Below are 254,664 nucleotides of genomic sequence, written 5' to 3'. Positions count from 1 at the left end.
GTTCAAGATGGATATTTTGCACTTCATATGGCCCCGAGGGCTATAAAAGAAAAACAGAAATTCGGTTCTGGAAAAAGTACGCTATTTCACGATGAAAATATGTGTAGGTACCCTGTTTCAGAAAACCCAACTTTTTCAAATGAACAGGATAATTGGGGGGGAAAAAGAGCAAAGGAGGAAAAGAAGTGCCACAACAGAAAGAGGTGAGGTGGGGTCCTGAGACGGGGACGTTTCCATCTTCTCGACCTCTCTCTCAACAAGGCGCTCTCCTTCACTCAGCCTTTGATGTGCAGCGGTGGACCGGATTCAGTCGAGTGTGTGCAAACTGTGTCCGTCTGCTTTTAGTCCCGGCGTGGACAGGGCCGAGGGTTAGAGGGGGAGCGTGAAGAAGCAGACTTGATAGGCGGCGGAAGTGAAGATAAAAAGAGGCGCAGCTGGATTGATGGGAATGATGGAAGCTCCCCCTCTTTCCAGTACACACACACACACACACATAACACATGCAGTAGTGAAGTTCCCATCTTTCTGAGTCTCGCTCACTTTTACAAGGACAAACTTGGAAAGATTCCTCCTTGTCTTTTTCCCGCGCTTGCAGACTCACACACACACAGAAACACACACATACACCTTGGTCCCTGCTGCTGTTGTCAGTAACTGGGCCCCTCTCTCAGAGCCCGCCCTTCATTCTTCACTAATGATCAGGTGCTTCTTTTCTTACCCGGAGGAATCAATCAGCAGTCCCCTGCTTGTCTACAGCTGAACACTTCGTGCGTGTCTGTGTGTGCGCGTGTTTTTTCTTTCTTTGACTACAAACTGAAGGTGCGCGACTGCAAAGCCGACAACTTCCAGAAAAGAAAGAGCTGTCAGCTTTAGCCGCGTTTGAAATGACTCATTTGTTGAAAACAGCTTCTTCTTTTTTTCTCAGTGCTCATTGTTTTTTATGAATTCAAAAAAATCGTATTTTTTTTGTTGGAAAAACACATGAATCATCACCCCTAGATTTAGCTTTTTACCAAAAAATTGAATTTCTTGACTGTTCTTGGTAAAGCCTGTGTAACCACTGAAAACACAAACAAGGGCTTTTTTTAATCTTTTGATTGATTCAGAGAAAGTAAAGAGTAATCAGATTACCAAGAATGAAATGCTCACATGTAGGTCCATGTGCAGAGGTGACAATCTGTTGACTGATTTTTGATTCTGTTTTTAACTCAAAATGTGTGTTTGTGTGTGTTTGTCTACATTGAGTTCTGACAAACATCAGTTCAGGCTAGATGTCTTCAGGTCATCTCTCTGACCTCAAGGCGGGTTGAAGTTGACTCGCTGTATCAACTCCTCTGAGCTATGAAGTGAGACAGTGGCATCAGCGTGAAGATCGACATATGAAAGGCATAGCTGATTATGTGGCAGTGACGGACCAATCAGTCACAGGACTTCTGTGAAGATGCATGATTTCTTCTTTATTACTGCCATTAATGCATATTAACAGGTAAAGACAACCTGTGTAACAATACACAAAATTAGTATTCAAATTATTATTTTGAGAATATCTGTCCAGACTAATCTGGTCCTAGGTCAAATTAGATCTTTCTGCACCAAGGCAAGGCAAGGCAAGGCAAATTTATTTATATAGCACAATTCAGTACAGAGACAACGCAAAGCGCTTTACATGATTAAAATATAGGAATAAAACCAAGTAGGGATAGAATGTAGAAACAAAAAAGAACATTTATAAACAGTAAAACAGTTTAACTTGAACATTCAAATGCAATTTTAAACAAATGTGTTTTTAATCTCAATTTAAAGGAACTCAGGCTTTCCGCACTTTTACAGTCTTCTGGAAGTTTGTTCCAGATAAGTGGAGCATAGGAACTGAATGCTGCTTCTCCTTGTTTAGTTCTGGTTCTAGGTATGCAGAGAAGGCTGGAGCCGGAAGACCTGAGTGGTCTGGATGGTTTATACGATAACAAGTCTGTGATGTATTTAGGTGCTAAGCCATTTAGGGATTTATAGACTAACAGAAGTATTTTAAAGTCTATTCTCTGAGATACAGGGAGCCAGTGGAAGGACTTTAGAACTGGGGTGATGTGCTCTACTTTCTTAGTCTTAGCACCAAAGTTAGCATAACAAGCGCACAAAAGCTGCCAGAGTTTGACTGGTTGACTAGGCCGTCCATACATTCATTATGTTTAGTTATTTATAGTGTTAGCTATTCAGAGATTAACTTGATTATGTGCTTTGGATCATTGTCCTGCTGTTTAACCCATGTGTGCTTAAGTTTAAAGGTATAGTGGACAATTTTTCCAGAAATGTGGTTAGAAACATCCAAGTCCCTTTTTGAACAACTGCACAAGTCCAAGACCAGTTTACCTGCTCTTCCGCTCCTCAGGGAAAAAATCTCAGAAATCCACTCTGGTCTTATTTCTTTCTACTGACGCCTTCCTCTTCTTCTAATAAACTTGTACACGTTTACTTCTGCGACTCTCAGCCATTTTCACAGTATACAGTGAGAGCAGCAGAGCTACAATGAAGGGCTAACATTTAAGCTAACCACTAAGCTAACCGAAAACACATACACTAGAAGTTTGTGTGCTCAGCTAGCAACGGGAACTAAACAATGAACAAGCACACACATTGGGGTTATGTGATAGATAATGTGATACCCCTGAAACTCAAAGCTGAAAAAGATTGTCCCACTAAACATTGTAGGTGGACATTAAAGGTAACTTTGTGGTTAGACATTCTCCCTTAGGGTTTTCTGCTAGAGAGCAGATTTCGTGGTTCCGTCTCTTAAGGCAAGTCATCCAGGTCCTGTAGAAAGAGATCATTGGATTGATTCCACCATGTTTGACATTAGGGTGCTATGTTCCTTTAATATGTTCCCATGTCTTGGAGGTCATTCAATATGTTTTTTAAGGAAATGGGAGTTCTGCCTTTTTGTTTTTTAGTCAGCAGTGATTTTGGCATTGGAATACCTCCATGGATGCCTTTTTTCCCCCTCTCTTTTTTGTTACTGAACTCTAACCATATCAGAAAAAAATTGAATCTGAAGATCTTTAGACTTGGTTCTGGGTTCTTCTATGACCTCCTGGATGAGATGGTGATTTGTTGTCAGAGTAGGTCTTTACAGGCCGAACAGTCCCAATAGGGTTCACCACTGTCCAATGTTTTCGCCATGTGTGGACAATCGCTCTTACTGTTGTTCACTGAATTTCCAAATCCTTAGAAATTGCCTTTTCTGCCTCATAGATGTGAACAACTTTGTTTTTCATCTCGTCTTGAATATATTTAGGTTGGATCATGAGGTGTTGCTTTTTAATAACTTTTTGCCTACTTCATATTGCGACACCGGTTCTGGTAACTTTCTGGTTTCTACAGGTCATGCAGATACAGGCCTGGGTGTAGCTACTAAAATCTCCCAAAAAATGTAGTTTGATGCTTGTTAAGTAATGATTTAACAAAGGAGGGTTTACAGTTCACACATGTCCAGGTAGTTATTACAAGGTTTACTAAATGCAAATATAGATATCTAATAACTTGAATGATGTTCTGAAACATTTAAGTGTGACAAAAAATGTGAAAACAGAAGAAACTTAAAAGGGGGCAAGACTTTTTCACAGCACTGTACAGTAAAAAAGAACTGATCTAAATACTTCACCCTGTGGATCTCCAATACCAGTCATGTTTCATCAGTCGTTTGAACAATAAAAAATAGCTTAGATTATTGTAATGTAAACCATCCATGTTAATTAAAAAAACATGTTCTTTTTCTCCTATAGCTTTGACATGAGTCATAAAATATTATATTTTTTATATTACCTAAGCAGAACTGTTAAATGCATGAACTGGTGACTTTACAGTTCTCCAGAACATATAGTATCACTTGTTTTGTCAATAAAATTAAACTAGATCACCAGCTAATTTTTAAACAAATGTCATAACTTATTGATTCATTGAGTGAATTATGAGGTTTATAAAATGAGAAAGAGTAAACTTATAGGACCAAATCCAAGACAAATAAGCTGTTCAGATGGATGTTTTTGGCCTAGTCTTCAAGCTGGCATACGAACGCGACCAGGTGCTCCCCGCTAAGGGCCAGACAACCCTCTGCCACCTTTCATTCACTTTAACAGGGGGCAGCGTGAAAGCCCGATGGCACAAACACCAGCCCTTCTGTGGGCAGTCGGCCTGGCTGGACAGAACCTCTTAAAGGAAGAAAGGATAAAGGGGGAGTTTAGAAAAAAAAAAAATGAAAGGCCGAAATTGTAAAACACAGCTCCAATAAGAACACAAGGGCAAAGCCGAGAATCACCAAAACAAGCTCCGCTCTCCAGCCTGCCAGCCCCCGACATTTACATTAGAAGAGGAGGGACACAGTGGGCCTGTGGAGGAATAGAAGGATGGGGAGGAGAGGTCCGACTCACTATTGAGAGGCTGTAAACACTGTAAGACAGTATCTCCATGGAAGCCTGTGCGCTGCTCTGAGGCATCTAATCCCCCCTGAATCCTCCTCCGTCCAGCCGTCAGCCCCCCCCCCAAGTCTGTCCAAAGCCAAGTATCCTGACCACTCGTACCCAAGTCGGCCCCTCGCCTTGCCTGCTGGTCTGGTTGTCCAGCAGAGCAGATGTGCACAGAGCAGTGGCCTTGGATGACTTGATCCCCTGGGCTTTACATAAAGCAATGGAGGAGGAGAGATGATGAGAGTGGCCTTGGTAGAGAGGGTGGGTGACCAGGCTGCTGTGTTCGTGGCCTTTCTGTTCACCGGAGATCTCGTGGTGACAAAAGGATCCGTATGTCGTGAGTTTTTAAGAAACTGAACATTGACATCTCTACATTTCTTAGTGCCCTAACATAACTTTGTTTTAATTTAAGATCATTTAAGATAAGATCATTTAAGATAAGAAATAAAATGTTTTCAAAAAAGGCTTATTTTGTTATCCTGAGCGCTCATTCTGTGGTTATGCTGCTAGACTTAGACTTTTAGTCTACTTGACTACTTTACATATGCCTGGCTAATAGGGCTGAGTTTATCTGTGCTCCTTTGTTGTTAAGAGTCATTATACAGTAGACTCTACTGTATAATGACTCTTAGCAACTGAGTAGAGCTATTAGCACTATGCCTTATGCAAAGACTTTCCTCAATTCCTTTTCTTACAGTCTGAATTAGTTTAACACAATAAAATTCTATGCAACACAATCATATTCAGTTAACCAGTTCATGCCGACTAGTAGTAGATCGCAGATTGAACGTTTGTTTTAATGCAATCCATCTTCCCAATAGCCTTGGGAGACCATCCTGACCTCGCAAGCTTTCAAGGTTTCACTCGCAGATCAGTCTGGCTATTTTCGGTTAAAGAAAATTTGGAGCAGTTCACCAAACGAACGTCCAATCAGCGTTGGCTTTGAGGCGGGTTGAGGTGTGACGCAACGAGAAGCGCGACAGTTCAGTCCAAAGAACATGGCGGCTTCAGCCGATGAAACTAGCGTTAGCGTGGCTATCGAGCAAGTTTTATCGGAATTACAGAGTATTTCTTTGCTGAAAGAAGAGCAAAACACTGCTCTGGAGGCTTTGCTCAGAGGAAAAGATGTTTTTGCTCTTCTCCCGACTGGTTTCGGCAAGAGCTTGTGGTTGTGTTTTCGTCGTCGCTGTTAGCACGTCATATGCTTCGTTGATGTGATTGGTTTATTTGGCCCGTCTATCACCAACATAGGCCAATCAGCTAACCAGTATTTTCGCCCCTTCCCAAAATTACTTCAACGGAAGGTTTCCAGATGGATATGCGGAGCCATGCGCCATGTGCCTCAACCTGGTGGGAAAAGGAAAGACAAACAAACAGCACTGAAGAACTGGGCCAGGTAAACCTTGTATGGTAAACTGTGTTACCTTATGAACCTCAAGGAGCAAGAGATAAACCTGCAGTCTGAGAGCAAAGTGCTATGTTGCTAACAAAGCATTTTTCTATATGCTCAAATCTTATGCAGCCTCCAACAGGTTTTTTTTTCTTCTAGAGCAGACCTGCAGTGAGCTCTGCCTACCCATCCAGACGACCAGCTTCCCTACTCTGTTTACGAATTGCATCCCCACAACATGTTGCTGCCTGATTGGGATGTTCAGGGTGATGTGCAGTTTCAGTTTGCTTACAGGCTTTTCATCCATAATGTTCATATTTTTGGAGTGCACAACCTTTTTTTCCATCCTGGATCTCTGCAGCTCCTTCCACATTCAAGAACCTTCATCTGCTTTTTGTCTGTATTAAGCTCTCGAGATGGTAAAGATGGCATGGGATTGCATGCAAGATGGGTGGGTGTCCTGCGAAGCAAACTCCCTTTCAGCACCTCTGTGTAAAGCCCTTTTACAGAAGTCCAATTCGTTAGCCCTCTCAACTCGTGTTCGGCCCTTTCAGTCGCAGGTAGAGCGAGAGAGAGCGGGAATCAGTTGAAAGATACACATGAGAGGAGTAAAAGGGTAGCCCAGAGGAGGGGGAGAAAGGCTTCAGGGCCTTTTTTTTGTCAACAAAAGAGAAAGTTAGAGAGCGAGGGAGAGAGATTGAATGCTTACAGAGAAAGGAGGGAGGGTACAAGAGAAAAGTAGAGAAAGCGGGAGCAAGTTTGCAAAGCAAGAGCAGCCAGTGGCTGCCAGGCGCTCAGGAATTCATGGTCGATTTGTTCTCGTCCTCGGCCAGTTTGCAATAAAAAAAAGGCTGAAGGGGAGAAAGGACTTCAGTGAGTTGAGGGGTAAGCAACAGATTGCAGATGCCTCCGTTGGAAAGGGCTCCTTGTGAAAAAGTAGGTTCTCCTCTTAGAGTCCAGAGCCACCCTTTAGAGAAAAGAACCCTTCTCTACTGTAAAGGAGCGCTCGGGACATTGTGGGGCTTGTCAATGGCTCTCGGCTGGGGCACCGGCTGAATACAAGGAGGCCCAGTGTTCGGCATCGCAGCTCCTTCTATTGAGGCCAGAACCGTAATGGGGGCCCTGGGGGTTCGACAGGGATTTTAGAGGGCCAAGTTTCAATGGCGACTAAGTCCTTTTAACTGGTACATTGTGCGGCTCTCTCTTCCTCTGTCCTGGAGATTGGGAGAGAGGGAAATTCCTCTGCATATCAAACAGAATGTCTTCATTTCTAATGAACTTTGGATGGATGAAATTTTTTGGGACACAGTGTGAGACATGAGGGGTGGGAGGCGGTATTGTTTGTGTCAGGCGGATGGGAGGGTGGGGGGGGGGGGGCTTTATATATGTGCGTGTCAGGTTTTGTAACTGAAGCTGGCGGTTCTGCAACCAGCCTACCACAGGTGAGCTTAGGGCCAATCAGAGCCACTTAAAGCACCTGCCAATCAACACAGCAGCCCGCTGAAACCCTGGGCAACCTCCAGCTGTTTTCCAGTGTGTGTGAGTCCAGCTCCGCGTGCTGAGTCGGCACGACCGTCTCGGGGAACATCGGTCAGGAGCTCTTTGCGCGCCGCCTTACATTTTCCCATGAAATCATTCTTTTAAAAGCACACATACTTAGTCCGAAACAGGGTATAATCACTTATGGTATTGAGGCAGATACGTACAAACAGAGAAAGCTGGCAGCTTCCAGCGTGGTTACCCGATACTTAGAAAAGACAAACTTTACACAGTCACCATGACCGCAACAGAATGCAGCAGAAAATGTAGCCGATAAACAAAGAGCCGTCCAACGGAACGGCCGTAGGTTTTCCCCTAACCTCACCCAGCGGTCTAAATCTGCAGTCCAGAACAGAGGTCTTTTTATATCTCTGTTTGTGCGGCTCACCTCACGGCCTGTTTGTGTTTATTCAACCCTGGCTTTATTTCTACGCTTCTGGTCACCCTTTTATTTCAGTACCTGACCATCACCGAAGTCATAGCTGACATATTCTAAGAGGTCTTGGAAATACACTGTGAGAAATGTTCAGGTAAACTGTGTTCAGAGTCGGTTAGAGAGGTGTACTGTCTTTAAGGTCTGGCCTATCTGTTTGTGGTTTTCAAGCACAAACTAATTCCTGCAAACTTTGTCTTAACTAAAAACAGACATGAAAAAAAAAAGTAAGTGTTCCTTAGGATCCTTGTCAGGGAACGTCGTTCAATCATACAGAAATTGAAGGAATGACAAGTTTATTCCAATTTATACATCAAAGCATATGCCCGTAACATTTTTACTGATCTTTGCAAAATTTGAAAAAAAGTTGATTTTATTTATAAACAAAAGCAACATTTAGAAGTAAAGGACAACAGTTAACTTTCCCAGCTAAACATAACAATCATAACAATGATAACAACCTGTTAACATGTAGGTTTTCATTTCAGTGCAACATCTAATCCAACATCTAGGATTAACTTAAAGTATACATAAAGCTCCAAAGAGAAGAGTTGTTGGAAGTTATCCACAACACAAAAAAGTGTTTGCAAAATTAAACTAATATCAAGCAAATTGTAATATCGGACAAACATAACCTGAGTGAACACAAACAGCTGATTTTAAAGGATGATTTAATTTTTTAAGGGAAAAATGCTTTCAAAACAAACATGGCCTTCTTTAAAATATGTATATCTGCCGTACTTGTTACTTAATTGGGAATATACTTTTTTCAGTTTAAAAACATGGCAAGTATTAATTAATGCCTGAAGAAATCATTTAAACAGAACCTCTCTGACAACATAAAGTAGGCTAAAAGATCTCAAATGTTTTGACTGTCATTTAGTAATCTATTACAGGTTGAACACTTTGATACTCCAGTAAACTATAGTGAGAGTCATTATTCACACATAAAGAGTCAAGAGTGGCCAGCCTACCAATATGACTCCATAAGCAAATCACCGACTCATTTAGATGCCAAAGAAGAACATCTAAAGCTGTGCAGGCCTCACTTACCTCAGTTAAAGACGACCTATTATCAAAAAAATACACTTTTTGCACGGAGTTTACACTCCCATTTGGGTGTCTGCTGCATCTGGAAACACTCCAAGCACTAAAAAAATAAAATAAATAAATAAATAAAAACATCCAGACATTTTTTGGCAATTTGTAATTGTTTTGTTTGAAAATGAGCCGTTTCAAAACCTCCCGATTATTATGTCACAACTGGCATGGGCACTGCTTGTCACCTAGCAACCCCAGCCGAGCCCAACCCTCACCTAGTGGAGCTCCTCCCACTTTTTAAAAGAGAAGAGTTTGGTCGGCTGGTTCTCCAAATGTATGCGCTGCACATAGGGTCGCAGGAAGTACTTGGTAAGTAATTAAATACTTAATGATTTGCCCTTTTCTGTTTTGCATTGCTGTGATTACATTGCTGTCATTTAGCACAGGCTAACACCAACAATAGACTACTTTGCAGGGAAATTCTCAGTTTTGGACGAACTATCAACGGTAAAAGCTGTCCTCGGACATTTCCCTGCTTTTAGCTTTTGATGAATGACTTAAAAAATGTTGTATGTAGAGTGCTATTACAGGAGCTGGGAAAACAGAGCGAGTTAGCATGTAGCCCATAGCTAAAGCTGTTAAGCTAGCTGGTTGTGCTTCTGTTGAAGGAATGCTGGGTGTCAGCCGCCTTTAAAAAAGTAAGAAATAAAAGAGCAGAGCAAAAGCTGTCCCTGGACATTTCCCCAATTTCAGCTTTTGATGAATGACTTAAAAAATGTTGTATGTAGAGTGCTATTACAGGAGCTGGGTAAACAGAGCGAGTTAGCATGTAGCCCATAGCTAAAACTGTTAAGGTAGCTGGTTGTGCTTCTGTTGAAGGAATGCCATGTTCTCCCTGTGCATGCGTGGCTTCTCCCCGGGTACTCCAGCTTCCTCCCACAGTCCAAAAACATGACTGTTAGGTTAATTGGCCTCTCTAAATTCTCCTTAGGTGTGTGAGAATGGTTGTTTGTCTCTGTGTTGCCCTGCGATAGACTTGCAACCTGTCCAGGGTGTACCCCGCCTCTCGCCCATTGAATGCTGGAGATAGGCACCAGCACCCCTCGCGACCCCACAAGGGGTAGACATGTTAGAAAATGGATGGATGGATAAATATGATAGTGGTAGTGAGGTGGTCTGGGGTTGACTTGCTTTTTCAGGATGTGGATAACTTGCTGTAATTGATGAAACGATGAATTCTAGGAGAAAATCCAGAGGGAGGATGCAAATGATCCAATGATCCAAAGCATACCAGCAAGTCCACCCCTAAATGGTTAAAAAAAAGCAACATTAGAGTGGCCTAATCAAAGTCAAAGCATCATAAACTTCGTAAACAAGCTTAGCTTACCTTTTACATGGGACCAGGTTGAGTAGAATTATTTTTCCCCCACTTAAAAAACTTCTTTACTCATCTGCTCAGACTATTGCTGATACTGAAATTAGACAGATCATCCGACACATTAACTGTCGCAAAAAACAAGAAAAAAAAATCTGTGCTCTCCCACGGATTTTTTATTTATTTATTTTTTTGCTTTTTCTGCTTTTCCAGAACACTGTCATATGCTGAAATGAAAACATATATAAATTCACAGGCTGTTCTAAACCAAAGTTACAGTAAACAAGTAGTTATCATCCATCGTCTCTTCCTGCAAAAATCCCTCATCCCACCAGCTGTGTCTGCCATGGATGAGTTTGTGTCTCCTATCTGTGCATACAATAGAGATACAGTTGGATGGGAGAACATAACACCTATGACTGCCGGGTTCCTTCAATTGTTCGGCAGGAAGCCCGCTCCGGCTCTAGATAAAAGAAAACAAGAAGGAAAATACCAAAGACGGCAACACAGAGGGGGAGAGTGTGAGGAGGCGGCAGGCGGTGATGCTCACTCACCCCGGAGGGAAAGTAGTGCAAAGGTGAGGGTCAGGGAACAACAGAGAGCCCATGAACAACAACAAGAGGAGCAGACGCTTGGTGAGTCAGGCCTGTGGTTTTAGAGGCTGCGCTGAGCTAGTTCAGCGAGTGTACCGAGGAGAGAGACCTCCTGAATGACGCAGTCTTCTGACACCTGTACACACTCTTTCGCTCACACATAAACCACAAACACGATCGAACTGATGGCAGGCATGACAAATTGCGTACTGTTTTTGTTTTGTGACGAATGGGTAATAATTAATAATATTGTTTTTATTCTGGGGGAAAAAACAAAAACGTAAAATGGGTTAAGGATTTAGAAACCTTCTCCAGAGCACAGTCAGATCGATAACTTGTTTTTGTCCCACAACATGATTTTGGTGTTTGGATCAGTCAGAAGGGTTTTGTTTTAACCACAGTGTCACTGCCTTAGTAATTTAACGAACGTACATTGGCGTCAAAACTGGGAGCGCTGACGAGGCTTGTCCCACACTCCCTTCAACTTTTGGTTTAGATTCTGAGGATATTATTTATAATCAAGCCTCCACACACACACACAACAAAAAAACAGACAAATGTGTATGCTGCTGCTCATATAGTTATACCTCATGCCTGTACACCGTGAGCAATGCAACTGAACTAGAGTTCTTTGATTATGTGTGTTGGAATTTGGTAGATGTAAAAACAGGCATCCCACACAATTTAATTTTATTAGTTGCTCCGCATAAAAAATATAAATGTTGATATGGTACCATGTTAACTCAAAATGAGTAACCACTACATCTATGCTTGCCACCAGAGAGCGCACAATACGCAACTGATAGAGAGCTGAGCTGCGCACCACCCGATTGAAATAGCATGAAGCTATTAGCAAGTTTGCCGTCTTAAAGGTATCTTTGATGTTTATTGACAGTAATGCTGTGATCAGCAAAAGTATTTCTGATGAAAACCTTTCTGAGTACTTGACTCAGGTTTTACCATTATCTGAGCATCTGGGTTAAAAATGTCTGTGTTTAATTTTGGATTAAAAAAAATTCATCACCATTGTAATATTTTGTCACAATATAATTTTTTGAGCTTTGAAAACTTTATAAAATTTAAAAATGCCTGTCTTATCTATAAAAGCTTACATGGGCTGGCTCCACCACCGCTAAAGGACTGCATTAAATGTAGGATGACAGCATCATGGACCACTATAGAGCCTTGGGTAGAGGAGATTATGAGTTTACCTGTAAGAAAAACTGCATTTGGTCAAAATGTTCTTCATACAAGGGCGGTGTGCAATGGAATAGTCTGCCAACGTTTGTAAGGGAGGCTTCAAGTTTTACAACATTCAAGAATTATCTTAAGGAATGGTTAAGGTGAACCATTCACCTTAACCATGAGCGTATTTTATAAGAACTCAGATCGACACGTAGGGCAAGTGCAAAGTTCAAGAAAATGCTACAACTACGCAACTAATGCGTAATGGTTAAATTGTGTAGTTTACGACACAAAAGACGCTGATGTGTTTCACCTTTTAAAATGAAAGCTCTCTCCGTCACACATTTCATGCTTAGTGGTCTATTTCCACCTCCCTAAATTCGGTTTATACCTCAAGTGGTTCAGCTTGGAAAGCTCATGGCTCAAACATCCAAAGATCTAACGCGTCAGTCACCCTTCTGTCAATGTAGAAGAAAATCTGTAACTGCAGACAATTTAACCAACTAGTATGTCCTTAGATGTTTTTCAACTCATACCATGATGACCCCAAGGAGCCTTGCCTACCATTAGGTCCAACTGCTCCGACAATTCCTGGTTCGTCCATAAGGTTTATTCCAAGAGAATGCCTCCTTAGAAAGGCATTCAGATAGTGTCCTACACAGATGCTCAAATCACTTAAAGAGTGTCAGCAGGTTTGCTCTGAGTTTTATCCATACAGCAAAGAACCTCATTATATTGGCCCAAAGAGTGAGTTCAGTCAGGAAGATCTCCACATCCACTTGTTAGTATGGTCATTACCCAAAGGTCATGACTTTAGCTGATGGTTGGAAATAAAATCAATTGGTAAGTTAAAAGTTTCCCCTTTTGACAGCAGTTCCTCTTCTCCATGACAGACCAGTCCAGTTTCCACTTCAGAGGAGAAGCTGCCCTAATCCACTTATCAATAGCTATGTTTACATGGACAAAATTTCACGATCGGGTTAAAATGTATTCGGATTAAATAATTGGATTTTTACCATTTAGATGGGCACAGAATTAATCTTATCATATTGGGCGTGTTTATGCACCTGGCTTTATTCAGAATACAACTACTCTGACATGCGCAGTTATCAAATTTGCCTAAAAAACACAGAAGAACTTCCATCTTTGCAGAACAACAAAAATGGGAAATAAAGCAGTATCACACGAGTTTGTTTGTCTTCCAAACAGAAAGGTTTTATCGGGAGCCGTGACAGTTTTGCATCACTCGTCACTCACCAACGCGGAAATACGTCACGTTTACGTTGGGAGCACATGCGCACTCAGATTAGTTTGCCATATTCGGAATAACTTGAACCTGACAAGCCTTTATATGCACGTTGATCAGATTATCAAATCGGCGTAAACCACCCCTCTCATTCAGAATACAATTTCATTCTGATTGATCTTAATAAAATCATCAAATTCTGTTTGGTGTGTTTATGTGACGCTTTTGATTTCTGATTGGTCCTTTATTCCGATGACTTTTGTCCTTGTAAACGTAGCTATTGTCCCACTTGGTTCTACCTTCATTCGTGGTAGTGGCTTTTACCACTAGCGAGAATTTGTTTTAATTTTTAATTGGTTTTATTGTTTCTTTTAAGCTTTTTCATACATTATCTTTTTTTAATGAATGTGTTTTAGCTTTTAGCAATGTATAGCACTTTGTTTCAGCTGTTGGCTATTTTTAAGGGCTTTATAAATAAAAATGGTATTAGTGTTGTACCGATAGCAGTAGCGGACGGGGCCCCGATCCAGCACTAAAATGTTGGTATCGGTATCGGCGAGTACCAACAAATAGGGCACCGATACCATTTTGATGTTTGTATGTCACTTGAACGCAGCCTTCTCTCTCCCGACTAGTATTATACATGTTATATAAGTTCATGAAAGTTGCACTATTTTGGCATTGCAGAGCCAAAACTCAGGGTTTAAAAGATATTATTCAATTATTAATGTAATTGTACTGTCTTACTGTTGCACTACTATTATACATGTTATAATTTTACGAATGTTGCACTATTTTGGCTTTTGAGAGCCAAACGTTTATTCAACTATTGTCACCCATTGCAGGTAGGCAATAAAAAGTTCTACTACCCTAAGTAGTATGCAGTTCTTCATATATACACACACACATCAATTTCAAACAGATGGTATCGGTATCGGCCAATACTGCACAGCCAGGTATCGGGTATCGGTATCGGGGCCAAAAAATGGCATCGGTGCAACACTAGATGGTATAGTACAGTATGGTATGGTATGGTATGGTATGGTATGGTATAGTAAAACCCCAATATACTGAAATTTCTCCACTGGGGGAAGTAACTCTTCAACGCTGAAGGCAGTACTCTGGACTGCGACCTCAGACTTCAAGGTACAAACATTTATCCTGCTACAGGTACACATTTTATGAGGTTAAAAAGACCCATTTACTGAACCTGGCTGAATACAGCAAGGATTTTGAAAGAAAGCTGTCATCGTTGTTACAGAGAACAGACTTCAAAACATTTCCAGTGCAACACAAAAGAAAAGCTTTGACCCAAACAGGTAGGAACCAGTACACCTTCTTTTATTAAGGCAAACGCCTGGGACCCTTTTTCAGATCTAGAAAGATTTGGTTAGACTATTTTGTTTCATCTAAATATTGCATTTCCTATCATGACACGAGTGCTTTCAACGTGACTATTTCACCACTGTCCTAGATTAAATTCCATGTAAGTCGTCTGAGACGCTGTGAGAAGCAGAAACTGATCTATGTCTGAATAACAAATAAAAACAATACAAAGGCGCATGTATACAATCATCACAAGCCACTTTCCTGAGATGAGTCATGTTAGCACACAAGGAGGCAGAACAATGAAAAGACTATCTGAGGCCTTGAGCCAGGTTTCACAGTAACTCTTGGATCACTGCCATGTGTCATCAGCAGCTGCCATTTGTTATTTCTGCAAAACTCAGAGCTTAGACTGTGGCAAAGGTAGATTTCTGTGTGAGTCATATCTGAGTGTGAACACGGCGCATGAGCACATGCTTCAAAAGAGGTGGAGGTGACCGGCTGAGTGCTACTTGTAGGCAAGCGTCTCAGTATGTGGGTCGTGTCCGCCTGGCGCTAATCCTCTGTGATGTTGACCTGTTTGAACAGCAAGCAGGTTTCTCACCAGCACAGTTACGCAAGAGCTGACAGGAGGCAGTGCTTAGACAAATACTGCCAGAGACCAACAGAGACATCAGTCCACACTCGTTTCACTTAATTTGCCTGAGCTTCACAATTAGAAAGGGATTTCTCGGAGATTTGATTGTGTGCGGAGAGAAAAACGGGCACGATATGCAAGTATGTGCTGGAATGGGCAGGTAGTTTGAATAAACAAAGATAAGGCCGCTGGTGATTCCCCCGTGGTGCTCCAGGACTAAACCGTACCCAAGGTTTATCAGATGCCACCTCTCAGTAAGTGGATGGAAAATAACAGGAATGGGCACCTACAGTACAAAGTGCACGTAGCTCTCTTTGTTCCAGCTTAAACGAGGAAAATGTTGCTTACCAATTAACGCTTCTTTATCTACAATCTAGTATAGTCTGCTATCTGGATGTAGGCGGCTGACACAAAGGGCTTAGTGCATTGCATTTTCATTGGGATTTCATGTGGAAGACCCGCGCAAAACGAAAAGGATACGTGGCTAAATGTTCACTTATTCCTTATTCACTTTTTAGAAATACATATCTGTGCATTTAGATCCTAGTGTCAATATTTTCAATTAACAAATGTAGTGTTCAAGGTATTGTAGAGCAGCTGCTGAGGGCCTCCACATCGCCTTAGGCCGGCTCTGAGATACACTGCTATTAGAAAACCGTATTTATATAGACGTTCTTGAACTGCAAAGCCGCTGACATGACTGGAATCCACCTGAGCACACAGAACAAGCTCAACAGGCAGGAATGGAAACGGGCTGCAGGAGTAGCTTCCTAAAGCATCACCAGAGAGGACACTGAGCAGGCACTCATGTACATGAATCACACACTCCGGTCACTGCGTGCAAAGAGATACATAACAAAGTATGAATAATGAAAGCTTTAATATAACTACCGTTACTTTTTCAGAAGCATTTTCACAATGACTTCATATGGAGAGAAAAAGTTATGTGTTCCAACTTAATGGGCCTGTGCTGAAGCATCATACAGAGGATAACCTGCAGGAGCACCAGTCAGGATCAGGTGTGATCTCTCACACCCTGGTCAGTGACTCTTCGACACTCTGGCGGGAAGTTTAGACGTTTAAAAAGTAGGACGAACCGCCTGAGAACCAGCTTCTACCCATGGGCTATAAGACTCCTAAACACTAACTCTACAAGGTGAAATGTGCCAATTATATTCATTAATGATCGCAGTTTTTCAACTCACATCGCTGTATATGTTGCATATATTATTTATAACTTTATGACTATTACATGTGCTTTAGATGCAACATTTTCTAAGATGTACTGTCCATAAACTTAAAAGATGATGCTCCATGCAATTTCACTGAGTAATGTAAAAGTTGTACATTGACAATAAAGACTTTCTGTTTGTAAAATATCTGTTCTGATCGGAGAGGCTGTGGCCTACTGAATGTCACTGGTGACTTAGTAAAGTGGGACACAATCAAAACAGTCATGCAGGCCACGAATGCTTGATCACACGATGCATGGGATTGAGTCTTGTTGATGGCAAATGTGTCTCTTTAAATGAATCGGATCATCATCGGGAGCAGAAACTCAGGATTGGGAGTCTGAATTAAAAGGTATCCCTGAATTAAAACAGAAAGCTGACAGTAATTGCGTCTCAAGTGTTTCGATTAAAAATCTCACAGCGACGAGGAGAAAAACCTGACAAACGTTACAGAGAGCACTGTAGCCGATCCCATAAGTGAGTTCAACCAGAGGGTGTTTTATGCCACATGTGACTCTTTTAGCCACTCCAAACAGCTGACACGGCTAACAGCGCTAGCTGAGCGGAGCAAGTTTGTCAATAACTAACCCCAGCACTGGTCCGCTGAACAAAAAGCCAGCAGCACGGTGCGATGGATCATATCGACTGCTTTTTCATAAAGTGCACTAAACGTTAGCTCAACTCTTCAGACTCCCAGTCTCCCCCCACCCCTCCCACCCAGCAACCTAAAATGGGTTTAGCATGCTTTTATCAGACAGCTCTGGAGACTGCTGTCGGACTCAAAAGGACGTTTTTATTTATTTAACCCTCTTCTGTGAGGATTTTGGCAATGTGAGCACATTTTTCCGGGCTGCGTGAAGAGAATGTTGATACAGTGAACTTGTCAAGCCATGCTCTCCTTGAAAGCGATTTATCTTTTTAACAGGGGATAAGATGGATACAAGTGTGATTTATAGTAAAGTTCACAATATGATTTCATACATATTTCCTCCCACGCAGCTCTTAAGGTCGTGCATATACGAGTACTGCTTGGCAACTTAAAATGCCAGAGAAAAAATAAGATATATGGGGGAAGAAAAATGTAAAAACGTGAAAATCATGTTAAAAAGATTCATTACATGCAGTGTCAAGTTTTAAGATTGATTCTTTTTATTGTTGATGAATGTGGCTTACAGATGATGAAAGCATTTTCTCTATAAATGTGGAAATACATACCGTAATGCTATTCCCTACGCAATCTATAGGCATTGCTTGCCATGTCTCCCAGAGTTTGATGAACGCCCTTCACAAGAAGGTTAAACCACAAGAGGTGATTTCTAAAGAAGCTGGCTGTTTGCAAAATGCTGCATCCAAATAATGGAAACATTAATGGAAAGTTGCATGGAATAAAAAGACGTGGTAACAAAAAGGATAACAGCGGCCCTGAGACGAGCATGAAGAAAAGTTCATTCAAGATTATCTTCATTTGTCATTCCAGTTTTGTACATTCCAATTAAATGTGTCCTCTGCATTTAACCCGTTTAACCCAACTATCAGCCTTCCCAGGATGCAAAGCGCCCAGCTCCAACCACTAGGGCACTACTGCCTGACTAGGAGTAGTCAGTGTGTCAACAGACACCACACACAGGCATATCCAAGACATCCAGTGGGAAGTTTTCAAAGACAATGTCATCTGCTCGTGTTGGTCCGCCGTGCTTTACAAAGTCCAAAGTTTACACGCCGGTCTAGCTGTAAAGTTTAGAGCATTTTATGTTTCCCCTTGATGTTTAGGCTTAATGGAAATGCTAAATGTCCTTTTCCAGCTGGACTTGGCACCTGCCCACGCTGCCAAAACTATCAACTCTTGCTTTGATGACCATGGTGGCAAAAGGAGGACATACCTTTCAAAAGGTCGATATTACATGTAAAAAAACATTATTTTATTGGTCGCATGTAATATAAAAATGTTTGGTGAAAGGTTTTCAATAGCTGTAAGGTAAAAAAATTAAAAATAACCAAACTAAAGATCATAGTGTGTGTTTTCTCTCTCCATTACTGCAGTACCGCTCTTTTCCCTCACTCTCTCTCTCTCTCTCACTCACGCACACACCTTCAATGACATCATTGTGTACCCAGCACCGATAAGGCAATCAGTCAACGAAAGCAATGACCTGTTGCGTATAAAAAAAACCTAGAGGGGGCCAAGTGATTGACTAAGACAGCCTCAATGCAAAGCAATGCACACCCTCACAGACACAGAGCGAACTACAAGTAGTTAATGATTACTGGTGTAATGAGAGAGGCTCTGCTGTTGCACCTGTCACACTAAGGATAGACTGACTCCCGACTGTTCCTGACAAACCGTCATTGTTTTCACTGGCATGCAACACTGACCCCAAACAGCCTATTGGTTTCTCTCTCTCTCTCTCTCTGTATTTTGTGCCACATGCCAGTCAGGGAGTGTGATCGTGATTAAAGTTTGGTGACTACTTACCAGGGCGTGCGGATCAGGGTTGGAGGGCAGCTGCACTTTAAAACAAGGCAGTTTCAGAGTTTGCTGTAGAGGCATCAGTTCGGTGAACCTTACCGGGTTCTGCTGGCCTGGTTTAGCTTTTAACCCTCGGCTTTCTGTGGCATTGAAGCCGTACGTCAACTCCACGACAGGACGAGCACATAAAGCCTTAACTCACACTACCAGTCAAAAGTACGGACTCACATTTGTAATTAAATGGCCTTTCCTTATTTGTATGACTTTGTACATTGAAGATATATCACAACTAAGACTCAAAAGTGTATAGAATAATGTATCAAACACAGAATTGTGAAATAAATTCCAAGCTTTTTGACTGGTAGTGTAGATCAATACCAGTATCACAGATTTAAAAAGCAGAGGGATTTCCTCAATCCCATGGTGGCTCTTTCATGAATGCCACCCTGAGCGATTCCCTCCTTTTTTTTTCCACCCCTCTTAACATGTAGGAGACATTATATTTGATTCTGGAAGGGGACAAATGCAATGCAGTTCCCTACAAAGCACGCAGGTCAAGCTGCCTGTTCTCTGCAGGAAGCAGGGAGCCTACAATATCACCGCTACTCATTGACCAAACAAAGATGAAAGCAAGTGATCCAAGACGGTTCACTGCCTAAATAATGGATATATTTTGTTATTTGGTGTTTGTGTGACCCCCCCCCCCCCCCCACCCGATTTTCTAATACTGCCCTGACCAAATACCTATGTCTCTATCAATAACTGCCACCAGCTCTATGAGTTGTTTCACAAAAGAGTTAGAAACTATCGCAGCTCCCCAACGTACTCTGAGAACCATCTTTACAATGAATGCAGAATAATAAAGACCCTGGACAGGTCTCCAGTCTATCGCAGGGCAACAAACAGGGCAAACAACCATTCATGCACACACTTACACCTAAGGAGAATTTAGAGATTAACCAGTTAACCTAACCTATCAATTAACTCACCTGATTTTGGACTGTGGGAGGAAGCCGGAGTACCCGGAGAGAACGCACGCATACACAGGGAGAACATGCAAACTCTATGCAGAAAGACCAAGGGTGGACTGGACACCCTTCATATATATATATATATATATATATATATATATATATATATATATATATATATATATATATATATATATATATATATATATATATATATATTAGGGCTGGGCAAGTTAACGCGTTAATTTCGCGTTAATTCATTACACTATTAACGGCGATATTTATTTTATCGCGCATTAATGCATGTTGCTCACATGCTTTCAGTCAGTGTCAGTCAGCAGGCAGTCAGCGCTGTCACGGCAGCACTCTCCCGCTCCCCCTCCCCTCTCGTACATGGCTCAGCGGCGCCAGCCAATCAGCACGCAGGTTCAGCCTGGCCCGCCCACTCAGCTCTCACACAAACTTAATACACAAACAGCTGAGAGAGACCGCAGCAGCGAAAAAACATGAACAGAGGAAGTAGCACCGTTTGGCTTTATTTTAATACCGTAAATGAAATCAAGCTGTATGTTTTGTAAAAAGCCGGTTCATTTCAGTGGAAACACAACAAATTTATCTAAGCACGTGAAAAAACATGAAAACGTCGAGCCCCAGAAACGGAGAGAGGAGACGAAACTTCTGTCATTGCCCCGACAGACCCACAGACAGACGTCTCTGACTGAGGCGTTTCAGTCCTCCAGGGAACATCCAGGTAGATCAGTGGATGGATGGATGGATGGATGGATGGATGGATGTTACTGGAGCCCACACATAACATGTAATTAAGACCTTGAAAGAACCCAGTACATATATTAAAAAGTGTTATTTAAGATAAGATAACATTAGCTAATCCTTTTTTTATCCCACGACGGGGAAATTTATAGGATTAAAGCAACAGGCAGGTGCACACAACACAGACAAAATTACATAAGGATTGAAATATATAAGAGGTGGATTAGCGAAAAAACACTGAACATAACATTATTATTATCCATCCATCCATCCATTTTCCAAACCGCTTATCCCTCATGGGGTCGCGGGGTTGCTGGTGCCTATCTCCAGCGTTCTGTGGGCGAGAGGCGGGGTACATTATTATTATTATTATTATTATTATTATTATTATTATTATTATTATTATTATTTAATTGTAATAATAAAATAAAAACCACAAAACCCAAAAGGTCAACAGTTTCATGATACATCAAGCTTAGGGACTGGCTAATATACAGCAGGTCAAAAAAGGCCATATTTTGGCTGCAGTGCTTGCTGTTCTCTTATGAAGAAAAGATCAAGAAGTGCACTAAATTCAATAGATGGGTTGAAAATATCCAATATAAAATAAGTGCTAAAAATGTTACAACACTTTTGTTCATATGGCAGCAGAACATTAAAATAAAAGTGCTCTTTACACTACTTTTGAATTCATTCTTGGAGTTTGTAAATACAATGCGATTAATCGCGATTAATCGCGATTAATCAGGGCGATTAATCGCGATTAAATATTTTAATCGTTGCCCAGCCCTAATATATATATATATATATGTGTGTGTGTGTATAAAATTACACATTGATGCTAATTCCAAGTTTCATACCGCAGCTTGTCTGATAAATCAAGTATCAAAAATATGAAAGACTGTAAAACAACTGTTTTTTTATGCATTGCCTTGCAGAAAAGGTGGTAATCATATATAGATTTCATGCACACACAGTGACCAAAAATTCAATTATTGGGACAATTCAATCAAATATGACACAGGGGAGACTGCTTTCAGTAGGAGCTGTGCTACTGAAGTATGTAGAATTCTGTCATTTATCATCTAATAATCTGTGGCTGTCTGAGGATGGCTGTCAGACAGCCACAAAAACTGACAAAGTCTGATCTTCATGTCAACAGTGGCTGTTTTGAAAACAGACACATACTCTGAAAAAAAAAGACAAAGAATTTCATTCTATAAACCAAAAGTGTATCTGAATTCTTGAAAACACAAAAGGCAAACAATGTGAGAGGAAGCTGTTATCTTAGTTTTGACCTCACAGCTCAGGGGGAGGGAGGTTAATCATGGGGCGGAGCTTGATTTTGTTTTGAGAAACGAGTGTGGTGACTAAGCTGACAGTCACACGGCTGTTTCTGTCATTCCTGACATAGCCGAGACTGCAGGAAGGCCGGCCGGCCCTCTGGGGTTTTTCCAACATGAATTTAATAGTAGGTGAGAAGTGTAACAGTGGGGCTGTGGCTGAGAGGGCCTCTGCACCTTGTCATGTTAATTAATTATTAATTATTATCTTTAAAAACTAACCAAACAGCCTGAGCTAAGTAGGTCTGGTTTATGGATAAAAGCGTTTGACCTGGGAGGAAAATAATTGCTGCTGTTATTAATAATTGATGCATAGCAATACAGTGCACAGCAAAGCTAATGTTAGCATTTTAGCTAGTGATCGTGTTTTAGATGTTAGCATAAACGGTAGTGTTGGTTAGGGTGACCAGACGTCCACGATTTCCACTTTGGATGACTTGTCCCCGTAAAAGCTGTTCCTAGAAATAATCCCTGATTTCAGCATTTTATGAATGAGGAAAAGAAGTTGCACACAACAACACCTATTATGGTAGCTGGTTGTGTTGCTCTCTTAGCATTACAGACAGAGTAGAAAAGGCAATCGATTTGAACAACTTTTTTATGACCTAGATATAATCTGATTACCTTATGATAGCATATAGCTGTTAGCATAGCAGATAGGGTTTACTTGTTGGTTGTTGTGGATACCAAATTGTAGCTTGATCCACAATGTTTGCTAGCAATAAAATCATGCTAGTGATAACATGTTTGATCATGTTAGAATAGAAGTCTTGCTTTTTTATTTATTACAAAGGTAGGTTCCAGACCCTTAATGGGTTTTAAAGCTCAAAGCTGAAGCAGTTGGGGCCCGGCAACAAAAACCTTATTTTTGGTGATGAGTGGCACGAGCCCTGTGCTTCTAAAGCACAACACCAAAACTGTGTTGTTCACTCACAAAAGATATTTTGATCAAATTGTGGTGATTATATTCAAGTCATTTTATGTATAGAGTAATCTGAATTATAGTCTTTAACTAAGGTGACCAGCTTGCGGAGGGTGAATCTCTGTCTAGGGGATGGTTTGTGTTGTATGATTGACTGGTCGGGGAAGGCGAGTTCAGCTCTCCTACTACGTCGGGACAGCGGCAGGACCGGGTAAATACCTCTCGCTGCGCTAAACCTTTTTACTCCATCATGATACACTGAAATCAGGGACATTTCCAGAGACAGCTGTTGCCAGGGACAGGACATCCAAAACAGGGACTGTTTGGTCACCCTATCTGTAACAGCCATTGTACTTGTAAGCATGCCTAAACTCTTTCTGTGTAAAAGGTGACACAATGTTGACTAATTAGGACAAAGGTGTGATCACAACGGTCATAGTAATCATGGGTTGGTTACCTGCATCGAGGTACATGGAGGTTTTTAAAAGTTATGGTTTAAAAACAACCAAATTTTTCCATTATATCAATCACTATAAGTCCATTTAATGTGATTCCAGGTGTCTGCATGGAGCATGGAGTAGTAGTAGAGCATGGAGACTTTGGATCATTTTAGATGCAATCTAGATCTATTATGACAAGAAAATGTGCAGTACTGACTTATACTCAATGTTTACCAAATAGGATTGACCTGAATTAGATCCATGTGTGCTGAATTTGGATTGAAATCCATGTAATGTGAAATTAGTGGAACCTGTTTGTCTTGTAACGTATTCTTAGAATATATTTGTTGTAAATCACCACTGTCTAAATAAGTTGACGTGTAATTAACATACTTGTCAAATCACAAAGGTATGAGGTGCTTTTACAACAAAGAGATGATGCTGCAATGGTATCACTCTGTGCTTTCTGTATGGTATGTCAGACAGCGTTTAGCTTGCAATTAAATTTAATTAAAAAATAACAGCAATATTGACCTTTATTTCCAACCACAACTAAACACATACGACTGCTCCTGGATGGTGCTTGTAACACAGAGTAGACAAGTGTGACTCCAAAACTCAACGCTAAATTTATACTGTCAGTCATGATTCCTGATCTAGACTTCTTCAAAGCTTTAGAATAAATTAGACCCTACATATAATTTTTGGTAAAACATATTTCTGAGACCTCTACCTTTTGAAGTGTTTTTCTCAACATACAATTCACAACATAAACAAATAATATTTCTTTACACCAACTATATAAAAATGCAGAAAACATTAGCAAAATGTATTCTTTGGTCTATCATATCAATTACGATACAAACAACATTTGAAAGATTTTCTTTTTTTAAATGTGAAGTCTCCTCACGTTTACCTGTATGAAACTTTAAAGGGGTAAGATTAGAGAGTATTTTTACTCTCTAATCATCTGCTATGATTAGAGAGTATTTTTCTGTGGGGGAAATAGTTGTTTAAATACATTTTCCAAAAAAATACAAATAATAGCTGATAAATTCTTAAAACCTTGCAGGACAAAATTACCAACCTTGTAGATTCAGTCTACTAAAATTATTTTAAAAATATAAACAGTCAACTATTAGGAAACATTAACGTCATTTCAGAATAATATCCTAAAATGTATCAACTTGATAAAACTTGAAATCTCCAGAGAAAAATATTGTTTGTTGAATGAGTTCCCCGAAGTTTTTTTTAAATAATTTAGTGGTCACTTGACTTTATCTCATGTTTCAGTCCTGATGACCAATGTGATCTGATCTGCCACCACAAGCATAAATAAAGAAGAATAAATCAGCGATGTTCATAAACGTTATCTTCAACAATATAAAACACAGTTAATCCATCTTTAGAAGGTCAGTGTGGACCTATTTCATGTATTTTCTTAGCAATGGTATTGTTTCATACGTAGCTCTATTGTGTTGATCTATAAGTAGGGTAAATCTTTATTTGTTTCAGTAACTAATAGCCAAACTGCTTGGCGGAAGGACCTTCTTTACCACTCCTCCAGACAACCAGCATGTTGAAACAAATCCTGACCTGTTGGCCAAGAGCTCCTGTTAGCAGCTGCGGCTGCTGGTGGCGGCTTGCCTTAGTCCTCCGGACAATTGCTGATACCATCTGCAGAGCTGTTATAGTCTGTCAGAGGAGAAAGGTTCCCAGCAACACCAACAGTTTTGTCAAAGAGACAGAAAGTCCTAATGAACTCCAGAGTCCAACTGGGCTCATTTTACTTTATGTTGGAGCAGATTAGAGATTAAGGAGCAGTTGCAGTTCACTCCCTCTTAAAGCAATACCTGGAAAGTTTTCACCCGTGCCAACCAGTCACGTTACAGGATGTATTTGTGTACAAAGAGTGAATAAATACTAAAGAAATACACACATCACATCTGAGTCGGTGTCAATATGGCTCCAGCTAGAGCGGCTAGAACTGGTGGTGATTTCAAATCCGGCCTTCATGGAAGAATAGCAAGAAAAAAGCTGTTGTTGATAGAATGCCAGATGAAGTTGTAAGTGCAGTTTGTCACGAGTCCAGTCCAAGACAGTGCTCTGTTCAGATGAGACCAAAACAGAACCTTTTTAGCCAATATGCAAAACTATATGGGATGGCAGCACGATTCTAGTTGGAGCGCTTTTCCGCAGCAGCGATATGAAAGTCGGTCAGAGTTGATGGGAAGATGGATGGAGCTAAATACTGAATAAAAAACTTGTTATGGGCTGTAAGGGACTTGAGACTGGAGCCAGAGCTACAACAGAATGTATTAGAATGGCCTAGTCAAAGTCCAGACCTAAATCCAATTGGGAATAGGTGCCAAGACTTCCAGTTGCCAGATGTCTTCCTTCAAATTTAACTGGGTCTAAACTTCTTTGCAAAGAAAAATAAGCGAACATTTCAGATCTAAATACCATTAAAGTGTTGTAGCTGTAATTTTAGCTAAAATGTGGTTCTATCACACCTTTTGATAAGATAAAATATATTAAAGTTTACGGTAGTAACATATCAACATCTTTAAACCTTTAAAGCTGATTTTTCAGGGAAACCATGGAAACAGTGAGAAAGTCACAAGGACATTTATCCACTGATGTGAAATATCTGCTTCAGCTTTTGTCACATTTCAAGCAAAATGTTTCTAACAAGTTTCACAAGCCTCAGGGCAGGCTTGGTAAATGTAGCCTCCTGAAAGTGCGCTCGCAACTGTGGATTGCTGAAGGGCAGCTTGACGCCCGGTCGAGCATACGTCCCTCATATGTTCTCATAGCAGGAGTCTTCGGTTCCAGACCTCGAGGACTGGAGTCGAAGACCCCTGGTTATAGCACATCCCTTTCAGAGCACGCGGGAGGAAGAACATTTCATCGTGTAGAAAATAACTGTGAAGTATTTGTTTCTCAAGCAAGTGCAATGTGTGTGAAACGGAGGTCAGGTGAGTCATCCTCTCAAACCTGATGGTGCTGTCTGTTTTTTCACACCTGAATGGAAAAATACACCCTGTGTGTGTGTGTGTGTGTGTGTGTGTGTGTGTGTGTGTGTGTGTGTGTGTGTGTGTGTGTGTGTGTGTGTGTGTGTGTTCTGACACACAAACAGACTGATTCATAGTTTTATGACCGCCCTGGCAGCATTGCACAAAGCTATGCAGAAAGCTCCAAGGACATGCAGGATTGTACATGCTTGCACACAGACACACACACACACGCACACACACACACACACACACACACACACATAGACACATAGACACACACTTGTGCCTAAACATCTTTTTATCCTCTCGCCATTTTCTTACTTTAACAGAACTGCAATTCTTACATGCATCCTCATTGCACCAAATGCGCTCGAGTTCTTCAATGAGCAAGGCTAAGTCAAACAAATGCATGCTAGCTGACCTGCAGCGCTATAAAAAGACAGTGTTTAACCTGTCCTTGAAACTGCGCAGACAACTAACGACGCAAGCACAGGCTCATAAACACACTCACACAGTATATTACACTCGGCACAGTTTATGTTTAGAAATGACAGCTCTGTCTGTCTTCTGTGTGCCATATGCATGGAGTCGGCGCGGTGAACTCACCATTTATTTGGAAACCATCAGTCTATTCAATGCTCTCACTATCTGTCGTGTTTTTGACGGTTCATTTAGAAGGTCCTGAACTTAATGTGCAACTTTATGTCAGGACAGAAAGTTTTCACTTATGGACAGTTGTGTGCCCAGATGCAGCAGACCTTCCTTTAAACAACTTCAAACCACAAGTTATGGCTAATTAACACATATTTGCCCATCTAACTCTGAGGCAGATCCTGATCTAAACTACGGTCTTGAAAATATTTGGGACAGCCTATTAAACATCCATCCATTCATCTTTGGAGTCATTGTGAACTTTGGCTCCAGCAAATTTCAGACTGGCCTTTGTGTTCCTCTTGAATATCAAACATATTCTTGTAAACCTCTTTCTGATTGTACAGACATGCAATTTCACGTCAACAGGAGCGCAAGCCTACAGGTCCTTTCTAGGACTTTTAGGGAGACATCTTTTAGCATTTTGCAGTCTGTTCTCATGAGGAATTCGCTTGGATGGTCAGATCTGAGAAATGCTGGAAGTTGTTATGAATTCCCTACAGTTGTAGATTGTTTTCTGTGGAGCGGATCGGATTTCAAAATCTTTCACGACATCTTTATCAATTGGCCAAATCAGACTATCTCTGTTGTTCTCACCATGGCGCTTGCTTTCTTTTCAAGAGCCCAGGAACACATCTTAATTCAATACAATTAAATTTTATTTATATAGCGCCAATTCATGAAACATGTCATCTCAAGGCACTTTACAAAGTCAAATTTAATCAGATTATACAGATTGGTCAGAAATGTCCTATATAAGGGACCAGTTGGTTGCATCAAAGTCCTGACAAGCAGCATTCACTCCTGGAGAAGTGTAGAGCCACAGGGAGAGTTGTCTGCATTGCTGATGGCTTTGCAGCAATCCCTCATACTGAGCATGCATGAAGTGACAGTGGAAAGAAAAACTCCCTATTAACGGGAAGGAAAAACTTCCAGCAGAACCAGAACCAGGCTCAGTATGAACGGTCATCTGCCTCAACCGACTGGGGGTTAGAGAAGACAGAGCAGAGACACAACAAGAGAGACAAAAAAGCACAGAAGCACACATTGATCCAGTAATCTGTTCTACATTAGATGGTAATAGCGGATGATCTGGATCTTACCAAATGTGTAAGGTATAAACTAGGCAAACCCCCCTTAAGATGCTGCGTAATGATTAGGGCTGGGTATCATCTAGGATGAGCCGATTCGATACGATTCTCGATACACAGCTCACGATACGATACGATTCTCGATACATAGCTCAGCTTGATTTGATTCCAATATCGATATTTATTACTTCGAATTAATGCTCAGTGATTCAATCACCAAAATCAGCCAAATATTATGTTTATGTTCTATTTATTGATCACAGACATATTAACAGGAAAATAAAGTGCATTTGCTTCAATGCATTTAACGTGTCACAGAAACCAAAAATGTGCCCAAACATCTGATTTTAGGGTCAAAGGAGCTTCTAAAATCCTGTCGGCCGTTCCACAAATTCGTCTCACTCGCTCTCCTTCGCTGTGAACTGTAATGGTTGCGCTGTAATAACGCCCCCTAGGGTCTTCGGTTCTCCACAATCACTATCAAGCTATTTCTGGATAATGTTCACCTAAACTAGTGCACTTTCACATCTCCCACAGGTGCTGGGTCCCAGGTATTAAGTGTTCACTTATATACAGTAATCTTGTAAGTAATTTATTTATTTATTTATGTTCTTTCACTTTCTTTTTTCAAATATCACATTACACATGTCAGCTTACATAATAATATATATGATTTAGCAATGGCATCTAGGTGTTATTCGAGTGTATCTGTTGCTTTATGTCTGTTGGTTGTGCTGTTCTTTTTGTGTCTCTTTCCAGGTGATGGAGCAGACAAAGAAGGTTTTATCATTCTCTCCCTTTTATCTCCTCTTTCTTTCACCTCTACTTTTTTTTCTTCTTTCACTTTTTGTTCTTCCTTTACCCTCCCATTGTCATGTCCATATAATTTGAAATTCTCCTTGCAGGAATCATAATAAAGCTATTTACAAGCATAAATCAAGTGGAGCACTATGGCGAAAGCTGTTTGCTCCACTTGTAAAAGCAAAATCTGTCGAGCTCCATCTGGCATTGAGATATCAATTCCTATTGCCATATTGCTAGACAGGACACTGGGAAAAAAAAAAAAAAAAAAAAAAAAAAAAAAAAAAAAAAAAAAAACGCCCCCTAGAGGTTGGGAGGTATATCGATATTGAAAGCCAGAATATCAATATTAAATCGTTTTTAAAAATATCGATATTAATCTTTATATCGATTTTTATGCACAGCCCTAGTAATGATGTTCTCATCATGGGGCCTAATGTGACGAAGCTGTGTGGGATTTTAAACATTGTAAGTAGGAATAAAATTGTCTTTTATTCCTCAAAACATATGTTCATCCATTTTCATTGTTTAAACATATCACTTGAATTTGTCAGTATTGTTAAATCAATGCTGAATATGTCCTCATACCTCCTGACGAGGCTCTTGTTCGTACCAGAGCAGCACGGGCGCACTCGTGCATCCATCTGGTTTCCTCCATGTGAGGCCATTTGTTGTTTTTTTTAGAGTCGAGCTGTACGTTCACTCTGCTTTCTCCTTTTGGTGTTGTTGTTTAGTTAGCTGCTTTCTCCTCGTCACACGCACAAGCACGCTGACTCCAGCGCAGCGCGAACAGCAGCAGAAAACTTGGTGTGCCATCCTCGTCTGTTTCTCTCTTTTAACTTCCAACTCCGGCTCTGTTCTTCTCATCTTCGCTCTCATTCCTCGCCTCCTCCCCTCGGTTCTGTGGTGACCCTTTCAAAGCCTTTGACCTTTGCTGGTTTTTGCATTCCAGCTATGGTTGTTCTCTAACGTCAGGATCTGCAGCAGTTATGATACTGGCCTGTTTTGACAAAGCTGAATTATTCTCTGTTAAGTTTAGACGGATTCTTACTCCCACAGAGGTTAGTCTGTTTGTATCAGGCTTTCCCCGTTCAGCGGACAGATGCAGTGAACTTCAAAGAAAGATATACAGTAATAACCATCAGGATCTGCAGCTAATCCGCATTATTTAAAGTATTTAGCAAAATTTGTTTATTCATATCTGTTTCCCTGACGTACACTTTGCTGCTGGGACACGGAAAATATCCCCACTGAAGGACAATAAAGGTCATTTCTTTCTATTTCATTTGCCAAAATACTATGTTGGAGGAATACAAACGCTGCGCATCACCCTGAACACACCATCACCACAATGTGATGGCGTCAGATCATGGCGTAGGTGTGCATTTCCTTAGCAGAGGCAGGAAGGAAGTCATGATATGCAGATAGATGAAGCCAAATACCAGACGATCCTGGAGAAAAACCTGTTGGAGAGTTCAAAAGACTTGAGACCGGGAGGCAGGTTCGCCTTCCAGCAACAGCCTAAAGCTACCAAGCATGTTTGTGTTTCAGAATGACCCGATCCAAGTCCAGCAAGGTCCGAAAACTGATATCCTCTGACGGATGCTCATCATCCAATCTGACCGAGTTTTAGCTGTTTTGCATTGAAGAAAGGGCAAAAAAAAATGTTCTATATGTGCAAAGCTAGTAGAGTAATACCCCAATAGACTTGCAGCTGGAACTGCAATAAAATGTGGTTCTACCATGTGTTGTGTCATGGGGGGCAGAGTACAAATGCACGTTTCAATGATTCCCAACTTTGTATTGGTCTATCAAATAAAAATAATGAAATACACGGCAGGTTGTGGCTGCGTTGTAAAAACAAGGACTGTACCCGCATACTGCCTATACGCCTCTGTCCATGTAGGTATTTCTACAGACACGTATATTTGTGCATATTACTGTCAGATTTGTGTTCCTCTGTCTACATCTTTGTGTATGACGAGAGCTGTGGCAGTAGACAGGCTAGTTTCCAACAAAATTTAAATCACCTGCAGGTCCGATCTGCAAACCCAGAACCAGGTGGCCTCCCAGACCCCTGAGAATGCTTTGCTACAGAGGTCCCCAGTAGAAGCCATCATTTTAACCAACTAATTAAATATTCAAAGTACAACGCAGCAGTGTTTTTGGAGGGGCTTTTTTTTTTATCTCAACCACGAATGTGAGTTTCATTAACTTCAAATGTGGGTCAAGCCCTTCTTATATCAGCTTCTCTACTCCTTTATTTGGACGATGCGCTTGTGTGTGAATGCCTAAAGTGTTATGAGAGCCTGTCCTTGACCACAGGGCTACACTTTGCTATTTTTATCATGTCTAGTATGAGTTAGAAAAGCAAGTTGGAAGTTAAGAGGCTTTGTCTTGGCATGACAAAAACATAAGAAAGAGACAGCATGAGCTTGTGGGACGATATTTAAAATGGACTAAGTCAGTGATAGATGTCAAATTTCGTTCTCATGGTCTTTGTCTCTTTTTCCTTTTCCATTTCTGCCCCATCGTATAGACTCCAGGAGACTTGTAGCTACTGGCGCGCGGTGACAGCTCCTCCACATGGACGCACCAACTTCAGACACGCCTCTGTGTGCACACAATGAAGTGAAAATGCAATCTGTCTCTGCCGACTGAAAACAAATGAGAAAACAGATCAATCTTCAGAAGCAATAAATATATTCATGCGTGTTCCATCCCACTGTCGCTCCTTCCTCTCGGGATATGACTGATACGGAAAGACTGCAGGCCCCTGCTGCAGTTCATATGCACACGTGGATTAGTCGGGTTACCACTGCGATCAGATGTCTACCTCTTCCATGTAAATGTCACGTCACATCTGGTCATTTTTTTTCCATGGAAAAATAAAAAAGACTTCCAGTCCTCATGGAGTGTGTCGATATCTATTAACAAGATAGTTTTATCCGAACCCAGCCGTCACATGAGGTGTTTTTTTGTCATTTAGGGCCAATGGAGTGATATACGTCCATGTTTACAGAGCGGTATCGCTCGGATACAAGTAGCACCAGTCCGGATGTTTAAACTTAGTCTGATTTATTAGTTTGCAGAAATGGACATTTTTATTGACTCATCAATTATATTTGGCTTCTGTGGGGGGGATTTTATCAGACAGTAACTGCAGGGTAATAAAATGCACAAATGACTCAGAATAATAGAGATCCTTCAGGCGTAGCTTTGTGAGGTTTCAACATATTAGAAATGACTTGAAAGGCTTACAGGTCTCAGCAGACACTGTTTTTTTACTGCATTAATAATGGCCCAGTGACATAGTGATGAGAAATAGAAATAAATGAGTTTTTACATTCTTTAAGTAATAGTATTACTGCTGTTGTTGAGTGGATGGGCTTTAAGAGATTCTGATGACGCAAATGTTTGCCGGAGACATCCTGCGTCCATATGTCTTATCACTTGTGAGACATCGCTCTGGTGAAGTCCGCCAGCAATACAACTGTCTGCACACGGCGCACCCTTGCATCATAGCGGCAAAGATCCCATGACAGCCAGGTCCACCCGCCCTGTCAGGATCCATGGTTGTTTGTGATATTTTGGATCATGCTTTAGTTCTTTGTCCTTCAGGATTGTTCTTTGAATTAGTCATGTTCTAGGTAGTTTTTTTTTTCTTTTTCACTTCTTCCCTGTGTTGCTTCTTGTCAACAGTTCCTCCTTCCTAGAATTAGGTTTATTTATATTTATGTCCTGAGGACAGGGCTCTTCTGTTTTTTTTTTCTTCTAGTGTACTTTTTGGATCTAGTGAGGCATTTCTGTTAGTTTCTCTTGTATTCTGTTATTGATTAATTGTTTCCTCCCTTTTCTTCATTCTCCTGCAGCCCTCCCATTTCATGTGTTTCACCTGTTGCTTGTTCGTTAATTACTTTCACTTGCTTTCCTCTCAGTTTTTCCTCCCCTATTTAAACCCACTGGTTCCTCTCCATCTTTGTCAGATCCTCCATTGTGCTACCCTCCGTTTGGTGCCCTGCTCTTAATTTTTTATAACTACTTTGAGCTTTTTTAAGTAAATCTGTTAATCAGCCACAACTTTACAAACCATGACACATCCTTCATCAATCAAACATTACCAGAATCAATTTGGACATAAACTGACCCAGATCTCAGCAGTCACATAACTTGTCCACAAAGGCTGTGGGACCCTGTTCTTCACCAAATCACAGCTTCTATCCCAACTGTTAGAATTGCAAGCGTCCGACTCACTGGATGAGTGAAAGATCAGAGGCAACACTCTTTATTGGTTTTAAACTAAAACCTGGTCAAAATTAAGATTAAGGGTTTAACGGGGACAATGGGTAGACTGCACAGTCCTAAATGGCAACTCTGTTTACTTTTATATTTTGTCTGTTCGAAATATATGATTGATTTGCATATTTCATAGCAATCATTAACAGAAACAAATTAAAGTTAAAATGGGAAAATATGGAAATTACACACCAATCAAGCACAGTAAAATCCTGAGCTTGGACGAGGTGAAAGTTGTATATTTAGCCAACAGAACCAGTGTTGTGCAGCCAGTAGGAACGTTTGTGCACACACCACCCCGCCCTCCCTGCAGGACTGTGAAACAGCAGGCCTGTCAGCACCTACAGCTGTCCACATCACAGCCAGGCCACCGGTGTCACTTCTGCACACCATGATACGGCCGGCTCACTCTCATACCGCAGCAAAACTCACACAGTACATGGAGAGGAAAAGACGACCAATGAATGTACACATCAACTTTACGTCTGTGGCCTGTTGCATCTTTTGCCCTAACATAAACAAGCGATAGTGTGTTTTTCCCACAAACTAAGGTCATGGAGTGAGTCCAATGGCCTCTCAGAACTTTTCTTATTAAACTAATCTTCTACTCTATCTAAATCTGTCGATCCATCCATCCATTCAGTGGCCCGTGACCCTCTCCAGCTAATTGTGGTGGATCCAAAAGGTTTTTCTAAGTCTGTGCAGTCCTTCCAGGGAGTTCAGCATCTGCTCCCTAGTCTCCTTCAAGTGGAGCATGGATGGAAAATCTCTTAAGGGAGGTGCTTCAGAGGCATCCTCGTCAGATTCCCAAACAGCCTCAGCTGGCTGCTTTTGGTGTAGACGAGCACTTACTCCACTCCATGGTCCCCCAAATAACAGATCTCTTCACCTTATCTTTGAGGCAGCCACCCTTGCAAGCTTATTTCTGTTGCATGCATCTGAGACCTTGTCTTCTCAGTCATGATCCGAATCTTATGAGGGTCTAAACGTAGCTGAACGTGTAAACTGACAGCTTCTTCCTGAAAGACCAGAGAAACACACATATCACTGCCAACAAGTCCCCAATCCTGATTAATCACCTGTTCAATCCCACCATCACTCATCTACAAAACTGCAGACTGCTTATATTTGAGCTTTATGAAATGGTACATGATGTTGTTGGGGTTAGACATAAGATTGCCCAGTTATTGAGAACTGCGGGCTCTTAATAACTGGGCAATCCGTCAGTGCCCAGTTATTGAGAGCCCGCAGCGCCTGGATGGAGTGGTGAATCGTGTGGGCCTCTTCTGCTGGAGCCCATCTGCTTTAAAGGAACAGTGTGTAACTAATTTGGCTTTTAATTAGCAAAAATCAAGTATTGCTTTTATAAACACAAGGTCTAATAACATCCCATCAAAAATGAAAGCGCTTTCATAACTTAGAATTAATAGTTTATAAATGGATCGATGTCATTCATCCACTGGGAGGTGCCATGTTGCCTCGCTATTTCTGATTTCAGAAGCCCAAAGGAGAACCTTATGCGTTTTCCCTATCTGTCAACTATATGAAGACGCGCTGTTGGTGGAGGAGGAGTAGAAAACAAGCAAAGATGACCATACATCATTCTATTTGCCGTTTTCTGATGAAATGGAGGACCATCCACACTCTTTGCCCAGCAAGAGGGAAGAGAAAGTAACCAAGAAAAAGACGTAGTAACCAGGAGAAATTAGTCTATATCTGCGCAGCTAATATTACCAGGTGGAGATCATTCATGAGGGAGCGGGGGTTTCAAACGGATATGGAGGTTGCAGGCTTTCTGCTGGACAGCAGGTAAGTTAATTCAATATAACAGTGAAATGTATTTTTTGCAGTTATATTAGAAATAGGGCAGTGTGGTCCAGCAACTACTCTGTCCTTCCGGCAGGCAGAGATGGCTCGGTTGTTTGTCTCCCTCTCCCTCTAGTATGTGTGTACAGGGAGGGTCGGAGGGATATCAGCTGTTCACTGTCTGTAATGCAGGAGCAAGACTGGGTCTCTTTACTTGTGTTAATAGTCGCTTATATTAGACCCCAAGTAAGCGATAGTGCGCTCAGAAACGAGCCCAAAAAAACGCGACTCATGGAATTTACAAGCATCTTTGGAAAAATCCAAGCAGACTTGACAACAGTGGCAAAAACTATTTCACACGATGACCATAGCTAATATATTAGCTATTAGCTATTAGCAGTTGCTAATAAATGGAGGACATGTTTACATTGTCACATTTATGGTACTTTCTGTTTCTGTAGTGGTTGTGACGCTCTTAACGGCAAAGTTGTTTGTAATTAATTTAGCGCACAACTAAATGGTGGGCCAGTGTAAAAATCTTACACACTGGATCTTTAAATAATAAGTAATGATGATGCCTAGTGGTTAAAATCCGAATAACACATACACAATGTCTTTCATGGAGACCAGCCATTTCTTCAACAGTCTGTTTTTACTGTCAGCAGCAGACCCTTTAGCCCGAACAGACAACACATTGCGTTCACGTAACAAATCTTGGTTTTAAGAGAGACAATGATTTTAAATGTGACAGTCAAATAAAGGCCACGTTGAAGTCTAGTTTTATCATTTGAGAAAAATAGCAAAATTAATAGCCATCCTTTCAAGGAAACAGTTGGAAACAGTAATCCAAGCTTTTATTCCATCATGATTGCATTACTGTATTTCTCTTTATCTTGGAGTCAGCCAGAGAAGGCTTTCCACTGAGGCCTTCCTCTTCTCATAAACATGAACTCGGCTCACTTCAACGCTCAGCCATGTTCAAAGTCCATGGTGAGAGGCTTTGAACATGGCTAACCACTAAGCTAGCCACTAACTGCTAAGATAGCCGCTAAGCTAAGCTAGCCACTAAGCTAAGCTAGCCGCTAAGCTAACCAGATACATAAACAATAAAAATGCGCATGCGCACCCACCAAGCGGAAACTAAGAAGGAACGAGTACGCACACTGGCGTTACATGAGCGCATCGGACTGATGGCATGTGGGACAACCAATAGATAAGGTGATTCCCAAGTACTTGAGAGACAGAGGAGGGTGAGTATATAATGTCTATGGATGAGAGCAGGAGCAAAACTCTGACAAATCCTTGCCCTTTGGACCGAACGGCAGAGATTGGTTAGAGTTTTTTAAAGGCCTGCAGCTCCCACAGAGAACGATTTTTTAACCTCCTTTTTCTGAATACATAATGTATTGACTACTTTCAGGATGGAAGGACCATTTTACGCAGTATAACAAAAAGAGTTTCTGAACAGGATTAACAACCATAGCTTTAACGGGACTCAGATTTTGCACAAAGCTTTTAACAGATGGGGTAATGTAAAATTTTAGCTCCTAATACAGAATCTCACTGTAAATTTGTGCCATGGATAGCTCGATGGCAGCATGAAAACCTCCACTGCAGCCTGCAGTAACTCTTTCAACTCTCACGCATTGACCGTGTGACACACGCATTTCATGAATTGCACACGCTCACACGCATTACTTTGAAAATCTCAATCTTACAATGAAAATCTCACTCTTGAAACGCACGCGTACGGACGCTTCGCGTCATGGCGGAACCAATTTGCGGTACAATGGTTTCCGCACGTCCAGTAGTAGAGGTAACACAGCTGCAAGGACCGCCACCGCGCAAACAAGTTTCCCTCATCCAAAGTGAAACACTTGTACGGTCCGTGTTGTGTGCGAATTAAATGGTAAGTCGTCATGTGTTATTACAAACGTTAACATGAAAGCAAAGTCCGTCTAAAATAGTGACCGTCTTGAATCGAACAACAGCACCCCCCCCCCCCCCCCCCCCCCCCCCGTTGGACAGTGTTGAATCGACCAACAGCACCCCCCCCCCCGTTGGACCGTCTTCAATGGACCAACAATCTCACTCTCAACAGTCGGCAAAAGTTGAGAGGTATGTATATATTAAGTTGGGCTTTAATGTCAACTTGTCTGTGGTTACCTTGAAATAATTTACCTGACATGATTTGCAACTCGTATGATAATTTTTTCCTCATCTTCTTTGCTTTGATGGTTGTACTGTAGATCAGGCCAAAATGCCTCCGGTAACGCTTTGAGGTTCACTATCACCGCCATTAATGTAGTCCTTGTTGTTGGAGGTTAGATCAGCCTGCAGTACACTTCCACGTGGACAGAGCTAGATTACAGTTGGCGTCACGTCAATAAACCGGTGCATAAACATAGGCTCCTGATGAGCCCGTTTGGCAAATCCTTTGTCTAATGTGTTAGGGGTGAAGGATTCAATATGCCCCATGCTTGTTAGTCCCATGTCATCTTTTGACCCCAATTATTCAATGCTTGTTTTTTTCCTGACCGTCCTTCCTCAACCACTCATCATGCATGACTCCCACCTACATATTAACAGCTGTGCGCTCGGCCCGTGGCGTGTTGCAGCTGTGGCTTGAGACCACAGATGGTGGTGAATACTGGATAAGATGGTGAAGCTGCGTCGTGGAAGCCGCCTGGATGGGGTTAGACCAGGTTAGGTTTGCAGTTCATGACCCCAGTTAGCGGTAATTTTCTTCATGTAATGCATTTCTACAAAAATCCATCCTGATTTATAACATGTATTTTTTTTTAAATCTTTTTTTTTGTGTATTTTTTTTTTTTCGGTCTTCAGTAACAAGAGCATTTTTCCAGATATGCATCAAAGGTCTGAGCTGAAAGAGGTCCTTGACTTACTGGTCCATCTATCTTCTGACCCTAACATGTGGCTCCAAGGATTGAATCATGACTCTCAGAATGACATTCCACAAGTGTCTGCCGTTAGTTTCCTTGGTAGAGTGGTCAGGCTTTGCCTTAGAGATAGCATAAGGGGTTTTGTCATCCAGGGGGCAGGTTGTTGCTCCTATATGCACTGAAATGAGTCTGCTGGTCTGGGTAATCAGATCAGGCTGGTTGCCTTCTTTTATGAAGATCCCATCCCATTGAGAGATGAGACACAGGAGGAGATCAAGAAATTGTTGGACACCATTATAAAATCTTTCCAAGGTTCATCCTGACAATTGCACTTTTATTTGGATGTAGCGTCTTTCAAAAACATGTCAAAGGACAGTTACAGTAAGAGTGGGCCTTGTCTGCAACTATCACGACACAAGTAATCTTAATCCATCTTTTGGAAATGTTCAGTACATCTAACTAACGATCATTCACAGTTCATCCTGCAGGCGACTTGCTACTTGTATTTTGAGCATCTCCAAAAGGGCTACGTAATGTGCAGTCCGAGACCATTGTAGACAAACTCATTAAGTAAGAAAGCGTGTGGTGGTTGCAGGCTAACCGGCAGCTGGTTTAGTGCTCACGACCAAAGACAACCAAAAACATCAAGCATCAACGTTCCTGTTTTAGTCCTCTTTCTCCCAGCCATGAGCACTTTCACAGCTTCCTCTTTTATTTGTCCGTTTTATAATCATTACAAACTAACAAAAAGATCCTAAACAGCAGCACTTGGTGGATGTTAGATGCAGTTCAGCTATTGCCAGAAGTTTGGCATTAATCCCGCAATCTTCTTACAATGTGGCAGGATTGTAGCTAATTTGAATAAGATCTTTTGTGTGCTCTTAGTACCTGGAAAACAGAGTTTCCAGCCATTTTTATGTTTCAGAGACACTCTCCCGTCCCTTCCCTGCAGGTCCTGTGCATCAGCAACACCTTTCCACAGCGATTATACCAACAGCTGTCCAACACACCGGGTCCCAACCTGACACATCTCTCTTGGACTGTTTCAAGCATGCAGCGACATTCTAGAAGATCACACCATGCTGGTGAGATCCAACTGCATTGTTGGCATTGCAGCCTTTGCATGAGGCCAGCGCCGCCAAACCCTCGAAGAACAAGCCAGGCCAAAGCATTTGGCCAGCAAGCCATGGATACCCTGCAGGCAACTCGATACTACAAACCACAAGAAACATTTGTATATGTTAAAACTTCTCTAAGATTTATGCATTTTGGATAGATTAAAATGGGACCTTGGATACCTCATCTATACCCCGCCAAGACAACTCCAAGACCATCAACAATAGATTTGTTACTAAACAGATCTGGATCTTCATTTAGGGTGAAGGCTCCCTTACGGTCTGCTGTTCCAGTTTTCCAAGGTGATTAACAGCAGCACTGGTAATTATCAAGGCAGACCTACCTAACCCTTAACCTTAGACATTAAACTGACACTCAAGCATGCTTTTCTTGTTAGCCTTAGCCTTCTGGAGTGCAAACACCTATTATCCTGATGTGAAAGTGTCCTAAGGTGAAATTGCTGGCCCATTCCTCGTATTATTGAATTATAATTTTATCCTTGGCTGCAAATCCAACCTTACCATGTATTCCCTACATTTTAAAAGAGATTATGGGGCCCAACTCTTAAAACCTTTACTGTGATAAATTAGCCTGTTCAACATGATCAATATATGTTTAATGGAAAGCAGCCAAAATAAGCTGAAATATAGCTTTCTTGATATTTTTCTTGCCGTTCTTGCTGTGCAGATCTGGATTAAACAGCATGTGAATAGTTGTGTATTGTCCCCAACTGATTAATACATCTTGGAAGAAGACAAAAGACAGTTTTCTACTTCTTCTTCTTTTTTTTTTTTCTTCCTTTTTTGGAAACCGCAGGACGTGCTCGAGTGCACATTCACAAACAATTAAGAATGAGTAAAAGTTTCCTAATACACAAATTCAAAGCATTACGTGGAGCATGAAAGGCTGTTTGTCCTTGGAGACGCCTCATAAAGTGAGTCAGGCATGACTGGAAGGTTTGGAGCCCAGGATGCAATCACATCGGGGAGGATAGGGTTTCCATAAACAACTTTCAGATCAGGTATGCAGCAGCAGATCTTTTTTCAAAATGTAATATCAGAAGTAAACAGACAGACATGCAGATAGATGTTCAGATAGACAGCTGCCCAACATATTAAATAGCATTAGCTGGAGTATTGTCTCATAACCTTTTACCCCCCAGGCCAGAGATGTTCCCTACAATGCATTATGGGTTATGAGTGGTCAAAAACAGATACAGCTTTATTCAACTGCCTGAGGGACATTTTGTCCCGAATGGACCTATATAATAACAGACAGTAGCGCACAACAAGGAAACACAGGAAATATGCACCAAGAATTAAATGAAATCTGCACACCAACTTGTAGCACACAATATGTCAGCACGTCTCACAGAAATGTACAGACATCCTGAAATTCATAATGAGTTGTCATCAAGTAAAAAAAAAAATAAAATAAAATAAAACAGAAGAAATGTGGACCCCCATCCCTCAGAGGTCTTTTATTGCTCATGGTGGACACATAACTCCCAAGGCCATCATCAAGTGTTTACTGCTAGTTTATAAAACTTAATAATTAACTTTAATTTAATCAGTCATTTAATTAATCAATCACCATTAACAAATGGCAAAATAAAACCAGCAAAATAAAATAAACTAGCTAAATAAAATAAAATAACAAATAGCAAGCATGGAATTAACACACTTTATAGGTATACATAAAAATATGCCTTTTTATGACAAAGTTTGCTGCATTTCAGTGTTGCAGCCAAGTTTCAGCAACATGCAACCTGTGACACTATCTGGATATTCCATTTCAGCTAATAACTTTAGCTAAAATGCATAAAGAACAAACTAACATTCAGTTCAGGTTAACTCCTGTTCAGAGTAGATATTTTGTGGTATTTATTTATCATAGTTTTATTTTTATTCTATTTTTATTGTGATTTTTAGGGCTGCCTTCTGATTTCATGTTATTTGTTGTTTTTACCTTTATGTGAAGCACTATAGTCACCATTGTGTTGCTGTTAAATGTGCTATATAAATAAAATTGACAATATGATGTCACCAAAATATTTTCCAGATCTATTTTTCTAGTCATTAGGTTCTAAACTGTGTGCTTTTTTTTACGTCAGTTTCCACAAATGCCAACTCCACACAGAAGAAGATTCATCTGTTCTCTTTTTGCAAGAGTTTCATTTTTGTTTCTTTCATTTAAAACCTAAAAGTAGAAAACGTAATGACCAAGCTTTTGGTTTCTGACACTAGTTGAATCACTTTTCTACTTGTCATCAGGCCAGATTATTCATTGACCTGGCAGATTTAGGTATAAAAGTAAATTTTTCCCAATGAGTTTCTATCGAATGGAGGTAATATAAATCTTTCGGAGTGGCCTGGCGAGAGTTATGATTAGGGCGATGGCAAGGAGGCCTTCCAACCTGAAGGATGCGGAGCTGACCGCTACAGTAAACCACTAAAAATACAACATGTAAAACACAATTTTAAGAAGGATTTAATTACTTTAATATTAATAATCACTTCTATTTGTCATTTAAACTATGTGCATTCCACTTAAATTTGTCCTCTACATCTAACCCGTCCCCTAGACTGCCACTTTGCAGCTCCTGGGGAGCATTGTGGGGTGAAAGAGTCTTGCTCAGGGACGCAGAGTGGCAATCTTTGGGATCCAAACCGGGGGACTTGCAGCCTTTCCAGGCTTAAGCACCATCCTCTGACTACGCTACCATTCCCCCAGCTAATGAAGGTCTTAACGTCGATTATCTTTATTATGTATATTTTTCTTATCATAATTAGAACCTTTATTTAGATAGGAAGTCTCATTGGGACATAATTTTATGTACATTTTGTATAAATATTTTTAAATGCAATTTATTTAATAAAATGTGAAAATTATTTTTCTTTACAATGTCAATATTTACATTGATTGTCATTTGAAAGATGCCATTTCAAATCAGAAAATAACTTCTGATAAAATTAAAGTCATTTTGAATCTAAAGCTCTCCGGGTTGTGAATAATTTGGGGCTTCACTACAAATGTTTTCAGCATCAATAAGTCACTAAACACAAAGCTGTTTAACTGTTTACAACAAGTCACAGCTTCAGTTACTTCAACACAAAAACAATAGCATGTCACAAATGGAAGGAAATCTGATTTAAATCGGGGACTGTAAAGTTTATTTTTTTCACCTAATTAAGCTATTATGGTGGTTTTTAAAATCATTAAGCCCAGTTTTCAAGGCAAAGTTACATATTGATCAAAATGTCCATTAATACAAACAAGCAAATGTAGAAAAGAAGCCCAGGGTTCCTGCAAAAGTTTGGAAAAATATGGAAGTCAGCTGAAATATTTTGCAAGCCTGGATAAGCGTACAAGAAGAACAGTGAGGAGGGATAATCATCAGTTTGTTTTTCTAGGTTTCATATTTATAGTCTGGTCACTGTAGACATATCTTGTAATAATACTTAAATAAAATAAAAACTAAGATCTTTGGGAATCTGTATTTCTGAGAAAGTATGATATATTGAGATGAAAATTCATAAGAATCCCAGGACACCTATTTAGTAATACTTTCCTCTTGTTTTCCTTTTTTCCGTTTTCTCTTGTCTGGTTGATGTTACTGACAGACTCATCACACGCGGGACACTACGCTCCTCACCTTAAATAAATCCTCCATTTCTTTCACCTTCCCTTTAATCTTATTAATGCATCTTCACCATCTTATCCAATTAGTTTTGCACACTTTGGCCTTTTCCTGTGCAGGGAAGAGATCAAAACCGAAAGTATTGCACGTTTAATCCATTCCTCCACTTCCAGCGTGTTTTCCAGATGATGTTGTCAGATTGCGGTTAAGGGTTGTTTCAGGCCCTCTCTGTTCTTTGTCTTAACATGAATCTGATCATAATCAGAAATCTGACTATGAAGCAGTCAGAGAGTAGGCATGGGGCCACCAAAATTATAAATAATCACATAAGAAATCAAAGCTAGGTGTGACCAGTGAAACTGAGCAGATAAAAAATGTTGAATTAAAATTCATTCAGGATTTAGCAGGGGTTGGGGTTATATTTTCAGATAAGGCAAAGTTTTCCCCAACAATAACTAAAATCATCAAATGAAAGCTGATTTTCATTCTCACTCTGGCTGATTTTGTCTGATTATTAAAAGTAGTGTCATGATAAAAAATGGAACAGAAGAAATCTGTAAAAGGACAAATCCCTCCTTACAGCCCTGTGCTGCTTTGGAGGTTTCTGTGAGGACAAAGCAGACATCTGCAGAAGCGAACGCTATCACTATGCATTGTTGCAGGCGGGCATGAATAAAAGACACGCGAGGACCTGAGTCAGAGAAAAAGGTTAATCGGGGGGAACGATAAGACCCAAACGGCTTATATCACAAGAGCCCTTTTCAGTTTCACTCTAATCTGAATACTGTTTCAAATAAATTCATCCAGAGACTTCTGAGAAGAAAGATAAAAGTATGATTCTCAGCAGAGCTGCAAAGGTATGACAGAGCTCGTCCCCCCTGTGGACTAATATGAGTCAGTGCTTCGAGAGTTAAAGCATCCTTTCGGTCCCCCGTGGGGTTTCACATTTAAATGTACCGTATGCAAATGTGACATGGCTGAAATTACCGAAGGGAATGGATGAATGTGCTGTCAGTTACGTCACTGTACAATTAGGTACTTTCAAATGTAAGAAGAGACAAATGAAGAATCCAACAACAGGAGGGTGAGAATTTGAGCTGAGTCACTAACGAGAACATTCACACACAGAGACACAAGGGATAACAGTGATTCAGCCGTTCTTTTCACAACACACAACCTGCGGGGAAAAGAAAGGTACACCCTCAGTTCCAGGGTTTACCGTGTCAGGCAAATATTTTACAGACTTTATCGGGTTTTAAAGCGGTTTAAATCGAATCTTAAAGCTATACTAGGTAATCTTGTTTAGAAACACTTTTTGTTATACTGGGGGAAATGGTCCTTCTATCCTGAGAGTAGTCAATACATTATGTATTCAGAAAAAGAAACAAAAAAAAAATCAGGCCTGTGTGAGAGCTGCAGGCCTGTAAAAACTCTGACCAATCCCTGCCATTCGGTCACAATGTAAAGAACCAATTAGATGCCTTCGTGTCTCGTCGTGGCCACGCCCCCCTCTGTCACTCCTCCTCCACATGAACGCACATCACGTTTCACCATTGCCGGAAATATTCAGCACACCCCTCCTCAGAAATACCTCGTTAGCAGGAGAACAAGTTTACTTAATTCAATTAAATTTTATTTTATTGAAATAGCGCCAATTCACGAAAGATATCATCTCAAGGCACTTTACAAAGTCAAATTCAATCAGATTATACAGATTGGTCAAAAACTTTCCTGCATAAGGGTGAATGAGATTTGAAGAGGCCACTTTCAAATCTTGCTAGCTCTCCAACATTACCAACTGTAGCTTTAACTCTGTAATACTGTCGTTATTTGTTACACAACGATGAAACCGACGTAGAAACACGTAAACCATGTCGTGGCGGAGAACATTCAGTCCACCTTCTTTGCAACGTCGCTTCTGCCTAAATGTGGTTTGCAGATATTTGCTTCTCTTCAAGTTTCACCACACCCGTTCCTTCGAGGTTGAGGTATGCGCTTTGACTAGGCCATTAGATCAGTCAGGTGTTCCTGTCAGTTTCTGCTGCGGACTCTCTGCCGTGTTTGGAGCCGTTCACTTGTTTATGACACGTTTGATTTACAGAGGAGTTCATGGATGACTTAATGATCACCAGCCCTCCACCACCGTGCTTGACTGTTGCCCCGGTGGTTCATTTGCAAATCTAAGTCGAGAAATGAAGCTCAGTCTCGGGGACTCGTCAAAACAAGCTCCTCCTTGTTTAGTAATTTTACAATTTTCTTGACATAAACCGAGGCCAAAAGTTGAGAAAGAAATTTAAAAAAAAAGTCTGGAGTTCTTAAGCAGTATGGAACTTTGATTTCAATGTTTTCCAAGTCTTTATAAGTATGCTGGTGAAGATTCTCAGTCATCCAGGTCATGGTCATTCCAAAAAAAAATTTAAAAAACAAAGCAACTGGACTTGTTTTTTGTAGTTGAAGACGTTTCGCTTCCTATCCAGGAAGCTTTCTCAATTAAAAAATCTGGAGTAATGTGGAGTACCAAGCTTTATACTACTGCCTAACAAAAGCCTTGTAATGGCTTAGACAACATGCAAATACAACAGAAACAGGTCCACCCCTTAGTAATGGGCGGTCGTTAAAGAAATTAAGCCAGCAGATTGAACCGATAGTTTGGAGAGCGTGATAACAGCATGAAAAAAATATTTGTTTTTTCACACTTTATTCCCTTTTCCACTGTCCTTACTTTTTCGTGCCCTGGCTTTTTTCTTTGTGTCTTTCATTCTTATTTGTCGTTTTATTCCTTCTCTTATACACCCTTCCTTCCTTCCTTCCTTCCTTCTTTCTCCTTCCTTCCACAGATAACTACTTTTGCCTTTCCTTCCTTTTTTCTCTCCCTTAGGTCGTTCCTCACACATGTCCATCTTTCTTTCCCATCTGCCTTTCTCTTTCCTTGAGTCCATGTTTGCTTCTCATTTCCTTTCTTTCCTTTCTTGCTTCCTCCTTTGTTTAATATGCCCCTTACTTCCTCCCTTGTGCCCCTCATTCCTACTTTTTCCTCATGTGTGTCCTTCCATCCTTCCTTTTTATTTATTTTTTACAGATGAAGTCCTGGCTGTAGAAATGAGAGCCCTGAAGTGTTAGTTAACTTCAGTATATATCTTATGCTGGACATAAAGGCTCTGGAAAGTTTAGTCTGGACATTTTTATGAAAAATGTGTCGGAGCTTAGGATGTGCGGCCTAACCGAAAGAGGCACGCTTTCTCAAATGTTCTGCCTTGGCTCACCTTTATGTCTCGCTCACATCCTCCCTGTAATGTACCTCCTGATGGAGGAGCACACACCGAGGGGAGATGAGAGTATACACAAAGTGGCCTTGACGTCAGACTTGTCAAAGGTTGCCATGTCGACAGCGGCCTGCAAAGTCAAGAGAGAAAGAGGTGGTGTGATGTTTCCCATTGAACCAGTGTGTGTGTGTGTGTGTGTGTGGAGATCATGTGGCTGTGTTTTTATAGTGGACTGATCCGGTCATATGATGGTCAACACCTCAGCAGCAGCGCACATTACCTGCCCGGGTACGCGTTGTCTCTTTTCTGCACAGACTGTGAAAATAGACGTTGGCCTCCAAGCCGCCAAGGGAGAATAAAACGTATAAGACGCCTTTCCTGAGCGGTCCATCCGTGACCGCCTGCGTGCTTTTTTTTTATTTTAAAAATTGACGCTGCTTGACTGTGACTGTCCTGGTTCGGGTGAACTCCACCCATCTGCTCGCGGCACACGTTAAAACAAACATTACACTTAGCAAATACGGCCGCCTGACCCACTTCCGCGCTGCCATGTCATGCATGTGACAAAGTCCTGGACCGCCGGGCCGCGCAGCATCTGACTTCAGCGTCGTCGTTGTGCAGTGGTCTAGTACAGTGTGTGCGTTTGGAGTGTGGGGTACAGTAATTACCATTTGCTGGGAACAGCTGTAGGACCTGAGCCCTGCAGGGAGAATTCCTCTGTGGTCAGTCGACCCTGATTGTCCTGTCTGTCTCAGTCTCCCTACTATTTTCTCTTTGTCGCACACACTCGAGCGACTCACAGTGAACTCAGTCACCCCGCTCACACACATCATGTAGAGTCCCAAAAACCGGGCAGCATACATTTACGCTCAGGCTGTCATTACATTCTGGGCTGAGTGGCTATAGAAATACATCAGATGATGCAGCCACAGAGCTGGGGCACCAGCCCCGACTGGGCTGCGGCTTCCTGACCTACGTGCTGCAGTAAAGACAAGCAGCTGCTTCAGTAGACTTTAATTTCAACATTTGCTGATAAACTCCAAGGTTGTGGAAGATATGAATGATGCGTTAGCACCTGAGTCCCAGGTGAAGCGTGGTCGAAGCTCCTGAAACCTACGACATTTCACTGTCTTCGTTTATTGCTGTGGGAAATAGAAAGGAAACCCTCTTTGGATTCTAGTCAGGACATAATAAAACATTCAACCATGATCCAAAAGCTTGTAGAACTCCTTCACTAGCTGCACCTCTGCAGTTCTGTTGAAGTTTTAGTTTCTTATATTGTTGTTAATTGGAGGTTCTAATTATCAGGCTTTTTTTAATGCCTTCCAAAGTCAACTACCGGCAAATATATGATGAAATACCGCCTTTGGCACTACGGTATATTCAACTGTTATGACATCTTAGTGGTTTTCTGATGTTATTTTTCCAACCCAGAAAAAAGAAGCTTACTATCACTACAACACAGCGGTTCAGAGCCGCCGCCGCTGCATGCAACCTTAACTCCACATTACTGTTATCATTTAGCAAGCGGTTTAATTTCACTAAGAGCTCTGACGGCTCCATCGGGTAGTTTTATTGTAGGAATCACGCAAGTTTTAAGAACTTTTCAGGCCGAGGTTCGCCAAGCAGTCATCAGTGAAGTAGCGGTAACAGACAAACAGAAGCTAATGTGCTCCCAAATATGAAACTTCAACCACTTCCGGTGTATTAGGCTCTTCTTTAGGGAGGCAAGCCGAAAACACGTTTTTGTGACATATCTATAGCTAAAACGTAGTTCCTATGTTCCGCTTATCTGGAACAAACTTCCAGAAAACTGTAAAAGTGCGGAAAGCCTGAGTTCTTTTAAATCAAGATTATAAACACATCTGTTTAAAATTGCCTTTGACTGTTCTAGTTAAACAGTTTTACTGTTTTTAATGTTCTTTTTTTTTTTACTACATTCTATCCCTACTTGCTTTTATTCTATTTTCTATCTACATTTTATTATTTTGCTATATATTAATCATGTAAAGCACTTTGTATTGTCTTGTACTGAATTGTGCTATATAAATAAATTTGCCTTGCCATGCCTTGCCTAAAAATAGAGCAGCTGCTGTCGCTGTGCAGATTAGGTGCTAAAAGAGCCGCTTTGTATCAACTTTGAGCAGAAATCTCTGCCTCAAATCCCCAGTATGGATAGGTACTTCCTGGAGGGGACAGGTAATTACCCCTCGACGTAGAAACGTGATGGCCGCTTGTTTTCCAGGACAGGGAGAGGTGTGTGTGTGTGGGGGCTGCTGCTCAGAGACCTGTTTGGGCATGATTTGAAGAAGGAACAGCATTAGAGCAAAATTAAAAACCAAAATTGATGATATTTCTATGATATAGGCCCTTTAAAATTTGCTTTAGTCAATCAAGATTTGCAGGTATTTGTTTTTTGCGCACCTTGATTAAGCTCCCACTGCAGGATTTAAATAAGGATGAGGGCCAGACTTTAACTGGACCATGGCGACACCTTGACTATTTTAATTTTTTTTAGAAATACTGTTGGACATTTGCTGGTGGGTCGGGGATAATTCTCCAGGTGATGGGCCAAGCTTTAGCTCTCTTGCTGATATCCTTAAATCACAGTCTGGACTACTTTAGTTTACAGAAGCGTTCACGACTAACTCAGTCACTGCGAGGCGGCATGTCCTCGCAGTGACCCCTGGTTGTGAAAAAAGCCTATATCGTCATACCTCCAGCTCCGTGGTTCACAGCTGGTACGAGGTGTTTGTGGTGATGCGCTGTGTTTAAATTTCTCCAAACACGCTGCTGCCTACTTCGGTCTCGCCATTGCTCAATCGGTGTCATCGTTCATTCGGAGGTAACTGTGCAAACCTTTTTCTGTGCAACGATGAAACAGAGGCTTTATTGTTCTATCCTGGGAAACAAGCCATACCTGTTCAGCCTTTTCTATTGTTGTTGTGATAAACTTAGGCAATTAGCAGGCTAGCTTGGGCCTGCGGCGTCTGACGTGGAGTTTTTTGGATTTCAGTCATTTCTCAGACCTTTGGGTTAAATGATGCTATCTTTGATGTTTTACATATGGGAATACTCATTCTTACTGTAAGATGTTGTTGTATATATTTTTCTTGCTTCTATTTGTACTGCATATCACTTTGATTCAAAAATGTGTTTTATAAATAAAGTTGGATTGGTTTGGAAATGGCCCTATAACTCTCCCCAAGTTGACTAGCAACTGCTGCTCCTCTAAGACCCTTGCCGTTGTCTTTCCATCCTGGCATTGTGTCAAAATGCTCCAGGGCAGAAAAGTGACCAAACTCAGGCTTTTATAGAGTAAATCACACAGATGATCTGTTTGTTGCGTACATTTAACTATCTGCTCCTTTTGCCTTAAAACTGCAACACGAGCCAGAAGGGTGTACTTAGTTTTCCACATGCAGCTCTATTTTTCCATGTTGGCTTCATCTGTGTTTAATAAATAACGGCAGTGGGCGACCTGTTGTGTGTTTTAAATAACGATGATTAGATCTGATGAATGCAAATATTTATACTTCATTAACGTTTCAGTTTTTTCAGAAAGCTTTGACGAGGAACTTGGCTCTGATTGCGTGACTCCCGACTGACCCATCTGCTTTCTTGGAAGGTGTTTTCTTGGCATCAGGTGAAGCTCTCCCACATAATGGTTCCACGAATCCTAACGATAGGGTTCGCATCTACCAAATGAATGAAAGCGCCGCTGAAGCGAGAGTTTCAGCACTGCTAACTTTGATAAGGTACAAAGAGAAACCTGGGCTTTTTAGGTTTTCTCAGAGATGTCACTTTTGATTGGGTTGCTCTGTTGTCAGACCAGGAAAGACCGTTCGTCATGTCTAGTTAGCAGCGTTACATGAAAACCAATCCTGGGTTAGTCATTTGCTGTCAGGCCAAGTGAAAACAAACAGCTAAAGGATCATATTACAGAAAATCCAGACTGCCTAAGAAGCTAATGTGATAATGAATCAAATCAACCTAGGTATATAAGGGGTTAGTTATGAGCAGAAAGTATCTTAGTGGGTAGTGGGCTGAGGCTTCTCAGTTAAAAGAACCAGCAAATGAAATCATGCAGATAATGTGCATGTAGACAGATACAATTCCTAACGTCTTGCTTAAAATAAAAGCACATTTTTGGGTTTCGGTTGCAAATGTTTGTTTTTGGGACAGTACAATATCCATTTCTTTTTAAGAGCACATTTCCACTGCCTAGCATCTAGGCAGTGGAAATGTGATTAATGTGTCTGGTTGTGAGTAGCTATCAGCTTTCACAAACCGATGTCTGTCTCACAGTTTAACCAGTTTCACAGCTTTAGCTTTTTAATTGTGTCCAGGCTTGCAACTCGTGGAAAGCTCTGCTCATTTCTGTTAAAGGAGCAAAGCGTAAGTTCCGAGATTTCTGCAGACGTCCGCCCCCTCTGGTGATAAGTTGAAATCACACCAGTGTTGTGTATCATGTATTGGGGAAGAGTAAAGCATCTGCTGCTGCTACTGCACAGGTCTCTTGTTTAGAGACGTAATGTCTTCTAAGGTAAGAAAGTTATAAATATAGACGTTAGCCTGTGTTCTCTTGCTAATGCATCGATCACCCAAATCACTCTCTCATGAACTCACTAATTTAGCTTATAGAGGCAACTCCGGTAAGTAGAAGATAACTCATTTTACACGCCAGGCAATTGAAAGGGCATGTATGGGAAAGAAAAGTAATAATATGTAACTTCAAAATTGGCACTATGTACCTTTAAAGAAACCAAGAAACATGTAAAAAAAAAAAAACAAAGCATAAAGGAACAAAGCAAAAACACAAACATTAAGAACCTGGACAAAAGGAGAATAAGAGACTTCAGGTCTGGAACAGCAAACTCAGATTTAAGGTAAGGTTTAAACCCTTCCTCTGACTGAACTCCAACAGCTCAGAGCTTCAGCCTGGGACCTACATACATGGTGAACGCTGCAGCTGCCGAGAAATAGTCTGTCCTGTTTAGTTTGTTTGTTTTGGTTCAAAACGTGTGCATCGTTTAGTTCAGCAAATGCGTTCAACCTGCTGAAGCGCAGCAGCCGGACCAGCAACATGATCAACATGATCGTGGCGAAAGTACCCAAAGAAGGGGGAGTCAGGTGGAACCGAACCACTTCCATTTCTTTTAGACAGCCTCTCTGTAGAAAGGTAAAGGAAAGTCAGTTTTTGTTCTGTCGGCCCGGGTTCAGGGATCAAAGCCTTGAGGCGTTTTTGGAAGAACCACAGCAAATATAAAACTGATAAATGTAGCATTTCGGTTTGTGACCTTGAAACTGTTACACGACCTGAGCCGTTGATTTCGTGTGCGCTCTCTGCTTCCTACTCTGCACATAACTCCATCTTTTTTTCCCGTGTTTATCCTGTTGACATTAGCTCAGCTGTGTCATATGTTTTCTTAGCCCTCCTGAGGGAAAAGCAGAAATAACTGCGCACTAATTACGAGCACTTTGCTGTGTCAGCTTACACTTATTTCAGGCTCAAGCATGTACATACAAACGACACAATTGCACATGCACCGACAGGCACCCCTCGTTTCCAGTGGCTCTGGTTTTTTCACGAGGCTGGTGGGTTAGATTAGCAGCTGTCATGGTTAAAAACGCAGAGCCTGCAACGGCCGCATAGCTAAACACCAGCATGAAAGAATCTAGACAGCCACCCGCTGACCTGTCAGACCTCTAACACACATGCACAAACACACCAGGCCTCTTTCCCACCTGCTCGTGTGACGGTCTGCCTCACCTCACTGACCCGAAACCTGCTTCAAGTTCTGCCTTGCCTCGTCAGTCTTCGGTCTAACCACAAAGTTTGCCGCTGTTCTGGGACGTAACCCGTTTCTGACCCTAAAGATTCGTTATGCGCTCTTTCTGGTTTGAATTAAGCTGTCAAACAACAATTCAGCCGTTTTAATAACAATTAGATCATTGGTCGCCCTTTGTAAGAGCTTGGCACTTAAGCTAAAACAGTAGGGGTTTAAATCTGGTGGTGATTCACACTTATACCATGATAAAGGTGTTTAAAAAGACTTCAGGTTTTGATTTTAGTATTTATATATACATATATATATATATACACTGTAAGAGGAATCCTTATTAAATATGTATGTATGTATGTTTGCATGTATGTATGTATGAATATATGTATGTATATTTGTATGTACAATGCCCAAAAAAAAATTTATTTTACCATTTAAGCCAAAAGATGCACATTGTTGGTTCACCTGTGAGAGATACCTGCATCCAGCAAATTCTGCACCAAATACGCTCCCATTATAATCAATGAGAGAGTGGAGGGTAGTGGTGGACGAGCAATTAGAGAGAGCATTTACAGTCTTCCACAGGGTGGCGCTGGGCCCACCCTGACCCGATTCTATTTTTGCCCAGGTCCGAGTCAAAATACACAGATCTTGCGGCACCAACAGGAAACTGAGAGAGAACCACATTCGTACGTTCAAAAATATTCACTAAAGACAAACTAGATTAGGCACAGGCACTCCTCGCGACCTCTATAGGGATCAGCGTGTTAGAAAATGGATGAATGGACAAACTACACTTCCTTAAAGACTTTACGCGTACATATCTAGGTGTGTGTTTGTGTGTCAACAATTGTATACATTAGATCAATTCCTGGGCTATATACATTATTTTAGGCGCTCAGAACCTCACGATTAAACATTAACTGCAACAAAATAAGCAGCAAATATTGATTCTCTGCACTCAGTGTACTCCACCATTGCATAACATAACTTGTGAAAATGTCTTGATGCAAAAAAAACAAAAATAAAAGTCAAGCAGTTTTAACTCCCACAGAATGAGTCGTTTTGGTCTCACTTCTGCATTTATCCCAGGCTTTTATTGCGCAACACCTTCTGGAGCACCTCTAGGCTCTGCAGCGGAGCAGAGAGCTTCCTGTGTAAATCTAACCCGGCCAGTCAGATTGATAATGTGTAGCACTTTAGGTTCTGCACATTATTAATCTGGGTCTGCTCTCATCAAATCCGTTCAGGGAAAGGAGGTACATCAGGCAGAAGAGCTGTTTGGGCGAAGCGCACCTAGTGCCTGGCTACCCAAAGGTTGGTTTTAGCCAATCACGGCATCAAATGAAGACATAAGCAGCAGGCGCCATGAGAAACTACAACAAGTTACGCAGGTCAAGGCACTTCTTGCTGTCCTTCTTTCAAAGATGAAATTGTGGATTCTGACAAAAAATGATGTGATAGCAGCAGCTACACCTGTGCCTCCTGCGCTGCCATGTTTGTGTTGGTTAAGCATGTCCCACCTTAAACCATAATACTGCTACGTGATTGGCGATTGAGGCGGGATGGCTTCGGGGTGAGACAAGGTGGATTCTCATGTGTTTGTGAACGCACAAATACTGCAAGAATTCAGCTTGCAGAAGAGATTGATGTAAATCAGCACCGGAACGAATGGCTGGCGAAGGCCCGGGTGGAGCAGGGCGGAGCAGGGCGGAGCAGGGCGGGGCAGGGCGGGGCCAGACGCAGTGTGAATTGGGTGTGAGGTCACTGGGGTGGAGATTTTTTTGGTTTCAGATTTTAGTCTAAAGTCAAACATGAAGAAAGTGTTAAAAGTGAGAAACATCTAGTAAGACCGTTTTTTCACATCAGACTCCCTTCACAGTTACAGTTAAGCCCAAAATATTCTCGTTGAAGACGGGCTCCAGCACCCGCGGCCAGTATAGACAATAGATCGTTTTTTTTATTGACATTTTATTAAAAAATTACAGTGACAAGCAGCTTCTAGAAAGATTTTGGTGGAATCTTTCTAATGCGCTCCAAATCCTTGAGGATGGAAGTCCTCTTTGCCATCACCCTAATCACTAGTTTCAGGTTAGGACTCTGGCTGTGTCAAAATTAAAAGGAGTCTTTAAAACCGAGCGTACAGGATGGTCAACATCACTGCCAGATAGTCCGACTTCCCTAAATCTGATTTCCCCGTGAATTTAAAATAAACTGCTCTCGCACTCTCCAGGTTTGCCACCGGGCCCGCTGCAGTGATAGTGAAAGCAGCGGAGGCAAGCTGTCCGCAGCCGGAGGAAAACCACAGAGAGCAAACAGGCGGTCTCTCTGGCTCACACGCAAACACTCAACCAAAACCAACAAAAACAATCCAAAAGTCATGTGCCCTGAAACACGCCGGGACACAAACCTTGCTTCTCTCTGAGACACGAGCCCTCTGAAACCCCTGCATCTCCTGTGATGACTGAAAGTCTGACTTTATAGTCAAACGTGTGTCAAATCTGAAAAGATAAAAAAATTAAAAGCTTTTATGCTGCTGCTTAAAGGCCCGTTAAATCTTTATCTGGGTTTAGACAGAACGGGTGAAAGATATCGAGAGAGGACACGGCACTATGAGGAAAAACCATGTGTTCCCCGAACTGATGATGCCCTGATAAAGACTGAATGGAGGTGGTGTTGCTTTCACCGGGCGGCTGAATACACGGTGACGTGACTGAGCTGCAAGAGGGCTCTGACTGTGTGAAGCAGCATGTGATGCTTGCAGACAGACCTATTTCCCATGATAGCTCAGTGAAAAACCAGCACACTGACGTCAAATTTCACTTTAAAGCATTGATTTGAAGAAAACGGGAGTCAACAATACCTCTGTTGACAACACGGCATATTTTCACGTTTCAAGAATCTTTATTGTCAACTTGTGTTTCATGCAATTATACGGTAATTGCCCTCACAGCTTTTTGGGAGGAAGCTGTTTTTGAGTTTTAGTTTTGGATTTAATGTTTCTAAAGCTTTTTACCTGATGGAAGTGGGTCAAATGGGGCCTTGCCTGTTTGGGTGGGATCAGTGGCAATGCGTGTGGCCCTTTTTTGGACTTGTGCACCATAAACCGTGCCCAGATCTCGCAGACAGCATCCCACAATCCCCTGTGCTGTCCTCAACACCTGTGCCAAATCCTTCTTCTCCTTACTGTGCGGCTCCCATTCCACACAGTTATGCTAAGACATACATTACTTGAGATTGTGGACCTCCTCTCTGTAGTGGGTCTCATTATTGTTGGAAATGAGACCCACAACCGTGGTGTTGTCCGCTAACATAACTATTGTGTTTGTGGGATCCCCAGCAGAACAGTCATGGGTGAAAAGGGTGAAGAGAGCAGGACTGAGGACACAACCCTGCAGTGTTCCTGTGTGGAGGATCAGTGGAGCAGATGTGCATTTCCCTATCCTCACCACCTGGGGTCTGTTGGTAAGGAAGTCACTGATCCAGGAGCAGAACGGTGGAGATAATCCCAGGTTGTAGAGCTTCAGAGCCAGCATGTCAGGGAGCACGGTGGTGAAAGAGGAGCTGAAGTCTACAAATAGCATCCTAACAAAGGTGTTGGGATGTTGTAGATGAGTTAGAGATGTATGAAGTGCCAGCAAGACAACGTCCTCATGGAGCAACTCTCCCTGTAGGCAAACTGCAGGCTGACCAGACAAGCAGGGATGGCGTCCTTAATGTGTTGCAGGAGGATCTTCTCCAAGCACTTCATGATGATGGGGTCAGAGCAACAGGACAGTAGTTGTTGAGGCAGGAGATGGTTGTTTTCTTGGGAACGGGCAAAATGTTGGAGGACTTCAGGCATGCTGGGACCACGGAGAGCTGCAGGGAGAGTTTGAAGATGTCCAGAAAGACCCCTGCTAGTTGGTCAGCTCATGATTTTAGCGTCCAAACTGACACCATGCAGGACGAGAGGCTGATGGTGCTCGCCTGGCTGAGGAAGATGTTCAGGCCCCCCGCTGCTTGGAGAATCGAAGTGTTCAAAGAAGCCGTTTAAGGTGTGAGGGAGAGCCGGGTTGTTGCTGAGCTGCTGGTCGCTGTTCTTATGTTCCTTGAGGGTCCTGATGTCTCGAGTGGGTTATTGCTGCTGGAGTAATCTTCAATGTGCTGCTTGAATCTGTGCTCTGTCCTTTGGATGCCATTGTTCAGTTCACTTCTAGGCGTGCTGTAGATCAGTCCGTCTCCGGATCTGAACGCTGCATCCGAGGCCTTCAGCAGGGGCTGCACCGAGCTGTCCACCCATGTCTTTGTGGGTGGGACAGCATCAGTGCAGAGGTGGATATAGGACAGCACAGAGGATGTGTAACTCTCTAAATCAGCACCCTCTTTAAACACTTTCCAGTCAGTGTGTTCAAAGCAGTCCTGTAAAACCTGAATGGTTTTGATGCCAGGTCTGGTTCTGGTTCTGGTCCCTGCCTACAATCTCTGGTTTGTAGGCAGGGATCAGGTCCACAGAGATGTGGTCTGAGGATCCAAAGTGAGGTCCTGCAGCAGCTTTATGCTCCTGGGATACATCAGAAAACTTGATCAAATATACTATTGTTTTGTTTTTTTTTGTTTTTTTACTTTTTAACTTTTAACTATCACTTTTAACCTGAGAGTGTGGACAAATTTAGGCCAGTAGCTATTTTCTTGTAGCCATTTATCAAAGACTGGCTCAAATCTGTCTGAGTGCCATGTTCTCTTGTTTTTCTCATTTTGAAATGCAGCTGAAAGAAATTGCCCTCTACACAAAGCCGTCTTCAAACCCCAGGAAAGATTTCTAGATGTTAGGATCGCTTCAGGCAGAATTATTTTACCAGAATGGTTGTGTAGGGGGGAGGGAGGGCAGCTGCTGTGGGCGATTTTTATTTTATCTACTGTGATTTTTCTACTAGAGTACACAGGAGCCCCCTTTAAATTGAGGTTGGATTTTTCAGTGTGACATTCGGTCGCTGCGGTGAAAAGATTAATTTGTTTTAGGACTCTTAAGAACGAGGACAGCGGCTGTGGGTTTGGGTGACTGATGCCGCAGGCTGCTCTGTGCTCCTCAGGTAGGATCATGACTCCCACACAAACACGCTCACACGTCTCAACGGACCATCACCCAGTCGTGACTCACCAGATTTATGTGCGACCATCCAGCACACACAAACACAGCAGTGATTCAGTAATTCAGCTGGTAGGTGGGAGTGGGGAGTGGGGGGGCATGGATGTTTACCATTTGGAGGAATTTACACTATTTGGTAACGTGAAAGGAAGCCCTCAGCGGTCCGAAGTGGCACAAACATACTCTGTTTTATTGGACCAATACATTTCTGTACCCAACAGCCAGTGCCCGGGGCGGAGGGGGAACTGTAATGTTTTAACAAACAGCTTCCTGGTTTTACCCTCAAAAGGGATCCGTTCAGGCGCAGAAGACACCGAAAAAACGCCACGGGAATCAAACACATCTAAGCTGTTCAATTCCATCTGCTTTCATTTCTTAAATTGGCTTGTTCTGTTTCCAGGTCACATGAGAACTCTGTGTACAGTTTCTGTTTGCAGATTAAGGGCTTCCAGGCATTACTGCGTCAATACAGCACACAGAGTGTTAGTTACAGCGCCGTGCTCGGACCGTGGTCACACCGGAGCTCTGAGGGAGAGCGGCAAAACGTGACCCCCTGTGACACCCCGTCGCGTCACACCGGAGCGTGAGAAGACACAGAGTCGTCTTTTAAGTGAAAAAATGGGGGTCAGTGTTGCCACCAGGGTCGCAGCGAGACCTGAGTAAGAATCAGAGGCATGAGGCAGCAGATGACTGATAAACAACCCGCCTTCTGAGTGGATTATAGCCTGCGCGGGTACAAAGCTGAGCATGTTTCTGTGATTTTTTTCCCCCCACTGTGGTCACTCTCCTGCGCCCAGGCTTCTTCGCTGTTTTTTTCTCATGCTTATGAAACTGTGTGTTTGATGTATTTATTTGCTTTTCATATAGCAAACCTCACGTGCCTAGTAAAAGTTATAAAACCTAATTATATTTTATGCGTGTGTTTTATTACATAGACCAACACAAAGTCATAGAAAACTGAGAAGAGTGAGACCAAATAAAAATGTGTAAAACCTGGGACGTGTTTTCAGTTCTCTTTATTCTGACACCACTAAAGAAAACCCAAGTGACCAGAGAAGTGATCGAGAGGTGCGCACGGTAACTCTGGAGGAGCTGCAGACATCCAGTGCTCAGGTGGGAGAATCTGCCGTCTGTACTGTGTGAGGAAGGGATGCAAGCGACACAGCAAAGACGTGGAAGAAAGTGAACTATTTAGCTAACATCCAAAACACCATGTGTGGCAGAGAGCCAGCCCTGCAGACCACTCTGAGCACGCCATCCCCAACGTTAAAGCATGGCGGTGGCAGCATCATGCTGGGGGGGATGCTTTTCTACGACAGGAAGAATAGATGAAGCTGAATACAGGGCAACTCTGGAAGAAAATGCTGTTAGAGGACAACAACCCTGGAGATATAGTCAGACCAGGGGGGTCAACAAGATCCGTTTTTTTTCTCCAGCTCCTACGTAACAAAGTTGGTCTAAAATTGCTTAACCTGCACGACCTTTTAAAAAATATAGACAGCTAATTAAGTTTTATTCCTGTAATCTGACATGTTATGGTGAAAGAACCATAATGTTTATATATGCTTAGGCTTTGGAACAAGAAAAAATTATCACACTTTTACAGAGGGATGATGAATTGATTTTCTTAAATTAAACTTTTCGATCTTAATGGAAACATATGAAAAGAATTAAGCCATAAAATTTCAATTTCAATGTGATATTAATGTTAATCTGTTGTGGGATTTATGGAGATAGTAAATTAAAATACATTGAAACGCAACAAATTCAGCCTTATGTTACATTTATATTGCTGCATGCTCCATAAACTATCTGCAGACATGCCAACTTTTGCACAAAACTCCTGTCGTTTTAAAGAAGACGAGTTTCGGGGACTGGTTGTGACAGAAGGAAAGCTGCAAAGACGAAGATTAAGGTTTACAAGATGTTTGTTAGACTTTCTGTGATGTTTGGTTCGGAGAATGTTGCAACATAAAAAGAGACGAGGCAGAGCTGAAGATGTTCAGACTTTAATTGGGTGTGATCTGAATAAATTTCGAGGCAAACCAGACAGAGGATCTCGAATGTGGAGGAGTCTGGGAAGAGGAGCAGAGGAGGATCACAGTGATGGTTCATGGTGGTGAGGGAGGATTATGCTGAGGCTTGGCGTTACAAGGCAGGATGAGATGGAGGTGGATGATCTGCTGTGGTGAATGACCCATAAAGGGAGCAGCTAGTCAAAGAAAAGTGGAAACATCTTCATGCAAAAAGGTGGCATAATGGAGGAAAAGTAGTGTTATATTAGGCTGTGAGGACAAAAAAAGGCTCGTTTTGACGCCGGTCAAGAGATAACAACAGCAGATTCTGCTTTTTTTACCATAAAAGATAGAAATATTTGTTGACATTTGGGTTTAGGGCTTTAGCTTCCTTGTTGTTTAATTTTGCTTAAAGTGTGTGTAAAAACGCTGATGAAGGCCTTATCCACAACCAATATGGTGGAGTCACATGTTGTAAAACGCCACTTAGACTAAAAGAAATACCAGACTAAGAGCATTTTTTAGTGGTAAGTATGCCCTTTAATATGTCAAACTAAGCCCTCCAGTGATAATACATTTTCACTGTTATATTAGATTAGTACTGTTATATTAGATTAGTAAATTAAACTATATTTAATGTAGAATCTCTGCCGCTTACAATATACGGATTAAACTTATATTAAAAAAGCAAATATCTAGGCTCACTTGGTCTTTCCTTCTACCATAACCATTTTTTTTTTTGCTTTTGCACATTTCAGTTACTGACATCAGCAACTTCTGTCCTGGTTCCATTTTTATCAGCGAAACAAAAACAAAAAAAAAACTCGACAGGATGCGTCAGCAATGTAAACTATTGTAAATATCAGTTTTCATGTTTGAGAAGAAATGAATGTTGAGCGCAGAGAGCCACGGAAACACTCCGGTTGTTAATGAAAGACTTCATAGATTTCTCCCGGGGGAAAAAAGGGGGGAGCTGTTGACTTAATGCTCTTCTTATTAACTGCTGCAAAGGAAAAAGGACTTAAACTCTAAGTATGAGTCTTGGCGACAGCTCAGGGAGCAGCAGAAACGGGCTGCTGTGTAAGCATGCACTGGCAAGTTTTCTCCCTAATTGACAAAAACGTCAAACTTCTCGTGTCTTCTGAAATGCAGGGGGGTTTTAGGATTTCCTTGGATGTATGAAGCTAGGAGGGTAGGATGAGCTCCCCTGTCACTATTATGTGGCTTCTTTAAGCTTCTGAATGCACTGTCCGTGATCCGGACGGATTCACTTGTGCGATGTGAAAGGACAAAGTGATCTGTTATGGAGCGGGGGGGTCGGTGGTTGTGTGTTTACTGTGGAACTGCGATCTGAAAGGGGCCTCAGTCCTTTTCTGGTTGGTCTCATGCCCTGATGCCAGCACCTAATTATAACCCCAACTGCCTGCCCTACTCTAAGCCATAGGGCTGTCTGCAGCAGCAACAGGCGAACACACACAGGTATCTGTTGCTTCCCGCTAAGCACAGGAACAGCATCCCAGGGACGGTTTTTCAGCTAAACTTACCTGTGACCTCATTAAATAGCCTTAGTGCTGGGGTATGGACCGGGTATGGACCGGGTATGCCCAGGTTGGGGCGGTCCATCGGCCCCGGTCTCAGCTTGTGGCTCAGGTGGTCTGCCCCCACCCCCATCCTGATGATGGGGATCACCTGATGATGGGGTCTGGGGGTGGATGCCCCTCTGGGGTATCAGTACCTGGACCTTGGAGAAGGATGTGTGTGGTTAGGAGCGTTTGCCTGTGTGGGCATTAGGGAGGGAGCGTGTGACTGCCGGTGGTTGGCGCCTTGACCATCTGGTGCATTGGTGGTTCTCGGTGTCTGGGTGTCTGATGCTGGCTCACTCCTGGCCGCTGCTTTGCAGGGCCTGAGCTCCATGGCTCTGTCGGTGCCCCACTGGGGGTAACAGGTGAGTTACACCGGGGAGCGAGCAGGAACACCGAAAATACCCCAGAGTCTGAAATGACAAAACTGAACTTCAAATCCAAAAGATTACGAGACTCAGATCTTCTGAGGTGTACATCAGAGTTTTACTATTCTTTTCATTATTTGTAAATATTCCTAAACAGTTTTTATTTTATTTTCATCTTCTTATCTTACTCCAAACTGGATCAAAGGGAAAGATTTGTGCATAAGAAGAAACCACAACACCGGGCGAAGATTACCCCAATTCCAAGTGGGCTCCTTCTACTCCTCAGGCCAGTTTTTATGATAAAACATAAAGGGCACATTGTGCCTAACTTTGTCAACAATGTTCAGTGTTAGATCATCTTGTTTCTACTACAAACTTCTTATCTTGTGTGCAAGAAAAGAAAGCCTCTAAGGCTTAGCCACAGCGGGGCAAAGCACTGAGCTAACCAAAATCACGTTGGAAATCTTGACTCTAACTTTGAGGCTGACTTAGCTTTTCTGATTAGACACTTGTGATTGTAAATTTCTCTGTAAATCAGGTTGCAGAATCCAAAGCAGACTTTCTCAGAAAATAAAACATGGTCTGGATATGATGAAGGACTGACAGATTGCGCCAAAAGGAAACTTAAAGCAAAGGTGTGTTTGTTCTTGTACTTGCCGCTGAGTGAGAATTTTCTATAGCACATTTTAATAATAAAGTGAGGATCTTTATTTGGTCTTCACTTTTTTGGGGCTAGGTTTAGGACTAAGTTGTCAATTAGGTTACGTTTAGGGTTAGGCCATAGAAAGGGTTGAAACCGAATGGAAGTCAAGGTCCTGAGTACCTATTCAAAATAATGATGGGCGTATGTGTGTGCATGTGTGTGTTCAAGCTGTTTATTCAACCTAAATAACTGTGTGCACTCCAGTCCACATAACCCAGACCTTATGCAGACGTTGTTATGACTCATCTTGTTTATAGACATTTCTTCATTCACTATGAGGGAAATGTATCAATGAGAACCCACAGAAATGCTGTTTGTCTGGTCCCAGTTTAAGGACAGACTTATTTACTACCAATAAAGGTTAGTGTGCAGAATTGTAGGTGCAGATATGCACACACACAAACATATAAACGTAAATATGTAATGGGATAAAATGAGTGCAGCAGATACATTTTTCACTCCCCAATGATGTTTAATTTAGTTAGTACACATCCAAACTCAGGCTTTTCTCACTGTGTGTGTGTGTGTGTGTGTGTGTGTGTGTGTGTGTGTGTGTGTGTGTGTGTGTGTGTGTGTGTGTGTGTGTGTGTGTGTGTGTGTGTGTGTGTGTGCAGATAGTTTTCCTCCCTCTGGTGTATGAATGAGAGTGCTGAGAGTGCTAGATAAAGGTGGTCTGTCCTGCAGCACTGCTCTGCTGATTCTTAAAAGGACCCATTGATGGGAGAACTGGTCCTGCAGGACTTTGCCACCCCCAAGACCTCCAGCAACGCAGGGAGACAGCGAATTGTGCAAGTGACAGGTGCACAACGGCAGAGGAAGCTCAGAAATCTATTCAGGAAAGCTTCAGGTAGTTTGGAAGCAACATTGTGATGGTTATTCCTACTAAGTAAATGCCCCTCCTTGTTTGTGCACATCAGAGGTGTGCATCAAAGTAACAGGAGTACCTACAGGATTTTTCTTCAGATGAAAAAATACCCCATAATGTCTATTTAGACCAAATTTGAACTAAAACTAAATGAAATAATGTAAACACCAAATACAGGAGTCAGTCATTACTATTACCATCTTTCCTGGGAGGCAGAAAGGAAGGAGATCCACCACGCTGCTCTTTGTACGCGATAGCTAGCTTCATTAGCATGCTAGCTTCATAAGCATGTTAGCTAACAAAGCTAGCTGAGACTCCAGATGCTATGTCGATGGTGTCACCATATTGTAAGTGGCATATTTTGTTGAAACAACAAAATCAATCTGTGACTAAGTTGCCCATTTGTTTGATGGTAACCAAATAAAGTAAAAAATAAAATATTGGATTTATTTGACATGTGGTCATGTTTATAAAGTGCTGTATTTTTCCCCTTAAAGATTTCTTCTGTTGTTCCTTTTTTGTCACCCTGAAAAATTTCAGATCATCAAACTGGACAAAGACAACCTAAATAAATCCAAAATAAGGATGATTTGCTTGTAGGAATCTGGTCCCATGTAGGACATTCTTGTTAAATCATGACTTTACTCTGACCAACTAGAGTTTTTGAAAAGTAGGGTTTGTTTTTTCAAGCCACACTCAGGCCTAATTACTGCTAGATCTACACAACCAAGAAATTACTTGAACAGAGCTCAAAAAGCAGCAAATCATGCCCCGTTCTAAAGAATTTCAAGAATACACATACATACATCACATACATATTTTTGTCTGCAAGAGGTACAAGAGCCTGGAGCATCAATGAGACCAGAACCCAGAACATCTTTGGCATGGAAGAGCTCACTTGCTCAATTAAGGTGTTCAAGATTCAGAATTAAGAAAGAGAAGGATCAAAAATTACACCAGTTTTATTGAAGGGATTTAAGGTAAACACCAACGCTGATAAAAGTGGAGGTTTCTGGAGGACATGTGTCCTGTTACATCTGGTGTAAAACCAACAGCATTTCATTTCAGATCATGGTGTTGGTCTGAGGCATCTTATCTATATTGCTTTCGAATATGTACTTACCACTCAAGAAATGGCTGACTAACATGCTAGCCGTTGCTAAGATGTGTGTATTAGCACATTAGCTGACCATATCTAACACTATTTAATATGCTTACCACAACTAATATCCAGTAATACGTGATAGGTCTGGTTTGGTATCAGTTTACACTGGAGTTTTGTTATGTGTTTGTATTTGGTTTGGCCACTTTGCCTGTGTTGGTCAGAGGACATTTTAAACAAAAAAGTGTACATTTTCTCAGTATTGTTGGCTGAAAGCAGACAAACTAAACAAAAACGTTGTCATCAATTATATGTGACTTTCTGGGATGACTTCTAAACTGAAACTGCTAATAAATGGCATCAAGCGACATTAACGGTACCACTTGGTGCCGTGCAGCAGAAGGTAGGAACAAATTCATTACAAATGCAGCTTTCAGGACTTGACTTGAATGAGTTCTGTATTTTTATCATCATGCAGGTTTTGGTCAAATTTTTCCACTAAAAAAAGGCTTGTGTGGTCATGTTGAGAAATGTATCGGGGAAAGAAAGAAAAACAGGATCACATTAAAAAGAGAAACAGAAACATCATTAGTGAGCCCACAAACGCTCATTTCCTCTGGCTAGCCAGAAGATTGTATCAACATGCAGCTTTTGTTTGAAAGCCGCAGATATGATGAAATATTGTAAGTGCAGTACAACTAGACCAAGAACTGACTTATACACACAAGAGGGAAAAAGTAGTCTTCTCCAGAACCGCATGGGCACATTTTAAGACCTTTAGCCCCATTTAACTGCTGCCAGAGGCAGAGGCACACCTTAAATGACCCTGAACCTCGTTCTTAGTATTTCATACCCACTAACCAGAATGCAATCAGCACCTAGAATAAACGAGTCGGTGTTTATGAAAGCAGTAAGACTGATCTTAACTTTGAGAATATAGTTATTTGAGCAGGAACAACAGAAGACCTAAAACAACCCAAATCTCAGATGTTTCAAAGCAGGTCCACAAACAAAATCAGATTTCTAAACCAATGAATGTATATTCAGAATGTTGTTTTTACAAGTACTTGGACCATTTAGATGAATGATGCAAAGCTTATGTAAACTTTAAAAGTCCCAACATGGCTTAATGAACTTTATGTTGTTTGGGTTGTTTTACTCTTCGGCTGTGTCTGCTATAATAGCTGATTAATTCGACTTATTTATTTGTAAATCTACAGGACTCTTTCAGCAAAGACCACTGTAACCACTGTCAGTCATATAAAAAATGGCTTACCACATCCTGAGTGGCATTAAGGAAATGTTGATTCCAGCACAATCTGGTACAATGTTCCTGAGATTAGATTGCAAAAAGTATTTATACCCACCATTAGTCAACAACCACAAAATATAGTGGGTGTGAAGTGAAATTGAAAAATTATAACAGAAAATCAGAAAAGTGTTAGCCTGCACATGTACTTTTACTTTGATATCCCAAAAATAAAACCAGCGCTCACGAGACTGCCATTGCATGAGCGCGTCAGAATGATTGCCATGTGGGACAACCGATAGATAAGGCGATTCCTGAGGGACAGAGGGGGTGAGTATATAATGTCTATGGGTGAGAGCAGGAACAAAACTCTGCCAAATCCATGCCCTTCAAGTTTTTACAGGCATGTAGCTCCCACAGAAAACAATTTTTTAACCTCTTTTTTGTGAATACATGATGTATTAACTACTTTCAGGATGGAAGGACCATTTTACCCAGTATAACAAAAAGTGTTTCTGAACAGGATTACCAACTATGTCAGGGTTCAGTTTTTACCTGCTTCACCCTGTACTTTTCTAGCATCTTCCATCTCCCATGCAGCCCTGCTCCACTACATGCCTAATCAGTTCCACCTGCTGCAATAATCAAGCCAAGCCTCATTCCACCTGTCCAACCTCCTATATAAGCTCACTTCAGTCTGCTCTTCCCCGCTGGTTCGTCTTCACCCAAACCTCGTCTGCCAGTCAGAGCTTTTCCTACGTCTGCCAGTCAGAGCTTTTCCCACGTCTGCCAGTCAGAGCTATTCCCTCGTCTGCCAGTCAGAGCTTTCCCCACGTCTGCCTGTCGGAGTTCCCTACGTCTGCCTGACAGAGTTTCCTACGTCTACGCATGTCTGCCGCCTGAAACTACTATCTCTGCTGTGCTACTGGTTCTGTTGCTACTCCAGCACTCCAAGTACTCACTCTGCTGCGCTGCCAGCTTTACCTCCTACCCCAAGAGCTCCTAAGAACTCTTAGGAGACGCTGGGTCTCTGCTCAACCAAGCACTCTCTCGCCTTCTCTGGAGGTTAAACATTCTCATCATATCTTCTGAACTGCTTAAAAACATGTGTGAATGCTTTTTTCATGTAGTGTTGGTTTGTGTACGATACTTTAAGGAGGCATTTTGGTTGGTTTTTTTTTTGGTCGAAAGAATCTAAGAGAAAAGTAAGATAATAGGGTTAGCATCCCTATGGGATTTCCTATGCAAATTAGCATCAATCTAACCGTTAGTTGTCTGTGTACACTGTCCCATTGTTATATCTTCTCAAATGCATAGAAACATGTCTGTGAGTGTTATATTGTGTAAGATACATCTGGGAGGCATTTTGGTTGTTGTAGGTAAGAAGAATCTGAGGAAATAAATAAGACGCTAATAGCTCTAGCATTCCTATATGATTTCCAATGCAAATTAGCATTATGCTAACCATTAGTGGTCTGTTGCTTTTCAGCAGTAATTAAGTATAAAGGAATTATTTGCACATTTTCAGCATGTATTAATGCCAATGCTAAGTTGTGTATGTGATTTATTCCAATAGTAATTAAAACTTCAATGTAAGATATGATATGAAAGTCATGTCAAAACCAATCTGGTTTGCTTTTTTCTAGAAGCAATAAGAGAGCCGAATGGAAGTAGAGAAACGTGCAAAAAGTTTTTTTTTTTCATAAAGGTCACCTTTAAGGAGTATGAAAACTTCTCCAAGGACTTACAAACAAAAAGATGTGATTAAGTTAGCTGGAAAAGACTGCTCTGGTGTTAATTTGTCCAGAATGGTTTTATATAGAAGCGCAGGAGGGTTACGGTGGTCATGAAGGGTAAAAACAGGCCTCAATCTCGCTGCATGACTATCTGAACTTGGCCTGAAGACGGAGTGCTCACAGAATGGCCCATCTCATTCATAACACCAGCAACCCCTAGCCCAAACAGCCGCTTACTCATCATACTTAGGCTATTTGTACAGTGTAAACATTTTGGTTGATTACACGTAATTACCGTTACAGCTCGGACATCCATGGATGGACTCATAGTAACTTGAACACAGTGGCCTCAGGGATTCTCCGGCAATTCCAATCAAAAGTGTTTACCGAGTAATAGGGCAGAGAAGATTGTCTCCAAATAAGCATCTCCCTTAAATGTTTTTGCTCTAAATTCTCCCCCAATCATTTGAAAGCGGACTCGTTTACCACACGTTTCTCTAATTTTGCCTCGGTTCAACACCAGTGGTCGGTAAACGTGTCTCCTAAAATGTCAACACACACTCCCAAGATTCACTTCCCCACCAGGTCGCACCCTCATCATGCTTCACACATACTTCCTTATCACCCTCTGAGCCCGGCTGCTGGTCACGTGTGGTGAGCCCACGCCTTGTCTAAGTAAAGCCCCTTACACAGCTAGATAGGACATGTTACATTTTACAGCTGCGTCTCTCAAACACACAGCGCTGAAACCTACACGCCTGCTGTCTGTCTCTTCCCTTTTAACTCACAGGAGTCTCGCATTGCTATCACACTGGGCTGCAGAAGCTGACTGACACACAAAGATAAAGAGCTACAGATTGCTGGGTGGTGTTGTAGATAGATATGCTTGGTTATTAAGGTGTCATCTGTGCAAACGCACCGACAAAGTTTTCTTTTAGAGCTGGAAATGGGTTTAAGAATTCATCAAAAAGTTAGTTTCTCGGGGGTTTAGCTGCAACGTGGTGCCTCTGCTCCACACAGAGCATACAGTCACATTCTAAATATTTAGAATATCATAGAAACCTTCATTTATTTCGGTGACACGGTTCACCAAGTGAAAAACACGTTCTATAGATTAATTACACACACAGACTGATGTTTCCAAGCCTTGATTTCTATTAAATATACAGATTTTCTGCTTACAGCGAATGAAGACAACATTTTAGATAAGAATGTAACCTCAGAACAATAAAACATTTTTGAAAAGCGTGTTACATAGCTGCTTAAAGCTTGTTATTTTCAAAAGGTATTTTTAATCCAACAAACAAGCCTCAGCTATTGGATATGACTGACTATGGGTGCATCTCATTAAATTAGAATATCAGTAAAAAGTGTATTTATTTCACTAATTCATAGTTCAAAACGTGGACCTGATACATCATATAGATTAATTTCAAACTCAGTGATAAGTTTCACGTATTTCATTTCTGTTACTTTTTAGTCATTATAGCTCGCAACAAATGCAAAGCATAAGAGTCAGTTTGTGAATATCACATAAGACCAATAAAAAAGTTTATTAAAAATACAAAAATAGGCGCCTATGCTTACTTTAAGCATGCCCATGTTCTGCACGGACTCCTATTGCAGGAATTTCTGCATGAGTGCAGCGTGCCATGGAGGCGATCAGCCTGTAGCGATGCTCAGGTGCCAAGGAACCCCAAGTTGCCTTCAACGTGTCTCCATTCTTGTGTCTCCCATCTTCCTCTTAACAGCAGACCCGTTAGGCGTTACAGTCAGGCAAGTGAGCTGCCTTATCAGTCACAGTAGTACCATGGTAATCAAAGCGGGCACTGGTACCCTCAGCAGTGTGGGTAGGTGCCAAGTCCTGCTGGAAGTCGCCTTCATAACGCTTGTCAGCAGAAGGAAGCGCGAAGTGCTCTACAATTTCCCGAGAGACGGCTGCGCTGACTTTGTACCTGATCAAACACAATCTCATACCATTAATACGCACAATTTACTTTCATCAGCAAAAGGGATTTGGACCACTGAGTTAAAATCCTGTCCTGTTTCTCCCTGGCCCAGATAAGACCCTTCTGACATTGCCTCTGGTCCAGAATTGGTTTGACACAGGGATCCACAACTTTGCAGTCCAAAGAGCTATTTTTGCTCTCAGTCCAGCTAATTAAAACTTTAGAGCTGCTAATTTAAAAACAAAAGACATATTATGTTTTTGGATGAATATCTACTACATGTAATTTGTTGTTAAACATAAAGAAAGACCATTTTATGTCTATTTTTAAGTCTTAAAAAAAGAAAAATATAAAGGTTTTTGCATTACACTTTTGGGTTTAACAATTTAATATTGCAAAATAAATAAAAAACAAAGACACAATTAGCTTGTGAATGTGTGTTCTGAAGTAAAAAAGTATATATGTTTATTGTACTGTATATATTTAATCAAATATCTGACTTCTTGGTCTTTAAATTTATCCTGCCAACTTGCCTACTTGTCTACGGTCTACTTGTTGGAAAGTTTTATTAGCTTTCTGTGAAATCAGTTTTGTCTTTGCACATGAGTCTGTTACGACTAATTTCAGTCTAATTGTCGTTAGCTGTGTTTCATTTTGACTTGTGTTGCTTAAATGAACCATGTTAATGTTTTGTTCAGTCTGAAATAGATACAAAAGTCCCGTTTCCACTGTTTCTTCCCATGACGTTGCCCAGAATGCATTAGAAAGCACGTGGACTTCAATAGACGAAAAAAATACTTTGAACAATTCAAAAGTGTCTCGGTGCTCAGTTCTGATGCAAAAAAAGCTAAAAAAACAAAACAAAGAAAATGCTAAAAAAAAACAAAAAAAAAACCAAGCTTTTTTTAGTATTTCTGCCCTGTAGGAGAATTAATATTTTGCTTTTGGACCGCTCTGCTTTCTTTTGCCGATTAAAGAAAGGCCAAGAAATTCAGGGCTGTGAAAAACAGCAGCCAGAGACAGAATTAGAGTCATGCCAGATTAGCATGTCTGTGCACCTCATTAGCCTTACCACAGTGGGACTTCCACCCAAATGCTCTGCAAGCGCTGCTTCAGCCTGGAAGCATCTCTCCTAGTAGACGTGTTGTGCAGCTATGGGTTTGGTTTGGCTACCAATGAGTTATATGAGTGCCAAAGGCAACTGTTAACAAAGTTAGTAAACGTGGCGGCACCACTAAACACATTAACAGAAAATGATGGCCAAAATGTTACCGGTCTCTGTCAATTATTGTTTTACTCTTTGTGATTGTCCGCAGCAACGGGGCGGGGTGGGGCGGCAGGGAAAACGCCAACACTCACGCTGGGGTCTTACCCTGAGTAGGCTGAACACCTGGAGTCTGCGTGACAGCCTTTGGAAAAAATAGACCCTGTTCTGGGTCCTGCGTACCTGTCCTCTGGGTCTGTCTCATGCCAGGAGTGAGGCTGCTGCTGGGAGTTCACCTGGGAGGAAGGGGACTCCCACCACCACTGAGACGCAGCGTTCCTGATCGCACACGCCATCAGATCCTCAATCCCTGCTTCAGGTTTATGTAGTCGGCGAATGGTTACCTGTGTAGAAGCCGGTGCAAAGGCTGACGGCTCAACCGGAGGCTTTAGTTTAGTTAGACGCTTGCCTTTTAAAACTCTTGATTGTTAACATTGGGAAAGAAAGTTTTAGAAAGTTTTCAATTCAATTCAATTTTATTTATATAGCGCCAATTCATGAAACATGTCATCTCGAGGCACTTTACAAAGTCAAATTCAATCAGATTATACAGATTGGGTCAAAAATTTCCTATATAAGGGAACCAGTTGATTGCTTCAAAGTCCCGACAAGCAGCATTCACTCCTGGAGAAGCGTAGAGCCACAGGGAGAGTCGTCTGCATTGTCCACGGCTTTGCAGCAATCCCTCATACTGAGCAAGCATGAAGCGACAGTGGAAAGAAAAACTCCCCATTAACGGGAAGGAAAACCTCCAGCAGAACCAGAACCAGGCTCAGTATGAACGGTCATCTGCCTCGACCGTCTGGGGGTTACAGAAGACAGAGCAGAGACACAACAAGAGAGACAAAAAAGCACAGAAGCACACATTGATCCAGTAATCTGTTCTACATTAGATGGTAGTAGCGGGTGAGCCGTCTTCCCTGGATGATGTCACAGTTAACAGAACGCCAGACCAGGTGTACCTACTATGAAGAAAAAGAGAGAGCTGAACAGTCATTTCAATGTAATGCAATGCAAAACTGGGGAACAGTAGAAATCAGTAGAGTGAGAGAAATAGACCCTGATGTCCTCCAGCAGCCTAAGCCTATAGCAACATAACTATAGAGGTAGCTCAGGGTAACATGAGCCACTCTAACTATAAGCTTTGTCAAAAAGGAAAGTTTTAAGAGCGTTTTCCATCTGCAACGGCATGATGTCATCACTGCAGCCACGCAGGGCGAGGCCATGTAAACAAGAAAATCTCCCGTCCTTTTGTCCCCCCCACTGGCAGGAAATGTGGATTGGTGAGCAACTGTCTCCGTTAGGAAGAGGCGGCTTGCTCTGTCCTCAATGGGGGGGTCAGCGTCTGCCTCAAACGGAGGTGTTAATGAGTCTTGCCGTCTTGTTGGACTGGATTCTCGTCTCAGCTAATCCGTTGGGTCCGGTTCGTCGCGGTGAGATAAAAAAAAAGGTGCCGAGGCCCAAAAGCAAAGATTTCAATTTATTGCTCCGTCTGACTTCTGATTCTCAACTATTCACACGGATACGAGCAGACGCAACCATTATCCTCCGTACGGGACGCAACACTCGGCCTTAAAGACGAAGTGTAAAGCCGCTGCTCGTTCGCATCAAGAGGAATCCTCCTGTGTGGTTTGCCATCTGATTAGGATGCTGTCCGGGGACTTCTTTTCGTATCTCATCCAACTCCTACGTAAACACGCTTCAGCTGCACAGGACCGGGACACGTCTCTTCTGCCTCGCTTGTACACAGCGCACTGTCAGCGTGGGGCCACAAGCATCAAGAGTAAACATTGGGTTCTCCCGTAAGATGCTCTGTAAATATTTAAAGCTCGGCGTACATTAAAAGGAGAGGGGTACGGCGGACCCGGAGCAGCGACGGGAGGTCACGACCACCCCTGGCCCGGTCCCTCTGCTACACCCTGCCGTGGCGAACAACGTTACCTTATTCAGCATCCGTGCCCCGCCGATTTCCCCCGGCCCACCTCGCGGCAGCAGGGGAGGTCACCTCAGCCGAGCCCAGGCTGGAGGTGGCTTCCTGAAAATGTGCGGGGACGATTAAGTATTTACATTCTTACAGTTTAAGACGGAGAGGCCGAAAGGAAAGCAGATTTATGCTGCGCCCTCTGGTCAACTTGGTGGTTTTCCTCTATAAATGATTCCAACATCCTCCCAGGACAGCATCCTGTAGGCCTTTATATAAGTGTCACATTATGAAGAAATGTAAGGCGATCAAGGCCTTTTCCCTACAACAGACCAAACAGAGAGACAGGGCCTCATAAAGTAAAAACATACAGGAACACTCTGGAAGAGCAATGCATCACTCATCTTTACAGCTTTTTTCTCACACACACCGCACACCCAATCAAGCTGTTCCATTACTAGAATGGCATTAGTAAAATTTTCACTACCAACAGCATAAACTGGATCTTTCCATAATAAAAAAAAAATACTTTTCAATCTTTTGCATGAAATTCCTTTTAGTTTTGGGCTTCAACTGATGCATTTGAACTCTTGTTTTTTCCAGGGTGGAGCGATTACAAAACCTGCACCTTTAATGGCTTTTCTAAAGCAAGTTTCAATTTGCTCAGGTTTGTTTCTAATCAGAGGGTCAAAACTATACATACACTCTCAAACATGTACAAATAATTGCATCTCAGCCGTGTGCCGTTTGTTTCCGACAACAAGCTTCTGGCATCGTTCTGGTTGGACATCTGACCGTTGGGCACTTTCCTTGGCAGAATTGCAAGAGTTCATTCAAATTGGTTGGTTTGCTGGCACAGACTCAGCTTTTAGGCAAAGAATAACGATCTGGTTTGAGGTTAAGGATTTGGGAAGGCTATTCTAAAGTTTTAATGTTAGTCTTCTTTATCCGTCACCAACCAATCCTGCAGTGTTTGGGACAATTCAATTCAATTCAATTCAATTCAATTCAATTTTATTTATATAGCGCCAATTCATGAAACATGTCATCTCGAGGCACTTTACAAAGTCAAAATCAATCATATTATACAGATTGGTCAAAAATTCCCTATATAAGGGAACCAGTTGATTGTTTCAAAGTGCCGACAAGCAGCATTCACTCCTGAAGAAGGGTAGAGCTACAGAGAGTCGTCTGCATTGTCCATGGCTTTGCAGCAGTCCCTCATACTGAGCAAGCATGAAGCGACAGTGGGAAGAAAAACTACCCATTAATGGGAAGGAAAAACCTCCATTGACCTACTCGTGTCCAGGTTCCAACCAGCTGTATGACCAAATATACATTTCATAGTGGGAAAAATTTGATTAGATTTTGTGACATTATACTGTGGATTTAAAGCAGTCCAAACATCAGGAACATTACAAAAGTTCGAACCTTTAGTAGATCAGCGAAACTTTGGATTATCAGATCTGCAGTCACAGTGTTGACGCGTAGCGTGTTTTTAAAGTAACATTAGATGTCTGGACTGTCTGTGTTGTTGTCTGCACCAACTGTTCTTTTTTTTTTGCCTGCTGATACGCTGATGCTTTTTATTGCTATTGTCTATTGCTGTTTTATTTCAGTGCTTCCTCTTTTCTGTGTGGCCTTCCATTTTGTAAACATCAACCTACCATAGGACTACAGATGAAAATTAGCCTCTATGGCTAACTCTGGGGTATTTACATGTGGACTTCATGAACCTATGTTAATGCATAGGCATTGTCCCAATTTGAAAAAAAAAACAAACACCAACAAATAAACAAAAAAATAAAAAATAATGGTTGACTTGAGGTAAAGTTGAGCAATTAGGAGGCAGTGATTTTTCATCATTGTCTCCATTTTAATGCCTGTACAGCTTAAAAACCTGATTTCTTCTGCTTCAAACTTGCTTCCGGTATCTGACACCAAACAACTCCTTATTTCCTCTTACTATAAAACCTTTCTCCTGTGTATGTGGGCTAGCAGCCGTGTGTTTTACAGGAAGGGATTTCCTGTATTGTTCCTATCATCCATCCATTTTCGTTACGTGCTTTAGGCTTGTAGGGGGGCGGGCACCTAGCTCCAGCAGTAAGTTACTCCCTTCCTGAACATCTCAGACAGTTTCCATTCATCTGAGTTTGACTGTGCGGGTGTTGTTCTTAAAGTTGGAGCAGTGGCCACATGTCTGAATAACTTGTCCTTACATATGGTTATTTAACAGATTATCTTGGATTCGGCGTCTTTTCAGAAATGTCTTCAATCTCCTGTTGTTCTTCGAGCTTCCCTGAGTTCCCTGGACTCGGCCATTGTTCGGAGTAAGGGCCAATCCAACTGGGTGCCGTCAAACAAATCCTGACTACGCTACCAAAGGGAAACTACCAACACTACAATGAAAATCACTCGGCAGAAGCGAACTGGGCTTAAATCAGATGCGAAAAAGAAGTACCAATGTAGCATGATGAGTTTTGGCCGCCTCTCCAGGTGGGATATTGTTTGGTCAGTAAGCTAGCTGGTCTGAAACTAAAGTGTGTCCGGCTGCTGAGCTAACTTTAGCAACAGTAAGCTACGAGTCACTTCTGATCAAACTCAGATTTATGCGTCGACGAACAAATGTGCGGTTCATCAACTTCCTTAATGTCCACATTTTTATGTAATCGTCGCTACATTTTAGCTGTCGGTCTTGTCGCTAATTTCGGCGTTCCTATTTTCTGCAGGACTGCGGTCGGCCTTCTTATTACCCAGTGTTGCAACCAAACAAGCTGCTCAACTGCTTCTATTTCACCCCCCCCCCCTAGACTGACTGAACGTTGGAAGTAAGTACAAAGCTCCAGCCCTGCGCAGGCTTCAGACTAACCCAACACACAGAGACACTGGTCCACATGGTTTCTCTGCCTGAATGCGGTCATGCAGAGTTAACAGACACAAACAGGAGGGACTTTCAAGGGTTGATTTACAACTTCAGGGTGAGTCAGAGCGCCTGTGCCAGGAGGACTTTCAGGGGACTCTCCCCTGCTACAAGGAGAAATTCAGCTTTCGCTTTAGTTGTTGCGAGCAGTTATGCTCATTAAAGAGAGGAAGTTTTGGCTGCGATGTTTTACTTTTATAAGTGAATAAACCGACTCGATGTCTGCGGGGAAAAGCCGATCAAATGGAAGGTCAGGACCTCGTCAGGGTCTAATTTGGCAGGAGGGGAAGGCTGCTTTCTTCCTTTTGGCCCGCTTCCACCCATACGGCACACATGTGCACATTTTCACACTTTGTCACATTACAGCCACAAAACACTAAGCGGTACATCGTTTGGAATCAAGAGGAGAATGAGACGCGAGTTTTTGTCCTTTCTTCCTATGCAAAATAGCTCAAGCTCAGCCAGGTGAGACGGGGAGCGTCTATAAACATCAATTTTCAAACCTTGGCACAGATATTCAAGTGGATTTGGGTTTTGCTAAACCATTTATTAAGTTTATAAACGACGATACCTGGCATTGCAGCTCTGGCTGTAGGTTTTGGGTCATCGTCCTGCTGGAAGGTGAAGCTCCATCCCAGGCTGGATTCTTCTGCAGCCTCTAACGGCTTCCTCTATCAGGACTGACCTGTGTTTACCTCAAATCAATTCAAAAGCAGCTTCCCTGTCTCTGCTGAAGGAACAACATGCCCACAGCATGACGGTGCCTCCACCATGTTTCAGTTTGGAGGTGACGCATTCGTGGTTCAGCGTTGGACGTTTAGCATTCAGGCCAGGATGTTCATCTTTCACGTGATTGGCGTGTGTCCTACGTAGCTTGGGTCAAACTTTTTTTTTTTTCTGGCCACTCCTCCTTTATAGTCCAGATTTATGGAGTGCATGGCTGCTTGCCCTGTCAGCAGGTCTTCCCAGGCTGCATCTCTAATCATCGTTACTTACCGTGCCCCGTCAGTTTAGCTGGACGGCCATGTCTGTGGTTGCACCATACGTCTTCTTTTGTCAGGTGATGGATTGAACAGAGTTCAGTGAGTTGTTCAAGGCTTGAGGAATTGTCTTCTAACTTAAATCTGCTTCAAACTTCACCGCCTGGCTTGTTCCGTGGTCTTCAGGATGCTGTTTGCTCTTTTTCTTTAACAAAACCCCCATCAATGAGATTTTCATTGATCCTCTGGATTCATACTGAGACTGAATTACACACTGGTGCACTCTGCTCACTAATTTAGAGATTTTATTTAGGGTTACAAGAGTGAAAATACATTTCAGATTTTTATTGCTAAAAAATATCGAAAATCCTGTATTCACACTGCAAAGACAGAACTAAAATAAGTTAAACTTTTCTTGAAATGAGTGTATTTTTACTTTATTTGAGCGGGTAAGAAAGTTAATCTGCCAATGGGATAAGATTTCTGCACTTAAACTGGGAAGAACTCATCTCCATCAACTTATTTCAAGTGCATTATATCTAATTATCTTATTTTAGGGGTAAAATTACTCTTTCCATTGGAAGATAACCTTATTTACCTGCTCAAATCAAGGACAAATACAGCAATTTCAAGAAAAGTTTACTTATTTTTAGTTCTGTTTTTGCAGTGCACTTTCTTCCACTTCATAGTTAAAAAGCTAAATTCTGTTGGTCCGTCCAATAAAATCCCATTAAAACACATTGAAGCTCGTGGTTGCAACTAGCCAAAATGTGGGAAACCCGAAGGAGTGTAAGAACCTTTTAAAGGCACTGAATATTAACAAAGTCTAAACTGTTATATGCCGTCACCCCTTGACCCCCCAGGTCTGGCCTGTGTATGCCAAGACAATACCAGGACGAGCTCCGAACTTCCCAGAGCTGCAGTGGAACACAAATAGCAACTTCGAGAAGCCGTCCGCCGCGACTACAGAGGAGAGGGGAAGCTGACGGAGGAGGAAAAACAGCAGGACCGAAGAAGACGTGGAAATGGGTGGTGGCCAGGAAGCACGACTCTTCCTGCCCTAATCACCATTTAGAGAGTGTTTCCTTTCATTGTAGCGACTCCGAGCACCATTAACCAGCCACGGCGCTGTATGCACTGATACACGAACGCAGCTACGTATACATATTACACAGAAAATGCTCTCTTTTTTTTTTACAGGCGGAACGTTTCCAGCTTCATTAAATGTGGATTTGCTGGATGAGACACACACACACACACACACACACAAGTTCCCCTCCCACACACACGCACACACAGGTACGTGTATCCTTCTTGGCAGCGACCCGACTCATTGTGCGGCCCTGCAGCCCCGCTCTGATAAACACTTCATTATGAAATCCTGAGGACACAGTAAATATTTGCCATGGGCCTTATCAGGCGGACTTATCTTGGCGTGAACTCCGGGGCCCCGCATGACTCCCGGGGGCCTTTATTTTCTTAATGCCTTTGCTACTGATGATAACTGGGCAAGAATGGCCGCTGTGGAAGAAAAGGGGAAGGTGAAACAAATCACCGCTCTTCTTTCAAAGGCTCCTGGAGATCCAGGCACGACAACAGCGACGAGCGTCGCGGGGAAATGTAGGCCAGGCCTTGCAGCCGGGGGGGGGCGAGGTGACGGCTTGGCAAAGCAGCTCAGGTAACTGATAGAAACCGCATTTACGGCTGCAGAGTTAATGAGTTATGAGCGCGGGCCAGACTGGTGTCCACGCGTTCATCTCCGACCCGCTCCGCTGCTGAATCGCTGACGGCTCAAACATCATCTAGGGTCGTATAAATCTGATTGTTAGCGGCGTGAACAAACAGCTACACGGATGATTATCAGCTCTCAGTCGTCGCGCCCCGTGCTTCACCGCCATTGGCCCGTTTTTCCTCACTCTGCAAATAAAAGCCGACCTTTACACGCGCCACAATGTCAGCTAGTGGTTCACACGTTCGGCGCTTCGTAAAAAGGCTCCAGTCTTTTCACACGGGCCTCGCGGGGACAAACAACGCACACAAACAAGCTGAAACGGGAAAGCGACACTGCAAAAATGGATGTAAAAATATGTAAAATGTTCTTAAAATTAGTGTATTTGTCCTTGATTTGAGCAGGTAAATAAGATTATCTGCCAATGGAATGAGTATTTAGACCCCTAAAATAAGATAATTAGACATCCTGCACTTGAAATAAGATGATGGAGATGAGTTGTTCCTATTTTAAGTGCAAAAATCTTATTCCATTAGCAAGTCATCTTATTTACCTGCTCAAATCTACCTGGACAAATACATTTTAAGAACATTTTACTTATTTTAAGTTCCGTTTTTGCAGTGGATGTGGAAAAACTAAGTGCACCCTCGCTGTTTCTCTAGGTCTTAAGTAGGAAAGTAACAGCCAGGAGCTGTTGATCAAATGCACTCGATTAACCAATCAATATGAGCCCCTCTACAAAAGAAGGCAGTTTTGGCAGACCGCTGCTCTGGAGCGTCCAGGTTTATGTTAGCACAATGCCAGGATGGGAAGACATCAGCAATGACTGGACAGGAGCAGCTGGTTCTGAACACATCAATCTGGGGAGGGCTAAAAGTCCATCATTCTACAGCGGGGGGAGAGATTGTTCACCGATTGATTACCGGAGACCTTGCCAGAGGTGGTTCAGCTGACAGGCATTACCAAAGTTGGCCACCATCCAGATCTCTTCATTGGATAAAAATTGAACCCAAGATATAATCAGCACAAGCCTCTCTTATCAAGAGTAAAGCACAGCGGGTGGGAGGGCTGATGACCTGGGCTTGTTTCAGAGCCACGGGACCAGAGTCCGACTTGAACTCTCTCCTCTAGAGTCAGAGGACTGGACAAGAATGGCTGGTTTGGAGCAAATCAAAACGCCGCACATCTGCAACAAATGCTCCGATTCCAGCTGTTACGCATGGTGGTGGCGGGGCGATGACTTGGGCTTGTATAGCAGCCACGTGTTCTGGGTAATAAAGAGGACCGGCGACGTCCAGAGTCCAGCCTGACTGAGCGGCTGTGGTGGGAGCTTAGCGCCGGTATAAACAGTCAGCCAAAACGTCTGTGCAGAACTGATAAAGGCCGAACAGAAAGCAAAATGAGTAAATCGCCGCTAAACACGACTAACGGCTGTTAAATCACGGGATGTACAGGACTGTCTCAGAAAATTAGAATATTGTGATAAAGTTCTTTATTTTCTGTAATGCAATTAAAAAACATGAAATGTCATACATTCTGGATTCATTACAAATCAACTGAAATATCGCAAGCCTTTTATTGTTTTAATATCGCTGATTATGGCGTACAGCTTAAGAAACCCAAATATCCTATCTCAAAATATTAGAATATCGTGAAAAAGTATACTAGTAGGCTATTCAACTAATCACTTGAATCGTCTAATTAACTCGAAACACTGCAGGGTTTCCTGAGCCTTGAAAAACACTCAGCTTGGTTCAGTAAACTAAATCACTAGTATGGTAGTGGTTAAGAGACGACATAAGATTCTCACAGTAACTGGTGTACTGACCATGGCATTACTGTCCTTGATTGGCCTGCCAATTCCCCTGACCTGAACCCCATAGAGAATTTGTGGGGTATTGTGAAGAAGAAGCTGAAAGACACCAGAGCCAACAATGCAAATGAGCTAAAGGCCGCTATTGAAGCATGCTGGGCATCCATAACACCTCAGCAATGCCACAGGCTGATTGCCTCCATGCCACGCCGCATTGATGCAGTAATCTGTGCAAAAGGATTCCCAACCAAGTACTGAGTGCATTAATGGACATTTTCAAATGTTTGATTTTGTTTTGCTGTTATAATTTTTTTTTTACTTGGTCTGAGGAAATATTCTAATATTTTGAGATAGGATTTTTGAGTTTTCTTCAGCTGTACGCCATAATCAGCGATATTAAAACAATAAAAGGCTTGCGATATTTCAGCTGATTTGTAATGAATCCAGAATGTATGACATTTCATGTTTTTTAATTGCATTACAGAAAATAAAGAACTTTATCACAATATTCTAATTTTCTGAGACAATCCTGTAGTTTGCACGGTGGTGGAGCGGTAGTGATCTGGGCTTGTTATACAGCCATGGGGGCCATGGAGACCTTGCAGTCACTTTCTCAACCTGGAACTCATCTGTATGCTAAAGCGGGTTGTGTGGAACCCGCGTGGTTTCGTACCCTTGCAGGTAGATGTCAGGGATCCTCATGTCTGGATGCGTAAGTCAAGCTTTAAAAGAGAAACTGAGGGCCTTCACGTCACGTGTTCATCCATGTACAAAATTCACAACCCCAACTTTTTTTCCGAAAAAAAACAAAACGATTTTTATTGGGAGAACTACAAAAAAAAAAAAAAAAATGTACAGTACAAAGTTAACAGTCTCACACTCAATTTGTAGTGAACTGACTCCCCCAAAAAAGAAACATCACAACTCTCGTTGTCCTTTTGTCCGTTTTTGTTACATTCAAAAAGCTTTACTTCTGATAAAGTAGTCAAAAGTACATAGTGCGCATCCCCCTGTACCTACTATGTACAAACCAAAAAAAATGTGTTCGTCCACGTCCCTCTGCAGCAAACTCTCAAGACTAGGTGTCAATATATTTATATAACAAAAGAAAAAGAAAAAGAAGAGGAAGAGGAATAGGGACTCATAGAAAGGTCACGGTTGCTTCTGTCAGAGAGTCTGAGTGGTGACAACCTGAAAAAGTTGCAGAATCCAACACTACATTCAGCTCAATGTGTATATATTTTTATATATATTTATATAAAAAAATATGCCATGTAGGAAAAATACTTTATTTGGTTAATTTTAAGGCATGTAAAAAGATGGTGAACCCCATAGGCACTACACAATAATAATACTGGGGCACAAGGGATTGCTACATTCTTTAGCACGTGGCTGGAATCACAGTGTGACCTCGTGCAAAAACAGGAGAAAAAAAAAAACAAAAAAAAGAAAAGGAAAAAAAAAACAAATACTTTTTGGTTAATTTATTGACTTGGGTTCTTTGTCACTGGCGTCTAGACTAGATCGACGAAGAGAAGCAAAGTTTGGACGGTTTGTACATCCTCTGTTTATACATTCTACAGCACATCTAAAGTAGGGATCCTCCTAGTTGGGGATAGGGAGGGAGGGAGGGAGGGGGGGGGGGGAGAGAAAAAAAAAAAGACCTTCGACAGCACTGACAGCCTCAGGAGCAAACAGCAATCACACAAACTTTGTTTTAATAAACGTAAACAAGGAAACAAAATTAATGAAATAAATATCACATACGTTCTCTTAAATTAAGTTTTTTTTTTTTACTCACAATAAAAATAACCAAGTGAAGTTACAAAAAAAAGAAAAAAAAAAAGGAGAAAAAAAAACAAAATATATATTACTGTGAAAAGACCATACACTCCACTTTATGCAGATTAATAATGGCGATCATAATTTAAACATAAAAGAATATAGATCTATTGCTTCATCATACTTGATAAATACAGTATGGACACAAATTACCAATGTAGCCTATACTTTTTTTTTTCACAAGATAATAAATAAGTTAAATAGTCCATAGCAAGTTATGCACCGCTATGCAAATCACTCGAAAAAAAAAAAAATAGCTAAAAAAATATAGATATATATTCAACCATCAGCAGTGATTTCCCCAAACAAGCCCAACTCAAGAGTGCTTTTTAACCAAGCAACAAACTACTGCAGACTAACCAAACCATCCACTGGGTGGCGCTAGGAGAAGGCAGATCTGGAATGGAAGTTGAAGAACAAAAAAAAAAAAAAAAAAGACAGAAGAAAAAGTGTTACTTTAAGTCAAGGCATATTCTTGGCAGGATGGGAGGAAATCTGAAACCGCTTTAAGTCTTTTTTTTTTTTTCTTCTTGTCAAGTCATGTTACGCACCTCTAATCCCAGGAAAAGTGTAGCTTGCCTGATAGAGCAATAAGGGAGAGAGAAAGGGAGAGAGAAAGAGAGAGAGAAGGGGGAGGCTGCCAGGAGCCCCATGGGCAAGGCACTGATGGAATGCCTTCTGTTTGCTATCTAAGTTTTAATACAGCTATAATACATACGAGAAAAAAAAAAAAACACTATTACACTAATGCCTGGTCAAGGATACTTGAAACTGAAGCTTAACTGATCCTCGTGGGACTAGAGATGCACCGATCAGACGGGCCACGGCTCGGAACCAGACGATTTTCATCAGCGAGTGAAACACAGAGGAAACAAACCCTTTTCCACCACCCCTGTTCATTAAATACAGAAGGAAGAAAAAAAAACCCACATAATTCCATACAGTAAATGCCTCAAATATGTCAATTTTTGTTTGTTTACTTTAAAAAAAAAATGGGTTTGGAACAAATTCTTCATTTTCTGTTGGATTCGCAAAACTATCGCTTCTATCACTACTGCTTTTTTCCTTGTGTGTGTGTGTTTTTAAGTCCTTGGTGGGGAGAAATGGAAACAAAAACAAAGTATGGGGTAGTTGCTGTTTTAAAAAAAAAAGGGGGAAAAAAGCCATAATCGGTGCATCTCTAGTGCAAACTGGTCTCTTGTCCCCCCCTCCAGGGGGGTCTGAGCAGGGTCTGTACCCCTGCAGCTGTTGAGAGAAATAATAAGAATAAATGAAGTCTTGCTCAAAGGCACATCAGCAGGGTGGCTGCTGCTGAAATGAGGACCAGGAGGTGAGGGGGGTGCCAAACTCTTGGTATCCTCTGCTTAAAGGACAGTCTCAGTCACCAGCAGCACCTCCGGGCTCCTCACTCAAACCAACCCGTCCATTATTATCCAAGCAAAGAAAAAAAAAAAAAAAGAAAAATAAACAAACCCGACGTCATCTAGTCGTCTGAAATCGACAGCCTGCTGAAGATTGGCAAACGCTTCCCGGCGTCGAGAATCGGCGACTCGGAGCCGCTGAGGCTCCCGGAAGAGCTGAGGGACCCGCTCGCGTAGCTCTCCCGGTCTGAGAGCGAGTCCGGCGGGCTGGGCGGCGGCTCGAACACCGGCGACTCGCTGAGGCGGCGCAGCGCCTGCAGGCTCACGTTGCCCGGCGCGTTCCCGTAGAAGGCGCCGCCGGAGTGGTTGTTGGCGTAGCCGCCGTGGGCGTGCACGGCCAGCGGCGCCAGTAAGGCTTTCAGGTCCTGCCCGGGGAAGGAGAAGGCGCTGTTGATGCACGGCATGGAGCCGGGCGACAGCACGTCGTCGTAGAAGCTGGAGGTGGAGGTGCAGGACGACGCGGAGGTCGGGGGCGGCGGGGTGCGCGACGTGGGGCTGTCGAGCAGCGGCGACTCGAGTCCGTGGTGGGTGGAGAAGCCCGAGAAGCTGAGGCTGTGGTGGAGCTTTGGTCTGTCCCGCTGGGTGTAGGCGAGCTGCGGCGGCAGGACGTCCCTCTGGCTGTAGCCGCGGGGCTCCGCCGCCTGCATGTTGGCGTTGGCCGGCGGCGCGGGCCGCCGCTCGTCGGCGTTGTGGATGAAGTGGCACCGGGGCCCGTAGGGGCAGAAGCCGATGGTGTGGAAGGTGCGGCACGGCTCCGTCTTGTACTTGGGGTGGCGCGTGAGGCTGCGCAGCTCGTGGTAGCCGTGCGCGAACTGGCACTTCTCCCCGTACTTGCACGAGCCGTTCTCCTCGAAGGGCCGGCACAGCTCGGTCTTGTAGCGGGTGGAGTTGATCTGCGACGCGGGCTTCTGCTGCAGCACGCCCCGCTCTCCGTTCTCGCTGTAGGCGCGGTCGCGGAACTTGTTCTCCTTGTTCATGAGCGCCGTGGCGCTGCTGCCGCCGCCGCCGCCACCGGGGGAGTTCTCCTTCATGCTGCCGCAGCTGCCGTACGAGCCCAGCGAGTACTTGTTGCCGTTGCTCATCGCCTCCAGGTTGCTGGTGGAGTTTCTGCGGAAAAATCCCGGCGTGAAGGGCCCTCCGGAGCCCAGAGCCGCGACCGGAGCGCCCACCGCCTTCTTATCCAGCATGCTGTTGATGTGGAAGGCGTTCATGTTCATGCTTTTCTCCTGCTGGTGACAAGAAAACATAAAGCTGCTGTAATTTTTTTTTTTTTTTTTTTAATGCTCACATGTGGCGTTTGTGACTCGACCTGCAACAAGTTGCAGCCGTGCGCACCGACGCAGAGCGGGAGGTTTTTACCTTGTAAAGCATGTCCATGTCGTAGCCGGTGGACAGGACCGTCGCTGACATGTCTCTTCCCCAAATCTGCTGCCGCACTCCGTCTTTCATGGAGGACCGAGCGGGATCCTTCACTGCGACGACGTGTTGTTTGGGCCACGACTGGTGTCGTTCAGGGAACTTTTTGGTTGTGGGAAAAGTTGGTTAAAAGTTGCCCCCCCTCCTAAAAAAAAATAATAATAATAAGCTTGTTTTCGTTTTATTACGCGCGTCGATTAAGTCCGAAGGGGGGAAGGAGGGGATATATATATATATATATAAAAAAAGAGGTTAGTATCGAGGAGCTGTGAAGACGGCTGATATCTCCTCCCCTCCAAAAAAACGCTGAGCCAGAGTGCTGCTCAGTGGAGGAACCAGCCTATAAATGCAACACCGAGGCCGGGGAGGGGCCTCCCAGTCCGGGCAAACTTCTCGCCAGAAGTCGCCTCCTCCTTCGCTGCCCCACCTTCTTCCATTCTCCGGTTGGCTGCCGGTTCAATCACCACGCCTTGAAATCCAACCCCGGGCGGGCACCCACTCCCTCCTTCCACTCCACACACCCCCCTGAAAACTTCTGGAAGTGGGTTTCAGCTCTGACAGGCAGAACTTGGTACATTTCAGGGAATTACTCATAGGCGGCACCAAGGGGGGGCTGGAGGGGGGCATGGGCCGCCACTTTAAACTTGAACCGATCTTAAAGCTAACTACCCAGAGTTTTATTTGAAATTCGGTCACCAAGGCATGGCCAGTTTTTTCCTGTTTTGCTGTTTTACTTCAATTCATGATAAATAAAATAAAAGTACAGTCTACCCTCCTCCAAAATATGCACACGTGGCAACATGGGGCACACGGTTCCTGCTTCAGCTGGAAAATGTTTGGGATAAGATTTAGATCATTTCCAGGAAAGATTTACCACAAGCATCAGCTCTTCCGCGGGGCTCCTATGCAATCTAAAAAAATAAAAATAAAAAAAAAGTTTGGAAAAGTGTAATTTAGCTTGTGTCCAGGTCCAGAAAAGTATGGAAAAGGAAAATCAGAGCACAGAAAGTCTCTCACTTCCAGTTGCCATATGCATTATGAACATATAGTGAAAAATACTCTGGAAGGATTTTGGAAACTTCAGCCAGGAAAATTGTGGAAGTTTTGACTAAGACACCTGGAGTTCAATTATTTTTAGTAAGTTCATTTGTAATTTTTTTATTTATTTTTTTATTGGCTCCTATTCCTCATGATGTCATCAAGCACACTAATATAAATACACACACTAAGCATTTTGTTTCCTCATTAGTCTTTAAATTATTAAGTATTTAGTGAAATCCTGCATCCATAATCCACACTTTGTTACCAAGCTGTTTTAATCTTAATTTTACATTTATTAACAAAAACAAAAATACCATTGAAGAGCATCTTTACAAGCAGCGCCGTGCAACTTCTAGCCACTAGGGGCACTAGACCTGTAACTTTCAGGTTTGGCACCCTGAAGGCCACTGTTAGCACTGCCCTGCGCTGACAAAATTAAACAGTCTCACACCGTGTTTTGGAATCTGATAGCAGACCAGCAGGTCAAGAAGTCAGTAGGGAGAGGATGAGCCAGGGAGAGAGGGAGAGGGAGGGGGAGCTCCAGGAGCCGTGGAAGAGAAGGACTGGGCAGACAACAGGCTCAATCACCTGATTATTAAAGGCTGCAGGAACTTCAACATAGCAGAAGAGCTGACATGCAAGTTTGTGGACTAGATTTACTTTATTTTGTACTAATAACCAAGGCCAGGACAGACTTTGAGTCAAGGATGAGAAAGGCGGAAGCATGTAAGGTTAGCTCTCGTAAAGCGGCGCTCTAGGTCACATGACCCATTCAGAGCCAGATCGGGACCTCTCAAGAAACATAGTTTAGATTTTGAGAAGAGGAGCCTGCACTGAGCATCCATATGTGCCAAGTGATGTATACTGACCTGAAAAATCATTTATCTCAAATTAAGCTATTGCTTGGGTCAGAACGTACATGGTGCCGCATGCACTGCAAACATTCCCCATTTATTCTATCAAACATTTGCACACGCCTCCCCCCCTCCCTTCCACTCATAATGTGCTGAATAATGTTCTAACACATTAAATCAGCTTATTCGTGGTACATGAAAACACGACCTTCAAGGTTTATTATTATTATTCTCCTAAACAAATCCCTACGAAGAGAAAAACATTTTGAATAGTGGCTGAATTTCATAGTTCATTTAGGAAAAAACTCCCAAAATTGGGCTCCTGTTCTTGTACCACCCCAAGACGAGTGCCCCCCCCTCATGGTCAACACTCTGCTTGCAAAACTCTCAACCTTACAGGAAAGTCTCTCAATGCAAAAGTTTGTGGGCGTTATAATAAAGTGCATCACGAGGTCATGCCGTGAAGAGCTCAACTGCTGCCTTTTATCAGAGAGGAGAAAGGAAACCATGAGCCCACCCCCCCCCCCCCCCTGTGGATGGGGTCAGACCACAAATCTGAGCCAGGAAGAGTCCAGACGAAAATGAGGAACAACTTTTAGAATCCACCGATTGCATAATCAGCTTCCACCCTGCAGGAAAACCATGTCAGAGCCAAAGCTTGAGTTGATTTTGGATCAAAATAAAGCAAAACATGCAGGATTCTCTTAAAATCCCAATAAAAGGAGTTTCTTATCTTCTTCAGTGTGATTGATTCCTCCTCCACCCCCCCCAACTCCTCTCTTGTTTATTTTCCCTCTTGTGTTTCAGAGCCCAGACTGCAGGAATGTGGTTTTCATGCGGAACAGCAGAGCAACACTGCCCCCCGGAGAGCAAGCAGGGAACTGACCGTAAAAAGTACCACTGCGCCCCCTGGTGAGCGGCCATGAAACAAGGTTGGAGAGCTGCAGCCAGTTTGCAACTGCAGACTACAATTTTTTTAGATAACATTGGATTCAGAGATTACAAAAAAAAAAAAAACTTGTGCAAAATTTTTTTTTTTAAATTCATGCAAATAAAAATATTTAACAGAGGACATCCAGTAGTGGTGTAATATTACCTACCCATGCACAACTTTGAACTTTATTCCCACCTTCACACATATTGTCATGTTTCATGTTACAACTGCACACTCCACTTAGTTTTATAATCGGCATACAGTACAAACTTAAATAAAATGGAAAAGAAAAGTCTGAAAAGTGCAGCATGTCTTTGTCTTTAGACCCCCCGTGTCAAAAACCTCTCACTGCAAAGTGCCTGCAAATCTTTTGGAGTATATCACCCCCCCCCAGATCTGCACATCTAGAGACAAACGTCTCCACATTCTTCGTTGCACGATAGCTCAAGTTCGGTCAGGTTGGATGGAGAGTGAATGTCAATATTCAAGCCTTGCTGCTAGTTCTCAGTTTCATTTAGGTCTGGGCCACAAAGTTTGGTGTCCTGCAACTTTTAGTCGAGTCCCGGGTCCAACAAGCCTGAAGGGAATTGCTGAATTACCACTTTGGCTAGTAGCGAGTGTCCTGATTATTTGGACACTCACTAGGACTGGACTTTGACACCTGTGGTCTAAACCAGTTTATACCAGCTCCACATGTCTAGGGGTGGTTCTGCTGGAAGGTGAACCTCTGCCTCAGTCTCTAAGTCTTTTAAAGCCTTTACCAGGTTTTCTTTCAGGATCATTCCGCATTTCCCCCCGCCGCGACTTTCCACTGTGGGGATGTCCAGGGTGAGGCACGCCGTAACGTCATCCACGAAGCCTCCGCAACCAACTCTATTGACAGACCAAGTGCTTCAAGTGTTGCCGAAGTTTTCACCTCATCAGATCTTTTGATCCTCCCTCATGCGACTTGGGAAGTTCGAGTTGTGCCAGAAAACCTTTTGGATCTCCGCTGTTAACGTCGTGCGCGGCAAGAGTTTTGGAAAGGGAAGAAAACAGAAACTGTGGTCTCAACAGGCCGGAGCGTCTTCTTCTTTCCTCGCTAGCCGCAGCCAGAAACGCGGCTGAGGCCTAACGAAGCTCCTACATCCCACTTTGACGGGCCAGGTGAGGGATTTCCTGGAACACTTCCCCCCTATCAGCAGCATCCCTCCCCTCCTCCACCGTGATTTCCACCAGCGAAGCGCTCCTGCATGGACTCTGACCACATGACTGGGTCTGACCGGAGTGATGTTTTTATCTCCCCTGGGGAATAGGAGCTGTTTCTGAGGTCAATCTTCGTGGTTGACTCCCTGAGAAGAGTCGTGAGGTTCCTCTCAGACGATCGGTTGTTGGCCTCCTGTCTGCGTGACCCACCGCTACTTAGTGCTGGGTCTGTCCCATCTTCAGCTAAACTGTCAAATTCAATTTACCTATTTAACAGCATGACATTCAATTAGTTTCTTGTGAAAGGATCATATGCTTCCTTCTTCTTTCCATTTTTTATTTTTTTTTTAAAGGGAAAATTTCAGATTAAGAAGTCGAGGCTTTTTTATGGCTTCTGTGGACAAACTGAACTCCCTTCCTGGAAAACTTGTCGTTCTGGTTCATGCCTCTTGTGAATATGATTTTTACTTCATTTTTGTGGCGATGAACAACAGTATAAAATTATAGTTTTCTAACTTTTTAATTTAAAATTTTCTTTCCTGTTATCCAGATTAGTTAATCAAGCACCTGCGGGAAAAGACTTAGAGTTGCAGGATATCATACCTGATTGGAGGCTTGGACTATTATTATCTTTGTGCTTTAAAATGTAAATCAAATATCCTAAAAATGTCAACATGTCCTCAGTCTGCTGTTGAAGTTGTGTCAAAAAAACATTTTTTAAACCCACAGCGGAAAAAATTGCAGAGCTGGCAGCAGAGGATGGGGCTCCAAAAAGGCAGATATTTCAGTCAGGAGAACCATAAACAAATAACCCAGTGCCACACATATCACCAGAAATTGCTGGTTTTTGCAACACATATATTGTCATAACTCAAGGAGTGGTTGTACAATATTTCTTTTTACGACACGGACTGAAAATACTCCCGAGTACTGAACGGTTTGGTTCAAAGAGGGAGAGAGAGAGAGAAAATAAAAAATAAAAAAAAGGGGAAAATAGCAACAAGGGGAAAAACAAGTGACATAAGAGCTTGGAATCTACTACTACCAACCCTAAAATTAGTCTGAGGGCTGCCCCGGGACTATTTGCGCCGTGCAAAGTGGCGGACAATAGTTTAATGTGGAGGACAGACCACGGCGAGGCTCCTCCGAACATGTCCTGCGCAGAAACCGCTCTCGGCCCCATCGTGCCACGGCTCGGTTTTTATTGAGGGGGAACGGCAGCCTGTTCCAAAACATTACATCAGTTTTACTGTAGCAGGGAACACGGATACCAGGGCGAGAGCAGGGTCCGGCTGCATGGGAGGGCAGCATGAGTCCGTGCACAGAGAGAGAGGGGGGGGGGGGACAGTAGTCCATTGTGCCGGCCTCTTAATTACATAAGCAGCAAAACCAGAGGGAAGCTTAACAACGCAGGCCGATGGGAAGGATCCTGCTGTAAATTAAATCTCCCAGCAAAATAACACCTCGTATAAACACACGTTGGAGGAGAAGGCGAGCGCTGAAATGCAGCTCTGGTGACGTGTCAGCGCAAACGCTCGCTCGCTCGCACGGGCCCATAAAGCTCGACTTGCTGAAGTCCGCTCGCCCCGCAGCTCCAGGCGCCGACCGGTTTAGTTTCCAACGAGCAGACGTCGGCGTGTGCGAGAACGCTGTGGCTGTCACACATGGGCCGCTTTTAGCAAAGGTTTCAGCACCTTTTGGGGCATTTTCACATTCTGTGACGTTAAGACTACAAACGCCATTGTGTCTTACTGGGATTTACACAATGGGACGCGTAGTTGCGACGTGAAAGGAAAACATGGTGTGGTTTTCCAAATTCTCCTTACAAAAAACAAAAAAAAAAAGCTCCTTTATTCCTATATCCCTTAAAAAAAAGAAGTACAACCGATGCCATCAGAAGTCAGTCTGGAAACAGGGGCCGTCTACGTTTGATTCAATAAAATATCTCCCCCACCTTTCTGGCTCTCCTATCCCTGCAGAGGAGAAGCATCCTTTCACCAGTGATGATGTTTTCACTTCTTCCCACTTTTTAAATAAATAAAATGCCTGATTTGTCTAATAGCCGTCCTGTCAGATTGTCCTACCTGAGCTGTGGATCTCTGCAGCGCCTCCAGAGTTACCATGGTGTCTCTCGGTTGCTTTTCGTGCACATCCTGCCAATTTAGGAGGACATCCATGTTTTGGTTTACTTGGAGTCGTACCGTGATGAATATAACTCTTTCCTGAGCTAACCCCGCGTTAGACTTCTCCACAACCTTCTCCCTGACCTGTCTGCTGGGTTAATTGGTCTCCATGATGCCATTCGTTCTCTAAAAGAAACAACTGAGACCTAATTAGGTGACTTCTGGAGGCAAATGGTTGTACGCGATTTTTTTAGGGGTATCGGGTTAAAAGGGGGCTGAAAGCACATGCACCGCACACTTCAGATTTAAATTTTTATTTATTTAAAAGCCAATATCATTGTCCTTACACATTTAGGCACTGCTCTGGGTTCGCCTTTCATCTAAAATCTTAATAAAATACAATAAGTTTGTTACATGGAAAACTGAAAAGACTGAATAGAGCAGATTCAGTTTCATTTCAGGAAAAAGGAGCCTATGTGATTAAAAAAAGGGGTTTTAATAAGGTAACAACAAGGAAAGATTCAACATTCAACAATTAAATAAAACAAATCCAGCAGCAATGTTAAAAAAAAAGACATTAAAAAGTCTAGAATGTTAAAAACACGACGTTGTTGGTTTGAACCTGCCGAGCACATCCAGGGCCAGCTCGGCCCTGCGGTGCCGCAGCGTCAGCCGAACGTGCTCCGCGGTGCAGGAGAACTGCGGCAGTGGCGGGAGGCGGCCCAGAGCCTGCTGGGAGAGGAGGACTTGGGCTCGGGCCTGGCTCTGGATCTGATGGACCTGACCCAGATCGACAGTTCCTGCGCCCTCGTTCTGCTCTAGGCCGACGATGAGGGAGCAGAGGTGCCGGTGAAGGAGCTTCACCCACTGCAGCGGCTCGGCCCACAGGTTCAGCTCGCCCTTCTCAAACAGGAAATCCACTTCATCCTGGTCACAGCAGGAAGAAGCTCAAGTTAACCGGACTGGTTCCCTCTTTTAATGCAGGGCCAGTGTAACAGATTCATTCTCCACCAAAAAGGCGGTAAAGCTCTGGAACAGAGACAACAACGCTAAAAAATGTTCACGTTTTAGAAAAACTGACCAGTTAGGTGATTGGTGTTTGCACATATTTAACAGCTTTAAGCGTCAGAACATGGTGATAGTGAGCCAGTGTGAGCCATAAGGCCCGTTTACACTACACTTTTTTAACCGAGCCGAGACCAGTCTGAGCTTGGATCAGTTAACCTAGCCGAGACGACCGTTTACACACCACAGTATCCCGGTTCCTTGGTTGCTCCTCGCCTCCTAGTGGCGATCTACGGTACTACCGCTCTCTGGGATTGAAGGCGGAAGCAACAAAACAAAACGGCGGTGCCCGTAACATTCAGGATGTTATGGTTAGACAGTCGGCTTTTGGGACGTGGATAAGACAAACGAACGTCTAATAAGGATTTACAGACGCAGGAAACAACAACAGACGCTGAGGTTCATCACACTGCTAAGCAGAATCATCTCTGGTAATCGTGTGGCACGGTAAGGAAGCTAGTATTATTATGAATGTCTGAAATTTGTCTGAATGGAGTGTGAATCGGGACGTGCAGCCAGACACGCCGGAAAAACCGCGGACAGTCAGCTGACTGTAAGGGGATGACCCGATCTGCTCATGCGCTCTTTATCAGAAAACCGGGATTAAAAAACCAGGCCGAGACCTACTCAGGAACTGGTCTGCAGTTAGCACGGTCCGGTTATGTCTAGCGCGGTCCGGTTCAGTCTGCTGACCGTTTACACACAAGAGTTATCTCGGTTACCGAGCTCGGACTGGTCTCGGCTCGGTTAAAAAGGTGTAGTGTAAACAGGCCTATTTTTGACTCCAGTTCACGTTCTAGCCAATGAGCCAACGTAAGCTGCCCGGGTTCTGTGACTGCCAAACGAGAACAAATCATCACACCACCACCGCCGCCGTGCCTGGTAGCTGGTTTGGGGTGTTTGTGCCGATACAATACATTTGGTCTTCTCCAAACACGGTGTCAACGCGAAGTCTTGTGGCTCATTTAGGTCAAACTTTGCAGACCTTGCAGGCGCTGCCATATTCTACTCTGAGAGAAGAGGCTTTCCGATCCGATCGGACCGCCGCCTTTCTAAACAAGCTGTTCTTGTTCGATCTTTTTCTAACTGTCCTGTCCTGAACTTTCATCATTTAACATGTCGGCTGAGGCCTGTAGAATCTGCCATGAAATTGTTCTGCATCAAACTGAATTTCCTGGGATGTTAGCAGCTGTCTCAAGCTACGCTACACCCACTGCACTGCAAAAACAGATCCAAAAAAATGTTCCTAAAATTTGTGTTTTTGTCCTAGATTTGAGCAGGTAAATAATATTATCTGCCAATGGAATGACTATTTTCACCCCTAAAATAAGAATTAGATATCCTGCACTTGAAATAAGATGATGGAGATGAATTGTTCCTATTTTAAGTGCATATATCTTATTCCATTGGCAGATCGTCTTATTTACCTGCTCAAATCAAGGACAGATACACTAATTTAAAGAAAATTTTACTTATTTTTAGTTCCGTTTTTCCAATGTGTGCAATAATTTAAAAAAAAAACATTAAAAATGCTGCAGGACTAGAAGATGTCCCAATGCGTGGGTATCAGGTTAAAAGGGGGCTGAAAGCACATGCACCGCACACCAAATCAGATTTCTTATCTGATTTGGTGTTAAATACTGATAAGGCTATTATAGTGGGTGATTTTAACATCCATGTTGACACAGAATGCGATAACCTTAGTGTAGCCTTTAAAACTATCCTAGATTCAATTGGTTTTGCTCAAAATGTGCATAAACCGACGCACTCTTGGCTTCATACTTTAGACCTTGTGCTGACATATGGCATTGATTGTGAAGAATTAACAGTATTTCCTCACAACCCTGTCCTATCTGATCATTTTTTAATAACATTTGAGTTTAATCTAACTGAGTTCTCCACCCCCAAAAGAGGGTTCCATTATAGTAGATCTTTATCGGATAATGCTGTATCAAAACTTAAAGAGTCTGTCCCCTTTTTAATATCCTCCGTATTGCAGAAATGCCCTGTAGATGGCAGCAATGTTGTTTCTTCCAATTCACAAATAGATGTCTTTGTAAACGGTATGACTTCGTCATTGCGTTCTGCATTAGACAATGTAGCTCCCTTGAAAAAGAAGGTGATTATTCACAGGAAGCTGGCTCCTTGGTTTAATTCAGAGCTGCGTTCCTTGAAGCACAATGTTAGGAAATTGGAGAGAAAATGGCGCTCTACACACCAAGAGGAATCCTACTTAATCTGGAAGAACAGTCTATTGTTGTATAACAAGACCCTTCGCAGAGTTAGAGCAGCATATTTTTCATCATTAATTGAGGAGAATAAGAATAATCCTAGATTTCTCTTCAGTACAGTTGCCAAACTTACCCAGAGCCACAGCTCTGTTGATCCATCCATTCCCTTAGCTCTTAGCAGTAATGATTTTATGGGATTCTTCATAAATAAAATTGATTCCATTAAAAATAAAATAATTGGCATCCTCCCAAACATGATTACCTCATTCTCAGTAAGTGAGGCAGCATTGGAGGAATCCTTAGAACCTGCGCAGTGTCTGAACTGATTAAAAGCAGTAGAGCTTTCTGAGCTATCTAAAATTTTAGCTTCATCTAAACCTTCTACCTGTATGTTAGACCCAATCCCAACCAAGTTGTTTAAGGAGGTATTCCCTCTGATCAGTGGTCCTATTTTAGACATGATTAATCTATCCTTGGTAAATGGATATGTACCACAGGCTTTTAAAGTAGCTGTTATTAAACCTTTACTTAAGAAACCATCTCTTGATCAAGATGAGTTAGTAAATTACAGACCTATATCTAATCTTCTTTTCTTATCTAAAATTCTTGAGAAAGTAGTTGCTAATCAACTATGTGAACATTTACAAAGTAATGACCTACTTGAGGAGTTTCAGTCAGGCTTCAGAGCTCATCATAGCACTGAAACAGCTCTGGTGAAGGTCACCAATGATATTCTCATGGCCTCAGATAATGGACTTGTGTCTATACTTGTCCTGTTAGATCTCAGTGCTGCATTTGATACAGTTGATCACAATATTCTCCTGCAAAGACTTGAGCATACTGTAGGGATTAAGGGAAAAGCATTAGGCTGGTTTAAATCTTATCTGTCAGACAGATTCCAGTTTGTTCATGTTAATAATAAATCTTCCTCAAACTCTAGGGTCACTTGTGGAGTACCACAGGGTTCAGTCCTTGGACCAATTCTATTTACTATATATATGCTTCCGATTGGCAAAACTATCAGACAGCATGGGATTAATTTCCACTGTTATGCTGATGACACTCAGCTATATTTATCCATAAATCCTGATGAATCCAATCAGTTACTTCGACTGCAGTCATGTCTTGATGACATCAAAAGCTGGATGACTTTAAATTTCCTGCATTTAAATTCTGACAAGACAGAAGTTGTAATCTTTGGGCCAGAGTCTTCAAAAAATAAAGTTCTTAATCAATCCCTTAATCTGGATGGCATTAACTTGGCCTCTGGTAATAAAGTTAAAAATCTTGGTGTTGTTTTCGACCAAGACATGTCATTTAAATCCCATATTAAACAGGTTTCCAGAGTTTCCTTTTTTCACCTCCGGAATATCGCCAAAATTAGAAACATTCTGTCCAGGAGTGATGCTGAAAAACTAGTCCATGCATTTGTTACTTCAAGGCTGGACTATTGTAATTCTTTACTATCAGGAAGTCCACAAAATGCAGTTCGAAGTCTTCAGCTGATTCAAAATGCTGCGGCAAGAGTTCTGATGAAAATCAACAAGAGGGATCATATTTCTCCTGTTTTAGCTTCCCTTCATTGGCTTCCTGTTAAATCAAGAATAGAATTTAAAATTCTCCTTCTAACGTATAAAGCCCTTAATAATCAAGCTCCATCATATATCAGAGCTCTGATTACCCCGTATGTTCCTAACAGAGCACTTCGCTCTCAGACTGCAGGTCTGCTGGTGGTTCCTAGAGTCTCTAAAAGTAGAATGGGAGGCAGATCCTTTAGCTATCAGGCTCCTCTCCTGTGGAACCAACTCCCAGTTTTGGTCCGTGAGTCAGACACCCTATCTATTATGAATGTCTGAAATCTAAGACTAATGTTAAAACTTTCCTTTTTGACAAAGCTTATAGTTAGAGTGGCTCATACCCTGAGCTATCTCTATAGTTGTGCTGTGATAGGCCTAGGCTGCTGGAGGACATCAGGGTCTAATTTTCTCACTCTACTGATTTCTACTGTTCTTCAGTCTACTGTTCTCCAGTTTTGCATTGTATTACATTGAAATGACTGTCGTAATTTCAGCTTTTAACTTTTGCTCTCTCTCTTTTTCTTCATAGTAGGTACACCTGGTCTGGCGTTCTGTTAACTGTGACATCATCCAGAGAAGACGGCTCACCCGCTACTTCCATCTAATGTAGAACAGATTACTAGATCAATGTGTGCTTCTGTGCTTTTTTGTTTCTCTTGTTGTGTCTCTGTTCTGTCTTCTGTAACCCCCAGTCGGTCGAGGCAGATGACCGTTCATACTGAGCCCGGTTCTGCCGGAGGTTTTTCCTTCCCGTTAATGGGTGGTTTTTCTTCCCACTGTCGCTTCATGCTTGCTCAGTATGAGGGATTGCAGCAAAGCCATGGACAATGCAGACGACTCTCCCTGTAGCTCTACGCTTCCCCAGGAGTGAATGCTGCTTGTCGGGACTTTGATGCAATCAACTGGTTTCCTTATATAGGACATTTTTGACCAATCTGTATAATCTGACCAAATCTGTATAATATGATTGAACTTGACTTTGTAAAGTGCCTTGAGATGACATGTTTCATGATTTGGCGCTATATAAATAAAATTGAATTGAATTGAATTGAATTGCGTGTAATGCATCATGAATGTAGATGCTGAACCATGAGTTTTATTGCTTCAACAGACATCAGAGCAACAACCAATGAACAGTGAGTTACCGTGTTATTAATGCTCTTATTACCTCTAAAGAGAGAGAAAGCAATGGAGTAAAAGAAGACAGTTGTGGAAACACTTAAAACCAGTGGTAGTTGATGATAAGGCTGGTTTTTCCACAAGGATTTCTCCTCCAGCGAAAGCCTCATGAAATTGTTTTACAAATAATTAAATGCATTTTCTTTATTGCTGTTGTCATTCTCCCCGGTCTTCTTTTTTCTGGGGGCTGTGGGAACGACTCGTGTGCGCAAACAGAAGGAGACGCCACAGAGTGGAAGCCAAACGTTTGACAACGTACGCACACTCATCTGTCCAGCGTCTGTCTACGATAAAATATATGAATTTAGACCTCAAATAAACCGTAAATGGAATGGAAATGCTGAAAAATCTAAATTCTGACACATTTTTTTTACCTTTTATTTCGTAACCTATGCTGCAGTTTTGATGGGGTGACGCCTTAAGGCCCTCTATTTACAAGCCGGCACTACTCATAACCCGAGGGAAAATTCAACAATAATCCGATTTTCTCTGAAAGTTGATCTTTGGTCATGACAGAGCGAACCTAGCGGTCGATTCGTCAAGGTCACGAGATTTTCCCGACTAGTTAATCACAAAAGAACTTGCACAGACTGAACCTGGCTTGAAATGTTTTCAACTTGTGAATATTCTTCCTCTCTGCAGAACGATGGACTCCAGATAGTTGGGAAAAGGCCTTATAACCCTCACCAATAACACTGTAACATTTGCCTCTCTACGTTCACTGCTGATGTCTTTCCACCTTGGCGTTGTGTCAATTTAAAGATTCATCATTTATTTAAAGAGCCGGTCACACCGATGATGATTAATTAGACGCATCTGGCTGCTACATTCCTTCTTAAAATGTAAACAGCTGAGTTTAACTGGTTTTATTTATTTGATATTTGAGGTTAAATATAGAGTATTTTAGAGCCTGGAAAAGACCGAATCGTTTTTATTATGCCCCGTTACATAAAAGCCCAGAATAAAACCAGGGTGTACTTTCTCTCCATTATCACTGTGCATTTAAAGGTTCACGACCTTGGCTTATATCTTTGTAGAGAGCCCAAATAAGCAGCGGTTTGCTGTTCATCCAACGGGCAGCCTGGCAGTGTGGGTGGAGAGCAGAAACCTTGGTGTCTAACAACACGCTGCTGTTTTGTCTGCCAATGTGAGCAGAACTAAATAGGAGCAACAAGGTGGAAAAACTGGACTTTTTCTCATTTTCCAAAAAGGTTAAAACATAAAGCTTAAGCTCATGTCAACTAAACACACAATATGATATCCAGAAGTTTGAGTAGCCGTAAATGAATAAAAACATGAATGTGCCCTTGTTAAAGATAAACCTCATGGGTTGTAGGGTGTTATTTTGGATTTCAATGTGTGAAACCATCTTATTCAGACAATGGTATCATCAGAGAACAGGGAAGGTCACCGTCAACCAAAAAGGCTCACCAGACAGGAAGATTCGTCTGCGTCCTCCTGATCGTTGCCTTCTTCATCTCCCATCAGCCACCGGGTGAGGGCAAAAACCCCCGCAGCCAGCTGCCCCCAGAGCTGGAACATACGACACAGGAGCTCCACGCCCAGGTCCAAAGCTGCTGGAGCACAAACGGACACACCTGCAGCATCTGAGGACAACAAAAACATATTCACAGTGCTATAAAAGATGCCGTGCAATTAATTAGAAGATGTTTGGTTTTCTAAAAGAGAACAATAACGTTAGGGAACATTAAATTGCTTTACCCAATCGGCCGGCTGATGAAGGAACGCCAATTCATGGGTGTTGTGAATGGCGCTGTAGAAACACACTTAACTGAACAGAGGAGAGCAACCAGGTGTGGTTGTAGCTGAAGATGGGGGTGGCTATCAACTGCAGACAGGCCGGTATAGCAGGCAGCGCTCTCCTGCAGAGCCAGAAGCCGTTTTAGCTTCGTTTTGTTGCCTTTTCCTAAGGGCTGGCTGGTCACACAGACCGCATCTATGAGCTACATAACTTCTGTGCCACAAACGATGCATGTTGAATACCTTTGGAGTTCCAAAAAAAAGTAAAAAACAAAGCAACTGGACTTTTTTTTTTTCCCGTAGTTGAAGACGTTTCGCTTCCTCTCCAGGAAGCTTTCTCAATTCAAAAAGAGGAGTGGACCAGTTTCGGTTCAATCTGCTGGCCTAATGGCTTTAATGACCGCCCATTACTAAGGGGTGGACCTGTTTCTGTTGTATTTGCATGTTCTCTAAGCCATTACAAGGCCTTTGTTTGGGCAATATAAAGCTTGGTACTGCACATTACTCCAGACTTTTTGAATTGAGAAAGCTTCCTGGAGAGGAAGAGAAACGTCTTCAACTACGAAAAACAAGTCCAGTTGTTTTGTTTTTTACTTTTTTTGGAATCACCATGACCTGGATGACTGAGAATCTTCACCAGCATAATACCTTTGGAGCAACACCGATGGGTCGAGTTCAACCCCCCTATGCCCACTCGGGTCACTGCAGAACCCACTGTGAGGCAGGAAGAATTACAACCGGGACATTTTCCTGCAGGTATCAGTATTCAACACTTCCTCTACGGCCTCTTTTTCTTACCTTAGTGACGGCACCTTTTCCAACTGGTTTAGGGTGTCAGGAAGTCACCCAACAGAACCAGCCATGCAGAGTTTCCATACATGAAATGAGCCTCCAGGGGTGTGGCACAGACATGGAGAGGTACGCGAGAAAACTGTGTGGGACACTTTCTACCGATTGTTTTAGAGAACCTCAGATAACCTCAGTGTAGAGATCCTTTTTTTCTGGTGGCCCAAGCGCTTCATTATATACAGCTCTACAGACCAAAGGCACAACTAGCCGTAACCGTATGGCCACCTGCCTAATAGCACGGTGGCCGGCCTTTTGCTGCCAAATCCAACCTGTTAATCAAGGTATGGACTTCACAGGTAACCTGACGCCGCCAGATAGATTTGCTTCGCATATCCATCTGGAAACCTTCCCTTGAAGTAATTTTGGGAAGGGGCGAAAATACTGGTTAGCTGATTGGCCTATGTTGGTGATAGACAACCCAAATAAACCAATCAGATCAATGAAGCATATGACGTAATCGTCAACATGCTTCGTCGTCGCTCTGTTACGAGCGACGACGAAAACACAACCACAAGCCAAGCTACTCTTGCTGCTGCAGGTAAAGGCTCGTTAGCTCAGCAAAGAAATACTCTGTAATGCCGATAAAACTTGCTCGATAGCCACGCTATCGCTAGTTTCATCGGCTGAAGCCGCCATGTTCTTTAGACTGAACTGTCGCGCTTCTCGTTGCGTCACACCTCAACCCGCCTCAAAGCCAACGCTGATTGGACGTTCGTTTGGTGAACGGCTCCAAATTTTCTTTAACGGAGAGTAGCCAGACTGATCTGCGAGTGAAACCTTGAAAGCTCGCGAGATCAGGATGGTCTCACAAGGCTACTTCACAGGACCCTTCAAGGTGTTCTGCAGTATCCACAACAAAGATGTAAAGCCCGGTTCACACGGACTCTTTCAATGCAAACGGGGCACTTCAAATAGTCGGTTGATTATCAAAGCCTGGGAGACACCACACTTAACGATAAAAAAACTGTGGAGGAAACAGGTTTTATCGTACAGTGTGTGGTGTCCGGTCAGACCGCGAGCACAGCACGCCACGCATGAGCAGATTTCACTCAGGATCACTCAGGTGTCTGATGGGAAATCTTGCGAATCATCTCAAGATCAAATGTTCAGAGTAAACAAACATGGACGACCAGGAAGAATAATGGCAATAGTTTGTGGACTGATTTTAATGGAGAAAAAACATAACAAAAAGAAAAGACGCTGGTTATGGAAGCAGAGACAGCGGCACCAGGGGTCTGTACGCTCAGTGGACTATGATATGGAAGAGAGTTGGGTTTTTTTTCTCTCAGGGTTTCCCTCACCTTGTTTTCTGATTGGCTACACATCTCATTCAACAGGCTGCATGGTTGTTTATCCTCGGGGAACACCACACACGCTAGGATACCGGGGCAAGACAATCCAACATGTTGAATATCCCCGATTTGAGTTCTGAGCGGTCCCGACGTTCCACTGAGCGAACCTGATCCGTCTTAACACGCCACAAACGGCAGAAATGTCTCTTAAGATTATCTTAAGACCCACCCTGACAGTCGGGCCTGTCAGAAGGGGAAGATCGGGGCAAAAATTGGGCTAAAAACACTGACGCGTGAACCAGCCTTTAGCAGAAGAGCCTTTAACTCCTGGAAATTGCATGGTGGGTTCTTCATCAATCAGACTTGTTGACTCGGCACAGAACATCGCACAGACGCTCAAATAGATTGAGATCTGGTGAATTTGGAGGCAAAAGTCAACAGCTGAAAAAATGTGGATACGGTCCCGAAATCCTCGCTGAACCATCTCAGCGGCTGATATGTCAAAGTAACAGGAAGAGAACCCAAGGTTTCCTGGCAGAACATTGTCACAAGCACCCAGCAGACGGTTGCCAGGTTTTTATCCAGGTAAGAGACACACACATAACAATCCACATGATTTACAAGAAAGTATGACATATCGTACCATGCCATCATCTTTCATTGGTCTCAGGTCCAGTGTTGATCCTTGCATTCCCGTTGCTAGCAGTTCGGGTAATGGACAGGAGTAAGCACTGGCATCCCGTCTGTACTGCAGCGTCTGACACCTTTCCACCAGAATCTTCAGGAGTTTAGGGCTACTGCAGCTCCTCTGTTGGATGGGACAACGAGCCTCGGCTGTCCTTTGAGACCTCAGGGGTTCATCGTCGTTCACCATTGACAACGGAAGACCAGGAACCCTCACAAAAGGTGCAGATATGGAGATGTTCTGACCCAGTCGTTGAGCCATTACGCTCTTTTTAAACCCATAAAGATCCTTACCGGGATTTTTCCTGCTTCTAATGAATCGGCTTTAAGGACAAAATGTTCGTCTGCTGCCGAATCTATCCCACCCAAGAGCAGGTGCCACGATGGAGACACAACCAGTGTTATTCACTTCTGTCAGTGGTCATAATTGCTGCTATTGGCTACTTCGTGCCAGTCAAACAGCACCAGCGTTTTCCTTTAAACAGGATTTTCCAGATCCTTGGCACAGGAAAGCCCTTTTCCCTGTGCATTCTTCTACTCGTACCGTCAGACTAGTTTAGTTTAGTGTGTGGTCGTGCGGCTCATTCGGATGATTGAATCCCGTCCTCAGCAGGCCATCAAGTTTAGCACGAGCCTGTTAATGATCCATTCATATAAATCAGCCGTGTTTTTTAAAGTGGAGAAACATGTAAAACATACAGGGCAGTGGGTTCCAAGAAGCGGGGTATGGAAATCGTGCTCAAATGTTTGCTGGTTAATAAATAAACTGTAATCAGAGAACTTATGGAGATTGACAAAAACCTGCTGGGACGAGGGGAAAGAAACAAAGAGCAGCAGGCATAATGAGCCCAATCTGCACCTAAGCTGGCTGCAGCGGAGGCTACCCGCGTTTCTGCAAGGCTACCATTACACCCCGACCATGCAGAGCACATGTTGAGAAGGAGGAGAAGATTAGGCATGAAACTTGGACATGTTCTCACTGTAAGTAATGCAGGCCTGACGCCGCAATCCAAACTTGGTGTTAATGTGCATGCGTATTTTCTTTAGGGCTTGGACGGCCTTCCGAGAAACAAAACTATAACTCATGTAACCAGCCATCAAGAAGGGGCGTGTATGAGAGGCTTCAAAAATATACTGGGAGCTGCTGCTGCTGCATGGCAAAATATGAATTCATCGCCGACGGCTGCTCCAGGCTTTGCACGAAGATGCTCCCCCCACAGATTTCTACTGATTTAGCTTTTTATGGTCACAATTAAGTGTTTCTGCTCAACAAACTAATGTTAGTATCAGACAAAGACAACATGATTAAAATACAACAAGCTGTTTTGAATGGCTATTTCATCAATAAATCATGGCCCTGTGTGAAAAACCAATGTCCCTCTGAACTCGTTCACTAGTTCCTTCTGCCGCCGAGCATTTGCCCAACTAGAGGTTGAACTTTTCACATCACCGTTAAGACAACTGTGCCCCACTCTTCTCTGCACAATTGTGTTTATTTCAATTAAATTCAAAAATACTTTATTTATCCCAGAGGGAAATTAAATGTTCATGTAACTCATTTGGTCAAGGAGGTATTATAGATGCTTGTTGGGTCAAGAAGTTATTATAGATGCTGATGGCTGTGGGCAGGAAAGATCTCCTGTAGCAGTTTCATTTCACAACCAATCTGTAGAAACCTTTGACTGAAGAGACTCTGTTTTCCAATGACAACGTCATGAAGAGGATGTTGAGGATTGTCCATAATGTTCTTGATTTTATGCAAAATCCTTCTATAATCACCTTTGGGAATTTTTTTTTCATGCCACGGCATCTCAACAAGATTTACATTCAGATTCTTACTAGTTCACTACAAACCCTTCATGTTGTTCATCTGGGCCATTCAGAGGTGGACTTTGTGCTCTGGATTACTGTTCTGCTGGATAACTAACGTGTGCTTGAGGTCTGAAGTCACAAACTGATGGTCGGAGCTTCTCGTTCTGCATGTTCTGCTCTATTGGAAGAAACAAGAAGCCCCAACCATCACACCACCACCATTGTTGGCTGTCAGTTCTTTGTCTGAAACGCTCTTAGTTCTACACCAGATGTAACGGGTCAGACACATTCCCGTACAAAGGGGCCCGGTTTGTCTTATCAGCTGCATAATGTTTTACTTTAGTATCCTCCAGACATCTTTTGGCAAACAAGAGACATGCCTTTGTTTTCTGTTAAGGCACAAGTGGTTGTGTTTTATCAATGCATCTCCTTCCTGGTCCAGCCCAGCATATCTCAGTAGCTGTATTTACACTGGGCACTAGTCTCCTTCATATTTATTCAAGAGAGAGAGAAGAGGAAATCTTTATTGGTCATTGCAATTGTGCATTCCAGCAAAATTTGCATTTAACCCATCGCTTAGGGAGCAGGGGGGCAGAGGGAAATATTGAACTACTGAGAAAAATACATGATTAAATGGGTCAAAAGTGGACCGTTGGTGAATGTGAACCTATAGATAAGGACAAAGGTAGTTATTTTTCCATGAATTAGTGCAGCCACAGTTTCCCCTTTACGTAGACGACTACTGAATGGTTACAATGTGAACAGGAGGGCAATAAAATTAATGATATGTCCCCTTTAAGATGTTTTAGCCTGTTAGCTTTCCGTTTGAGTGGTTTCTGTTTTATAAAGGTCTGGTAGAAATTAGAAAGTAACTAATTTGTGTGTGGCCAATCACAGTGAATCAATGATCTAACAAAAGCATTTAGCACTGTCATTTGTGAATATGATTTGTGTAGATTTTATCACAGGAATTGTTTAATTAGTTCTTTCCTAATGCCATGCTGTGTTGATGTGCAGGCATTTAGAGGCTGAAATGCAAAAAGGAGGAGGAGGAGAAGCAGAAGGAACAGCAGAGAAACAAAGCCAGCTCTCTGTGTGAGTGTTGCTCTCCCACCATGGCCTTTCTTACCACAGCTGTCACCCTGATAACACCACAGACTTCAAAAGGATTTGAGAGCCGCTAGCCAAAACACTACCACTGTGGGAATGGAGGAAGGAGCAGGAGACGCTGGAGGTGTACACCCCTCACCCCCCCACGCCTCCTCCTCCTCACCGCCGGCACACAAACAGTTAAAAACACAACAAACAGGTCCGGGACTGCGAGCCCAGATTGCTTTTCATCTCCAGAGAGGAGGCGTAAAAATCAGAGCACAGCGCGGAGGGAGAGGCGCTCTGTGAACTTACCGGCCCGCTGATTGTAGTGTATTAGAGGAGATTTAAGAGTTTAGGAGCCTGAGTGACAAATTCCTTTCTTTACCAAGAGGCCGCCTCTCTCTGAAACGGCCCTGCCTCTGATGTTAGGCCCTGAACGCTCCACACGTCTCCGCCTTCCCCAACATTCAGGGATATAATAGGAAATTTTAGCTGCATGCAGTTTATCGTCTTTCCCTCAAAGGTTTCACACATCGCTTGACTTAATTTTCCCTCCTTGAGCGTTTGCAGCCAAATGCCTCCTTTCTCAAGGGGATAGTCTTTCCCCTGGTTGGCAGCGTGTGTGTGTGTGTGTGTGGGTTTGCTGCTGAAAGACCGTGAATCTGCTTCGACAATCTCCGTTGGTGAATGAATGGAAGGAGCCTGAATGTGTTGAAGGGGCGGAGTCTCCTGCTGCTGGCCCACACAACGCTGGTCGACCTTGTCCTGTCTGAGGAAACTGCCCCAAACTAGCAGTTTTATAAGTGCTTTAAACTTTTGGTGTTTCCTCAGTACCAACGCCTTTACGAGCTTTGATGATCAGTATGTCCATGTCCATAAAAGATGTGCACTGTGGAACATATTGGATGGTGAATTATAATCAGATAGAGTCAGTAAACAGAGGCATGGATGAACTACTCAACATTTTAAAGTATAAATACCAAACTTCATTATAAACTTATGGATTGATGGAAAGATGGGTGGGTGATGGATACGTGGATGGACTATCGGAGCTTTGGGTCAGTAGCAATCTTATTTAAATGTCCGTGAACAATAAAGATGTTTTACACATCAGTTCCCCGATAGGTCCCATTGTGCCTTTCATTATTTTTATGGCAACTTGCTATTTTCCCATTATAAACACCGTCTCGCAAGAACAAACAGGACACACAATTATCACGGTAGGAGGCACTTGGTATGTGATAACCTGGACTTTGCAGCCCTCATTTCTTCTGTATCCTACTAGTTTACAGCTTGTTTTTGTTCCAAATATTCAAGTTTCACTGAATGATTTTGGAAATTTCAACCAAGCCTGGGTGTTCTGTGTGGTGGAAGGGGCTTTCGTATTGCAGCCTTTACATTTTAGTTGATGTATAGACTGCAGAACCAGTACTTAGTGTTGCTGCGAGTGTTTTGGCAGATTGTCCAGTTTCCATTTTGTCATCAGTTTTTATAAAACCCAAGTCTCATACGTTAATCCATTTATTGCAATCTGCCATAAACGATGTTGTGGATGCTTTGTAATCTTCTACTTGACTGATACATCAGTGCAGACCCTTTTGGACCACATAACTTGTCCACAAACCTCAGGGAAATCCTACCAGGGCAGCTAAACCTAAATTCAGGTTAACTTTAACTGATGTTAGGTGCAAAGTCAAAGACATAATCCGGAAAAGACGTGTTATAACTGTATGCATATTTTAACATTGATGTTTTTTGGTGATAAGATGTGGAATTATCAGTTATTGTAAGCTTTAAAAGAGTCACATCAAGTAAAATCCATGTTTTTAGCCCTTAAATACATTTTGTTGTATACTTGGAGTCTTTACGACACTGAATTCTCCATTTTCCGTTTGGCTCCTGTTTTTCAAGCCGTTCAGTTTTTTTTTTCTATTCTCTAATTAGTGAAGTGCCCCGTTTATATTGAAAGAGACCGGCATTAAAACTAGTTGCTCTCTTCGCACCTCAGATCAGGGGTAAAATAGGAGGTGTGGCGCAACAATAATGAGGAACTCAGACCAAATACCAGACCACAACTGAATGATTTAAATATGAAAAGGTTTTGAAAGCATCACATGTTCAATTGAAATTGGAACGAGAAAGCAAGCAAAACCACAAACGGAACAGATTAATAGCTCGTAACACGCAATCTCGCACAGAAAACAATCTGATAATGTGTTTTATCAATTTACATTTTGAATTTCCTTCCTGGTGCAGCCCCGGCTTATCTCAGTCATTATATTTAACACTTAGTATTATTCTAGTCTCCTTTATACTTACTCTTGTTGGGATAAATACATTAAGCACTCCAACATGAGGAAAATATCAAACTAATGAGAAAATACGTGACTAAATGGGTCAAAAGGGGACGTTTGGTGCATTTAAACCAATAGGTAAGGAACAAGGTAGTTATTTTCCATGAATTAGTGCAGCCAAACTGTTTCTCATCAACAGTTGTGCCATTAGAGTCACCTGAGTGAATTAAAAAGGACCTCTGCTGCTCCGTAATCCACACTGAGCCACTGCAGCTGGGTGGGGTGTCAGATGTCCCATTGAGAGGAAGGTCTGGGGTAGGGGGGAGTTCGCTGGTGGCATGTCAGGGTAGTGAAATCAGAGAAATCCCAAACACTTCCCTCTCCACACTTTTCCATGTGTCCTTATGTTTGCAGACGTTCATTCTTTCAGCTGATTGTTTTTACCTTCTTGTTGCCCAAAGCATGTAAATCTCTCAGCTACATCTGCCAGTCAAACAGTCAGGGTTTATTTACTACTACCAGGATACACAGTGAGGTCCGTACAACAGACGTAACAAGGCTCTACAACGCCTTAAATATATTAATGTCACATACGTCAAACTTTATTGTGTCTCATTGACATTTTATGTGATAAACCAACATCTCATTCATTTCAATTGCAGCAACACTCACTTTCCACATCTAGAGAAAATTTTACATATTGGACCAGACTTTGATTAGGCCATTCTAACAGGTGAATTTGCTTTGACCTAAAGCATTCAATTGCAGCTCTGCTTGTACATCTGTACATTTCTATTCTATATTTAGGGACGTTGCTCTGCAGGATGGTGAACCTCCACCTCAGCCTCAAGTCTTTTGTAGCCTCTAGCTGTCTTCTTTCCAGGACTGTCCAGGTTTTTGCTCTGTTCCCCTTTGACTGACCAGCTTTTCTGTCCCTGCTAAAGAACCTCCATGTTTGCAGTCAACCTCTGCATCTGAGGATCGAGTAAGGTGATCTTCTGCTGCAGTATGTGGGTTAGGATTAGGGCTGGACGATAATTAAATAATATATTGATCGATAGACGTGTGGTTCAATGGAAAAAAAGGGGACAACCGTGCATTCTAGCCCGTCATTTAGGTTAATAATACAGTCATTACATCCTCCCAACCAATCACAAACACAGAGCCAGAAAAGCTCCTTCACCAAGCTTTAAACAGTTCAGAGAGCATAGGGGTTATTTTTAAGACTTACAGTTTTGGTAAAAAGTTGGTGGAATGAAGGGTTGAGTCAATTTGTTTAAAGATGAGTCATTAAGCAACAGCATAGAATGGCGAGGGCTGCACTTAAAATATTTGTTTTGAATGTTTTGATAATTGTCGATATCGATCAATCTGGTTCCTGTTTTATGCTTTTTTTCTATATCATCCAGCCCTAGTTAGGATGTTGTGGAGCTCCCCTGTAGAATAGGGAGGAATCATGTTGCTACTTCGCTCCCTCAGTGGTTGATAATGGGGTACCGCGCGCGAGCTATTTTTAGAAACACAACGTCACGATGACGTCACATCACGTGGTACGCAGTGGGGCAAACTCCGGAAACCCGCCGCTGCTTTGCTGTAAAAGAGACGTGCGTTAGCCTAGGTTTTACTCGGTAAACGACTGCTTTTTCCAAATCTAAGACCATGGTTCTTAAACATTGTTGCTATGGAACGTGCAACAGCGACTCGAGGTACGCTGATCGGCCGCATATGAAGGATGTTTTCTTCAAGACTGCCAAGGAGAAATGTGTGCGCTTGGAACACCGGGGCGGTCGGCCTACACAACAGTTCAACCCGGAAAAAAGTTACCAAATTCAAGTACATATGTAGCAAGCATTTTGTCGGAGGAAAGGGCACAACCGAAGAACATCCTGACCCAATTCCAGCGACATCAAGTCAAGGTAAGAGTATTTTGGTGGCCGACATGTTAATAAAGTAGCGCCTGCTACCATGATAGCATATAGGCTATCATGGTAGCAGGCGCTAACATGATAGCCTGCTACCAGGATAGCTTACTCAAAAACATTTCAAATGAGACAAACATTAAACATATACCCATTCCTGGACGGTGATTGCAAACAACAACAAAAAACGGCCGACACTGCCATGATCGGCGCGCAGGAAAAAAAAACAAAGCTTACCGTTCATCAACTCGGCCAGTTTTCCAGTCTTTTTAAGCCCTCGACACTCAAGCCATCGTTTGAGCTGAAGGTTGGTGTGTTCTTCGACAGTTCGACCAGTAATCCGTGTGCCTGGGACATCGTCTTGGGAAAGTTTAAAGGCTGTAAAGTCGGTCATATCGCTGGTTCTGTTGCGCTTGTAATAGCTGGGTTATCCGTGCTTTCTCTCCTGTATGCCCTACCTAAGCGGCAAAAGGGGCGTTGCTCTTGAGACGGTGACGTCACGTGCGCGGTACCCCATTGGTTTATCAGAAGAAGAAAAAACTATCTGAAAAACTAAAATGGACTGATTTTATTTAGCGCTTTTTTTTAGTCATACCGACGACTGAAAGCGATTTGTACTGTAGCCACATTCACCAACTAATAGACACACATTCATAACCAGCTACTCGGATCGGTAGACAACTTCGATTTAAGTGCCTTGCCCAGGGGCACAATGCCATGTCACATGGGGGAACTGGAATTAAATCCACAACTTTCCGATTATGAGCCAACTAGTTTCCCCAGTGAGCCGCAGTTGCACCGAGTGGAAAAGGATCGGCGGTGAAGAGTTTAGCTGTAATGGCACTGTGCCCCCATCAACTCTGGCTGGCATTCCCGCAGCATGACACTGCCACCACCACCAGATTTCTCCAGTGCGTTCACACTAAAGTTCACGGAAATACACAAAGCTTATTGTTGTGACAAAGTGTGGAAAAAGTTTAAGCGTCATGCATGTTTCTTTTAGGATGCCAGTCAGTCTTGCGTTCCACGTGAAGACGGGCCTTCAGGCTGCATAAAAGCAACGTTGCTTTCGCCTACCAACACAAAAACACACGGCGGCACCTCCTCCTCCTCCAGCAAGGGCCGAGAGGCGCAGTCTTTCTTCTTCAAACGAGCTGTCAGGTTCTCAGCGTGTGCTGCAGACGCTGGGCTGGAGCCGAGACTCCAGGAAGCCAAGGTGTGAGATAGAGAAAGAGGTGTGAAATAAAAACACACACTTTACAGCCCCAACTTCCTCTGGTGATGGGAGGGGGGGGGGGTGTCGTTGTAGTGCAGAGAGACCAAGGGCAACAACAGCAACAGGAAACATGACAGCACAAAGCGCTAAAGTGTTGGTAGTGTTGGGCATTACCATAAAAGTGATGGTCTGGGAGCATCCTGGAAGCTCCTGGTTGGCAGCGTTTAGTCATCAATCTGATTTTGGCTGAGTGAAAGGATCGAATGCAAGTCAAAGGCTGCCCCAGCAGGACGCCGACACGGGCTCTAAAGGGAAAACCCTCCATTATATGCAGTCGTTCGCTGCCTACCGGAGAGGATTTACACATCAGGGGATCATGTTCAGGAGTGGGCTTATAAATACGCCACGAGAGCTTTGGTGACATTATCTCTCCAAGTTTAAATTGAATAAATGGTTGCAAGAGTCACTGTATAAAGTGTTTAAGCCCTTCATTTAAACAGGAAAAGACGGTGCCTAGTAGTACATAAACTTCAGACTAACAAAGTTGTGCATAATTGTAAATATTAAATGGTTTTCAAACTATTTTATAGATACAAATCTTAAAAATATGCGCCTCATTTGTAATTAGCCCCTCTGTGGGAATACTATGTAAAACATGTAGTGGAGTTAAAAATATTTAAGCTATATTTAAGTCCTTTTAGGATACGTTTCTACCAACTCTGAACTCCCAAAAGACTGAATGTTTGGCTCATTCTCCTTTGCAGAAGGAGAACATCTGGGAACATCAACTTTTAAGTTTTGCTTCAGATTCAAGAACCTTCTATTCTCATCGCGTGTTACCGTGGTGACATTTTGTATTTTTTCAGACAAACACCGGCTTAGGATGCACACAAACAAAATGTACAGATGGACACAACAGACAGACTTTTTTCTTTTTTGTTTAAGTATAGAGATGAAGTCTGTCAGCTGGCTGCACTGGTCAACCACACTTCCTGAGAAGCCCAAGCGTGCAAAATAGTCTTTAGGGTCTGCTACTGTGTTGCATGAATTAATCACAAAGATTCTTTGATACATTCATGCCTGCAGTAAAGTCGTACTAGTAAACTTCAACCTTCATATAGAAAACTGAGCAATGAAAATTTCCTGATAAGTTAGAGAATGCAAATATGCGTTCACAGTAGTGTTATTGTAGCATGTAACAGGCTCAGTCTTCTCAGCAGGGGGGAACAGCCACTGAGCTATATAATACACTGCAGTGCTGATTTTGCCGAAAAACTGAAGTCACTGGCCGCCATCTTGCTACTCCCGACTCTCACAGAATCCCATAGGATTTGCTTGGAATAACAAGCAGTTTTCTGGCTGTGTGAAAACGTTTCACTGGTAATTGTACAGTCAGTGGATGTACTAACACTATCAACTACTAGGAAATTAGGTGCTGAAATATTTTACATGTTATTCATATTAAATATATATAAATGTATATATAAGTACGTGTATATGTATATATTTATATATATGTATACACATATGTAAATATATGTTTTTGTATATTGTTATTTATATATTTATAAATTTTAAACATATATATTTAAATGAATAAAATGCAAAATATTTCAGCACATGACTTTCTCAGTACTTGATATTTTTAGAACATAACATAAAAGTATATGGCATTTGACATTTTAAAAGTCATGACATGAGAAAATCCTCGTTATTCGATGCTGTAGCGCACATATTCCATAGTTACTGGGGGGAAATGGGGAGTACCAATATGGCGGCTGGTGGCTTCAAAGCGACTCGTTCAAACAGACGGTGATTAGCACTCCAGTGTATTATATAGCTCAGTGGGAACAGCCCACACAACTTTTGTGAAGAACCTGTTTTTGAGCCTATTAGTTTTGGATTTGATGTTCCTGAATCGTCTACCTGATGGAAGAGGGGCAAACGGTGCATCAGAATCAGAACTATGCACTTACTAAAGGTCTGGAAGTTTTCTCTTGGTATTATCACAGAGAGTCCCTTTGGCAGTTCTTTTAAATCCTAAATGAATAAGAATAAATGTAAAATATTTTTAAATTATCTTAAATCTGATGTTCAGAATAAAGGTGATAAGTTTTTAAACATGACTACAGATCTAGGGTTTCAAGCTCTAACCACTTTATAATCAGTCTTTAACACGGACCTGCTGAAGCCACAGGTTAAGCTTTTTTTGATTAGAGGTGCAAAACAAATGTGCTCTACTGAAACCTGGGCATCTCTGGAGTTGTGTGACTATTATAACAGTCAAAAAGAAGCAAATTTAGTAAACTATTAACTATTTGTCTCACTATCGACCAAAACAAACCACTTCAACAATTTTGGTACAATAACTGCAGCTTCTGCAAACATAATTATTCCCCCAGCAGGTGGAATAATAATAGGGTGGTTTTGTTGCTGTTCTTGGGTGCCCCCTGCTGGCTGGCAGACCTAAATCAGCCGCTCCGTTTGCTTATGCCTGAGCCCGGCTCCGGGTTACCAAACAAAGTATTTACATATTTGCCCTGATGCATATTCTTCTTTAGCCGTTTTAAAGTACGAGATGAAATAAAACGTATCTAAATCTAAAGTTGCATCTTCAAACACCTGCTTCACGGACTCATACCTCATATAATCTTACAAATCAGTTTTGCAAACATATATAATTTATCCCAGATTAGGTTTGGCTACAATTATTGCCCAGTATAAAAAAACAACAACAACAATGCGCGTCGAGTTCAGCTCAGTTTCAGTTTGTAAGCTAGCTTTCAAATTAGCGACAGAGCCTGCAGACAAGTCATCACTCCAGACATGTGACTTCATTTCAACTGAGAAAATTAAAACCTCATTGGCTTTAATGAAGGAAACATGGTGCGAGCTGCACAAACACCATGTCTGTGTATGCGGAAGATTAGAGTTGATTTGGTCCAAATGTAAAGCCTAAGGCTGCAAATCTCTTCTTTCTGTGTTTTTCCTTGTTTAAACTCGGCTCAAATGACACAAACTGTAGTTTACCATCTGAGAGGGCATTGTGCTAATATAGGACGGGCTCTGTTTAATGAGTGTCCCACAGCTCTGTCAGGTTAATCATTTGAGTCATCAAGAAGAAATGAACATTGCCGAGCGGTGAAACAAAAAAAACTAACAAAAAAGAAAAACATGAATGGCAGTTTTTGTTGCAACGTTACGGTAATCAAAGTAGGTCAGTGTGAGGTTTTGTTTGTTCATGGTTCGCTGAAGCAGGTTTGTCAGCACGACGCTGACAAACCTGCTTTGATGGGCTGATAGTTGAACATTAAACTATCGGCTCCACTCCTCAGTGATCGCTAGGTTAAAATAAATCACGCATCAAACTTTCGCCAAATAGCGATGGACAATTCTTATTCCGTTTGTTGTTGTTGTGACATTTATTTAAGGTCATATACATTTTATTTATTTATTGCGACAACGATAAACTCCCCCCCCCCCCCAAAACTAAAGGTTTTGTTGGCACTGATTAGTGTTGAGTTAAGGCAGCTGAGGGCAGAAGGAGGTCTAGCCTGGTACTGGCATGCTGTTGTCTGTATCAGGAAAAATACATTAAATGGGCTTAATTTGTGTTAACTATGGGTTAAAATCAACTTTTCCCCAAGTACAATATCAGTTTCTTCATTCCCTACAACCGCTGGATTCCTTGCCTGTAGAAAACATTTTTACCCACTTGATTTTTGTTACTTTTTTCAGTAGTTTTACATGTGAGAAGGGCCAGTGTCACTACTGCTGCTTTGTGCAGAGAGGATCAGGACGAGAACTGAGTCCTACAGAGTGACCTCCAGCGGGTCTCTGACCAAACCTTTAGGAGCAGACTTCATGAGGGTAAACCTGAGGGCCTGACGTCCTCCGGTAGGCCCCGTGCTCGCTGCCCGGCACCGTGGAGCTGGACTGGTATCTACCAGAGAACGGCAGAGTCGGCAGGTTTGGTCCTGGAGCCCTGCTGTTTTCACATGTGAGAGCAGGTTCACTCTGAGCTGCTCTGACAGACACCAAAGGGTCCGGAGGAGCTGCGGTGAACGTTATGCCGCCTGCTGCATTGTTCAGCACGGTGGTGCTGGTCTGAGGAGGCATGGAGGGACACACAGACCTGTACAGAGTAAGTAATGGCACCCTGGAAGCCTTTAGGTAGAGGGATGAAATCCTTAGATTCAGTGTTAGACCCTTGGCTGGTGCAGTGGGTTCTGGGTTCCTCCTGGTGCACCATGATGTCCGTCCTCATGTGGCAAGAGGATGAAGGAGCTGATCCCACTGACTGGCCTCCACGTGCTGCTGACCTACATCCAACAGAACATCTCTGGGATACCATAGATGCCCTGGTCAGGGTCTGGGAGGAGATACTCCAGGACACCATCCATCATCTCATAAGGAGCAAGCCTCGACAGTGTCAGGCATGCTCTGCAAATTAGATTTGCTCTTCCTGTCCAGAACAATGCATCCCCTGTGAATCACATCTGAGAGAGGACAGGCATCACAGGCGCCAGAATGTGTAACTTTTCCATAGTTTTCAGCATTCGGGGAGAACAGGATAGATCATAGTTTTACTTATTTTCCTTCATTTTCTGAGCTTTCTTGCGGACTAATTCATGTTGTCTAACATGGTTTCCATTCCCACAACTTTCCCAGCCCTCCATATCAAAGGACCGGGAATCGCCACCTCCATCTAAAGCAGCTAACGCCTCAGATACTTGACTCAGCAACGGCAGGTCATAAACCTGACAAACACACAATGCCTTCCCTGAAAGACTGTGCTGTCTCGTCTGAGGGGAATGGGAAGGACGTGGAAAAAGCTTTAAACAACCTCAGTGTCGCAGTCATAAAACATAACAGCGCCGTTTTCCCCATTAGTTCTTGCACAGCACGATCAGCTGTTCTCCGAAAAGCAAATATAACAGCTGGGATTAAGACTACAAGACTTTAGGTGTCATAGGAGTGCTTGGAAACAAAGAAATCTAGCACAGAGTACACTGCAAAAACGGAACTAAAAATAAGTCAGATTTTCTTGAAATTAGTGTATTTGTCTTTGATTTAAGCAGGTAAATAAGATGATTTGCCAATGGAATGAGATTTTTGCACCTAAAATAGGAATAACTCATCTCCATAGTCTTCTTTAGAGGGCAGAATATCTAAATATCTTATTTTAGGGGTCGAAATACTTATTCAATTGGCAGATAATCTTATTTACCTGCCTAAATTAAGGACAAATACACTCATTTCAGGAACATTTTACTTATTTTAGTTCCGTTTTTGCAGTGTATTCAAGCATTTTTCCTTGAATACTTCAGAAATATATTCTAAAAGAGAAAGTTTTCTGTAACAAAACCTTTCCTTAACCTGCTCTGGGTAAAGATGACTTAATACATTACAGACAAATATCTAATCTTCCTCTCTTGAAAAATAGCTGCTAGTGGATCATGTGAGGAGTAATGAGCTGTTTGAAGAGTTTCAGTCAAGTTTCAGAGCTCATAACAGGGAAACAGCCCTGGTGAAAGTCACTCCTAGCGTCACGTTACGGACCCCTGTCTTTGTGCTGGTAGATCTCAGTGCTGCATCTGATGCAGTCAGTAGTGCTTTTACCCAAATTCTCATGCAAATGTTGAACGAATTTTTAAAAATATCGCAAAAAAGAAATGTGACTTAGACGTGTTTCCATCTATTGGTTTGTAGTGAATTAACCAGGCGATGCAAAGCATAATGTCGTCATGCGTTGAAGTTACGCTGTAAGAAACAGGAAGAGGAGGATCAGTAATGGAGCGAAATTTTAATGAATGTGTTTTTTTTAAAGATGAGACTAAATGTTGGTTTATGTGGGGAAATGAGACGTGCGGACACAATGTCTGCAGCATTTATGCTCCGTGTAGCTTTTCCTCCTAAGCTGCACTATTCTCCTAGACTCCAGGGGGCAGCGTTGTGCTCCCACACCAAGTGTACTACACCCCACTACACAGAGAAAACACAGTGGTTTCCAACATTTTAAAGCCTCTTACTTTCTTCCAAGAGTGACTGGAATTTCTCTCCAGGTTTTGTTAAGAATTTGTTGATTACGGTGATCTTTATGGGGGCCAAATCATAAAGATGTCTATGTTTACGAAAGTTCTGCCAGAAGCAGCTCTTGCTCATCTGACATGTATTTCTGCACGGGACTGTCCGTGTTGTTAGGAATTTTCCTAGGAGCGCGGAGCCGAAACCTTTGGCCGCGTGGACGGACCTGGTAGCCAAATATGACGTAATATGGCCAAGCGTGAACCAGCCTTAAGAAACGCTTCAGTCTCTTCTTTGATCCACATGTACATGTTCTTGCTTCCAGTTCTGTTTTTGAGTGTTATGGGAACATTTGGGAAGCAAAACCGGATCTTCAGTAATGTGAGGTAAATGTTCGCTACGTCAGAACTCATTCGACAAGCGTGTTTCCTTCTTCTCTTTAGCGCATTTACTATTTTACGTAAAAGTTTTAAAAAAAAACACCTCAAGCTTGTGTAAAAAACGTTTTAGCAAAAATTTGTAATTCAGATTTTTCCATTTTCCTTAACCTTTTCTGATGCGATGCTTTGAAATGCACATTAAAAAAATAAGGATCATTAGGAATTCAGGTGTCCCAGCCAAGGCCTGTAATTATTTAATGGAAAATTACCAATCTGGGGTCTAAGTTTGTCTGCGTGCTGCATTCCTCCATTTCCTTTTGAAAACCATTACGAAGGTTGAAGATCAAGAAAGTCAGAGAACTTTTTTATTTAAAGGTTTTCTGAAAGAAAAGAAAAAAGATGTTTTCCTCCCGAGCATCCAAGAGGAAATGCAGTCACCCCCCCCCCCCCCCACCTCCTCTTAATGTTAAGTGAAACGTTGCCTCCCACACGGGAAAAATAGTCTCCCAAGGAGCTGTGAATGTGAATGGATAAAGGAGGATGACCCGCTCTCTTTTCTACACACGCAGAGGACACCCGCTCTGTAATTACATCCATTGTGTTCGCTTCCCGCCGTAGAGAAAGAAAACCTTTCCATCTCAGTCATGCAGTTGACCTCAATTTCAACCGATTTTCAGCTGATAGCTTATCTTGACCCCGTCTGTACATAAACACATATAGAACACACACTATGCAAAACGCTCTAAGATAAATAAAGGCCTAAAAACACTTCCAGAAACAGGATTCCTGAGTCCTCCGATTACAAAACAGGCTCTGATCTGTATAGTATTTCATTTAGTCAACAACCAACATAAATAAAAACAATGGTCCACATCTAAATTAGCCTAAACTCAAACTATTTAAAAGGAGATTTGTTAAATATGGGAAGATACAGCTAAGATAATAAAGACACTGTTGATTTGGTGAAAAAAAGACTTAAAATATTGGGTATTTTAAATGGAAACTAACATGAATAACGGTATAATTATGGTTTAAACTTCTGATCTGCGTTTCTCTCGGTTTATAGGCAATATATGGAGGAAAAAAAGGGCTGCAGGGTGTCAATAATACAATCATTATATAGTTGCTGTAAGTTTCTATTATTCTTTCACTACATTTGATGCTATAATGTGTTGGGTGTGAGCATCTACTGCAGTTGTGTCCAAACTGTAAAGTTCAAAGTAGTTATTTTTTTACTTTTACAAATTCAAGAATTTACTAAACATTACACATTTTAATGAAGGAAACAAATTAGTCAGATTTCAGTAGAAAATGATTCTGTAGTTAATGTTAGACCCAAAATATCAAAAGGGTCTGAGAGTTTTTTCTTATTAGCGTCATTATTCATGAGCTATTCTCACCAACAACATGATACGAGTCGCTGTTTCTTCAAGAGTGCCTGCTGCAAATCAACTGTCTGTGCTGGTCCGTCAAATTTTTTATCCTTTTTGAATGGCAGTCGGGGGCCGCACAAAATCCTGGGGGGCCACAAATGGCCCGCGGACCACACATTGGACACCCCTGATCTGCTGCAACTATGAGTAGATCAACAACCGGAGAGATATCCTATCAGCATGCACAAATGAAATTCATGACATATGGAGCCTAACAGGCCACAAATATTGCATTCAGTCTTATTTGATAAATTAGATGATTTAAAAAGTTAATTTATTTCAGCAAATCACTAAGGGTAGGGAAATCTGAACAGCTTTAACCTACACCTTTTAGATCTTTGTAACATTTGTGATTTAAAGGAGCTATAAGTAAGATATTTTCTGTAAAATCAACCTAAATCATTCTCATTTATCTCCTGGGAAGGAAGTAACATTCCCTATAAACGATCTGTCCTCGCCATCAACAATGTCTTAGTGACGTTTTTCTCCTTTCAAACCCAGAGGTACAGTCTGAAACTACTCTGGTTCAGAGTGTAGCCTGTGTTTACTTCCTGGTTCCTGAGCCAATCATATGAGAGTTGTTTAGAGGCGTAATGTTTTCTGAGGTAAAAGCTACGAGTATTGAAGTTAGCCTGTGCACTGAAAAAATTAATTAAAAAATAAGTAACATTTTCTTGCAATTAGTGTATTTGTCTTTAATTTGATCAGGTAAATAAGATGATCTGCCAATGGAATAAGTATTTTGACCCGTAAAACAAGATAATTCGATATTACTGCACTTGAAATAAGATGATGGAATTGAGTTGTTCCTATTTTAAGTGCAAAAAAACTTATTCCATTGGCAGATCATTTAATCTTGCTGCTCATATCGAGGATGAATACACTCATTTCAAGAAAACTTTACTTATTTTTAGTCCTGTTTTTTGCAGTGTGTTCTCTCGATTATGCATCCACTCAACTAAGTAGCGCGTCACTCCCACGTCCACAGCCAGTGGATTGAGCCCAGCTCCAGCTACCAGGCCCAACCACATGACAAGGCCTTTAGGACTCACCAGTGGGATATGTCTGAAAATCCAGCCACCAAGGTAGGCCTCCAGGAACCACTACGAATTACAACAATGCCACCAAAAAAGCCTAACCTAGCTACAGAAGAAGGAGATGATATTAAAAAAAATCCCTTGACAAGCAACAAAAATCAATCCTGACTTTGATGGAGGAAGTTAAAACATTTAGGTTACAGAACATAGAAAAAGACAAAAAAAGATTGTGTCACTGGAGAACCGTGTTGCTGAGCTTGAGCAATACGCAAGACTAAATGACATCATAGTAACTGGATTAAAAACCAAACCACATTCCTGTGTGTGAGCAGAGACAACAATGGATAAAGGGGAAACAAATGAGCAAGATGATTATTTTCTGTTGTGCAACAAGTGACAACCTTCTTAAAATAAAATTTTAAAAAAACAACTGCCTAATTAAGCTTTAAGAGGAAGCTGCAGTCAATAGAGGAAAACGCATTTTTAAACATTGGGCAACCGTAGCAGCACACATTATTTATGCACCTTTAAGAAGAAAATAAAACCCTGCTCCACTTATTTTTTTGTCGTTTCATGGCCTGTGAAGTGACAGGATCCAGCGGTACTCAAAAGGAGGGGGGGGGGGGATTCTGCAGAAGACCTGGAGGAGTGAAGGAAAGCAGCCAAATGAGGACAGGAAGCAGCGCCGGGTCTGTTTATGTGTCTGAACAGCAGTCAGGGTGTCAGTCCACTCATGGAGCTCCTGCGAAGCTGAAGCTGGCATTAATGTGTCTGTCAGCGAGCTCCACTGGGTAACGTTATAACGCTCCTCAGTAAACAGGCATGAGACGTTCCAAAAACAATGACACATAACAGCACAAACACACACACTCTTCCCTCTCATGTCCAAACGGCTAAACCAGAGCCTGCTACCAGGAATGCTCCCCCCCACCCCGAGCAGGAAATGATGTAAACAGCCCCTTTTTAACACCACAATGTATTTATGTGCTTGTTTATACCAATGAGGTATTTTTTTTATTTTAATTTTTTTTATTTAGAAGTTCTGGGCTATTGTTGTTGTCTTCACATTGTTGGGATGGAATTAGCTCACAGTTCTTCTTGCTAATTACCATTCCAGCTTCAACATGATGATAGGCTTAGTGATGTGCAAAAATATGCACCACCAGAGCGGGGAATCTCACAATTTAAATTCTTTCCTGAATCAAATTTTATTTTAACCAGAGCCTAAACGAAGGTAGATAGGTGGGCGAGCGGGCGGATGGACGGACGTATGTATAGAAAATGTAAGTTGGATGGAAGGATGGATGAATGGATGGATGAATGAATGGATGGATGGATAGAAAATAGAAGTTGGATGGATGGATGGATGGATGGATGGATGAATGGATGGATGGATGGATGAATGGATGGATAGAAAATAGAAGTTGGATGGATGGATGGATGGATGGATGGTGGATGGATGGATAGAAAATGGAAGTTGGATGGATGGATGGATGAATGGATGGATGGATGAATGGATGGATGGATAGAAAATAGAAGTTGGATGGATGGATGGATGGATGAATGGATGGATGGATAGAAAATAGAAGTTGGGTGGATGGATGGATGGATGGATAGAAAATGGAAGTTGGATGGATGGATGGATGGATAGAAAATAGAAGTTGGATGGATGGATGGATGGATGGATAGAAAATAGAAGTTGGATGGATGGATGGATGGATAGAAAATAGAAGTTGGATGGATGGGTCCATTAACAAATGGATGGATGGATGGTGGATGGATGGATGTATAGAAAATGGAAGTTGGATGGATGGATGGATGGATGGTGGATGGATGGATAGAAAATAGAAGTTGGATGGATGGATAGAAAATAGAAGTTGGATGGATGGGTCCATTAACAAATGGATGGATGGATAGAAAATGGAAGTTGGATGGATGGATGGGTCCATTAACAAATGGATGGTGGATGGATGGATGGATGGATGGATGGATGGAAAGAAAATAGAAGTTGGATGGATGGTGGATGGATGGATGGATGGATAGAAAATAGAAGTTGGATGGATGGGTCCATTAACAAATGGATAGATGGATGGATAGATGGATGGATGGATGGATGGATAGAAAATAGAAGTTGGATGGATGGATGGATAGAAAATAGAAGTTGGATGGATGGGTCCATTAACAAATGGATGGATGGATGGATGGATGGATGGATGGATGGAAAATGGAAGTTGGATGGATGGATGGGTCCATTAACAAATGGATGGTAGATGGATGGATGGATGGAAAGAAAATAGAAGTTGGATGGATGGATGGATGGTGGATGGATGGATGGATGGATGGATGGATAGAAAATAGAAGTTGGATGGATGGGTCCATTAACAAATGGATGGATGGATGGATGGATGGATAGAAGATGGATGGATGGATGGATAGAAAATGGAAGTTGGATGGATGGATGGATGGGTCCATTAACAAATGGATGGATGGATGGATGGATGGATGGATGGATGGATAGAAAATGGAAGTTGGATGGATGGATGGATGGGTCCATTAACAAATGGTCCTGTGGTTAGGTTTTCATCATGTTGCCTCAGCTGTCTGCTGTCCCAATAACGGTTTCCACGTTCTCTTTGCTCATATAAATTGTATTTAAGCATGTTAAAAATGTTCTTTCATACACATTATAGCTCCAATTCAGTGGTCAGCATTCCTGAATTCAGCCATTTACTAATTCAGCCATTTATACAATTAACTCCTAAAACACGGTTTCATGTGATTGCTTACCAAACAGTGAGCAGAACTGTTTACCTTTATGGAGCAGGTGAGTCGGCAGGCGGGATGTGAAGTCGGAAGCAGAGTCTCTGACATCCTGGTCTTCATCCTGCAGCAGCGTGAACAGACTCCTCCACAGCGACACGGTAGCAGGAAAACCTAAACGCAGGACCGGAAGCACAAACGCCGTGATGTGCTGCTGCACCTGAAGGGCGCTCAGGAGAAAGCTGCTGCTCTCAGACTCGCACTCACCCAGCGGCAGGCGGGGGTCGGTCATCAGGGAGGATGAGCAGGCGACCAGCACCTTGGCAACCATCAGCTTCACCTCCACCGGCTGCTCCTCACCACAGCAGGAGGACACCAGAGCCCCCCACTGAGCTAAACAGCCCGCTGCGTCCGGATCCTACATGAGTTGGAAAAAAAAAAACAGACCATCATGGACGCAGCTGAAGATCCTGTTTTTCATTGACATGCACAAATTTCTTATTGGGTGGATTTTTATTCCCGTTATGAAGATAAAAAAAAATCCCACAATGCAACATTTACGGTGATAAATACTTTTGAGGCACATCTCTGTAGTGCATTCATGCACAAATGCCCTTGCACAATCCAATTCTGTACATAAAAATGTCTCTTTTTTTGTTACATTTCAATTGTTTGTATACTGTATATTTAAAATCTACTGTTTACTTCTAAATCTCTGCCGCACCTAAAACTGTAATCTAACTTCTACTGCAATTTACAAAAGCTGTATGAAACGAAATTTCGTTCTGTACGCACTCTGTGCATACAAAATGACAAATAAAGTTGTCTAAGTCTAAGTCTAGTGAATTCAGGTCTTTACCTGATGATCAGAGCTCACCAGCTCCACCACGAGCTGGGAGGCCAACGTCAGCGCAGCAGACAGGAGCGCCACACTGAAACAGAACACGAGACATCTAATTTAAGCGCTAAATATCAACTCCGCCGCTTTATTTTCAATGCCGGCCCTCAGAGAGAGAGAGAGAGATAGAGGCCCCTCATGTGTGACGTCCTCCACAGCTTTCTCAGGGTCCAGTTAGATATTCAGCTAAACTAATGTTTGAGGGCAGAGAAAATTGACATCAGTCAGGATTTTATGTCCCAAAGATCCTTTTTAATTCAATTCAATTGTATTTATATAGCACCAATTCATGATACGTGTCATCTCAAGGCACTTTCCAAAGTCAAATTCAACCAAATCATCCTGATTGGTCAGAAAGTTTCATAACTAAGGAAACCCAGCAGGTTGCATCAAGTCTCTCCAAGCAACATTCACTCCTCCTGAAAGAGCGTAGAGCCACAGTGGACAGTCGTCTGCATTGTTGATGGCTTTGCAGCAATCCCTCATACTGAGCATGCATGAAGCGACAGTGGAGAGGAAAACTCCCCTTTAACAGGGAGGAGAACCTCCAGCAGAACCAGAACCAGGCTCAGTGTGAACGCTCATCTGCCTCGACCCACTGGGGCTTAGAGAAGACAGAGCAGAGACACAGAAAGCACAGAAGCACACATTGACCCAGGAGTACTTTCTATGTTAGATGGTAATAACGGATGATCTGCCTCCACTGGATGATGTCACAGCTAACAGAACGCCAGACCAGATGTACCTACTATGAAGACAGAAAATGACAGAGAGCAAGATGAAATAACAATCAAGTAATCTAAATTGGAGAACAGTAGGAGAACTCAGCAGAGTGAAATAGGCCCTGATGTCCTCCAGTAGCCTAAGCCTATAGCAGCATAACTATAGAGAAAGCTCAGGGTAACATGAGCCACTCTAACTAGAAGCTTTGTCAAACAGGAAAGTTTCAAGGTTTTAGACAGGCATGTCTGAAAGATACAGAAGATCCTTGTTTTTTTACACAGCACTAATGGCATAATCAGTGAGATTGATATCAATGGTTTTCATTAATGCTTACAGGAGTTTATTTATTTTTTTCCTGAGCAACAGATTCAGATGAGAGGTGGCGTCTGAGTCACAGCCAAACGAGTCGACCTATAAATGTTTCTCAAAGTTCTCGAAGGCTAGAGCGGTACAAGTACCAGACATGGTACCGGTGCTGCCTTTTACCTGTACTCAAAAGAAATTTCACAATTAGATATTTGCATATATATGAACAAATTAACTGTGGTGCAGAACTAATAACTTCACAAAAGGAAAAAACATTTTTGTTTCAACTGCCTCTTGAAATGCAGGCTTTGTGCAGCCAGCCAATTAAGTTCATTCAATTTTAATCTGATTCTATAGTGTATTTGGTGTTTTATTTATTGATTTTACCTTCTAAATGAATCCCAACACATAGTTAATAAATACAAGTAGTTTGTCAGTCTTCATTTTAAATAATGGGCATAATAGAAACCGATTCTTACTTCTTTGAACTTGCACCATTTTAATTCCAATTCAATCTGAATAATTAGGCTTTTTTTTTTATTTGTCAACATATGAAAAGGGCTTTATACATATAGTAACTTGTATTTAATAATGAATTCATACTTTAAAAGTCCACATTTTATTTTGTTGAAGAAGAAAATGAATCGTTGAAGTGAATGAACTTCGCAAAACCATTTGTTGATGGAGCAATGAAAGAAAATATCCATCAGTTTCAGCCCCATTTTATACCGCTAACAGGAGATGCTTTAAATGCCTTAAAACAGTATTAATTACCATATAATGATAATATTGCTGATGGTAGCAAACAGAGACACTCAAATGATTTGACTAGGCCCTTATTCCGCCACTAGAGATTGGTTTGCGGTACATTTAAGAGAAAACTGCGTTGATAAATGAAGGTTCTAGGGTTTAATTAGGGCTTCCCTGCAACCCTTTACACACTCATAACTCCACTTTCTTGCCTTACTGTCCACAAAAGAAGTGTGCTGGTACTCACCACGACATTATGAGTCACAATACCCCGAGTGCCATTTAATCACACGGCACACAAGGGCAACCGGCAACCCAATCTCATCCCTCCTGGGCTCTAATCATAACCCTGGGGCCATGCTGAAGGGAAAGTGGATCCCTGTGTGCAGAGATTGTGGCCAGGAAAAGGCTTCGCACGGCTTTGTAATCCAATCCTCATTCAAGCCTGTATTCTCTTGTCAGGGGTGAGAAAAGTACAGCCGTGGCTTGTCAAGAAAAGGTGTGTGTGTGTGTGTGTGTGGATGTCAAAGGGCTTACCGTCTAAGCACAGACACATAAACTGGAACACCAAGTGCCAAATGAGTTTGCGGTAAAAGACAGAGGACTCGTGACTCACGACTCTTTCATAAACTCTGACAAAAACACTACCCCATGCCAGGCAGGTGTGAATAATCTCACAGAAGTATAATGGTGCAGACGAAGGCCATTGAGAGCGTAAATATCAGCTTTCTTCCACAGCAACACTTCCACGCCTTTGATTTTATTTTAAAAAAGGCCCCCCCGCCCCCCCCTCGCTACAGCAGCACAGGAGAGTACAGGAGGAAGTGAGGAGTGTCCAGGTTAAGCCAGTGAGCTCATGTGTGCCGTCCTGCTCTGATTCTTACCCTGAATGAAAACCTGACGGACGACAGGTAAGAGCAGCAGTACCTGCAGATATAAGTCAGTGAGACATACGAGCTAAAAGCTGAGAGGGGACAGCTTTGATGCTGTTTGGACAGTAAGTCTCACTTAAATAAGGAACTGGCACGGCTTTCTACTCCGTCAGCAGGCTGACCGAGTTACAGCCCGGTTGAGCCAAGTCCTCCTTCACCTCTCAGTCGTGATTACTTCAGGAGGTCGTTCACAAATACAATTTTCTTTCTGTTAAGACTAAAAGTTGGTGCCGTTGGTGCCTCTGTTTATACCAAAAACCAGCTTTAACAATTCCAGCAGAACCTGATTTGAGTTTAGGTCGTATTTGTCCTGCTGGGGATCTCTGAATTACAAAAAATCATATCTTTATTGAAACCATCAACCAATCTTTAGGACCAGTTTACACCAATTTAAGAAAAGGTAAAAAAACAAAGCAACTAAACTTGTTTTCCGTAGTTGAAGACGTTTCGCTTCCTCTCCAGGAAGCTTTCTCAATTCAAAAAGTCTGGAGTATTGAATTGAGAAAACTTCCTGGAAAGGAAGCGAAACGTCTTCAACTACGGAAAACAAGTCCAGTTGCCTTGTTTTTTTACCTTTTTTTGGAATGACCATGGATGACTGAGAATCTTCACCAGCACACCAATTTAAGGAGCATTTCCTTTAACCAATAAACATTTTGAATCTGATCAATGCTAAGATAATATAAATGTAACCAGTATATTTTAGCCTGAAACCCTTTTTTGAAAATTCAATAGCTTTTTGACTCTGAGGATTCTTGCAATACGAGACGTATCCTTTCATCCCTTCTGTTTATCACTGCACAGAAACTTTGCAGGACAAAGACCATTTCAGTTCTTCTCTGGGCCTTGACTCACAGGTGAAATCTGTCTTGCTCCTGTTTCTTTCAGTTTTGGTTGAAAAATGGTTAATAGGTGCAGTTGGATTAACATTTTGTATCTTTTCCTTCAATAAAAATAATAGAACAATGCTGTATAAAGCATCTTGGATCACTCTGCTTGTATTTTGACCACTTTTCTACCAAAAATCCAAAAAAAGATTTTCTTCTAGGTAAATGTGTCTTTTCTATTTGATGGAGCAGTATTTTAAAACACTTAATTTAGTGAATTAATGATGAACTTTGAGTCATAAATAATAATATAAGAATTCAAAACATACACATTTTTCGAATGGCATTAATGTGGTTTTACCAACCTGTGAGTAAAGTTCTCAGCCAGAGTAATGAGGCGCATAAGGACCTCCTTCTGGGACAAAGTCTTTGCACCATCTTTCCACAAGAGCTCACACTTTGAGCTCAACATGCACAACACCTGCAGGACCTGAGAGGAACAGAGGGAAAAAGAGAAAGATGAGAAGTATGCTAGTCTTTGCACTGAAGCAGTCCCCCCCTCCCCCCACCTCTAGCTCTTATTGTGAGGCTCTTTCAGCTGAGGTGGCATTCCTCTTGCAAATACTTGTTATATTTGGGCTCCAATCTGTAACTGGAGCGTTAAAACAAAACTTGCTTTAATGGCTGAAGTGTAAATTTGTGTGACTGGTGTTAGCAGTACGAAGTAGAAGGGGATGAGTGTCTTCACTGATGCTTCTAGACCCCGTCTTCACCTGCCACCAACATTGACCCAGAGCCAATTCACAATAGGTGTCGTCTCAAGGCAAAATACAAACGGATCCTATTTGATTTAGGGAAACGTATTGTCAATTCCAATCATAAAGAACAATTGATTAAATTCAATACCTTACAATCTGACACCAGTTATAATACAATGCAGTGATGTTCAGTTTATGATTTAAGGAAACCTAGATGGTTGTATTCAGACACTTACTTTGCAGCAAATTGTCTGAATACAACCATTTGTTTTTCCTTTTTTACTCAAAAGACAAATCTAACTTCATTTAGATTATTTTTTTCACCTGCTCAACAACGGGCTAGGTGCTCACTATTCAAAACAAAGATTATAGCTACAACTTTTTCATCAAAACAACACATTTTTCAAAAATAATACATCCCCAGAACGTCTAGAGTGCTGCAGAATCAACATAATCATTTTACTGAAGAATAAATATGTAGTATAAAAAAATAATTGTTTTATAAATTTTGGTGCGTCAAAAATATGTAAATATTTACTTATGGTTATTATTATTCTGCACTAATAGGAACAGTTGGTCGGAGACGTGGCTCCGTTGTTGCCAGATCGTAGCAGCTCTGTAAAAGCGCTGAGAAATGACTTCTGCTCTGCGTTACGTCTCAGATTCAAGCGGACCCAAAAAAGAAGGAAAACGAGTGTAAACGTCGGTCAAGTTTCTGAGCGTTGCTGCCGACTTAAGGAAGCAAAGGGGCTCAGAAGCCATGCGAAGGTTGCTGCTTTCCTTCTGAACAGGTAAGTTAAATGTTTGCTAATGCAAACCATTATGCTAATGCTACCGGACCTGGCAGCCGGTGTAGGTACCAGATTGACTCGGGTCCTGCGCCTTCTGATGACGTCACTATACATGGTTGGTTTAACGTTTGCTCAAATGTGCAAAATATTGTAATTGGTCTGGACAACTTACTAAAGTAGTTATAGCGGGGTGTAGGTTTTATTCGAGAGCGGGATTGCGGTTTGTAAACGGACAATTTTACGAAGAAAATTGCCATGGTCCCTGCGCCTCCCGATGACGTCACATTATGGCAACGCCACTCAAACAAAGTAGATTGAGCCCGCGGTCTGCATTTGTAACAAATCAATTTTATTAAGTTAATTTAGCGGTTTCTTTTTTCTCAAAAGCTTGAACAAATATTCATTTTACAAAAAAACAAAAACAAAAAAAACAAACAAATATTTGACAATTGGCTCAATGTTTGGAAGAATATTGTTAACAAAAATGGAAGGGATAGCCAGACTAATTTATCCAGCATATATCTTAAATGTACCAAATACCACAATTAAAAAATAATCAAATTCATCACAATTTCATCTGGAATAATAAAAAAAACATGTGATCAGAAAGAACATCAGTACAAAAAGGAGGAATGAACGTTATTGATTTTAAAGTGATGAATGCCATGATAAAATTAAATTTGGCTGCTGACTTTTATTAAAAATTACATGAGTTTATGGTTTAGTTTCCTTTCACAACTTAAAAAAAATTGGAGGAATTAAATTTTTCTAAGGTTGTAACTTTGATCCTGCAAAATTACTGATTAAATTGTCAGACTACCACACAAGTATTCCAAAATGATGTTAAAAGTTTTCATGCCTCGACTAATTTACAGAAAAATAACCGTAAATTAACAAAATAAAATTGATTAGTAACAAATGGAGACCGCGGGCATAATGTAGTTTGTTTGAGTTGAGTTGCCATATATTGACGTCATTGGGTAGCGCCCGAGCCAATCTGGCAGCCCGAGACGATCTGGTACCTACACCGGCTGGTAAACGTACAGTTGAAGGTTGGAACGAGGGCAGGGGAGCGCTAGTGCGCCACCTACTGGCCAGGAGGACTTAAAACTTGTAGCTATCTCCTTTAAACAACGTAACTCTGATATTTATAAAGGAAATGATCTGCAAATCATAAAAAGGTCTTTGCCTTTCTTAAAAGAAAAACAGACATTTTGAAGCAAAGCCTAATGTGCAACTAACGATGAACGGATTTCAAAACAAACCCGTATGCAGCAGCGTAACAGTGACGTAACCGGGGTCGACAACAGGATTAATAGAGCAAGTCTGTTGGCAGCTTGCTCCTGTTTTAAGAACACAAACTGGGATACAGAGTGGACCTTCCTCTCTGAAAGCTGGAGTGGAGAGGTGCAGAGTGGGTGCAGGTAAGCCCCCAGCTGATGCCCTCTTTAAATTACAACCTTACAGAGAGCTACCCCACAAATAAAGTCTCTCAATCAGATGGATAACAAACAGATGCAACTTCCCCAGTGCTTTTGTGTGAGTGTGTGTGGTCTCACCTTCGCCAAACACTGGTGGCGTGTCTCACGAACGGCCATGTTGGTCAGGTCAGACACGGTGGTCTCATCCAGCCACAGAGGGCTCCTCTCGTTTTCCTCCTCCTCGTGCAGTTTCCTCAGGATGATTTCCAGCGTTAGCTCCCTCACCTCGTAATGTGAGCTACGCAGCAGACTGTCCAGAAGCTGCTTTCTCTGCTCAAAGGCTCTCCACAGATCAGGAAAGTCTACACACGCACTGAGCCCCACCTGGGCGAGGCTGAGGAGGTACTGCGTGGTGCCGGGGCCAAGGAGAGCCGAGGAAGAGTCGGGGGTGATCAGTTCTGAGGCCATTAGAACGGAGAGCGCAGACTGACGAAGAGCGCCGACCTCCGAATCTGAGAGACATGAAGGTCAAAGTAAGTTGACGGTGAAGTCGACACCTTTAGAGTGAATTGGTGAATTGTGAGAGCTGAGGAAGGTAAACATATTGCCGTTTTAGCGGTATGGTGATTTAAAGGTTTTATTAGTCAAAGATTGAATTCAGCTCAAGGCTTTCTCTTTTTAAAATAGCTTCTAGTAAGATCTTTCTGTATCAACTCTCAACTTTGTCCTCCAGAAGCTACCCTAGCATTAATAAGCTGCTGCTGAGGGACACAATAATAACGTTTACTCTCTCTCCATTTACTTTTGCTACCATCCATTGAATAAGCAGGAACAGATATCGGTTGTGATGTGACTAACAACACTGAAAGTACACCTGACCCAGCGCCTGGATTAGTGCCTTTAAATGTGCATGCTTTGTTGTGTTTCTAAGAAAGTACACCTGGTTCTGTGCTTCTTTTTTCCAGCTGCATCCATTTCATGGACATAGTCTTTGGCCGTTCTGACAAAGCTCATTCTCTGCTACTTTAGACGAGATTGTTTCTTTTCATTACCAAAAATGTCTTAGCCACTGTCGTGCCCAAATTTCCCCCACTGTGGGACAATAAAGGTATTTCTTCTTAGTCATTTATAGTGTCATTGTTGGTATCGTCTTGGTTACTATAACAATTGTTTTTGTTAGTTTTTTTTACCATAGAAAGTACTCCTGGCCCAATCCCTGTGTAGATGTGTGTCATTCCTAGACAGAGTCGCATACAAAGCTATTGCCCCCATTAATTTAGTTTATCCATCCTCAAAACTGAACTTAAAACCTTTGAGTCTAGAAAACTGATATTTTCGTCATTGGTTTCACACATAAATGGGATTTATTGTAAAGTGAGTCCAATATTTTTCACCGACGACAACTTTAAAATCACACAGTAACACAACTTTGTAAGGTAAGCAGAAGCAAACCAGAAAGGCAGCTGACAGGGGCCAGAGTCTACTACTCCTTTCTATCCGGACGTTAGTCGGAAAGGCTGTGTCAGCGTCATTCTGGAAACGCCCAGAGTCTTTTGAACACAGGCACCTGTGGTTACACACTCAAGATGTCCCCACAGTTGAGTGTGCACTTCCACTAAGTGTATTCGGAGGCAAGCCAGCTGAAGAGTAACTTAATGCCATGCAAAAGCTTTCGCCCCTCCCTGCAGAATGTCTTCAAGACTGCACAGAGACCTGGGTTTAACAGCCAACTCAATTAGTTTAAACACACACACACACACACACACACCCCTTATGAAATGCAACTCTATCTGGCTATGCAGCCCCACTCAAAACGTACCCTGACAAAAGAGCGGGAAATGCCGCATTCCTCCAGAGATGTTCTGCGTTACTGTGGAGACAGGCCGAGTTACTGCAGAACCTGATCCTTAAAGGGGGTTCTGGGGCCAAATAAGCATAGCCTAATGATTATAATAGAGGTTTAAGGGCAGAGTAATAGCAGCCGCGATGAAGGGAGGATGATGACCGTGGGATAAGCATGTCAAAGAGAAAACAGCCGTCTGTCCCCGCAAAGCACAGAAAAAAACGTTGAGGGGCTACAGTACCTGCTGCTGTTGGCTCATCACATGCTTATACTGTGAGGCCCACTTCCTGACATATATACATGACCATAGAAATAAAGGAAGATCAAACCAAGATGCAACCAAATTCTAGAAATGTATAGAACAAAGTTTGAAGTCTTGGCACGATGCATTTCATTAAGCTATGGCCAGAAAATCCAGTCTATCAGCCCTATTATTAATCAATAACTCAGCAGAAGATGAACAACACAACTGCTGCTGTGTACGCAACAATGATCCATTAAAGCTATAGTTGGTAATCCTGCAAAGTTACTTTATTCTGAAATCCACTGAAATTCACAAGCTGTATGGAAACGAAATTTCGTTCTGTACTCACTCTGTGCATACAAAATGACAATGAAGTTTGTCTAAATCTAAGTCTAAGATGGCTGAGAGTCACAAGAAGCAAACCGTGTATGTTTATGAGAAGAAGAGGAAGGCCTCAGTAGAAGACCAGAGTGAATTTGGGAGATTGTTTTCACGCGTTCCCCTTGAGGAGAGGAAGAGCAGGTAAGATGGTCTTGGACATGCACAGTTATAAAAAAGGGACTTGGGGAAACTTACAGGAAAAATCACAGACTCCACCTTTAAAAGGTTCTGTTTCTGTTAACACATGCAAATGACATTTTAATTGAAATCTCCGTGCAAATGACACCAGCAGAGACTTCAAAAAATGGTGTAATTTCCTTGCCAAGCGACAAAAACATGAAACTTTTGCAAAAACAGGATGGGTAATTTTTTTTTTTATGTATAGGATGTTTGTAATTGAGAAAATTTATTTTTAAAGCAACCTAATGACTAGAAAAATAGGTCTAAATAGTGTAATTGTGCTGTGGTCAATGCAATTATTTCATAAACTGCATTGGAGTGAAAGGTCCAAAGAGCCACTGGTGGCTCTGGAGCGCTGGTCGTAGGCCCCTGCACAAAACTTGGTGGCATCTCAAAATATCTGAAAAACTTAAAACTGTGACTGAGCAAAAAGTACATATAAATATCTTAAAACTGATGTGAAATGTGGAGTTAAAACTATCACTTTAAACTTTAAACAGTTTCAGTTGGTCAAAACCAAGAGTGTGACATCATCACCCTCCATGCCACGCCCAGGTCTAAAAATATTACAGTGCCTGTAGTGAGTTTTGTAAAAAATTTACAAGATTGTGACACGTTCAGTGTTGAACTGTGTTTCTGCTGAACAGCAACTCTGACCTATGAAGCTCCAAACTGGGCTGGGTTTCCTCACTTATTTTACCAGCATCCCATGACAGTTTATACCGAATGTTTTGTTGGCACACTGTATAATGTTTTTCTATTAAAGGTATTAGGAAATAATTACCGATTAACACAAACATTTGTTATTTATTTAAATTTTTTTTGCATTTAAAAGTTTTGGATCCAAGCAAAAACTGTGAAGATCTGGCATCCAAATTTTAAGTGACTATAAATGTTCGTCTTTAAGAAAGCAAAGCAGAGATAAAAGAGCTAAAAACAGACTGTAAAAATAATGTAAAATTCACAATATAAAACGGCAAAGTAGACTTTTTATGACGTCTTTATTAAAAAGGGCAATACAGGAGAGATGAATTACTTCCTGCACTAATGAAATGTGCTCCGGCGCAGGCGACTTTAACGCCATTTTTCATCCTGGTTCAAAAATAGCCATTGTTCTCCCACAGCTGTGTCTGTTTAAATCCATCTACAGGTGAAAAACCACAGCCGCTCCAAACCCCAACTCAAATAAACTGGGACCGGCATTTGATATTTTTGGATATTCTGTTGAAAACATGCGAGCAAAGCTTTGGAATGCAACGCCATTAAACGTGATGAAGGCTCAGGTCTCTGCGGACAGCTGAGGGAACTGTAATAGTTTAGTATTAGACTTTAATGGACTGTTAAAAAGAGACACATGTACACCTGCTAGGGCTCTGATCACAGTAGAGTTTGTTGGCCACTCGCTTCTATTCAGACTGCAGTAACTCAACAGGTTTTGGATGGATTTGCACATTTTCTCCAGATTTGCCATTATGAAGCAATCGGAGTGGCCGTCTGGGTCGATAGAAATGTTTTTGCTGGCAGTCATTTACAAACAGACGCCCCATTTTAGCGTTACGATTGCAGGATGAATAACTAAAAAAAATAAAAATTTATTTTTGGCCATTTTGAGGTATAACTCTCTTCCTCCTTTTGGATGTGCTAACCGTCTCTGGATAAAATTGCAAACTATATCGTTGGCCCTTTTCATTTTACACAAAAGGTAGCAACTTGCAAGTGATAATTAAAAAAAAAAAAAAACAGAATAAAGTGTTAATTTCAAGGCTGAAGCACACAGGTTTAATAAATCTCATCTGGTGAACACCTTCCAGCCTGAGTAGTCGGCTACTTTACTGTGAAACTAAATATGCATATTTGCACTATTATAACCTGCCTTTAAATAATGTTAAAAATAAATATTGGGTCCAGATACACAAATATTTGTATATATCTTTTTAGGGAGATGTAAGCGTGTGAAACCAAAGTCACATCTTAGTTTTTTGGTTTTTTTTTTAGCACATAAATATGGCCTAATAAAGCTGATTCCGATAAAATCATAATTTGAAAGCTGCATCTTGTATTTAAGCAGCTGACCTCGGTCTGATATTAAAGTTTTCTTGATGATCTCCTACATTTCTGTGTCAGGAAAGGATAAACACAATAAAAACGGGGGATCCTGAACAATGAGCTAAAAAGTGCCGCTGTGGGCTGAAGGACGTCTGGGTTACCGCCACAATCCGATCTCGAATAAACGAGTCGCAGAGGATGGATGGATGGCATGGTGGGGTTTTACGGCAGGTTTAAAGTGGGTCTCAACAGATAATTGCTACATCTTCAGAGAAATAGAGAAGCTTCTTTTTTTTTTTTTTAGCTCTTCAAAAATCAAGAGAAAGTTTACAGAGAAACTACAATTCAACACTTTTCCCTTGAGGAGGAACACCCAAACACTCTCCCTCCTTCTTGTTGAACCTAATCACGAAAAGACCAAGGAAACACAGAGAACACAGTCAAGCCAGCCGTTAATAACAGGCTGTGGTTATGTTGATTTCCCCTGTGCATCTGCTTCACAGCGTGAAACTCGAACCCTTAAAGAGACCGAACCGCTTGGTGTTGGTAATGCTCTGCGAGTGAAAACAGAACTTCGGCTCGCCGTTCTGACTTTGCCAGCCCAGAACAACAACAAACACACAAATCAGACATTAGGAAAATGAAGCCATTTCCCATGAAGAACAAATTTAGGGAAGTAGATTTATATCACGCAGAGCGCACTGTGGGTCATCTTTGATGGTCTGCTCAGGCAGAGGTCAAATATCTAGACTAAATGTAACCGCAACATCTGGTTTAGATAAACTTGAGCCAAGCTTTTTGTGGCTTTAGGCGAGGATGGCAGTCGTCGTCAGCTGTGTTTGGATGGAGGTAGGAGGGTGGATGTGCTGTGAAACCAGTTTCACCAGTAAACTGTTTAAAAAAAAAGAAGTAATTTTTAGAAGTGTCACTCTGAAACAGCTTGTAATGCAACTTCGACTGAATATGATGAAGGTTTGAGTGAGCAAAGGGAAGGGGGGGCGGGGGGGATGCAGCACCACAAACCCTAATAAGTGTGCTGCGTCTTTATTAGCGCGGTCGACTAGCAACAAAAAGCTGAGACACTTTGCTGTCGTGAGGTTGAACTTCTCACACGCAACCAAGCAGCTGGATTTCCCATCAGCTTCCACCGTCATAACCCAAACTGTGAAAAACAAATCCCAGACCCGGTGCACTTGCGTGTGCATTTCAGTGTGTGTGTTTATATGAACCTTACAAATGGGAAAGTGCTAAATCTGTTATAGAAACAGAGCTTCAGAGTTTACTGGTGAGAAGCTTTATTTGGAAACCTTTTCTCACCGTCTTACCTCCTAATCTCCAGTGATGCATTATTTGCAGTTATTGCAACCATTAACTTTGTGTATGTTGCTGTTTTTTTTCCTCCCACCAAAGAAAGTACTCCTGGTCCTAGACAACTCTTCTTACTAGACATGGTCACTGATTAAGCAATGACTGCAATTTATCTTATGTAGTCTTCATGTCCCCCCCATCATACAAAGTACTATTCGCTGAGTGCCACTCTGTTTAGCTGTCACTATTTCCTGGACGCAGCCATTGACAGCGCTACATCTGCCATTATCTGTGTCTACTCTACCTTTGTTTCCCTATTTTTCCACAGAAAGTACTCCTACACTGCAAAAAGGGAACTAAAATTAAGTACGATTTTCTTGAAATTAGTGTATTTGTCCTTGATTTGAGCAGGTAAATAAGATACTCTGCCAACGGAATAAGATTTTCGCACTTAAAATAGAAACACCTCATCTCCATCATGTTATTTCAAGTGCAGTATATCCAATTATCTTATTTTAGGGGTAAAAATACTCATTCCATTGGCAGATCATCTTATTTACCTGCACAAATCAGGGAAAAATACACTAATTTCAAGAAAATTTTGCATACTTTTAGTACCCCTTTGGCAGTGTATTGACTTCCAGGAGGGACGGAGACACTGATAGTACTACTGCTGCCATTAACACTTCATCTTTCTTTCCAATAGAAGGTACTACTGGGTCGGTGCTTCTGTGTTTAGCCGCTCTTTTCTATTGGACAAACTGATGGAACTATTCAAGACATTGACTTTTAATGCTCTCTGTTTTTCTATCCAACTAAAAGTACCCCTGGCCTAGTTTGCCAGTCTATAGCTGTGCCTCTTTTCTGAATGTAGCTATAGATGCTGTTATAGCAGTTATTAGTAGGACATCATTTGTTGTTTTTTTCCTTTAGAATGAACTCCTGGTCCAGGGCTTTGGTGTTTAGCTGTCTCTTGCCAAGAAAGAGTCATTGACAAAGCTATTACTGTAATTAATTTTGTTTACTCTTTGTTTGTGTTCCCATAGAAAGTAATCTTGGCTCATTGAAAAAGTGCTTAACTGTGTCTTCTTCTTGCAGAAACTTATGAAGCGACTGGTCCCTTTAACTGTGTGTATTTTTTTCTTCTTGTCATAGAAAGTATTCCTGACTCACTGTGTCTGTGTTTAGCTGTATGTTGTTCCTGGACAAGGCTGGTTGATGGGGCTTTAGCTTTCATTTAACTTCATTAACACAGTGTGAGTTTTTTCTGTTTTAGCATAGAAAAGACTCCTGGCGTGGGCCAGGTTTCTCATTCTGAGTCCGGTTCTGCTGGAGGTTTTTGTTGAAAGGAAGTGGTTCCTTTCCGGCCTGGGCTCAGGCTTACGTAAGATTAGGGGTTGCTGTGAAGTGACTTATATGATGTAGTTGGCTAGCTTTCTTTAGTTACTTTTTTGCCAACTGCCATTTAATGAGCAACTGAATTTGACAGTTTTAACAGTGGAAAGAACTACATGTGATTGGATCTGCATCTGACTACATGATTGTCTTTTTTCTGGGATGCATTGAGTGATTAAAATTGGAATCGGACCAAACTGGATTCTAGTTAGACATGAGCCAGACTCGTTTGTCCATTGAATTGTCTTGAGAACACATTTGTTGTGAATTACATCTATAGACGAAAAGCTGAATCACAATTGGCAAACACTGCTTCCAAAAGGGTGAAATCTGCAGACTGGAGAACCATCTAGCATCTCCAGCGGAGAGGCGAGGAGTACGTTTATTTATCTTGACACTGGATTCCAGCGGTTTGAGCTTAATCCCTTATGAAAGAAGAAGTACATCTTAATTTGAAATGGGTGCAACTCTCCACATTTGGATCTAGATGGCTTACCAAGCTGTCAGAGAGGAACATCAATCGTACGCTCATGTTACTGGAAGACTAATTATGGAAAAGCAAAGTTGAAAGATGTCTTTGGATTTTTTTCTTTTCCATCTCAGAGTCTATTTGGATAGAACTTACATGTTGCACAGTAGTGACGGGAAATGGTCTAATGATGACTTTATTCAAAGTTTCATAAGCTGATGCAACTGGGGTAAATGATTTTGCATATCTATTCTATATTAGATCTGGAACCCAACGGCACTTTTAAACCAAGATGTGTGAGAATAAATGTTATACCACCAAGTCTACCAGGTTTATGGAACAACAGCTCCTGAGCGATTAAAAAGGATAATTTGCACTTTTCAAAGTCTGGCTAGTCCCTTAATAAAATAAATGGTAAAAGTCTTGTACTTTTATGGCGCTTTATAAAGTCAGACTACCCCAAAGCGCTTCACACTATACCCATTCACCCGTTCACACCCTGATGGTGGTGAGCTATGTTAGTAGCCACAGCTGCCCTGGGGCAGGCGGACAGCAGGCAATTCGGGTGAAGTGTCTTGCCCAAGGACACAACAACAGTCAAACAGGCAACCCGCCAATTTCAGGAGAGAGGTGACAGTGTGAGTTCTTAATATACCTTTAAGAACTGCTTTAACATCTCTGAAGATAATATTCAGGTTTAAATAGGTCAGTTTTAGGATAATTGTGAAAGTTTAGCACAAACAGAAGAGAGCACGATGAAGCCGTCTTCACTGTTTATTGACAGTATCGGAAAGATACATTTCAGCCAAGTTGCTTTCACTTTTATATATACACTTTTTTGCCCCAATTTCATTCCTACGTCTCTTTTTCCCCTCAAAGCAAACCTTTCAGCTTATTTTACTGGTGTGGCTGGAAAGCAAAGAAAGGGTAGATTGGCAGAGGTAGAGATGAAGCAATAGACGGCAGGGGATTTTATTTTTTTTAATGAGTCTGCATAGATCAAAGGGTAGTGCACAGAGACCTGTGTTCAGACTCCAGAAGAACTGGCTGTTAAATGCAAAGTTCCTACTTCAACACAAGGAGCCAGTTAGAGGGGAATAAAAAGAAGTCATAATGAAAAAGAGGATTGTTCACCTCTCCGACCCCGGTGCCAGGCACTCCTAAGATCCTGCTGCTTTTAAATGAACTTTACCAGCTGCTCCAAGACTCAGAAACAATCCTTCTTTACATGTTTAATCCCACTCCACTGCTGGTAATTTAGATTTAAGGACTCGTTTTTGTCAAGTTTACCTTTAACTCTTTGAACCGGCTGTTGGAATGTGTGTCCATTTATATCATTTTATAATTACATCCAGCTGCTTTCTAAGCTCAAATACAGAGCTCCTACAATATCTGTTTTAGAATTGCATACATTACACATTTATAATGCAAGCATTTACTGTGGTACTTTGATTATCATTAATATGCTGAAACAAAAACCACAACATTTTTTTTTCAAAATAAGAAAAAACTGCTGATATCTGTTTTATGAAACATTTTCTGTCTAAATAAAAAAACTACGGTCATTTTGAGTTCAACTAAATCTTCATTTTTTTGAATAAATGAGGGAATGTAGCAGTCCGGCGCAGGGTTAAAGGTCATTTCCAAACAATCTGAACCCCATTACTCTACAAGGAAAGCTTATTCACAAGTCCAAAATTTTAAACACAGCTGCCAATCTTTCCAGGAGTTTGTTCAAGTGAACTCCCCCCCAACATCAGATGTGAAAAGCTCACTTATTTGGACATCACTAGTGTTAAACAGCTCAGCTTTACAACTTTAGAGCTGAGGTCAGAGTGAGAGAGACTGATTACTTAATAACTTAGTTCAGGTGCGGGAGGATATTCTGCTTTCAGAGGAAACAAGGAATGCTGATGTATTTAAACAGTCAATGATAATAACTGGTGCCGATATGACATCAGATAGCAGGAAGTTTGTTGGATGTTATTTCCCGTCTTTTATTTCACTGTACCGTCTTTTCCACATATTTCATTAAATAAACACACAGCTAAAAAAAATGTGAGAAACACGTTAAAAACATGTTAGGGCTTAGGAACAAAGAGGAATAGGTTCAAATAGTAACGCAGATTTTGAATCTGTCAATCGTTTTGAAGCAACTTAATGTTTAGGGCATAAGTTGGAGAAGTACAGAGAGGGTTGTGTTTTTGTAGATACAGGGAAAGCATTTGTGCCGATAGAGGAGCTGGGGTTTTGTATGAGGAAGTCTGGAGTAGCTGAGACGTATATTAGAGGGGTGCAGGACTGTATGAAAGCTGTGAGACGGTGGTGAGGTGTGCTGTAGGTGTGACAGGAGTATAAGGTGGACAGGGGAGTGCATCAAGGACTGGCACTGAGCCCCTTCTTGTTTGCTGTGGTGATGAACAGGTTAACAGGTGAAGTTAGACAGGAATCTCCATGGATTATGATGTTTGCAGATGACATTGTGATTTGCGATGAGAGCAGGGAACAGGTGGAGGAAAATGTAAGGATGGAGGTTTGCCCTGGAAAGTAGAGGAATGAAGGTTAGCCGTAGCAAGACAGAATCTATATATGTGAATGAGAGGGACCCAAGTAGAGGCATGAGGTTGCTTCAGAGTTTTCCCCAGCGTTTTATACGCCTGGTGGGCCGCCAGGCTTTACATTGATGTTTGAGCGCGACATAAAACGGTGAGTAAGGTTTCCAGTCTAAATAGCGCCCCCTAAGTTAGCGAGAACACCACCCAGCGCCAACACTGACACCTACCGCCAGGATTAGCCCATTTTCTGAGGGAAACCCTGTACCAGAGATGAAGAATGTTAAGGATATTTGGCACTTAGGGTCAACAGTCCAAAGCAACGGTGAGTGTGGAAAAGAGATGAAGGAACGTGTCCAAGCAGGTTGAAAGAGGTAGAGAAAAGTGTCAGGTGTGTTGTTTGAAAAAGGAGTTTCAGCGAGAATGAAAGGAAAGGTGATAAAGACGGTGGTAAGACCAGCAAGGTTGTCCGGTTTAGAGACAGAGGCACCGAGGAAGAGACGTGAGGCAGATCTGGAGGCAGCAGAGATGAAGATGTTGAGGTTCTCTTTGAGAGTGACGAGGATGGATAAAATCAGGAATGAGCGCATCAGCGGGACATCTCATGTTAGTCTGGCCTCCCTGGCTTTATCTCCAGAACATCTGAGATGGTTTTGACAAGTACAGAGGAGGTATGGTGAGAACATTGGTAAAAAAAAAAAAAAAAAAAGATGCTGAGCTCTAGAGGAAAACCAAAAAGGACATTTATGGATGTAGTGAAAGAAAACATGATGGCTGGTGTAACAGAAGAAGACGCTGAAGATAGGGTTAGATGGAGACAGATGACTTGAAAGGGAAAAGAAGATCAAGTGGAAAACTGCTAAATAGGTTTCTAGGGCAACTTCTTCAATTACAAAATGTACTTTAGTCATAGTTTAAGTGGACTGGTTGTTTTTTTTCCCTAAACTATAAAAGGAACGCATCTCAAATCACTTATGATCACATGATGATTCAACAGAGGCAACGCAGTAGATAGTTAAGCATGACTGAGATATTGGGCTGTGGAGGGCAAGGACTTACTCTGCTATCTGCATGTCGGGATGACTATTCAGAGACGGGCTTCAGGTTTTTGAGGTTGAAAAGCCTCCTCGTAGAGCTGGGCGATAAATCGATTTAATTGATTAATTCGAATTTACAATTCTTTAAGATTTCATTTTTGGAAAATCTGGATTTTATTTTGCCAATACACTCATTGGGTTTCCATGAAGAGAACAGCAGGTGATGCTGAATATATGTTTAGGCAAATGTATTGTCAAAATATTGTTAAGTAGAAACTTTTTTTTACCATAATACGAGGTACTTCATTTACTTATTTACTTTTTTTTAACTTAGTTTGAAGTTCACAAGTGCAGTGAAGCCTGTTCTTAGCTCAATGTGTAATACCACTAGCAGCAAATGTTTTGTTATATTTTCATTGTTTATAATGGCACGGCTGCCATCTTGTTTTACAAGCATGTTTCACAGATTGTTTTTAGTTGCACTTTGAATTCAGGTCAACTCCCTGACGAAATGCTTGACATAAAAGCAAGGTTTTAAAATAATTTCTTTAATTTCTTTTTATGAAACAAAAAGGAAGAAAAAAAATCAATTAATCGGATTTGGTATGATAAAATCTGAGATTTATTTTTTAATCCATATCGCCCAGCCCTACCTCCTCGCCATCATCCCTATGTTTAGCTACCTCCATGAAGTTCCTATTAGATTAAAGGGCGGGATTCTGGATGGGCCACTCCAAAGCAGCCGTCTATCCATCTATTGGTTGGTACTTATCTCCAGCAATCGTCGGGTATCACCCTGGACAGTTTGCCGGTCCGTCACGCAGCAGCACAGAGACACATGGTACAAACAAGCATGTAGGCCCTCACTCATAGCAAAAGGGGACTGTAGCAGGCCCAGTTCACCAGTCATGTTTTTGGACTGTGGGAGGAAGTACCCAGAGAGAACATTCATACTCCACGCTGAAAGAGTGCAGGGAAAAAAAAATGTCTTCTTGCTGCGAGACAACAGTGCTAACCGCTACTTGGTGCCAAAAGAAACATGTTGATAGAAATAAAATGATGACTATCTCCAAATCTACCAGTGCTAAACTGTTCCATGTCCTACTTTGATGAAAAATCTGAAGAAATGACGACAAGGAAGGGGAAGCGGAGTTCCTCATACCTGGGCTTTCCCCTGAGCCCCGATATTTACCAAAAACCAGGCCTGTGCTGATAAGCTAATACAAAGAGCTAATCCAGTGTTGAAGATGCTGCTCACAAAACATCTCTGCAGCTTTTCACAGCAAATTGAAAAAGAAGATTTAATTCTGGCTTCGCTATGTGACATGAAATAAAAAGTTTCCAAATGAGAGGTAACGATGTAGCAGCTACCGTTTATCTTGAATATGGTAGTTAACAAATAGCTCAATATGAAAATATTTTGAACTGGTTACAAAAAGAAACAGAAAGAAAAAGGAAAAAAGTATTTTGTGTTGATTTTGGGAGTTTGGAAGCCAAGTAGTTAAAACCTCAACTTACCTTCCAGAAGGCTGGTGTTCGACCCACAAAGACACATCAGCACATCTAAAAAGGCTCCTCTGGTCACCAAACAGGAATTCTGCCTGAAAAACGAGACAAACACACAGCCCCTGTATTTGATCTGCCAATAAAAGGTTGATGAAAATCAGCTTTCAGAGAGACTGAATGCGCTTTGTGTCAGGAGGGGACACACACACAAACTGTTGAGGATGAAGGATCTCTTTTATTAGGGAGAAGACTGCCTAAGTGTTCCAAACCCGCTTATTGATTCAGACAGATAATAATGCAGCCTCCAGCCACGATCATCTGGTTTCCATTAAGATCACAGATGAAGATTTTCCTCAGAAACAGGCTCATGTCTCATGGCCAACTACTGAACCGGGTCACTGTATGTTTGCAACTCTATAAATCTTTTAAACGTTGACACTCTTGGTGATCTTCTGGTGCCACTCGGTTTGTTGTCTGTGCCGGATGACATCATTAATAAATTATGTTTTTATGAACAATTTTTTTTCAATGGGTATTGGCTCTGCATTCGCTGGTATGTGGGGGGGAAACAGTCACTACTGCATCAAAACCACCAAGACCTGTTTACATCTAAGTGCCACTAAGTATTCATTGTGTTGGTACCTGATGGTCTGCTGTCAGTGATTTTTTTCAGCTGCAACCCCAGAGAAAGACACTTTTTTTAACATTCATGGCCTATTTGTTTGTGCACGTCTTGCAAAACTGTATTTTAGGCCGTGCACATAGTTTCGGTGACCTAATGTAACAAGGGTTTTCTCTGAGAATCAAAGTAGACTATTCGTCATCCTTTAGACTGACGTTTGCAGTGAAACCGAGACTGTACTGTCTATGTCAGCTTTCTGACAGTGTGTGTCCTTTAAACCGCTCTCTGCTGCGCTCAGACAGCTCTGGGTGAAGGTTAGAGAGCTCAGAGGGAGCAGCTGAAATATATTTAACCTTATGTGGCAGGAGAACAACCTTTTTCTGTAGTTTTTGCACTCATGATTGCATCACATATGTTAGGAGCCAAATTATCAAGAGGTTATATTAACAAAAGAGAGAAGACATGCTAGCATTAACATTTCAGCTAACCACTAATGAAGCATTGCATGCAGAGGCTAAAGGCTAAAGGCTAAAGGCTGTAGCTATATGTGCCGGGATATACGTTTAGAAGTAATTGGTAAGGCTAATCGTGTTTCAGGTGACAACGCAAGAACATTGTGGTATTTCTTTCCAACAGAACACTGAGGATATTGTGGGAAAACCTCTGGTTGGGACAAAACATATGTAGAAATTAGGAAAAACAGACGCTGCAGCATCCAGATCATTGGGTGGCGTACCTTTTTGGTCAGATTTAAGCATTTCAGCTCATCAAATACATTTTATTATCCTCACCTTCCTAAAATAATGTAAATTTTTGACAAACAAAAACTTTTTGCATAAATAACTAAATAAGTTATAGCTGTATTATTTTGTGTGTTTTTCTAAAAAACCTGGAAAAAGGACTTAGAGTATAATTTTAGGAAAGTGACGACATCATACTAAGATACAAGCCAACATGGCGATCGCGTCTTTCACTGGAAAACATTTTCAGAGACTCTTCTTTGCTGAATTGTTTTAATTCAGACACAATTAAAGATTTTCCAGCATTGAATGGCTTGGTTATGGTCACATCAATGCATCCCAATCAGATTTAATTTCGGACTTTAGCTAAGCGACTTGAAAGCCTTAATTTTTTCCTAACAGAGCTTTATTTGTGTGTTTATGATGATTTACCTGCTGCATAACTTAAGACTTCCTTCTACACGTTTATTCAGCAGAAAGCAGAAATGTAAGCTTCTATCCAATATGGCAGGTGGTTCTCGGTTTTAGCTCTGAAACTCTCCAAAAGATGCATTTTCCCCCCCAGTCTCTTGTTCTTATCGTTGATGTATAAACAATGACCCTATGTGAAGGAAGTGAGGCCTGCGACATGTCAGATGTTGTCTCAGGTTCTGTTGTGACCTCCTGGATGAGCCACTGATGCCCTCATGGAGTAATTTTGGTAGGTCGGTCACTCTTTAAAAAGTGTACATGGATAACGTCTTTCACTGTGGTTCACAGGAGTCTAAAAACCCCAAAAAAATAGGTTTGTCTCTCTCTCTCCACACAGATAGATGTCAGTTTCTTTTGCCTTGCATCTGTAGCTTTTCTCTTTCAGCCTACTTTATGTTGATGGACAGGTTCTTGTGAAGTATTTTTCTGCATTCAACAGGTCTGGCAGTCATCTGGCTGCTGAAACTGAACCTACATTTTCAGGAAATGTGATTATTTACCGTTCAGTCAAGATTAAAAGGGGCTGATTGGTTTGTTTTATAGAGCAATTTGTAAACAATAAACATACATTTACTGTCTTTTTCACTGCTAAAAAGGACAAACACAAGAATTTAAACACTATTAATAAAAACATTGCTAAAACTTTTCACACACAAAAAAGGAACATCTGCATTAGTACCTCAACCAGAAAGAGGCTGATCAAGTTCGACTGAGAACAGCATTAATTAGAACGTCGTGTTCCACAACACTGAGCCTCCTTTTCACTAATGCTGACCATTTTGGTTCTGGGACAACCGCCACACTGTCTCACTTGGACATCAGCTCTAATCCCACTGACATCTCTTATTAGCTAAACATACTAAAGCAACACGACTGAAATGACTAAGAGCGACAACACTAGGAAGAAAACTCTGATGAGCTCAACGGTGGCCCCGACTTGGTGCACACGGTCATAATCGGGTTATTTAAGTGTGATGAACCAGACAAAAAAATGACTGTAGTCAGTGGGTCAAACGATTGAAGGATAAGAGACTGAAAGGGACCAAGATGTGGACTTTTATTTTTGTTTAACCCTCGAGGGCAACAGTGTACGAGTGTCTCATGAGATGCCCCCAAGCTGATTCAAGGAATAATATCCATCTTTCTTCATTAAATCACCAAGTAACCAGGTCGCTGCAGAGCTTGTCGATTTCCAATCAAAACAAATTTAAAATCATAAAGTTCATTTTACTTGCAAAAGTGATGCAGTTGCATGTGTGCGTCATCAGGAACAGGACCGTACGGCCTCTGCTACAAAGCACACACTGTGTAAGCTCGACACCGTGCTGTCATCACATGGACATTAATAACACAACATCAGCCGCCATCGCACACCCAACATGTGACAAAACGGAGACGACGTAGAGGGAAAAGAGCAGCAGGGATGAATCCCGTGGGGAAGTTAACGCTAAAGCTCGGCCCGATTTTTTGGAGTATTTAAAAGTATCAGCAGTCAGCGTGTTATATATTTCGTCAGTGTCACTGGAAGAGACAAGCTCGCCATGGAAAGCAGTTCAAATATGCTCAAAAACCGGATTTTTCACATTAAATAAACCACGATAAACAACTAAATCATGAATAAAATGAATTCTGATTAAGCGCCGTTTATAAACGATAATATATATTCATTTTAGTACTAATATTGGTAACTTGGTGTCGATGTAATAAGCTTAGTCTTCTGCCCGTTGGCGCCAGAACAACAGGGCAAGTGGATGAAATTGTACTTTTACTCAACCATTTTTGCCTAAAAAGAATGAACAAATAAATAAAAATGATCACCCCTTGCAGTCTGACAAATTGATAAAGTCTGCGTTCGTTCTTATTAAACTTTTTCTAAACTTGCAACCTAGAAGTAGATATTACAACTAACTCCTAGTAGTTGAGCTGCCCCGCGTTGCTCCCCCGTTTCACGACAAAAGTGTCTAATTTAACTGACTTTTAATCTTTTTACTTTAGTTCAGATTTACTTCAGTTCTGCAAATGTAAATACTGACCGAAAAATAAATGAATATGATTAAAAATTAAAATCAGTCAACACATGAGACAAAAATATATCTGTAAATCAAGTTATTCTATTTCTCAAAAACTTTAATTTATTATATGAGGTTATTTACGATGGAGGTATAGAAACAATAAGAACAAGACAATAACCATGATTTAACATATTATTAGCAGTAGTAGTAGTGCAAGTAAAATTTGTAATAAGATTAAGATAAAGGTGTCCATGTTAAGAAAATAGGTTGATTATGGAAACTGAAAGTAGCGTCAAAAATAGTCTCAGTGACTCTCACAGTAAACCACAAAATGATTGTAATCCCCTACGGATTTAGGTTTAAATTGATCTGTTAAATTCACCAATATGTTTCTCCTCAGTGAAGTAATATCAGCGATCTGGAGAGGGACACTCGATATTGACAGTGAATCTGTGGAGGGGGCAAAAAATTAGGGTTATGGCAAAGAGGAACATGTAAGACGCAGATTTTTGCATTTTTCTCAACATAAATCAACCTTAAAGGCGTTTCCCCCTTTTTTCAGAAATTGTGAGAATAAAGTAATGATATTATAGGAATAAAGTTGTACAATTATAAGAATAAAGGCAGATTTTTCTAAGAACTCCTGCAACAAAGTGCAGAAAATAATAAATCTTTTTAGCACATCAGCTCATGCCCCCCGCTTTGGGAAGTCCTGCCCTAGAGGACAGCGACTGAACATCTGTCTGTTAATGTCTGAACAAAGCCATTTCTATTTTTATTGTTAAATAAAACATGCAAAACATATTGAAACCTTCAGTCAGTAAGCTGTAGCTTGGTTAGGACCAGTTTACGTCTGGCATCGTGGCTCAGAGCCAAATCATCTAAGACCCCAGTGCAGCTTTTTTTTAATAGTGGAGGGTGGCTGTCATGTTTAAAAGTTGATTAGCTGCATTGGGAACAGACAAACACGGGTGGGTGCTGAGCATTTCGCCCCTTCAGGATGAAATGCGAACACATGGGTATAAAACGAGGGGAAGCGAACGGGGGGAAATTTACCCAGAGACGTAAGCAAGCAGCTAAAATGGTTTAGCAAACACAGACATGAGCCGCTGTGCGGTTACGAGCATGTGTTTCAAGGTTAGTGCACAGACCGTCGGATCAGCAGGGGAGAGAAAAATCTATGGGGCGGAAAACCGTCTCTCCCTGCCAGGCGAGGCAGGCAGCTGCCACAGTTTGTATGAGGGGTCTCACACGCACCCACATGATCCATCAAAGACTCACTGGTATTAAACGATGGTGGAGAAAGTTGATGTTAAAAAGCTTGACTACGTTTAAAGTGGGGGGAATTTATAAGTTTTAAAAATTGTAGTAGTAGCATTGTGAGCTCCACTGGGTAATCAGACCTTTGTGGATCAGGGTCGTCTGCTCTGAGCTCGTTTATACTGAATACTGTAATAAGCAGAAAATTACACGTTGAGGCAAATCTGACATTTGTATGTAAACCCATCCGTCTTCTATTCCTGCTTATCTGTGCAGGGCCTGGTATCTGTCTGCTGCTGGTACCGGCCTGCACAGGTCGCCGGTCCATCACAGGGTGAACAACTCACACCGAAGGGCAATTTAGAGAGACCAATTAACCTCACTGCTCATGTTTTAGGACTGTGAAAAGGCCGGAGTACCCAGAGAGAGCCGACGCATGCACAGGGAGAACATGCAAACTCAGGGTTTTCACGTGCCCCCCCCCCCCCCCCAAACAGGCTAAACGTGGTTTGTTTATTGTAAATACGTTTATTTTTAATACATCAGTAACAATGATACCTAAGATGGTAAATAATAGTAAAGTTGTCAAGAATAATTGATATCTCAATATAAATAATACTAAAAAATAATTATTCAAAAGATACAGATTGAAATAATCTATATAACTCCACCCATTCACAAAGTGTTGCGCCTCTTCCGGCAGCAGCGCACAGAGGCGCCCCCCGTCTCCTCCCTGCAGCCGCACACCCGACCCAAATAATAAGCCGCTGCTGGAAGTTTTTACGTCTGCCAACGTGTGGAGAACTAACCTGACTCTCGCCAGATGTATGTTGCTCCGCCTAGCTCCACTCACATACATCTGGGACCTCTCCATAGGAATTGCCTTTACTGAAGGCTGGGCCTTATCAAAAATCCTTGCGTATGATTGGATAAGCCACTTGTCTGTCATCTTTATCGACGTGCTATTTCAACCACTCACACCGAAGCTAACCCGTGACGCTGTGAGAGCGATGCTCTCATAACTTTTTTTTTTTTATGTGTTTGCGGCTCTAGTAGCATGTGTTTTATTGACAGTGAGCTGACAGGAAGAGGGGGGAAGACAGGCGGCAAAGCGTCGCGGGTCGGAGTCGATCCCGGGCCGACCGCGTCGAGGACTTAAGGCCTCCTAACACGGTTCGCGCTAACCGCTCCGCCATGGGCGCGCCCCAGAAAACAAAACTTACCAAATTTGGTCGTGAGAAGGGCGAAAACATCGTTTCCACCAACAAAAGCCTTCAGAGCCGTTCTCTGATGTTCTTTTAATGAAACAATATTAGGTAGATTGGACAACATGGAAGAAATAGCAGCATCAATGCTAACGCTTGCTTCCTCGATGCGAGCCGCCATTGCTATCAAAACAGTCTCACGTCACGGTCGCGTCTCCACTACGTCACATCTATGAAACTCCAGCCCTGCGTCCTGATTGGCCAGACCATAAAATTGGTTGGAGAAATCACTCTCTATGGGCGATGTCCCAGATGGATGTGAGTGAAGCTAGGCGGAGCAACATACAGCTGGCGAGAGTCAGGTTAGTGGAGAACAGCCAGCAGAAAACATCCGACCCTCTTTATAAACACAGAAGCGTCGTTCGGAGGAACTTCCCCAGACAAAAGCTGAACGCTGCTACATACAAAGCTAGCATTAGCGCCCCCTTTGAGCCACGGCACGCGACACACCGCTCTGACACATAACGGGATTTAACCCAAGACCTAATCTTGTGGCAGGGCAACAGTGCTACAAACGGCGCCACTGCGCAGCCCATGTATGTAAATACAGTCAACAAATAAAGGCACTTTGCTTCTAGGCATTTTTTTATTGTGACAGAGTGTGTTTTTAATATGGGAGCTGAAACACATTGATATAATATTGAGATCGTTAAGATGTCCTCGTTTAAACTGAGCTGGAAATATCAGGATTGACACTGGCAATCAAAAACCCACAACAGTCAAACTGGTTACCATTTTATAATGATATATAACGTTAGACAAAAAAAGGCTTTTAAAGGCTGAATCATAAGCTAAGAATCCAAACAACAAGCTCAAATGTTTTGATATGACGGTTCTGGGCCTGGTGTGCAATCCCAGAGTCCCCCGTGCCGCCGCCAACCCACGGCTCTGACCGTCACTCCAGTGCTGACAACATCCTAGAGCAGGGGCCGAACAATTTAGTCCGGCCCTGTGGCTAAATGCATTATCATTATAAAAAATTTTTTTTTTTTTATTTTTTTTTTTTCCAGTGTCCTGTCTGGCAATGTGGCAATAAGATGCCACAAATAGCTCATCAGATTTGACTTTCACAAGTGGACAAGATAAAAGGAAGAGAATAATAAAACAATTGTTGAAAAAACATGTACTTTGTTTAATTGAAAATATGCAGTTCCTATATTGTCCACGAGGGGCGCTGTGTTTTAATTAGCAGATTAAGCTTCAGGTGTGGAAAAATTCTAATTATTTCTTAATTTTTATCTGTTTGATGTATTTTGTCATGCAGGACAGTCTTTTTAAGTTCCAAAAAATGTGAATAAATGTTTTTCAACATTGTACAATCACTGTGATCAGTTCTTATTCATAATGCACAAGTAAATGTTTAACTGGGTAAAAGTATTGTTGAAATTGCACATACTTTTCTTAAAAACGCTGAGGTTATTCATAATATATTGTGTAAAAGTGAAATTAACTTAATATAAAAATCAACAACAACTCTACATTTATTAGTTCTATTTAATCTTGCAATGAGTTTACTCGTGTGGCCCTCTTGAGATCAGATTAAGCTGTATGCGGCCCCTCAACCAAAATGAGTTTGACACCCCTTTTCTAGAGGCAGAAAAACCTCCAGACAGACACAAGACGGAGACCATGTGAGGCCAGAACCCAACACTAGCTATGTTGACACGCACAAAACTTCAGGATCGGATTAAATGATCGGATTGTACCGTCTATATGGGCACACAATCAATTAATCCGATCATAATGTGTTTATACGCCTGGCTTCACAAGAAGTAGAACTTCAGTCTTTGCTGAACAATAAAAGTAGCGAACAAAGCGTTGTAGTACGAGTTTTTGTCTTCTGAGTGGCTATGGTTGAAACGTTACTGAATAAGCTACAAGTTGGAGCTCTCTTATTTTTACAAACACAAAGGTTTTTTTTGGGAGCCGTAACAGTTTTGCTTCTAGACGTATTTCTGCCACTTAACAAAGCAGAAATACGTTTATGTCGGGCACACACGCACAGTCGGGTCAGTTTCCCTGAAAAGCGTTTACGTGCATGTCGATCGGATTATAAATCGGCATTGATCTTAATCCGATCATTTTGTTTACGTTAGACATTTTTATTCCGATCGGCCGTTTATTCCGATTACTTCTGTCCATGTAAACGTAGATACTGACTCAGACAAGGCAAACAATACATTCCAACGGAGCTCCTAAAATTAGTGCCTCTCTGGACGAGCTGGGAGGTTTTTTCTTTTCCCAAAAACAGAGACCCTCTGACCTGTGATGTCCTCAGATCCAGGCGGCCGGCTCGCCGGTGCCCTGTGATCAAGCGGACAGGCGCTTGGCGCGCTCCAGGGAGCAGGAATTCACCTCGTCATCTTAATAAAGACTCATCAGAGCAGCTAAGTGGAGCTAGCAGGGCTCACCCTGCGTTATCTACTGGAGACCTGGGCCTGACCTCAGCCCGTCAGGAGACGGGAGGGCTGGGCAGACACATGGAGAGGCTCTTTGGTGGAAGGGTGGGCGGGTGAAAGGGTCTGCAGTCAGGTCAGCAGGCAGCCTCTTTGAAATCGAAGCCTTAGCAGGACATGAAGCAGACGCAGCCAGCCAGGGGGATGCACGACAAACAAGGAGCTTTTCTTCTGGAGAGCGCGCAGGAGGAGGGGCGCGGATGCTTATCTGTGCGTCTTTTTGCACACGTGTGTGTCTAGGGTTACCTAGAGGCGAGCCACATGCGCTGACGGAGGGCCTCTCCGATGCCACTTCCTGCTGGCAGGGGTCTGTGTGAGTCAGTCTGGAAGGAGCGCAGCAGAAACAGCACCTGCAAACACAGACACAGCTCCATTCATTCCTACAGTCGAACATGAGGCGCCGTCCCCCATCCAGACCACAGGAACTCTCTCGGCGGGTCGGGTCCCACCGACTTCTGCCGCAGTCCAAACACTCCGGTTCTGTTGAGGTTCTGGGCAGCTCCGGCTTCACAAGACACCAAACAAGATGGATAAACGGGCAGAGCTTCCTCCTGAGTCGGCATATCGTCTGAAGCGTCAACAAATCCACAGCGAATGACCGCAGGCACAGAGATACTGTCAGAGCTCCAACAATCATTCGTGTCGAACTTCTACATTTCTTCAGGGAGTTCTCAGTTCAATTTTTGACCATTTTGAAACTAGAAAAACAGGTTTGCCATGAATTCTCCACAGACGTTTCCTCAGACGTCAGGTTTTAAACGAGGAAGCTACAAAAACAAGCAGACATACAGATAGATGGATGGAAAAGTTAAATAACTTTAAAAAAGATGGGTCAAACTGTAACAATATCTGATGAAAGCTGGTTTTCTGCTACCAACAGCTGAAAATTGGCAGATTTTCTCTGATGTCAGTCATCCAGGGTTCAAACCTCGTGTTGCCAGAAGGAGTAGCTGGTCTTCTCCTACAACATTTCATAGGATTAAGGATCTCTGACCTTCTGTGAATAATTTCTAGATTCGTGGGCCTGTTTCCTGCACCTTTTAGCTGCGTCTCTGCTTCAACACATCTGACTCCAATATGAGCTCATTAGCAGAGCACAGGTTCACCCGAATGCTCCTATTGAAAGGACTCTTTCCTCAGCGGTCGCCATGATAAGTGCTGTCCGAATAGTGCAGTCAGTAAGGAAGGAGGTAAGAAAAGGAGTCTGTATGCTTCCTCCTTTTGGCTAATTTAAGTTAGAAACCACACAACTTCCCTTTACCAGCTCTAAGGAGCTATAAGGCATCCCATAATCCTCTGCGTGACAGGATGTATAAGCACAGCCCACCTCATGGAAATGAACAAAAACGTCTGGAAAGAAGAGAGCGCGCACTTTGCAGTTCATTTTTGGAAGGCCGTAGGTCCCGATTTGACTAGAATCATCCTTGTGTTTCCGTAATGACGCCGGAGATAAAGACACAGCAGTTCGAAGCTCCTTTCCTTCCCATGATAAGATTTCTTACGGTTAACCCCATGAAAGGTCAAGGAACAGGAGCTGGGAGCTATAATTAAGGCTCATTTGGATGGACCTGCTGACTGTACACTAGCTAGGATGTTTAGCCATTTGGTTCAGGTGTGCAGAGCAAAGGACGCCTCTAAAAGTTGCAGGACTTGATCATACGTTTTAGATAATCCTAAAAAGACCCAGTGACCCATTTTTCAGTTTTCTGCCAGGTCCTGCTATTTAAGAGACTCTACATTGACATAATCTAACGAGGTCTCCCCCCCCCCCCCCCCTTAAGAAGTGAGAGACCCACAGCATCATAAATCCTCCATATGTCATATAGACACAGATTCTAGATATTCATCTTTTCTCTTTTTCGGCTAGAAAAGTTAATCTTAGTCAGATTTAACCAGAACACAGCATTCGTTTACGTTTGTGGTGGTAGAACAACCTTTTTTTTTCCCTGCCATGCTTCCTTATCTGCCAGCTGACCTGTGGGTAGCGTCTAATATCTGTTCTGTTAATATCTGTTAAGCTCATAAAAACTATTTTCCAACCATCTGTGATTTAGTACAAAAAAATAATATATTTTCCTATATATATATATATATATATATATATATATATATATATATATATATATATATATATATATATATATATATAAATATATACACACATACAGGACTGTCTCAGAAAATTAGAATATTGTGATAAAGTTCTTTATTTTCTGTAATGCAATTAAAAAACATGAAATGTCATACATTCTGGATTCATTACAAATCAACTGAAATATCGCAAGCCTTTTATTGTTTTAATATCGCTGATTATTTATATATATATATATATATATATATATATATATATATATATATATATATATATATATATATATATATATATATATATATATATATATATATAAATAACCTATCCCCCTACTGAATAAATGTACTCAAAGTAAAGGTTGGATTCTTCTAATGCTTCTGCAATAAAACAATTTATTGTGTGTTTTTTCCCCACACCATTACCAGGGCTCCAAACAAATTTGTTCAATTGTGTATTTTAGCGACACACAAGTGTCCTACCAGGTACGTCGCCTGCAGACAGAGGAAGAAAACCACCTGTGCTTTAAAAGAAATGATGTGAAAGAGCAGTTCTGCGCCAGCCTGCAGCAGGTGGACCGGTGGTTGGGAGTGCTCAGAGGAACAGACACAGGCTGGCCTGCTGGGGTGTGTATTCTGGGCCCTGGTAAGTATACTCTTTAAGCTGGGGCCACGGCCACAGACCAGTAGGAAGCCATTCATTACGCCGTGCAGGGAAGGCAACGTGGGGAAAAACCAGGCCGACCACGTAGCACCAAGCATGGCCGCTGAGTCCTGGCCCGCCCCGTCCCCTCTGCAGCAGTCTCCACGCCCAGACAACACCCACTGGCTCTGCAGAAGGCTTTCACACCCCCCCAAAGAGCATTTTTTTCCCCCTCTGAATGTCACTCAGTGACGGTTATTCTGGGAATGAGGAGCCCTCAAAGCCAAACGCTTCTGAGTAATTTCTCATTCAGGAAAGCAAACTCAATCAACGTGAGGAGAGAGTGTTTTAAACATTTAAAAATGTCCATAAAAATGATCAGATTAGTGTTGTGAGTTCTCTCAACTTGTATGAAACTAATTACTCATCCTATTTAATGCAACATGGGTCAGATCTTTTTAAAACCTAACCCCAAACATCATTCAGGATAGAAATCTTCAGTCATTTCTTCCCTGAAACTCTCTCTGCCCTCCACAGCTACACCTCATCCCCTGAGCTGGGAAGTCCCTGCATCGGACGCTCAACCGGCTCAATCCAGCCCGGCTTGGTAAAAAACGAAATATTTATAGAAAGCTCTGCCTCCCTGTTCCTCCTCCTCCTCTTCCTCCTCCTCCTCCTCCTCCCAAGGACGGAGAGGATAACACCCCGTGTGGGTGTGGATGTTGGGATGAATCAAGTTAAAATGAATCAGGGACAATGAAACAGCAGCAGACATGCGGTAGACTTTGTTTTTTTCTGAAAATGTCCGGTTCTTTTGGTGTTTTCTTCTTACCCAACAGCAGACGCCTTTGAAATTGTTCTTGCTAGAAAAAAAAAAAAAAATGGTCCAAGTAACACGCGGCTACATTTAAAATGTTGAAAACAAATCTGGACTTCTGAAGCACTTTAATTATTCAGAGGTGTTTCTTATGTCTAAAAAAAATAGATTTCATTACATTTTGCAAGTTGCTTCTTACCTGAAGGACAGGTGTTAAGGTTTTTATCACCTGGTCCTGATCATTTCATGCGACAGGTTTTTAAGTTTGTGGATGCTGCTACAACCCAAAAAATATACCAACTTCCTTCTGTTGAAAGCAATGACGGCTCTGAGTACGTTTTGAACAGAACAACCCAGAAGCAGGTCTTAAACTTTTCATTAAGCCCACATTTTTGCATTAAAAGTTATTTGTAGTGGTCTGGTGTCATATTGTAATCTGAAATCTCATGTTTTCATCACCTGTTAGCAGAAAATAGTCACGATGAACAGAAATAAAGGCTTGAAAACAATCTGTGTAATAAAGTTATATGATCTGATTCACTTCTGTAACTGAAATTGGAATATTAGCTGTAAAAATATATTGACTTTAATACAATAAAGAACTTGCTGAGTAGTAGAAGAAATCAAGAAAATGCTGAGACACCTACAGTGACATCAAAAAAGACAGAAATGTAGGCCTCAAATAAAAATCTGGTGCATCATAATGTACAAAATTGGTAACATTTCCACTATGTATGCCTATATGCTCCCTAAATTCCCATAAGACTGGCCTTAACATAATACTTCTGTATGCAAAATTCAAATTGACCTAAATTCATATTTAAATCTTCTGAGAAATTTAGTTTCGTCTTTTCGTCAGCTGCAAGCCGTAATCATCAAAATAAGAGAAATAACCCCTTAGGATATAATGAACCTGAATATTACGAGTCTCACTTTTTAAATAAATTTCCACACGTTAACTTTCTGATAGCATTTAAACGTGCTGCAAATGCATAAATCGATGTCCGCCTCTTTAAAAAAAAACAAGTAAATGCATCTGCCAACGTCGGTGTCTATTAAGTTAAATTGAACGCTGCTAATCACCGTTATTGTTTATAAAGTATAACAGCGGCTAGAAGCACCTGTCCTAATAGCTCCGGGCTGCATCCTTTCTGTGTTGAACCGAAAACCCCAACCACCGCAGCGCTAAATACGACAGGAATCAGGACGTTCTGCACGCCTTCTTTTATAGTGAGGCATCTAACTACTTTTGCATGTGAGTTTTATTTTGTGTGTGTGTGTGTGTGTGTGTGTGTGCTGCAGCAAGCCTTCCTCTGCTTTTGGGACTGGTAAAAATAGTGGTGGTGGATGTGAGGTCCATTCAGACTCTGTTATCAGCCTGCCCTGCCGTCCCTCCCACTGCCGCAACCACAGACTGGCCGCACGCGGCAGCAGGAGCGCGCCCTTCATGCGCACGCTCGCACACAGCCAAGGGGGGCGAGCGCAAATAAACGCGCGGCGGTCCGCAACGCCGTCCAGTAAAACGCGCGCACAAAAGAGACACATAAATCGCCGTTCGCATAAAAGCAGATAGAGGGCAGGCAAATTGCAGGCGCGCCCAATTAGGCAAAAACGGTTCCCAATAAAGATGAGCTAAATATAAAAAAGGAAATAAACCGTCTCCTGCTGTATGCAGACATATTCAGACACAAAGCTTAATTTGTCCACGAGACACAAAGTCATACACTGCAATAAGTACAATTTTCTTGAAATTAGTGTATTTGTCCTTGATTTGAGCAGGTAAATAAGACTATTTGCCAATGGAGAGAGTCATTTTTACCCCTAAAATAAGATAATTAGACATAATCCACTTGAAATAAGTTGATGGAAATGAGTTGTTCCTATTTTAAGTGCAAAAATCTTATTCCATTGGCAGATTATCTTATTTACCTGCTCAAATAAAGTACAAATACACTCATTTCAAGAAAATTTTTACTTATTTTAGTTCTGTTTTTGCAGTGTACTCCTTTACATCTGCACATGGGTGTGACAACCGAGTAGCTCTAAGGTCGATACTGCTTAGGATGGGTATGTTTTTATTACTGGCAGCATTAAAAAAGGCAAGAGCTCGTGTCTAATGCTCACACTAAACTGGAAACATTAATTTGTACAATATTATTCAGCTTAATTAATGTGTGACGACTTAAATTTTGACACCCCTTCTTTGAGGTGTTGGATTGAAAGGATCTGATGCACTTCTTCACATTTCCCTTATTGCTGTTGACTATAATGCAAATTTGTTTTGTTACTACATGGTTCTGCAGGGTTTTCCCTCCTCTTTTCCTTTCCACTGTCGCCTTGTGCTTTGCTCAGGATGGGACTATGCATTAAATTCAAAATTCAGGCCCTCTTGCAGCTGGTTTACTTGATTACAGGGGTGCAAAATTTGATTTTAAGATTACCTTTATAGAAAAAGGTTTCATCCTGGAATATTATAAAGAGATAAAAAGAAGTGAAATTTGAATATTAGTTGGTAAATATCTTGGCAAAATAGCTTGATCAGGTTTTACTTTAAACAAAAATACTATTTTTATATTTTATTTATGTTATTTTATTATAGCGCTGATTTTTATTTCTTTTTTAAATTAAAAAAAATCATAAAATAAACTCCCCGACACATTTCATGGTGGACGTATAAACCCGCCTTGTAAGGTCCTGTCAGCGCCGGAAAAGCTGCACCAGCTACAGCTGCCATCCATTTTGAAACATGGCAATGGGTCTAAGTTGCAACAATGGAGACTATTTGTTAGTTCCGCTTGCAAAAATTCTAAATTTTAAATTTTTTTAACCAATATTTCTTCTTAAAAACAATTAACAGCATCTTTAATTTATTTAAAGGGGCCATGACAACAAAGAAATTGAATGCAAAACCGCCTACTCAGGGCCAGTCAGCTTTGTTAATGCGGTACCGCGCACGTGACGTCATCCGTCTCAAGAGCAACGCCCCTTTTGCCGCTTAGGTAGGGCATACAGGAGAGAACGCCCGGATAACCCAGCTATTACAAGCGCAACAGAACCAGCGATATGACCGACTTTACAGCCGTTAAACTTTCCCAAGACGATGTCCCAGGCGCACGGTTTACTGGTCGCACTGTCGAAGAACACACCAACCTTCAGCTCAAACGATGGCTTGAGGTTCGAGGGCTTAAAAAGACTGGAAAACGGGCCGAGTTGATGAACGGTAAGCTTTGGTTTTTTTTCCTGCGCGGCGATCATGGCAGCGTCGGCCGTTTTTTTTTTTTTTGTTGTTGTTTGCAATCACCGTCCAGGAATGGGTATATGTTTAATGTTTGTCTCATTTGAAATGTTTTTGAGTAAGCTATCCTGGTAGCAGGCTATCAAGTTAGCGCCTGCTACCATGATAGCCTATATGCTGTCATGGTAGCAAGCGCTACTTTATTAACATGTCGGCCACCAAAATACTCTTACCTTGACTTGATGTCGCTGGAATTGGGTCAGGATGTTCTTCGGTTGTGCCCTTTCCTCCGACAAAATGCTTGCTACATATGTACTTGAATTTGGTAACTTTTTCCGGGTTGAACTGGTTTGTAGGCCGAGCGCACACATTTCTCCTTGGCAGTCTTGAAGAAAACATCCTTCATATGCGGCCAATCAGCGTACCTCGAGTCGCTGTTGCCCGTTCCATAGCAACAATGTTTAAAAACCATGGTCTTAGATTTGGAAAAAGCAGTCGTTTACCGAGTAAAACCAAGGGTAACGCACGTCTCTTTTACAGCAAAACAACGGCGGCTTTCCGGAGTTTGCCCCACTGCGTACCACGTGATGTGACGTCATCGTGACGTTGTGTTTCTAAAAATAGCTCGCGCGCGGTACCCCATTGGCTCAAAATTGGTCAGATCAGGGTTGTCTTTCTACGTAATTCATATACTCCAATCAGAGCGCACCATTAAGCAAACCAAGGCGTCAGCTGTAGATCTACTGAAGCATTTTCTTGTGAATGGTTATAAACCAGGGGTGTCAAATTCATTTCTATACTGGGCCACTCATGTAGTCTTTAAAAGGGCCGGTTGCACGTATATAGATGATACTTTGGATTTCAGAATTTCATTTCAGTTCACATAGAAATATAAAAATATCGGGGTGAGTTACACTTTAAACTCATCATTCTGCATCACTTTTTCTCTTTTTGGACATTTTTGGGTTGTTTTAATGTGTTGTGGGAAAACTGACAGCTAGTGGCAGGATGCAGTCACTACATAGTTAAAAAAAAATCCACATTTGCTACAGAAGGCACAGTTTTAGCCACTTTATACAACTTTAAAAGATATATGCCTCTACTTTATGGCATGATGCGCCTTTTTTTGGCTCTTGAAGACTGGATAAATCGCCTTGACGGGCCCGATTCGGCCCGCGGGCCTCGACTTTGACACGTGCTTTAAGCCTTATCCATAATGTATGTGTGAAAGGCAGCGGGGAGGTAAGACGAGGCTCGGTAGCCCTGATGGTTCCCAGATTCCCACTTGGCCCACTAACAGTTGTTCTTTGACAATAACAGAGGAAGTCATTTCTCCCCCGAGCACAAACATCTGCCGCCTGTTACACACAAAAAAAAAAAAAAAAACACACAGTGAACCCTGTACTAGACAGGTCCCAAGGCTAAACAATGTGTCCTCATCATCTCTGCCACCACCACCACACATTCAGACATAGTTCTGGGCACGGGCAACTAAACACACACCCACTGTGGCCTGAACATCCAGCCGCCTCCTCCTCCTCATACGGTGGAGTGCACACAACGTTTCAAACGCACGTCGTCCAAAAATGCAGGTCTCTATCTGCTGGATCAGAGACTGCGCTGCGATGCTCCGCTGCACACGTACACCTCAGACCTCTATCTGCCTACTACTAATTTTAGACCTCGTCACCGGCACACATCTCTGCAGCTACTTCTGGGACGCTGCTTGCATATCGAACTCGATCATCTCGCCGGTGTCTCTGCCGACCTACCTGCAGACCTGATAGCCTGGACACAGATAGGTCCACAGATAGTGCTGTGCTAACTCGTTTTCTTCCACGCACTCAACCATTGTTTAGTATCTTTAGTCGGTTAACACTCATCTATAAATAATACCAGCATGAAAACGCCCCCAAAAAGCACAAGGCACGCAGTTCTGTGTCTTCCCCAAAGACGCCACGAACAGAACCAAATGACCAGAACCACCGGGGACAATGCAGTTTTCAACAAGGCGACACGCAAACTATTCAAAAGTATTCACATCGCTTGAACTTTTTCCACATTTCATCACATTACATCCACAAATATAAATATATTTTATTGGAATCTCATGTGAAAGACCAACACAAAGTAGTATACAGTTGTGAAGTAGAAAGAAAATTTTACATGAGTTATTTTTTTGGTTTACAAAAAAAAAAGAAAAACAACAACACTGAAGAGGGCATTGCGCAAAACTATTTACCCCCCTGAGTCAATAGTTTGTGGAACCACCTTTTGCTGCAATTACACCTGCAAGCCTTTTAGGGTGTGTCTAGTGACTGAAATTGTGGGCCATTCTCCTTTGCAAAACAGCTCAAACTTAGTCAGATTGGACGGAGTGCATCTGTGAACAGCAGTTTTCAGATCTTCACACGGCTTCTTGACTGGATTTAGGTTTGGACTTTGACTAGGCCATTCCAAAACCTTAATATGTTTTGTTTCCCATTGTAGCCCTGGCTTTATGTTTAGGTTGTCCTGCTGGAAGGTGAACATCTGCCCCAGTCTCAAGTCTTTTGCAGACTTCAACAGGTTTTCTTCCTAGACTGCCATCTTATTCGGCTCCATCCATCTGGCTGCATCATGTGGGACGTTTTGCTGCCAGTGTATTAATGGTCCGTTCTAGGTACTAGTGCTTAGCATGAAGTGGATGGAATAATTAACTCAGAAGCAAACATGGTCACAGCCATTTATAATACTAAATACAGCAACAGTTTGAAAAAAAAAAGAGCTGTTTCTTTTAAAAACTGCCAATCTTTTAAGACCCTTTTCATGTTTCATATCTAAAATTACTTACAGATCCTTTTACTAAAGAATACGAGTACTGTTTTTTTTTTTAATATTAGTTTAGTTTATTATTAAGAAGTTTAAAAATAATCACAATAAAATAATAGCTTGGATCATTTTTTTATTTTTTGTATAAAAAACTAAATCTATTTAGGAATCTCTGGCAAGACTTGATGCAGATTCTTGCATGCCACACTTTTCAGAGTTTCAGAGATTTTGAAAGCCTTGTATCTTTTTTCCCTATCATGTGTTATTTTGTGTTGGTCAATCACAAATAAATAAAAAAAAAGCTCTAAAATACACTGAGGCTTCTTGTCAGTGTTAGACGAAAACAGTTGAACGAGCTCAATTGTGCATTTTCAATACTTGCTTTGAAATTCCTTGCAGCTGCATATTGACCAATGATCCCAGCCTGGAGGTAAAATGTTTAATTAATCAAACTCCAAGCTACAATTAATCAAGCTCCAAATTAACAGGACATTCAAGCCCACGAGGAAGCAACATAGCACTTTAACCAGAATTGCATAAAGATGGCGTAAGCTAAGGAGATTATATGTGCAGTCTAGTGAGCTTTTTGGTGGAAGGAAAAGGGAAATGAATGCCTAGACATGGCTTCAAGCCGTCAGCTCCACTACGTCTCACAAGGATATGTCCTTGATGATGCAAAGAGATGAATCCCACAGAATCCCATCTATCTTGTATGGATGGACAGACAAAAACAGATGGAAAAGAGGGTCTTCACTTCAAGTTCAATGACTGTTCTCAAAAAAAAAGGATACAAAGGCACGGCCAAATGTGTCTAGTAAGTTAAACCTTGTTGTAAGCGTCACAAACAAATCAACGTGACACAGTAGTGGTGATATTAGCTAAGAAAAACCAGGAGTGCAGTGGATGACATTGAACTTTCAGGAAAAGCCCAATTTCAAAGAAAACAAGAGACTGGTGAGAAAACTTTAACCCGTTTCATGAGTTACTGGAACGTTCAATCATTTTTCCTCAAACAAAAAGGTACCGCTAAAAGATTATAAGCCTCGTTTTTTCAGGCGTGCACACAGCTCTTGTGTCATCTAATAATTAGAAAACAGGTGGCTGGTGCCGTGGTTCTCTTATAACAAAACCCGAACGTGGTGAAGATGAGATGCAGGAAAGGACAAACGGGTTTCCTACTGCCACAACTCCCATTCCAGGCCGCTATTATATCCTGAAGAGACACAACATGATCTCACCCATTTAATACTGCTTAGAGCATAAAGAAACGAAACCGATATGAGAAAACAGACAAAAGAGGAGGTGGGAATGTTTCCAATTAAGTCAGGACATTAAAAAAAAAACATAGTTTAAGCCTCAGATAAACGGTAACTATGAAGAAACAATAACTTGGAGCAAATGAAACCTTGGACTGCAACTAAGAGACCTTTCTATTAGCTAAACCTGCACTTTAATGCATCTACAATCTTCTCTATAACAGACCCAACAGGTTAAAAACACCTTTCACCAGTTCTGAAAGAATGCTTCAGATTTAACAGATAATGGGAGTGAGGGCCAGAGTTCGACAGAAAGCTGCAGGTCTTACAGCAGAACGACAAAAGTTGGCTAAAATACCTGGTTTTGATGGAGAAATTGTATATTTGGAGAAATCGTTAAATTGAAATGTTTAAAAATCTTAACCAGACTGTAGACTGTCTAGAAATCTCAAAAATAAATTTGGATTGCATGAAAAAATTACATCACTGTGGAGATGTGGGAGTAAATTAACGAGGAATTCAGACCAAAACGTCGCAGTTCCGCTTTGCTTAGACCGCAACTGAACGATTCCAACGTGAAAAGGAAGAAACGGCGAAGCATGACGTGTCCCCCTTTAAGACAGAGGTGGGAAACAAGCGGACGAAAAAATGCGGAACAAGAGAGAAACCGGCGTGGACTAGATGAGGAAACATCTGGGGAGCATCCACACGTGGCAGACATGACAGGAACACAAACTAAAAACCACTCTCCCCCTGAAATCTTGCCTCCCTCCACCTTTAACCAGCCATCCCTCCATCCCACACCAGACCTCCCTGGAGTCCTGACCGCTATCGAGCAATGCTCGCTCCGTCTTATCCTGAGGAAACCTCTGCAGTTTGCATTCTTTGCGTCGACCCCTGGGCACAGATCCGTACCGCACCACGCCCACCGACCCCATCGGCTGCATCCAGTAAAGGGCTCGGGGGGAAACTCCCTCTCTGCCCCTTTTTTTCTCTGGCAGTGTTGATGTTACAGGCTCACTGTTTGGTTGTGTTTTGTCAGGGAGCGATGACAGAACTAAACACCGGCATTTACCCGGAGATAACCGCCTCGTCTGGATAAGCTCTGGGGGGGGGGATCACTGCCCCAGCCGTCTTTACTTCACATTTATTCAACTTAAGGATCTGTTACAAAGTTATGAGCAGTTAATATCTTACCTGCAGCAGAAAACTCTCCCACTCTCATAATCTACACTGCAAAAACGGATCTAAAAATTAAGTGAAATGTTCTTAAAGTTAGTGTTTTAATCCTTGATTTGAGCAGCTAAATAAGATTATCTGCCAACGGAATGAGTATTTTGAGCCCTAAAATAAGATAATTAGACATCCTGCATTTAAAATAAGATGATGGAGATGAATTGTTCCTATTTTAAGTGCAAAAATCTTATTCCATTGGCAAATCATCTTATTTACCTGCTTAAATCAAGGACAAATACATCAATTTTAAAGAATATTTTACCTATTTCTAGTTCCGTTTTTGCAGTGTAGAGTTGGTCAAAGCAGAGGTGGAAACTAATGGCTACTCTAAAAAAAAAAAGGCAGAAACCCAAGTGAATTTTTAAACGCTTTTTTATAATCTTCTTAAATCCATCGTCACAATTACATTGGTTGGGTATTTAAAACCGAAATCCGTGAACATTTACACTGGAAATGAACGTGGGGCCTTCACCAGCCTAGTAGGGAGGATTCACTGCAAAAACAGAACTAAAATAAGTTACAATTTTCTTGAAATTAGTGTATTTGTACTTTATTTGAGCAGGTAAATAAGATAATCTGCCAATGGAATAAGATTTTTGCACTTAAAATAGGAACAACTCATCTACATCAACTTATTTCAAGTGGATTATATCCAATTATCTTATTTTAGGGGTAACAATGACTCTCTCCATTGGCAAATAGTCTTATTCACCTGCTCAAATCAAGGACAAATACACTAATTTCAAGAAAATTTTACTTATTTTTAGTTCTGTTTTTGCAGTGTGTTGATTGAAATATAGTGTTAATTGAGATAAACAGCATTATTTAGGGATGTTTACTGGATGTTCATTTATTTATGTTGATAAATTCTTTAACTTGGAGAGAAGTTGTCACTCATTTATTCTATATGTGAGCAGAGTTTGCTGTTAAAAGAATGCCAGTGCTCGAATCATCCCTTTAAATATTGTCCTGATATCAGCTGTTTGGGCTGATATTCACCAGATTAAACCTTAAATAACTTTTAAACAGCGTGTGACAGCACAACAGTGACACAATTGATGACTGATGCGACTTATATATATTTATACATATTAAAAATACTGCATTTGGACTTTTTTCTTTTTCCGTGTCATGGTATAGTTTAATGAGAAAAAAAAAAAAATACCCCACAGGGTGAAATCAAAGTCTCCGTGTCAGCGTTGACCCAACTCTGACACATAAACTGTCCTGCAGGGAAGCACACGGCGTACTGACAAGCTTATGATTCAAGTTTTGATTTCGGCTCTAATTGAAAACTTGCGGTTGTCTAAACAAGCCATGATTACAGTGAGCGCTGTATATTCCCAGTATGAGAGAACTGGTTAGTGTTGATGTGGGTGTGTGGGAGCAGACCTGCAGCAGAGTGCCATGGATGTGGTTGTGTTGGATTTTGGGCCTTGGTTCTGGAGGGAGCTCCTGCAGCAGAGAGTGGACAGTGGAGGGGACCTGGGTCACCAGCACGAAGGGGACGACAGCCCGCGCCGCCATTTCTCTGGTGCGATACACGGCGGAGCGACTGCATCTGTAGAACAAGCATGTGGTGACAACTTAAGATTACACAAATGTGTTAAATAGACGTTTTGCTATTATGACCTTTATGTTTTACAGAAAAATATTTCATATTAGAGGGTTATTGCAACTCCACTAAAAATGTTGAAGCAGTCAAATTCTACACTGCAAAAACAGAACTAAAAATAAGTTAAAATTTTCTTGAAATGAGTGTATTTGTACTTTATTTGAGCAGGTAAATAACATTATCTGCCAATGGAATGAGTAATTTTACCCCTAAAATAAGATATTTAGATATAATGCACTTGAAATAAGTTGATGCAGATAAGTTCTTCCTATTTTAAGTGCAAAAATCTTATTCCACTGGCAGATTATCTTATTTACCTGCTCAAATAATGTACAAATACACTAATTTCAAGAAGATTTTAACTTATTTTTAGTTCTGTTTTTGCAGTGTACTTTAATTGTCAATATTACTCTTGTGCCTGCAGAACCAGTAATGCATCTATAGTATATTAAACAATTTTTTTTCTCTGACAAACTGCTCATGACCTGATATTCAAGGTCTGTGCCTTAACTTGGTGGCCGAAATAAACTAAAATAAATGTTTTTAGCTTTGTTCCACCTGAAATACTGCAGAAAGTAAATTATTCTCTCTTTACCATTGTTTTTTTTTTTCCCAAAGGCCTTAGAAAAACTTCAGTAGTCAAACTTCTTTTAAAGGGATGCCTAATTTGGATCCCTTAATAATCATGACTGATCATGACATCTGGGTTGATAGTCTGGGTGGGACTGTCTGGTAATCAGGATATGATCTTACTAATTATAAATTTAAGAGAACAAATAATACATCTGGGGTTCCTCAAGGAACCATTCTTAGGCCACTTTTATTCAATATCCAAATGATCCCACAATCTCACATTATGGAGAACAACACCATCCATATGGTGGTGGTGATGTTTCACACATTTGACCATCTTTATCTTTATTTCTCATTGCAACATAGCGTCCAATGAATTGTGCTCTCTGAAGCGTCCCAGAAGCGCTGCTTCTCCAAAATACGCGGCCGTTGTGTTCTTTCCGCTGGCCGAGGCAACTCCACATCAATCTGGTGCGGAGCTGAGCGGATCGTTAAGGCCGGAAGTCAGGGGATGAAAAACACATTGGATTCGGTCCAGTTTACAAAGTAAAAGACCACATGTGCAGACTTTGGATCGCATTTTACTGTAAAACATAAATATCTGCGGGTTCAGCAACAACACACCAGTTGATCTCACTTGATACCATGGACAGCAAGGCGTTTATCTTGGAGGTGAAAAAAACAAACAAAAAAAAACCACCATTTTATATCATATTTCATGTCTTCAATGAAGACATGAAATAAAGGGCAGGCACACGAGATGTGGGTAGTACTGGCCTAACCCTCTGAATCAATCCCGGTGGAATAAGCAGCTTATTCTTGGGGGCGGTGCTTTCAATGGAACAGGGGTTAGGGAGCAGTGGGCTGCCACTGTGCAGAGCATTGGGGGGTAGGGTCCTTGCTCAATGACCCAGGGTAGCAGTTGGTGGGATTCGAACTGGGGAATCAGCGGCCTGCTCCGACCACTAGGCCATCACTCCTCCTGCGTGACCAAATGACCACAGACGGAAGTTTAAACCAGAATTAAGAGATCCATTGGTTGTCTTAGCACTCAGCTAGCCTGAATATGGGTAAAAATTACTGAATGAGCTTTATGTTGGTGGTAATGTTAAGTTCTGAGTCCATAACCAGATCAAATAGCTGGTTTATTAATCCTGACCAACGGCATGAGAGATATTACATCACAGCCATCCTTAAATCTCTGCAGTGGCCCCTTGTTTGAAAATAGTTGATAATAAAATCTTGTTATTGGTCTTTAAGGCTTGGAAGGGCCTTGGACCAAAATTCAAGTCAAGAATATTCATCTAAACCCTTCAAGTCAACAGAGAGCTGTTTACTAACAGCTCTTAGGACTTTATCATTTTGTTCGCCAACAGCAGAAAGTCGCTGATAAATTCACCACAAAGAAACGATATACGTGACTTATTTGACTTGGCTTTAATTTTTGCTTACATCTTATGTAATCTTGTTTGCTCCCCCCCCCCTCTCTGCCCAGCTCCATGTCCTACTGCAAGCTTTACAAAATAAACATCTCCTGGGCCGGCAGATGAACGATAAAACCTGAATTGAAATATTTTCAACTCATTAGCTGACCAGGCAGGAAATGGTATGTGACGTTTTGTTATTGCCCACCCGCACACGTCTCCGTTCCACGCTCGCTTGCAGCACTCACCGGTAATGCTGAGTATGACCCGTCACCCTAAGAGTAAAGCTAAAATTAACCTTGTTTACAAGTCGATAGGGTTTCCTTCTCCAGTGTCATAACAGAGCCAAAGCTCACGCAGGGGAAGGACACGGCCGAAGCCATGGATGAGATAAGACAGACTGGAGGGGGCAGAGTAGGAGTTACTGGAGGAAGAAGGTAATTTCAGAGAGCCTTTGTTTATTCTTTAGCTAAAACAGCCATAGATCAACCACTTAAAATAAACAGCAAGCCTAATTCAGACAAAACCAAAAACGTTTTCATACATTTTCTTCTCTGACACAGAACTACAGTCAGAGTGAAACGTTATTTTTTTTACTTTAGTTTGTAATGTGTAAGTTCACATTGCTGTTATCAAATGCATTTTAATTTTACTGGAGAAAGCTTACTTATCCGGTCAATTTTAAAGGTATTTTTCTGCACAGAATATTCAACTAACTTCAATTCGGTTCCTTTATACCATCAGAGCAGGCGACTCTGTGAGCGTCCAGTGGAAATCAATCAATCGATCTAATCAGAGGAGTGGCTCACAATCTTTATCTTCTGGTGTTACCAACGCTTAGCTCCAAAAAAAAAGCACTTTGCCTCAACATAACTTCACGTAACAAAAACTGCTGCTAAGAATATTACAGATTTCTGGATCATCAAGAACTTTGAGGTGAGCAGTTCAGCAGCAGAAGAACAAGTTTTTAAGGCGTCCAAAAGAGGCCTGCAAGCCCTAGGAATGTCTTTGCCTGAGCTTAGAGGATACAGAATTATGTAACCACCAGTGCAGAGCTTGCTAAACACCGGTTGCAGGTAGATGAAGGTAGGTCTTCGTGCAGTTAGAGGTCAACTTTGGCCAACGGCCTTGTGGCAGGAAAGGCGGCAAATAACCCACTTCTGTCTAGTTTTGGGTGAGTTCTGCTTCAGACTGTGGCTCCCTCCGAATATCGTTAATAATAGCTCCTAGTTCCTGTTTCGTAACCGTTCACGCGGTCAACAGTAGGAACACCTTGGTGGACAGGAAGGGAGCCTCGGACCGCTATGCCGATTTCAGACAGCCTTTAACTCCGACGTCATTACGTGACGGAAATGAACATGGACGATGTGAATCAAATCAGGCCTACAGCCTTCCGAAAATGTACTACAAAGTGCAGGCTATCTTCTCTCCAGCCATTTTCATTAATATCTGTGAGGTGGGCTGTGACAGCACTTACAGTATGGCGACTAAGTCCTTAATCAATAAGAGTATTTGGATGTGACACACAGGCCCCACAATGTGAAAGAAAGTCCACAATGGAGCCACTTCCCCTTATCCCAGAGCTCAGCACTTACTTTATTAGAAAAGAAGATTGTGACGATAGAAAAGTGCAGCACCTAGAATGTGGGTTAATCATAGTTCCAGTCATCGTAATATTCAAAAATAACATTGAAATGTCGTGATTTAGTGATGTTGTGCAGCCCTACATGAAACCAGAGCATTTTTATTCTTTGTCATCATACTCCCTCTACGTTATAGTGGGCTACATCAGCATCTTTGATACTGGTTGTGTCAGCGTGGGCATCCGGCGTAAAGCCTCTGCCAAGTTTTGTCCAAGTTTTAATGACTTGCTGTGGTGAGCCACGCATAAGGGAGCAGCAGATACTGTGGGAACCCCATACTGACACCTGCACAGTTTAAAGGATCGCAGACTAATAAAACTGCATTAAAGTCAAAAGAGGACAAAAAGGGTTGGAGATGTTCGTAGTTGTGGACGTTGTTGCATTAAAGCTGGTTGCAGATGCCCAAAAAGGAAGCTTATCTGCACTGTGGAAAAGTGGACCATAAAAAAAACAACAACAACTATTCGATGCAGTAGCACTCCAGAATCTCTGGCATGAGTAAACAATTGAAGCAAATGGAGACGCACACAAGTGTGAGAGCAAGTCTACACTGCTAAAAGGGAACTAAAAGTGAGTGAAATGTTCTTGAAATTAGTGTATTTTTCTTTGATTTGAGCAGATAAATAAGATAATCTGCCAATGAAATAAGATTTTTGCACTTAAAATAGGAACAATTCATCTCCATCATCTTATTTCAAGTGCAGGATATCTAATTATCTTATTTTAGGGGTAAAAATAAATAAATAGCCTTATTTAGCTGCTCAAATCAAGGAAAAAATACTAATTTCAAGAAAATTTTACTTACTTTCAGTTCCCTTTTTGCAGTGTAGAGAGCAAACAACATACGAGATAAAAAGGGACCAGATGAAATCAAATATAATGTAGAAATTAACCTAACGATTTACATTCTTGGGTTTGACACACAAAAGCAAATCACCATATGATAAGCTAAAATAAAAATGAACCTCCTGGCTCAGGCCTCACTTTCTATCACTCCTCTCCTCTTTTTGTGGCCCATGTGTTAGCTATCTGTTCTAATTTGTCCCAATGAAACTGTTTTGTAAAAGGAAATGACAGTTTGGGAGGGTGTAATTTTAGAAACAGCAGCGTCCCCTGTGGGATCAGTAGGCAGACTGTTGACTGGCTAAGGACGAGCCTCATCTGGGCCTCATTTTGCAGAGCTGAGAGAACAATTTACTCCACTGAAACTGCTAAACAAGCCTGAGCATCAAGGTTTTTTTCTGTGCAGAGCTAAATAAGGTGGGGGAAAAAAGGAAGTGAAGCATTAACAGCTCATTCACATAAAGCAGTTCTAACTGTAACAAAACCAAATGCTTTTTTTGTTGCATGACTTTAATTTGCACAATAAACAACTTTTAACACCTTATCAACTTTATTATATATAAAACTCAAACACAGAGTACCACATTTTTCAGACTATAAGTCACACCTTTTTTATAATTTGGCAGATCCAGCAACTTGTATATAAATTTTAAATGGTAAATCATGATGACCAACATGAACCAAGTAGTAAACATTATGGTCTATGGCTGCAAGAGGGCACTCTAGACTTGTGAAAACTCTATGCTGCTTCTATAACACTTAAAAATGTATTGAAACATTAACTTTTAGAGAACAAAGACTGAACACATGTTTGTATGTATGGCCCGGAACGTGACAGAACCTGTTATTGAGCTATCTGTGAAGCTAACAACAGCTAGCGCTAGCTTACAGGTCTGTCGTCTGGTCAAGTTACAAGTACGCTGATGCGCCTGAGCTTTGTTGCTCTCAAACATCCGTGTCGTACTGTTAGCTTAGCACATAGCACCATTACGCGCACAATCTAATTTCAGCGCAATTTTGACAACTTTCAGCGTAACGATCCGTTGTGCTGAAATGCGCTGGATAAAACCTTCTCGGCTGCAGTTGCTGGCTTGTTATGCTAATTTACCCGATTCAACCTCCCAGATATATTCCATATTAATGAGCTGGTTTCGGATGCAAATTAAATGTCACTTTTAAGTCTTGGATTGTAGGAAATACATTTCTAATAACTTATATTCCAGAGTGACTTATAGTCCGAAAAATACGATAATGCATAACCGAAATCAGAAGGAATATGATGTACAGTTTTCAATCTTCTTATAAATAAAAGTCTGAAAAGTGTGGCAAGCATTTGTATTCACCCCCCATGAGTAAATACTCACCTGAAGACCTGCTGACTGCAGCTTATTACAGCTGGAGACCAAACGTTTTTTATTTTCCGCATAATGTAGCATCAGTGATTATCCAGTTTAGAGTTCTTATACAGATTCCCAATTAGATTTAGGCACTGGAAGAGGCTAAAAAGAGACAATCGCAGGTTCAACCTGATGCTCGGTGACTGGAACCGACTCCCATTTGGACGCTTTGGTGAGAGGCGCTAATGTGAAGTGGGCTTAGTTTTTAAACTCTGAGAAACTGGCAGAAACTTGGTTTTCCTTCCAAGTAAATGGCAGGAAAAAAATAATTCAGCCAAACACAACACCGTTTTTTCCGCAGCAACATGGCTGCACTACATTTTAAACAACAGAAATGGCCATAAAAAATATACAGCGCTCAAAAGCACTGCAGATGTTGGTTATGAAGGATTTTAATTCAGTTCACATCAGCTAAATGCTTCTCAATCCTCCTGGACGGCGCTGCTAATGCATTTTCAGACCTGAAACACACGAGCGAAGCCTATTTCTCCGGCAGTGTTCACCCTCCTGATGGCAAGTCCAGATTTCTTACTGTATTTGTTCACGTTCCATACGATGAAAAGATAAACACCAGGAGCAACGCGGAGAACGCTACATCATCACCTCTGACGGTGGTCCCCTCGTTAAAGCCAGCGTCAGTTTCCCGGCCTTAGCGTGGCCTTTCCAAAGAAGTGAAATAAGAGACGGAGCGGGCTAAAACGGGACCGGGAGTGAGGCAGGTGAAGAGAAACGTCTGAGCTGCAAATCAAAAGGCAGTAAATCATTACAGCACCGCTCGGAGGCTTTCAGTAGAAAGGGAAAAGACTGTCCGCTAGCTACATTAAATGTGTCTGCTCCTCATAATCCTCCAACTCTCTGCCGTCAATTACTACTAGTGCAGATCCCAGAACGGTATATTTTTCAGGAGCGGGGATGTGGGAGAGGTTGTGTAGGTGGACTGAGGAAAACCACCAGCACGACCAAGAAAGATTTGATCTCTGCCGCTGGTGGATCAGTTGATGAAGGAGGGAGGAGAGGGAAGGTTTACTGGCCTGATTAAACATGTCCTCGCACGCTGGTGGAAGACGGGATGGGAGGAAGGTGAAATATGGCGAGGAGGAAGACGGCTCGAGCCAAAGCAGTTGAAGCCGAGCCATGTTTGACTTTTCAAACATGTGGGCTTCATTTGGCAAGATGCGTGAGCCGCATTCCTTCCCTGACAGACACGGACCGGGCCAAAGGCTTATTTAGATCTCTGCAGGACATGAGGCTTTAAAAAGAAAGGACTTGACGACTAATTTGCTTAAAAGACGATGGCAGAGAATTGATGGGAACATAAGAAAAGGACAGAGGAAATAATGGTGCCTGGACTGCAGAGGAGAATGGCTGAATTGTGGCTCCTATAGGGCTGAATCTGGGTCCTTCGTTCCGATTACGCCACCATCACGGGGGGGAAACCAAAGAGCGGTCAAAGGACATCCGAGACGACACAGGAGATCTTGCATATGGACTACAAGAACACCAGCAGGGAGCTTGACAGCTGTTTCCTGATTATTGGAGACAAAATTTAAAACCATTTGGACCTCCGTGCAAGATCTCTCTCTCTTCATGGGGTGAGGATGGCCATGAGAAAAGTGACTGAGGAGCTCATAACAGTATGACAGGAGCTCGTCAGGCAGTCACCAACCACGCCACCACTAACACACTAGACTGTGTTGGATTAAAACCATGTATCCCTCTGCTGTAGACGAACAGCCGGAACTCAGTGTTCCAACTTATCACCTGTAAAGAACAACTACGGACCTCACTTTGGTCTTTTTATCTGAGCTTTTCATTAAGCATCCAAACATAGAGGCCAAAACCACTTTATTTCCTCTCTAACAATAAACATTTTCCGCTTAAAACAGGACAACGTTCACTTTAGGCAAGGCAAGGCAAGGCAAATTTATTTATATAGCACAATGCAGTACAGGGACAATGCAAAGTGCTTTACATGATTAAAATATAGCAAACTGAAACAGAATAAAAGCAAGTAGGAATAAAATGTAGATAGAAATTAGAATAAAGAAGTGGTGATTCAGTTAACTAGAACAGTTGAAGGCAATCCTAAACAAATGTGTTTTTAATCTTGATTTAAAGGAACTCAGGCTTTCCGCACCTTTACAATATTCTGGAAGTTTGTTCCAGATAAGCGGAGCATAGGAACTAAATGATGCTTCTCCTTGTTTAGTTCTGGTTCTAGGTATGCAGAGTAGGGTGGAGCCAGAAGACTTTAATCACCTATGGGCAGGGCAGAAGGCCAACAGGGCAAGAAGTATTAAAGATTAGTTTAGGTTCAAAACAAATCGCTTCTGACACCTTGTTCGATGCTCTCAAAGCCAAAAATATCAGCGACACTATTCTCTAACAACTTGTCCATTTACTAAGTCCGACAACTATCTCTTACTGGGATTGCAGGTTATGTTGGAGGGAACACAAGGTGCTAACCTTTCAATTGAGCTCTCTGGCGAGATTTCTCCCAGATATTTTTCTCCCTTTCTCCGTTTGAGAAACATAACAAATGAAGGCTGCTACCACAGTCTGCCGTTTGTCTGCCAGGTTCACAGCATAAAGGAAGAGAAAAAAAACAAAAAGCTAAACAGGTCACGCTGTCAAACAACCAAAGACGCAACAGGCAACACATGAAAAACAAGCCAGATTAGACGGCTGTTTAGGCTCAGCAGACAAAAACAGAATCAAATCCCTGCACAAAACAGAATGCTCATCTCATTTCCACCCATAATAAACATTAAAATGTACAAAATTACAAGTATCTGCAACATGCATATGTCACACAAAAACAAAGCCCAACAACTAAACGCCTCTGTAGAAAAGTTGCAATGACACCTGTGGTATCATTAATATAAAGATGCTCAGCCACAGTAATATCGAGACTTCCTTTGTGTTCTTTTAGTGATCTAAGCTGCAGCTTCTTAGATCACGTTTACGTGAGCAAAAGCATTAAAAATACATGCCTCATACAAACAGAGCAATGGGCTAAAAAAAAGCCATTACCTACAGCTATGACTCTACGGCGCAGCAATCTGTCTTTAGTACAGGGGAATCAGGTTTGAAACCCGGTTTGTCAGGAAGCAGCATCCGGCACAAGTCTGTGTGCAAGTTGCAGTGACTTGCTGTTGCGACCCCTGAATAAGGTTTCACAACAGTTAGATGTTCCTTTGTTCATGTTCCATTACTTTAATCATGATGGGAAACGGAGCTCCACCATGTCCAAGATCGTTATTACATGTGAACCTGCACAATGCTAACCTGACTCTCGCCAGACGCATGTCGCTCCGCCTAGCTTCACTCACATACATCTGGGACCTCTCCATAGGAATTGCCTTTATTGAAGGCTGGGCCTTATCAAAAATCCTTGCATATGATTGGATAAGCCACTTGTCTGTCATCTTTATCGACGTGCTATTTCAACCACTCACACCGAAGCTAACCCGTGATGCTGATGAGAGCGATGCAGGAAAAAAAAAAAAAAAAACTTGCCAAATCCGGTCGGGAGAAGGGCGAAAACATGGTTTCCACCAACAAAAGCCTTCAGAGATGTTCTCTGATGTTCTTTTAATGAAACAATATTAGGTAGATTGGACAACACGGAAGAAATAGCAGCATCAATGTTAACGCTTGCTTCCTCGATGCGAGCCGCCATTGTTGTCTGAATCAAAACAGTCTCACGTCACGGTCGCTTCTCAACTACGTCACATCTATGAAACTCCAGCCCTGCATCCTGATTGGCTAGACAATAAAATTGGTTGGAGAAATCACTCTCTATGGGAGATGTCCCAGATGGATGTGAGTGAAGCTAGGCGGAGCGACATACAGCTGGCGGAAGTCAGGTTAGCACAATGCAGCCGTGTGTAATATTGTAATTCCAGGAGAATCTCCCAGCATTTACAGCAAGATGTTAAACAAATATGTATTACATTATCTTGAATTAAGGCAACAGTTCTTCCTACAGCTGCTTAAATAATATACTGTAATGATTAATTACAGTTATACAGATTTAATTTAGGAAATTGTTTACTGATTTTGACAAGCAATAAGACAGAATTAACAGATGGTAAATGGTGTAGTATTATAGCTTTTTGCAGGTTTTTAAACATATTACTAAAAAAAATACCTAATGTGTTATACTGGGTTTGACTGTGAGGAATAGGTGGTCAGAAGGACTGGGTTTAACATTTGAAAGAGCAACTTGCAAAGCCAGCACTTTGTCACCAACCACAACCTAAAAAAATCCAACATGGCTGCCTTCCATAGAAAAAGTTATATCTGCAATAATAACAAAAAATAATAATTTGCACTTCTGATTATTCTTAATCACATTAAATCAGTGTTGCACACAGTACTTTTCAAACTCTGCTAGTAAAATGTCGCTACAGGGTTTGAATCCATACAAAGCTTAGCAATAATTTTAGTCGTACTGCTAATAGTAGTTAGCATCCGCACTTAGTGACATTTTCACATCTAGATTTTCCTTTTGAGGTAAATTGAGCGCAGCATTACACCTACCTTATGATTAAGGGCATGAAAGGAGCGAGTCCCAGAGACGATGATCCATCCATAGGAGAAGGGTAGAGGCGACTGAGAACCAGCAACAGCAAGAACAGGCTGGGGTGTAGTTTCACGTGACCGCTGTCGCTAAACACACAAATACCCAAATGTCAGCAAAGATACCTTACTTTTAGTTAAACAACACTGATATCCAAGGAATATTTTGTTGATCAAAAAGTCCAATTAAGCAAAAGGTGGAACATAGCATTATTTAGCTTTTCAAAAGTCTGACCCAATCTGTATAATATGATTGAATTTGACTTTGTAAAGTGCCTCGAGATGACATGTTTCATGAATTGGCACTATATAAATAAAATTGAATTGAAAATAACAAAATATTAGAAGAAATGACTATCTTAGCTGTCTTGGATGGCCAACAAAGCATAACATGGCTCATTTAAGCCTTGAAAATTACACACAAAAAATTTCTTTCTCTAAGAGAAGCTAGTAGAATGCACATAATAATAGCCATGTTATGATGTTTGCAGATGACATTGTGACTTTACCAAAATGTATGTTTCTTATGAGATCATCCAGTCCAAGGATTTAAAAATGTTAACTGATGAACAGAGCTATCTGAAAGGAATGTAAATCTTTAAAATAAGATTTGAAGCTTCTTGTTCGCTCCCCAAAAATACGATTATTCCACGAAACTTCACGGAAAATGTGGATTGAGCGGGTTGACGAGACAAAAAGATCTTGAAGGTGTTTATCCTGTTACATCTGTTTTAAAGCTACCGGGGCGTTTCAGAAACAGCATCATACTGTAGCTACAGTCAAACATAGGGGTGGTAGTTGAATACCCCTGGGACTGTTTTGCTTCTTTAGAACTTGAAAAACTTGATGTAGCTGATCAAACCATTAAGTCTGTATTGGTACAAACAAAAATGGAATGTCTAGCAATAAGTTTGTGACCTTAGAATCAAGCACACTTGGAATCAGCTATAGAACAATGATCCAAAGTATACCAGGAAGATGAACTCTGAATTTAAATAAAGTTTTAAAAGAAATTGAGGTTTAGCAGTGGCACAGTCAATGTCTGGATTTAAACAGCCTATCTATGCCTGAAACTTGTCCAATCTGTCTGAAATAAAGCTGTTTTGAGAAGAAGAATGAGTCCAATTCCTCCACAGCAATTAAAAAGCACAAATGTGACAAAAATAAAATCAAAAATACAAGAAATCTTTAAGGACACTCATAATTTCTCACTGCAATGGACAATTTCACAGGGTTGTCAAATTTCTTGTTCTCGGGGGGCCGGTGTGTCAGGGACGCCACTTTTAGATGCATCCCTGGTCCAACACACCTGAATAATAAATTAGCTCCTCAAAATGTAGTAAAGTTCCACAGAGTCCTGATAATAACCTAATTATTTCATATAGGTGTGTCGAAGCAGAGACATTTAAAGTTTGCAGGACAGTGGCCCTTCAGGAGTTTTCCACCTGTGCTCTGGGGTATACGAACAAAATGCTTTAAGCAACATTAGTAACGCCAAGCCCTTGTGATCCCATAGACCTGAAAACTGTCTCAGAGCTTATTTGTTTAGCTGAGTTTCTCTCCCAGATGAAGACACTTAACAGGCAACTACTGTGATTACCTCTATACTTCTTCTTAAACGTGGAAAGTATTCCAAGGTAATTGCGTATGTGTATTTCTTATTTTATTTGTGTGTGTCTTTCTTCTCAACTCCCCAGGAGGTTGTGGGAAACGGCTGCCTACACCGAGCCAGGTTCTTCCTGTTAAAAGGAAGATATCCTTTCCACTACACATGCATGCTTAGGGAATCTGTCAGCATCATTGGACTGATTTCACAGTTTTGTGTGAAGTTCGTTGAGATGATATTTGCTGTGAATCGGTGCTCGTTATAAATAAACTGAATTGAAAACTGTGCTACTTGCTAACACAAGATGCAGAAGACAGTTCAACGTGTCCAACCCAGAGGACTGGATTATATTGGCAATTTTTTTAGTGATGCAGAGGAATGCAGCTCTTTAACTTTTTTGGGTCTATTTTTTTGTATATTTGGCTATATAAAATTTTACTCTCAAGACAGTTAAACTTTAAATCTATTAAAAGAAAAAAGTATTTATTGTTCTCAAACAGATATTGGAACATGCCAACATGAGTATCGAAAGGCTAGAGCCTCATAAGCAGCATAATTTAGGGATGGACGATGTAGAAAAAATAAAAGCATATTGAAAAAATTGAAATATTGATATTGGATCGATATTGATAATTATCAATAAATTCAAAACATATTTTGAGTGCACCCTTGGCCATTTTATGCTGTTGCTCAGCGACTTATTATTAGATACAGATACACACACACACTCAACCCTTTATTCAGCCAACTTTTTGCCAAACCTGCAAGTTTTTAAACAAGAAAAAAAGTTTGTGTGTTCTCTGAACTCTTTGAAGGAGGCGGAGCTTGGTTCCTGGGTCTGCGACTGTGATTGGTTGGGAGGATGTAATGACTAATATTAATCTACATGGCTAGAAAAGGAAGGAAAACTGTTATTCTATTGAACTTTTTACTGACCTTTTTTTTTTTCTATCATTAATATACGTCTATCGATTGATATATATTGTTACTGAATTATCGTCCAGCCCTAGTATCATTAACACCTAAAAACCCTTTATGATAACTTAGTAGCAAAAACATGTACTATAAACTGCAGAGGTCTTTTATTACACTGTATTTCTACAACAGGCCCCATTCCAAAACATATACTCCTCTTGGACTGAGCTTTTCATCTCCCCAAAACACATCAGCTTCGTCACAGAGGAAAGTGTTCAAAGGACTCAGTTTTTACTCTGACTCCCTGGTGGTAAAAGGTAGAAAAAAGAGGGAAATGTTTTGCTTTAAAAGCGTATTGCTTTATCTTTTCCTGTTAAGTTAAAAAATGGGGACATCATGTCAGAAAGAAAAAAACAAAACAAAAAAAAAAACTTTTGTTTACAGTGTAGGGGTCGCTTTGCAGCTGCGGCTTGTGAAGCTCTGTAAATATGAACGTTTTGCTTATGTTACCGAACGCGTGCGAGCGCCGCGTCCTTCGAGACCTGTCACAGCGCAGACACAGAACGAGAAGCCCCCCCCCAGTGAAATCAACGTGTGCTTTCCATTATTTCACTCGGCAAAACACAAACACAGAGCCGTCGGCTGCCATTCGCGTCGGCTTCATGGGAAATGTAATAGCAGCCAATTAGAAGCCGGTCAAATATGTTTAAACTCGGAGTTCAGTCAGGCTCAGCAGGAGAGGATGTGAGGTCACACATCCAGCAGCGGGGCCGTGTTGGGATGCAGCCGAAAGCATTAACCCTCCACAGGAAGAAAGAAGCTTTGTGGCATTTAAGAGAACTTCCGCCGTCTCGCTAAACCCCTTTAACAGTTTCAAGATATTATAACCTGGCTTTTTAAAAAGAGAACAAACACAACGCTGTGGCCTTAAGATTATGAAACGTTCGCTCAGAAGGAAGGGATTTGGTAGCAGAGACGTAAACAACAGAGGATGTAAAGTAAACTGGAGCTCAAGTTTTCCATTTATTTCGCCCTTCAGACAAATAAATCATCAGCTCCGTTTCAAAAATTGCTGAAATATGATACAGAGGCTGTTTTCTTTGGAGGCGAAGGCAGCTGCAGATAAGACGGAGCACTGCGACTAATCACAGCCGTTTAAAATGCGGAGACTGACCTGAAATAGTTTCTGAGATAAAACCTGGGCACGCGGAGTTAAAAATGATTATTGCTGCACTGATATAACAAAGTCAACAAATACATCTGACACAACTGTCGGTCTCCCCCAGGATCCGGAGCGGCAGCTCAGCAGCATTCTTCAAATAATTTAGACGTATTTTCATGGGTGGATGTACAACTAACAGAAATGGATGCATATCGTCATCATTGGAGTGCAAGAGATTAATTTAGGCTTTTTAGTGATTTATTTCAACAATGCTTTTTTTTTCCAGGGTGGAGAGATTACACTGAAAATCGGACCGACTGGTGGAGCCCTGCATTATGTTATAGGCCGATTCAAATCAAATCAGTTTATTTATATTGTGCCAATGACTCATCGAGAGAATGAGTCACTGGGTCAAGCCACGAGTCATTGACTCGTCGAGTCATCGAGTCAATGACTGACAGAGTTCGCTCCTCCTGGATGAGCATGTAGACACAGTGGACAGTCGCTCGCATTGTGCCGTTGACTTTGCAGCAATCCCTCACACTAAGCATGCATGTAGCGACAGCAGTGGTGCTGATGCATTCCACAAAGTGATACAGTCTCAGACGTTAACGCAGACGTTAGGGTCAATGATTTAAAGCTTTTAATGATTTATCGTTAGAGCAGTAAGTGCATAAATTAGAATTTTTTACTGATCTTCTTGCAGCCACATTGGGTTTAGTACATTAAACATTTTTACCCTTTTTGAAAATTGAAAAAAATTTGAATGTTTACTAATTTCAGGTAGTGTTATTGTTATATGATTTATCCAAGCATGGGCAATACCTGATTATTCTTAATTAACTGAAAGTAATCTAACCAAATCTCCAGTCAGTTATTTACTAGTTTCTCTATGAAGTTGTAAAACATCACAAAATCTATTTTCTTCAATAAATTATTCATTAACAGCTAAATAAAGTATCAAAATATTTATTTCTCTTAATCAAAGTGTACTGAGCTGGGACTTTAACACCAACACTGCAAAAACATAACTAAAAATCAGTAACATTTTCTTGAAATTAGTGTATTTGTCCAGGTTTGAGCAGGTAAATAAGATGATCTGCCAATGGAATAAGATTTTTGCACTTAAAATAGGAACAATTCGTCTCCGTCATCTTTTTTTAAGTGCAGGATATCTAATTATCTTATTTTATGGGTCAAAATACTCATTCCATTGGCAGATCATCTTATTTACCTGCTCAAACCTGGACAAATACACTCATTTCAAGAAAGTTATACTTATTTTAGTTCTGCTTTTGCAGTGAAGCTACCTAGTGAGCAGTGATTTTAGTGTACAGCTACTATTTACTCATAAAACAAAAGAAACACAAACCCGCGCCCCGATAGACACGACTAAAACAATCCAGAATCTTTGATGTGCTGCGATAATGGACTCTGACTCAGTTTGGTTCATTTATAACGCACCGAATGTGAAGACCTGCATAAACAAATCAAACCTGCTTCATTCCCCATCGTGCATAGATATTTAAATACAGTACAGAGGAGATTTGCTATTCTTTCAGGTTAATTAACTGTGTTTGCGTTTTCTTGCCTAATTCTTCTGCTTGTCTTCTGCTCTTTGGTTCATAACAATGCGCTATATTTTCTCTGGATCTTTGTTTGGGCTGATTTTCAAAAACACAAGACGCCTATGTATTGAAGGAGAAGTACGACCTCAGACGGTCTCTCTTCTATTTTGGAGCCGTCTCGTTCTGTATGTTCAGTCGGAAACCACAAACAGCTGCCCTGCTGTCCCCGCTGCGTATTCCTATAGCACGGCAGCGCTGGTCTGTTTGGGCGGCGCGACGCACTGAAAACGACGAGGGAAGTCAGACGGCCGAGGTCTGGATCCGTGGGAAACTTTCAAACGTTTATCAAGGGTCGAAGGGAGTGAGAGGGGAATGGTGAAGAGCCGGTCTGAAAGAGCTTTCAATTAATTGGATCCATATTAAGATAAGGCGGCCCGGGGAGCTGCTGGACCACGCCGATGCTTTTAGAAAGGGGGGAGCTGACGGAGATAAGGCCAATGAACCTCAGAGGACTCAACCCTCCACTGCAAAAAAACAGGGCCGAGCCAAAGCAGCACATTTACTTTATTCGGCCGTAAAGCCCAGCGCTTTGAGCAAATAACCCGTCAAGAGAACAAGCGATAAGGAAAAGGCTGTTAGGCACATGAGAACAAAATACAGAGCGATGGAATTTAATCTGCAAAAAAAAAAATAGTTATAAAAACCTTTACATCGGTGTTGAAGAAAGATTGCACAACCCACACTTTTTGCTTGGAGTACAAAACCAGAAGAGGAGTGAACATATGACTCGGCCCACCTTTCCACAGTGGCTGCAGCTTCTTCCAGCTGGGTCAGGAGGAACGGATAGAGAGCTGGAAAACGAGTGAAAAACTCCCGGCCGGTCATCCTGAGGGCAGAGGTAGAGGAGGAGAGAGGCACCATTAATAACGCCACTCTGATTATTTCTCAGCCCAGGCTGCAGGAACTCTGCTCTGAGACCCTCAGCAGTGCTGGAAACCTTTAAATTGTCATATTAGCTCATTATGCTGAATAATAATAATAATGTGCAAACAGGCAGTTTGTGATGCGTGCATTTGGAAACGGATGCTTGAATCTCAAGTTGTTCATCCAAGCCACCACAAAAAGAAAACAGAAACCAGGAGAAGCAAAAACTGACTCAGACCAGCATCCAGGCTGAGAGTGAGTCAAAACAAGAATCCCTCAACTGCCAAAAAAATAAAATAAAAACTCTTAAAAGTTGGGAGGAAGTGGTTGATAAAATGCAATTTTTAGCCTGCTTTGCCGTAGTTTAATCACCATTTCTGTGAAGACAGACTTTTTGAAATTCACAGTCTTAACCGGAAACCCAGTGTGCGAACAAATGACTCATTTTGATCATCAGATCTTCCTGAGGTTATTTTAGGGCAAGCAATATTATAAAAATATCATATTTTCATTACAATTTCTTGCAAGAAATCGTACCTCTTAAAGAAAAAAAAAAGTACCATAACACATTTAGACCAAATACTGCATTCCAGCATTAAGCCTACAGTAAATCTGGGAGTTAGATGGACTTTCGCTGGCCTTGATGCCTCCGCTTGTTGTATATTTTTGTTGACCGAGATGTTAAAGCACATAAAGACGGCTATGGACATAGTAATGAAGGAAAAAAAGTGGGTTAATCATAAATATTGTCATTGCAGAGTTCAGCAACAACATGTTTCCCTGATATCGCACAACTCTAACAGAGGCGTGACATCCTGGCACACATTTTGTATCATGCCCATTGTCCACTAATGTGTGTAAAGGCACAACTTTGATTGTTATTGTTGTTATTGCTGGTAAAAGCAGCCGTGTTTTTTCCATCTTTTGACACGTTTCAAATGTCTCTGTGCAACATTATATCTCTCAGGGATAAGTTACAGTCTGCAGCCCAAACACTTATTGCACGCCAGCATTCAGACTGGGCTTGTTTTTCCAAGCAGATAAGGCGAGGCGGATTTATTTCTATAGCACATTTCAGTGCAAGGACAATGCAAAGTGCTTTTACATGATTAAAATATGGGAAAATAAAAAAACTGAAGTGAAAAAAAAACCAGATAAAATACTCTAAGGGTGTTTTCTCTAGCTTTAAAAAAAATCATAAACTCACCAGCACTTCACAGCATAACTGCTTACATCACTGCAAAAAGGGAACTAAAAGTAAGTAAAACTTTCTTGAAATTAGTGTATTTTTCCTTGATTTGAGCAGCTATTTTCCAACGGAATCAGTATTTTTACCCCGAAAATAAGATAATTAGATATCCTGCACTTGAAATAAGACGATGGAGATGAATGGGGTACCGCGCGCGAGCTATTTTTAGAAACACAACGTCACAATGACGTCACATCACGTGGTACGCAGTGGGGCAAACTTTTGAAACCCGCCGCTGCTTTGCTTTAAAAGAGACATGCGTTACCCTTGGTTTTACTCGGTAAACGACTGCTTTTTCCAAATCTAAGACCATGGTTTTTAAACATTGTTGCTATGGAACGTGCAACAGCGACTCGAGTTACGCTGATCGGCCGCATATGAAGGATGTTTTCTTCAAGACTGCCAAGGAGAAATGTGTACGCTTGGCACACCGGGGCGGTCGGCCTACACAACAGTTCAACCCGGAAAAAGTTACCAAATTCAAGTACATATGTAGCAAGCATTTTGTCGGAGGAAAGGGCACAACCGAAGAACATCCTGACCCAATTCCAGCGACATCAAGTCAAGGTAAGAGTATTTTGGTGGCCGACATGTTAATAAAGTAGCGCCTGCTACCATGACAGCATATAGGCTATCATGGTAGCAGGCGCTAACATGATAGCCTGCTACCAGGATAGCTTACTCAAAAACATTTCAAATGAGACAAACATTAAACATATACCCATTCCTGGACGGTGATTGCAAACAACAACAAAAAAAAAAACGGCCGACGCTGCCATGATCGCCGCGCAGGAAAAAAAAAACAAAGCTTACCGTTCATCATCTCAGCCAGTTTTCCAGTCTTTTTAAGCCCTCAAACCTCAAGCCATCGTTTAAGCTGAAGGTTGGTGTGTTCTTCGACAGTGCGACCAGTAAACCGTGTGCCTGGGAGATCGTCTTGGGAAAGTTTAACGGCTGTAAAGTCGGTCATATCGCTGGTTCTGTTGCGCTTGTAATAGCTGGGTTATCCGTGCTTTCTCTCCTGTATGCCCTACCTAAGCGGCAAAAGGGGCGTTGCTCTTGAGACGGTGACGTCACGTGCGCGGTACCGCATTGTTCTTATTTTAAGTCCAAATATCTAAATATTCTTATTTAGCTGCTCAATTCAAGGAAAAATACACTAATTTTAAGAAGATTTTACTCACTTTTAGTTCCTTTTTTTGCAGTGACCCTGTTTACCTTCAGAACCTCCTTAATTCTTCACACCATGGACTGAACAAGACGCTGAAAACATCTCTGACAGATTTTAATAGTGTCGTGCTTTTGATGCCCATTTGTTAGTGGCACATCCATCATTCAGATCTCCCATTCTAATACAACGTTCAACTCTTCGTCGTGTTCAAGAAACCAGTTTTAGACGATTTGAAGTAAACAGAAACAGAGTAGATTTGGATAAAAAAAAAAGGATAAACATGTTCAGTAACTATACACAGAAACCAACTGAGTATCATTTAAACAACATATCCATACAAAGGGGTCCCTCCACACCATGAAACTACCACCAGCAGCCTGAACATCTTTTCAAAGTAAGAATGATCACAGCAAGAGTCCTGGAAAACATCCCTGTGGAGGAAATGTAACTTTTGTTCCAAGAATGCAGAACAGGGCTCCCACGTTGGTCAGGCCGGCCCTGGGTAGCCTGTAAACAGTCGTCTCTGGCACAAGAGAGGCCCGGAACAAGAAAACAAGTCGCACTACGGTCTGATGTTATGACGGCCCGATAAGGCAAAGCTCTCGTCGCAGATCCTGTCGAGCTAAACAAATCCAGCCTTCATCTTTGTTTCCCCTGCCTTAGCCAGAAATAAACCCTCCCATTGTTGTGTGCGCACGCTGAACAGCAACAACCGTCACATGTCTGCGCCCATGCATTCACTCGAAACACATACGTGACCGTAAAATGACAAACTTTATATTTAACTCCGGCGGTCCCGCTGCTTCAACCACCATTCAGCCCGAGGGCCAATAAAGTGTTTTATTTGACTCTGTCTGTCTAAATCTAGTCCCCCCCCCCCTCCTGGAGGGAAGAGGTTTGCTTTACCCGACTCTTGATCACAAGACTGAGGAGATACTGCCACACATACTGGCTCATTCATGGCAGGCATCGACTCAGAGCGACTGGGAAAACGCATTCGAGCACATTTAGCTGGGGGAAAGTCCTCCAAAGGCCTTCTTCAACGTGGCTGTAACGCAGAGGCAGACCATGTGAGAGAGCAGGGGTGATCGTGCAGAAACCGCAGCAGAAACACGGGTGTGTTTTTGTGGACGTTTGCGTGAGAGTGTGCTCTACTAATGAGAGTCTGTTTGCCGGGCCCCGTTTCTAATGTCGGAGCTCATTAGACGGAGAGGGAAAAGGGTCAAATGGCGGGGTTGGTCAGAAGCTTACATCCACTCATAGTGGAAACAGTTGTCCTATTACTTTTAATGACTGCTTTAACCATTCTCATTTTGGAGCGGAATGATGGGCCATTTTTTTTTTTTTAAAAAACAAGGATTGGGTGCACAGGTTTGAATTTGTTGTGAGAAGCTCCAAGATCAAAGCCATCAGCGAGACAAGGTTTGGGTGTTTGGCAACAGTAAAACATTGTTTTGTCTGAAAAAAACATGAATGTCAAACAGAGTACCGGTTGTTGCTCTTTGCTTTCCTACTTTTCCCTTCTGCTCTCTCCTATCTAACACATGTCTTTCTCGCTTAATCTCATTTTCCCTCGTTGGCAGACAGTGAAGGAGTAGCTCAAACACTCATGAGCTGCTGCTTCCTGGAAACGTCTAGAAATCTGATGATCTCTTCTTTACTAAACCCTGTAGACTCTGCCTCTCTCCAACACCGGTGTCACCGGATCTCTTTAAAGGACATTTCTTTTCTTTTTTGCAACCAGAAATTCCACCTAAATTCCCATAGTAAGAGTCATGCTGCTTGTGTGCAAAGTGCACAATCTAAGAAGCAACAATAAAGAGAAGATAGGCCCAGCTCTCCCGTCCTTGACCTCGGCTGGAGCGTGCAGGCCAGGTCTGTCTCTGCAGAGGCGGGGACCTGCAGGACGGCCTCCTTCCTCTCCGTGCTCCTCTCACATGATCTCGTTCTGCTGGGGTCAGCGGGCTGTGGCCACTTCAGATGAAGGCTGCAGAGCAGATGCCTTGTTAGATGTGCGCGCACGCTTGTGGGCCGGAGGCTGCGAGCGTGCTGCGCCTCTGCTGAAACCCCTAAAGCCGGGCATACACTGCACGATATTTTCAAATCGTGGTACTCAGATACAGCTCAAACTGTGCGACAAAGCCGCAGGGATTAAAAGTTCACAGCTCACCAAATCTGTTCTTACTGTGCGGCCAGACCCTCTGATGCAGGCGTGTCCAAAGTGCGGCCCGGGGGCCATTTGCGGCCCCTGTGTTGATTTTGTGTGGCCTTCCAACTCCATTTTAAGAAAGATTTGGTGGCCGTGGATGCAAATGCCAACTTTTTATTCTTAATTAGGGCAAAATTATTATAGACAGGTGAAAATCTTGCAATTTAAAATGTTAGGTAAAACAGAGAGTGATTATTTTTAATAACCACACTTTTTTACATCCTATTTAATTCTTAATAAACAGGACCACATCTGTCCAAGGACATTTTCTCAAATTCAGACTTTAGTTTAATTTAGATTTTAATTCATTTATTAAAATTAGCTAAATAGAGCAAGTGTTTTCAAAAAAAATACTGACCCAAATCCCATTCTTAAGTTGCTAAATAAAAAAGAATAAATTTTTCCCCTTTGTTTTTTATCAAGCCCAAAATAATTTGCTAACTGGATGACCATCTTTTGATAAAACAAATGAGCAAAAACCCTTTTAACTTTGGATCTACCCTGATTTACACATCCCTTTCTGGCTGAATTTATGACTAATTTGTTAAATAAAATGATCATGTTTTGTAGAGCAGGTAAAAAAAAAAATTCACATAATTTTTTGGTTGTTTATTCATTATTTATTTATTCATTATGTGGCCCTTGACGACCTCTGACTTGATGATTTCGGCCCATGTGCCAAAAAGTTTGGACACCCCTGCTCTGATGCGACCTGACTGCTCACACCGTACGTTCAAAAAACCACACGTCGCACTCAGCCCCATAGAGAGATGGCGCTACTCGGACTCCGGAAGCCAAACGTAAACAGTAGAAGAAGAAAAAGATGGATGTGTCGATGCTCACTGTTAAATATGAGGCTCACTAGAACAAAACGTGCTGCCTTGGCGATTCTACGAGATTCTCCTCCGTAGTTTGACTCCATGTCACACGTACCACCGCCATGCTTCTCTCCACTCCTATGTTTTGGTCTGAGAAGTAGAAGAATTCCCTTGTTTGCACATGTGCAGTGCGCAAGGTTGGGGGAAATCGGCTCGTAGACGCTTGTAGCTCTGCTCCAACAGCAGGATGCGCTCACCATCACCTGACCAGGGCCGAATGAATGTCAAACGTTTGATTTTCATCCGACCGCATGATTCCTGATCAGGAGGTGGTCGTGAGTGGCTAATCGTTACCCCCTGTATGCTACACGACGCAGGACGCACAATGAAGCTGAAACTTGGCCCGATCCAAAAGATTTTAACACGACTGAAAAATCGGCCCAAAAAGGGCAAAAAAAAAAAAAAAAAAAATCATACAGTGTATGCCAAGCTTAACATGAACAAGCCTAATTGATCTCCCTCAAGAGAAAGCCTCAGCTAAGACAAGAGGCTACAGGGAGGTGGAACAGACACATGGAAAGAGGTAAAGCGTGGTGTTGAGGGGAAACAAAACACGTATGGGGCAAGTACTGCATTGCAACATGTTGTAGCTGCTTTTTCATTTCAAACAAAATGCAAACTGACCTAGTTTTCATCTTTAGATGGAAGGATGTTGGTCGGGCTATTCAGGAACAACCGAGGAACCACCAACCAGCATCAAGCTGAGGGTGGACCTAAACGTACTGGAACACCAGTGCCACTGTCCGCAGTGAGGACAGTTTTACAGTTTTACAGTTTCGATACCTTGCAATATCTTCAAAGCTTGACTGAAAATACAGCTGTCCTCATGGATGAGCCAAATGTCATCTGCAGAAAACCTTTTATGGTCACACAAGACAAAGATTGAGCTGTTTGAAGAGCCAAAGTGAGTCTTTTAAAGCCAATGGTGGCAGCGTTGTGCTGAGGGAAATTTTGCTATTCTGGCAAATAGAATTTGGAAAAATATAAAAACGTGTTTTTGTCAAGGTACGACTGACTGAGGGACAGTTGATCAAATGTGTATGGGGTTGTATGTATACATTAATTTTGACCCTCTGTGAATTCACAATAAATTAATGTACAGTAAAGAATAAGAATACACTTTTTGCTATGTAGTCATTTTTCTCCTGAAAAAGTAGAATTCAGATTAATTTAAAAAAATGAAAATAAATGACTGCAGTTTTAGAAGTGTGACGTCATACCATATTCCATTTAAAAAGACACCTTTAGTTCTTCACAAAACTATTTTTAGTAAAATAATGTAAAATTGTAATATATTCACTTAGTTTTTCTTTAAGATAAAAAGCCTAGATCCAAAAATTTGATTTTTTTTTTTTAATCATTTAATTAAGCTGTGGGTGGTCAGGATGCATTAAAAGTATCTTAGACGACTACTCTTCTCGATGGGGAGTCTGAAATATTCTTGCAAGTGGATCTGTAATCCATGAAATCCATACACACTAGCATGATACTGGTGCCTATAGGAATACTTTCTCCTCCACAGATAAGGGAGTATCCTTTCAGTGGAGCCCTGTCTGCGTGGCAGAGACATTTACAGAAACGCTCAAAAGCCCCTCAGCAGCATTAATCTGGACAACTCTATATGTACATGTAGAGTGCAAAGCGAGGAGTTGAGGCAGAGTTGAGATAAAGCCGACGGGGGCCTTGGCTGGAATGCCGTGAGCAATCTTCACCCTGTCAGCTTTGTTTACAGTCGCATTTATCTCCACGACGATATCTCATCGACATCCATCCGTGGTCATGGAGCGCAGGGAGCCGTCAGTCTGGGCTTTAGTTGGATGATGATCTCCAAGCAAACAATAACTGGATGCAAGTTGTTTCACAAAATACACATCTGGCATTCCCACAGACAGCATCAAATTCAGGCACTCAAAAAAAAACACATAATGATGTTTGTGGGAGCAGGAAATGTGTTTACTCTCTATAATTCGGTGAACCAAGAGAACGCTGCACATGCAGAGAGCCAAATATTAGAGTGGACAAGCTGTCACAATACGTTTTCTGCTGCCAGAGATCACAACCACAAATTCACGGTAATAACAGAGACCAGATGCACAACAGACGGTGGAAAAGATAACCTCCCAGAGATGCAATTAGAAATACGTTGCAGCACAATTGCAATTCTCTGACATGAAGAAAGCAAATCTGTAGACCAGTAAAAGACAGATCACTACAAGTAAAAGAGCTAATTTCTATTACTATCATTTATTAGTGTTTCTCATTTATCGCAAAACAAATTCTCTCGCCTGCACATAAAAAAAAACAAAACAGAAAGAAGCCATGAGGAGCATTACATATCTGAAAGCTCTACAAGGTGTTGGACACAAGACTAAAACCACATGTGAAAATGTACAAGATAAACAGGAGCGAGCTCAGCTGGGGGAACAGTGTTCAGGGGCCTTGAGCCAGTAAAAATACAACATAAGGAACCAGACAAGAGGGCTCTGGAGTAGAAAGCCATGGGAAAGTTAGCCCTGTATTACCAAAAGAGCTCAAAATCCCTTCTGAGCAGAAAGTCCCAATAATACAGGCAGACGGCCTCAAAACATTGATGACAGACTGCTTTTTAAGCACTTAACCAGAAACTGGGACTGAAAATTAGACTTCCTAGGTTGGACATGTGCCTGTGCCTGATTAGATCAATGCTATCAATATTCACTGATGTTCTCCAAGAACAAATGCTGAGTCTATATAAATAAATAAAAAAAAAACAAGGAAAAAGACTTAACGTGAATATTATCCACGTTAATCTCACCAGTGAGGCACCACTTTACCATTACTTGGCATACCAAGGGCTACAAAGAAGTAAGAAAAAAGTTACAAAATAATAATAAATTCCAAATTGGTTCATACAAGGCCAATCAGATCTCTGTTACTAAGTAGAAATGCGGTAACTAATTTAGCAAAATTTTAACCAAGCTAACTTCTCAATGAACTTTATTTTTTTCCCAATAGCTAGCATGCTAACTGTGACAAAGAAATAAGCTAATGGTTGTACAGAAAAACAAAAGCCACTTTAACATTGTACAAAGCCAATGTACACATCTGTGTTACCTAATAGAGATGAAATTACAGACCAAAAATATCAACTAAGCTAGCTTCACAATGAGCCTTCACTTTAACAAAAGCTAGCATGCTAACTGTGACAAAGAAATAAGCTAATGGTTGTACAGAAACAGGATAAAAGCCACTTTAACATTGTACAAAGCCAATGTACAGAATCTGTGTTGCCTATTAGAGATGAATTTACAGACCAAAAATATCAACTAAGCTAACATCACTATGAGCCCTAATTTTAACAATAGCTAACACGCCAACTGTGACAAACCAATAAGCTAAAAGCTATATAGAAACTTAATGAAATCAACTGTAATGTTGTACAAGGCTAATTCCCAGTGTAGAAATTAGCGACCCAAATTTGCGATTTTACATTATATATATATATATATATATATATATATATATATATATATATATATATATATATATATATATATATATATATATATATATATATATATATATATATATATATATATATATATATATACACACACACACACACAATTTAGTTTTTCACAGCCAGGGAGTTAACTCACTGTAGTGTTTTTATGTCCCTGACAAACCTGTCTACCAACAAATGCCCATAATGTTTTATTTTGAGCCTCTATAGAGGATTACAGAGCAGGAACACTGCTTACCTACAACAGATTTGTCTTGATGTCCTTGCTAACAGGCTTTATAAACCATAATTTAAACAACAGTGGCTGTTTGTCAATGTCATTTACATTGACAACCTGCATTTGTGAGCAATATTTACCCAAGACTTCACACATGTCATTTTAAGCAAGATTCATTTGCATAGCATGTTGATAGCAGAAGTCCTGTCAGTTTAAACAGTGGAAACAAAGCTGTAAACAGCTATTGGGACTTTGACCTTTTATGGTTTCAGTGACAATATAAAAACTTTGTGTTCTGTTGTTTTTTTTTATTTAAAAGAGGGAGATTTAAAACATAACAATGACTATATTTTCATTTTTTGTTGGTCTGAAAGAGTCCAGTTCCTGATGAAAGTGGTGCTTCCCTTTGGCCTAATCAAATGAAATCAAACTTTGTTGTATATTTTCTAAAATAAATATAGCTCTACCACAGCCTCCACTTTTCAGCCAGTTATTTCAGTGAGTGTAACAAAAAGGTGGAGATAAAAAAAGCCACAAGCTGAATCATGTTGCTGCAGCTCACTTTTATGCTCCAACTAGCTTAAACTGTAGTTGGACATGACAATTTTCTGTATATCTGTGTCTCTGTGTGTGAAAAACAATTGAAGCCATGCCTGCTGTCTATTTCAAGATGCTGCTCTCAAAACACGCAGTTGTTTGACAAGGTGCTGCTAAGCCGGACTCTTCCGAAAACCTGAAAAGGCAGTCCACAATCTTTCAAACAATTCTCCACAGCAGAGCAAATATGGTTTCAACCAAAACAAAGATGGTTACACTTATAAACAAAACCGCTGTTTACACCAGACAAACTCATTTTGAGCGTGTGATACTTATAGATCATCATGTAAACATCTTAACCTCTGCTAACTGTGTCATGTGCTGTTTTTGACAGTGAGCCTGTATGCTAATTCCCAAAAGCTTTAGCCTCTAAAATTATTGATGTGTTTTATAGTAAAATAAAAACACAAACAGTGATTAACTAAGAGACAGTCAACAGAATGGTATATTGTTTGTGTTTTAGTTGACTTCTGTGCAAAAATGTTGAAAAATGTACTATAACATTCACATATTTATCATTAGATGCAGACTGGTTGGCTTTAAATGCAATTGAACAGTGATTACTATTGGATGTGAATAACTTTAAAACATACATAACAAATTTGATTGTTTTGACTGAAACTTCCCTTTTTCTGCATCGTCATCCCTGCAGCAAACCTGAAACCTGAATCTGTGCAAAAGTCAATCTCTGTAGACGGGCATGTTTTCAGTGAGGGCAGCGTGACAACAGCTCCCCTTGGTGGTTATAATTTTTACACAACTCTACTTCTATTATCTAGTCTAGGAATTAAGATCATTTCAAATACTTATTTTAAATGTGAGGTGAACTAATTCATTGTATTGTTTATATCAAAGTGGTATATAATCCCTAGATACTTTTCTTTTACCGTTTTTCCACAGGACAAGGCTTCAAAGTTAAAACTTAGTGGAGCATTATATAGATAAGGAGGAGCAGCAGACCTGTTCTTTTTTGAGTGTTCATCTTTCCCTCTCTTCACGCCAAAGATCCTTGTGATCAGAGTGCTGAAGAGAAGAGTGGAGGAGTTCCTCACCTGGAAAAAAGCGAGAAAGGGTGGGAAACAGGAATTAGGGATATTTTAACAGTGTGCATTCTTGAACTCTCGCGTTATTCATATGACTTTCAGACTGCTTTTTATGAGGTAAACGCTTGGGATTTAGACTTACCGCCCACACAGGAGAGGTGAATCCCAGCACAGCCGCCTGCATTCCATCTGAGACAAAGGGAATGACGTTTTCCCCCAAACGAGTGTCCCTGTACAAAGCTCGGAGGATGTTCAGAGCGTGCACCTGCGGTGAGGGGAACTCAAGACTTAGAAACAGCGTTGGAGAATTTAAAAACACGTTAACCATGAGGAAAGCGGTCCTACCTGAGGCACGGTGGAGCCGTCGGTGTTCTGGTCAGCAGACGGCGTGGCCAGAGCGATCAGCTCCCTCATCGTCATCTTCAGCAGACTGCAGCTGGATGACTTTGGCTCTGAAGAGAGCAAAGCCTGTCGCGAAAATAAAAAGGTATGGTTGTGATAGTTTGAAAACCTTAAAATTGCAAACTGAACATCCCTCAAATGAAGTCCTGCGAGAGTTTACCTTACATTTGCATAATTTAGCCGCGCTTTGCAGAGAAGTCACAACGGACCAAAAGGATCTCACTGCACAACGGTATCAGTCAGTAGAAGGGGCAATATGTCGGATGCTCCTGTTTTGGTTGCTCGTTTAGACCAACAGCTAATCAGCCAAGCACACGGGAAAAAAAAAAACTCAGCACTAGGCGTGGAGAAGACCCCTTGCTGAAGTTCAAATTGTCCATCAGAACGGGGAAGAAATTACGAAGTTGGTCCCCAACAGCGCATGGTCTACTGGGATTTTCACACAATATTATTTCGCCAGTTTACAGAGAATAATCAAAAACAAAAAAAGGGGGAAAATATCCCTCGATTAGCAGTCGCGTGCATGAAAATCCCTCAATTATGTCAGAGGTAAAGTAAAATTTTCTTGAAATTAGGGTATTTATCTTTGATTTGAGCAGGTAAATAACATTATTTGCCAATGGAATTAGTATTTTTACCCCAAAAGTAAGATAATTAGATATCCTGCACTCGGAATTAGATGATGGAGATGAATTGTTCCTATTTTAAGTGCAAAAAGCTAATTTCATTGGCAGATAGTCTTATTTAGCCGCTCAATTCAAGGAAAAATACACTAATTTTACTCCCTTTTAGTTCCCTTTTTGTAGTGCATGGTTGAATGAGTTTCAAATTCATCATTCAGATGGCAGGATCAGAAATTAACAATAAAATAAAATAAAAACTAGAACAATAAAAGCCTGGATACACCCAGCCTTGTATTGATAGTCTAGGTTAGTGGTGGTTTATGGCCACAATGGGCCCATCCTCTGAGGATCTCTTCCTGTGTGATAATGCACCATGTCACAAAGTTCAAAATCACCTCCAACCGGTTTCTTGAACATGGCAACGAGTTCACTGTCCTCCAATATGAGTCCACATATGCCATGGTACATATGTGGATACTGTTCTTCAGATGTAGCTGGGGTTTTTACTCCATTAGGAGGAAATTATGAACGGTTTGGTTTGGGCTCAAACGGTCAGGTAGAAAAGAACAAAGAAAAGCTCAAGGCGAAGATTAAAACTGGATTTAATTTTCCTGAATCACAGCGAGACCAAACATGTATCCAGATCTGCAAAAGACAAACCTTCATGGGAGGGAAACCCACTTGAAGATTAGTCCAAAACTAAATCTGGTAGAAAATCTGTGAGGTCGCCTGAAGAGGGTTGCTTCCAAAAGATGTCCTTATAATCTCTCATATTTGGAGAACTTAAGTGACTATGACAATAAGAGATTTAAAGCTAAAATGTCGCTAAAATCTATGTCAACAACGTATTCGTTTAAGGCTGGGTGACATTTTCACAGCTTTTCAGTTGAATTGTAAAGAATAAATATCACCTAAACGTGGAAAGGTTATGAAATCCTGAATCACAGGGCAGTGGGAGGCAAAAGAAAGCTGTTTTCAATCCAACCACTGACAACTGGAATGACCTCCATGACTGAGAATCTACGCTAACGCAAAAACAAGGCTGTTTGTTGCCTCTTTAATGGCTCTGATCTCAACTCCAGCTGTGCTGCGTTCACATAAAGGAACAGATCCGCACTGTTTGTCAGTACTGATAGGTTTAATGAATTACATCATTCTTATGTGCCAGAGATGGGAGGGAGCAGGGGGGATGTGGGAGCTGCTGCATGAGCAGAGACTTATCTTACTGTGGGAGCTGATGGGAGCCAGCTGTGTCAGGGGCTGGGATGCTGTCAGGAGTTAAGCCTTTGCAGGGAAGGATGGAGAAACGGAGTGTACAGGAAGAAGAGGAGGAGGAGGAGGAGACAGTGGCACGATCCGGCTCCAAGGAGCGACGCGTTATCCCGATTCCTAGGAACCGGTCTAGACCAGCGAGAGGCAGACCCAGGAGCCAGCCTTCCCGGATCCGACTCTTCCTCTCAGCGTAAAGGAATGCGGCCAAAGCTCTGCAAAGGTATCGATTTCTGAATTTCACAGAGCTCCCTCGCTTCTTTCACCGTCATCTTATCTTCCACGTCTCAAACAAGAAGGAGACACACGGTGATCCAAACTGCTCCAAATGACAAAAACCTCCCGCTACGAGCTTCTTAAAACCGAAAGAAAAACCACAAGAAAGAGACGAGTTTCACAATCAGTAATGAGGGGAAGTTTAGGGGTTGAACCGTGTCTCAGAGAAAAAAAAAAAAAAAAAAAAACAGATGATGACATCTTCTAATTCAGTCAGTAAGTGACTGGTGTGTGAAAAACACAACACAACGGGGGAGAGGCGGATAAGTGGTTAGAGCAGGGCGCACGTTCGCCGGTTCGAACCCCATAGACGACCCAGAATGCTCCACGGGCGCCGCAGAGTGGCAGCCCACTCAAGTAAAGATGATTCTTATTATCATTATATAAAAATAAAGATTTAATCTGGTGTTTATTAGCTTCCAACCTCATTTAAATCTAACCCCAGTGAACAAAAACACATAATAGATTCATGACTGGCTTATAGATGAAGCTAAAATGAAACAGCATGTTTAGTCGATTTAAGAAGCAATCATTCACAACGTAGCTTCACTTCGCTGAGCTTTACAGACACCCGTTTCTGAAGGACTCTGCTTTTCAAACAAATTGATACTTTTCCTTGTTGAGCCAGCTTTGCTGCTGGTGTTTGGGATCGTGTTACAGAGCCCGTTTGGACGGACAGCCTTGCCTTTGACTCCAGAGCATTTTGGATACAGAGGAGTTTGCGGTCAACTTGCTCAGGTGCTGCAGCTGCAAAAAAAGCCCAAATCATCACACCTCCACCACCATGCTTCACACTGACTTGATGTGACGTGTTCATAGGTTTTCTCCAAGCATGGTGCTGAGCTTACGACACCAGAGGTTTTGTGGTTCGTTGACATGCGGCGTCAGAACATAAGTCGATCTGAAGGAGGCGCACGAGAAGAAAGAAACCTGAGGCTCTGGAGGCGACGCGTGTGACGAATCCAGAGACGACAGACGGTGAAGAGGAATGCCCTGAAGTTGAGCGGAGATTTTTGTAATGCGTCTGAACATTACACATTTACAACACTCCTGGTGAACTTGCTGGGATGTCCCCTCCTGAGAAGATTGGTGGCTTTCCTAAAATGTTCTACATGTGTAAATATTTTTATTCTCTATAGACCAGTTGGGAGCAGCCTTAAAACCTTCCCAGATTGATAAGCAGCAGCAATGGCTGCTCCTTTAGTCACTGCTGACGTCTTTTTTTTACCTCCTGGTATTGTGTAACACGCTTGCACTGCAAAAAGGGAACTAAAAGTGAGTAATATTTTCTTGCAATTAGTGTATTTGTCATTGATTTGAGCAGGCAAATAAGATGATCTGCCAATAGAATGAGTATTTTACCCCTAAAATAAGATAATTACATCTACTCAGTCGAAATAAGATGATGGAGATGAGTTGTTCCTATTTTAAGTGAAAAAAATGTATTTACCTGCTCAAATCAAAGACAAATACACAAATTTCAAAAAACTTTTTCTTTTAGTTCCCTTTTAACAGCATGTACGACAACCTCGCTGCTACTTCCGTTCTATACACTGCAAAATCGTATCTAAAAATAAGTAAAATGTTCTTAAAATTAGTGTATTTATCCTAGATTTGAGTAGGTAAACAAGATTATCTGCCAATGGAATGAGTATTTTTACCCCTAAAATAAGATAATTAGATATACTGCACTTGAAATAAGACGATGAAGATGAGTTGTTCCTATTTTAAGTGCAAAAATCTTATTCTATTGACAGATCATCTTATTAACCTGCTCAAATCAAGGAAAATACATTAATTATAAGAACATCTATTCTGGCTGCATGTTTCTTTAACAAATAGCAACAGGGTGAGATCCTCTTTGTGTTCCTGCACACTTAAATCAGTTTAGAGCCTAATAAGACCAGGTCATTTTTATCATCTGATATGCCAAACCCTAAAATTGACAGATGTATGTACTTTAACGTCAAGGAAGCATCGTAAAAAAATTCAGCAGAGTCACTGTATCCGCTTCACTGATAGGTTCTGGATCTTGTTGAGCTCATGAGTGCTTTATTTTTAAACAGAACATGCTTGCAGACTCTTGAAATCACCAGCATGACCTTAAAAAAAACAATACCATGACATCTCAAGCACCCTTCTGATACTATCGTGCCTTTTCGTAACGTTTACCTGGATGTAGAAGGGTATCCCGGCGCTGCGTCGGGTGGCACACAGTTTTGATGTCGGATCGCTGCATTTGACCTCTTCCAGAACCTCAGACAGCCAGCGAGAGGGAAGCTGCTGCAAGGCCCGGCTGCCGCTCCTTGAAACACCAAAAACATGACCTGGTCATGAGAAGATGGACAAGAAACACTGCATTTCCTTCAAGGCTCGGTCGGATACACATTTACTTGTTTATTAATACAATCTGCAGATAGATGCTGCATGAAATCCAGTTTTAAGTCCACTTGAACTTTTCTCAAACTACAATGGAGTTAATTGGGATGTTTTATTGGCAGTAGTGCATAACTGAGCAATGGAAGGAAAATCATACATAGGTTACTCAAGAAAGTGTGGTGTGCATTGGTATTCAGCAACCATGTGACAATATTCTGTAGAACCTCACTTTTGCTGCAATTACAGCTGCAAGTCTTCAGGAATACATTTCCACCAGCTTTACTTTTCTAAAGCCTGAAAATATCTTCAAATTTTCTCGAGCAAAATAGCTCAAGCTCAGTCCAATTGGATGGAGAAGTTCAGTCAACATTAACCAGAGACGTTCAACTGGATTTAGGTCTGGACTTTGACCGGGACATTTTGAACACATGAGTATGTTTTTGATACAAACTTTTTTTGCCACAGAGACCAAAACTGTCGAGTTGAAAGTACTCACGGGTCACAAGAATGACATTGTCTCCAAATTATTAAAAACAAACAATTTGACTGTTTTTTTTATCTGGTCATCAAAGTAAATACCCAATATTTTAATATATATATATATATATATATATATATATATATATATATATATATATATATATATATATATATATATATATATTAAAAAAAAGTTAATGACATTCTTCTTTTTTCTTTACCTAGACTTTTTTGTGTGCAAGATCAGTGACAAGAACAGGATATGGGTCAGTCCTTCACAAATATTTTGCTTTATTTCGCCAAGTTTAATGGATGGTTGCGCCCAGGTCTGCTTTGGAGTGAAAGTTGCTGGATGTTGTGGTTTTATTTTCAATTAAATTAGGCTGTAAGCATAAAATGTTGCTAATAAGATTTGAATAGTCCTTTTTTGAAAGGCGTGGCCTGTGATAATATCACAATGGAAAAAAATACACTGTGTATTTGCATCAACCTCCTGGACTGGTGAACCACATTTAGTCTGGGGATGCCCACCATCATCCCAAAGGCCGCAAAAGGCCCGCGGGCCGCACATTGGACACCCATGACCTAGACGACGGATCTACTGCCCGTTTTAGCTCTAGATGTACGTTTAGGGTTGTTGTCCTGCTAGATGGTGAATTAGAAAAAGGAAAACAGGAAGAAAAGCGAGAAGAATCAACAGAGGAAGGAATTGGACTTCTCATCAACTGTGACCGGGTTTCTCGCCTCAGCCAAAGGAAAACAGACGTGATAAGATGCAAATGATGCAACTGGGGTGATAGAAAAAAGGAAGAAAGGAAAGATGACAGATTAAAAGGAATGAAGCGAGGAGGAACCCTGAAAAAAGAAGGTATTAGATTAGATTAGATTCAACTTTATTGTCATTACACAGGTACAAGGCAACGAAATGCAGTTTAGGTCTAACCAGAAGTGCAATAGCAGCAAGTGCAGGATAAACAATGGTTCCATATGTACAGGACATGGATATGTACTGAATAAATATAGATGATGAATACTATTATAAACAGAATTTTACAATAGTATCAAGGAATAAAGGGAAGAAGGAAACAATGGCAAATTAAGGAAAGACAAACGGGGGAAAGGAATTTATTGAAGGAAGGATTCAAAAAGACGAGAGAATGAAAAGGGAAGAAAATAAAAGAAACTGAAAGGAGAAAAGAAAAAGGGAATCAAGGAGAAAAAGTAGAAAGGGAAGGAAGGAGAAAGTACTTGGCACACGCTCAGTGCTTCCAAGCCCTGAGAAACACGGATGTCCCAATGGATCAACCTGCTGACCAGAACCTTTGGTTTTCTGGGCTGAGCAGCATCAGCCGTCGGATCAGAACCATAAAAAACTCAACGTGCAGTGAGGCCCAAGCAGCCGAGCAGAGCGGCCACTTTACACGAAGAGCACCAAATCTTCGGTGTGTAAGTCGTTACCAAGTGAAGACAAAGTTAGGCACTTTAAAATCAGTCGGATGTTTCAAGCCAAAGTCAGAGGAAGATAAAAAAAATAAATAAATACTAGAAGTGGAATCTGTATTTCTATAGAGCTGCGTCTGGCATTCCTTCGTTCTGCCACTGAAACTGGTGACATTTGGGAGCACCGTAGATGAAATTAGTGACTCCTGACAGTTAAAGACGATGCTAAATAAAGAAAATGAACACACGAGTAACAAAGATGTGTTCCTGAATAAGTGAGTTGAGTTCATCTGACGGTGGTTTCGAGAGCTTCTCTTACCAGACATTTTTGGGAACGGTTGCAGCTAAAAGAAAGCACATCTGACCGGTGGACCCAGTCACACAAAAGAGAAAGTGAAGAGAACCAGAAGGAGTGAAAGCAGCAGAAGACTGGGAAGGCCAGAGACGCAGCGGAGGCACAGCGAGGGAGTGAAAACACGATGGAACGCACCAAAGCCAGAGCATCAAAGGCCTGTGGTTAGGCACCCCGCAATCAACACCCCGTAACCCAGCGCACGGTTCGCATACCATCCACACAGAGCTCACAGCGCCAGAGGAGAAAACACATACTCCCGAGCACTCCTACACAACCACCAGAATGTCGCCCTCGTTACAAAACGTACGGAGAAACACAGAGGGAGAGGGACTGCTTTCTGCAGAAGAACAAAAAAACAAGTGAGTTCTTCGCCGAGCTCTGGGTGGTTCAAAGTCAACACGGCGGCGGCAGCGCGGTTCGTCACCTGCCGCAAGGCTGTGGACCGTTTCCACGCGGCCGGTCGTTCAGGAAAACAGGGAGGTGCAGGAAAGTGACGAACGCTTGATGTTAATACAGGAATTATTCCTGCAGCGTAGCTCCACACTTGTTGGCAAAGAAAAAGTAACGATCTTACACTGGAAGAAAAAAATGGAGATAAATCCAACCTGTAGTTTCATTACAGTCAGGGAAAAAAATCCAACATTCAGAAAACTATCCCCAACAATTTCTTTAAAATACATAAATATCATCAGACACAAAATAGGAAATATTTCTAAATCAGAAAACAGCTAAAACTTGCCTATATCTACAGTCAGAGAAGAGAACGCTGACAAGCAAAGCTGCAAGAGAAACTATATTTACAGAGCCATGCAAAAGTATTCACCCCCCTGAATTGGTTTACATTTTATGTTACAGCAACAAACCAATGACTTTATGACGGATCAACGCAAAAGCAGCGCACGATTTTTAAATTGTTCATTATTCTTACAGAATAATGAATAAAAAGGCACGCCACACTTTTCAGATTTGTATACGTATAAACATTGAAAAGCGTCTATCCTGGTCGAGACGATACCTGGAAAAGTTCAAGGGGTGTGAATACCTTTTGCAGGACGCTGTTCACTGTGGAAAAAATATAGAGGAGTAACCATAACAACCATTAGACACCCTTTACATGCCTACTTGATCACCTGTAAACATGATACCGTCACACCCATTAATGTGAAGCTTTATAAGTGCTGATAGGAGTTTAAATGACTCATTTTGAGCTTTTCTGAAGAACCAAATAATAAAATCCCCTCTAAGTGTGTTTGGTGCAAATCAAAGGATAAACATGTGGAAAACCACCTCATTGCTAAGCAAAGTGTGATGCTGTGTGTCTGCTTCCCCTCCATGGGCTCCTTCTTAGGATGCATAGCATCATGAACTCTAGATAATATATGAATATATAAATAAAAAATCTGAAATATTCCTGGGATCACACATACAGGTCTAATGTTCTGGAGAATAAGCACTTAAAAGACAATTTCTGCGTGTTTTATCTCTGTTATATGAATAAATAGTATCATTATAACTATAACAACATGTTTTATTGTGTTAGCGGCAGTAAGAATAGCTGTTCTTTTATTGTTTATAATTTGATCACATTGGGCGTTTTCATTCTGAGTAAATCCAGAGATATTTTTACTTGGTTTCATCATGAGAATCTCATACCAGCTCATGCGCGTCCCTGGACCGTACAACAGGTCCAAAACAAACGGCCAAATTAACCCAGAAAAGGTTCATCAAAAAGAAAACCAAACCTCCCTCCATATTCCTCCCCGTCCTCAGAGCTAAATCCAGTAGGAAACCTGTGGTTTAGTGCCGTGTGTAGCTACCGCCTGTGAGAGGGAGGAATTATTTTGGGTTTGAAGAAGCCTCGCTACGTCACACTCTCCTATTATTGCCTCGTCTTAGATAGCAACATAAATCCTCTCATCTTGTTTTTAAAAGTTACATTTGCAGAGGCGCTGAAAGTTCATCTTTTCACTAGATTCTTGAACAAACCAAGGAAGATTATTATTATTATGTTTATTATGTTTAATATTATTATTATTACTGTTATTAAAGGAAACATTTCTTAACAAAACAAATTGACTTTTAACTCAAACAAAAAGGTCCATTAGATAGAAAGCAGGTATTTAATGAAAACCTTTTTTTGTTTTCATATTCAGTTGCACAAAGTCCCACCAGAGGCAAGCAGACGTTACATGTGCTCTTCCACTCCTGATGTAAATCTGGTCAATTCTGCTTGAGGCGCGACACGGAGAGAGATCGCTGGCTAATTACAAGGCACACTTTCACTCGGCGCCATGACAGAAGCTACGCTCCCCACGGCTGCTCAGCAGTGCTACCGCTCAGCCTCTGTTGGTTGGCCTGAATGTGAACACACACATATACACACACACACACACACACACACACACACACACACACACACACACACATACCTGCAGAGCATGTCGGTGAGCCGCACAAAGCCCACGTAGGCCAGCTCAAAGGCGCCTCGGTGCCGGGACTGCAGCAGCTGCTGGCGGAAGTAGAGGCCGACCCCCTCCACCTGTGACAGAGAGAATCAGGGGTCCAGCGTGAGAGGAGCTTCAAAGATGTTAGTTATGTTTCTGTGACTTTTTTTTTTACTTTCTCTTTTAGGAGAAGTTAATTAAATAAAATTTGAATGTGGTCTCCAAGACAGTCCTGGGTTCAAATCCCACCAAGAAGTCTTTGTGCAAAAGTTTGAATGATCTCCTTGTGCGTGGATGGGTTCTCTCTGGGTACTCCAGCTTCCTCCCACAGTACAAAAACATGACTGCACCCCCATAACTCTTGAAAAGCAGATATGGATAGATATTTCATTTATTTGTAAAAAGGGACAACAATATAGATGTGCTGCGATAGACTGGCGACCTGTCCAGGGTGAACCCCGCCTCTCACCCATTGACAGCTGGAGATAGACAACAGCACCCCTCGTCACTTCACAAGGGATAGACGTGTTAGAAAATGGATGGATGGATGGATGGATGGATGGATGGATGGATGGATGGATAGATGGATGGACGGACAGACAATGTAGATGTGAGACAATAGCCACAGCCAGGGCTTTGAAACGATTTTTTTTCCCCAATCGGTTCGTTCCGAACAGAAACTGAATTATAACGTTTCCGGTTATGAGTTCCACCAATAAATTGACGTTCCCGAACCGGTTAGAACAAAAAAATACTGTTCCCGGAACGGTTAATTTCGTTCCTGTCACCTGTATAATGCTATTATGTCACATCTTTCTCATCCAGCTTAAACCAGCTATTGATATTGTGTTTGGAATGAGCGTTTTATTTAACGATGGATCGTAATTTACCTCTTATTTAAGATGTGTAGCTCTAGTGGAGACACCGCTCTCTCTCCATTCAGTCAGCGAATGTGTGATGTGATGTCACACAGGAAGTGAACCTCAGCCGTCATGGTAACGTGCGCAGGAAAATAATAATTTTTTTTAGTTAATTAGGCAACGAAAACTTTGAGGAACGAGATAAAACCGGTATTAACCGGTTACCATTATTTTTAAATAAGTGTTCCAGTTCCAGAACATAAAAAACAATAACGTTTCCGGTTTCGTTTCTGTTCCCTGTAAAATACAAAAACTTCCCGGTTTTCGTTTTCGTTCCTTGAAGCCCTGGCCACAGCTAACGTCCATCTCCAGTGGCTCGCCAGGCAAAGCAACAAGCAACCAAAACGGTTTAATATACTCTATCTAGTCTTCTCATGTTTTTAAAAGGCCATTTTTTCCCTCACTGGTCTGTTGACCTTAACTATCGTAATGCGCACTCGGACCCCTCGCCTCCCGTCTACACCAAGCACCTGAGCAGACAGGTTTAACTTTGCTTTCCCGCTAATGATCCATCTGTGTGAGTTTCTCGTCTCTGTCCATCTCCTCTTTCTGTCTCAGCTCAGGGCCTGGTTGAAATGCTGTGGTTGCAGCTGTGCAGAGACAAATGTTCCTGAAGGAATAGCGGTTGAAAAAAAAAAAAAAGCTCTGCAACAATGCGAGAGCCGCCGCTAAACCGAGACAGAGAATGAGTACCGAGAGTCGTGCCCTGATGAGTACTTTATGTTTATCGTGACTGCACTTTGGAGGTGTCCAACCACAACCAAAAGGGGTAATTACATGTGTTTCACCCGGAGACCAGAATATTACCTCATAAAACAAGAGCAGAGTCACTCTTGAAAAAAAACCAACAATGTGGATGTGAGTCAAGTTTGGACAAACAGGTGCACCGAGAGTTAACCTCACAGGGAACTTTCCCCAACAACACATAGGGGTTCAAATATCCGCAGCCTGTTACGTCATTCTAACTCTCATTATTCCTCAGCTATTTATTTCTCTGAGAATCACCACCAATCGCAAATTCAACCGTTTAGAACAGGGGTGTCAAACTCATTTTGGTTTAGGGGCCGCATACAGCTTAATCTGATCTCAAGAGGGCCACACGAGTTAAATCATTGCAAGATTAAATAGAACTAATAAATGTGGACTTGTTGTTGATTTTTATATTAAATTAATTTCACTTTTACACAATATATTATGAATAACCTCAGCATTTATAAGAACAGTACGCGCAATTTCAATAATACTTTTACTCAGTTAAACATTTACTTAAGTGCATTATGCATAAGAACTGATCACAGTGATTGTACAATGTTGAAAAACATTTATTCACATTTTTTGGAACTTATAAACACTGTCCTGCATGACAAAATACATCAAACAGATAAAAATTAAGTAATGATTTAAATTTTTCCACATCTGAAGCTTAAGCTGCTAATTAAAACACAGCGCCCCTCGTGGACAATATAGGAACTGCATATTTTCAATTAAACAAAGTACATGTTTTTTTTCAATAATTGTTTTATCATTCTCTTCCTTTTATCTCCTCTTTCTTTCACCTTTTGTTTGTTTTTCTTCTTGTTCTTCCTTTCCTCTCCTACTTTCCCATTGTAGTGTCCATATCATTTGAGATATTCCCCGCATGAATCATAATAAAACTATTCACATTCATAAATCAAGCGGAGCACTATGGCAAAAGCACTTCTGCTCCACTTGTGAAAGTAAAATCTGATGAGCTCTTTTTGGCATGAAGACAACAATTCTAATTTTTTTTTTTTTTTATAATGATGATGCATTTAGCCACCGGGCCGGACTAAATTGTTCGGCGGGCCGAATCCGGCCCGCGGGCCATATGTTTGACACCCCTGGTTTAGAAGAAAGATGTCCTATTAATAAAGGGTCTCTGCATCTCGCACCGACCCTGTTGTGCCCGTTAGCGCCTCGAGCCGTGAGAGCTGCACGTCGGTAGCGTGACAAGCGTGCTCAAATAAGGACGCTGAGACATCCGCATAATGGCCACCGTCAGTAAAACCATCCAGTTAGTAATAGTGTTACCGACGGTATTCTAACTATACACACACACACACGGCGGAGACGCGCCGGGCCCCGTTTCTGTGGCAGTGTGTAAACTGGTGATTGTGCTGCAGGTGAGGCGGCAGGGCGAGGCGGACGCAGAGCTCCGGCTCCCTGTCATTAAGGCTGCGGTATCACCACCACCACCACCAGGGCAGCGGCCAGGCCCCGGCTTAGTCAGGGGTGGCACGGAGGGCACGGGGAGGGGTGGCATGGTATGAAGCACCGTGTGTGAAAACAGAAAAGGAAATACAAAAAAGAACCTCCCTTTTTACTGGTTGGTTTATAGGTTGACGATGAAGCCGGGGAAAAAAAAGAAAAAGAAAAGAAAACCTCTGTTGCTGAATGACTGGACAGTGATGCTTGAAGAAACCGAAAATCCTCAGGAGGGGAAAAAAAAAAAAAATATGTAGGGCTTAGACAGCCTTTGTCCGTTCTTTTAATCTGCCATATGACAGGTCAGTGGAGCTGACCGACCCTGAACCGGACAGAGGGAACCGCAGCAGCAGCAGTGACTTATCACGCTGGGCTGCATGGGGCGCACTCCCAGGACAGGACTGACCTCACCGGCGGTAAAAATGGCAGCGACAGTCACCGTCAGATGGCTCGCAGCCGCCTGAGCCCAGACCGCTGCGGTGCTAAGCTGGAACGAGCCGAGCCGCCACTTTGCCTATTTAAAGCCTTCCCCCCTCCGAAAGGTTCCCGTCTGTGTAACTGTCAAAAGGGGCCGGGCAGGCTTCCTGTGCTGGGCGTAGGGGTGGCGGGGTGGGGGGCGGGGCGGGTATGGGGAGGACTTTATTTAGAAATCAACTTCCTGTTTGCAAAAAAAAAAGTGCACGTTTCTCAAAAAGAAAATAAAAAATAAAAGAAATCTATGTGTGGAGAGAGAGAGAGAGAGAGAGAGAGAGAGAGAGAGAGAGAGAGAGAGAGAGAGAGAGAGAGAGAGAGAGAGAAAGAGAGAGAGATGTTTCCCGGAGTTTAATTACACGTGTGCCTCAGATTGCTGACAGAGACCTAAATAGCAAACTTGCTCTGTTGGGAAGAAGTCTGAAGACGCTGCTACAGAAGAAACAGCTGTAGCTCTGGTCTGCTCATGGTCAGATGGTAAAACAAGTTTAAGGTACTTTAACCATTACATTTCCTTCTAGGAAACACGCCAATGCATCCTTTAATTCTATTTTTGGTGTATGTTTATATATATATATATATATATATATATATATATATATATATATATATATATATATATATATATATATATATATATATATATATATATATATATATATATATATATAAATAAATTCATTTTTAAATATTACAAAATGTATGTATAAAGTTATGTATATTCTAGGAATATATGAATCCTGAAGCAAATTGGTTGTAGATTTCTGCAAAACAATAATCTTCTAATAAAACAAATATTTTTTTATTTCAATAGAATATTTTTTAGGATTAGAATTTTTTTATTTTTTTTACTTGTTTTCTACTGAATATTTAGTCATTTTGATGAAATGAGTTGTTTTACAAAAAAATTAATAAAACGGATTATTTATTTTTCTTATTCTCTCTCAGCATTCGATGTTCGATTAAGTCGTTCCTCTACGCTGTCGTATAAATCCCAAACAGCACGAGGGGATTGCTGCAAAGTTAACGACTCTACGCAGTTGGTTTGGCTTTACTTAGATGGAAAACGTTTTACTGATTGGCATTTATTAACATAATTTGATTAAAACAGTATTATAACTCAAATAAAAGTGTAACTGAATTTGTCTATATGCTTCGATTCCATCCATCTTGCATATGAAGTACCTTGAAGTGACATTTGTTGAGAATTTGTGCCGAATAAATAATCTGAATTGATTGAAAGTGAAAGAATGTTTCCTTTTTTTTATTAAAAAGCTAACAAAACTTGTTGGATGATTAAAAAGAAGGCCAGAATGAGCTCAACTGTGTCTTTTAGGATCTAGAGAAAGAAGTAGTGAGACAGCGGTGAGGTGTGAGGTAGAAATGACAGAAAGGTTTATGGCAAAGACGGGATTCAGTGTTTTTTGTTTTGGTTTGCAAGTTGGCAGATGATAGCTGACCTTGTGCTGTAATGTTTGCAGATGACAGTGTGATCTGTAATGAGAAGGAGGAAAAAGGAACAAAAGCCAGGTGAGGTGAGACTAAACCTTTGAGTGAAGCAGATGCCAACAGGTGGAAAAGGGAAACTGCAAGGAGTGGAGGTACTGAAGGTGAACGAGTTCAACTGTGCCGCGCACAAGAGAGGCGGAGAAGAGAGTCCAGGCAGGACGGAGTGGATGAAGATGAGTGTTAGGGGTTAGAAGGACAACTGCAACAGAGCAGGAAAAAGGTTCGGTTTGGTTTTTCAGCCCAACTAATGGCGTCTCTCTCCACCAGAACCGTTAAAACTCCAGATGAAACACTATGTTGGTGGTCTGGTCGGTTTCACACAAGGACGCACGATTCACAACAAAGCCCTCTGCAAATTATAAAAACGGACTTTTCACGGGTGAAATAAGTCTATAAATAAACCACAAATGCTAAACTAAACATGTGGATCAGTCTGCAAACCGACGTCCCTTTTCCTTTAAGTTTAGATCGCCATGGCTTTAGTCGAAGTCCAGGGAAGAAAACTCAGTGGACATTTAAGAAAAAGACACTTTTGCCATTATTTTAGCATCTTTTTCAACAGAGACTAAAGACTAAATACAGCCGACGTCTGTGCTCCATCATCTGTTGATTAAAATCGGCTGGTTTTATAATTGTGTCCTTTATTCTGTGATGGGGGGAGCTTGAAAATTTCAAGAAAAACAAGAAAGTTTTTGAAAAACAGCATAAACTCTCAATGGAAATAGAACAGGACCGAAAAACATTGAGACTAGTACATCAGTGTCCACCTAGGAATGAGTTGTCCCTGTTGCCATGGCTGTAACCCAACAACACAAACGTCCACAGGGCTGCAAACCAGGCCAGTGGCGCGGTCCCAGAGGATGCCAGCTGAGCGGAGCAGGAGCTGTTCGGCTACCACGGACTGTGGAAGACGCAAACACACGTTTGCCCATGCTTGTCGTCACTGTGGTAGGGCAGGAGGAGCCCGCAGAGTCCACTCTCTAAGCTCCGCTGGTGTCATCCGTTCACTGTTTACGCCAACAGGCTTCACTGTCTGAGGACATCCACACACAGAGTGCTGAACTAGGAGCAGGCTAGAAAAAAAAAGGATACGGTGAAGGTGAAGAGTTCACATTTTCCTGTTGTCTGCCTGCTTTAGCGTGTGTTTGTTAAACCAGCTGTTGTGTAATAAGGGCCACTGGCATGGTTACTGGAGACAACTTGATATTTGGGATGTCGCCCCCTTGTTATCTCTTCAAATTCTACCTCAGGTGTGAGAGCCTGAGCCCATCTGTCCAGCTGTGTTCACCTGCCGCTAAAAGGTCCAACTCGTAGAACATCATTCAAGATCCAGATCTTAACTCAGATCCACATGATCGCATGTAGGAATGATAAAAAAAAGAAAAAAAAAGAAAATGCATATCAGGACACACAGCGTCTTGCTAAAGTATTCACTCCCCTTAGCATTTTTCATGTTTTGTAGCCTCACAATCTGGGATTAAAATGGATATATTGAGAGTTTGCAGCATTTTATTTACAGAACATGCCTAGAACTTTGAAGATGGATTATTTCTTTATTGAGAAGCAAACATAACAAAACTGATCACCCCCCCCCCTAACGTCTGTACTTTGCAGAGCTACCACCTTTTGTAGCACCTACAGCTGCAAATGGCTTTGGATCAGTCTCTATAAGCTCACCACTGGGATTTCTGCCCATTCATCAAGGCTAAACTCCTCCAACTCCAGGTGTCGTTAGCTAATTGGGCAAAGCGACAGATTTGCCCAATTAGCTAACGACAATTTGATTGGCTTAAACCAATTTGATTGGCTTAAACCAAAAGTTGGTTTAAGCCAATCACGGCATCAGATGAAAATGTCGTAAGCAGCAGGCGCCATGAGAAACCACAACAAGTTAAGCTAGTCAAGGCGCTTCTTGTTCTTCTCGCAAAGAAGAAATCTTGGATTCCTCCTGCGCTGTCGTGGTTATTTCGGTTCGGCTGTGGGCTTGGCATCTCTTGCTTTTCTCCCGAATTAAACCATAATACTGCAACGTGATTGGCCGATACGTTTCGGGTAGATTTTGATTGGTTGAGGCGGAACGAGATGGATTCTCGTGCGTTTGTGAACGCACAAATACCGCGAGAATTTATCTTGCAGGCAAGGTTACTGTGAAGCATCCTCCACAATTAGGGTGAAAATTTGCAAAAAAAATACCTTAGGAATAAATATATGTTCATTGCAACAGCATAATCTCAAAACTGAAATTTTCAGGAAAAAAAATCATATAGTTTATTTATCAGAGAAAAAATAAACTCACATTAAGACTTTTTTTAAACAAACCACATGTACCACTCCCCCCCCACCCCAACATAACATTAATGCAACTGAGTAACTACCTTAAGTAGATCAGAGCTACTAGCAATGTTTAATTGCTGCTTATTTTCTCTGGAGTAAAGATGTGAAATGACACAGAGGCCAAATTCTCTTGTTCAAAATGAGAAAGACAAGAGAACACGGCATTAAATCTTGGCAAACGTGGAGATCTCCACAAGTCAGGATGCGGCTACAGGAAATTAGCTAGTCGCCTAAACTTCTACATATCTACGGTCGGAGCAATGATTATAAAGTAGAGATGCACTGATCGGGATTTTACTGGCCGGTGCCGTCCGACCCGAAAATAATAACCACACCCAATTAACAGCTTGTTTTTCTTTCCACTGGTTGACGACTTTTTGTGTAGGTTGGGGAAACATTTTTTTAATGCTGATTTTGCTGGAAATGAACATAAACATTTTACTTCTTCCTGTTTTCTCTGCAGATCCAGAGGTAAACACAAACACACAGCCACCCCCCACCCCCACACAGACAAACACAGGCTATGTCTGGGTCCCTTGTTATTACGGACATGCACATGCTGAACCACTCAGACAGCCGTTCCCGTGTGAGTCCGTGCGGCACGAGCGTGCGCCTGCTGTTGTGTCTGCGCCGCTGTTTGCAGGCTGCGCTGTTTTCCTGCTGGTGTTGGAAGTGATTTGGAAAGAATGCAGTGGAAAAGGGAGGTGCGTCGCGGCCGTTAAACCAGCGGGGGTCGCGCCCCAAATGAAAGCGCGGCACTAACGAGAGCGGATGCTAATTGAAGAGCCTCCCAGTGTGGGGTCACAAACGCACACAGACACTCGCTCGCCGACATTATTGAGGAAGCTGCGGCTCGACAGCTGCTCCGCTTTGCAGAAGGACGCGACGTTTTGGATCCTTTTAAGATTCGAAGCTTCTCTCAGAGACTGTTGGTGAAAGGGATCGATGGCATCATCATTTTTATGATCCCAGCAGTAATGTGGGAGTAATTAATGGCACTTATTCATCCCCAACGATCAATAAAATGCAGAGGCTCTAAAAAAAAAAAATGCCTTTGTTCATCCACATAGTTTCCAGTTATAGCCTAAAACGTTAATGCACTATAGCGGGATTTTATATGAGCAATCGCCACAAAGTAAAACGTAATTGTTAAGTCAAAGGAAACCCATGAATGGCGGTTTTGAAGAGCTTGAATTAAAATCCAAAAGCTGTGGCGTCCCGTTTCTCTTTTGGGTTACATCCGTACCACCGGTGCACATCTAAAGTAGGGAGAGGACTGGAAATGGATCATTTGTGGCCTTTTGCTGCAAATATGATAAATGATATGATGAAAAGTTTTTAAAAATGGAATTGCATTTGTCACGTAATACGGTCAAGAGCTCGAAAAACCCAATTACTGCTCGGAAAGTCAAACTTGCTGGTCATAAAACAGGTTGTTTCAGTACACCAGTTACATAAAAAGGTGCAACTACACAGCTAACTGTACATATTCATTGGAATGAGTTTTTAATTATAGTAATTTAATTGACGTACTTATGGAACCAACAGTGGAAAAAAGATCAGCCACTCCAAACCTGCCGCTGGGTTTGGGCTTTTGCAAACATCATCATTTAAGAGTTTACCTTTGTCCTGGTAAACCTGAATGTTTCTCCTGTTACAGATAAAATAATTTGTATTTTATATGGACTTGAGGGCGTACACACATGACAGCTGCATGCAGTCTGAGCTCTTAAACTCAAAAACTCCTCCCTGTGCCACCAAAAAGAAAACTATTGTTGAATCTATTGTTGAGACTTTAGAATATATATTGATATTTTGTGATGCGTTTATGGAGCTGATGGGGATAAAAAATAGTGAATATAACAATCCCAACCCGGCAAAACTTGAACTAAAAGTTATATTTTCCTGAAATGAGTATATTTTCTTTGATTTGAACAGCTCAATAATTTGCCAATGGAATGAAAACTTTTACCCCTAAAATAGGATAATTAGATATCCTGCACTTGAAATAAGATGATGGAGATGAACTGTTCTCATTTTAAGCTCAAAAATCTTATTCCATTGACAAATAGTCTTACTTACCTGCTCAAATCAAAGAAAAATACACCAATTTCAAGAAAATTTTACATACTTTTAGTTCCTTTATTTGCAGGGAAATTAGCTGTGACACTGCCAATAAGCAACTAAAAGTAAAATTTTCTTGAACTTAGTGTTTTTGTCCTTGATATGAGCAATTAAACAAGATTATCTGCCAATGAAATTAATGTTTTTAATCCTAAAACGAGATAATTAGATATATTCACTTGAAATAAGACAATGGAGAGGAGGTGTTCCTATTTTAAGTGCAAAACAGGTGAAAACAGATCTTATTCCATTGACAGATCATCTTATTTACCTGCTCAAATTAAGTGCAAATACATTAATTTCAAGAAAATTTGACTTACTTTTAGTTCCCTTTTTGCAGTGTAGTTTCTTGGTTTTACAAGAATCATCCAGTATTTCCTCCCCTTGTAGAACGGAGGGGAAACACTGTCATCAATTAGGGTTTATAGTTACTACAATGAATCACAATTCTTATTGCAACACAATTTTACCCACAATTACACTAAACATGATAATTTACCATCTGTAAATAACTCAAGCTCAGTCTGATCAGACGGTGAGATTCTGGGACATTACATTTCTAAGCGCTGCTGCAGATTCGCTGATTCTCTCAATGATTTAGGTCTGGACTTTGACTGGGCCATTATAACACATGAATGTGCTTTGATCTAAACATTTCCACTGTAGCTCTGGCTGTATGTATACATGTATGAAAAAAGACGCAGCCCCCTACTCCAAAACTGACACCTCCAGCTGAAACACAGCATGCTGATGACCCCATGGACAAGCAGAATGTCTTCTAGAGGAACTTTTTCCAGTCAGACAAGACAGAAATTGAGCTGTTAGGCCACAAAGACAGAGAGGCACGCTCAGAGGAGTTAAGGCAAGGCTTTCAAACCAAACACAGACTTTACTAACAAGCAAGGTGGAGGCAGGATTATGCGGTGGGCCTGTTTTGCCACCAGTGGTGCAGCAGCATTCCCCAAAGCAGGTGGGACAATTCAATGAATTTTTTTCAGTTAAATTCAATTTTATTTATACAGCGCCAATTCATGAGACATGTCATCTCAAGGTACTTTAAAAAGTCAAATTCAAAATTCATTTAGATTATGCAGATTGGTTCAGATTACACAGACAATCAATAAAGCCATCCATAAATTCCTCACCTTTACCAAAAAACAAAAACATAGATGGTTGAAACCTGAACACATTTCGGTTTTCAAACAAAAAACCCAAATTGGTTCTGGAAAGGATAAAGCGGGCTAACCTCTGAGGTTCTGCAACTGGCTTTCCAACGTCAAACTTTGTTTGTGAGCTATGCTTAAACGCTGGGTCTGTGTCAGAAAACCAAACAATTTAAATTACGCTCAAATACCCAGCCAAGATTTAGCCAGAAGCTTGTTGATGTGGTGACGGTACAACATCCTGAGGGACGTTTTCCCCAAACATGAGACATTTGGTGGAGGGGATGGTGGGGGGGGGGGGGGGGGGGGGGGTTATGTATAAAGTTGTTATGTATTAAGTTGAGCCCATATGTAAAATTCTGACCCTGTGTAAATTAGAAAAATTCTACAAAATCAAACTTGAGAATGCAATCCTTGTTTGTTTTTTATAAAAGTCACTGCAGTCGTTTGTTGTATAATGTTTGTAGATAGAATCACAGCCATATTAAGAACCCTGCAGTCATGTGTGCATTGGTAGTTTGGTAGGTGTGTATTAGGTTTGCCTGTATAAGAAAAAACATTTAGCTGGAGACCTCCACTTTCAAACTGCAGCCCATTTCTACAGCTCAGTAAGTGGTGAGGTTCGCATACCTGCTCCTCTGTGATGAGTCCGGGGTGTGTCAGCTCCTTTTCATTGGTGTAGTGCAGAGGCAGACTCTGACAGAGCTGACCGAGCAGCATGGCCACTTCCTTCATGCTCCGCCAGCAACATACCAGCACCATCTGAGCCGTCACCCTGTAGCCCTCTCCATCTAGAGCCACAACAAACGCACACAGTTAAAAATACAAGAGAGAAGAGACAGATCCCAGAGGAAGACTGCTCTGTGCTTCAACAGTCATCTATAGTTCTAAATATGTATTATTTACCACCTTAATGTTTGCCCATAACTTAAAAAAAGCAAAACTCTCACAGATTCATTACATTTTTTTCACCATAAAAATCACCAGCAGTAGTAAAGTTACAAACGTGTAAATAAACAACACGAAAAAAGATGAAACACTTCCCCCATAAGGCCTTCTCCGGTACTGCAACAAAAGAACGATTTAATGAACTACATTTATAGTAAAAATACACTCTATCCTCTGTGAAGTAAAAACATTTATCAGTAAATGATAAAAATTTGTATTATTTTGGCTTTATTATTGACCATTTTTCAATATTATAATAAAAAGAAAGCCTAAATGAGAATGTCTGGTGTGAGAACCTGAGCCAACTCTTGCTGCTTCCTTAGGATTTAGGAGGGAAAGTTACAGCCAGCACCTGGCTGTAACTTTCAAATTGAACAATATAAATGAGGAGTTTAGATAATTTCCTGCTCTTGAGCATGCAGGTGTGTGTTGAAAAAAAATGCCAAGGAAGAAAAACATTAGCAGTAATCTAAGAAATCACTGCCCAACAATCTGGGAAAGGTTACAAGGATGTTTTCAAATCATGTTTTCAAGGATTAGCGAAAACTAAAACACTTTAGACAGCTGCTAATCTTCTCAGGAGGGCAAACTAACCCAGAGTTCAGACCATGAAACACAAAAAAAAATGCAAGGCTCCATCTCCGACTCTACTGGCCTAAGTTAGCATGGTAAATGTTTACGTTCATGACAGGAAGAAGAAAAAAAAAAAAAATACTGAACAAGTTTGGCTTCTTTCTAAAGGTTGCCAGTAGAAAGAATCTTCTCTTAAAAGTAAAATATGTCACAAGGCTTGGAAAGTTACATCTAAGGAACAACAGAGCTTCTGGAACAATGTCCATTGGAGAGAAGAGAGGTTTGACCATAACCTACAGAGACGTGTTAGGAGAAAACCAAGCACAACACATCAACACATCATAAAAGCTTCATACTGACTGTTAAGCACAGTGATGGAGAGGTGATGTTGGGGGCTTGTTATGCAGTCATTAATAATAATAATAATAATAATAATAATAACCTTTATTTGTCATTCCAATGTACATCTGTGCTCTGCAGTTAACTCATCCCTTAGGGAGTAGTGGGAAGTCACTGTGCAGCATCCAGGTAGTATTTCTTGGGCTAAGCCTGGTTTATGCTTGCGAGGTCCGCGTGGCCATATTACGTAGGTTTGGCTACCAAACGCCTTCACACGGCCAAACGTTTCCATTCTGCGCACCAAGAAAATTCCTAACATTACCACTCGTAAAAACATGACGGATGAGCGAGCACTTCTTCTGGGGGAGGTTCGTAAATCTAGACATCTTTATGATTCGGCCCATCGTGATCAACAGTTCCTGGGCGTCACTATTGGAAGAAAGTAAGAGGCTTAAAGCTATAGTTGGTAATCCTGTTCAGAAACACTTGTGGGAGCTGCAGGCCTGTAAAAACTCTGACCAGTCACGGCCTTCGCACCAAGAGCAGGGATTTGTCAGAGTTTTGTTCCTGCTCTCACCCAGAGACGTTATATACTCTCCCCCCTCTGTCCCTCACGTTCCAGAGGAATCACCTTATCTATTGGTCGTCCCACATGCCAATCATTCTGACACGCTTACGTAACGCCAATGTGCGTGTATGTTCCTTGTTAGTTTCTTGCTGGCTGCGCATGCGCACTTCTACTGTTGATGTTAGCGGTTAGCTTAGCGGTTAGGTTAGCGGTTAGCTTCGGTGTTAGCCGTTCATTGTAGCCCCACTGCTCTCACCGTAGACTTTGAACACGGCTGAGAGTCACAAGAAGTGAACCACGTTCATGTTTATGAGAAGAAGAGGAAGGACTCAGTAGAAAGAAATGAGACCAGAGTGGATTTAGGAGATTTTTTTTCACATGATCCCACTGAAGAGTGGAAAAGCAAGGTAGGACTGTTTTACACATGCGCAGGTAATTCAAACAGGGACTTGTGAGAAATTTCCAGAAAAAACGCTGACTCTACCTTTAAATGTTGGGAACAATTGTGTTTCTACTTCTACGTGTAGTGGAGTGTAGTACGCTTGGCGTAGGAGCACAACGCTGCCCTCTAGAGTCTAGGAGAATAGTGCTATAGAGGACGATCCACACGGAGAATAAATGCTGCAGACGTGTCTGCACGTCTCATTTCTGTGCAGAATGTACTTGCTTCAAAAATAAAGCAGCCTTAAGGGTCTTGCTCAGGGACCCAGAGTGAGAAAACTGGGTCATCCACAGACAAATTTACCCAAATGCAGCAGGAAATCTACAACAGAATGACTGAAACAGCAAAGAATATGGGTGTCGCATCGGTCTAAGCCAAAGAGCAGATGTCTTCCTCATTTAAAGGCAGAGGAGAAACCTGTGTTGGCCCAGAAACAAACATCTTCTAAGCTTAATGAAGTGTCTTAATGTAAAGAAGAGTGATCCAACTATCTTCCCAAATGAATACTCAGTGTTATTATTGCTAAAGGTGGTTCTACAAACTGCTGAGTCCTGGGATGTATTTAGTTTTGGCACAAAAGGGGTTACCTCTTTGGTGTTTTTTTTTGTTTTAATATCTAACTAGAGCGGATTATCTGCTGTGTTCTTGTCAGTTTTTCAAATAAAACTGAAGAATTAAAAAGAAAAATATTTCCCTTCTTTACAATGAGTCTAGTTTTCTGTGAACCTGCGTTTCGTGGAGGTGTCTGGGGGGTCTTGGACCCAGGTTGATCTTCTCCTTGGGCTGTTTCCAGCTCTCTGGCGCTGTTGAAGAAGTCATTGGTGTCTCTGGGCTGAATCTCCTGCAGGATCTTCTGCAGACCTCCAGACGTCTCTGTGAAAACACACGTCACATTACCACCACGGTCATGACCCTCTCCGCGTTCCCCCCCCCCCTGCGACTCTGAGCTTACCGGAGTCAGAATCCATGGGGATGAGTCCCTCTGGGGACGAGCTCTGGACCACTGGGGAGACCACGTCAGACATCCTGTAGCACACAGCAATCAGCTCCGACACCAGGCCTCTCCACTGCTCCGTCTGACTCAAACATCTCAGGACAAAGACGCACAAATCAGTTTAAAGTGGGAGGAGAAGAAGGACGTGCTCAGAGGAGATCATCGGGTGCGCTCACTCGGTGTTTAGATGCTGCAGGACGGCGGTGATGCAGTGCGCTCTGCCGTAGAGCGGAAACGAAGCGGCCGCCTGCAGCAGAGACGACTCGGCTCCGGATAGTTCTGCCTGCAGACGGCGCAGCAGGAACTGGACCACTGAGAGGAGACGCAGACAACCCGTCAACACCAGCGATTGACACCAAGACCAGCTCAGACTTCAGCTCAGGGACTTTACCAGCCAGCGTGTTGAGCTCTAGGACGAGAGTCTCCGGGGTCTGAGGCACCGGGGGACGGATCTGGAGGTCCAGGCCTTGATCCTGGGCACATCGCAGCAGAACCGGGATCAGCTCCCGCTGCTGGAGCAGCAGGTGGAGGAGATGGGCGGCTGTAACGCTGTCGTAGGGTTTGGTGCTGGTGCTGAGGTCCAGAGAAGCCTGAAGGAGACATCGCATCGCCTCTGGCTCCTGGAAACACAAACACGTCAGCGCTGCTACCCACAGGTTTATCGCCAGGTCCAACTGCAACTGGAAATGTAGTTTTAGGAACCAGAGCGCAGTGGTCCTCCTCGCACCGTCCTAAAATCTCAAGACTTTGTTTTGCAGGGTTCTCTACGTTGATTTAAAAATAATAAATAGCTAAGTTCACCAGGAATTTATGTCTGATATCTCCAACTTTGGCAGGCTTTACTAACCTGACTCTAGCCAGATTGATATCGCTCCGCCTAGCTTCACTCACATCCATCTGGGACATCTCCCATAGAGAGTGATTTGTCCAGCCAATCAGGATGCAGGGCTGGAGTTTCATAGAGGTGACGTAGAGGAGAAGTGACCGTGACGTGAGACTGATTTGATTCAGACAACAATGGCGGCTCGCATCGAGGAAGCAAGCGTTAACATTGATGCTGCTATTTCTTCCGTGTTGTCCAATCTACCTAATATTGTTTCATTAAAAGAACATCAGAGAACGCCTCTGAAGGCTTTTGTTGGTGGAAACCATGTTTTCGCCCTTCTCCCAACCGGATTTGGCAAGTTTTGTTTTTTCCTGCGTCGCTCTCACAGCGTCACGGGTTAGCTTCGGTGTGAGTGGTTGAAATAGCACGTTGATAAAGATGACAGACAAGTGGCTTATCCAATCATATGCAAGGATTTTTGATAAGGCCAGACCTTCTGAAACGCCATTCCTATGGATCTGTTCCAGATGGATGAGTGGAGCTAGGCGGAGCGAAATCCATCTAGCTAGGGTCAGGTTAAGGCTTTACATGAGTAACCTGGAAAATTCTTGAAAAATACATAAACAAAACAAACACAAAGGGAAAGACCAGAAGAAAAAAGGAACAGAACAATGGGAGGAAGGACAAAATAAAGGAAAGATATCTGGACAAAAGTAATAAAATGTAAGAAGGAAGAAAGAAAATAAGAAAAAAGGAAAGACAGTAAGAACAAGGATGAGAAGAAAGGGCAGAAGGACCTATCATGAAAAATTCACTTCTTGCACATTTTTGTAACTCCATTTGGGTCTTTACCGCTTCTAGAAACAGCCCAAGCACAAAAAAAAAACAATCCAGCTGTTTTTTGTGGGGATAACTAAATGATTTGTTGGTAGTCTGAAGACCAGAGATTGGAGTGGCATTAACCTGAAGTCCAACGGCGGATGGAGGAAGCTGCCTGAGCAACGACGTGGCCAGCTGTTTGACTTCCAGGAAATTGCTGGCCACGCAGTAGAGTACGTTCTGAGCATGTGCGGGAGTCACCACCTCACCGAGGGCGAACACGTCGGGCTCTGGAAAACACGGAGGAAAGGAGGCGGTTAGAGACAGGAGCCCAAAGATTCAGTCACAAAGACACTGTGTTTATAGAATAAATTATAAATAAACTTAATTAGCATTCAGATCTGACGTGAAAGCAGGGGTTCTAGCATTCTGCTGCTCTGGAGCACACAGGTTTGTTTTAACACAGTTAGAAGGGCAGCAATCAACTGTTCAGCTTTTGAGGTGCCATGAGGTCATTTTTCAAACTATTTGCAGGCATCATACCAAGGACACGAGGATTAACCACAAGTGCAGAGCGTTTAGGAGAGGTGCCAAGCTTCAAAGGACAGGACATCCCCGCAGATTCACCCCGAGGTCACACCGCGGCATAAAGCATTATTTCATCAGAGCGCCAATTCCCGCTCTGCAGCTACTAAGGAGGAACGAGGGTTACCAGCAGTGAAGGTGAAGAGCTGAGCCAGCAGATTCAGCAGGTTTAGGGACATGAGGCATTTGGAGAAGGAGGCTCCAGGAAACAAAACCTCCAGCAGGTTCCCACACAGCCAGCGTAGAAACTCCTGCAATCAGGCAAATTCCCCCGAATAAGACCTCGCTCCCTTCAGATTATCACACAGGGACTCTCGGTTCGAGCGGTGCACCTTGTACTGATGCAGGGAGCGCTGGTCTTGGGCTCGGCCCTCCTGGTCTCGCTCTTGGACGAGTCTCTTCTGCAGCAGCTGGCTGCTGTCCTTCACCCTGCAGAGCAACTGTGAAGCACGGGGAGTTATCAGAGCTGCCAGCGGCGGGAGCTACACCACTGTCAGCTCAGGGCCTGACCTTCTTCAGCAGGCTGACGGTCTGCTGCCTGACGCCGGGCGACTGGCTGTTCAGGTTGGGAGGGAGGAAATGGCGGATGAGATCCATCTCCTGCAGGGTCAGGACCTCCGTGCTGCGGTGGCTCTCACACACCAAACCCAGAGCGTCCATCCTCACCTGCAGGCAGAAGGTTAACCATAGGCATTTTGTTACATTACAAAACACAAACCTCTGCGCATTTTTAGTGGGACTTTTCATAAAAAACAGGGTGGTGCATAATTGTGAAGTAGTAGAAGAAGAAAGGATAAACACAAACATTTTTAAATGATTTAAATCGTAACAGTTGCAGCATGCATTTAAATTCAGTCCCTCTGAGTCAATAAATTGCCACATGTGCGTCTCTTTCAGCTTTCTTCTTCACAAAACCATTTAAGCTCAGACTGGAGTCAACATCGAAGATTCGTTTCCACACCCAGACACAGATTCTCCATATAATTTACCATATTTTTCAGACCATAAGGCACACCAGATTATAAAGTGAATTAAATATTCTCCCCAAGTGTGTAATATCACTCCCACCTTTCACGTCCACAGCTCTCTATCCGTCTCTGTCAGGAGGACAGAGTAGCTGGACTACACTGCCCTGTTTCTAACATAAGGCCAAAATAAATGTAACTTTTATATTGATTTAACTTACTAGGTTTATTGTTGCTAGCGAGTACTTTACATGAATGCTCTTCTAGTTTAGACATTACAGTCAGGCAGTCTTTTAGACAGCTCAGGGGTCCTATCAGGTAGTGACAGTGTTGTACAGAGTCGTACTTACACGTTATAACAGATTTATGAGCGCATTGTAGCACATAAAATCAGTCAGTAAACACAACTTTAATCATATATAAGGCGCACCATCAATTTTTGAGAAGATTTAAGGACCTTATAGTCCAAAAAATACAGTAGATTGTAACTTTAAGTCTAGTCAAGGATTTACTTTGCTTATTCGTTACAATCAAACAAAATAAGTTGTAGTTTTTAGAAAACTTGGACAAAATTACTTTAGATCAGAAACCCCCGAGGATTTACCTAGTTTATTTCTTATTATGAATAGAAACAATCAAGAACTGTGATTTTATGCTTTCCGTATGTTTGTTAATGTGTAAATAGAAACAATTAAGCTTTGAATGTTAGAGATGAAGCTTGTTACAGTGAAACTAAAGAAGTCTAGTCAAGCATGTACTTAGCTTATTCCTTTGTTAATGTAATGTTTTTCTTTTCTTATGTGATATTTCCCTCTGTAATGTTTTTCTGTTCATGTACAGCACTTTGAATCGTCGTGTTACTGAAAAGTGCTGTTTAAATAGACCAGTCTTAAACACTATGATGCTTCAAACTGAACCGTTGTGTCTGTAGCTGTAGGTTTAGGGTCGTTGACCTGCTGGAAGGTGAACCGCTGCCACAGAACATCTGCATTTACCATGAGATTAAATGATGCATAGTTGACTAACTTAAAAAAATTACATTTTCTGAATGTTTTTTACAGGTATTAGAGTAAAAGGGACTGAACGCCATGCAAACCCCACTTTTTAGATTTGTATCTGTAAAAAGAATTAAATCAATGTATTTTACTTCCTCTTCCCAGTTTTGCACTAATAACTTTGTGTTGTTTAATTAAATAGAATCCTCCCCTCAAACATATTGGGGGTTCGAGGGTTGGAACCTGGAAAAAGGGACAGACCTGTGAGAACATGGAGAACTCACCTGGTCATGTTTGTGGATAAGTGCACTTTGCAACAAGGGGAGCGGGATCAATCCCCCCCACAGACCCTCCCCTGAGGATGTGGCGACCCCCTGAGCTCTGGCTGCCCGCAGGCAGGTCATCAAGGCTCCCAGAGCTCCTCTGCTGGATGAAGAACCTCATGAGAAAAAGGGGGAAAAGCTGAAAAATTCAGTTTTTGACGCAAAAACTCACAAACATGTGAAAACCCAGAGCTGTGAAGGTTTGGTACCTGTCCTGCAGGGCGGGGAATCCTGCAGGGCCTGCACCATGTGCGCCAGACTGGAGGGGCTGCATCGCAGCAGCTTGGGCAGGAAGTAGTCCAGTATGTAGGTGGTCTGGTCCGGCCTGCTGTCACACAGGACGTGCAGCAGAGGGTCCACCCACGTGCGGTGCCAACGCTCTACCCAGCCCTCCGTCTCCTCGGGGGCTCCTCCTCCCGCCAGCTGGGCCCTGTGGCTGACGAACAGCCTCTCCAGCAGGTCGCTGGCGTAAGGAGCCAGGCTCTGATCGCCCATCAGGTCCAGGAGACGCGACGGCAGCTGGGGCTGGATGCTCAGCAGGCGCTCCGCCCCGTGGAGCTCCACCAGGCAGCCCAGGGCGCCGTACTTCCCCCTCATGTGCCACTCCAAGCCCAGCAGGCTGTGGGTGAGCTCTGCGACGTACGGGTCCTCCGCCGGGTCGGAGGCGGCCGTCGGCATCGTGTGCCGGTGCAGGAGGAGGAGGTTGTGGAACAGGGAGCGGGTTTGGTGGCGGACGCCGTCCAGAGGGTGCTCCCAGTGGGAGTAGATGTGCTCCAGCAGGTGGCGCTGCAGCTCGGAGCCTCCGCGGAGCGCCGCCCGGAGGCCGGGGGGGCAGAGGTGCTTCTCCTCCTGCAGGCAGTCCAGGGCGGCGCCGCTCCACAGGGTCAAGACCCGAGCCACCACCATGGCTGTACTGGACTCCTTTACGCTGCGGGGGAAAGAGAAGAAAAAAAAATTTTCAGTCAGAAGAAAGCAAAACTTTCAATAAAGTGATCAGTACCGAGTGGGGAACCAGAACTACCTGGCATCCAGGTCCAGCAGCGTCTCCGGCACCAACAGCAGCAGCTCCTCCCACCGAGGCCCAGGCAGGGAGGCCTTCCAGCTCAGCATGGCCAGAGCGCCGTGGCACAGGTACAGAGAGACGCCCGGAGGCCGCCGGCCCGCGCACAGACCCTCACACCTCTGCCGGAGCCACCGAGGGGCCGATTCCAAACCCTGGACCGAGCCACGCAGCAAACTGCACACCTGGTGTCCGCAGAAACAGCAAAACACAGCGTCACACACACGCAAACACCAAACCAGCTCCCTGAATTACTCCAGCACCCTCCCCCAAGAATTGATCGCAATTAAGGATTTCAGTGGTTAGCTCCTGGTTGGAGTTTAGTTTCTTCAGAACATGAATAAAACACACAACCGTGGAAAAAAAAAACCCAACAACAACATACACCCTGTTTCAGATCAGTTCTTTCAGTCCTTTTCTGCAAATATCTCTAGAGGTCTCACCACAGCCTGTCAGTAAGGCCGGGTTCTGGCCTTTGACTAGACCATCCTAACACCTTTGCTCTTCATTAGAGACTAGATTTTCTGCTGCGTTTGGGATGGTTGTCCTGTACAGGGTTCCTACAGCATAAGGCAAGTTAAATTCAAGACTTTTTAAGACTTTTTAATGCCACTTGAAATAAAAAGTTAAGACCAACTTCACGATAAACAAGATAAACCTGGTTGCGACAACTTCACCCAAATGTTTATTTTAACATAAACCATTACTTTCTGGCCCAGTAGACATGTTTAAAATTTTGAAAAACATTCCATATAGGAAGAAAGCTAAAAAACACACAAATTACAGATATATTTTTAACAACTACTGAACTGAATTCACAAACTTTGTTTTGTTCCCTACTAAAATAAACTATAAATCAGTGCCAACTCTTTTTCATAGCTATGGTCCGGCCGCAACAGTTTTTATTGGTTCCGCTATCGGGACGGAACCAATAATGGTTAAATTGAACCGTTCGGTAAATTTAAAAAATATATAATTGTGTCAATTATTTTACTGTTTGGTAGGGATTACAAAAATAAAATCCTATTTATGACCTGGTAACAATTTTAAGACCTAAGAAAGACTGATTTAAGACATTTCAATGCCAATTAAGGCCTTAGTTTTATATTACAGAATTCAATGACTTATAAGACTTTTTAAGGATCCACAGGAACCCTGCTGTAGGTGGTCCGGTTAAGGCCATTCATGGTCGTCTCTAAGGTGCCCAGGTCCCAAATCCTCACCCTTCACAGCTGGCATAATGTGTTGGAACTGAAATCCTGTGTTTGCTTTTCTCCAACAAGGCACTACGAGGAACGGCCAAACATGTTTGGTCCCTTTCGTCAAAAAGACGTTGCTCCAGATTATGACTTGTCAAATCTGAGTTGTGCTGCCATATTCTTCTGTAGGAAGGACAGACTTTCTCCTGGCAATTAGCAGGCCACTCCTCAATTAGTATTTTTCTAATTGTCCTGTACATATTTTCATAGACTCTGATTTAACTGTACAACCTGTTACGGGTCGAATTTTCTACTTTGTTTTCAGAGCGACTGTAAGAACTAGACGGTCGATAACTGACCACAGCGGCGACTTCGTCTCCAGAGCCCATGGCGGACCTGACGAGCAGCACCACGGCCATGCCTGCTGTGCTCTGAACCGCCTGGATGAACTCTTCTGCAAGCGGAGAGATGAACGGATGAGGCAAAAACCGGGGAACTCAAACAAAAAGTTCACAGTAGGGTGATGGCTTCCCACCGTCTGTGAGGATGTGCGTGTAGCAGCTCAGGAGGCCGCCCAGCGCGTCCTGCTGGGCCGGCAGCGCGTCGCCGAGGCCGTCCGGGCATCTCTGCAGCACCAGCATGGAGGTTTTCACCGCGGCCAGGCAGGACTGCATCAGCTGGGCCTGAGCGATGTGGCGGCCTGCGAGACCCCTGAGAAACCAGCAGGGGGAGAGAGAGGCGTGCGAATGAATGCCTTGGTGATTTATATCAACTGTTCTGTTTCTAGGATGGAGGAATTTTAGAAATACAAGTAGAGACTATTAAAAAATAAATAAATAGTTTGCAGCATAACTTTTCATTTTTCAGGATTTTCTCTAATCCAGTCCGTTAATAAATGATGCTAAAGGTTCTGGAACGTCTTTAAGCTAGACCCGGCATCGACCTATTAAAGTCTGAGTGCAGCTCAGTCATGTTTGTTTGAACTGGATGCGAAGCTATTGCAGTAAAGCCAGCTGATCAAAAAAAAAGACGCCCTCCGTTTGCAAAGCGGACCCCTCCAAGCTTTGCTAGACCTCCCAGCCGTCCACAGACATGGAAAAAGTCTGCGCTGTCTGGTCACAACGACGAGAAGTATGCTTGGAGGAGTCAATGCAGCGCTTCCGATCCCAACACCTGTTAAGCATGGTGGTGGCAACATCAGGCTAGGGGCTGGTTTCATGCCGCTGGTTCTGGTGCATTACACAAAGTGGAAGGAATACAGAACGAGGATTTCCCTCAAATCCTTCCACTTTGCCCCAGATCAACAGCTAGGCTGTGAAAGCGTGGGACACAGCTGGGAGCTCCAACACGACCATGATCCCAAACACTTTAACCACTCTGAACCAACAGAATTGGTTCAGAGTGGATAAAGGAAGCCAACATTAAGCTTCTGGAATTTTTTCTAATTGTGGGCCTTAAAAGTCACTTTTTACGGCAGGAAATCAACTATACATTAAGTATACTACAACAAAAAGTCAAATGTCTACCCAGGATTATCTAAAGGTAGTTCACACCGAACAGGAACCCGGCCTGCCATTGGCTGCTTGACATTTTGCATCAAGCTCACAAACAATTCACACGGACAACCAGCTCGCTACACCGCGTAATCAAGGAGAAGCCGCTCCCAACTTCCCGCGTCGGGGGATGGATCACCCTCCGGGTCACCAGCTACAGGCGCTCTATCCCTGCTGCAGAAGCCCTGTCCGTCTGTCTCCGGTCAGTAAATCAATCGGTGCTCAACAGAAACGTATCTTTTATTTTGAATGAAGAGACCCTTCGTCTCCACTGCGCTGTTTCTCCCTACGTCATGAACAGATCCAGTCCCTGATCGCTTAACCAGACACGAATTGAAAGAAAGGTTCCGCTTGTTGAAGCTTCGCTCTAGTCGTGCGTACGCCGCGCCTATTCAGTCTCTTTTCACTCCATTAGCCCAATTCACATCGCTTAAAATGCATCGATCGCATCTCCGACCCTTAATTCGCTCCTAATCGCGCCTTTACACAGGAACAACATGTAAATCACTCGCTCCACGCACCTTGTTAGGTGTGAACTTACCTTCAGCAGCTTGACGATAGCTTCCAAAATGAGGGGTCAAGGTGCAGCTTTGTAAGAGACGTTTATCCAAATATTAGAGGAGATGTACGCTTATATTTTACCACTTAAGTTATTACATTTCAAGGTAGTTGCACGTTTTTATTTAAAAAAAAACTAACTACACACTAGTACCAGCTCCACACCATGACGCTGCCACTACCATGCCTGATAGTTTGTGCAGATTTCTAATTTACACCCTGCGTGGATAAGAGAAAAAACAACATTTAATAAAAATTGGTGCTGCCGATTCTTGTTCTTAAAGCCCCTGCTGTTGCTTAAAAGACGAGTTTTAATTATTTATTAAAGGCCCAAAGGTAATGAGAGTCATGCCCATGATGAGCGCATCTGATTGAATATAATGAGCTGAATCACACCCTGTCGTTCGAGTGCAGATCAGATCACAGGTTTAAACATCTCTGCAGAAACATGAAACAGAGTTCGTCTTCTTACCGGTTCTGGTGAAGGTATTCATGTAGAACCTTGCAGATGAACTTTAACACTATAAAAAAAAAACAAGAGAGGCTCTGATGAAGTACAGAAGGAAAAGATAAAACTCTTGAAAGTGAGTTGAAGTAACGTGGATTCAAACCTTGAAGCTGCAGCTCGTTAATGCATCTCTCGCCTGAAAAAAAAAAAATTAATCAACTTGTTAATCAACTGATTTATTGAACGAAAGCTAAATCTTTCTCGTCGACACCCACCGAGCGGGAAGCCGTCCAGGCAGGCGGAGATGGTGTCGATGACGCGTGGATGCTGTTCTGGACCAGGACTGGACAGACAGTCGGACAAACAGGCGGACAGGCGGTCCACAGCCCGGCCCTGAAGCCCCTCAGGCACTGAACCCAAGGCGCTGAGGAGAGCAGCAGCACACACAGACGTCTCACATTCGACGTTGAACTCATCTTTTTCTTCACATAGTTTGGATTATTGCCCACAGTGGCTTGCAAAAGTAACCCTCGTGAGTCAGAATCACATTTGGCTGCAACAGCAGCTGCAAGTCTATTGGGGTTCGTCTCTACCAGCCGAGCACCTCCAGAGGTTTATGGTTCTGGCAGAAAGAAAGCATCCGTGAAGGTCAGTTTTCTTGCCCCAGATTCTAAACTGGATTCAGGTCCGGATTTTGACCGGGTCACTCCATCACACATACATGCTTTAATCTAATGAATTTCTAATGAATCCAATGAATTTCTCCATTGTGAGATCAATAAAGACCATCTTATCTTATCTTAAACCGTTTCATCGTAGCTCTGGTTGTGTGTTTAGGGCTGTCATCCCATTGAGGGGCCTGCCCAGTACTTGGGTTTTTCACAGCCTCCAACAGGTTTTATTCCAGGACTTATCTAGTCTCTGGTGACGAGAAGCCTCCCCACAGCATGATGAACATGTTTAGACAGTGGAAAGCTGATGTTCAAGGACATGTGCAGTGTTCTTTTCATTTTCTCGTGATAAACAGATCTTTGCATCTGGGCAAACACGTTTCCAGTTTAGTCTCATCTGACCAGAGCACCTTCCTCCGCAGGCTTCTTGCCTTGTGGGGAACTGCAAACAAGACGTTGGTCAGCTTTTTAAAAATGATTTCCCTCTTAACTTCCCATAAAGGCCAGATTTGTGGAGTTCATGACAAACAGTCGACCTGTTTTTAGATACTCCCGCCTGAGCCGTGAACCTAAGCAGCTCCTCCAGAGCTACCAAGGCCTTGTGGCTGCTCCTCCTTGCCTTGTCTGTCAGGTTTATCTAGACAGGCAAATCTTGAGTTTCACAATTGTGCCACACTCTTTACAGTTTAAGATGATGATGGAACTTCAAAGCTTTGGTTATTGCTTCATAATCTATCCCTCCTTTAAAGTTCCCCACAACTTTCTCCCTCAGAGACTGAATGCAAAATTTAATTTGCGAAAAACGCAGGAAACGGTTTTGCTTCCGCCTCACATTAGCGCTTCAGGGGGTGTGAATACTTTCCCAAGGCAACATAATCAGCTTGTTTTCATGCGGGAAATAAAAAGCAGATTCTACCTGGCGACGGCCCGTCTCAGGGGGTTCTTCGCCCGCACAGAGGTGTAGACCAGCGCTAGGGCGTTCAGACAGGCATCCAGCGCGCCGCCAGCTTGTTCCTCACTCAGAGCCTCCAACTGGGACCCGGCCTGATGGTGCACGGACACAAACGCATCACAACCTGCAAGTGCGTACGCTTAAAACCAGCCGAGAGCACCGTATCCTGTCCTGAACACACCTTTTTGATCAGCTGGATCTGCTGCACGGGATCAGTCAGCTCTAGGCAGGACTGCAGGGTCTGGGCCAGCTGTTTGACTCCATCTGCTCCTCCATCTACAGAGAGGGACGCTTGGGAGGGGAAGAGAGGAGGACAGGTGGGTATTTTTATTTATTTTTTTCAGGAAAGCGGGAGCCTTCTCATGGTAGGAGACGTACCTATAAGCTTGCATAGCTTCTCCTCATCCAATGCCACCGCTTCCACTTTAGTAGTTTTCTTCTTCACCACCATGGCTTAGCCTCTGCTGCCTACAAGATGTTGTCACGTAGCCAGACGGCCTTAAAGCATGCTGTTAGACGTGGTATATTATTATACATATCGCATAAATACTCATAAAGAAGCGCAAACAGGTGAATGCATACACAGAAAAGGGCTCAAACTTCTAAACCAAGTCTTGTTGCTAGTATTAGCCAACTTTATTAAGCAGGCTAGCTAACACCTAAATAAATAGCGGATATAAGAAAAGCAAACAAAAGCAATTAAAGCACCAAGAGAAGCTCAATAAGAGTACACACTTATTAAATGTGTTGTGTTGAAATAATTAAAAAGAGATACCTCCGTTGTGCATGTGGTCTACAGCCCTTCTGCTTCAGCCGGTGTACCCGGATATAAATAAAACAACATCCGGTAAAAATTTCACAATAAAAGAGCTCCAAACAGCCTGTCCAACAGAAACGCTAAATTGATGCAGTTTGCTGACATCTCTAGCGGAAAGTATGTATAATATATTATTGTTTTGTTCAAGGAAGGCAGACAAACGTTCCTTTATCAATTTCGCCCGACGTTTTCAGTGCGTCTCACAAAGACGTGAGCAGTCACGTCCGTTTTCCTATTTTTACTTCGAATTCTGGCACCACAAAAGCTACTCCTATCTTCCCATTTATCTTTGACGCATCTGTATAAATTTGAATATATTTGTAATATTTGTTTATATGTATCTGTACTGAATATTTATCTACCGTGTATGATTTATCTTGTTTCTTTTCTATTATTGATATGTCTACATTTGCTTCTGGTAAAATCCATGGCGGTATTATTGACATTGGTGTTTGACTTATTTCTAAACTATCAATCTTGAGTTATTTTATTTTATTTCCAATATTCCATCCAAAACTCCTCATTTCTTTCTTTTCTTTTTCCCAACATGGACCTAAAATTTCCCGAGTTGGATGATCAATTTTATTGCTTTGTAAATTTAACCAGTAATTTATTTCTAGTTTTGTTCTTCTTAAATCTAATGGCATTTCTCCCATTTCTACTTCTATTGCAGCTGTTGGTGTGGTTTTAAATGCTCCAGTACATATTCTTATTGCCTGATGTTGAATTATGTCTAATTTATTCAGAAGTGTTTTAGCTGCTGGACCGTAAACTATGCACCCAAAGTCTATGTTACATCTTATCATTCCATTATAAATCTGCTTCATTGATTTTCTATCTGCTCCCCAGTCACTGCCAGCCAAGCATCTTAAAATATTTAAGATTTTCTTACACTTATCAACCACTTCTTGAATATGTATATTCCAGTTTAGTTTTTCATCAAACCATATTCCTAAAAAATTTTATACACTTTACTTGTTCTAATTCTTGATTATATAATTTAAATTTTATTTCCTTGTTTATTTCTCCCTATTTTCTTCCAGTAACTAGGGAATATGTGCGCTACAGCATCGAATAACGAGGATTTTCTCACGTTCGGGGGGGGGGCTTAAAACTTTTAAAATGTCTAATGCCATATACGTTTATGTTATGTTCTAAAACTATCAAGTACTGAGAAAGTCATGTGCTGAAATATTTTTGCATTTTATTTATTTAAATATATATATATATATATATATATATATATATATATATATATATATATATATATATATATATATATATAAAACATTTATAAATATATAAATAACAATATACAAAAACATATATTTACATATATGTATACATATATACTTATACACATACTTATATAAACATATATATTTAATATGAATAACATGTAAAATATTTCAGCACCTAATTTCCTAGTAGTTGATAGTGTTAGTACATCCACTCACTGTAGAATTACCTATAAAACGTTTTTACACAGCCAGAAAACTGCTTGTTGTTGCAACCAAATTCTATGGCATTCTGTGAGAGTAGGGAGTAGCAAGATGGCGGCCAGTGACTTCAGTTTTTCGGCAAACTCAGCACTCCAGTGGTCACGTCACGTCACGTTGCTAGGCAGTTGCTTAGGACGCAGCCAGTATCGTCAACAACGTGCGCCGAAAACCATGTTCATAAAAATCAACATTGCAGTTCTATGCATTTTGCTGACATCTCTCGCAAAACGTACGCATAATATATTTATAATCTTTGTTCAAAGAAGGTAGAAGACGTTTAATTTCTTTATTGAATGTCAACGTTTCTGTGTCAGACTGTAAATGTTTGATCTTTGTATTATTTCTGCTCTAGTCATCTGATATAACAGAGTTTGACAAGGAGATAGACAGGATTCGGAGGAGACCAGGGCTGGGGGCTGACAGGGTGGCAGGCTGTGGCCTAGCCTGGGGTGTGACTACTTTGTCTCTGCACTGGTTGTCAATAAAGTGCTGGAACCTGATGTAAGCACCAGTTCCTTTAATTCAATAAGTTACTGGAGAATCAGTTATCTTTATTTACGACAACACCCACACATCTTAATAATGGAAATCAGATGTGAGAACCATTTCCATGTCCAAGTGTGTATAAAATCAAGCACTAGGCAAGGCAAGGTAAGGCAAATTTATTTATATAGCACATTTCAGTACAAAGACAATGCAAAGTGCTTTACGTGATTAAAATATAGAACATAAAACAGAATAAAAGCATCATAAACCCACTGAAACAGTAAATGGTTGAGACCAGTAACAAACATTAAATTGTTGTAGTAAGGTCTGCAGTTGTGATAAATGCTTGTGGGTCATTACACAAACTGGTCCGCATGTATTAAGCTTTAGTAGGATTCATTTAATGACACAAAAATAAATACACAGTTGAAAAAAATTCTTAAATATTAAATATATTAAATTAAATCTTAGAATCCAATACTTCACTTAATTGGAAAATACATTTTCATAATATGTTGAAATTAGTTCAGATGTGAGATTGCTGATTTATCTTCAGCTAAATGATAAAGACAAAAAATCCAAGAAAAACGTGGAAGAGACCAAGTCTAAAGCTTGATGCATCACTGGTGGTGGATGTAGTTGTTGATGTTGTTGTACGGGTTGGTGTGGCTGTAGTGGTTGTGGTGGTTGTGGGGGTTGGTGTGGCTGTAGTGGTTGTGGTTTTGGTGGTGGGTGTGGCTTTAGTGGTTGAAGCAGACGGTGCAGCTGGAGTGGTTGTGGTGGTGGATGTGGCAGGAGTGGATGTAGTTGTTGTTGTTGTTGTACGGGTTGGTGTGGCTGTAGTGGTTGTGGTGGTGGGTGTGGCTTTAGTGGTTGAAGCAGATGCTGTAGCTGTACTGGATGTAGGGACTGGTGCGGCTGGAGTGGTTGTGGTGGTGGGTGGGGCAAGAGTGGATGTAGTGGTCAGGGAGACTGTACTGGTTGTGGTTGTGGTGGTTGCGGCAGCTGTGGTGGATGTAGTGATAGATGTGGCTGTAGTGGTTATGCCAGTTGTTGTGGATGTAGTGAATGGGGCAGCTGTTGCGGTTGTTGTGGTTGGAGAGACTGTTGTGGTTGGTATAGTGGATGGAGCAGCTGATGTGGATGTAGTGGTTGGTGTGGCTGTAGTGGTTGTGGTGGTGGGTGTGGCTTTAGTGGTTGAAGCAGATGGTCCAGCTGGACTGGATGTAGGGATTGGTGCGGCTGGAGTGGTTGTGGTGGTGGGTGGGGCAAGAGTGGATGGAGTGGTCAGGGAGGTTGTTGTGGTTGTGGCAGCTGTGGTGGATGTAGTGATAGATGTGGCTGTAGTGGTTGTGCCAATTGTTGTGGATGTAATCAATGGGGCAGCTGTTGTGGTTGTAGTGGTTGGTGTGGGTGTAGTGGCTTGAGCTGCTGTTGTGGATGTGGCGGTAGGAGCAGCTGTTGTGGCTGTAGTGGTTTCAGCAGCTGATGTGGATGTAGTTGTTGGTGTGGCTGTAGTGGTTGGAGCAGCTGTTGTGGAGATAGTTGTTGGTGTGGCTGTAGTGGTTGGAGCAGCTGTTGTGGATGTAGTTGTTGGTGTGGCTGTAGTGGTTGGAGCAGCTGTTGTGGATGTAGTTGTTGGTGTGGCTGTAGTGGTTGGAGCAGCTGTTGTGGATGTAGTCGTTGGTGTGGCTGTAGTGGTTGGAGCAGCTGTTGTGGATGTAGTCGTTGGTGTGGCTGTAGTGGTTGGAGCAGCTGTTGTGGAAGTAGTGGTTGGAGCAGCTGTTGTAGAAGTACTGGTTGGAGCAGCTGTTGTAGAAGTAGTGGTTGGAGCAGCTGTAATGGAAGTAGTGGTTTGAGCAGCTGATGTGGATGTAGTTGTTGGTGTGGCTGTAGTGGTTGGAGAGGCTGTTGTGGATGTAGTTGTTGGTGTGGCTGTAGTGCTTGGAGCAGCTGTTGTGGAAGTAGTGGTTGGAGCAGCTGTAGTGGAAGTAGTGGTTTGAGCAGCTGATGTGGATGTAGTTGTTGGTGTGGCTGTAGTGCTTGGAGCGGCTGTTGTGGAAATAGTGGTTGGAGCAGCTGTTGTAGAAGTAGTGGTTGGAGCAGCTGTAGTGGAAGTAGTGGTTTGAGCAGCTGATGTGGATGTAGTTGTTGGTATGGCTGTAGTGGTTGGAGCAGCTGTTGTGGATGAAGTCGTTGGTGTGGCTGTAGTGGTTGGAGCCGCTGTTGTGGATGTAGTTGTTGGTGTGGCTGTAGTGGTTGGAGCAGCTGTTGTGGATGTAGTTGTTGGTGTGGCTGTAGTGGTTGGAGCAGCTGTCGTGGATGTAGTTGTTGGTGTGGCTGTAGTGGTTGGAGCAGCTGTTGTGGATGTAGTCGGTGTGGCTGTAGTGGTTGGTTCAGCTGTTGTGGATGTAGTCGTTGGTGTGGCTGTAGTGGTTTGAGCAGCTGTCGTGGATGTAGTTGTTGGTGTGGCTGTAGTGGTTGGAGCAGCTGTTGTGGATGTAGTCGTTGGTGTGGCTGTAGTGGTTGGAGCAGCTGTCGTGGATGTAGTTGTTGGTGTGGCTGTAGTGGTTGGAGCAGTTGTCGTGGATGTAGTTGTTGGTGTGGCTGTAGTGGTTGGAGCAGCTGTTGTGGATGTTGTTGGTGTGGCTGTAGTGGTTGGAGCAGCTGTTGTGGATGTAGTCATGGGTGTGGCTGTAGTGGTTGGAGCAGCTGTTGTGGATGTAGTCGTTGGTGTGGCTGTAGTGGTTGGAGCAGCTGTTGTGGATGTGGTCGTTGATGTGGCTGTAGTGGTTGGAGCAGCTGTTGTTGATGTAGTTGTTGGGGTGGCTGTAGTGGTTGGAGCAGCTGTCGTGGATGTAGTCGTTGGTGTGGCTGTAGTGGTTGGAGCAGCTGTCGTGGATGTAGTTGTTGGTGTGGCTGTAGTGGTTGGAGCAGCTGTTGTGGATGTAGTCGTTGGTGTGGCTGTAGTGGTTGGAGCAGCTGTTGTGGATGTAGTCGTTGGTGTGGCTGTAGTGGTTGGTTCAGCTGTTGTTGATGTAGTTGTTGGGGTGGCTGTAGTGGTTGGAGCAGCTGTCGTGGATGTAGTCGTTGGTGTGGCTGTAGTGGTTGGAGCAGCTGTCGTGGATGTAGTTGTTGGTGTGGCTGTAGTGGTTGGAGCAGCTGTTGTGGATGTAGTCGTTGGTGTGGCTGTAGTGGTTGGAGCAGCTGTCGTGGATGTAGTCGTTGGTGTGGCTGTAGTGGTTGGTTCAGCTGTTGTGGATGTAGTCGTTGGTGTGGCTGTAGTGGTTTGAGCAGCTGTCGTGGATGTAGTTGTTGGTGTGGCTGTAGTGGTTGGAGCAGCTGTTGTGGATGTAGTCGTTGGTGTGGCTGTAGTGGTTGGAGCAGCTGTCGTGGATGTAGTTGTTGGTGTGGCTGTAGTGGTTGGAGCAGCTGTCGTGGATGTAGTTGTTGGTGTGGCTGTAGTGGTTGGAGCAGTTGTCGTGGATGTAGTTGTTGGTGTGGCTGTAGTGGTTGGAGCAGCTGTTGTGGATGTTGTTGGTGTGGCTGTAGTGGTTGGAGCAGCTGTTGTGGATGTAGTCATGGGTGTGGCTGTAGTGGTTGGAGCAGCTGTTGTGGATGTAGTCGTTGGTGTGGCTGTAGTGGTTGGAGCAGCTGTTGTGGATGTGGTCGTTGATGTGGCTGTAGTGGTTGGAGCAGCTGTTGTTGATGTAGTTGTTGGGGTGGCTGTAGTGGTTGGAGCAGCTGTCGTGGATGTAGTCGTTGGTGTGGCTGTAGTGGTTGGAGCAGCTGTCGTGGATGTAGTTGTTGGTGTGGCTGTAGTGGTTGGAGCAGCTGTTGTGGATGTAGTCGTTGGTGTGGCTGTAGTGGTTGGAGCAGCTGTTGTGGATGTAGTGGTTGGAGCAGCTGTAGTGGAAGTAGTGGTTTGAGCAGCTGATGTGGATGTAGTTGTTGGTGTGGCTGTAGTGCTTGGAGCGGCTGTTGTGGAAATAGTGGTTGGAGCAGCTGTTGTAGAAGTAGTGGTTGGAGCAGCTGTAGTGGAAGTAGTGGTTTGAGCAGCTGATGTGGATGTAGTTGTTGGTATGGCTGTAGTGGTTGGAGCAGCTGTTGTGGATGAAGTCGTTGGTGTGGCTGTAGTGGTTGGAGCCGCTGTTGTGGATGTAGTTGTTGGTGTGGCTGTAGTGGTTGGAGCAGCTGTTGTGGATGTAGTTGTTGGTGTGGCTGTAGTGGTTGGAGCAGCTGTCGTGGATGTAGTTGTTGGTGTGGCTGTAGTGGTTGGAGCAGCTGTTGTGGATGTAGTCGGTGTGGCTGTAGTGGTTGGTTCAGCTGTTGTGGATGTAGTCGTTGGTGTGGCTGTAGTGGTTTGAGCAGCTGTCGTGGATGTAGTTGTTGGTGTGGCTGTAGTGGTTGGAGCAGCTGTTGTGGATGTAGTCGTTGGTGTGGCTGTAGTGGTTGGAGCAGCTGTCGTGGATGTAGTTGTTGGTGTGGCTGTAGTGGTTGGAGCAGTTGTCGTGGATGTAGTTGTTGGTGTGGCTGTAGTGGTTGGAGCAGCTGTTGTGGATGTTGTTGGTGTGGCTGTAGTGGTTGGAGCAGCTGTTGTGGATGTAGTCATGGGTGTGGCTGTAGTGGTTGGAGCAGCTGTTGTGGATGTAGTCGTTGGTGTGGCTGTAGTGGTTGGAGCAGCTGTTGTGGATGTGGTCGTTGATGTGGCTGTAGTGGTTGGAGCAGCTGTTGTTGATGTAGTTGTTGGGGTGGCTGTAGTGGTTGGAGCAGCTGTCGTGGATGTAGTCGTTGGTGTGGCTGTAGTGGTTGGAGCAGCTGTCGTGGATGTAGTTGTTGGTGTGGCTGTAGTGGTTGGAGCAGCTGTTGTGGATGTAGTCGTTGGTGTGGCTGTAGTGGTTGGAGCAGCTGTTGTGGATGTAGTTGTTGGGGTGGCTGTAGTGGTTGGAGCAGCTGTCGTGGATGTAGTCGTTGGTGTGGCTGTAGTGGTTGGAGCAGCTGTCGTGGATGTAGTCGTTGGTGTGGCTGTAGTGGTTGGTTCAGCTGTTGTGGATGTAGTCGTTGGTGTGGCTGTAGTGGTTTGAGCAGCTGTCGTGGATGTAGTTGTTGGTGTGGCTGTAGTGGTTGGAGCAGCTGTTGTGGATGTAGTCGTTGGTGTGGCTGTAGTGGTTGGAGCAGCTGTCGTGGATGTAGTTGTTGGTGTGGCTGTAGTGGTTGGAGCAGCTGTCGTGGATGTAGTTGTTGGTGTGGCTGTAGTGGTTGGAGCAGTTGTCGTGGATGTAGTTGTTGGTGTGGCTGTAGTGGTTGGAGCAGCTGTTGTGGATGTTGTTGGTGTGGCTGTAGTGGTTGGAGCAGCTGTTGTGGATGTAGTCATGGGTGTGGCTGTAGTGGTTGGAGCAGCTGTTGTGGATGTAGTCGTTGGTGTGGCTGTAGTGGTTGGAGCAGCTGTTGTGGATGTGGTCGTTGATGTGGCTGTAGTGGTTGGAGCAGCTGTTGTTGATGTAGTTGTTGGTGTGGCTGTAGTGGTTGGAGCAGCTGTTGTGGATGTAGTGGTTGGTGTGGCTGTAGTGGTTGGAGCAGCTGTTGTGGATGTAGTCGTTGGTGTGGCTGTAGTGGTTGGAGCAGCTGTCGTGGATGTAGTTGTTGGTGTGGCTGTAGTGGTTGGAGCAGCTGTTGTGGATGTAGTCGTTGGTGTGGCTGTAGTGGTTGGAGCAGCTGTTGTGGATGTAGTCATTGGTGTGGCTGTAGTGGTTGGAGCAGCTGTTGTGGATGTAGTGGTTGGTGTGGCTGTAGTGGTTGGAGCAGCTGTTGTGGATGTAGTCGTTGGTGTGGCTGTAGTGGTTGGAACAGCTGTTGTGGATGTAGTGGTTGGTGTGGCTGTAGTGGTTGGAGCAGCTGTTGTGGATGTAGTCGTTGGTGTGGCTGTGGTGGTTGGAGCAGCTGTTGTTGATGTAGTCGTTGGTGTGGCTGTAGTGGTTGGAGCAGCTGTTGTGGAAGTAGTGGTTGGTGTGGCTGTAGTGGTTGGACTAGCTGTTGTGGATGTAGTCGTTGGTGTGGCTGTAGTGGTTGGAGCAGCTGTTGTTGATGTAGTGGTTGGTGTGGCTGTAGTGGTTGGAGCAGCTGTTGTGGAAGTAGTGGTGGGTGTGGCTGTAGTGGTTGGAGCAGCTGTCGTAGATGTAGTCGTTGGTGTGGCTGTAGTGGTTGGTTCAGCTGTTGTGGATGAAGTCGTTGGTGTGGCTGTAGTGGTTGGAGCCGCTGTTGTGGATGTAGTTGTTGGTGTGGCTGTACTGGTTTGAGCAGCTGTCGTGGATGTAGTTGTTGGTGTGGCTGTAGTGGTTGGAGCAGCTGTTGTGGATGTAGTCGTTGGTGTGGCTGTAGTGGTTGGAGCAGCTGTCGTGGATGTAGTTGTTGGTGTGGCTGTAGTGGTTGGAGCAGCTGTCGTGGATGTAGTTGTTGGTGTGGCTGTAGTGGTTGGAGCAGTTGTCGTGGATGTAGTTGTTGGTGTGGCTGTAGTGGTTGGAGCAGCTGTTGTGGATGTTGTTGGTGTGGCTGTAGTGGTTGGAGCAGCTGTTGTGGATGTAGTCATGGGTGTGGCTGTAGTGGTTGGAGCAGCTGTTGTGGATGTAGTCGTTGGTGTGGCTGTAGTGGTTGGAGCAGCTGTTGTGGATGTGGTCGTTGATGTGGCTGTAGTGGTTGGAGCAGCTGTTGTTGATGTAGTGGTTGGGGTGGCTGTAGTGGTTGGAGCAGCTGTTGTGGAAGTAGTGGTGGGTGTGGCTGTAGTGGTTGGAGCAGCTGTCGTGGATGTAGTCGTTGGTGTGGCTGTAGTGGTTTGAGCAGCTGTCGTGGATGTAGTTGTTGGTGTGGCTGTAGTGGTTGGAGCAGCTGTTGTGGATGTAGTCGTTGGTGTGGCTGTAGTGGTTTGAGCAGCTGTTGTGGATGTAGTCGTTGGTGTGGCTGTAGTGGTTGGAGCAGCTGTTGTTGATGTAGTGGTTGGTGTGGCTGTAGTGGTTGGAGCAGCTGTTGTGGAAGTAGTGGTGGGTGTGGCTGTAGTGGTTGGAGCAGCTGTCGTAGATGTAGTCGTTGGTGTGGCTGTAGTGGTTGGAGCAGCTGTTGTGGATGTAGTTGTTGGTGTGGCTGTAGTGGTTGGAGCAGCTGTTGTGGATGTAGTCGTTGGTGTGGCTGTAGTGGTTGGAGCAGCTGTTGTGGAAGTAGTGGTTGGTGTGGCTGTAGTGGTTGAAGCAGCTGTCGTAGATGTAGTTGTTGGTGTGGCTGTAGTGGTTGGAGCAGCTGTTGTGGATGTAGTCGTTGGTGTGGCTGTAGTGGTTGGAGCAGCTGTCGTGGATGTAGTGGTTGGTGTGGCTGTAGTGGTTGGACTAGCTGTTGTGGATGTAGTCGTTGGTGTGGCTGTAGTGGTTGGAGCAGCTGTTGTGGATGTTGTTGGTGTGGCTGTAGTGGTTTGAGCAGCTGTTGTGGATGTAGTCGTTGGTGTGGCTGTAGTGGTTGGAGCAGCTGTTGTGGATGTAGTCGTTGGTGTGGCTGTAGTGGTTGGAGCAGCTGTCGTGGATGTAGTTGTTGGTGTGGCTGTAGTGGTTGGAGCAGCTGTCGTGGATGTAGTTGTTGGTGTGGCTGTAGTGGTTGGAGCAGTTGTCGTGGATGTAGTTGTTGGTGTGGCTGTAGTGGTTGGAGCAGCTGTTGTGGATGTTGTTGGTGTGGCTGTAGTGGTTGGAGCAGCTGTTGTGGATGTAGTCATGGGTGTGGCTGTAGTGGTTGGAGCAGCTGTTGTGGATGTAGTCGTTGGTGTGGCTGTAGTGGTTGGAGCAGCTGTTGTGGATGTGGTCGTTGATGTGGCTGTAGTGGTTGGAGCAGCTGTTGTTGATGTAGTGGTTGGGGTGGCTGTAGTGGTTGGAGCAGCTGTTGTGGAAGTAGTGGTGGGTGTGGCTGTAGTGGTTGGAGCAGCTGTTGTGGATGTAGTTGTTGGTGTGGCTGTAGTGGTTGGAGCAGCTGTTGTGGATGTAGTCGTTGGTGTGGCTGTAGTGGTTGGAGCAGCTGTTGTGGATGTAGTCGTTGGTGTGGCTGTAGTGGTTGGAGCAGCTGTCGTGGATGTAGTTGTTGGTGTGGCTGTAGTGGTTGGAGCAGCTGTTGTGGATGTAGTCGTTGGTGTGGCTGTAGTGGTTGGAGCAGCTGTTGTGGATGTAGTCATTGGTGTGGCTGTAGTGGTTGGAGCAGCTGTCGTGGATGTAGTTGTTGGTGTGGCTGTAGTGGTTGGAGCAGCTGTCGTGGATGTAGTCGTTGGTGTGGCTGTAGTGGTTGGAGCAGCTGTCGTGGATGTAGTTGTTGGTGTGGCTGTAGTGGTTGGAGCAGCTGTTGTGGATGTAGTCGTTGGTGTGGCTGTAGTGGTTGGAGCAGCTGTTGTGGATGTAGTTGTTGGTGTGGCTGTAGTGGTTGGAGCAGCTGTTGTGGAAGTAGTGGTTGGTGTGGCTGTAGTGGTTGGAGCAGCTGTTGTGGATGTAGTCGTTGGTGTGGCTGTAGTGGTTGGAACAGATGTTGTGGATGTAGTGGTTGGTGTGGCTGTAGTGGTTGGAGCAGCTGTTGTGGATGTAGTCGTTGGTGTGGCTGTGGTGGTTGGAGCAGCTGTTGTTGATGTAGTCGTTGGTGTGGCTGTAGTGGTTGGAGCAGCTGTTGTGGAAGTAGTGGTTGGTGTGGCTGTTGTGGTTGGAGCAGCTGTTGTGGATGTAGTCGTTTGTGTGGCTGTAGTGGTTGGAGCAGCTGTTGTGGAAGTAGTTGTTGGTGTGGCTGTAGTGGTAGGAGCAGCATTGCACCCACTTGTTGAACAGCACTCCGGTCCTCTGACGATTGACCCAACATTCCCCATGAAAGGTAAAGTCCCCAGACTTGAAGCAGCTGCACATGTGTTTGGGGACACACAGCCTAATGCTGGAAAGTCTGTTGTGCCATCATTTACTGTTGACATAAAATGCAGAAAATAGACATAAAAATTATTTGTTGTCCTAGTTTTAATTATAATACTCCGGATAAGTCTCTGATTCATCCAAACTATCGTTCATGAAAACTTACATGTTGCTGTGAGGCAGTTGGTCTCTGTTCCTGAACATGGTATTGTAAAGGAGCATTGAAAAGTGTCTGGATCACAAACATTGCACTGGATGGAGTCAGGTCTCGGATCAGGACGGACTGGGACTAAACATCACAGTAAAAGAGAAAGTCATTAATTACTAAAGAAAAAAGTAGGAATAGATTTTGAAAAAACTTTTAACAAACTTACATGGCAGAGTTTCTGAGTTACAGTCATCTGTGTTACAGCACTTAGCATCTGCAATTGCACTTTGGTAACCCAAGTTGACTGAAAATGTCTGACTGACTGCGGCCGGACACAGAGTGGATGGTGCACAGGCTTTGTAGATTTGTGTCACTGAAGATCCCATTTGAGTTCCTGTCGAGTTAAAAAAGAGTTTGTAGGTGTTGATAAAAAACAATCACACCCATCCTCAGTGCATCCAGTGCATTCCATCATGAAGTTAAATGAGACATAAGAAGAACAATACCTTGGATGCTAGCTGTTATGCACATCGTCTCTGAGGTACATGTTTGTGATTCACACCCGCTATTTCCACAGGTGATACACTGTAGGGCTCCAGCTACAACCAAGAGAATAGAGTTAATTAAAAAATATATTGTTTAAAATATCACAAACCTGATATAACAAACTGGTGCTATAAAAACCCAACATTGACTAGTGTTTGTATAACTAAGTTTTCAAAAAAAAATTGTTAAAATCAAAAGATAATGAAAGATTTTTAACCATATATATAGATTGTAAATCACTAAAAGTCTATGTAATCTTTCAAGGTTCTTTTGGTTTCAGAGAGTCATTATAATAATACATCTTTTTATTGCAATGTTCCCAGAAGTTCCCTGAAATGTGGGTTTTTATACTTTGTGGAGGTTGATTTGTCTGTTTTTGTCAGATAACACAGGCATCAGCTGTGCCTACAGAATGAGTTTAAACTAGAAACACGTAGACCGTCATATCAGTCGAAACATCACAAGACTGACTTGCATTATGTTTTCTATTATGACTATTCCTTCTTTTAAAAGTGTATGTTTAGATCCAATTCATAAATATTAACCAGAACTAATAAAAAATTAAACCATGTGAAAAAAGAATGACCAAACTTCTTCATCTGTCACTTGAAGAACCGGATTAACAATGAAAATCTAAAAAGATTTGTAACATCCAATTCAAGTATTTTCTGCTTTTAGAAACAAATGAAAAATACATGTATCATAATTATTTTTACCTGTGCTGTAGAGTGTCCAGATAAGTGTCAGAGAAAAGATCAGCTTCATAGTGATGTTCAGTTGGGTCCCGCAGGTTAGTCCTTCTAGTTCTGTTCTAAAACTCAGGAGCCCTGCTACACCTTAAATACTGCATGGATGACCTCAAAGAACGGGCGTGTTCCCATGTTTATTATCACCAACTATGTCACAGCATCCTAAAAATAGGTTAACACACCCTTAACACACCTATTTCTGCATGCCAAATGATGGACATAGTAATTACGTTAATATCAACTGACATCCTGATGCGCAGGTCTGCTAAATAAAGTTTCACGTAAGTAGACCAGATTTTGTTGTCTCTTTCTTACTGATTTGACATTTATTTATTATTCATTTATTTTTCACAAACCATAAAACTGGAAACCAGCTTGGGGACATTTAGTAGAATTTTTCTTATTTCAAACAATTCACATAAAGTTATTAACATGTTTTCTTACAATGATATATCAAATGTTTCAAGCCGTATAATTGCTGTTTGTCTTTGTGAATTTCATATTTTGTTTTTTTAGCTTTACCCTTTTTAAAGTAAGAAAATGCTAAATAACCCCAAAGCCTGTAAATGACATTCTGTAAACAAGCAAAAGCGGAAATAATATCAAAAATTCCCGGTATTTTCCCTCTGGGATTATCAAAGTATTTCTGATTCTGAACAACCATAAGGATTTCTTGAAACAAGTCTTCCTTTACCTGCCCATTGCCCCTCTGTTGTGTGCTTTTGCTTCTTTTCCAGCCCTTCGGTGGCAATGAGAAGTCTTTCTTTTAGAGCAGGGGTTCCCAAACTTTTTTAGCCGCGCACCCCCTTCAGTGTCCCAACCGGCTTGGTGCAACCCCCCAACCCCACACCCCCCAAAAAAGAAAAAATTCTGTTGCAGTTATGTCAATTCAACCATCTTAACAAAAGTTGTGGGAATAAAATTAGAACATAATTTGAATTAAACTGCAATAAAGTTGCAACATCCACAACAGAATCCTGAGGATTTTCAGGTGCATCAGTGGCTCAGCCTGAAGCAAGGGATTAAACTGATGATCTACCTGTGTGTGCTCTCACTTTGTTTTTGCTTTTTTTGTGCACCAGCTTCTTCTGAGTCTGACTCACAATTTACAAACACGAAGAACTTTGATTTGCGTTCAATGACGAGAGAGAGAGAGAGAGAGAGAGAGAGAGAGAGAGAGAGAGAGAGAGAGAGAGAGAGAGAGAGAGAGAGAGAGAGAGAGAGAGAGAGAGAGAGAGAGAGAGAGAGAGAGAGAGAGAGAGAGAGAGAGAGAGAGAGAGAGAGAGAGAGAGAGAGAGAGAGCAGAGTGTCAATAACAGAGCAGTCCGTAGAGATGTTATTAATCAGAGAAATAAAAACTTTTGCAGCGGCTACATTGAGCAGGTAGACACGCCCAGGGCAACACACCTCAGCTCCCCTCAGCCCCACCGCCGGGTTGTCCCAGTCTGAATATGCGCTAAAACCACATCTGTAAAATGAACTACGGCTGTCTGAATCTCAATGAAACGTATTGCCGCTCTGTGCGTGACCATAGTCAATAGGCCCGTTTACACTACACTTTTCTAACCGAGCCGAGCCGCGACCAGTCTGAGCTTGGATCAGTTAACCAAGCCAAGACGACCGTTTACACACAACACTATCCCGGTTCCTTTGTTGCTCCTCGCCTCCTAGTGAAGATCTGCAGTACTACCGGTCTCTGGGATTGTACGCGCTGCGCGATCCAAATAGAGACTGGTCGCTCAGTTTGAGCTTGTGAAAACGTTCGGCCCGAATTCAATCGTCCCGTGAAGCGAGGAAGGAGTTTGAGAGACATTTGTCATTGGTTTGCAATTCACTCCTCTGTTGCCTCCAAATCCCTGTTTCAGAGGAATATTCCCAACTCTAATATAAACCAGAACCTTTCAAACTTTTTTTCCTTCCTCAGGAGTTGCAAGGATAAGACGCACTAAATTTCCCTTTTTTTTTCTTTTGTTAGGTACTGCACATTCCCCAGACTGGAGCAAACAATCTCAGCACACACCTTACTTTTGAAACAATGACGACAAGCACAGCTGTAAATAAAAACTGGTGACGGAGCAAATGACGTAGTGTAAGACAATAAGATTAACCCAGGCCTTTCAGTGGCTAAAGGTGTTCGGCACTTCTGTTTCTGTTTGAAGCCACTTCATGCCCTCTAGCAGTCATTGCAATTACATAGTGTACCCAGTGCTATTCTGGATCTTGAGAAAATTCATATCATCTTTTAAATACAATAGAATATGTAGTCATGTTAAAGCATGTAGTAAAGTAATGTTCACCTATAAATCAGACTGAATCCTTCCAAAAATAGCTTGAAGGGTAACAAAGAAACATACAATGTTGAAAATAGAGGTGCAAAAAGATTCATATACCATGCTAAAGGTTGGTCCTGTTTTAAAATAATTACCATCAAATGTACTCATCATAACAAAGACTTTGAATACCACAACATTCTAAACTTTTGATTAGTTGTTAAACCTACTGGAGTGATTTTTTTCACCAGTAGCCCTAAAGGTCATTCCACTAAATGGTCATAACAGCAATGGCTTTACTCTTTTTTTATATGTAGCTGTTATTTAAAAAAAAATATCGATTATAAAATAATTGAAGAGCCACTCCACTAAAAATAGGAAAAGACATCAAGGATATGTTTGGTTCACTCTTGATTGCGAGAACTGATGTTTTACTTGTCATTTCCTCAAAGCAGTTTCAAGATATTAGAAAAGTTTCCACTCATTTGAGACAGAAATATTAAAACGTATCATAAGTAACCATCTGCTGCACCAAACCACCTTTTTATTCTTAATTTGTGTTTAATTTAAATAAATTTAGATCTGGTAAACCAGATCTAAATCCTGGACTTTATTGAAGCACCGCACAAGCACATCAAATGCTGTTTAGGGATTAAATATCAAAACAGCTTATTGCAAATAGAAAGTATGCATGACGTACCAACAACATGCAATAATTGCTTCAGTTTTTTTATATCACAAAGTCAAGTAATTAACATTCATCACAAAGCCTGCAGGCACTCCCACTTTTGTTCCAATGAAACATCAAAACAGAGACGCCCTGTAATTTCAAACTAGTGTCATAGAAAATAATAAAAATACATACCAAACAAACATCACCTAACCTTAAACACTCTTCTTTCGGTTATTACTTTACTCTTTAGCCTTTAATCTCAAAAAATGGCCACTTTGATGGAAGGTAATTCCTTGAAGAAACAAGAATAAAAATGATTATGTATCTATTCAATAATTAAGTATGCTATAGACACACACACACACACACACACACACACACACACACGTTAACTACAACAAGCAGCACATTATAGTACAGTAAGATTGTTTTTGGGGACAAAAAAGTGAAATAAAAAGCCATTAGTTCCTTTTGCAACCCAAAATATTTGTAGCTGGAAGTGACAAAATGTGCAAAAGACCCAGAGGTATGAATAGTTTGGTAAAACACTGTAAATAGACAATCCTTCTCAGCTGCTCCCCTCAGGGCTGCGTCCTGAGTCCCCTGCTTTTCACCCTGATGACACGAGACTGCGTCCCCAGGTTCACCACCAATCACAGCGTTAAGTTTGCTGACGACATGACGGTGGTGTCGTTATATGCTCATTACATTGTCAAAAACTGTATGCATCGAAATTTCATTTTGTATGCCCTCTGTACATACAAAATGACAATAACATTTGTCTAAGTCTTGTCTAAGTGCTTTAAATTTTCTTATAAGTGTCACTAAATCTCTTCTTATGAAACGAATTGCGATAGCACATCTTTAGAAGCCTGCCAACATATAAGTGGATTAGATGGCTCAATCAACAAAATAATTATGCACATGCTTGCACACAGAAGTCACAGAACAGGCTTCCTAAAAATTAGTGTGTCTTTTTCATTGTCAGCCCTCAAGCTAAAACCAGAATCCTGTCAAACAGAGACTTGGACAATTGAGTTTCTTTCAAGCCAAGCAGTCTCAATTCTATAAATTTAAGACATTAACAACAGAAAAAAATAATAACAAATCTAGTCTTTGATTTAAAAAGCCAAGTTTAAAAAAGATAATAATTACTTCCCTATGTAAGACTCAATTACATAGGGAAGTTGTCTGTCAAATTTTGAATCCCTGTCCAATGTAACCCAGATGCCGAGCCCACAGTAAGAGCAATCAGAGTTATACATAATTTTGGTCTTAACCCGTAGTCAACATATGGGGTTCCATTTGTGCCAAAAATATGTTCATGCGTCTTCTGATGTGTTCATGTGTCTATGTAAGGTGTGTTTGTATTGTGGTTATGTATTGGAAGCTGTATATGTAGTGGGTTAAAGTCTATATGTCAGATGCATATCTTGTGTCCATATGCTGTGAGCATTTGTATTGTGTCTATATGAGGGATCACGTGCATAGCATAAACCACTGCAATGCTCACTGCACACTTAAGATGCACTCGATTCACTGCAAAATTATGACATGCAATCCAAACTCAAAATGACACCAAACAGGATTGGGTCTCAGATATTTAAGGTTAACACGGTTGTAAGTATTCAGGAAGTGACCCAAGGACAAACGGAGGACCAAACAAACAAAATAAATGGAAGGTTGTTAGCCCGCCCTCACAAGTACTAAGAGGAGACAAACAATCCAAATGGGGCGGACTAACAAAAACAAAATCAAACTCTAAAAGGACAGCAGGAAGCAGTGATAGAACTGTAAAAACAAAAATTACTAAATTCTTATTAAATCACTTTAATCAAGTCAATCTAAAACACATTAAAAAACACTGCATACCTGTGTCGTATAAATCAGCACTCTAAAGTCAAACTTGATGCAGTAGATCTGCGGCATCGAAAAACCACACGCCCAGGTAACGCTACCACCGGAACGTCACTAATAAGGTGGCGAAAACATAAATCACTGGAGCCTTCACACTCAAGCCCAGGAGATTTTTAACGATGTGCCAGATTAGTGTCCAAATTTATTTTCATTTTTGGTTTAGTAAAGTATTATTGAACTGAAAAGAAATAGCAGCTGTAGATATCTTTTATTTTCTCTGTTTTCTACCCTGGGTCTGTTTTGGTTTTCTGCCCCACAGCATTTTTGTGAAAACAAATGTCTCAACATTCAGGGAGAGGCTTTGGTCCTTAAAGCCAACATTAACTCCTTTCACTTAATCAATTTGTAGTTAATTGTTAATATGATGTTACTTGTATCAATACATTGCTTGATAACACAGTCATGAATTTCAGTTAACAGGTAATTTAATTTGAGATCAAATTGAAAATAATCTATTTGAAATCCTGAGAATTGGAATCAAATTGATTCTTGAAATTTGAATCAATAACCTGCCCTACTGGTATCCAGAAGGTACTGCCTTGTAAGCCAAACCAGTTTTGTCTCTTTTTATGTCATGCAAGACCTTATTCGTTATGTCATGCAAGACCTTATTCGTTATGTCATGCAAGACCTTATTCGTGTGCAACTTTCTCTGCCAGGTGGTAACAAGAGGAGGGTGGAGAACCAGATGATGATCTTCTGGAATGATTGGCTGATAGAGGTGGCTGGTATGTCATAACTACTGTATGAAACATTTGAAAGACTTAAAGGAGCTACAAGTGACTTAGTGGTTAAAATCTAAACAACACATTGTCATGGTGCAGCTTTGCCTGCTGCACCATGGACATTCATGGCAGTCTCCGCCTCCCATTTAGCTCCGGTTCCACACCTCAGTAATCACCAACACCGTATTTTAATGTAAATATCTTACTTATAGTTATATACTTATCATTGCGTTTTGCATTAGACAATGTAGCTCCCTTGAAAAAGAAGGTGATTATTCACAGGAAGCTGGCTCCCTGGTTTAATTTATAGGAAATTGGAGAGAAAATGGCACTCTACACACCAAGAAGAATCCAACCTTAACTGGAAAAACGGTCTACTGTTGTATAAAAAGACCCTTTGCAGAGTTAGAGCAGCATATTTTTCATCATTAATAGAGGAGAATAAAAATAATTCTAGGTTTCTCTTTAGTGAAGTTGCCAAATTTACCCAGAGTTATAGCTCTGTTGATCCATCCATTCCCTTAGCTCTCAGCAGTAATGACTTTATGAGATTCTTCTTAAATAAAGTTGATTCCACTAAAAATAAAATAATTGGCATCCTCCCAAAAATTATTATCCGTCCTCAGTAAGTGAGGCAATGTTGGAGGAATCTTCAGAACCTGATCAGTGTCTGAACTATTTAGCAGCAGTAGTTTTCTGAGCTATGTAAGTATGTTACACACAATCCCAAAAAAGTTATTTAAGGGGGTATTCCCTTTGATTAAAGGGGAAGTCCGGTCAACAAGGAAAAATCAGGGTATCATTAGCTATAACTAAAACTAATACGTTTGTGGTTATTTAATGAACTTATCTTTAATCAATAAGAAAATAAAAACATAAATTGTCGTCTGAATCACTGTGTATGGGGGCTGACATTACTGCCCATATTTGGGCAGTAATGTCACGCACCAGGATGTGACATCACATCCTGGGGCGTGGAAAAGCGGAAGCGGCGACAGCATTTCTCTCCGCTTTCCATGCAAAGTCAATAGGAGCCGTTCTACATAGCTGCGATCATCAATAATTTTTTCGGATTTCCAGAGGACTTCACCGCTGACATTCCCAAGAGCTATTGCTGAAGCAACAATGCCCACGTGCATGGCCATTTGATGTTCCAACACAACTGGTAAAAGTGGAAAAAACATTGCTTATTTCAACTTCCCAAATCATGAGCCACCGGGCTCGTTGCTGGATTGCCAACTTGAAGAGAACGGATTTGCTGATCTAACTTCTGGCCAGAGAGAAAACATGTCATATGCAGCAACCATTTTGAAGAAGAATGTTTTGAACATGACATGAGAGCGAGGATTTTCGGTAAGTTATTTTTTATTTTAGAATTTTTTTATTTAGAATTTGCGGGGATGGTCGCCGAGCAGAGGGGCGGAGGGATACCACATTTGATGTGGTATCCCTCCGCCCCAGCATGTGCTGGAACGCTCTTATATTTTAATATTTATACAATAATGACCACCTGCCCTATTTACTAGAGGGCAAATATATAACTTAAGTCACTTCAGCGATCTCTCCTCCGCTGTGTGTGTGTGTGCGCGCTCCGCTGCAGCGCCGGCAAAGCCGTGCTGCGGCGGAGTGCGCGCACACACACACACACACACAGACACACACACACACACACGCGTGTATACATATATACTGTAGGACCCGACTGAGTTTGCACTGGAAATAGGTACGGCTGGATTCCGTCAAAAGTCCGGTTTCTGTCAAGAAACTCTTCTAAAAAAATCCATATCGCTATCAGATGATGATAGCTCCCCGAAACTCTCATCACTGTCACTAAGTACTTCATCACTCTCTGCTTCGTACAGAACACCAGTCGTCGCCATCTTGGAAAATAGTGCGCCGTGACAAACAAACAGAGCGTTGAAACTTGCTCATCTGCGGGTCCGCCGAGTGACGTCAAAAAATGGGAGGTGACAGTACTATTCTTGACCAAGATGGATTCCTCCACATAAACATGATTAAATAAAAATTATTCATAATTAAAAAAACGTATAATTTTTTGCACAGTATGTAGTAGTTTTATATTTAAAGTACTTTCAGCAGTTTGAATTCTGATTTTGACCGGACTTCTCCTTTAATGCCCCCTTTTTTAGACATGCTTAATCTATCCTTAGTAAATGGATATGTACCACAGGCTTTTAAAGCATCTGTTATTAAACCTTTACTTAAGAAACCATAGCTTGGTCAAGATGACTTTATAAATTACAGACCCATATTTAATATTCTTTTCCTATCTAAAATTCTTGAGAAAGTAGTTGCTAATCAACTATGTGAACATCTAAGAAGTAATGACCTATTTGAAGAGTTTCAGTCAGGCTTCAGAGCCTGAAGGGGGAGTGTTGGCCTAGTGGTTAGAGCAGCGTGCTTGCACTCAGAGAAGGATACAAGTACCCGGTTCGATCCCCAGCACCTGCACTGTGGGTCCCTGAGAAAGACCCTTAACCCCAGATTGCTCCCCGGGTGCTGCACATGGCAGCACACTGCTCCCCAGGGGTGATGGGTTAAAAGCAGAGAACACATTTCATTTTAATGTATGTTTCAATGACAATAAAGATTATATTACTATTATATTACTATTAGCTAATCATAGCACTGAAACAGCTCTGGTGAAGGTCACTAATGATATTTTCATGGCCTCAGATAATGGACTTGTGTCTGTATTTGTCCTGTTAGATCTCAGTGCTGCGTTTGATACAATTGATCACAATATTCTCCAAGAAAGACTTACACATACTGTAGGGATTGAGGGGAAGCATTTGGCTGGTTTGAATCTGATCTGTCTGACAGATTCCAGTTTGTTAATGTTAATAATAAATCTTCTTCAAACTCTAGGGTCACTTGTGGAGAACCACAGGGTTCAGTCCTTGGACCAATTCTCTTTATTATATATATGCTTCCAATTGGCAAAATTATCAGACAACATGAGATTAATTTCCACTGTTATGCTGATGACACTCAGATATATTTATCCATTAATTCCTCATGAATCCAATCAATTACTTCAACTACATGCATGTCATTATGACATCAAAACCTGGATGACTTTAAATTTCCTGTTTTTAAATTCTGACAAGACAGAAGTTGAAATCTTTGGACAAGAGTCCTGAAAAAAATAATTTCTTAATCAATCACTTAGTCTGAATGGCATTAATTTGGCCTCTGGTAATAAAGTAAAAAATCTTGGTGTTATTTTTGACCAAGACATGTCATTTAAATCCCATATTAAACAGGTTTCCAGGGTTTCCTTTTTTCACCTCCGGTCATCTAGTCAAAATTAGAAACATTCTGTCCAGGAGTGACGCTGAAAAACTATTCCATGCATTTGTTACTTCAAGGCTGGCTATTGTAATTCTTTACTATCAGGAATTCCACAAAATGCAGTTCAAAGTCTTCAGCTGATCCAAAATGCTGCAGCAAGAGTTCTGATGGAAATCAACAAGAGGGATCATATTTCTCCAATTTTAGCTTCCCTTCATTGGCTTCCTGTTAAATCAAGAATAGAATTTAAAATTCTTCTTCTAACGTATAAAGCCCTTAATAATCAAGCTCCATCATATATCAGAGCTCTGATTACCCCGTATATTCCTAACAGAGCACTTTGCTCTCAGACTGCATGTCTGCTGGTGGTTCCTAGAGTCTCTAAAAGTAGAATGGGAGGCAGATCCTTTAGCTATCAGGCTCCTCTCCTGTGGAACCAACTCCCAGTTTTGGTCCGTGAGGCAGACACCCTGTCTACTTTTAAGACTAGGCTCAAAACTTTCCTTTTTGACAAAGCTTATAGTTAGTGTCTTAGGTTACCCTGAGCTATCTCTGTAGCTATATTGCTATGGGCTTAGGGTACTGAATAGGGGTGGGTATTGCCAAAGAAGTCACGATTCGATTAGAATCACGATTCACATGCCACGATGCGATTCTATCACGATGCATCACGATACTTGAATTATTGCGATGCATCGCAATGCATTGTGATATTTTCACTGAACACTGTTAGAAAAAAAAAAACAGCCATTACCAGTGGCTGACAGGCTGTGTATGATCTGGATAGTGTCTTCAATTGATACATAACTGAAAGCAACTGAATTCATACATAGCTGTATTTACTGAAACGACTTTTGGAGGTATTACCATGAAAATAAATATTACTGTTACTGGACACAAATATTACTATTACTGGAGTGGACACACGGACAGAAAGTGCTTAGGATTTATAAAACTTAAAATAACAAAATATTGATAATCAGTGCCGTTTACATGGCCTCAGTGGTCCTTTAAACCAATGAAATTAAAACATTCAAATGTTTGCGCGTGCGAATATTAGAATCGCGATGCATCGTCATGACGATTACTTTTCACACCCCTAGTACTGAAGGACATCAGGATCTATTTTTATCACTCTACTGAGTTCTCCTACTAATCTCCAACTTGCATTGTTTGTTGTTATTTAAATTTTTACCTTTTTGTTCTGTCATTTTTGTCTCTTCATTGTAGGTACACCTGGTCGGGCGTTCTGTTAGCTGTGACATAATCCAGGGAAGACAGATCATCCGCTATTGCCATATAACTTAGAAAAGATTTCTGGATCAATGTGTGCTTCTGTGCTTTTTGGTCTCTCTTGTGTTCATGCGTTCTCCAGTTCCAAAATCAGCCACAGCAACGTCCTCGATGCTGGTGTCCTCAGTCATCCCAAAGTCGCCTCCAGAAGGGTTCAGAACACAGAAGCTCATCTTTTTTACCTTACACTCCTAGATTTGAACACATGACACCTGTTTTATTTTTACTACGTTGACTTCCTGTCCAATTTAGGATAGATTTTGAACTTTTATTATCTTTTTTAAACTTGGCTTTTTTAAATCAAAGCTCAAGACTAGATTTGTGTTTTTCTTTTTTTTTCAGTTGTTAATGTCATAAATAAATAGGATTGAGAAAAAAAAACTCATTCCAAGTCTCTGTTTGACAGGATTCTGATTTTAGCCTGAGGGCTGACAATGAAAAAGACACGTTAATTTTTAGGAAGCCTGTTCTGTGACTTCTGTGTGCAAGCATGCGCATAATTTGTTTTGTTGACTGAGCAATCTAATCCACTTTCATGTTGCCAGGCAGGTAAAGGTGTGTTATGGGAATTTGTTTCATAAGAAGTGATACTTTACTCATGATAAGAGAATTTGAAGCAGCTGAGAAGGATTGTTTATTGACAGTGTCTTACTAAACTATTCATACCTCTGGGTCTTTTGCACATTTTGTCACTTCCAGCTGCAAATATTTTGGTTTGCAAAAGGAACTTATGGCTTTTTATTTCACTTTTTTTGTCCCCAAAAACAATCTTCTAAACTGCAATTTGCTGCTTGTTGTAGTTAACGTGTGTGTGTGTCTCTATAGCGTAAGTAATTATTGAGTAGATAATAATCATTTTTATTCTTGTTTCTTTAAGAAATTACCTTCCATCAAAGTGGCCATTTTTTTGTGGAGATTAAATGCTAAAAAGTAAAGTAATAATTGAAGGAGGAGTGTTTGAGGTAAGCTGACGTTTGTTTGGTATGTATTTTTATTATTTTCTACTACACAAGTTTGAAATTACAGGGCGTCTCTGTTTTGCCGTTTCATTGGCACAAAAGTGGGAGTGCCTGCAGGCTTTGTGATGAATGTTAATTACTTGACGTTGTGATGCAAAAAAACTGAAGCAATTATTGCATTTTGTTGGTACGTCGTGAATACTTTCTATTTGCAATCAGCTGTTTTGATATTTAATCCCTAAACAGCATTTGATGTGCTTATGCGTTGCTTCAATTAAGTCCAGGATTTAGATCTGGTTTACCAGATCTAAATTTATTTAAATTAAACACAAATTAAGAATAAAAAGGTGGTTTGGTTCAACAGATGGTTACTTATGATATGTTTTAATATTTCTGTCTCAAATGAATGGGAGAATTTCTAATATCTTGAAACTGCCTTGAGGACATGACAAGTAAAACATCAGTTCTCACAATGAAGATATAACATATCCTTGATGTCTTTTCCTATTTTTAGCGGAGTGGCTCTTCAATTATTTTATAAGCTATAACGTTTTAAAAATAACAGCTACATATGAAAAAGAGTAAAAGCTATTGCTGTTATGACCATTTAGTGGAATGACCTTTAGACTGACTGGTGAAAAAATGACTCCAGTAGGTTTTACAACTAATCAAATGTTTACAATGTTGAGATATTAAAAGTCTTGGTTACAATGAGTACTTTTGATGGTATTTATTTCAAACAGGACCAACCTTTAGCATGTTTTAGCAGACCTATATCTGATTTATAGGTGAACATTACTTTACTACATGCTTTAACATGACTACATATTCTGTTGTATTTAAAAAATTAACTGACTTTTCTCAAGATGCAGTGTAGCACTGGGTACAATATGTAATTGCAATGACTGCTAGAGGGCATGAAGTGGCTTCAAACAGAAACAGAAGTGCCGAACACCTTTAGCCACTGAAAGGCCTGGGTTAATCTTATTGTCTTACACTACGTCATTTGCTCCGTCACCAGTTTTTATTTACAGCTGTGCTTGTCGTCATTGTTTCAAAAGTAAGGCGTGTGCTGAGATTGTTAGCTCCAGTCTGGAGAATGTGCAGTACCTAACAAAAAAAAAAAGGGACAATTAGTGCGTCTTATCTTTGCAACTCCAGAGAGAGGGAAAAAAAAGTTTAAAAGGTTGTGGTTTATATCAGAGTTGGTAATATTCCTCTGAAAGAAAGACTTCTCATTGCCACCGAAGTGCTGTAAAAGTAGCAAAAGCTCACAGCAGAGGGGCAATGGGAAGGTAAAGGAAGACTTGTTTCAAGAAATCCTTATTGTTGTTCAGAATCAGGATCAGAAATACTTTAATAATTCCAGAGGGAAATTACCAGGAATGGTTGATCTTATTGTTAAAAAAAGAGAAGCAAATTTTTATATTATTGCCGCTTTTGCTCGTTTACAGAATGTAATTTACAGGCTAAGGGGTTATTTAGCATTTTCTTGCTTTAAAAAGAGTAAAGCTAAAAAAAAAATGAAATTCACAAAGACAAAGAGCAATTATATGACTTGAAACATTTTATATATATTATATTGTAAAAAACATGTTAGTAACTTTATGTGAATTGTTTGAAATAAGACAAATTCTACTAAATGTCCCCACGCTGGTTTCCAGTTTTATGGTTTGTGAAAAATAAATGAATAATGACTAAATGTCAAATCAGTAAGAAAGAGACAACAAAATCTGGTCTACTTACCTCAAACTTTATTTAGCAGACCTGCATATCAGGATATCAGTTTAAAGTAATTACTATGTCCATAATTTGTCATGCAGAAATAGGTGTGTTAAGGGTGCGTTAACGTATTTTTAGGATGCTGTGACATAGTTGGTGATAATAAACATGGGAACACGCCCGTTCTTTGAGGTCATCCATGCAGTATTTAAGGTGTAGTGGGACTCCTGAGTTTTAGAACAGAACTAGAAGGACTAACCTGCGGGACCCAACTGAACATCACTATGAAGCTGATCTTTTCTCTGACACTTATCTGGGCACTCTACAGCACAGGTAAAAATAATTATGATACATGTATTTTTCATTTGTTTCTAAAAGCAGAAAATACTTGAATTGGATGTTACAAATCTTTTTAGATTTTCATTGTTAATCCGGTTCTTCAAGTGACAGATGAAGAAGTTTGGTCATTCTTTTTTCACATGGTTTAATTTTATTATTTCTGATTAATATTTAAGAATTGGATCTAAACATAAACGTTTAAAAGACAGACTAGTCATTTTTTTTCTTGAAAACAAAATGCAAGTCAATCTTGTGATGTTTCAACTGATATGACGGTCTACGTGTTTCTAGTTTAAACTCATTCTGCAGGCACGGCTGATGCCTGTATTATCTGACAAAAACTGACAAATCATCCTCCACAAAGTATAAAAACCCACATTTCAGGGTAACAAGAAATAGTCTTCCTTGTTCTGGTCTTCTGGGAACATTGTAATAAAAAGATGTATTATTATAATGACTCTCTGAAACCAGAAGAACCTTGAAAGATTATATAAACTTTTATGGATTTACAATTTATATATATGGTTAAAAGATTTCACTATCTTTTTGTTTTAACTATTTTTTTTAAAAAACTTAAAGTTATACAAACAGTAGTCAATGTTGGGTTTTTATAGCACCAGTGTGTTATATCTAGTTTGTGATATTTTAAACAATATTTTTTTTTAATTAACTCTATTCTCTTGGTTGTAGCTGGAGCCCTACAGTGTATCACCTGTCAAGATATGCAGTGTTCGACAGTATCATCAGAAACATGTACCTCAGAGACGATGTGCATAACAGCAAGCATCCAAGGTATTGTTCTACTTATGTCTCATTTCACTTTATGATGGAATGCACTGGATGCACTGAGGATGGGTGTGATTGTTTTTTATCAACACCAACAAACTCTTTTTTGACTCGACAGGAACTCAAATGGGATCTTCAGTGGCACAAATCTACAAAGCCTGTGCACCATCCACTCTGTGTCCGGCCACAGTCAGTCAGACATTTTCAGTCAACTTGGATTATCAAAGTGCAATTGCAAATGCTCAGTGCTGTAACACAGATGACTGTAACTCAGAAACTCTGCCTTGTAAGTTTGTTAATTTTTAAAAAAAACTATTACTCCTTTTTTCTTCAGTAATTAATGACTTTCTCTTTCACTGTGATGTTTAGTCCTAGTCCGTCCTGCTCCGACATCTGACTCGCCCCAGTGCAATGTTTGTAACCCAGTCACTTTAGACTGCACCTCTACAATATCATGTACAGAAACAGAGACCAACTGCCTAAGAGCAACATGTAAGTTTTCATGATCAATAGTTTGGATGAATCACAGACTTATCCAGAGTATTATAATTGAAACTAGGACAAAAAATAATTTTTATGTCTATTTTCTGCATTTTATGTCAACAGTAAATGATGGCACAAAAGACTTTCCAGCATTTGGCTGTGTGTCCCCAAACACATGTGCAGCTTCTTCAAGTCTGGGGACTTTACCTTTCATGGGGAATGTTGGGTCAATCGTCAGCGGACCTGAGTGCACACCAGCTGCAGCTCCAACCACTACAGCCACACCATCAACTACATCCACAACAGCTGCTCCAACCACTACAGCCACACCAACAACTACATCCACAACAGCTGCTCCAACCACTACAGCCACACCAACCACTACTTCCACAACAGCTGCTCCAACCACTACAGCCACACAATCAACTACATCCACAACAGCTGCTCCAACCACTACAGTCACACCAACAACTACATCCACAACAGCTGCTCCAACAACTACAGCCACACCAACCACTACTTCCACAACAGCTGCTCCAACCACTACAGCCACACCATCAACTACATCAACAACAGCTGCTCCAACCACTACAGCCACACCAACAACTACATCCACAACAGCTGCTCCAACCACTAAAGTCACACCAACAACTACATCCACAACAGCTGCTCCAACCACTACAGCCACACCAACCACTACTTCCACAACAGCTGCTCCAACCACTACTTCCACAACAGCTGAGCTAACCACTACAGCCACACCATCAACTACATCAACAACAGCTGCTCCACCACTACAGCCACACCAACCACTACATCCACAACAGCTGCGCCAACCACTACAGCCACACCAACCACTACATCCACAACAGCTGCTCCAACCACTACAGCCACACCAACCACTACATC

The 254,664-nt window shown here is 41.9% G+C and overlaps 3 protein-coding genes and 1 long non-coding RNA gene across 5 annotated transcripts in view; 2 read left to right on the top strand and 2 right to left on the bottom strand.

The window, feature by feature from the left end:
* Positions 1-80,328: 80,328 nt before the first annotated feature.
* zfp36l2 (zinc finger protein 36, C3H type-like 2) lies at positions 80,329-84,260 on the bottom strand. 2 transcript variants are annotated; one of them, XM_012862410.3, is made up of 2 exons: positions 83,683-84,260; positions 80,329-83,549 (listed from the first exon to the last, which is right to left on the bottom strand). In XM_012862410.3, the coding sequence occupies exons 1-2, from the start codon at positions 83,770-83,772 to the stop codon at positions 82,386-82,388; spliced, it is 1,254 nt and encodes a 417-aa protein (XP_012717864.2). In that variant the 5' UTR covers positions 83,773-84,260; the 3' UTR covers positions 80,329-82,385. The 2 variants fall into 2 exon arrangements, with proteins under 2 accessions (XP_012717864.2, XP_012717863.2); XM_012862409.3 differs by having other exon boundaries at positions 80,329-83,552; positions 83,683-84,251.
* Positions 84,261-90,174: 5,914 nt separating this feature from the next.
* thada (THADA armadillo repeat containing) lies at positions 90,175-226,957 on the bottom strand. Its single transcript, XM_021316329.2, has 38 exons — positions 226,892-226,957; positions 226,495-226,625; positions 226,298-226,407; positions 226,081-226,208; positions 224,769-224,917; positions 224,657-224,689; positions 224,518-224,566; positions 222,470-222,645; positions 222,294-222,388; positions 220,697-220,920; positions 219,885-220,603; positions 219,637-219,791; positions 217,903-218,058; positions 217,725-217,832; positions 217,520-217,643; positions 216,952-217,097; positions 215,554-215,782; positions 215,339-215,474; positions 215,121-215,257; positions 214,895-215,041; positions 211,929-212,089; positions 200,537-200,646; positions 195,626-195,758; positions 191,229-191,351; positions 191,026-191,148; positions 190,801-190,892; positions 179,890-179,979; positions 173,804-173,932; positions 163,156-163,324; positions 149,924-150,027; positions 140,864-140,946; positions 128,029-128,402; positions 125,286-125,410; positions 121,344-121,416; positions 120,752-120,902; positions 120,536-120,658; positions 97,360-97,535; positions 90,175-90,803 (listed from the first exon to the last, which is right to left on the bottom strand). The coding sequence occupies exons 2-38, from the start codon at positions 226,565-226,567 to the stop codon at positions 90,471-90,473; spliced, it is 5,766 nt and encodes a 1,921-aa protein (XP_021172004.2). The 5' UTR covers positions 226,568-226,625; positions 226,892-226,957; the 3' UTR covers positions 90,175-90,470.
* Positions 226,958-253,237: 26,280 nt separating this feature from the next.
* On the top strand, positions 253,238-253,764 carry LOC118557103. The gene is made up of 3 exons (XR_004927600.1): positions 253,238-253,278; positions 253,391-253,558; positions 253,642-253,764. It is a non-coding gene; the product is annotated as an uncharacterized LOC118557103 (long non-coding RNA).
* A 210-nt stretch (positions 253,765-253,974) lies between these two features.
* LOC118557049 (histidine-rich glycoprotein-like) overlaps positions 253,975-254,664 on the top strand; it is a 7,402-nt gene continuing 6,712 nt past the window's right edge. Inside the window, exon 1 of the mRNA XM_036125942.1 lies at positions 253,975-253,988. Coding sequence (XP_035981835.1) covers positions 253,975-253,988 — 14 coding nt within the window. The remainder of the gene's footprint in view (positions 253,989-254,664) is intronic.

Source organism: Fundulus heteroclitus, chromosome 22, assembly GCF_011125445.2.
Source record: "Fundulus heteroclitus isolate FHET01 chromosome 22, MU-UCD_Fhet_4.1, whole genome shotgun sequence".
In the NCBI taxonomy this organism is placed as follows: domain Eukaryota; kingdom Metazoa; phylum Chordata; class Actinopteri; order Cyprinodontiformes; family Fundulidae; genus Fundulus; species Fundulus heteroclitus.
This window is presented reverse-complemented; position numbering and strand designations above follow the sequence as displayed.

Excerpts from the sequence above, each read along its gene's own strand:
- zfp36l2 (XM_012862409.3), bottom strand. The coding sequence starts at position 83,772 with ATGAAAGACGGAGTGCGGCAGCAGATTTGGGGAAGAGACATGTCAGCG. Across the intron at positions 83,553-83,682 it reads ACATGGACATGCTTTACAAG|CAGGAGAAAAGCATGAACAT; the intron begins GTAAAAACCTCC and ends TCTTGTCACCAG.
- thada (XM_021316329.2), bottom strand. The coding sequence starts at position 226,567 with ATGGTGGTGAAGAAGAAAACTACTAAAGTGGAAGCGGTGGCATTGGAT. Across the intron at positions 224,567-224,656 it reads TAACGAGCTGCAGCTTCAAG|TGTTAAAGTTCATCTGCAAG; the intron begins GTTTGAATCCAC and ends TTTTTTTTATAG. Across the intron at positions 125,411-128,028 it reads GCCACCAGTGTTTGGCGAAG|GTCCTGCAGGTGTTGTGCAT; the intron begins GTGAGACCACAC and ends TGTTCCTCTCAG.